The 288,358-nt window shown below is 37.6% G+C and overlaps 1 protein-coding gene, 2 long non-coding RNA genes and 2 pseudogenes across 4 annotated transcripts; 2 read left to right on the plus strand and 3 right to left on the minus strand.

The window, feature by feature from the left end:
- Positions 1-59,260: 59,260 nt before the first annotated feature.
- On the minus strand, positions 59,261-69,042 carry LOC140627196 (uncharacterized). The gene is made up of 3 exons (XR_012026061.1): positions 68,716-69,042; positions 64,685-64,906; positions 59,261-62,897 (listed from the first exon to the last, which is right to left on the minus strand). It is a non-coding gene; the product is annotated as an uncharacterized lncRNA (long non-coding RNA).
- Positions 69,043-69,174: 132 nt separating this feature from the next.
- Positions 69,175-208,249, plus strand: LOC140627912 (uncharacterized). 2 transcript variants are annotated; one of them, XR_012026415.1, is made up of 5 exons: positions 69,175-69,341; positions 70,606-70,688; positions 117,437-117,552; positions 157,470-157,587; positions 208,075-208,249. It is a non-coding gene; the product is annotated as an uncharacterized lncRNA (long non-coding RNA). The 2 variants fall into 2 exon arrangements; XR_012026416.1 differs by lacking the exon at positions 157,470-157,587.
- Positions 149,267-149,659, minus strand: LOC140628243 (small ribosomal subunit protein uS8-like). The gene has a single exon (XM_072817408.1). It carries the CDS (start codon positions 149,657-149,659, stop codon positions 149,267-149,269), a length of 393 nt encoding a protein of 130 aa, XP_072673509.1.
- Positions 208,250-235,459: 27,210 nt separating the features above from the next.
- Positions 235,460-250,417, plus strand: LOC140627791 (large ribosomal subunit protein eL33 pseudogene; annotated as a pseudogene).
- Positions 250,418-273,070: 22,653 nt separating this feature from the next.
- On the minus strand, positions 273,071-273,299 carry LOC140628623 (ubiquitin-like protein 5 pseudogene; annotated as a pseudogene).
- Positions 273,300-288,358: the final 15,059 nt, after the last annotated feature.

The following is a 288,358-nucleotide window of genomic DNA, read 5'->3' on the forward strand; positions in this document are numbered from 1 at the left end:
ACTACGCCTGCAGCAAGTACACATTCTGCATTAACATAATGCTGTTTGAAAAATCATTTCAAATATTATAACAGTTTTCGAGATTGTATGATTTTTAAAGGAGTTTGCAAGCCCCGGTATATAACATTTGCTAGCATAACGTTTTATCAGTTGCCGTTAAAAAAATAAACATGTTAATTAGGTGTAAGCAAACTTGCATAACTTTGCCTTGAAAGCACCAAGGGCGGGGGGAAGAAAACACCAAGGAAGCTATTATTGAAATGCAGTCATTTGGGACGCCTGAGTAGCTCAGTGGTTGGGCATCTGCCTTCCGCTCAGGGCATGATCCTGAAGTTCCAGGATCGGTCCCACATCGAGCTCCTTACATGGAGCCTGCTTCTCCCTCTGCTTGTCTCTGTCTCTCTCTGTCTCTCATGAATTAATAAATAAAATATTAAAAAAAAAAGAAATACAGTCATTTGCTTTGGCTCCTCCTGACTGCCTATAGCAAAGGTGAAGATAGAAATGACATAAAGATGGAATCGGTAAACAAAAAAGGAAGCACAATGTCAAGATTTGGGGAACACTCTCAGCCTATCCGTTTTGCAAGAAAGGAAAACACTAAGCATGTGGCCAAGTGACCGCTGCACAGGGACATTACTATGAATGTGAACCACTTACTTCTCAGGCACCCCAAGAGGAAAACTGCCATTCTGAACCCAGGGGGAAGGAGATGAGAGGGAATGAAGACTGTGGAGCTTCTTGGGTTGTACAGATGGGGCCACAGAACTGTACAGCTGAGAACATGCACTGGTCCTAAAAACAAAACAAAAGGCCGTGAAGGTGGTTCAGATGATTCAGAGATTATCAGGGCTGCTTCCTCAATTTCAAAAGGGTGGGGCCGCCATTTTGTTTTCTGGAAGCCAGCCAGGCTCCCCAAGCCATGGGGCAGGGCTGCTCAGAGCTGTGGGGTAAGGGCCACAGGGCAGAGCCCCGGAAGTGCAATCCGTGCCCAGTAGAGTAGTTCAGAGGCAGTACTCCCATCCCAGTGGGTTCAGAAGGTGAGACCATCACTCCAGGGATCTGGAACAGCAGGCCACTAGCCCAGTGGATCCAGAAGGCTGAAATGCTGCTCTAGTGAGCCTGAGGGACAGAGCATGGAGCCAGAGGATTATTCTAGAACCTTACAGTCTCATGGAGGTTGCCTTGCTAGGTTTTGGACTTGCTTGGGACCCACCACTCCTTCCAGCTTTCCTATTTCTCCTTCTTGGAACTGGACTTTTGTCCGTCTTCACCGCCCTGGTCTCAGTTGCCACCTAACTGCTCCCTCTTTCTCGGGCTGTTTCTTCATTGGCTGTGACCCTGTCTCGTGGCTCCCCCAGTCTTCTGGCCATGGGCCGTCTATCCTATGCCTGTCCCACTATTGTATTTTGAAAGAATATAAATTGTTTGGCGTCACATATTCACAGCTGGAGAGGGATTTTGTCTCAAGGTTGAATCCTAACTTGGATCTCGCCCTATCTGACGTAGGTGACATTTAGACGAGACTTTGAACTTTAGGCTTTAGAATTGGTACTGGAATGAGTTAAGACTTTTGGGGTCAGGGAATGTAATAAACATATTTTGCATGCCAGGACTCGAATTTGGGGAGCTACAGTCAGAATGTAACAGACTACATGTGTTTCCCCCAAATTCTTATGTTGAAACGTTATATTCTGATGTCATGATATTAGGAGGTGAGGCCTTTGGGAGGTAATTAGTATGAGGGTAGAGCCCTCATGAACGAGACCAGTGCCCTTAAGAGTGATGAGAGGCATATCTGGCTGGCTCAGTCATAGGGCAGGTAACTCTTGACCTCAGGGTCATGAGTTTGAGCCCCATGTTGGGCGTAGAGATTAACTGAAATAATATCTGCAAATCCCAAAGCACAAATCACAATGCCTGACACATAACAAATGATCAACCCATGGCAACTAAATTTAGCATCTACATTTCTTTTTTAGCCCCATATAGAACCACATTGTATAGATAGGTAGGGATTATATTTAACCAGTTCCAATTCTTTACTTCAAATTTTTTCAGTCTTGAAGAAAATACTGCACTGACCATCCCTGCACATAATTTTTTTTCCTGCACATAATTTTTGGACATGTGTGCAATTATCTCCTTAAACAAAATCTCAAAGTAAAATAATTCAAAGAATACGCATTTTTCCAGTGACATATAATTCACACACCATAGAATTTGTCCTTTTACAAGGTACAATTGTGTGGGTTTTAGTAAGTTCACAAGGTGGTGCCATCATCATCACTATTTAATTCCACATTTTCAACACCGCAAAAACAAATCCCATGCCCATTAGCACTCATTTTTTTATGATAGCCAAATATTCCATATTTTTATCTTTTTATTTGGGGATCAAAAAATGGAAACAGGGCAAACATTCATTAACAGATTGTCAATACCCCTACAGTGGAATTCTTCTCAGCTGTTAAAAAGAATTAAGTCACAAGGATGAAAGGTATAGCGTGGGGAAAATAGTGATATTGTAATAGTATTATATGGCTACAAATGGTAGCTACACTTGTAGTGAGCATAGCACAACCTATAGAGAAGTCGAATCACTACGTGCACACACAAACTAATGTAACAGTGTCAACTACAACAAAAAAAGTCATAAACTATTGATACACACAATGTGGATGAATTTTAAAATAATTATTTAGAGTGGGAAAAGCCAGACAAAAATAGTGGACACACACTAAAAAAAAAAATAGTGGACAATGTAGGATTTCATTTAAATAAAATTATATTAGATGCAAACTATTATATGGTGATCGAAAGTGGAATAGTGGCTGCTTTTAGCCGGATGAGTGTTTTGGTTCTTGCTTACAGCATAGGGTGAGGAGCACTGAACACCACTGAGGCAGGTGGCCTGGAGGCCATGTGCCTCCAGTGGGTGGGAATGCCATCCCACACACATCACACCCTCCGCATTTGGGTTCTGGTAATCTAAACTCTGATGCCTCTCCAACCCTCCATCCCACCCCATTCCCTATCTGCACCCCCCACACACACACTCATGCAAACCCCAAACTCTTTTCCTCTTTGCCAGTGGAATAAGATGTTAGAGGTAAATTTGTCCAGTTTCCAGTTGCTGACCCAGTAACTTATCTTCCAATGTCTCTCTAACTGGGCACCTGTTGGTCTGGCCCACATAACATCTTTTTATATTTTGTTGTTTTTATTTTTTTAATACTTTTATTCTTTTATTCATGAGAGATACAGAGAGGCAGAGACATAGGCAGAGGGAGAAGCAGGCTCCCCATGGGGAGCCCGATGCGGAACTCGATCCCGGGACCCGGGATCACGCCCTGAGCCAAAGACAGACACTTCACTGCTGAGCCACCCAGGTGCCCCTATCTTGTGGATTTTAATCATTGCAAACTGTGTACCCTGTTGGCATACCAGTCGGCCTCTACATGGTTGGCCATTTCCCCACAGGCCCCTCTGGAAACAACAGTTACCGGGCTCCAGGCCTCTGCACACACAGTGCATGGCTTGGATCAGCAGAATTCCGGGTCCCTTCATTCTGCTTCCGCTGAAGTTGTGGTCTCTTAATTTAATTCGCTCTCTTCATCAGCTGCTGGTAACAAATAGTGCTGGTCTTGTTCCTCTTGTGTGCTTTCTTGAACAGTTGATAGAGTTTTCAAGGGATCTTCTGGCTGCACATGCTTGCAGGGACGTTTCTACGTGCTTGGCTGTCTTTTGCACCTGGAAGGGCAACTGGGTAAACACATTAAGCATTAGTTTGGGGGAAGAGGATGGAGACTGGCTGGGAAGGGGGCTTCCTAGGAGGGGGTCCAGGTTCAGGGCGGGGGTTTGTGGCATGCAAGGACAGGGTAGAGGTCTTGGGTGGGACACTGATGAAGAAGAGGAGGAGGAGCATGGGTAGGGTTACCTGACCTTGGCACTATCTCTGCACTTGCGTTGACAGAGGGTCACCCTCTTTCTTTCTTGAGCACCGGTCAACGGCTGTTCCACATTTGTGTTTGGTTGTTCCCCACTTGTGGTTGGCTGCTCCCTACTTGTGGTGGGCTGCTCCATGCTTGAGGATGGTTGATCCCCACTTCTGGTTGTTTGTTCTATGCTAACGGCTGGTTGTTCTCTGCTTGTGGTTGATCGTTCCAAATCTTTGCTGGACGCCTACGGTATGCTGGTCATCGCAGCCATGCCCAACTCTCCTGGTGGTTAGCCGCAGAGCTCCTGAGCTCTCTCTATATACCCACCCTCACCTTCTGTTTGATCATCAAGGCACTGTCCCAGCCAGTGGTCCCCAGGGTGGCTTAGACAACACAAAGCATCACTCTTGACATCTTGAGAAAGTGGAAGAGGAAGATGCACAAGGGAATTTCTGTGGGTGGTGGATATAATCACTATCTTGATTGTGCTGATGTATATATAGGTTCAAAACTAGCCAAATGTATACCTTAAATATATACGAATTATTGTAATCCAATTACTGCTCAAGAGAGCTGCTTAAAAATTCTGTTCTCTAGAGGAAAATAACTTTGGAAAGGAAAAAAAAAAACAATTTAGAAGGGGGAGAGTTAATTGATCACTGACATTACTGAGAAATGCTGGGGTAAGAGTGATAATAATAATAATAAAAAAAAAAACAACCCTGGCTTTACTTGGTTTATTGTCTTAAAAATACTTGCTGTCGGGAGGCCTGGGTGGCTCAGTGGTTGAGCGTCGGCCTTTGGCCCAGGGTGTGATCCCTGGATCTGGGATCAAGTCCCACATCGGGCTCCCTACATGGAGCTGCTTCTCCCTCAGCCTGTGTCTCTGTCTGTGTCTCTCATGAATAAATAAATAAAATCTTATTTTAAAAAAAACTTTAAAAAATAAAATTATTTACTTTCCTTTATTTCCCACACAGGGAATGAAGTGCTTCCACTGTCTAGCCCTAGAGAGGCCACAGCACCATCCCAAGTGACTTAGCAAGGAAGTGTCCTTGTCAGGGATGGGTTTTTGGCCACCAAACACTATTACTCAGACTGGTATAGGTGATTTTCCCCAGGGTGAGTTTTTCTGACCTTTCTGAAGTTCTTTAGTTGCTTACAACATGAACTGCTGAGAGATGAAAGACTGGAAGCAATTACTTTGTGTCCCTTTTTTGGGGTGCTCTGCTACTCCATACACGTCATGCCTCTCATCTGACCCCCCACTCCCCAACACAAGCATTTATCTCAAGTCCTTTCTTCCTCCTTGTCTGTAGGATTAAGTCTTAGGGAGGGAAATTTATCTTCAGGGCTCATTGCTCACCCAGTCCTTATTCCCAATGTCTGGCTAACTGTGGACCTGCCCCTGGCCCTCAACCATGAAAAACCCCACCTCCATTGCTTCTCTCACACCTGCCTCTTCCCCTCCTCCCTCCCCACCATCAGAGAACTTGCAGAGACTCACATTCATTCCCTGGATGGAGCTTTGCACAAACTGTTGATTTCAACTATCCAGTTTATGTAAGATTTGGCCTCTACCTACCTCACTAGGTGGGCTACTGGAGACATGGCAAATGTTTCTGAGGCCTCCAGCTTTGCTCTACGGTTAATGTCTGTCCCAGTCATTACGTGGAATGGTAGATTTCTCCAGGGTCTCTTGGTCCTGCTCGAGCTGATTCCAATTGTCTTCTTCAGCTTATAGTAAAAGATTAATATTGTTGGTGTTTTGCTCTTTGGTTTCCTCAAGTCCCCTTGAAGGGGGTCTTTTTATCTTCATGGTTTTCTTCTGCACTTGGATGAGCAACAGGGTGAGCCCAGAATGGCATTGCTTTGGGCAAAAGGATGATGAATGAGTGGGAATGGAGGCTTTCTAAGAAGGGGTGTGGGTTGAGAAGGGGATTTGTGCCAGGTAAGGACCAGGTAGGAATATTTTCAGGGAGAATCTAGGGAAAAAATAAGGAGCATGAGTCAGACCAGTTGATACGGTCTTATCTTGGGTTGGCAGGGCGTCTTCTTTTCCTTCGTTCCTTGAAGCTTGGCATTACCTGTTCTGTAGAAGTGAGTCTCTTCTGCTGTGAGGTCTCCTTAGTCATAGCAAAGCCTCACATTGGTCTACCACGGGGAGTCTGCTCTTATACATGCCACTCTCCTGGAGAATAAGGATCCACTTCGCTTTGCTAGGTCAGCAAGTACTACTCCCACCAATAGAAGCCAAGTGTAAGCCTTAGCCTTCAGAAGTACCACTCCAGACACTTCCATGGTGGTCGCATACTGGGGAGGCCAAGATACTGTGGTGAGAGAAAGGGAGTATTTCCTCATCACCTTCTAAAGATGCATCCTCAACTGACCTACCACCCCCATCTCCCCATGGTCAATTATTGTGGTGCACGTTGTGGGGAAGTGATTCCCCCAGGCCATTTCCTATGGCCACCCCTCGTCAGTGGTTCATTCTCTTGTCTACCAGTCCTCACCATCACCCAGTATTTTGCATAGCTCACCTAAAACACCTCCAAGCTAATGTGGCCTTAGTTCAGTTCTGATTGAGATCTCAATTATTCTATTTCCCTCCTACAAATCCCTCTTATGAACCCTGCAGACCATTTACTTCTTAGATTCTATGAGACAACACTTCTGTCCCATCTCCTTTCCCTTAATACCCATGTAGATGTCTCTTCAATTTGCTGTTTGCAAGTCTGAATTCACTGACTTCAGGCCGTCAAGGCTTCAGTGAATAAATTTGTTTCCCGCCTTCACTTCTCCTTGGGGCTCCCCAATAATCAGACCCAGTGGACTCCTGAGAGTCCAGAATGTTATAATCCATAGGAAAGAGCTTCCCTGGACAGGGAGGAGGGTCAAGAAGAGTGGAGAGTGGATCTGGAAGGGCAGAGGGAACATGTCCAACAGAGAGCCAAGATGCACAGCAACGCCAGGAGGTGGGTACCAATTATCGTTCAGAAGGCAGGTTAGGGAATTGAGATCCTGAGAATAATTTGTACGACCTTGTGAATCAGGATTTCTAACTCCCGTTCTTCAGGCCCCAAATCACACATTCTTCCTGGGACACTCAGTAAATTGTATATCCTCCCTCAATTCCAACTCCCCATCGATAAAATGAGGAAGTTGGAATAACTGATACTAATTCTTAAAAATATGCTATCATTCCGTAATTCTCACTTTTAATGATATTATAATTCCTTTAAGCTTTTAATCCCATTATGATTCCAGCCGACCAGCTTACGACCCCCACGTCTAAAACTCTGTGTGGGGCTACCCTGGCTTGAACTACCCTCCTGCTCTTTCTGAGGCAGGCATCACTGGGAGGGCACCAGACCTAGCTGGCACCTGAGAACAAAGCCCATGGTTCAATCTGGAGGATTAGTTCAACAACAAGGTGGTCTAGACAGAAGGAAACCATAAAACAAAGAGCATTAACTCACTCGATTACCCTTGAAGAAGCACATGTTCTATGTTGAGGGCTGCACTAAGTACAGGGTCATATAGACTGCTAAGACATGGTCCTTGTCATGCACTTTTTAAAAATCTCTCTGCCCCATGCCTTCCCAATGGAGACTTCCGTATCTGGCACAGTGAAAAGTAATTTCCATCCTATTAGAAAGTAAACCTCAACCCTTAAAATCAAAGCATTCTGAACTTTCAGACATTTTCTACAAGGCTCAACAGTTTAAAGGTTTTTTTCCTCTTAGATGCCCCAGGCTAAGGAGTGTGATCCTTTATTACTCTGCCAAATGTGAAAAATGCTTTAATGCTACATGATAAGTGGAAATATTAGTTTGCAATAAGAAATACCTTCAATTGTACGTATCAAGGAAAGAGAAAAAAAGCATTTTTATTTTTATCTCCTTTTCTTCTACAAAGGCTATTTGGGGAGCCTCTTCCGGGAAACAATGCTAGGTGTTGAGGTATTTTGAGTGAGAAAAGAAAAGTGCGCTAATAAAGGTTTGTTGTATGTCAATTATATTCCAATAAAGATCACTCCAAGCACAAAAGTTTTTTGCCTATATATAGTTAGCATGTTTTATGTCTATTTTAATCTTGTCATGTTACCAGCGACAACGTAGAACCTCACATAGCACAATTATAAATAATTAGAATTGTAATTTTGCCTCTACATTTTTCCTTTTTATTATTTTTTAATGTTTCATACATTTTTCTCTGCCCCCACACCTATCCCGATGGGAAGAGTTCCCTGTTTTATCCACGTTTTATTTTATTTTATTTTTTTTTATCCACGTTGTAGATTCAAATATTCTTCCCAGGTCTTCTGAATTCTACGTGGAAAAGCACTGTCTGAAGGTCAGTTCAAACAGAGAAACTGAGACACGTTGTCCGTACTTTGTATCCAGGGAGCTGCTGCGGTGCTCTGTCCCTTGAACTGACGTGTATCCAACCAGATAGCTTTTTCTCCTTTTTTTAGCAGCAATAAAGATTGACCTTTAAAAAGTCATTTAATCAATTTCTATAGCCTTAATCAACTTGTAAGTTTCAGGGAATTATAATACGAAGCAAAAATGCCATAAAGCCAACAACGGCCAGGCCGGCACGGAGGCGGCTTCCCCTCGCCCCACGCACACGCGCCGCCGCTCGTGCACTGTCCCCCTCCAGCGTGGGGAAGGGCTCCTCACGGGGGGCGGCCGGGGCCTGCTTCCCTCGTTCCCGCTCACGGCCTTGGCGGGCGTGTGCCCCGGGCAGGCATCAGCCCCGCGCCAGGCGCGCTTCGGCCGAAGACTGTGCAGTTCTCGACCTCGGCCACGTTCGCATTTCAAGAGGCGTCGAAAATGCTGCTTTAGGGGATCCCTGGGTGGCGCAGCGGTTTGGCGCCTGCCTTTGGCCCAGGGCGCGATCCTGGGGACCCGGGATCGAATCCCACGTCGGGCTCCCAGTGCATGGAGCCTGCTTCTCCCTCTGCCTGTGTCTCTGCCTCTCTCTCTCTCTCTGTGACTATCATAAATAAATTAGAAAAAAAAAAAAAAAAAGAAAATGCTGCTTTAGCACCGCCTTTCCGGTGGTCACGCGATACGCAACGTTTCCTGCTCTTTGCCGACGCGGGAATGCAGTGTTTTCTGTGGTGCAGCGCTCTGTGCCCGGAGGCCGCTTGCACGAGGGGAAGCGCACGTTTCCCGCACCCGCACCCGCACCCGAAGCCCGGGGGGTGGGGGGGGGCGCCTTTCACGCGGACATTCAGCAGGACCGTGCACGGGCCGCAGCGCGCAGCTGGACGCACGGACAGACCTGCGGGGCCCACGCAGCCGCTTCGCCCCTGCCCGGGGGCACGATCCTCCTTCACGTGGGCCGCACACACTCCCTCGAAGCCCTTCCAGTCCGCTCAGAAGCAAGAGGCGCCGTGCGCGACGGCGGCCGGGGGGGCCTGGGGCGGACCGTGGGGCCCGCATGCTCCGCCGGGGCATCCGGGCCGAGGAGGCCAGGCCGGGCCGAGAGAGTTCCAGAATCCCGACACGGGCTCCGAACCGGCGGGGCTCTCGCCTGGCTAAGCCTCGCTCTGGGCCGAGTGACACGCGTGCACCGACGACGACGGACGAGAACGGGGTTTTCACTAATGAGGGCCTGCGGGCGTCCGTGTCCCTCCGCGGGCGTCCGTGTCCCCGCGAGCCGGCGCTGGTCTTCCTCCAGCCTCCGCACGGGCGTCGGGCCTCCGAGGGCTGGATGGGAGGCACCCGCGAGGCCCCCGGGAGGCTCAGCCGGTTGCACCGGGCCGGGTTGGGCTCAGCGCGTGATCCCAGGGCCGGCAGGTCGCGCCCCGCGTCGGGCTCCGCACTCAGGTGGGGTCTGCGGGGGAGCCTCGCTCCCGCTCCCGCTCCCGCTCCCGCTCCTCTCCCTCTCCCTACGGGGACAGACCCCGAACCCGGCACAGACGACGGACACGGGCTACGGGGACGCCCGGGGGGCGCAGCCGATGGGCGCCTGCCTTCGTTGGCCCGGGCGTGACCCTGGGGACCCGGGATCGAGGCCCGCATCCGGCTTCCTCCGTGGGGCCCGCCCCTCCCCCTGCCCGTATCTCGGCCTCTCTCTGTCTCTCATGAAAACGTAAAATCTTACAATAAGGTTGGAAGCCCCCAAAGCCCACCCGCCTGCGGGGCGCCCGCTCCCAGCCCAGGGGCCGCCCCCCAAGCCCCGGGCCCCGCGGCCCCATCAGGCGCCCATCCCGCCACGCCGCCGCCTCCCGGGGGGCTCGTGTGGACCCCGGGCGCCCCCCGGTCCTCGGCAGCCCCCCCCCCCCCCCGGCCTGGGCTCCCGGCACAGGGGCGCCCGCCCCCGTCGCCCCCGCCCCGACAGCCCCTGCCCCTGGCGCACCCGCTCACCCCGCGGACCACAGCCCCCCGCCTCCCCGCCCCCCCGCCGGCGACCCGGCCCGACCCCGCAGCCCGCGCTCCGCACCCCGGGGCGCCCTGGGGCTCCCCCCCCCCCCCCCGACGTCGCGGCTGCCGCGCTGGAGGCGCACACGGGGCCAGGCCGCCGGGCCTCGGGGCGGGGGCGCTGCTGCCCGGGAGCCCCAGTCGGGCCGTCGCGCGAGCCCGCCACGCCGTGGACGCCCCACGAGGGGCCGGGGCCACGCGCAGACGCTGCCGGGGCGTCCCTCGCGCCCCCGCCTCGGCCGCCGGCCTGCCTGCCTGCCCGCCCCCGCCACACGCGCGCGACACGCCGCCGGCTGCGCCTGCCGAGGACACACAGTTAGTGTATTCTATTTTTAGGTTATAATTTTATTTTTTATGTATTTTTATATATATTTTTTGTTAGAGTTCAATTTGCCAAGATATAGCATAACACCCAGTGCTCATCCCGCCAAGTGCCCCCCTCAGTGCCCGTCACCCAGTCACCCCCACCCCCCGCCCTCCTCCCCTTCCACCACCCCTAGTTCGTTTCCCAGAGTTAGGGGTCTCTCATGTTCTATCTCCCTTTCTGATATTTCCTACCCATTTCTTCTCCCTTCCCCTCTATTCCCTTTCACTATTTTTTATATTCCCCAAATGAATGAGACCATATAATGTTTGTCCTTCTCCGATTGACTTACTTCACTCAGCATAATACCCTTCAGTTCCATCCACGTTGAAGCAAATGGTGGGTATTTGTCGTTTCTAATGGCTGAGGAATATTCCATCGTATACATAGACCACAGCTTCTTTATCCATTCATCTTTCGATGGACACCGAGGCTCCTTCCACAGTGTGGCTACTGTGGACATTGCTGCTAAAAACATCGGGGTGCAGGTGTCCCGGCGTTTCACTGCATCTGTATCTTTGGGGTAAATCCCCAGCAGAGCAATTGCTGGGTCGTAGGGCAGGTCTATTTTGAACTCTCTGAGGAGCCTCAACACTGTTTTCCAGAGTCGCTGCACCAGTTCATGAAAATTAGTATATTCTTAATGAAAGCTTCTCAACTGAACTGATTAATTCCATCAAACATTTGTGCCCTGATCACAGGATGAAGCAAAGGTACAGCAATGAGAGAAATGTGATCAGCTCTCACTTCCAGGCCCGCGTTCACCAACTTTATCACTGTCATCACTGTCATCATCTTCTTACTGCACTGTCCTTCCTATGCAACCTTGATTCCAAGGTGTGAAAGCACCTAAGTACCTTTGCAATTGCAACTGGCATAACTATATTGACATGAGATCAAATAAAATTTATAGCAGTATGAATTACTAGAGATACAGACTTCAACTTCATGATGATAAAAGGCTTAGACAGGCGTCTGTCATTTTGTTTGTGCTAAGAATATGGCCACGATATATAAAAGGTTAATTATAATTAGTAGAGTTATAATGAGAAATTTCAGAACCTGCAAACATAGCATGCTGTTCTTGGTAATGGGTTATTGAAGCAGATAAAAATATTGTAAAGATACTGAAAATTGGAATTAAACCATTAACAATTTAAACATCACAATTGCTGCATAATTATTGAAGAATACAATTTCTAATAACCACACACTGAACATTTGTAAACACAGACTGTATCTTTGGCTACAAAACTAGCCTCAGTAAAAATCAAATGATTTCAATTATGGAATATTCCCTGTTATCACAAAGTAATGTCAGAAATCAATTTCAAAGAAGTCAAATAAAAATTCTCATATCTTTGCAAAATAAAAAATACACTTTAAAAATCTTTGGGTAACAAAAATAAATAAATAAAAATCTTTGGGTAAACAAGTCTTAATAGAAATTAGAACTCTTTTGAAGTATAAATTAATACAAATATTATATCTAGATATGTGGCTTGAAGATACAGTCATGCTTAGCCGGAAACTTATTCCTTAAATGCATATATTAGAAAAGAATAAAGGATGAAAATTAATGCACTAATCATCTATTTCAATAAGTTTAGAAAAGAAATAGAAAAATAAACCCCAAAGATATAAATGGAAGACAATATTAAAGATGAAAGCCAAATTAATAAATAGCAAACAGGAGTGTCTGTCTGGCTCAGACACTGGTGGAGTGTCTGATCCATTGGTGGAGTATGTGATCTCGGTGTTGTAGGTTCGAACCCCACTCTGGGTGCAGAGATTACTTAAAAATAAAATCTTTCTAAAAAACAGCTAACAAATACACAATAACAAGGGCCAAAAAAAAAAAAAAGCTGATCCTTTGAGATAAACAATTAAATCGATAGATTTTAAAAGTTGCCATTTCCATTGTTTTTAAGATTTTATTTTTAAGTAATCTCTACCCCCATTGTGGGGTATCTGGACAAGCCTCCATCCCCAAATCTGTGAAGACTGGCAAATACAGTTAATCATAACAAAGAGCCACTAACCTGTAACAGAAGCCACTGGAGCCATAAACTGGTGAGGCTACCTGAATGGTATTTTCTAAGTGGTTAATTAGGAGTATTCAATGCAGACATGTTGCTTATCTCTGTAAACAACTCATGCCCTGAACTACCAGGGCTCTCTTTACTACTGGAAATAGAATTATTACTGTCTTTATATCAAGCAAGATTAGAGAATCAATCCGGAAATAATGGAACCAATTCAGAAAGATCATCCTTATAATTCTGTTCCTCTAAGAACCACCTTAGTAAATCTAGAACCAACAGAGCAGGATAGATAGAAGAAATTCATTATATGAATCTGTTCATATGATTATGGAGGCCCCGCAGCCCCTTCATCTGCCATCTGCAAGCTGGACAACCAGGAAAGCTAGTAGTATAATTCAATCCAAGTCCAAATGCCTGAGAACCAGAGTAGCCAATGGTGTAAGTTCGTGTCCAAAATCCTGAGAACTGAAAGCACCAATGTTCAGAGCAGGAAGAGATGGTTATCTCGGATTAAACAAAGAGAACAAATTTGCCATTTCTCTGCCTTTTTGTTCTATTCAAGCCCTCAACAGATTGGATGATGTCCATCTGCAGTAAGGAGGGAGATCTTCTTAGCTCAATCTACCAATTTAAATGCTTAAGCTTTTCCAGAAACACCCTCACAGACACACCGAGAAATGTTTTACCAGCTATCTGGGTATAGCTCAGCCCAGTCAAGTTGACATGCAAAATTAACCATCACAGGAGTCCTCGCTTATTTTTGCCTAAGGTCTTCAACTGGTTGAATAGGGCACACCCACGTTATGGAAGATAATATGCTTTACTCAAAACCTGCTGTTTCACTTTTATTTTTTAAAGACTTTTTATTTATTTATTCATGAGAGACACACAGAGAGAGGCAGAGATGTAGGCAGAGGGAGAAGCAGGCTCCCTGCAGGAAGCCCAATGTGAGACTCAATCCCAGGACCCCAGGATCACAACCTGAGCCAAAGGCAGACACTCAACCACTGAGCCACCCAGGTGCCCCAAGTCTACTGTTTTAAATGCTGATCTTACTTACCTTTAAAACACCTTCACTGGGACATTTAGACTGGTGTTTGGCCAAATACCTGGGTACTATGGCCTAGCCAAGTTAACACCTAAGATTAATCATCACAAGGGCCATTACATAGTGGTTAAAGAGTTAAATTCTCTAAAAAAGATGTAATGATCCTAAAGGTGTATATTGCTAACAAGATTGTCAAAGCACATGGACAAAACTGGTAAAAATATAAGAATAGACAAATCATGTACTGGAGTTGGATACTCCTGCCAAATGAAAGCAAGGAGAGATAAGGAGAGACTTCATTCAGAAGAAAGACTATTGCAATAGGGAGATGTACTCCTATTTCAGAAAGCTGCAAGCATCTCAAAAATCAAACAAAAATGTAAGTGGAACTGGAGGGTATTATGCTGAGTGAAATAAGTCAATCGGAGAAGGACAAACATTATATGGTCTCATTCATTTGGGGAATATAAATAATAGTGAAAGGGAATAGAAGGGAAGGGAGAAGAAATGGGTAGGAAATATCAGAAAGGGAGACAGAACATGAGAGACTCCTAACTCTGGGAAACGAACTAGGGGTGGTGGAAGGGGAGGAGGGCGGGGGGTGGGAGTGACCAGGTGGCGGGCACTGAGGGGGGCACTTGATGGGATGAGCACTGGGTGTTATTCTATATGTTGGCAAATTGAACACCAATAAAAAATAAATTTATAAAAAAAAAGTAAGTGGCATCTAAAGGGAAGTTGGGCAAACGAGAAGGGATGTCTAGCAAGGCTGACAAGAAAAGCGTCTCCCTGTGGTCAGCCAATCCTCAAAATAAACTGCTTCTAAGAGGAGACGTGCTGCATCTTCGTGCCTACTCAAGCTTGGAGCCAAAGTTCAGAGGCCTGAGGGAGGAGAGAAGCCCGACTAAATTTTGGTCAGGACAAAGCAGTGAGTAAGAAATAAGCAACTCTGAATCCTTGGCTACTTCCAAACCCCTATGTTAGCAACTGATAGATCAACCAGAAGGAAAATCTGCAGGGGGTAAACCACCTGAACAGCACCATCAGCCACCTTGATCTAACTGAGATTTGTAAAATAATCCATTCAGCAATGACAGAACCCACCTTCTTCTCAAGTTACCTGGACAATTCACCAAGACAAACCACATTCTGGGTCAAAAACCCTCCCTATCCCCTTTCTAACAGATCATATGGCGTGACCTCACCAAGATGTGAAAGGAGGAAGCCCACAAACACTCATTCAGCAGTAATTCACGGTTGAATTCCCTTTGCGAGAAACCTAGATATTAACCGAAAGTCTCCTGCACCCAGAACAAAGCAGAATGAGAGGGGGCACTTGGGTGGCTCAGTGGTTGAGCCTGCCTTTGGCCCAGGTCGTGACCCCAGGGTACTGGGATGGAGTCCTGCATCAGGATCCCTGCAGGGAGCCTGCTTCTCCCTCTGCCTATGTCTCTCTCTCTCTCTCTCTCTCTCTCTCATTAAAAAAAAGTGTTAAAAGGCAGAATGAGGCTCACTGAACCCAGTGAGAAGATTTGGAACACTCATTGGAGTCCCTGGCTCAGTCCCAGCCCCGTACGGCACAAAGAGCTCCCCCAGTTCCCAGCTTCACCCAGAGGAGGAAGGAAGGAATCAGTTCACACATCCAGCAGTCCAGCAGCCCATCCTTTTCAAAGGGGCTCCCTGGAGAGGACTGGTTTGTCTTGCCAGTCCTGCGGTTCTAACACATCCTGCCATTCTTTTTTTTTTTTTAATTTTATTTATTTATTTTAGGTAGAGAACATGAGTGTGGTAGGGAAAAACGGCAGAGCAGGAGGGAAAGAGACAAGCAGACTCTATGCTGAACACAGGAGCCAGAGGTGGGACTTGATCCCAGGACCTCGAGATCATGACCTGAGCCCTGAAACCAACTGGGCCACCCAGGCGCCCCACATCCTACAGTTCTAAAACAACCAACATAGTCTAGCTACCAGGTGGAGAACTGAGGCAATGGGTTAGGCTGGTAGAAACCATAGATCCTTCCCTCCACTCAGCAGAGTGAAGGGATTAAAAAAAAAAATCCCAGCTTTCAGCTTCCCTCTGGGGATAGAGAGTTGATTCAGGCATCCAGCTTCCTACCTCCTCCAGGGATGCCCTAAAAACTAGCATCTCTCTTACCAGTCCTGGAGTTCAAACAGGTCCTGCATTTTCTACCCATCCAGGGGAAAGAGGCGGTGGCTTGGGCTGGTCAATGCCATTGAGCCTTTGCCTGCTCAGCAGAGTGAGCAGCTGGAAAATCCCAACCTTTGGCTGCCCCTTGGGGAAGGAAAGAGTTATTAGAGGGCCCCTGGAACCTGTGACAGGTTGACTGATGGGAATCTTGTGCCTAACGTGGCCAGTCTGAAGACTGAGAGATGTGCCTACTTTGTCTAATGCACAGAACCAACACAGACAGTCAAGGAAATTGAACAATCAAAGATATCCTAAACAAAGGACAAGGTGAATCTCCAGAAATCAATTCTAATAAAAGAAATGCTATAACACACGTTTTCATACCAAAAAGCAATCAAATTAGAAATCAATAATAGGAAGATAGTTCTAAAGTTTCCAAATATTTCCAAATAAAAAAAACACCCATTTTGAAATAATACAATGAAGGAAGAAAAAGTCTCAATAGATTTTTTTTTAATATTTTGAACCTAATGAATATAAATATACAACTGATCAAGTTTGGTGAGATGCAAAGAAAGTAAAGTGTAGAAGGAAACATAAAATACATGTATCAGAGATGAACAAAGATCTATTATCTATAATTTAAATTTCCATCTTAAGAAACTAAAGGAAAAAAAGAACATTTAATTCTAAAACTAGCATGAAAATAGAAATAGCAAGTATTAGAGCAGAAATCAATGAAATTGAAAATAGAGAAAATAAAGATAAAAAGAAATCTAAAGCAGTTTCTTTAAAAAGATAAAAATAGGGGTGCTGGGCTGGGTCAGTCGATAGAGCATGCACCTAATGACCTGAGTCCTGAGTTCAAGCCCCACCTCAGGCATAAAGCTTAGTTTTTGTTTTTGTTTTTGTTTTAAAAAAAAAAAACACAGGAAAGAAAGTACCCATCACCAAAGCACATTCACACATACTCACACTTACACACATGATGATGAGGAATGTCAAAGGGACAGGAGTCTACTGAAAAAGCTTCCAATGGTCAAAGCTGGGAAGATCTGAGCAATAAAATAAAGTAGTACTGGATTATAACCCAAATTATAAAATAAATATCCGTGAGTCCTCCTATAAAAAAAAGACTGAATAAATGCTTAAATGTAGAAGAGACATATCTCTACAGAAGAATTCCAAATAACTTATGTAGATTTACCCCCTCAAGGAATGGGAGCCTAGTCTTCCTATTCCCAAGTGTGGTCTGCACATGGTGACTTCCTTCCAAAGAGTACAATGACAGAAAGATGTAGAGCAACTTTGCATGGAGAAACTTGACGAACCCTACCTTGGCCATGGAATCAAGGTCATCAAAAGTCATAAATCATTGATAGTACATTCACCAACCCAGTCTAGTTAAAAGGGAAACTCAGACAAATCCCAATTTAAGGATATTCTATAAAATATTTGACCAAAAAAAAAAAAATCCTGACCTGTACTCCTAAAGATGTCAATACCAAAACTGCAAAGAAAAGTCTGAAAAATTATCACTGCCTAGAAGATTCTCAGGAGACATGGCAACTAAGTGTAATACGGGATTCTGGATGAGATCCTGGAACAGAAAAAGGACATTATGAGAAAAGTAAGAAAAACTAAGTAACATATGGACTTTAGTTAATAACAGCATATCAATGGGGCACTGGGCTGGCTCAGTCTGTAGAGCATGTGACTCTTAATTTCAGGGTCATGAGTTAAGACCCCCACATTGGGCATGGAGCCTACTCTAAAAAAAGATTAAAAAATAATAATACATCAATATTGGTGTCTTACTTTTACCAAATGTATGACACTTAGATAATATGTAAATAATAAGGGAAACCACGTGCAGGGTCCGCAAGAACTCTGTACAATCTTTGCAATTTTTCTGTAACTACAACTACTCTAAAATTCAGGTTTATTCTAAAAAGTTCAATAAATCTCCATGACAGAACAGCGAGAATATTGTCACAAATCCTTCAGATTTAAACAAAATAAGAAAATATTATGAACAACTTTACGCCAATACATTAAATATTTAGATACACTTATACATTCCTAGAAAAATATGATTTATCAAAAATGACTCAGAAGCAATTTAAAACTGAATAGTTCTATAATTATTAAATAACTTACATTGGTAATAATAACAATCTTCCTACAATGAAAGCAGCAGGTGCAAAGAACTTCACTGGTAGTCCTACCAAATATTCAAGAAAACAATAATTCCAGCATTATGCAAACTATTATTCCCAATAATGGAATAAGAAGGTACAATTTGCCTCTCATTCCTTGAGTCTAACACCTTGTTAAGACTCTTTTTTGTTATTATTAACAGACTCTTAACAAGAATCAGATAAGAAAGGAAAATTGCATGTGCATCTCATTCCAAAGTATACAGGTAAAAATCCTAACAAAGTATCAGTGACACAAAAAAAGATGATGCGTCATTAGACTGTGGAGGTATTTCACATATGCTGGTTCTGTTTCATTTAAATATTTTAGTTAATGTAAGGTACCTCATAACCACATTAAAAAAGGAAAATAAAAAAATAAATAAAAATAAAAAACGAAAATCATGACTATTAAAATAGGTGGAATAAAACCACTTGATAAAATTAACACATTCATGATAAAAACATTTAGCTAAATACCTATAAGAGAACTTCTTTGTGAAGAGAACTTCACAAAAAATACTTTACAGTGACACACGGAACAATTTTCATCGAAATCTGGAAGAAAACGAAGATGTCCAGTACCACCACTTCAATTTACCACTTGTACTGAGGTCTTAGCCAGGATGCCAAAGTTTTATTCATTAGAAAGAAGGGAAAAGATGAAATTATGCATATATTATATGATTATGCCCACAAAATACAAAATAACATAGGAATAAATTATTAGAATAAGTTTAGCAAGTTCTCCATAATAAAAGTATAAAAGAGAATGGACTTTATATGTACCATCAGCAAATAAAAGATGATATTTAAAAAGACAACATCTACAGGACCGTAAGTATATCAATTATCAGGGTGCCTGGCTGGCTTAGTTGATGGAGCTCGCAACTCTTGTTCGCAGGGTCATGAATTCAAGCCCCAAGATGGGCATAGAGGTTACAAGAAAAAAAATACATATGTGTGTATCTATATGTATTTATATATATACAAAAAATACAAAAAATACATATATATGTATTTATATATATAAAACAAAAACTATATATATAAATATATATACCAAAAATCAATTATCTAAAATTAAACATAAACACGTGAAGACCTCTGTGCAGAATACATCATTGAGAGAAATTAAAGACCTAAATCCACATTCAATATATGATATTCATGGTTTAGAAAACTTAATATTCCTAAAATGTCAATTACCCCTAAATTGATCTATGAATTAGTGAAAACCTAATCAATAGATCTACAGATATTTGTGGCAATTGACAAAAAGATTCTGAAATGTATACAGAAACACAAAGTAGCAAGAACGATCGAGGCAATTTCGAAAAAGAGGACTAAAGTGCAAGGACTTGAAGTACCAGATACCAAAAGTAATTATAAAAATATAGTAATTAAGACAGTGCGATATTGGTGTAGGGATAGTAAAATGGACAGAACAGAAAAGAGAAAGTAGGAATAGAGTATGAGGGTCAGGTCACCAATTTCCAATGTGTGTGGAGGGGGGAGTTCCCACACCAGCAAGCAATTCTGGGGACTCCAGCTGGGAGTCCTACAGACCAACCCAGTTCTGACACTATCCCCGAGAGAGAGCATCAGACCCTCCCGGGTTAAGGGCTCAGGCCTCCAAGACGGCCCCACCCTCACCCTCACCCCCACCCTCACTCTCACTCTCACCCCCACCCCCACCCTCACCCCCACCCTCACCCCCACCCCCACCCCCACTTCAGGCGCCATCCGCAAGCCCAGGTGCTGGGGCCTAAGAGGCCATAAATCAGAGGTTCCCACAAGCCCCTCCTCAGGTTCAATGACTTCTCTGGGGCAGTCACAGCACTTAGAGCAACATCCCCCTTACCAGGTCGGTGGTTGATCAAGGACGTGACCCACGAACGGCCCGGCAGAGTTAGGTAGGGCAGGCCTGGAGCCGGGGCCCCCAGCCTCCCTGCCCTCTGCAGGCCACCGCTCTCCCCAAGTCTCCACGTGCTCACCAACCCGGAAGCTCTCCCAAACCCCTCCTTGGGGGTTTCTAGGGAGGCTTCCAAACAGGCCTGATTGATTGGACCATTGGCCACTGGCTCATTCAACCTCCAGCTCCTCTCCCCTCCCCTGAGGTCAGGGGGTGGGCAGAAAGTTCTTTCCCTCTAATCTCAGTTGGTTCCCCTGGCAACCAGGCCCCGTCTTTAGGTTACCCCTGGGCTGTCCAAAAGTGACCTCATTAACATAACAAGACACCTTTATGATACTCACCACCTAGGAAATTCCCAGGGTTTTAGGAGCTGCTAGCCAGAGATGGGAGGGAGATCAAATATATTTCTTATAAATCACAAGATCACATAGAGCCTTGCAAAAATTGATATTTGATTTATGACAAAAGTAGCATTGCAGAGTGGGAGAAAGGTCAATTTTTTTTTTTTCTGGTGGTGCTGAAATAATCGAGATCCACGGAAGAAAAATGTGAAAAAATAAATTTAACCTTAACTTCACACACACATCTAGTCATGCCTTGGAGATGCTGTGGACTCGGTTCCAGACTACCACAATAAAGCAAATATCACCATCAAGTGGGTCAAGCAAATTTTTTGGTTTCCCAGTGCATGTAAAAGTTATGTTTGGGGGCGCCGGGCTGGCTCAGTCTGAAGAGCATTCTACCCTTGATCTCAGGTTCCTGAGTTCAAGCCCCACATTGGATGTAGAGATTATGTAAATATAAATAAATTAACTTTAAACAAAGTTATGTTTACGCTAGACTGTAGTCTATTCAGCGTGCAATAGCATTGTGTCAAAAAAAAGTACATACCTTAATTTAGAAATGCTTTATTACTAAAAAATGCTGGGGCACTTGGTGCGTTGGGCTCAATGCTCAGGGGGGAGTCTGCTCCATGAGTCTCCCTCTCCCTTTGCCCCTCCCCCATCTCTCTCTTTCTGTGTCTCTCTAAAATAGATGAATAAATCTTTTAAATAAAGACATAAAATCGTTTTTAAAAAATAAAAATAATTAAATATGGTAATCATCATCTGAGCTTTCAGAGTCATAATCATTGATCACAGATCACCATAGCAAATATAATAATAATGAAAAAGTTTGAAATACTGTGAGAATTACCAAAATGTGGCACACAGACACAACGTGAGCAAATGCTGTTGGAAAAATAGCCCCCACAGACTTGCTCGATGCGGGGTTGCCACACACCTTCAGTTCATGAAAAAAATGCAATTACCTTTGAAGTGCAACAAAGCGAAGCACAATAAAACAAGGTATCCTTGTACACCAACACACACACCTCCTCCTCATCGTTCACAGATTCTGTATTTGCGAATTCATCTGCTCACTAAAATGTATTTATAATCCCAAAATCAATACTTGCAGTACTTTGTGGACATTCATAATCATGAGAAGAGCAGTGGATTTGAGTCACTCAGTATATACATTGTCAGGTGAGGTTGAACGAGGACATGCTGGCTCTGCCTTATTGTCTCAGCTCTCCTACCATAAACCAGTGTTCTTCTCAAGGTCTATTGAGGGCCTCATTTTTGAATTTTTTGCTTGTTGATGGTGACACTCTGATCTACTTTTCGGTCTTCAGAAAGTCCATAAGCAGACTTGAGAAATAATTGCTGCCTCTGGCCCAGCCAAGAGTCCTTTTGCCCACTTCAAAAGTTCATGAGCCATTTGTTTTAGAAAGGAAAATGGAGCTTTTCTCAAAAAGGAATCTCTTATGTCCAGAAGTTTTTTATAGTTCCATAGGTATATTCAGAAAAAGGGAGAGGAAATCCATTAATCTTTCCATGAGGCAGCTCTAGAAAGTGCTAAAGTAACAGCTACAGTGTGAAGACGCTATGGTAGAGATGGAAAAGTGGCTACATTTGTGGATTTATGAGATGATAACAAGTTAATGAAAGCATAGAGGACAGTTGTGAGACTGAACACCAAAGAAATTTACACACCCATTGCCCAGGGTCAGTAAAATATTAAACTCTTCTTGACTAATGCTGGCTGGCTGGCTAGCATGTTTCAGAAGGCAACATGGTCTAAAAAACACTCAACTTGTAGGTGAGACAGATGGGGAGGTTACTGAAGAATTTTAAAAATATCTGTTAAAGAGTTATACAGGAAAAGGGTAATGGGGAGAGCAGATTTCCAACGCTGATGGGTCTTGCTGCTTTATAAGGACATTGGCGAATGAACCTATACAACGCAAATGGTGTTTCAGTTGACGAACATGTGACCAGCCACGCACAAGAACTTAACCCTGCATTTTTCCTAAGAGCATAGTTCAACATAGGCTAATTCACTGTTCATGAAGGTACTTATAGGACAAAAATACCATGAATAATGAGAATCAAAATAATGAAAACAAATCAGTAAAAGACAACACCTCTACAGAAAAAATGGAAAGATTTGCACGCAGTTCCTTCAAAACAGGAATTTCACATATCCGACCATCATAGGAAATGGAGCTCAACCTTATTAGTAATCAGGAAAATATAAATCAAAACCATAACATGAGATCGTTATCCACGTTCCAGATTGGCAAATTTTTACAATCTGATAATACCCAGCAGTGAAGAGGCTATGATTCTAATACTCTGTTGGTGGGATTGCACAATTAATATAGCCACTTCGGAAAACAGTTGAGAATTGTGCGGTAAAACTGAAGACATAGATAATCTATAGCCCAGCAATTTCATTCTTAAGTAAATACCATAGAAAAGTGTATGTATATATGCACCAGAAGACATCGGAAAGAATTTCCAATGGCCTAGAAACCATAATCCTTAGGCACATTATTGGTGAAGCTAAGAATATATGGAGTAGTTTTTCTCCCGGTGAGTATAAGAACTGTTAAATATGGGGGACTGTACCCATGTTTTCTGAAACAATTACCATCCTTAAGGCTTATATATATATATGTACATATATATAATATTTAATTGTATATATTTAAAATATATTTTATATTTATATTTTTATATATACATGTAAAATATTTAATTTTATATATGTTTATATATAAAATATTGGAGCCCAGAGAAGGTTCTATGAGAATGATACTGTGATCTAGTCTAGGAGTAACTCAGATCTTTTCCCAGATTTGCTCTACTTTTTTTTAAGATTTACTTTATTTAAGTAATCTCTACACCCAATGTGGGGCTGGAATCTACAACCCTGAAATCAAAAGTCACGTGCTCCTCTGACTGAGCCAGTCATATGCCCCTGCTCTATATTTTATTATTCTTTTTAATTTTAGTTTTTATTTTTTTAAATATTTTATTTACTTATTCATGAGAGACACAGAGAGAGGCAGAGACATAAGCAGAGGGAGGAAAAGCAGGCTCCATGAAGGAGCCCGATGCTGGACTCGATGCCAGAACTCCAGGATCACGTCCTGAGCCACCCAGGCATCCCTTATTATTCTTTTATAAGTAGGCTCCACCCACAACGCTGAGATCAAGGCCTAAGCTGAAAACAAGAGTCCGATGCTCCACTGACTGAGCCACCCAGGCATCCCGCCCATGCTCTCTTTTTTAAAAAGATTTTATTTTATTTATTCATGAGACACACACAGAGAGAGAGAGAGAGGCAGAGGGAGAAGCAGGCTCCACACAAGGAGCCTGACGTGGCACTTGACCCCGGGACTCCAGGATCACGCCCTTAGCTGAAGGGAGGCACCAAACCGCTGAGCCACCCAGGAATCCCCTTTATTTTTTTTAAGAGAAAGAGCCAGAGGGGGCAGGGGGTTGGGAGGTGCAGAGGGAGAGGGAGAGAGAGAATCCCAAGCAGGCTCCACGCAGAGCATGGAGCTGAATGCAGGGCCTGATCCTATGACCCTGAGATCATAACCTGAGCTGAAGTCAAGAGTCAGAGGCTCAACCAACTGAGCCACCCAGGGGTCCCACTCCTGCTACGTTTTTAAAAGCATAAAAATTTTCATTTTCTTAGCTTAAGATTCCATTTAAAATATTTTAAGTGTATCAGCATATTAAAATCCCCACAAAACTAAAGCAAGATTCCCCTACTGTCGTTATGTTAATGAGCATGCCATTTAGGTATCATTTCTGTCACCTATACAGTGGTGATGAATTCACTCCATTAACTAGGCATTCATTAGCAGGTAGAAGAATCCCTGACCAAACAGAAGTTATCCTCTCTCACGACAATAAAATCCAAAAATGAGCAGTTGCAGACATTGTGTCAGTTGCTCAACAATGAATAAAGAGATTCAGGCTCTTTCTAACTTTCCACATTACCAGCATCCTTGCGGTTGTAAGATGGCTTCTGTACTTCCAGGCATCGCACTTGCGTATTACAGATGGAAGAGGATAAGGAGGGGCACCCTGGTGGCAGCAGGTTAAGTGCTCAACTTGTGATTCCAGCTCCCAGCTCAGGCCACGACCTTATGGATCATGAGATCCGGCCCTGCACTGGGCTCCCCACTCAGGGCCAAGTCTGCTTGAGGTTCTCTCCCTTTGCCCCTCCCCTCACTCACACCCACTTGTGCCTTCTCGCTCCCTAAAATAAATAATCCTTAGAAAAAAGAAGAGGATAAGGAAAGAAGTTGTATTTTTCTTTTCTTCTTTTTTAAACCAAAGGATCTTATTAAAATTATTTTTAAGGATTTTATTTATTGATTCATTAGAGACACACAGAGAGGCAGGCTCCATGCAGAGAGCCCAATGCGGGACTCGATCCCGGGTCTCCAGGATCACCCCCTGGCTCGACAGCTGAGCCACCCAGGCGTCCCTGTATTTTTCATCAGCAATCAATTTTTTTTTTCTCAGAACACTACTTACCTTTCCCCTTTCATCTTTCTGGCTCGAAGTATGTTACAAGGTCAGCCTCACTTGGAGGGGAGACTAGAAAAACCAAGAATTTATCATTCCAAGCTCTGGAGCAGAAGGATGCAACAGCGAAAGGGTTAAGTCATGACCATTGTATAAGCCAATCTAAAGCCGCAGGGTACACTCACCTTACCTAACCCACAGGGTTGTTGTGAGTGTCAACCTTAAAAATTAAACGGCCTGTTATTTTACCAGCAACATGAGTTTATTCAGGAGTAGCAGAGGAAATGCAACTCGAGACATGCAAATTATGACAAAATATAGGGAAGTCCAAAAGACAAAGGGAAGGTCGGTTTTTATTAGAATTTAGGTGGAAATTGGGGAAATTTATTTTGAACAAAAGTTCATTGGAGAACAAGAGTTTAAAGTTGTGGCAACTTCTCATTGGCTGCAAGCCATGGTTAGTGCATCATTGCCAGGGCAGGGAGTAATCTTCCTTCTTCTTAAAAGCAGAAGATAAAATTCCCATGTGAAAAATGTCCTTCCTTGTCAAGATAATTCTTATCTCCTTTCCTCCTGTGGGTTATGCAGGTTGCAGGGAGTGGTACCTGCCTGAGAGCTCCCCTTTCAGGGCTTCCAGACTCCATTTTTAAATGAGGTTTCCTTTATTTTCATATAAGGATCAACCATGAGGCTAGATTTGAAAATCTTTAAAACTTACAAAATGCTAAACAAATATCAGAGATTATTATGCTCTTCTCTTGGAACTAACTGAACTCAAATTATGATTCAATCACTGAGAAACGGGTCTTCTATGCAAATATTATACTAGATGATGTAAATCTATCTATTTTTATCTATTTTGAACATCAGCTAGCAACTGCTAGCTTGGGACTTTGCTCAGGATAGAATATCTCAACTTAATGAACCAATGTGAAAAATCCCTTTCTTTTCTAGGAGATGAATCTGGAAAGCTTGTCATATTATTTATCTCTGACTAAAGTTTCTACTGTGGATAGATGGAAGGCAAAAAGAAAATATTCCCTATAGAAATAGGCAAGGGAAAACTGGTATTGATTTTTGCAAAATAAATTCAGAGTAACTCTCACAGGCTTTGGGTGTATCTAGGTCACCAGGAAAAAAAAAGATGGTAACATTTTGCTGACAGATAGGAGAAATATAGTTATTTCTTACACATGGTTATTAAATGGATTTAGATCTTTTTATTTTATACCAAGATTATTTCAACCAAGTAGAAAATGCATACATATATGAACAGAATGCAGAAAAATAAATTTGACAACACTATGCATTTAGATCAGTTTTCTACAAGAAACTCATAGATAAATTAACTTTAAAATTCCAAATAAAATTGCTTATCAAAAATTCAAATCAGTTAAAAGTGGAAGCTACTTCAAAAATGATTATGTGGCCCCAACAGGGCTTAGTGATTTATTCAGTGGTTATTTCTCTCTTTGAACTCTAAGATCATTCACTGTACCAGAGGGGCATTCTAGGAGCTATCTATCAAAGTTGCTAGCCTTAGTTTTTTACCAAAGACATAATTTAGCAATCTCAACATATGAATCCAATAGACTAGAAAGGAAAATATCTTAATTAGCTAAGATTAAACAATAAAGGTAGCAATAACATCTTTGACTACTTGATCAGTCAATAAAGCTATATTAAGCACTTATTATGTGCCAGGCTCTATGCTAGGACTGGGGATACAATGGTGAACAAAAAGATATGATATTGGGGCCCCTGGGTGGCTCAGTGGTTGAGCATCTGCCTTTGATTCAGGGCATGATCCCAGGGTCCTGGGATGGAGTCCCACATCAGGCTCCCTGCATGGAGACTGCTTCTCCCTCCGCCTATGCCTCTGCCCCTCTCTCTGTGTCTCTCATGAATAAATAAATAAAATCCTTTAAAAAAAGATATTTGCCAAGTCTTTTTATGGTACATACAGTCAAAAGTAAAAGACAACTTTTATGTATTTATTTTAAAGATTTATTTATTTTTAAAGAGAGAGAGATTGTGAGGAGGGGGAGAGGCAGAGGCAGAGAGAGAATCCTCAAGCAGACTCTCCACTGAGCACAGAGCCTGATGTGGCAATTGATCCCAGGACCCTGAGATCATGACTTTAGCCAAAATCAATAGTTGGCTACTCAACAGGCTGAGCCACACAGGCACTCTGTAAAAGACAACTTTTAAAGATTTTATTTATTGATTGATTGATTTGAGAGAGAGACAGAGAGAGCATGAGCAGAGAGGAGGGCAGAGGGAGAGCAAGAAGCAGACTCTGTGATCTATCCCAGGACCCTGAGATCTTGACCTAAGCCAAAGGCAGATGCTTAACCGACTAAACTACCCAGGCACCCCTAAAAGACCAGTTTTAAATGTATACTTAAATAAGATCATTCTTAAGTGCTTAACATATACCTGGAATGTAGTAATCATTCAACAAATGTCAGCTACTACTACTGTTAATGATACAAAAATAAATAAATGCATTGATACAAAAATAAATAAATGCATAGATAAACTAAAAAAAATAAATACAAAGTTCTATGCAAGCATAAAGCTGGAGGACTAAATCTATTTCAGAGAGGTCAGAAAATGCTTGCTAAAAGACCTGATATTTTAACTGAGTTCTGAAGGGTAAGTTGGTATCAACTCAGCAAAAAGGAGACATATGCCTTATTAGTTTCTAAAATCAACAGCATATACAGATTGCTCTATTCACTGTTTGTTAAAAATACCTTACAATTATAAGCTGATACCTTTCCTCAAGTCAGTATCCTCTATTGAAGAGTCTTCTCCCTCCAGTTTTCCACCAGTTATCATATCATTTCTTTTTCCAGCTTGAATCTGTCAAATTACTTTGCAAAATTCTGCCCTCTTACAACAGTCACATTTGGTCTTAATCATTCATTATTTAGAGGCTAAGATATCTAGAGAGTATCAATACATGTGGTACAATATTTAAAAAGTCTTACATATGTACAATTGGACTCCACTGGAGTCCACTGGAAAGTCAGAAAAGGACAGAAAAAAAATATTTGAAGAAACAATGGTCGAGAATGTTCCAAAATTAGTTATAGCAAACAAGAGATGCAAGACACTCAGAGAACAAACACACACAAAACCCCCAAAATCAGCATATAATATTTAAAGTGCTGAAAAACAAAGCAACTCCCTATTTCAGCTCCAGCATGTAAAGAGCTTGGAAATCATCACTCCTCTACATTCAAGGGAAAAAAAAGCTGAGGAAACTAAAAGTCAATGACTTTTCTTGGAACCATTAGAGAATAGAAATTGAGCGTTAAACTGTACCCCAAAATCTGGACAGAAAGGTGAATACTGAGAACAAAAAAGATGATTTTACAAGGATTAGAAGCCAGTAGAGACATAACCTGGTAAGAACACTTAAACAGTAACTTTGAGAAATTATTGGAGGCAGTGTGCAAATGAATGTGAGAGCAAGAAGCTCTTGCATGGCTGCAGTCTTAGGGGGGCCTCCACCCTTTTGTGAATTTTACCTCTAGGAATCCCATCAGGTTCTCATGTTAAAGAGTGAAAAAAATTCCTTCATGTCTCTGGCAAGGGGGGGAAGTAACCAAGATCCTACTCTATGTTGTCTTTAAGGTATCTACTCTAAAGACACAGGTTAAAAGCAAAAATACGGAGTTCTTCCTGTAAGTGGCCTGAGGTGATCTCTGAAAATGATTTGCTATTCGCTTGGCCCAGAAAACCCTACAAAATCATACAAATCAAGAGGTTCAAATCTTTGTGTTTACTTTGAGGGCACATGTGAAACTGTTCAGGCCATCTAGGGTATACATATTTGAAAGGCCACCAAGTATCTGAAGGATGTCACTTTGCAGAAGCCGTGAAGGATGTCACTACAATGGTGGAGTTGGTAGATGTGCTCAGGCCAAACAGTGGGGCTGGACATAGGGTTGGCGGCCCCAAAAGAGAGCTGAATTTTACTGCACATGCTTAAAAATGCAGAGAGTAATGCTGAACTTAAAGGTTTAGATGTAAATTCTCTGATCATTGAGCATATCCAGGTGGACAAAGCGCCCAAGATGCTGCACAGAATTTACAGGGTTCATAGTTGAATTAACCCATACATGAGCTCCCCCTGCCACATTGAGATGATCTTTACTGAAAAAGAGCAGGTTGTTCCTAAACCAGAAGAGGAAGTTGTTGCACAGAAGGAAAAGATACTGTGGAAGAAAATGAAGAAACAAAAACTTATGACCCAGGAATAAATTCTGTATAAAATAAATGCAAATAAAAAAGCAAGTATATGGAGAAAGATATAGCATGTTAGCACTAAGCAAAATGAAGCTAGAGTAGCTATATTAATTTTAGATTTGGCAATGCTGACTTCAAAACACGAAAAATTATCAGGGACAAAGAGAGTCAATACATAATCATAAAAAGGTCAATTTCCCAGAGAGACATAAAAATACTTCATGTGTGTGTATCTTAACAACAGAGCATCGAAATATAGGAATCAAACTGAAATGAAAAATAGACAAATTAGCTATTATACTTCAGCACTCATCTTTCAGTGAGAATATAGTTGACTTGAACAGCACTATCAATCAAACTGACCTAATTGACATTTATACAATGCTCTACCCAGCAACTGCAAAATACACATTCTTTCCAAGCTCACACAGAACATTCACCAAGACAGAGCACATCCTGGACCATAAAACATACTTTAACAAATTTAATAGAAATTATACAAATTACATTCTCAGATAATAGAATTAAACTAGAAATCAGTAACAGAACGGCACTTGGAAAAGTTCCAAATATTTTGAAGTTGAATAACACAACTACTAATTAAAATATAGGCCAAAGAAAAAGCCTCAAGAGAAATTTTAAAATATTTTGCACCAAATGAATATGAAAGTGCAACCTTTCACAATTTGTGAGATACACTGAAAGCAGTGCTCAGAAGGATGTTTACAGCATTGAATGCACATATTAAAAAAGATGAAAGATCTATATTCTTTTAAAAAATATTTTATCTATTTATTTGAAAGAGAGAGAGGGCTTGTATGTACCATTGGGGGTGGGGGGAAGGGCAGATGGAGCTAGATCCTAGGACCCTGATATCATGACCTGAGCCAAAGTCAGATGCTTAATAGACTCAGCCACCCAGGTGCCCCAGAAAGATCTAAAATCCATAACTAGGCTTGCACTGTAGGAAGCTAGAGAAAGAAGAGCAAGTAAGACCTAAAACAAGCATAAGAAAGGAAATAATGAAAAATATAATAAAAATCAATAAATCAAAGACAGCCAGATAATAGAGAAAAATCAAAGCAATCAAGAGCTGGCTCTTTGAAAAACTCAATAAAATTGATAAATATCTTCGATGTTAACCAAGAAGAAAGAGACAGGATGCAAAATACCAAAACCAGAAATTAAAGAGGGTCATCACTATTGATCCCAATTAACATACGTAGAACTTTCAATTATGATGGTGGAGAAATCTGCCTTGAGTTTTAACTTTTCAATGCTTTGAACACATAAAAAGATGGGAGAGAACAAAGAAAGATGAAGGTAACACTTACCTTTTATATTGGTACTAACCAACTGGAGAAATGGGTAAAAGAATCCATTGGAAATAGAAACAAGCAACAAAGAATATTTATAAGGAAAAGTTCAGGTAAAGTATTAAGTAAAATGCAAAAATTTACACTGAAATTAGTTAACTCGTTTAACAAACATGTGTTTAGTACTTACTATGTCTAACACCATCAGAATCGCTTGAGTTATTGCAGAGAATAAAACATTCAAACATCTCTATCCCCACGGACTTCATATTATATTGAAGAAGAGAGGTAATAAACTACAAACATAAAGAGTAAGAAAATTGCATAATATATGAGAATTTCATGACTGTTGTGAAACACGAAAATACTGAGGGAGCTAAAAGAATAGAGATATGACTACAGGTTGTCATAGTATATAAGGTGGTTCTGGTTGGCCTCATTGTGAGGTTGAGATTTCAGCAAAAACTAAGTCTTAGGGATAATGTAATACAGATATCTGGGGGATGATCTTTCGCAGCAGAGGAAATATGGCATAGGCCCTTACTATAAGAGCCTTCTGGAACAATCAAGATCAATGCAACTCCAAAACAACAAATACCCACCATTTGCTTTGACGTGGATGGAGCTGGAGGGTGTTATGCTGAGTGAAATAAGTCAATCGGAGAAGGACAAACATTATATGGTCTTATTCATTTGTGAAATATAAAAAATAGTGAAAAGGAATAAAGAGGAAAGGAGAGAAAATGAGTGGGAAATATCAGAAAGGGAGACAGAACATGAGAGACACCTAACTGTGGGAAAAGAACAAGGGGTAGTGGAAAGGGAGGTTGGGGGGTTGGGGTGACTGGGTGATGGGCACTGAGGGGAACACTTGGTATGAGCACTGGGCATTATGCTATATGTTGGCAAATTGAACTCCAATTTAAAAAAAGAAAAAAAAGAGTAAATTAAAATAGAGAGTAGGTCAAACTGGTAACAGAGGATCAGATCAAATATGTCTTGTTGGACCTTGTGGGCTTTGACTTTACTTTGAAGGAAAAGTCATCAAAGAATCTTAGAGAAGAACATTAATGCAATATAGTTTTAAAGGGATTATCCTGGCTTTTGTGTTGATTAGAGACTATATAGGGCCAAGGGTAAGATATAGGGGGAGTCCCATTAGGAGGCACTTTCCAAGCTTTTGGCCTGAGCAACTAAAAGGATATAGTTGCTGGAGTGCCTGGCTGGCTCAGTTAATAGAGCATGCAACTCTTGATCTCAAGGCTGTGAGTTCGAGCCCCACGTTGGGGGTAGAGATTGCTTTAAAAAAATCTTAAAAAAATAAAATAAGAAGATGGAGTTGTTAACAGTTGAGATGGAGTAAACTTTAGGCGGAGCAGACTCATAAGGGATATATCAAGAGTTCAAGAGTTCAATTTAACACGCTGAATTTAAGAAGCCTATTAGACATCCAAGTAGAGATATAAAGTAAGAAGTTGTTATACTAATTTAGAGATGGAGAAAGTGGTCCAGCCAGGATATATACATTGGGGAGTTTTCAGCCTATAGAAGGTATTTTAAAGCCTTTCATCTGGATAAGATAATCAAAGAAGAGAGAGAAGACCAAGGCCTTAGTATATTCAAAATTTAGAAGTCAGAGAGAAGAGGGCAAACTGACAGGAGAGACTTCGAGGGAAAAACCAATACAGTAGGAGGAAAACCAAGGGAGTAGAATGGTTTGCCCAAGGATTGAATCCATGAGCACATCTAACACTCTTTGGGAAGACCCAGGGTTGCAAAAATGTTCATTTTTTCCCAAGTACATCACAGATTTAAGGCAAGAAACTGGGGAGAGTTTACAAATTCCAATGTATTTTTCCCCAAACTTTTTATTTTGAAAAATTTCAAAACATACTGCTCCGAATACCTGTATTACTTCACTTAGACTCACCAATTGTTAATGACATGCCTCATTTAGTTTCTTTTTCTGATGTGTTTGAAAATAAATTACATATGTCTTGATACTTCACCCTTAAATACTTCAGCCTGTACTTCCTAATGATAAAGACATTTCCCTATTACTGTTCCCTATTAAAGTTACCATAAATTCAATATCATCTAATATGCAATTTATATTAATATATTCTCAATTATCTCTAGAATTTTCATTCACAGCAATTTAATTTTTCAACCCAGGATTGAATCAACGGGTCATATTTTGCATTTGATTCTTATATCTCTTTAGTATCTTAATCTAGACTAGGATCCCTGACTTTATTTTTCCTATGATTCTGATAATTTTGAAGAACCCATGTCTATTGTCCTTTGAAAGTTCCATATTCTGGATTTGTCTGTTTCCACATTGTTAGATTCAGTTTAAACAGTGCTCGCTTCAGCAGCACATATACTAAGATTCAGTTTAAACATTCTGACAAAAAAAAAAAAAAAACACATTCTGACAGGGATCCCTGGGTGGCTTAGCGGTTTAGCGCCTGCCTTTGGCCCAGAGCGGGATCCTGGAGAACCGGGATCGAGTCCCACATCGGGCTTCTAGCATGGAGCCTGCTTCTCCCTCTGCCTGTGTCTCTGCCTCTCTCTCTCTCTGTGTGTATCATAAATAAATAAATAAAAAAAATCTTTAAAAAAAATAAACATTCTGACAAAGATGAGTGATTTTCTGTATTTCCTATATCACATCAGAGGGTCAAATGTCCCATATTAGTGATAATAATTTTGAATCTTGGATTAAAATAGCGACTGCCAATACTCTTCATTTTAGTGGTACTTTTGTTTCTTTGTAATTAATAAGTAATCTTTGGGGTGATATTCAAGACCACATGAGTATTTTGTTGCTCAGTAACCTTTCACCCATTTGGAATCTTTCAAATATACTTGACTGAATTATTACATTGGAAATTGCACAATGGAGATTTTAAAATTCTACTGTAATTTCTTATACATTTATTAGTTGGCATAGGTACAAAGATTTCCTTCTTGTCCCATTTCTCTCACATTTTTTAAGGTATCATGATGGACTCATGTTTTCTTTTAATCCATATGTTATAATCTATTACCATAATTATTCTTTTTGAAGTCAGTAGAATATAATGAGCATATGAAAATGCATTGTTAGAGTCACACAAAAAATGAAGTGTCACCACTTTAAACTGAGATAAATTCCAAAAAAAAAAAAACGAATAATGAAGGCATTTTCAAGAACAATCACTAAAAGATCAAACTTTTATTTAGCATAAGATAAAACACTTAACCAGGTATATCAAAAGAAAAAACATGTGGTTTGGAGTCTTCGGAGAGAATTAGACATTTGAGGGAAAAATTAATACAGAAATGCAACTTACACCACAAACACATAAAAAATTCATGTAGGGAAATAAACGTAAGATTTTTAAGATTAAAATAATTTTTAGAATATGGGGGCCTGGCTGGCTCAGTCAGTTTAATATTCGACTCTCGATCTCGGGGTTATAGATTTAAGCCCAACATTAGGTGTAGAGATTACTTTGAAAAGGTAATTTGTAGAATAATATATACACATAATGATCCTGTTATAAGCAGAGAATCAACAATAAAATTTCTATGTATTTACATGAAAATCAATTATATTCTTGTGTGTATGTTTGCATAACTGTGCAGTAATTTATTTGTGCGAGCATGGAGAAGGTTGTTCAAGGATATGTACCTGGCCATTAACTTTGGGTACATTGGGGTGAGTATAGTGAGTTGTAATAATGGGAAAGTTTTGACCAGAAGCAGAATAGGGAAGCATCATTACTTATCTGCATTTATTTATTTACTTGCTTGGGCTTTTTTAAAGATTTATTATTTTTTTTAGAGAGAGAGCCAGAGCAGAGCGGGGGGAGGGACTGAGGGAGAGGGAGAAAAGCAGCCTCTCTGCTTGAACAGGGAACCTGACTTGAGGCTCAATCCCAGGACCCTGAGATCATGATCTGCGCTTAAATCAAAGAGTTGCTCAGTTAACTGAGCCACCTAGGTGCCCCTGCATTTATTTTTGCAGTTTCTCTAGCAACAATGGTCATGTCTTCCTGTTGAAAGAACGATATCAGATGAAAAAAATACATTTTAAAGTGAGTAAAATATTAGAGTATCACTTTTTGTGATCCTACAAAGAGAAATCTCTTCCACTTCAAGTGTCCTTTTATACAACCAAAAAAAAAAAAAAACCCACTAATAATGACAAGAACAGCAGCCTCCATTTATTCATCACTTCCAAGGGCTCAAGTACTATTTTGTGTAGTTACATGGATTGTCAAATTTTATTTGCCCCCACAATATTATGTAATAGAAACTACTATTACTATATCATAAAGTTGTTGAAAAGATCTATCCTCACATACATGACTTAATTATGTAAATTGATACTCGGCATATAAATTAAGGGAGAATAGTGTCATGAAAATGTTTTACTGTATGACAATACATGATAATATGCAGTATGCTTATGGGGGGGGCCTACATATTTGCCACTTAATAAGATAAGAAATCATCCTACTAACTTTTTGCCTTTAACTCTTGCTTCCTTTTATTCTTCCACAATGAAGGATCATTAGTAAGTTTAGGTTTTATGAATAGGCGTTATGATGTACACTAAGCAGGTTACGTGAGAAACTATTCATAGTTGAGATATATAACCCCTTATATAAGAAAGGGATTGGCTAGGTGAAGAAGAGGGCATCAGTGCTAGAAGTATGTCTGCTGTATAATTTGTTTTGTGTGACAAAGAATAGGATTCACTGAATATGATTTATTGAAATATGAATTATTTCCAATAATACAAAGCTTCAGACACTAGGAGATATTATAACCATCTACCTAGAAAAAGCTAGAGAATCATCTGAAAAAATTGATAAATTACAAGGTAATTCAAAAAAGTATATAGAAAGAGAAGAGGTATAAAATATTTGATAGTAATAATTTTCTGTAAAAGATAATAAAAATGCCACTTAACAGAAAGAAAAGGCAAAATACTCAGAAATAGGTGAATCATGAATTGTTAAAACCTATGTAAATTTCGATGGAAATCATCATTTTCCTGGAAAGGATGAATCTTGGTGAAAGTGGGTTGATTTCTAAATAACTAATTGATCTTTTGATACTGAAATCAAAATTCTAATTTGCCTGTATTGCTTATTTGAGAAAAGTTATTTGATGAAAGATTACCTATATGAATATGGTTAGGGTTAATCAAGATAAACCATTAAAAAGACAAAAATAAAAATCTCTGATATATTAGGTAGGAAATCACGTGGCAAAATTGTAAGAAGTACAAAGGGGGTGGATCTGGTCCAAAATTCAGAAAAAAAGAAAAAGAGAGAGAGAGAGAGAGAGAGAGCTCACTGGGAGAAGACCAACATGTAAAATATTACTGAATGATATTAAGAGGAAGGTTAGCACTGATTAAGGAAGAAGTATATAGCATGAAATGTATGTGTTCCTGAGGGTTGAGGATTATTTTTTTTATTATAAAAGTTTGCATTTTCCATTAAGTAATGTGAGAAAAGATTGCCCTTGCTTTTTATAATACAGAGTTGAAAAACACACACATATAAGTATATGCAATGTATTTGTGCATGAGTGCCTGTTTGTGTGTGTTAACCTTAGAGTAGACTCTGAATATAGAACTTTAGAACAATCGCTTGTGCATTCTGTAAAAATACAAAAATTGCTCTTGAAATTAAACAGTGAAAAAGGGAAAATTATCATTAAGTTTTACTAAATCAAATCATAGCAAGCAAGGTGCTTAGCAACTAGATATAGGTATTATATACATCACTCAAAAAAAAATCCAAGCAAATCACTAAAAATTGAGGTCTACGAGTAAAACACTTCAGTAAGAAAGGCAGAGAGCAGAAAACATTAATGGCACCCCAAAGGCACCAGTATGCATTTCTGAGAAGAAGAGGGGGAGCTAAGGAGAGACAGAAAATGATGATGTTTTTAGTAAAAATTCAGCCCCAAATGTCAGGCTTACCTCTGGGTTTCTGTTGGTTTACAAACTGGGCCATACACACGAAGGGTAAGAAAAGATGAAGAAAGAGCAAGGCCACTCCAGATTGGTAGGTGGCAGGTTTAATCAGTAAGGGAACTTATCTGTAAGGTTTGTCTTGGAAGCAGCAAGACAGATCTCTGCGATCTCTGGAGCACTGGCCAGAATCCTAAAAGTTTATATAAAAGCCTTAACTGCGCTCAGTCATGTCCACCATCCAAGTGATCTCAACAACGCATTGCTCTCTCAATGCTAGATCCACTATGGGAACTGTAGGCAGAGTGTGCATTTCAGGACAAAGGAGTGGGGGAGCCTCCCATTGGCCTGGGCCAGCTCCTAGGTCAATCAGAGGTCATATCTTCATGCTGACCTACTCCAAGTTTAATTTTGGTTTTGTTTGGCAACATTAGTTGTTTTCATTAAAAAAGTTGGCCTAAATTACCTAGTCTGTGATAACCCCAATGGAAAGTCTTTATTTAGTGTTTCAGATGGATTATGTTCACTTCATTTTCACAACAAATGTATAATCTAGATATTTTTCTCTATAATTCCCTATTAAATATTTTATTATGACTAAGTACAGCACAAAATGAACAAAGTATTTTGATGCTTTCATTGTAGATCCAATCAGCAAATAAAAAAGTTCTTTTGACTGTACAGATAAGTATAATGTGTATATATAAATAAACATAAGTGGGGATCCCTGGGTGGCGCAGCGGTTTGGCGCCTGCCTTTGGCCCAGGGCGCGATCCTGGAGACCTGGGATCGAATCCCACATCAGGCTCCCGGTGCATGGAGGCTGCTTCTCCCTCTGCCTGTGTCTCTGCCTCTCTCTCTCTCTGTGACTATCATAAATAAAATAAAAAAATAATAAAATAATAAACATAAGTGGGTTTTTTTAAAGCTTGGGGTAGGGGGATCCCTGGGTGGCTCAGTAGTTTAGTACCTGCCTTTGGCCCAGGGTGTGATCCTGGAGACCCAGGATCGAGTCCCGCACTGGGCTCCCCGTGGGGAGCCTGCCTCTCCCTCTGCCTGTGTCTGCCTCTCTTTCTGTGTGTCTCTCATAAATAAATAAATAAATAAATAAATAAATAAATAAATAAAATCTTTTAAAAAATTTTAAAAATAAAGCATGGAGTAGAGTGTAGAAGAGTATATATCAGGATACTTTCCATAAGTACATTGGGGTGCTAATTGCAATCAGAAACGTAATAGGGACATTAATAATTTCTCTGAACCTAATTTTGTCTAATGTCTCTAGCAACAATAACCAGATATTTTTAAGTCAGTAAGTGTAGGGGAAAAAGCATGTTCAATAAATATCTTAGGACCATTACCTTTTTTCCAAATTGAAAAATAAAAATTGTATATATTTAAGGTATACAATGTAATGTTTTGCATTGTGAAATGATTAGCATCATCAAGCTAATTAACATATCCATTACCTCATAGTTACCGTTTTTCATCTGTGAGAACAATAAAGTTTTATGCTCAGCAAAATTCAAACTTATAGTATTATTAATCTATAGTCACTGTGCTGTACATTAGAGCTCCAGAATTTAATCATCTTATGACTGAAACTTTCTGCTTTTCGATGAATCCCTCCCCATTTCCTCAACTCCTTAGTTCCTGGCAATCACCATTCTATTCTTGCTTTTATGAGTTCGACTTATTCTAGAGATTGATTCATGTTGTCACAAATGGCAGGATTTTAAAAAGCAACAAAAAAAACAAATGGCAGGATTTTCTTGCTTCTTCTGAATAATATATATCATATATATACACATACATATGATACATATATACATATATACACATATATACATATATGATATATAATCATAAATATCATATATATCACAATCAAGATTTCAAATACTGGAGCTAGCAGACATGGATTATAAAACAATTTTTATTACTATGTCCAATTATTACAAGAAAAACAATTCAAGAAAATTAAAATGTAAAAAGTGTGAAATGGAAATTTCAGAACTAAAAACACAAACTTAATAGATGGTTTTAACAACAGATCAGAAACAGAAGAAAAGGAAATTAATAAGCTGGAGGAAAATATCCAGACAGAAGCATGCAGACACTTCATTAAAGAGAATTAATGTATGGCAAATAAACAGATAAAAAAGATGTTCAACATCATTAGCCATGAGGAAAACGCAAACTGAGACTACACTGAGATATGACTATGCATTATTAGAACAGCTAACTTAAACAATGATGAAGGGCACCTGGCTGGCTCATTCAGAAGAGCTTGTGACTCTTGATCTCAAGGTCATAAGTTTAAGCCCCACGTTGGGTGCAGAGATTACATAAAGATAAATAAATAAGTAAATGAATGAAACTTAAAAAAAAACAGTGATGATATCAAATGCTGATGAGGATGCAGAGAACCTGAATCTCTCATATATTGCTAGAGTGGATGTAAAATGGTACAACTGCTCTGGAAATTAGTTTGGTAGATAATTTGGAAACTAAATATATACCTACCACATGACTCTTCAATTGTACTCCTCAGTGTTTATCCCAGAGTAATAAAAATTTGTCTGCAAAAGGGTGATACACGGATGTTCATAACAGCTGTATTTGTAATAATTAAAAGGTGGAAATGACACAGATGTCCATAGTGAGTGAATGGTTAAACAAACTGGTACATCCATACTATGGAGTGCTACTCAGCATTAAAAATGAATGAACTGGGTGCTTTGGTGGCTCAGTTGGTTAAGTGTCTGACTTAGGCTCAGGTCATGATCTCAGGGTCCTGGGATCAAGCCCCAGGTCAGGCTCCGCGCTCAGTGGGGAGTCCGCTTCTCACTCTCTCCTTCTGCCCATCGTCCTATTTGTACTTGTTCTCTCTCTCTCTCTCTCTCTTGCTCTCTCACAAATAAATAAAATCATTTAAAAAATTTTAGGGGGGGTCCCTGGATGGCTCAGCAGTTTAGTGCCTGCCTTCAGCCCAGGGTGTGATCCTGGAATCCCGGGATTGGGTCCCATGTCGGGCTCCCTGCATGGGGCCTGCTTCTCCCTCTGCCTGTGTCTCTGTCTCTCTGTGTCTCTCATGAATAAATAAAATCTTTAAAAAATTTTTTAATTGAACTACTGATACATGCATGTTTGATAGAGCTTAAGTTTATTACACAGTGAAAAAATAGAGCCTCAAAGACTATATATTTATGACTCCATTTGTATAACATTATCTACATGAGAAAAGAGTTGAGATAGAAAACAGATTCCCAAGTTTGGGGGATGGACTGAGTAAAAAGAGTGTGTCTATAAAGGGGTGTAGGATGGAGTTCCTTTGTGGAGAAGGAATGGTTATGTATCTTTTATTGTGGCAGTGAATAAACAAATCCATACATATGATACTACTTCATGGAACTTACAGAGAGAGAGAGAGAGAGAGAGGAGAGAGAGAGGCAGAGACACAGGCAGAGGGAGAAGCAGGCTCCATGCCGGGAGCCCGAAGTGGTACTCGATCCTGAGTCTCCAGGACCACGCTCTGGGCTGAAGGCGGCGCTAAACCGCCAAGCCACCGGGCCTACCCAAAAACAATTTTTTTTTTCCAAAAACAATTTTTATTTAGTTTTTACATCCTTGACTGGTAGAATGTTTCAAAACTTCATGTAGATTATCTCATGGAACCTTTAAAAAATTTGTCATTGAAATTATTATTCATCTTTTTTTTTTAAGTGGGCTCTAAGCTGGACATGGAGCCCAATGTGAGGCTCTAACTCACAACCCTGAGATCAAGACCTGAGCAGGAATCAAGAGTCAGACTTAACTGACTGAGTCACTGAAGCATCCAGGCATTGAAATTATTGTTAATTCTACCCCACAAATGTGTTGTGAACATTGAATGAGATAATATGAGAAAGTATTTTTGTAAACTACCAAGCAATATTAAAATTTTTTTTTTAATTTTTATTTATTTGTGATAGTCACAGAGAGAGAGAATGAGGCAGAGACACAGGCAGAGGGAGAAGCAGGCTCCATGCACTGGGAGCCTGACGTGGGATTCGATCCCGGGTCTCCAGGATCACGCCCTGGGCCAAAGGCAGGCGCCAAACCGCTGCGCCACCCAGGGATCCCGCAATATTAAAATTGAAGCAATTATATTATTCCAACATTTGATTCCCTAACAAAAAAGTTTTCCTAATACAAATTTATTTTCTATTCAGAACTGAATTATCTACCTGGAGGATATATTTTGATAATTAATTTAAGTAATTCAATTAATTAGCTATCATTAAAACCCATCATTATATTATTATTTTAGTATAAATGACTGTGACTTGTTTTCAAGGTGATTTCCAGAGCAAACTTGGATGTGTTGGCTATCAAATCACTCCAAATGAAATAGAGGTTGATATCCAGTATCTAAAAAGCACACATCAGGAATGATGCAAACTGCTAAACTGGTGAATGTAATTGTATTAAAATGAGTGTCTCCATTTCTGAACAGACGGAACACCTCGGAAAAGGCAATAAATAAAAAATAGAGTCACAAAAATGCCAAAAATTCCTAGGATTAAACTTAGATATTGCTAAAATATTTAAGAGGAAGAGTATCTCGCTGAAGAGTAGAAAAGAAGTAAATTTCATAAAAATGTCCAATTGTACGTATCAAAAAAGGAGACAACTCTGTGTTGGAAAGATCTTGCATTTTCTTTAATTAATTCTTTAATTAAAAGAAGAGAAGTAGAAAAGAAGTAAATTTCATAAAAATGTCCAATTGTACATATCAAAAAAGGAGACAACTCTGTGTTGGAAAGATCTTGCATTTTCTTTAATTAATTCTTTAATTTCTTTAATTTAGTCATCTGAGAATAAAACACTGTTATGAATTTATCAACTTAACACTCGTAAAATGGAGCACATGGTGCCAGATCTCAAGAAAAACTGAAATAGAGAAGTTTATTATTCACAGGTCCTAGAGGAAGTACCCAGCACACGTCAAGGGACCACACAGGGAGGTCAAGGTAGAGTGTAGCCAGAGGGAGAGACAGGACTTAGGGCATATGTCTTTATTAGGGTCCATGGGCAGGATTTCTGTGCTAAGACTGGATTGGTCAATTCAAACTTAAAAAATGGAATTTTAATAATCCCATGGTTGTCTTATCTAAGGTGCACACAAGGGGAAAGCTCTAGGAGACAGGGGAGACTGTTGATCACAAGACTGTTAGGGAGTCACATTAGGAGCTGACATTTACTTATGACTCTGCCTCTGCTATGTAGGGCATGAGCGTCTGTGAGCGGCTAGCAAGTATGTGCTATTTATGTCTTAGACGTATGTGAGTTTAAGATCACTGCAAGCCAGTTGGCCAAACAAAATGGATGCCAACCAAGGCCATGATGCCAAGCTCAATTAAACAAAAACCAAAAGTGACAATTTCATAAGTATGGGAAGCAGATGTTTATGTTAACATCTAAAAGTAAATGAATAGAATATTTAATGAAATCCTTAAAGAAAGAGGGTATATAGGAGACATATCAAACACCAGATACTCAATGGTATTTATAATGCTATAGTAATGAAACCTTGGGGCACCTAGCTGGGTCTGTTGGTAGATCATGCGACTCTTGATCTTTGGGAATGTGAGTTCATTGCTCATGCTGGGTGTGGAGATTATTTAAAAAAATAAATAAGTAAAGTACAATGCTACAGTAATGAAACCTTGTGCTATTGGCCTAATTATTGAGAAAATTCAATAGACTGGAGAGTTCAATTGCTATCACATAAGGTAGGTAGTTAACAGAAATAAACATCCACAGATATATTGTCAATTTATAACATACTCAAACTCAGTCAGCCTATGTTAAAATTTGAATTAAAAAAAAAGACATCAATTACTCTCACTTAGATGGAGTTCATGGTGAGTTATTTAATGAAAAAGATGTATTATGTGAGATTAATTCCACTTAATAAAATGCTATTTTGTTCCAAAGTTTCCCATGAGTCACAGAATCAGGATGTAGACATAGTCAAACTCCATAAACTCCCTTGGAAAATCACTCCGAATTGATTGCCTGAAAGCTCAGTGCTGAACAGCCCAGCTAAAGGACAAGTGTTGAAGGCAGTGAAGAAAACACACAGCAGAATGTATACAGTATGATCCCTTGTTTCCAGGAGCTGCCAAGGCCAAACTCCATGAATTGACTTTAAAGAGAAAGAGAAACATAAATGTCACCACCACAATATTCGATCCTATACAAAGACATGCCTAAATACATGCAATTTTGGAGTATTACATGTTGTTCTAACTGTAGCAAATTTTGAATAAAATGAATTAAACAATATTGATTAAAGAAGAAATATGAAATGAAGGGTAAATGGCAAAGGTATTACTTTTCTCTTTAGTATATCACGTTGCCTGGTGTCACTAGTAATGGTGTACAAGAATTTACAATATTATTAAGAAAAGTATTATAGGGCAGCCCGGGTGGCTCAGCGGTTTAGCGCCGCCTTTGGCCCAGGGCATGATTCTGGAGACCCAGGATCGAGTCCCAGGTCAGGCTCCCTGCATGGAGCCTGCTTCTCCCTCTGCCTCTCTCTCTCTCTCTCTCTCTCTCTCTCTCTCTGTCTCTCATGAATAAATAAATAAAATCTTTTTTAAAAAAGGAAAAGTATTATAGGAAATGACGAAAAAATTGGTACCACAGACCATTTACTTGATATAATATTACAAACATGGAAAAATAATGATGAAAATGATAATCACTTACACTGAATGCTTATGTATCTGGCAAAGAGCTTAGTATTCTTATGTAGATTATCAGGCTTGATCCTCACAACAATCTTATGCTATAAAAATATGAATTGTATAACAATGAATTGTCAAGAAAATTCAATGACACGACGTATGTAAGCAGCCTTTTGGGAACTGAGAAGTAACAACAGAAACATAGATGGTTTTATTATCACAAAATTCAATTTCATAATAAATGCACATTTGGAGACACCTAGGATGGCTAATTCAGTTAAGCATCTGCCTTCGACTCAGGTCGTGGTCTTGGGGTCCTGGGATCGAGCCCGCATTTGGTTCCCTGCATAGCAGCAAGTCTGCTTCTCCCTCTCCCTCCGTGATCTCTCTCACTCTCAAATAAATAAATAAAAATCTTTAAAAAATACACATTTAATAATCATATTAGATTTCTTGTTTAGAATTCATTTTCCCACTTTCCTAGCTGGACGAAGTTGCTAGTTATTGTCCCTACAATAAAAGCACTGCTTAACTTGTTTATATGATTATTCATGAAATATTCTGATTATGATGATGTAACGTTTTTAAATATGTTTTAATGGTTTTAATATCCCAATGACCCCCAAAACATTATTATTAATCACTAAAAGTCCCAAGAACTTCTGCTGGAAAAAAGTCAGGAATATAATTTGTTAAGAGAAGTAGTATTTAAGGAAGTAAATACAATTAATGGCTTCCCTAAGTACTGGTAAAAACCTTTTGAAAACAATAATCCATAAAAGAAACTATCCACAACAGGACGAAAAAAGTGAAAAATGCCAATGAGTAAGTTTAAATGTACAGATGTCCTGATTGTATACAAATACTATCCTCTCTCTGTGTGTTTACACATGCAATAGATTTGGGATGGAAAGAGAATAAACTGCAAAGTAGTTAATCAAATTATAATTTGAAAGTGATTTTGTTTTCTAGGGATAGGACATAATGTTGTTATAGTCCATATGCAAGAAAAAACAAGTGGAAATACATATAAGAAACCTAATAAAGAATGCCAATGGACAATATTTGATACATTAAACTATACTATAAAGTTATAATAATTAAAACAAACAATAAAGACAATCAATAGTTAAAGTGGATATAGGAAAATTAGGGGCGCCCAGCTGGCTCAGTCAGTGGAGCATGTGACTCTTGATCTGGGGGTTGTGAGTTCAAGCCCCACATTGGTATAGAGGTTACAAAAAAATAATAAATAAATAAATAAATAAATAAAATGGATATGAGAAAATTCAACAATTGCAAATCACTTTTCACCATTAAATGGAAGCATTATACACATTTTTGAAGGTTACATTTGAAAATACCCAAAACCTGAAAATCTACTAACCAACAAATACATTCATAATAATTTTCTTCATTCAAGAAAACAAGGAGCAGATGAGTTTATAAAATATGACTCCTCTTTTGGGAAATAAGCAAAAAGTAAATGCAAAAGAGTGTCCCTATGTTTATGTATTATGGGTGAGTATATATAATTTTATGGGAGAAAAATTATGAGGAGAAATTCTTACATGCTGTCATGTAAGCTAGGCTTCCAATGAGTAAGTTTCATAATTAGGTGAAAATATCACTATATATTCACCAGTGCAACTCAACCCTTTCATCATGTGTCAGTTGTGTAATGTGAAAACAATAAATAATGTAATGACTTAGAGAAGTTAACTCCAACACTTTGGCTCTTTATTTTTAAAAATATACATTATTTCTAAATTCCAGAGTTATTTTTAAAAGTTATATGAAATGTCAATTACCTATGTCACATGTGATATTTTTAAAAATTTTCTATTAAAAAAAGCTATTAGCAACCAAGTTAATTGTTAATTGGTTACTTGATCCACTAAGTGGGACATTGAAATAGAACAATTATGGATATTAAGATTTAAAAATGGTGGAAATGTGTAAGAGTAATCCTGTACATTTTTTAAAGACTTTATTTGAGAGAGAGAGAGAGAGCATGAGTGTGAGTAGGGACTGGGGGAAAGGGACAGGCAGACTCTCCACTGAGCACAGAACCTGATGTGGGGCTCGATTCCAGGACCCCAAGATCATGACCTGAGCCAAAGTCAGGTGCTTAACTGACTGAGTCACCCAGGTGCCTCAGTAATCCTGTACTTTTAACATCAAAACAGCAATAACATGACAGCAATACATTTGAACATTTGTTAATATATAGTTTTGTTGCTAAAATGCAGTTAAAATTGCAAAATGGATTTCTGGAAAGAGATTATTAATTAATTTTTTATTATATAAATTTGCCTGATTTCACTAATGAGAGTAAGAAAGCATCACTTTAGTTACTCAAAATAAATAAAGATAACACATTTAAAAAGAAGAATAAATGGGACGCCTGGGCAGTTCAGTGGTTGAGGGTCTGCCTTTGGCTTAGGGCATGGTCCCAGAGTCCCGGGATCAAGACCCACATTGGGTTCCTCTCAAGGAGCTGGCTTATCCCTCTGCCTATGTCTCTGCCTCTCTCTGTCTCTCGTGAATAAATAAATAAAATCTTAAAAAAAAACTCCAAGAAGAATAAATGTAGACTACCTAATCTCCAACAATCCCATGTCCTTCTAATGTTGAAAGAATATAATAACACCAATTCCTATCATTAATAACTACATATACATTTTTCATTAAATGTTACTTAGTGTTTACTTACCTGTTAGAGTTCCTGGTGCTTTCAAATAAATTATTTATTAACCTCTCACAGTCAATCAGAGACATGGACACGAATTTTATGCTACAAGTTTGTCATGAGGATGAGTAAGGAAACATACAAAAATAGTTTTGTGAACTTTAAAACAACACACATACGTAAGCAACTGTATTGTCTTATTCAATTCACTAACAAAGTACTTTTAAGAAATGCTGAGTTTATACCTAAAACTTACTAGCATGTACATAACTTGATTAAGTCTATTCGATAGCTAATATTAAGTTCCAATATTAAACTCATTTATTGCAATTGTTTGGCGTTCAGGAGACTGCCAGGCAACACTAGATGAGTTAGCATCAAAGTCATTACAAACATATTTTGTGAGAGCCTGGATGCCAAAATACAGAAGTGTATCAACAGTCTAAGAGGCACATTTCAAGCATAATCCCTAAATAAATACTACCTGAATTGGTTGAAAAACCAGAAGGCACATATTTTTTGTGATGATGTGTATGAAAGATTTTTTAAAATTGTAATCCATGAAAGGGAGCTATTATTAAAACCTTGGGGAATCTAGCAATCCGTGCTGAAAGGATTGAGAACTTTCAATTTGTTCAGGAAGGAAACACGACGACAGAAATTATATAATAACCAATAGCTTTCCCAATTACCAAAATTCATATGTCAGAAATGAAAGTGTGAAAAAACCCACAAAAAACAAAACGAAGAGATAGAATCTAAAATTGTTGGAGTTGAATTTATCACGTATTTTCAAGGGCATTTATGGTGAAACAAAAAAAAAAAGAAATCTGGGAAACAGTAATTTTAAACACATACGGAGAGAAAAGGCTTACTATTGTAAAGTTGTTAATATTTCATTAATTAACTTATAGTCATTTTAGAGTTAAAAGTTCTAATATAAGCTAATGTAATTTTGGTGAGTTTGATAAAATGAGATAATGGTAATGTCGCAAAATAAATTGGTGACATATGACATAAAAACAATGGAAAAGTAGAATAGGAAAAGCAATTGAATAGCAGAATCCTTATTACTATAATGCTGTAATAATTTAGACAAACTGCTGCTGGCTCAATCATTGGTAAATGCAACTTATTTGAGAAGTAGCCGTAGCACAAAGTTGATATTTGGGAGAAAACACACATAAATTCTCAATTTAAAGCATATACCTCAATTCAGCCCACATGAGTTAAAACTAATATTTAAACATTTCAAACATTAATCCATAAAGCAATTTGACTTAGGCGCGTGTGATGTACTTCATTTTTGTAGTGTGATGAAAAATGAAAAAAAAAATTTATACAATAATCCCCATTACAAAAAAAAAAAAAAAAGGACTGGAGAAATATATAGGACTGATGGGAGATCATCAGCGTCTCATTTGTGTCTTTATACTGTTGACTAAAATTAGCAAACATTCCTCTTTCAATAAGACACAATTTAAAAAGAAAATACATGCTGTTAAAAATGAGAAGAAACTTTGCTTAATTGTTCCGTAACTAACAAGCAATATACTTAGGGTTTTTATGTGGATTACCTTGTTTAATCTTCCCACACAAAAAACATAGCGTAGTTGTTAAGTATACATCACAGATTTGTAAGGGTGACTTAAAGAAATTAATATATGAGAAAATTATGACTGAAAGGGTTTATAATGCTCAGGTTCATCCTTAAAAATAAAATTACTATCAAATAAAAATAAAAACATTTTATATGGGGCACCCAGGTGGCACAGTCCAACTCTTGGTTTCAGCTCAGGCATGGTCTCAGGATCGTCAGATTGAACCCCGCATTGAGTTCCCCACTGAGCACAGAGTCTGCTTGAGAGTCTTCTTCTCCCTCTGCACCCTCCCCCTCAGAATAAATAAATAAATATTAAAAAAAAAACATTTTTGGGATGCCTTGATGGCTCAGTGGTTGAGCACCTGCCTTCTGCTCAGGGTGTGAACCTGGGGTCCTGGGATCGAGTCCCATGTCGGGCTCCCTGCATGGAGCCTGCTTCTCCCTCTGCCTATGTCTCTGCCTCTCTTTCTCTGTGTCTCTCATGAATAAATAAATAAAATCTTTAAAAAAACCATTTTCACTGCTGGCTTTTGATTTATGAATTGTTTCTATGAATCACTTTATGAACCTCCAATTTTGCAAAGTCATGTATATACTATCATCCTCAGTTTACAAAAAAAGACAATAAAAATCTATCACAATTGTCAATATTTCTTATTTAAAAATGTGTGGGAAAAAAAAAGGTGTGAGATACCAAAGGTTGGTGTAGGTAAGAGGGCAATTACTAGTTTTTAATTACATATCCTTAGCTAGTTCCATTCGAGATGGTGAAAAGGGGCTATTTTGTTACTTAAAATAATCAATAGAGATATAAAGAGATAAAAAGGGGGCATCTGTCTGGCTCAATTGGGGGAGCATGCTACTCTTGATATTGGGGTTGTGGGTTGAGCCCCACATTGTGTGTAGAGATTACTTAAAAACAAAATCTTTAAAAAATTTAAAGAGATAAAAAGGAAAGAATCTATAGGCAAACCCTTTAATGCAGAAATTTTAAGTCATTTCACTTCTAGAAACCATAATTTTCCTATAAACCAAAGATATTAACTATACTTAATATTAAAATTGGACAAAAGTAACAGCAGTAGTTACAATGATTAAGATTGAAAGACTACTTACATGGTAGGCTGACTGGTATTTGTGGATAATCTCGCTTGAACCTTATAAAAGTTATATAATACAGATGGTATTAATTCTGAGGATTAATTTTAATTAATGAGGTACCTAAGTGGCTCGATTGGTTAAGACTCCCACTCTTGATTTCTGTCATCATTCTGTCATTCTGCTCAAGTCATCATTTCATTAGGCTCTGTGCTGGGCTTCGAGCCTGCTTAAAATTCTCTCTGTCCCCTCCCCACTCCACCCCCCACCCCGTTCTCTCTCTAAAATTAAAAAAAAGAAAAGAAAAGAAAATTTTAATTAAGTACTTCTATGTACCAGGCACTATTTTGGTTGCTTGGATGACAGACCAAATTCCTGTCCTTATAGAGCCTACACTGTAGAGAAACACACTAGAAAATTAATGATTAAAGAAGTAAGTACACCACATGTATTTTAGGTGGTGATACATGCTATGGCGAAAAATACAACAGGTAAGAAGAGGGTGTGCAAGAAGAATTGTGTTAGTGTAGTTTTATAATGGAACTAGGAATATGTGGAGAGTCTGTAAACAGTTAAAACAAAGATTGGAATTGGGTCTCACAGTTGGTAGTCTTAAAGGAATGGATTTATAACGGGGGTTATAAAGCATGAGAAAGAATGGTCTGGAAGTGGCAATGAGGAGTGAGATCCAGGAGTGAGGAAGAGCGAACAGTCACCCCTTGAGAAGGATTCGAAAGAAACCGTATCCTCAGAGGAGAGTCAGGTTTTAATTAGAGCAAGAAGATAAACCCCAGGGAATAACATAAGGATGTTCACTGTGATTGTTCTGGGACATCTTATTATTTTAAAATGCAGTGATTTTCATAGGTTTGTTGAATTTCTAAAGTTTGGTCATGTTTTTAAAATCAGTTATCCTAAAAAAATAAAAAAATAAAAAATAAAATCAGTTATCCTCAGTCGATGTAGAGAAATGGGTCATATGAGCTTTTGAGTTTCCTTTTGTCGCATTGTGTGTAGATGGCAAATACCGTTGTGCACATTCGAAACTATTAAAATTTGAAATAAGGAGAAATTAGTGGGCAGAAATCCTTTCATCATCATGATAGAAATATAATTATATGTGAATTAAGCAGGAGCCAATATGTGCTTTTAATATAATAATAATAATAATAATTATGACCATAGAATATAATAGGAAAACCTGACCCTGTGGTATACATTTTTAGTTTTGGTAGAAATCATATTTTCTATCATCCATTTATATATGGAACAAAGCAGAATTTTTAACTTTGGCCTTTTCGTTTTGCTTTTGCTAACGAGCTTTTAAAGATATTCACAGAATTTGGGAAGCATAATGGATATACAAGAAACTGCACATATTAAAAGCGCACTATGATAATTTCTGACATATATACACACATGAAACGTGTCCATCATCCCCAAAAGTTTCTTGAAGCAGTTTTGTAACATCTCTCTCCTGTTAATTCCTGCTGCCTTTCTCCAACCTCAAACCAAGACAAATACTGATATGCTTTCTGTGACAATAGGTCAGTTTGAATTTTCTGCAAATTTACATAGATGGAATCATAGAATATGCACTCTTTATTGTGTTCTTTCACTCAACATAATTATTTCGCAATTAATTAATCCATGTTGCTGCAGGTATCCAAGGTTTATTCATCTCTATGGCCGAATAGTATTCCATTATATGAACATACCAAAATTTGCTATCCATACACTTGCTGGTATACACTCGGGTTGTTTATACTTACTTTGCCATTATGAGCATTTGTATGTAATTATTTGCATCACATGTTTTCATATTTCTTGAATAAATACCTAGGATTGGAATGGATAGATCATATGGTAGGTACATGTTTAACTTTTTATGAATCTGCCAGAAATTATCAAAGTGATTGTGTCATTTACATTCCGACCATCAGTATAGTAGACTTGCAGTGCCCACAGCCTCACAAACACTTGGAGTCATCACTATTTTCAATTTTAGAGTACCTTCTAATAGGTACACAGTAGGATCTTATTGTGATATTGCATTTCCCTAATGACTAATGAATAACCATCTTTCATGTGCTTATTTTCCATTCCTTTATCTTCTTTAATAAAGTGTCTATTCAAATCTTTTGTCCGTGTTTATTGGGCTGTTTAATTCCTTATTATTGAGTTTTGAGGATTCTCTGTGTATTCTCTATGGAAGTTCTTTCTCACATATGTGGTTAGCAAACATTTTCTCACAATCTGAGGTTTTCATTCTCTTTATGGTGTCTTTCAATGATCAGAATTTGCATGAGGTCCAATTTGTCTTTTCTTTTTCATCAACAGGTTGGTGGGGGGTGGTTTGAATCTTAGAAATGGTTTCGAAGTAGCAAATATTTCGCATTATTGTTTTAGGTTTTTAACTTAGGTCTATAATCCATTTCCAGTTAGTTTTTATACAGTGAGATGTGTAGATCAAATTATTTTTTTGCATGTGAATATGCAATTGCTGCATACGCAAATTTTGAAAAGACTATCCGTTCTCAGAAATCTCACAGAGGAAGACATAGACATGGCCAACAAGCACAGGAGAAAATGCTCCGCATCACTGGCCATCAGGGAAATACAAATCAAAACCACAATGAGATACCACCTCACACCAGTGAGAATGGGGAAAATTAACAATGCAGGAAACCACAAATGTTGGAGAGGATGCGGAGAAAGGGAAACCCTCTTACAGTGGGAATGTGAACTGGTGCAGCCACTCTGGAAAACTGTGTGCAGGTTCCTCAAAGAGTTAAAAATAGACCTGCCCTACGACCCAGTAACTGCACTGCTGGGGATTTACCCCAAAGATACAGATGCAGTGAAACGCCGGGACACCTGCACCCCGATGTTTATGGCAGCAATGTCCACAATAGGCGAACTGTGGAAGGAGCCTCAGTGTCCATCGAAAGATGATGGATAAAGAAGCTGTGGTCTCTGTATACAATGGAATATTCCTCAGCTGTTAGAAACGACAAATACCCACCATTTGCTTTGACGTGGATGGAACTGGAGGGTATTATGCTGAGTGAAATAAGTCAATCGGAGAAGGACAAACATTATATGATCTCATTCATTTGGGGAATATAAAAAATAGTGAAAGGGAATAAAGGGGAAAGGAGAAAAAAATGAGTGGGAAATATCAGAAAGGGAGACAGAACATGAGAGACTCCTAACTCTGGGAAATGAACAAGGGGTGGTAGAAAGGGAGGTGGGCGGGGGGCGGGGGTGACTGGGTGACGGGCACTGAGGGGGGCACTTGATGGGATGAGCACTGGGTGTTATTCTATATGTTGGCAAATTGAACACCAATAAAAAATAAATTAAAAAAAGTAAATAAACATAACTAAAGCAATGTGAAAAAAGACTATCCGTTCTCTTCTAATTGTCCTTTGAATCTTTGTTGATGATCAATTTTCTATATATGCATATATGTGTGGTTCCATTTCTGGACTTTCTGTCACATTTCATTTATATATTTCTATCATTATAACATTACCACACTCTCTTGGTCATTGTTATTTTGTAAAACTTATTGAAATCAAGTAGTATGACCCCTCCAACTTTGTTGTTTTTAAAAGTTCTTTTGCTATTCCAGGTCCTTTGCATTTCCATATAAATATTAGAGTCAGTCATAAATTTGTATTAAAACAAACCTTTGGGTTTCAAAATGATCACCACAAGAAGTCTAGTTAACATCCATTACCATATAGTTACAAATTTTTTTAATGAATTAATTTTTTATTGGTGTTCAATTTACCAACATACAGAATAACACCCAGTGCTCATCCCGTCAAGTGCCCCCCTCAGTGCCCGTCACACATTCACCCCCACCCCCCGCCCTCCTCCCCTTCCACCACCCCTAGTTCGTTTCCCTGAGTTAGGAGTCTTTTTCTTCTCCCTTCCCTTATATTCCCTTTCACTGTTATTTATATTCCCCAAATGAATGAGAACATACACTGTTTGTCCTTCTCCGATTGACTTACTTCACTCAGCATAATACCCTCCAGTTCCATCCACATTAAAGCAAATGGTGGGTATTTGTCGTTTCTAATGGCTGAGGAATATTCCATTGTATACATAGACCACAGCTTCTTTATCCATTCATCTTTCGATGGACACCGAGGCTCCTTCCACAGTTTGGCTATTGTGGACATTGTGCTAGAAACATCGGGGTGCAGGTGTCCCGGCGTTTCACTGCATCTGAATCTTTGGGGTAAATCCCCAACAGTGCAATTGCTGGGTCGTAGGGCAGGTCTATTAATATTCGATAAAGGAGGAAAGACTATCCATTGGAAGAAAGACAGTCTCTTCAATAAATGGTGCTGGGAAAATTGGACATCCACATGCAGAAGAATGAAACTAGACCACTCTCTTTCACCATACACAAAGATAAACTCAAAATGGATGAAAGATCTAAATGTGAGACAAGATTCCCTCAAAATCCTAGAGGAGAACACAGGCAACACCCTTTTTGAACTCGGCCACAGTAACTTCTTGCAAGATACATCCACGAAAGCAAAAGAAACAAAAGCAAAAATGAATTATTGGGACTTCATCAAGATAAGAAGCTTTTCCACAGCAAAGGATACAGTCAACAAAACTAAAAGACAACGTACAGAATGGGAGAAGATATTTGCAAATGACGTATCAGACAAAGGGCTAGTTTCCAAGATCTATAAAGAACTTATTAAACTCAACACCAAAGAAACAATCCAATCATGAAGTGGGAAAAGACATGAAGAGAAATCTCACAGAGGAAGACATAGACATGGCCAACATGCATATGAGAAAATGCTCCGCATCACTTACCATCAGGGAAATACAAATCAAAACCACAATGAGATACCACCTCACACCAGTGAGAATGGGGCAAATTAACAAGGCAGGAAACCACAAATGTTGGAGAGGATGCGGAGAAAAGGGAACCCTCTTACACTGTTGGTGTGAGTGTGAACTGGTGCAGCCACTCTGGAAAACTGTGTGGAGGTTCCTCAAAGAGTTAAAACAAATTTTTTTTCTTGTGATGAGGACTTTTAAGATTTATTCTCTTGCAGATCTTAAAAGCCCTCATCAGTGATGATTAGTGATGTTGATCATCTTTTCATGTGTCTGTTGGCTTCCCAAAATGAAAAAATTAATTCAAAAAGATAGATGCACCCAATGTTTACTGCAGCATTATTTACATTAGCCAAGAAATGGAAGCAGCCCAAGTGTCTATCCATAGATGAGTGGATAAAGAAGATATAATATATATATATGTTATGTATCATATTTATGCATATGTATACACTATAGAATATTACTCAGCCATTAAAAAGAATGAAATCCTGCCATTTTCAGTAACATGAAGCATAAAGTATAATGCTATGTGAAATAAGTCAGAGAAAGACAAATAACATGAGTTCACTTATATGTAGAATTTAAGAAACCAAACAAAAGAAAAAGAGACAAACCCAAAAATATTATTTTTTTCTAAACAGATCATTAAATACAGAAAACAAATTGGTAGTTCCCAGAGGGGAGGTGGGTAGAGGAATGGGTGAAATAGGTGAAGGGGATTAAGAGTACTCTTACTGTGATGAGCACTGAGTAATGTATAGAATTGTTTAATCCGGGGTGCCTGGGTGGTTCATGCAGTTGAGCAACTGACTCTTGATTTTGGCTCAGGTCATGATCTCAGGGTCCTGGGATTGGGCAGGTGTAGGCTCCACACTCAGCAGGGAGTTTGCTTTGGGAGTCTCCCTCTCCCTCTGCCCCTCCCCTTGCATGCTCACTCTCTCTCTCTCTAACAAATAAATTAATCTTAAAAAAATAATTGCTGAATCATTATATTGTACACTTGAAATTAATATAACACTTTATATTAATTATACTTAATTAAAAGAAAAGTTCTTGGGGCTTCTGGGTGGCTCAGTGGGCTAAGCGTCTGAATCTTGACCTCCACTCAGGTCTTGATCTCAGGATTGTGAATTCAAGTCCCAAGTTGGGCCGTGGAGCCTGCTTTAAAAAAACAAACAAACAGGGACGCCTGGGTGGCTCAGCGGTTGAGCAGCTGTCCTCGGCGTAGAGCATGATCTCGGGATCCGGGATCGAGTCCCACATCGGGCTCCCTGCAAGGAGCCTGGTTCTCCTTCTGCCTATATCTCTGCCTCTCTCTCTCTCTCTCTCTCTCTCTCTCTCTCTCTATCTCTGTGTCTCTCATGAATAAATAGATATATCTTTAAAAAAATAAAAAAACATATAAAACAATTTCTTTAACTATGTATGGTGACATGTGAAGTAGACTTATTGTGGTGATTAGTTTGCTATGTATAGAAATATCAACCTATGTTGTATACTTGAAGGTAAAATAATGCTATGTGTCAATTATATCAATTTAAAAATTATTAATTTAGAAAGATTTACTCTCTAAGCAACTTTCAAATATACAATGCAGTATTATTAACTAGATTCACCATGCTGTACATTTACATCCTTATGACTTACTTATTTTATAACTGGAAGTTTGTATCTTTTGACCACCGTTACTTACTTGCCTATCCCTCGGCCCCTGTCTCTGGCAACCATCAATCTGTTTTTAGTATCCATCAGCTTTTATTTTTAGATTCTATATGTAAGTGAGATCTTACAATATTTGTTTTTCTCTGCTTGACTTATTTCACTTCCCATAATGCCCTCAGGGTCCATCCAAGTTGTTGCAAATGGCAAGATTGTATTCTTTTTTTATGGCTTAAAATTCCATTGTAGGGATCCCTGGGTGGCGCAGCGGTTTGGCGCCTGCCTTTGACCCAGGGCGTGATTCTAGAGACCCGGGATCGAATCCCACGTCGGGCTTCCGGTGCATGGAGCCTGCTTCTCCCTCTGCCTATGCCTCTGCCTCTCTCTCTCTCTCTCTTTGTGACTATCATAAAAAAAAATCCATTGTATATTTACCACTTTTTCTTTATCCATTCATTGATGGACACAAGGTTGATTTCATATGTTGGCTATTGTAAATTATGCTACAATAAACACGGAGGTGCATATATCTTTTTTAATTAGTGTTTTTTGTTTTCTTCAGATAAATACCCAGAAGTAGAATCTTTAAATCATATGGTAGTTCTATTTTTAACAATAAATGTACCGTTATATCAACATAATTAGGATGCCTGGACAAATATATGGAAATGTTATTTGTTCTAAACCAATTTATCAATCACTTTAACTTTCTGGTTCCTTGCAGTAAAAAAAAAATAATGGACAAATTTCTATCATGACTAGTACAAGAAGTTCAATAATTTTGAACTTAATATATAAGTTTTTTCCTAACAGTCTTTTAACTTTTTATTTGAAGCAATTATGGATTCACAGGAAGTAGAAAATATAGTACAGAAAGGTGTCATGTACTCATCTCCCAATTTCCCTCAGTGGCTACATCTTACATAGTTATAGGACAATATAAAAATTAAGAATTCAACATTGGCCACTTTTTCCTCCCTTCCTTCCCCAGGGGGAAGAAAAGGATCCAACATTGGCATAATGTTTGTATATTGTGTTATGGCATTTTATCATGTGTTAATTTGCATACCTACTATCACAATCAATACAAGAACAGTTTCATAACCCAAAAAATCTCCCTCAGATTATTGCTTTATAGTTATAACTATCTCATATTCCCCATCATACTTAACCCATAGAAATCACTAATATGTTTCCAATCCCTATAGTTTTATCTTTTCAGGAATGGTATATGATAATGTGCAGCATAGGGAGTATAACAAATAATATTATAATAACTTTGTATGTTGACAGGTGGTAAGTTGACTTATTGTGGGGATCATTTTGTAATATATAAAAATATTGAAGGGCTCCTGGGTGGCTCAGTGGGTTGAGCAGCCAACTCTTGATTTCGGCTCAGGTCATGGTCTCAGGGTCCTGGGATCCAGCCCCAAGCTCAGGGAGGAATCTGCTTAAGGATTCCTTAAGGATTAAGAGAGAGATCTCCTTCTCTCTCTGCCTCTTTTCCTACACTCACTCTCTCTCTCTCACTTTCTCTCTCCCAAATAAATAAATAAATCTTAAAAAAATATTGAATCACTGTGATGTATACCTGAAACAGATAGGATATTGTACATCAATTATACTTAAATTTTTAAAAATGGCATACAAATGGAATTACGCAATATTACCTTTTGAGATTGACTTTGTTTCACTCCCCGTAGTGTTCCTGAGAGCCAACCAAGTTGGTGTGCAATTGCTGAGTATAATTCACAGCTTATTTAGCTTTTTACCTATTGAAGGATGTATTGCTTGTTTCCCAGTTTGGGCTATTACAATTAGAACTGCTATAGGAAATCATGTACAGAATTTTGTGTAAGCATGTTTTCATCTCTCTGGGATAAGTACCCAGGAGTGCAAGTACAAAGTGAAGTATGTTTAATTTTTAAGAAATCACCAAACTTGTCCAGAGCAGCTGCACCATTTTATGCTTCCACCAGCAATGTATAAAAGATGATTTCTCTCCATCCTTGTCAGCATTTGATGTTGTCACTATTTTAGATTTTATTTTTTAAAGATTTTGTTTGTTTAATCATGAGTCACAGAGAAAATAAGAAAAGACATGAGACATGTCACTGAAGAGGAGATACAGGCAGCAAAGAAGAGAACAATACTCCAACCAGAGAGAGAGGCAGAGACATAGGCAGAGGGAGAAGCAGGCTCCCTGCGGGGAGCCCAGTGAAGGACTCAATCCCAGGATCCCAGGATCATGACCTGAGTCAAAGGCAGACGCTCAACCACTGAGCCACTCAGGTGCCCCACTATTTTATATTTTAGCTTTTCTAATAGGTATATGGTAATATCTAATTGTGGCCTTAATTTATATTTCCCTAATGTCTATCCATGTTGGCTGTATTTCCATGAGCTTCTTTGCTGCCTGTATCTCCTCTTCAGTGACATGTCTCATGTCTTTTCTTATTTTCTCAATGGATTTTCTTTTTACTGTTGAGTTTTGAGAATTCTTTATATATTCTAGAGATGAATCCTATTTCACATACATGGTTTTCAAATCTCTAAGTCTGTAGGCTGTTATTTTATCCTCTTAAAAAAGTCGTACAACAAAAGTTTGTAATTTAGACAAAGTCTAATTTGTCTTTTTTTTTTTTTTTAATTTTTTTTTTTTTTAAATCCACGGGAAAGAGCCAAAGCAGTTCTTTTTTTTGTCTTTTTTTTTCTTTTATGGATTGTACTTTTGGTGTCATGTTTAAGAATTCTTCATCAAGCCCTAGGTCCTGAAGTTTTTCTCCTATGTTATTTTTTAAAGTAGTCTCTACACCCAATGTGTGGCTTGACTCATGACCCTGAGCTCAAAAGATGCAAACTCTACTGACTGAGCCAACCAGGCACCCCTGCCTATGTTATTTATTTTTTTTTTGTATTACACCTTTAGAAACAAAAGGATCTATTTTGAATATATTTTGTGTTTTTTAACACAGTTTTTATTTGGGAATGATTTTAGATTTACAGAAAAGTTTCAAATGTGGTACATTTTCACCTAGTTTCTACTACCGTGAACATCTTACATCACCATAGTACATATTTCCAAACTAAGAAATTAACATTAGTGCATTACTATTAATAAAGCTCCAGTTTTATTTGGATTTCAACATTTATTCCACTAGTCTTTTTTTTATTTTCCAAGATTCAATCTATCCTTGTCATCTTTTTTAATTAACTATTTTATGTCTTGTTTACATAGCTATATAAGCTTTCTTTTGGCTGACTTTTGCCTAATATGTCTTTTTCCATGCTTTTACTTTCAACTATTATGTGTTCTTGTGTTTAAGATCTGTTTCTTGTAAACTGCATATATCTCAATTCTAGGATATACAGGTATTTCAACCTGTTGCACTATCATATCATTCATATTCCCCTCTTTTCCCCATTCCATCATATTGATGTTTCATACTCTTTTATTTTAGTGTAATTGTGATTATTTTTACTCTCTCTCTCATTCTCTCCCCTGCTCTGTCTCATCTATTTTACCACAACAAACTTTACCCTGAGAATGTATCATCTTTCCTTATGCAGTTGCTGGAGTATTGTTTTATTTAGAGAGAGAGAACACGCACAGGGGAGCATCAGAGAGCGAGGGAGAGAGAATCTTAAGCAGATTCCATGACCAGCGCAGACCCGACACGGCTCAATCTCAGGAACCTGAGATCATGACCTGAGCCAAAATCAAGAGTTGGAGCTTAACCAACTGAGATGCCCAGGTGCTTGTGGGAAGTTTTCTTCTCTTATTTAAGTGTTCATCTATTAACTTTTTTGGCGATAAATATCTTGTAACAAAACTTTTAGGGCTTGCCTGAGAATAATTTCATTTTGTACTTGTATTTCAATGACAGTTTGGATAAATGTATGCTTAATTTTATATTTTTTTTCTTCAACTTCTTGCCTCATGTGCTGCTATTCAAAGATACGATATTAGGATGACTTGGTTTTGCTTTATGCCTCTCTGTAAATTTCTAGAATTTCCTCCTTTTCTTGGACATTTAAAAAAATATAGCCCAATGTGTGTGTGGGGGGGTGTTAATTTATTTCTCCTTTTTAAATATACTTTGAATCTCTTATATTTTCTTTACAGTTATTTTTCATTAAGTTTGAGAAATTTACCTTCATTGGCTTTTTTAAAAAAGATTTTATTTATTTATTCATGAGAGACACAGAGATAAAGGCAGAGACATAGACAGAGGAAGAAGCAGGCCTCCCATAAGGAGCCTAAAGCAGGACTCAATCCCACGACCCCAGGATCACATCCTGAGCCAAAGGCAGACACTCAAACACTGAGCCACCCAGGCATCCCTCTATTGGCTTTACAAATACTACCTTCTCTGTGTTGTCATTTCTCTATCTTCCTGGGGCTCTTCTTGTCCAGAGTAACATATCAATGCATATATCTTTGCTTCTGCTTTCTTCTTCCATTTCTTCTTTCTCCTTCTAAAAGATTTTCCTCCAGCCATAATTTCTTAGCCATGTGATTGCTTTATGGTTCTCAGAACAAAACCACATCTCCAGTATTTGCATACAATTCCCATTATTGCACATAGGGATTTACTCGTTTCAATTCAGGCTCCTGTCTTTAAATTCAAGAATTGTTCATTGTCAATTACCTCTGGGATCTGTTTTTGCAGTGTATTCTCTATTTACTACAGGTCATACTAGTGTCCTATCTGCACTGCATTTGGCAGCCCTAACATCTTCTCATTATTTGGGGTTTTGGCTGCTCCTGGCTTCATATGAGGTGTGCATTTCCATTGCTTTATTCTCCTTGTGAATTCCAAGAGAAGAAGGAAGATAAGTGACTTTAAACTAATGTGCTCATACTCGAAATCCTCTATTACAGAATTTCATTTCAAGTCCCAAAATGATGAAAGCAAATTTATAATCCTCTTAACTCTGAGCAAGACACAAGGGGAAAGTACGGATTGCCTACTTCTTCTCTAATTCCCTAAGACAAATTGTTTTTCTGCATATAAGTCCCTATGAGAAATGACTCTTTCTATTTGCACTAGTTATGGTCTTTTATTTGTTCTCTTATCTCAGTGTAGTTCTTGAGACATTTGACTAATTTAAAAATATTTCCTGAGGAATCAAACTATATTTTTTCTGCTTCATACAATGCCCCCAAAACTTGTGCTGGTCTACATTCTACCTAAGTTGACTAGATATTTATGTTATTTCTATTTTTTCCATTCTAAATACCTAGTAGTTAATAGCTCTAAATGTTAACTAGTATGTTCTGAGCAAAGAGACACAAGTAGGAAACAGTTTCTCCCATCTAACTGCAAGGGAGATTTGGGAATATCAGGTTCATTGTAATATTTGTGTAGCTGACATTTCACAATAAATGTATGTTTTCCTAAATCTGTATTATTCCATGGTAGTTTTGCCATAGACAGCAAAAAATAATAACAGATACCCAGTTACATTTGAAATTTTGATAAACAACAGAAACTATTTTGGCATAACTATCCTGTGAAATATGTGACTGTGCTATTCAATGGTAATTTTTCTTGCCATTTCCACATATATTTTTTTCAAAAGTAAGCATGCTTTGCTTAACTAAATAGATGCAATGTCTTTACTAATTCAGTGCAGGCTTTTAATATATATGAAAACATTGGGAATATGGAACTTAATTACAACTTTACTAATCCAGTTGAAACCTTGTTTGCAGTCTTAAAATGACCTCAAGTTAAGCAAATAAACATATTTATAGGCATATATAATTTTAAACACCAATATCTGCCTTAAACAACTTACCTAAATTTTTCATATATAGTGGCACACTTAACTTTTCTTCTAATTTTATACCAGTGAAATCAGATGCTGAAAGAATTCAAGAGGACTGAGCATTGTCCAGTGTTATATGAGTATGTTCACATGGAGATATTTCCTAATAATCCCATTAATAGATATAATATATTCTTTTGGTAATATGAGGAAGATCTCTAAGAACATTAGAAAAAACCTGTTAACATTAGTATTCTATTTACTACTGTTACGTCAATGAATCTGTAAACTCAAAAACATTTGAGACTATTAGTTCCTATGAAATCCTCTATAAATATATAAATTTTCTTGGAGAACACTATTGATAATTTCCATTTTCTAAATGAAACTGAATCTAGTAATTCTGAGTTCATATTTTTCCTTAAACTCATTATTCTCATAAATTACTTCATATTATTGTGACTATAATTCTAACTGAAACTCCTAAAAATTCTTATTTCTTCCTCAATAGATTGATTTAAAAAAATCTTATCTTTTGTATTTATTTTGCACAACTTAATCACCACAAACAAGTAAGCTAGTTAAAGCCAATGGGAGTTATGAATTATATTATTTTAGTTGAAATGAGTTAATTTTTATATAAATTTGGGCTCAGGTCTTTTTTTTTCTGCCTATGGATATCCAATTTGTCTAGCATGATTCACTGAAAGACTATGCTTTTTCCACTGAATTGACTTTTTGCCTATGTCAAAAATCAGTTGTCCATACTTGTGTGGGGGTCCTTCTAGGTTTTCTATTTTGTTCTATTTATTGTTGTGTCTGTCCCTCCACCAATACCACATTCTCTTGATTAATATGACTATACAATATGCCTTGAAATTAGATAGAATGTTTCCTCCCATTTTTTTCATTTCCAGAATTTTTTTTTTAGCTATCCTAGTTCCTTTGTCTTTTCATGCATATTTTAGAATAATCCTCTCTGTATCTACAAAATATCTTGCTGGTATTTTAATAAGAATTACCTAAAACAGGCAGGCTCAGTCAGTTAAGTGCCTGACTCTTGATCTGGGTGCTCAGGTCTTGATTTCAAGGTTGTAAGTTCAAGCCCCACTTTGGATTCCATGCTGAGTGTGGAGCCTACTCAAAAAAAAAAAAAAAAAAAAAAAAAAAGGAATTACCTAACACTCGTATAGCAAGCTGGGAGGAATTAGCACTTTTATCATGGTGACTTCCAATTCAAGGATATAAAATGTCTCTCCATTTATTCAGATCCTCTTTGAGTTTTTTTAATCAGCATTTTGTAGTTTTCTGCATACAAGTCCCTTACATGTTTTGTTAGATTTTTACCTAAGTATTTAATATTAAGTGATTATGATGGTATTGTATTTCAAATGCTAATTTCTACATGTTCACTGCTAGAATATCAAAATACAATAGATTATTGTATGTTGATCTTGTATCCTGTGACCTAATTAAATTCTTTTATTACTTTCAGAAGATTATTTTGGGATATTCTCTTTGGATAATCTATGTAGAAAACCATACTTTCTGCAAATAAAGGCAATTATATTGCTTCCTTTCTGATTTGTATGATATTTGTTTTTTTCTTATTTTATTGTGCTGGATAGAATTTCCAGTACTATGTTGATAAGCAGGTGAGAAATATTCAGCTAGATCTGTTTAGCAAGTCTTTAAATTAAATGCAAAGAATGAGTGTAGACTACTTGAGAGTATAGAAACCCTAGGATACAGCTCTTGAACATGTACAACGTGATCTCCACAAAAGGCATGAAAAAGACTGAGGTAAGGGCTGGAGGAGGTGAGCAGCCTTGGCTGCAGAAAGTCATGAAGCTTTGCCCCAAATCTTCTCCACTATGGAACAAATGTCTTAAGCTTCTGGAGGAAGTGCAGGAAATCTTGTTGTACCTAGGACACAGAATAAGACTCATTAAAGCTGAGGGAAAGAAAAAGTAAAATCTTCTCTACTTCTGGGTGACAGAACAATGATCTGGGCTCAGATCATTAGGAGTTTCCTATGGATGGGGGAAAGGCAACATTGTTGAGAAAGTCTCACCCATTAGAACCTAATATTGGGCCTATTTAAGACAGTTTGTACCAGGAAAATAGAGAAAACTCCCCCATCATCAGGCTAGAATGCAGTAAGTAACAAGCTACAGAAGTCTACTGATAGAGGATGGGCAAGATCATGTATAGCAAGGATTGACATTCACAAAAAAACACACAGCAACAATGTTGTATAGATAATGGTGAAAGAGTAAATGCCTTCCATCTAAGATTAGGAACAAATCAAGACTATCTACTCTTACCACTTTTATTTAACTTTATGTTAGTAGTTCTAACCAGTGCAGTTAGGTAGTTAAAATCAAAGACACCCAGATTGGAAAGAAGGAAATAAAACTTTTTATTTTCAGAGAACATGATCCTATATGTAGAAAATCCTAAAGAATCCACACACACATAAATACTACAACTAATAAGCAAGTTCAGCAAGGTCTCAGCACCAAGAACAACATGCAAACATTAATAGTATGGTATAAATACTAGCAATGAACAATCCAGGAAGGAAATGGAGAAATCAATGCCATTCACAGTATCATCAAAAAGATTAAAATATTGAGAAATATGTTTAACAAAAACATCCAATCCATGTCTTGTACACTGAAAACTAAAATTGCTGAAAGAAATTGACAGAGATCTAAATAAGTGGAGGAACATCTCATTAATCAGAAGAATCAATAATGTTAAGATGGCAATACTCCTCAGTTGACCTGAAAATGCAACATAATCCTCATCAAAATGTCAGCTGTCTTTTTTCACAGATATTTACAAGGTCATTCTAAAATTCATATAGTGGGGCACCTGGGTAGCTCAGTAGCTTAAGTGTCTACTTTCAGCTCAGGTCATGATCCTGGGGTCCTGGGATCGAGCTCTGTATCGGGCTCCCTGCTCAGCGGGGAGTCTGCTTCCCCTCTGCCTCTGCCCCTCCCTCTGCTCACTCTCTCGATCTCTGTCTTAAATAAGTAAATAAAATCTATTTTAAAAATCTAAAAAATAAAATAAAATTCATACGACATTGGGGTACAAGGCTGGTTCAGTCAGAAGAGCATGTGATTCTTGATCTCAGGGTCATGAGTGGCAGCCTCATGCTGGGTGTAGAGATTACAAAAAAAAAAAAAACACTTTAAAAAGAAAATAAAATTAACATGGCAAAATAAATGACCTGTAAGAGTCAGAACAATATTTAAAAAGAAGAACACGGGGCACCTGGGTGGTTTGTTAAGCAACCTACTCTTTGTTTTGGCACAGGTCATGATCTCAGGGTCATGAGATCCAGCCATACACAGGGCTCTGTGCTCAGGATGGAGTCTGCTTGAGACTCTCTCTCTCTCCTCTGCCCCTTCCCCCAGCACATGCTCTCTTTCTTGCTCTCAAATAAGTAAATCTAAGAAAGAAAGAAAGAAAGAAAGAAAGAAAGAAAGAAAGAAAGAAAGAAAGAAAGAAAGATGCAACAAGGTCCAAAGACTTAACACTAGCCAATTTTAAAACTTAACTACAAACCTGCAGTAATCAAGACAGATTAGTACTGGCAGAAGGATTGACATATATGGATCAATGGAATAGGATTGATACATTTGATTACATTATATTATGTCCAGAAATGACAAATCTATAAAGGAAAAAAAGTAACTTACTAGTTGCCTTGGGCTGGGAGTAGGGAGTAGGAATAGAAGTTGATTGCAGGAACGCCTGAGTGGCTCAGCGGTTGAGTGTCTCCCTTTGGCTCAGGGCATGATCTTAGGGTCCAGGATCTAGTCCCACATGGGGTTGCCTGCATGGAGCCTGCTGCTTCCTCTGCCTGTGTCTCTGTCTCTCTCGCTTTCTCTCTGTGTCTTTCATGAATAAATGAATAAAATCTAAAAAAAAAGAAGTTGATTGCAAACAGACATGAGGCATTTTGGGGGGGGGGTGATAGAAATGTTCTAAAATTGGATTGTGCTGATACTTGTCCAACTAGATAAATTTCTTTAAAATCTTTAAATTATACACTATTAAAATAGATGAATTTTATAGTATGAAAATTGTATCTAAATAAAATTGCTTTTGGGGCACCTGGCTGGCTCAGCAGGTGACTCCTGATCTCAGGGTCATGAGTTTGATCTCCACACTGGATGTAGAGTTTACTTACTAAAAAATTATATCATACATAAATAAAAAAATAAAAATGCTTCTACCAAATTATCTTATCAAAGATCATCATTCTGCGTCGTATTTTCTTTGATTTACTAGATGATTAATACCATCTACACTATATGTATCATAATCAGCAAATTACATGTACAATAGTACAGATCAACTAAGGCAGTGTTCATTGGGGTTCCTAACCACTCCTTACCCCATGTTGGGGCAAGACTTGGGATCCTCACTTCTATGCTAAAATTCTGGTCTTCATGTGGTCATTTCAGAGTCACATGGCAACCAGTTCATAGAGTTTGCCTGCGGCAGTCTCTTGAACTTCAGTTCCATCTGAGACTTTGAGGCATAAAATGACAATTAATGGAATAGTAGTGACTAATCATAGCTAATATGAAGGATTATTTCAAATAATCACATCCTGATATATAGATGATTGGCTTCTAAAGAAAATACCCAGAACACAGAATTAGGGATGACTGGGTGGCTCTGTCAGTTAAGCATCTTACTCTTGATTTTGGCTCAGATCATGATCTCAAGGTCATGCTCAGCAGGGAGTCTGCTTGAAGATTCTCTCCCTTTCCCTCTTCCACCCCCTCTGCCCTTCTGTCCCTCTCTGCATGTGCACATTCTGAAATAAATAAAATCTTAAAAAAATAATTGTGTAATTTGGCTTTGAAACAAACATGATAATTTAATAGCTTGTTTTTATTTCTTCTCAGTTTCCAAAACAACCTGAATCCTCAGAATTTTTTTAATGATTTTGTTTATTTATTCATGAGAGATGCAAAGAGAGAGGCAGAGACATAGGCAAAGGGAGAAGCAGGCTCCCTGTGGGGAGCATGATGAGGGACTCAGTCCCAGAACCCTGGGATCACAACCTGAGCCAAAGTCAGATGCTCAACCAGTGAGCCACCCAGGCATCCCTAAAATTTTCTAAATAAATAACTGTCACAGAAATAGGTTATATCTAGGAAGTGAAAATATTTACTTATCCTTAATAAATTTCATTTGCTTTGAAATATGAAAAAGTGATTATATTCATAACATTTCCAGAAATAATTCTTGTATTATATAATTCTAGAAAATCCCCTTTAAATGATTCTCCAACATCTATTAAGGGATGAAAGGGTAAAATATTTGAAAAGGAAAAGAACTAATGGGAAGAGTAAATTAACAGTTAATAAAAGTAAAATAAACTAAATAAAGTTAATTTAATTAGTAATTGATAAAAGTATAAAAAGACTTGAAAGGAAGCATGAATTTTACATTTTCAACTCTATTCTGTGTGTAGCTGTTTTATATCCCTACCTTTTTATACTAGTCTTAAAACAGTTATTCCTATTTTATATGTCTATATTAGTTTATGAACTTAGGTGGAGGTCTTTATACTTAAGTTTACATAATTAATTTTGGTCTACCATTAATAGAGAAAATGTCTTTTACTTATTTTTTGAGAAAGAGGGAGAAAGAGAGAAAGAGAGAGAGTGAGAGCAAACACCTGGAGCAGAGGGGGAGGGAGAGAGAGAGAATCTCCATGCTGAGCATGGAGTCTGGCTTGGGGCTCAAACTCACAACCCTGATACCATGACCTAGGCTGAAATCAAGAGTCCAACCCTTAATCAACTGTCTTTTAAAGTTATCTGTTTGGCTGTAGTTACTTATGCAAATAAGATGAAGATGTTATTTTTTTACTTGAGATAAAATTGACATACAACGTTGTAATAGTTTTAAATGTACAATATGATTTTACATATGTATATTTTGCAAAATAAGTATCGAAATAAGCTTATTTAACATCCGTTAGCATGTTTACAATTTTTTTCTTGTGCTAAGAACTTATAGGGAAACCCCAGGGGTTAGAGGATGGAGGAAATAGAGAAATGCTGGTAAAAGGGTATAAATTTCCATCTATTAGATAAGTAAGGACTGAAGATCTAGTATAAAACATAGTGACTGTAGCTGATAACACCACATTGTATAATGGAAATTCACTAAGAGAGAAGAACTTAGATGTTCTCACCAAAGGAAAAAAAAATCATGAATAAATCGGAGAAGGACAAACATTATACGGTCTCATTCATTTGGGGAATATGCAAAAATAGTGAAAGGGAATAAAGGGGAAAGGAGAAAAAATGAGTGGGAAATATCAGAAAGGGAGACAGAACATGAGAGACTCCTAACTCTGGGAAACGAACTAGGGGTGGTGGAAGGGGAGGAGGGCGGGGGGTGGGGGTGAATGGGTGACGGGCACTGAGGGGGGCACTTGACGGGATGAGCACTGGGTGTTATTCTGTATGTTGGCAAATTGAACACCAATAAAAAATATATATAAATATTTATAAAATATATATAAATACATAAAAATATTTTAAACATATAAATATATATAAATATATTAAAATATATAAATATTATATATAAAAATATAAATATAACATATATAAAAACATAAATAGAACGCCGGGACACCTGCACCCCGATGTTTCTAGCAGCAATGGCCACGATAGCCAAACTGTGGAAGGAGCCTCGGTGTCCAACGAAAGATGAATGGATAAAAAAAAAAAAAAAAAAAAAAAAAAAAAAAAAAAAAAAAAAAAGATGAATGGATAAAGAAGATGTGGTTTATGTATACAATGGAATATTACTCAGCTATTAGAAATGACAAATACCCACCATTTGCTTCAACGTGGATGGAACTGGAGGGTATTATGCTGAGTGAAGTAAGTCAGTCGGAGAAGGACAAACATTATATGTTCTCATTCATTTGGGGAATATAAATAATAGTGAAAGGGAAAATAAGGGAAGGGAGAAGAAATGTGTGGGAAATATCAGAAAGGGAGACAGAACATAAAGACTGCTAACTCTGGGAAACGAACTAGGGGTGGTAGAAGGGGAGGAGGGCGGGGGGTGGGAGTGAATGGGTGACGGGCACTGGGTGTTATTCTGTATGTTAGTAAATTGAACACCAATAAAAAAAAAAAAAAAAAAGAAATATGTATACTTATTTATATAAAAATATATTTTATTTTATTATATATTTATATTATATATTATTATCATATATAATATATAATATATATTATGTACTTATATATAAATATATATTTATTATATATATTGCCTATATATAAATATATATTTATATTTATATGAATTTAATATTTATATAATTATATAAATTATAAGTTTATATATAAATCCATATATAAATATATATGATATATATTTATATGAATCATATATAAATATATATTTATATTTCTATAAATATTTATATATTTCTATATATAAATTTATATATTTATTTATATTTATATATTTTATATTTTAAATATATTTATATTTTATATATAATTTTTATATACTATATTATATATTTATATATATTTATATATTTAATATTTATAATAAATTCATATATTTATATAATTATATAAATTATCAATTTATATAATTTATATTCATATATTTATATATTTATATATATTTATATATATTATATATATAAAGACTATCCCAACAGACTTACTTTTCTTGCATTTGCTTTCAAGCGTGTTTCATATATTTTCCACAAGAGTCTGCTAATGTTTTGCTAGATCCATAGAGAATGTCCGTTTCTGTTGTTATCCAGGGTCCTGAAAATGGCCTTGTGCCATTCATATTCCAAGAAGTATTTCTCACTGGGATACAGAAAATCAACTGAATGTTGTATATTGACCTTGAACCTCTATCCGGGTTCTGCCCATGAATTTCCATCTGGGCACAGAGCAGTGGGCTCCAGCTCTGTTCGAACTTCCCACGTCGTGGCAGCGACTGATCAGAATATTGAATTTCGGCCATTCAGCGGGAGCACCGCCAAGGGGCACACGGACCCTGAAGCAAGCGGGCTCGAGCCTCCTGCGCTGCGTCCTGACGGCCAGCAGGGGGCGCGCGAACCCACCGCGGCTGGCTCGTGTGATGCGCATGCGTCGTCGGCCGGCGGAGGTCGGCGCCTTTTTCGGGGACCGGACAGAAGTTTCCTCCGGCCCAGTGAGGCGCTCCAGCGCTTCGGGACAACTTGCGCCGCGTCGTCAGGGGGGGCGCAGTTTCCTGCCCAGGCCCTGGCCGGCTGACGAGCGGCCTTGGCTGCACTTCTCCAGGACATGTTTCTGAAGAGTGAGTAGAGATCCTTTCATTTTCTAGAATGTTCCCACCTGCTTTATTCTTTACGTTCTCCTACGAAATTTTAACGAGAATTAACTAGCAAAAGCGGCCTATTCGCTGAGTGTTCTTGAGGGTCGAATTCAGAGCCTCCTGCGTCAGTTTTACGGACTCAAGACCGACCGTTTCTGCGGAGAAATCGCGGTACAGCCTCAGACAGAGGGAAACACATACATAGGAGTGAAATTAAAGAAAAAAATCAGGGCCAGACGGTCGTTCGTGGAGTTATATCGCAGCCTGAGGCAAAGAAAAAAGAGTCGCACCCCGCTTTGCATTGCCACTTTTTTTTAAAAAATCCGGGACTCGAAGAAGGACACTTCTGTGCCTTATCCTTACTCTGTTCCCAAGCTTTGCCTTGGTAGACATTACTCCGAAAGGGGCAGGTTTTATTTATTTTATTTATTTATTTTTATTTTTATTTTTTTATTTTTAAAAAGATTTTAATTATTTACTCATGAGAGAGACGCAGAGAGAGTGGCAGGCTCCATGCAGGGAGCCCGACGTGGGACTCGATCCGGGGCTCCAGGGACATGCCCTGGGCTTAATGCAGGCGCTAAACCGCAGGGATCCCCCTTTTAAAAGATTATTTATTTATTTAATATTTTATTTATTCATGAGAGACACACAGACAGAGAGGCAGAGACACAGGCAGACGGAGAAGCAGGCTCCATGCACCGGGAGCCTGATGTGGGACTCGATCCCGGGTCTCCAGGATCATGCCCTGGGCCTAAGGCAGGCGCTAAACGGCTGAGCCACCCAGGGATCCGTTTTTTAAAATTTTATTTATTTATTCATGAGAGACACAGAGAGAGAGAGAGAGAGAGGCAGAGACACAGGCAGAGGGAGAAGCAGGCTCGCCGCAGGGAGCCCGACATGGGACTCGACCCAGGACCCCAGGATCACGCCCCAGGCCGAAGGTGGCGCTAAAGCCCTGAACGCCCCCACCTGGGCTGCCACCTGCAGATTTTATTATAACGTAGGCAAGGCCACCTTCCTGAGTAGAACAATGAATATGACATCCCTGTTTTCGCTTCTTTAAAAAAAAAAAAAAGAGATGTAATTTACATCCCACAACATACATTGGTTTCATGTTATTCGATTCAAAGAGTTTTAGGGAATCTGCAGGTGTGCACCCATTACTATAATTAAATTTACAGCAGTACCTTCAACTCTAAAAGACATTTATTGCTCATTTGTGTTTGGCTTCCTGTTCCCCTAGCTCCAGGCAACCACTGTTCTATGTTCTTCGCTTTGGATTTGAATTTCTGGACATACCATGTAAATGGAGTCATAAAATATCAGGTATTTTATGCCCGTTACATTTTTCCGATTATCATATTGTTTTCAAGACACATAGATGTTGTAGCATGTTCCAGTACCTCATTCCCTTTTTATGGATGAATACTATTCTGTGGTATAGATAGACCACATTTTGGGTATCTCTTCATCAGTTGATGGACATTTGGGTTGTTTCCAGTTTTCAGCTATTGTGAATAATGCTACCAGGAGCATTCATGGGCACCTTCTGGTCTGGATCTATATTTACCTTGAGTATATAACTAGGTGTGCAAGTGCTAGATTATAGGTGAACTCTGTGTTTTGAGGAATAGCTAAGGTGTTTTCCAAAGTGGCTTAATTACTTTCCAATCTTCATAGCACTGTATGATTTTTCTAGTTTCTCCCCATCATCACCAATACTTGTCACAGTCTTTTTTTTTTTTACTGTGACCTAGTGACTATAAAGTGGTATCTCACTGTATTTTAAATTTATATTTCTCTAATGACTAATCATAGTAATCATATTAGGTGCTTATTGACCATTAGCATATATTCTTTGGTTAAGTATCTATTCAAATCCATTTCCCCTACCATTCATTCATTCATTCATTCATGATAGACACACCAAGAGAGGCAGAGAGATAGACAGAGGGAGAAGGGAAAAACAGGCTCCTTGTAGGGACCCTGATGCAGGACCTGATTCCTGGACCAGGATCACACCCTGAGCCAAAGGCAGATGCCCAACCACTGAGCCACCCAGGTGTCCACTATTTCCCCTACTTTTTAAAAATATTTTACTTTTAGGGCACCTGGGTAGCTCAGGTGTTAGAGCATCTGACTCTTGATCTTAGGGTCATGAGTTCAAGACCCATGCTGAGTTTGGAGCCTTCTATAAAAAAATAATTTTATTTTTAAATAATGTCTAACCCAACGTGGACATGAACTTACAACCCCAAGGTCAGGAGTTGTATACTCTACCGACTGAGCCAGCCAGGCAGCCCTCTCCTACTTTTTAATTAGCTTGCCTTCCATTTCATCAAAGAAGACACATAGATGGCAACAGACACATGAAAAGATGCTTAATATCACTGATCATCAGAAAAATACAAATCAAAACTACAATGAGATATCATCTCACACAGGTCAGAATGGCTAAAATTAACCACACAGGAAACAACAACAGAATAGCTAAAAGTAACAACACAGGAGGGGATGTGGAGAAACAGGAATCCTCTTACACTGTTGGTGGGAATGCAAACTGCTGCAGCCACGGTGGAAAACAGTATGGATGTTCCTCAAAAAGTTAGACATAGAAACTACTCTGTGATCCAGGAATTGCACTACTATGTGTTTTTCCAAAAGATACAAAAATACTGATTTGAAAGAATACAAGCATCCTGATGTTTATTGCAGCAATATCAATAATAGCCAAACTATGGAAAGAGCCCAAATGTCCACTGACTGATGAATGGATAAAGAAGATGTGATATCTACATACACAATGGAATACTACTCAACCATCTCATTCATAAAAAAAAGAACAAAATCTTGCCATTTGCAATGACATGGATGGATCTAGAGACTATAAGGCTAAGCAAAATAATTCAGAGAAAAACAAATACTATATGATTTTACTCATATGTGGAATTTAAGAAACAAAACAGATGAACATGGGGGAGGGGGAAGAGAGAGGTCAACCAGAAAAGGGACTCTTCATTATTGAGAACAAATTCAGGGTTACTAGAGGGGAGGTGGGCAGAGGGATGGGTTGAATGGGTGACAGGGATTAAGGAGGGCGCTTGTGATGAGCACTGGGTGTTGTATTAAGTGATGAATTATTGACTTCTGCATCTGAAACTAATATTACACTAACTACAGTCACTGTGTTAACTAACTGTAATTTAAACAAAAACTTGAAGGGATGCCTGGGTGGCTCAGTGGTTGAGCATCTGCCATTGGCTCAGGGCGTGATCCCGGAGTCCTGGGATCGAGTCCCACATCAGGCTTCCTGCATGGAGCCTGCTTTTCCCTCTGCCTGTGTCTCTGCCTCTCTCTCTCTGTCTCTCATGAATAAATAAATAAATTAATAAATAAATAAATTCTTAAAACTTGAAGAAAAAAGAAAACAACAAAAATAATTAACTTGTTTTATTATTAGGTTGTAGGGATTATTTATATAATATGCATTTGACTCCTATCAGATACAAGAACTACAAATATTTTCTACCATAATAAGTTAATTCAGGAATTCTTGATGCAAGCTGAAATTTTCCTTTCCTCCTTTCCAAATTCCTCTAAAGATTAATGCTTCAAGAAAACCACATGGCTAGGTTGTGTCAGAGATAAGGTGGGAAGGGCAAAAAATGAAATATACAAAAATTAGAATGTTTCTTGTCACAATTAATAACTAGTGAAGACAATGAATGTGAGAAATGAGAAAACATACATATCAAAACTCCAAATATGCAAAACTGTTAGACATAAATTTATCTTACTCTTTCTAGACATATATAAAGAAGGCTGCATATATTTCCAGGAGAACCAAAGCTGGATTTCTTGCCTACTTTTGTACTTACATCAGGGGTTAAGCTCCATCTCTTCTGAGAACCCCGTCCTATAAATTGTGATTAACTACCATTGGCCTACTGGTTTTAGAGTCTTAACATACATAGAAAGCCTGAGAAACACCTTGAGAATGCCTGACATCCAATGGCTGCCAGGGCCCTCTTGAGTTCAGGGAAAGCAGCTGAGGGGCACCTATAGCTCCACCCCCACCACTGGTCCAAAAGCCACTACAAACTTTATTCTTGTTGAGCATCACTCTACGCAGACAAGTTCTCTGGTTAGGGCACTGCACACTGCAGGGCTGTAATGGAGGAATGCCCACTCCCCCCTACACTCTCAGTATAGCTTTCATTTCTCTCTCCACCACATCATCATGAGCATACCCAACATTTTCCCATAACCCTAGAGAATGCTGACCCACTGCCCTCCAACTTGCAAACCTCCCTCAGTTGGGATCTCATCACCTGCTCTACATTTACCTGGATGATTATTAGGACTCAGAAGAGTATTGTTCCTGTGTTTTCTTCTATTAGGAAGTATCTTTACCTTCTCTAACCTCTGGTGTTCACATTGTCAGGAATGGAACTTTGAAAATGGTTTGCTTTTCCAAAAAGACAAGAACAGTCTCCCACCATACTTCTCTGTGCCCCAAAAGCCCCTACAATTCACGTTACAGAAAAGCAATGACCACAGCCCTGGCTGGAACCCTGGTAATGAAAGTGGAGATGGGTCAAGGGTGTGAGTATAGAAAGGGTAGAAATCTTATTTCCTCCTCTATCCCCTAACCCAGGCCAGCTGAACCAGTAAAGCAGCCAAGGATGGAAGGACAGTGCCCAGCTTTGCCATTCTCCAAGGACCCTTCCCTTGGGCATCTGGGATTGGCCAAACTCCGTAAGAGGAACTGAACTTATTCAGTGATTTCCTCAAATATTTTGTATGTGCTAGTGCAGGATTAGTCATGAGAGGACGTGAGGTGCTGCAGTGAGGCGATCAGACACAGACACTGGTCAGGGATGAACTTGATGGCTGTGAGATGTAAAGACAGTTATTAAATTTTTTTCCTTATTTTTTTTGTCATCAGTAAATATATATATATATATATATATATATATATATATATATATCATAGGTTCTAGTAAGAACTCAATAAATGCATGTGTGTGAAAAACTTCGAAAAATCCTTGGCACATTGTAAGCATTTTGTGTTGACTTGTTTCTGCCATTTATGTTGTTAGTATTAATCCATCCTACATCATCCTATTTCCTTGGGCAAGTCCCTTGTCCATCTGTGATATGAAGATTGTGATGCACTGAATACATATGGCCTCTTCCAACACTGACTTTTTAAAAATTAAGATATAACTACCATAACATCTACCCTTTAAAGTTTACAACTCAGTATATTTTAGTTTATTCAGGGGGTTGTGCAATCATTACCACGTCTTATGCCAGGATGTTTTCATCACTTCGAAAGGAACTCTATATCCACTAGCAGTCACTGAGGATCCCCCTTCTCCAGCACCTGGCAACCACTATTCTACTTTATATCCTTTGTGAATTTGCTTATAATGGACATTGCATATAAATGAAATCATTTGATATATGGCCCTTTGTATCCATTTTCTTATACCTGGCATATTTTCAAGGCTTACTAATATATCATTACTTCATTCTTTATTTTATCACTCAACACTATTCCATTGTATGGATATGGAAACTGTGTTTGTCCATTCATCTGTACATGGTCATGTGTGTTACTTACATTTTTTAGCTCTTATGAATAACAGTTAAATGAATATTTGTGTGCACATTTTTGTGTAGACATGTGTGTTGACTTCTTTTGGGTGGAATTGACCTAGGTAAAATTGCTGGGTCATACAGTAACTCTATATTTGAACATTTTGAGGGACTGCCAGACTTTGTTCCAAAGTAGCTGCCATATTTACATTCTCACCAGCAATGATTTCTCAACCTCACAAAGAATTGCTATTGTTGGGGTGCCTGAGTGGCTCGGTTGAGCATCTGACTCTTGGTTTTGGCTCAGGTCATGATCTCATGGTCACAAGATTGAGCCCCATGTTGGGCTCTGCACTCAGAGTGGACTCTGCTTTAGTTTCTCTCTCCCTCTCCCTCTGGCTCACGCTCTCTCTCAAATAAATAAATAAATAAAATCTTAAAAAAATCATTGCTATTGTCTTTTTTTCTTAATCTTACAGGATGTGAAGTCGTATCTCATTGTGATTTTGATTTGCATCCCCCTAATAACTAATGACATTGAGCATCTTTTAATGTTCTTATTGGCCCATTTATCTTTTTTGAAAAAGTCTCTAGATCCTTTTCCCATTTTTAAAAAAGATGTATTTCAGAGTGAGAGAGTGCACAAGCAGAGGGGGGCAGGCAGAGGAAGAGGGAGAGGGGAAGCAGACTCCTTGCTGAGCAGGGAGCCCAGAATTGGGCTCATTGGGCTCAATCCCAGGACCCTGAGATCATGACCTGAGCTGAAACCAAGAGTCAGCCACTTAACTGACTGAGCCACACAGGCAACCAGATCCTTTTATCATTTTTAAAAATTGGATTGTCTTCTTATTAAGTTGTAAGAGTTAGTGATATAACCTGGATAATAAGTTCTTATCAAATATAAAATTTGCAAGTATTTTTTCCCATTCTGTGGGTTGCCTTTTCACTTTTTTTTTAAAGATTTTATTTGTTGATGAGACTGAGAGAGAGAGAGAGAGAGAGAGGCAGAGACATTTGCAGAGGGAGAGGCAGGCTCCCTACAGGGAACCTGATGGAGGACTTGATCCCAGATTCCAGGATAACAACCTGACCCAAAGGCAGACACTTAACCACTTAGCCACCCAGGCACCCACCTTTTCACTTTTTAATAGTGTCCTTTGAAGCACAACGTTTTTATGTTTTTTATTGAAGTATAATTGACATACAATATTATATTAGTTTCATTTATACAACACAGTAATTTGACATTTGTATACATTGCAAACTGATCATAGTATGTCTAGTTACCTACTGTCATCATACAAAGTTAATACTAATATTATTGACTGTATTCACTGTGCTATACATATATCTCCATTACTTATTTATTTTATAACTGGAAGTTTGTATCTCTTGATCCTCCCAAATGTTTTATTTTAATTTATTTTATTTAAAGATTTTTATTTATTTGACAGATAGGGAGAGAGCGTGAGTGCACTAGAGGGAGGGGTAGAGGGAGAGGGAAAGAGAACAAAAAGCAGACTCTGCACTGAGCACAGGGCCCAGTGTGGGGCTTGATCACATGATCATGGGGTCATAGCCCGAGCTGAAACCTGAAGTCGGATGCTTAACCAACTGTGCCACTCAGGTGCCCCTAAATATTTTGTTTTTGGTGAAGTCTATAAATGTGGCTAATTACTACTAGAATTACTACTCCAACATGATGATATTGGAGTGGTGATTAAGCTTAGCTAATGGATTGGATTGTTCAGAGTGCTTGTATGCTGAGATCCAAGGATATAAGTTCTCAAGGATAAACAAACTAAATTATCAATAAATTTGTTTCATTAGGTGTATGACTGCATATAAAAATGACGTGATTACTTCCGTTTCTAGATTGTGTTTAGTTTATAGCAGTATTTTTATGTGCATTGGCTCATTTAACCCTCTTGACAGATCATTGAGGCAGAAGTAATAATATTTTCTGTCATGAGTTTTATTATGCAGATTAAATGAGTAGAATCACAAAATAGCTCTTAGCATAGTGCCTAAATGTTAGTGAGAACTGGGTAAATGTTAATAATTGTCATTGTTATAATTGTTTTTTTTAATATATTTTTTAAGTCTTTATTTATTCATAGAGATGTAGAGAGAGGCAGAGACACAGGCAGAGGGAGAAGCAGGCTCCATGCAGGGAGCTTGACGTGGGACTCGATCCCAGGACTCCAGGATCATGCCCTGGGCTGCAGGCGGCGCTAAACCGCTGCGTCACTGGGGCTGCCCTTGTTATAATTGTTGTTACTAGTTGTAAGGCCAGGAATATTCCTTTTTACAGATTGGGAAGCTTGAGACTTTAATTTGTTTAATGTGGTAGGAGCTAAATTAATAAAAAAAATCTGTGTGTAATTAGAATTTAAAGATACTACTTTCTGATTCTAATATTTTAGACACAACTATAGAAAGAAAAAATTAGTATTCGACCCACATATCCAGCCTCAACCATTACCAAATACCCTGTACTAATCTGTCCACATTTTTTTCTTTGCTGACACAATCATCTACTAACTCATAAATGTGTACAAATAAAGCTTTTTCTTCCACCTCGTTTTGTTTGTGCAAGTATGACCTCATTCTGTTTTTCTGCATCTTCTTTCCTTTTCTGACTTCTTTGCTTAACAAAAGATAGTGTATGTTCCTTTCTGGATTGTGATTTTATGCTTCATATTTTATACTCTACCTCTTTAACCCATGTGGAATTTATTTGGGTAAATACTGGGAAGTTGGTCTTTCAGGTTTCTTTTTTTTTTTTCCTGCCAGTATGAAATTGGGTCTCATAACATTTGAGCTTTCAGTTTGTTATATTGATCCTTCAGTCACTTCTTGAACCAGATAGTTGTTTTAATTATAATAGTTAGACACTGCTGTCTGGTATTTGCTCAACAAATATTTATCAGTGACAGTTACATGCTATTTTTAAACAAAAGATTCAAGAATACTTGTCCTCATGGAACTTGCATTCTAGGTGGGAGGAAAGGGCACAGACTTAAGTTATATACCATTAGAGGGTGGTGAAAATAAAGGTCAGGGGACCCTCTTGCACTGTTGGTGTGAATGCAAACTGGTGCAGTCACTATGGAAAACAGTATGGAGATTCCGCAAAACATTAAAAATAGAATCACCATATGGTCCAATAATTCCACTACTGGGTATTTACTCAAAGAATACAAAAACACTAATTTGAAAAGATAAATGCACCCCTATGTTTATTGCAGCATTATTTACAATAGCCAAAATATGGAAGCACCCCAAGCGCCCATTGATAGATGAATGGATAAAGAAGATGTATATATACAATGAAGTGTTACTCAGCCATAAAAAATAATGAAATCTTGCCATTTGTGATGATGTGAATGGATCTAGAGACAATAATGCTAAGCAAAATAAGGCAGAGAAAGACAAATACCATATGATTTCACTCATATGGAGTTTAAGAAACAAAACAAATGAACAAAAAAAGATGTGAGAAATTCCAGACTCTTAACTATAGAGAACAAACTTATGGTTACCAGACCGGGGGAAAATGGGTGAAATAGATGAAGAGGATTAAGAGTACACTTCTCTTGATAAGCACTGAGCAATGTATAGAAATAAGTTGCTATATTGTACACCTGAAACTATTATCGCTTTGTATGTTGACTATAGTGGATTTAAGTAAAAATAAAATAAAGTTCAACGGTTAAAATATACATCCAGGTTAAAAAAGGTTCTAGAGTTCCAGTATGGGGACAGGTTGTATAATTAAATAAAGTGATCAAGGAAATCTTTGAAGGGTAGCAGAATATGCCACTGTAAAATATGCCATTTTGGTATTTTGATTACTTTGAACAGTAGTCTTTTGAAAAATAACGAAGTTGACTTTCTCTGAACTCCCCTTATCTACCTAAAGGCAGAGCCTTCAAAAAGAACTCAGGTGTCATAAATCCCTTCCAAGAGTTTCATCAAGGGAAGATTGACTTTTGTCATAGGAAAGGAGACTAGAAGTCAACGGTACACTCAGACAAATGTCACAAACCATCATACCTCCTACCTATTCTTCTAAGGACCCATTTGTCTTTCCTAAAAATCAGATGTAATCATTATACTGCATTTCTGGTGGAGTAGTCACACAGGTCAAGAATGAAGCTACTTAAAAATACTTTGCTAAACTGCAAATCAGCCAACACGCTAAGGTTTTTTTTTTTTTTTTAACCAAAATATGGTTCTAATTCTGTAGCCCATATTTATGAATAACATATTGCTTTGCTATCCAAAATCCAGTCATCTTTTGGTATATGAGTCCAGAGAACAACCTGTCTCTAATACATGTGATTTAAGGCCCACTGAGGGCAGTATTGGCATTGACTATGACCATATGTCTGCCAGAGCATTTGGGGTTTTGTTTGTGGAGGGAGCACCCAAATCAGGGATGCTGCTTGATTCTCCTGTATGGAGACATGTAGCATTTAGTACAAATGAGAATGTGGTGGCTGTTTAAAAACAAAAACAAAAACAAAAACCTTTACTATTATTAGAGGTACAATTTTCACTTGATTTTCATGATGCAATGCAAACTCATAGAATATATTATCTAGTTAGAAATCCCAAGATAATAAGGTAAAAACTATGAAAACTATTAAGACAGTCAAATCAGGTAAGTAAAAACTAATTATATATAATATATATTAATGTAACAATATATAATGTAATAATATAATTATTGCAGGGGAAGAACATTTTTTCTCTACCCTTCTGGATTCTTTTGCCTGGTCTATTAATTAAATTGACGTAAGACAGATTAACAGGAGAAAAAAAAATGTTTTGGAGCCCTACAAAGGCTTGAGGGGGCTCAGAGGCATTGAGGCTTGGATGCTATCCTGAGCTAAGCAGACAGGGGTAGCGGATCTAGGGCTTCAAAGGGAAGGAAGACAGTTCACAGGAAGACGTGAAGAGCAAATGTTTGGTAAACAAATGTTTGTCCTGCCATGCAGACAGTGGGACACAGGGAGGAATCTGATCGCTAGGCTCTGTGGCGCTCCTTCCAGCTTACCACACCTAGCTCAGACTCTCTGTACTTCTCTCTGGTGATAGCTCTTTTCCTGGACCAGGCCCTCTATCAAAATTCTTAGAGGCATTTAAGGGAGAGGTAAAAGCTTTTCCTGAATCTTTTAAGTCTTGATTATCTTCAGCTGAAATAATCCATGTACCAAAGTGGCACATTTTGGAGAATCTCCTTCTGAACCTCTCTATTATGTGTGTGTGCATGTGTGTGTATGTGTGTGTAAAGTCACAATAAAAGGAAAAATATCTAATGCCTTTATATGAATAAATCTATCAAGAATTGTTCTGGGATCCCTGGGTGGCGCAGCGGTTTGGCGCCTGCCTTTGGCCCAGGGCGCGATCCTGGAGACCCGGGATCGAATCCCACGTCAGGCTCCCGGTGCATGGAGCCTGCTTCTCCCTCTGCCTATGTCTCTGCTTCTCTCTCTCTCTCTGTGCGACTATCATAAATAAAATAAAAATTTAAAAAAAAAAGTTTAAAAAGAATTGTTCTAAAGCTATAAAGAGAAACCACAGTATCTCCTAAGTCATATGAAAGGAGCCTGGAATGAACAGATCTTCATTTTACTGTAAGGGAACATTTGATATTTGTAATGAGGTTTCTTCCCCTAAATTCAATGTATGCTTTATGATAATTGTACAAAAAAAATCACACAATCTTCCCTGAATTTGACAAAGTGGTGTTAAAGTCATCCAGAAATACACTTGGGTACATACATATTCTGATAAAATCTGAAAACGGCAAGACTAATGAAAGATATTTACCACACCAGGCACTCACTGGCATTTTAAAGTTGGAAAAATTGGCCCAGTGTTATGTGGGCTCACACATTGACTATCAGGTCAGTGGAACCATATTAATGAAACAAATGCTGGGGAAACAGCAGAAGACAGTGATAAAGTGTGAAAAGTGTTACTTTGCAACCAAAAGATTCAGTCTGATTTTTTAAAAAGATGTTTTTATTTTTTTAAAGATTTTATTTACCTATTCATGAGAGACACACACAGAGAGAGGCAGAGACACAGGCAGAGGAAGAAGCAGGCTCTGTGCAGGGAGCCTGACATGGGACTTGATCCTGGGACTCCAGGATCACGTCCTGGGTTGAAGGCAGGTGCTAAACCGCTGAGCCACCCAGGGATCCCCAAGATGTTTTTATTTTTATTTTTATTTTTTTTATTTTTTTTGTTTTTATTTTTAAATAATCTCTACACACATGGGGCTTGAACTCACAACCCTGAGATCAAGAGTCGCATGCTCTACAGACTGAGCTAGCCAGGCACCACTCAGTCTGACTTTTTAAGTTTTTATTTTAATCACCTGGTGCTCATCACGATAAGTGCACTCCTTAATTCCCATCACCTATTTCACCCATCCCACCACTCACCTCTCCTCTGCTGACCATCAGTTTATTGTCTATAGTTAAGTCTGTGTCTTAGTTTCCCTTTCTCTGTCTCTCTCCCCCACCATGCTTGTTTTGCTTATATTCCACATATGAGTGAAGTCATGGTATTTATCTTTCTCTTATTGACTTATTTCACACAGCTTTATACTCTCTAGCTCCATCCGCGTCATTGCAAATGGCAAGATCTCATTCTTTTTTTAAAAAAGATTTTATATATTCATGAGAGACAGAGAGAGAGAGAGAGAGAGAGAGAGAGAGAATGAGGCTAAGCCATAGGCAGAGGAGAGAGAGAGAGAGAGAGAGAGAGAGAGAGGGGCTGAGCCATAGGCAGAGGGAGAAGCAGGCTCCATGCAGGGAGCCCGATGTGGGACTTGATCCCGGGACCCCAGGATCATGCCCTGAGCCAAAGGCACACGCTCAACCACTGAGCCACCCAGGCGTCCCTCATTCTTTTTTTAATAAAGATTTTATTTATTTATTCATGAGAGACACAGAGACAGAGGCATAGACATAGGTTGAGGGAGAAGCAGGCTCCCCACTGGAACTTGATGTGGGACTTGATCCCAAGACTCCAGGATCATGACCTGAGCCAAATGCAGATGCTCAACCACTGAGCCACCCAGGTATCCCTATTCTTTTTTATGGCTCAATAATCATCTGTTATGTAAATATATGTTTTGTTATGTAAATATATGTATATATATAATATATATATGTTTAAGGTGGTGGCTTGGGCCATTTGGGAAGATACTCAATTTTCCTGGGTCTTTCTCATGTATATAGGAAGTATACATGTTATTAAACTTCTGTTTCTCTCCTGTTAATCATATATATATAATATTATATAATATATATAATCTTGTAATGTCTTCTTTATATATTCATCTACCAATGGACACTTTTGCTACTTCCATAATTTGGCTGTTGTAAATGCTACAATAAACATAGGGGTGCATTTATTTTTTTGAATTAGTTTTTTTTTTTTTTTTTTTTTGGGTAAATAACCAGTAGTGGAATTATTGGGCCATATGGTAGTTCTATTTTTGAGGGACTTCGTACTGTTTTCCACAGTGGCTGCACCAGTTTATATTCCCACCAAAAGTGTAAGAGGGTTCCCCTTTCTCCACATCCTCATCAATACCCGTTGTTTCTTGTGTTGTTGATTTTAGCCGTCTGACAGATGTGAGGTGATATTATTTTGATTTGCATTTCTGTGATGATAAGTGATGATGAGCATCTTTTTATGTGTCTGTCAGCCATCTGGATGGCTTTCTTAGAAAAATACTCATGTCTTCTGCCTCTTTTTTAATTGGATTACTTATTTCTTTGGGTGTTGAGTTGTATAAGTTCTTTATATATTTTGGATGCTAACCCTTTATGAGATATGTCATTTACAAATATCTTCTCCCATTTCATAGGTTGCCTTTTAATTTTGTTGATGGTTTCCTTTTCTGTGCAGAAGCTTTTTATTTTAATGTAGTCCGAATAGTTTATTTTTGCTTTTGTTTCCCTTAACTTAGGAGACATATCTAGAAGGAAGTGATTGTGGCTGATGTTAAAGAAGTTACTGCTTATGTTCCCTTCTAGGATTTTTATGGCTTCAGGTCTTTAATCTTTTGGACTTTAATCCATTTTGAATTTATTTTTGTTTATGATATAATGAAGTGGTCCAGTTTCTTTCTCATGTTGTTGTCTAGTTTTTCCAACACTGTTTGTTGAAGAGACTGTGTTTTTCCCATTGCAGATGCTCTCCTGCTTTGTTGAAGATTAATTGACCAATGAATTGTGGAATTGTAGTCTGGTTCTAGTACTTACTAGCACCATGAACTTGGTGAAATCACTTAATATTCTTGGGTTTCTGGTTCCTTATTTTTTCGAATGATTATGATAATGATAGACACCAATGTGAGGGTTAAAGGATATAGCATATTTGTAAGCATGTGGAAAGTATAATTCCATGTATTTGGTATTCCTCAATCTTTTGCTTTTCCTTTTTTAGCATGTTTAAATGATTTTCATATTTTCTTTCTTTTTTTTAAGATTTTATTTATTTGAGAAATCGAGAGAGAGGCAGAGACACAGGCAGAGGGAGAAGCAGGCTCCATGCAGGAAGCCTGACGTGGGACTTGATCCCGGGTCTCCAGGATCATACCCTGGACCGAAGGCAGTGCCAAACCGCTGAGCCACCCGGGTTGCACGATTTTCATATTTTCTATATTGCATTATCTTTTCATCATTTTAATTAGTTCAAATGGCTACATTGTGCCAACTGATTATTCTTTCATAATATAGAGTATCAGATCAGTCTTAGTCTGTTTGGGCTCCTATAACAAAATATCCCAGACTGTGTGCCTTATAAACAAGACAGATTTATTTCTTATAGTTCTGGAAACTGGAAGTTCGAGATCAGGGTGCTAGCATGGTCAGGTGAAGGCTCTCTTCTGGGTTGCAGACTTCTTGCTGTGTCCTCACATGGCAGAAGGGGCTAGAGATTTTTCTGGGGTTTCATAAGGCACTAATTACATTCATGAAGGCTTTACTTTCATGTGTCCACATAGAGGAAGAAAAAGGATTTTCCTTCTACCATTCTTATTGGCTGAGAACCCCCCTCCCCATAATACAAGATTAACAGGAGAGAAACAGAAGTTTATTTTTTTAAAAGATTTTATTTATTTATTCATGAGAGACACAGAGAATTTGAGAGAGACAGACAGACAGACAGGCAGGCAGAGGGAGAAGCAGGCTCCATGCAGGGAGCCAGACCTGGGACTGGATCCTGGGACTCCAGGATCACACCCTGGGCCGAAGGCAGGGGCTAAACCACTGAGTCACCCAGGGATCTCCAAAACAGAAGTTTAATAACATGTATACTCCCTGTATACATGAGAAAGACCCGGGAAAATTGAGTATCTTCCCAAAATGGCCCAAGCCACCTCCTTAAATAGCATCTCCAGCAAAAGGCACAAGACAGATCTGGGAGGTGGAGGGAGCCGGTTAATGTGAGGTAACCAGGAAAAGCACAGTAAATAAGGGTAAGGTTGTTCTTTAGATTTAAGTCTTTGCCTCTTCCATTACTAAGAGTTTCTGGAGATTAGAGTCATCCATCTCTTCCTAGTATAGAAAGAGAGATACCCTTAATAAATGGAGATTTTCTTTATAAATATCAATGTTCCTTACAAAAGGATACTTCAGCGTGGTTTTCAGAGCCTCTCTTCTGTCTGCTTTTTCTTAAAAATAACTAGCTCAAGATAATCCATATGCCAAAAAGACATATTTTGAAGTGGTATATTCTTCTCCTTCATCCTAATCACTTCCAAAGTCCCCACCTACTAATATAAACACATCTGGGGGTTAGGATTCCACCATTTGAATTTTGAGAGGACACAGACATTCAGAACCTAGCAAGGTCTCAATGCAAAATTCTAATTTTTGTGGCTGCAACTGTGCAACGACCCATTAAAAATAGGAGTTTATAAAATAAAATAAATATCCATTTCAAATCAATATCTGGATCGGATAGTGGCATTGTGTGTCTGCAGTCCACTCAGTCCCAAATATGCAAAACTAGTGGAAAAAATAACTCAGGATATTAAAGTCCATTAGTCATTACCATAAGTATTATGGTTCTTGCTTAATTAACCCTGACTGGAAATTTTCCATATCACATGAGATTAAAAGCCCTTTGAGTTCATGAGCAATGTACATTTTAATAGAGACCAAAGGGAAGAAAAGATGTCATTACCTCACATATACAAAGCTTTATGAATAAAGAGAGAACTATAATAATGTAGCTTTATCACTAAATACATAAACCAAGGCAACTTAAGTGATTATTTACAATGTATTCTTCTCAGATTCTATTTTTAATATTCTGACTATAAAGGTTCCTGCTCATAAAAAACAATCTATTATATTATGTGAGTTACTGAAAGCCAGTAATGGTAGAGGAATGGATTCTAGATGATGGCTTTTTTAGTTTCATTATCTGCAGGGGTAAGCTGATATGATTCTCATCTTTTATAGTGGACCTTATAAGGAGCCTAAAGGAGTTTTGGGGAATATACACGTTAGTTTGAGTCCCCATGCAACCAGTGGTAGCCTTATCACTTTTTTAATTTGAATATAGTTGACACACAATATTACAATAGTAGCCTTATCACTTTGATTAAATTAATTTTCTAAGTCTCACTTCTTCCATCTATTAAAATGAGAATACTGATACTTCTCTTACATGGTCTTTAGTAAAATAATATGCATGTAAGGGGCTTAGCATTGTACCTGCTAATAGAAAACACCCCAAATACCAGCTTTTGATATTATTAGGTCACCTATCAAACAAGATGGATTAGAATAGTTTTTCCAATATGCTTAATTAATAAAGGAGTGTTTTTAGATAATTACAAAAACTCACTAGGAAAATTCCTTTTCTATTTTTAATATAATTGACACATAAAATTACATCATTTTCAGGTATACAGCATAGTGATTGTACAACTCTGTACATTATGCTCTATTCACCACAAGTGTAGTTACCATCTGTCACCCTGTGGCAGTGTTATACTAGCATTAACTTCATTTCCTTTGTTGTATAGGAAAGTTCCTTTTATATTTAAAAATATTTTATTTACTAATTTTAAAGAGAGAGCACAAGCAGGGGGAGAGGGAGAGGGACAAGCAGACTGCCTGCAGAACACAGAGCACAATGTGGGTTTGAAGCAAGTCTGTCTCAGGACCCTCAGATCATGACTTGAGTTGAAGTCAGACAGTTAATCAACTGAGCCACTCAGGTGCCCCAGGAAAGTACCTTTTAAAGTGAGTTTTGAAATGAGGAGGAAGCCAAAAAAATGCTTAATCATTTATGTTTTTATCCATTCAACAAATATTTCTTGAATATCTGTCTGACATCATTCTGAATATCAGAGATTTGAATGTGAATAAAACAGACAAAATTTTCTGCTCTCATAGATATTTCTAATGGGATTGAGACAGACCATGAAAAAAAAAACAGTGTGTATGTGTATCTAGATAGATATCCTATGTAGATCTGTGTGGTTGTGTATATCTATTTAGATACCTAGATGTCTTATACCTCATATGGTGATCATAAGCACTATGGAGAAAAAATAAATCAAGGAAAGGGGTTAAGGAGTGCTGGGGAATGTGATTTTGGAAATTTATTAGTGTGATCAAGTGTATCTTCACTGGTAAGGTGATTTTTGAAAGAAGATATCAAGTACATCTGCACTGATAGGTGATTTTTGAATGAAGATCTAAAGGAAACGAGCAGTAGAGCCCAGAAGATATGGGAAAGAACATCCTAGGAAAAGAAAAGCAATTATAAAGGCCCTGGGGTGGAAACTTTTATGTCATTTCAGAGATAAGGCAAGGTAGCTGGAGCAGAATGAGCAAAGTGGAAAAATCAAAGGGGTAAAGTCAGGTAATGTAAAGCCATGCCATATGGGGGGCCTTTAGGAGATTGTAAAGACTTTGGCTTTATCTCTGAATGAAATGAGAAAATTTTGCAATGTTTTAGAAGAAGTGACAATGTAACTTAAGCTGTGAAATACTCCATCGCCTCATCTCGAAGATTTGAAACTAAAGGTAGTTTTGACTCAGCACATGGGTATAATATTCCACAATGCCAGAACTGCCTAGTGGAAAAGTGCTTTGAAAGTCATCTTGCCTCTAGAAAACCCCTATGGAGCCTGTAGGTAATAAAACTGCCTAGTGGAAAAGTGCTTTGAAAGTCATCTTGACTCTAGAAAACCCCTATGTAGCCTGTAGGTAATAAAACAACTCCTTTTCTCAGCTATGCTAGTCTCATACTTTGGTTAGTTAAAACGGCCTAAAATTTTCATTCATCTTACAAAAATCAGTAACCATTAATGGTATTCCTATCATAGCCAACAGTCCCATGTTCTTGATCATAAATGGATACTGGTAAGACATAGTTGTATCCTATATCTAAATATGAATTTATAATCAGCTGGTTATGGGAGCAGGGATAAATCTCATTCATTCAGCCTATAAGTTTTAATTAAATGTCTACCACATGTCAGACATTGCTGTAGGAGCTAGAAAATTAGCAGTGAACAAACAAAATCTCTAGTTTAGTAGACTTTGCATTGTAGTAGTAAGATACAGAAAATAAGGAAATCTATATCAACAGTTGATAAATGATCTAGAAATATAATGCATGATAAGGGACATAGGGAGTATTAGGAGGAGAGTGGTTGCTATTTTGTATGCAGTGATCTTTTTCTTACAAGGTGATATTTGACCAGAGACCTGAAGGAAGTGAAGGAACAAGCCATGCAAATATTTGGAAACAGAACAGTGTTCTAGGCAGGGAAAAACCCAAGTGCACCAAAATACCATGCATGACATGTTAGGATTAGGAAGGATTGGGAATACCAACCAGGAAGCCCTTTCATCCAGAGTGCAATCAGTGCAGGGATGAGTATTAGAAGATGACTTTAGAGAAGTAACCAGAGGGTTGATTGTGGAGGGGCTTGTGTGGTAGAGTGTGGAATTTGAATTTTATTCAGAAAAAAATAAGCCATCTCAATTTTGGATGGAGATCTCTTACAGTCTGACTTTTGTTTTAATCATATCTCTGGCTAATGTTTTATGATCAGATTGTCACCTGAGTCAGAGTACAAAAACAGGGAGACCAGTTTGAAGGCTATTGCAATAATCTAGTCAAGAGATAATATTTAGACCATAGTGTTATTTTTGGGATGTGGTGAAAGTCCACTTATTTCTAGAAATCTTTTGAAGTACTAATGGACTAGATTGATGGCGTGAATGAAATTGAGGAGTCATAGTTAACTCCAAAGCTTTTGCCTGAGCAGTTGGTAGAATGGAGATACCATTAAGGGTGATGGTGATGATGGGTATTCAAGGACATGTTATGGAATGGCAATTCAAGATGCTTATTAGATGTCCAAGTGGCAGTGTTAAGTATGTAGTTGGATATTTCATTCTGGAGCTCAAGGGAGTTGTTGGATCTGGCCTGGAACCACGTAGTTGGGATTCATGAGACTATAGATGGATTTAATATAGTGAGAAAAGATGGAATCACTTAGAAAGTAAATGTGTCTATAGTTCATAGATGAATGCAGCGTTGGGGAAGAGCTTCTTAACTTAGTGCTTAACCCCATACCCCAATCCCACACTATCACATCATTATGGAAATATTATCATCTGTGCCCCATTGCTCTTGCAAGGAGAGAAAGCTGCACCTAGCCTAGCACCAGCGAAGTGCCAGCTAGAAGCAGTGGGATACCACCAGAGTGCTTTTGCAACCTGGCTAAAATGCAGAACCAATAACATGTGCAGGCAAACTGGTCCTCTCCTGAACTTTCTCTCTTCATCCTGCCTCTATCCTATTTCACAGGTTAGGCATTTGAACAGTAAATTATATTGTCACCCTATATATGAAACACATAAAATAAAAGTGTAACATACAATAAAAATAAAGGGATAGCAAATTATATATGAGACACATATAAGCTAAAGGAAAGATATAGCAATTCTATGTCAGGTAAAATAGAGTTTGAAGTAAAAACATCATAAAACAAAAATGAGTTATTATGTAAAGATAACAGGAAAAATGGATCAAGAAGATGTAAAGATCATGAGAATAGAACTATAAAGCTGTAAATGATAGAACCACAGATAAAAGACATTTCAAAATTTTAATTGGTAATAGTAACGAACTCCTATTGGGAATTGATGGACAAGGATACAAAAACCCCTAGTTAATTGGAAGATTAAAAAAAATCACTAAGAGAGGTGATATAAAATAGTAGGTAAAAGCATGGATTCTGAAGACAGACAGCCTGGGTTCAAATACCATCTCTACTCTCTGGTAGCTGTGTGACTTTGGGAAAATTATTTAACATTTCTTTGCCTCAGTTTTTTTTTTTCTTTCTAAAATAGAAATGATAATACAGTCCTCACATGATTTTGGTGAAGAGTGAATGAGTTCTATTTAAAATGTTTAGGGGTGCCTGGGTGGCTCAGTTGGTTAGGCATCTGCCTTCGGCTGGGGTCATGATCCCTGCTTGGCAGGGAGCCTGCTTCTCTCTCTCTCTCTCTCTGCTGGTCCCCCTGCTTGTGCTCTCTCTCTCTCTCCCTCTCTCAAGTAAATAAATAAATAAATCTTTTAAAAATAAAGTGTTTAGATAGTATCAGATACACATTATTATTATCAATAAATATGCATTGTTTTATGCCCAAAAGAGGTTAAACATTATTTTTATGTTGAGATATAATTGTCATGTAACATTGCATTAAATTTAGGTGTACAAGAATATAGGTTAATTTTAACACAAATGAAACATTTACAAAGTTTGAGCATGGCACAAAAGAAATGTAAATAAATTCTAAAGTATCAGCATCATAGAGGATATGATCTTAAGTGGGAGTGGTAATAAATACACTACATGTAAAAGTGTGTGGATAACAGCAAAAGCAAAACTTGGGGAGATACATACGTGCGTGTGTGTGTGTGTGTGTGTGTGTGTATGTATAATGAACTTCTGTAGATAAGGAATTGGTATCTTATTTCAAGGGTTGGGCTTGATGTTACCATATAGCACATTGCCACAATGCCACAGTTGCAGAGCAAGAGAGGTTAGTTTCCCTTTGTTGGAATTCTCACATCTGCTTTCACAGACACAAGTTGCATTGCTTATCTCTATGGTCTGTTCTAATTCTGTATAAGGAGAGCTGTTCCCAGCAATCCAAACGTGAATTGGCAAGGTGGGACTTTAGTTACGTATCATGTCTCTTTTGTTATAAGGTCAAGGAATAATATTGATTTAAATTTTCCACTATAAAGATGAACTTTCCTGATACTGTTATCACACTCTTTCTTGCCACCATATCTTACAAAATCTTCAACCATGGCCCTTGTCTCATGTTTCTGTTGGTGTATTAAGGTTTTTTTTTTTTTTTTTTGGTGTATTAAGTTTTAATTTGTGTCGCATCTATGTAAAGGTAGCTGAAAGAGGATAAATAATGTATGTGCTAGCAAGATTGGCTTTTACTGGAAATGTATTTCAAACTAATGTCAAAGATAAAAAAGAAAACTGGACACTAGTTAAAGTTAATGACAGATTTTAACCAGAAACCTACTTTTGTGGTAGGTAAGAAAGTCCAGCGTGAACAGAACTCTCAGTTTGTTATAGAGATGATAGGGTGTTTTAAAGGGAGAAGGAAAGAAGAGTGAGGGTAGATGGTGGAGGTTTGAGCTAAGGGAGTGGGAAATTACAAGAAGCCAGAAACTGGGGTTGGTCTTTGTTAAACATATCTGGGTTTGTTAACTGGTGCTTATCAAGGTTAGGCTCCTCCCCTCCCACCGAGGCTGGGAAACAGGGGCTCTATCTTCAGGTGTTGGCTGGCACAAACAGTACATTCTTTTGGTAGTCTTGACTTTTTCTCAAGCAGGCACTTTTAAGAGGGCTGTATCATCCTAGGGATGTGGCCTTAGGCTATTAGATTCTGTGTTAATATTTGTTCAAGTCTTTTACTGTGTGTGTGGGACACGAACAAAATAATTTGTGTTGAGAGTTCTGTATATTATTATCAAAGTGATCATAAGATAAAATAGTTCAGGAAATTCTGTTCTTTTTTTAATTTATTTTAAATTTTTTATTTTTTATTTTTATTTTTTAGGAAATTCTGTTCTAAGGGAGGAAACACAGAGGCCTAATAGATAACCCACCTCCAGTATTCCCCCCTCAAATCCTTTCTCCATACTGTCATTTTAGTAATCTTTCTAAACCTATGACCATGTCACCTCTTTTCTTAATATATGTTATGTGTATACTCAGACCATGAGAATGAGAAACTACCTTTTCTACCTTCAAATGACCAATACCTAACACATAGTAGGTGTTCTCTGCATGTTTATTGCATATTGATCTGAGATAAAAGTTCCTTTGTTTATGCAAAAAGATTGCCATCCAAAACATAAAATGGCTGTGGAGAAAGGAGGGGACACATGAGGTCATAAATCCTTAGAAGTCACATTTACTTGGGAGGAGTTTTCTGTCTCCAAATTCATTTCCTTATAAGCATTTTTACTAAGTTTTCCTTCTTTTTTTAAAGATTTTATTTTTTTATTTGAGAGACAGAGACTGAGCATGAGTAGTGGGGGAGGAGCAGAGGGAGACAGAGAGGGAGGAGCTGACTCCCTGCTGAGCAGAGAGCCAGACGTGGGAGGCTCTAGCTCAGGACTCCGGGATCATGACCTAAGCCGAAGGAAGACACTTAATGGACTGAGCCACCCAGGCACCCCTAAGTTTTCCTTCTTATTCTGAAACTCTCATCTTCACAAAATCTTATTGCTCATCCAAAAGAGGTCATTTATTTTTTTAATTTTTTTTCGAAAGAGGTCATTTAAAGACTAAAGTTGCTAAAGGAAAATGGTGTCCTAATAATTAACCTGGTTTGAGTTTCAACGATCTTGTGCTCTCCTCTGCCTATGTCTTGTTTAGACCACTTAAGTGAAAATGAATAGACAGGTATATGATGATGATTGATAGACAGATAGATAGATAGATAGATAGGCCAACCAGTAGACACACAAGCAGATTGTCCTAAAAATTTGTGTTATGAATAATCCTAAAGAGCGATTCATCCAGAAATTACTTATATATGAGTCATTAAATGATTTTTCCAGTTAAATGATTTCCTTTATCTAATCTTGTTTTTCTTCAGCTCATATTTACATTTTTGCATTCTCTAGCACAAGAGAGAAGCAGCATGGATAGCCACTCAGTAGCAGAGGAAACTAGTTGACTCTCCAGTCCATAAAATTCACTCAATGAAAACAAATACTCACAGACCCTAATGAATAGAAGTGGAATTGCATTGCTGGAATTCTAAAAAATCAAAGTATCATAGCTTCTTTAAAATGGGAGTAATGGCAAAACAGCACACCTAAGATACCAAACCCAGAGTGGAGCAGTATTTCCATAGGATGTAACAAAATGCATCCTATGACAGTCATGGTTTGATGAAGGGTCCAATTCTTTTTATTCAGTTTGGTGTTTTAAACATATAATTTAAAAAAAATTCTGTCTACCTTTCTGTCTAAATTTATTTACAGTTTAAAGGCAGGCCTTATTTATCTATGTATTCATATAAGTATTTATTTATTTATTGAATGATTGAAAGTGAGCAGGAGTAGGGGGAGAGGGGCAGAAGGAGGGAGAGAATCTTACGCAGGCTTCATGTTCAGCTCTATCTCATGACCCTGAGATTATGACCTGAGCCAAAATCAAGAATTGGACGCTTAACTGACTGAGCTACCCAGGGACCCCTAGTCTTATTTTAAGAGCTTGCTGTCTTTTAAGCTAAGGACTTAATAATAATAGGAGCAAATATTGGAAAGGTAAGAGATACTAGCACTGGACATGTGTATTAATGTTCACATCACTAGGAAAATATCAACTTCTCTCTGGCATGGATTTGGTGCAAAGAATACATTTCTGGAGACTCAACAACTTGTGTAAATCCATACTAGATTAAAGAAAGGGAAAATAACATTTCCTCAATGTCCTATTAACTACCTACCAGGAAATAGTTTCTAAAAATAAGCCCATTCTTTTTGCAAACAACTTCCCAGAAGCATAATACTCCCCAAAGGATGTTGTTATAACAGGTAAGCTCCCAGATGCCTGATAGTAAAAGGGGGCCTGCTGGTACCGTATGCCAGTGTGGAAGGGAGCAGAGCTGCAGTGTATCCCAGGAATAATCATGGTCACACAGCTGACATTCACTGAGCATTGACCATGGGCAAGAAGTCTTTTGTTAAATGCTTTATATGAACTGATGATAGGTGTTGACGAAATATTTGTTGAATTGTATAAGTATCCTATTTCAGCATTTTTACCACCTGAAGGAGCATATATCTGATAGTTATAACAATATATTGATAAAAATATTGCTATCAGCATTCTCCAGATTAGCCCACTGATTTTCAGAGATGAAGGCACTTGCCCAAGGCCAAGTAGCTTGTAAAAAAATGATCTGTCTTAAACTTTACAGCTCCATTAGGTTGAGATTATTATCTCCTTTTTATATAGGAGGGAACTAGGCTCAGAGAGATTAAGAAACTTGCTTAGTCACTCAGATAACAAGTGGGAGATCTGAGATATAAACCAGATGTTTCTGAGGCTAAAGATTATGCTTAAACTGCAGGATGATTTAGTAAACTAAGCTATTGCCTACATGCCCATAATCTTTCCCCCAAGTTCTCTTTCAATAGTCTCCATAGCAGTGGGCATCTCTTCTACCTTCACTGAAATTCCCAGAATTTCTAGCTGATTATAAAATGAATGAAGGTGCATTATCCATAGAATGCTCCAGGTTAATGCTTGAGTATCTAACGGTTAATTTTATGTGTCAACTTGACTGGGCTCAAGTATGCCCAGATAGGTGGTAGGTAAAACAGCATTTCTAGGTATGTCTATAAAGGTGTTTCCGGAAGAGATTAGCATTTGAATCAGTAGACTAAATAAAGATAATCACCCTCAGCAATGCAGATGGACATTATCCTGTCCATTCAGGGCCCAAGTAGAACAAAAAGGCAGAGGAAGTATGAATTGTTCTTTCATCCTGAGCTGGGATGTCCATCTTCTGCTGCCATCAGATATCAGAACTTCTGGTTTGCAGGCCTTTGGACTTAGACTGAATTCTGAATTATACAACTGGCTTCCTGGTTTTCCAGTTTGCAAGTGGCAGATTGGCCTCTTGACCCTCATAAATATAGGAGCCAATTCATATAATAAATTACATTATATAATATATAATTATATATATGATACATAAATTATATAGATTGGAGATTATGTGAGTTTTTATACATATATACATTATGTGTGTGTTTATATATGTATATATGTATATATGTATGTATCATTGTATGTATCATCCCTTCAGGTCCAATGTGAAAACTAGCCAGTCTGATGGTATAGCTTGGCTGATGCGTTTTCCTAGGTAATAGGGACCATATGTATACACGTGTACATGTTTATATACATATATATGTGTATACATATATAAACATTCACATAATCTCCAATCTATATGTTCTGTTTCTCTGGGGAACCCTGAGTAATGTAACTATTACCTGGGAAAACACATCAACCAAGCTATACCATCAGACTGGCTAGTTTTCACATTGGACCTGAAGGGATGATGCATACAATGTTTGCATTTGTGGGTACAATATGGGTCAAAAGGGGTTAATGTAGAAAGGACAATTGAGAATGCTACTGTAAAAAGAACTGATGACAATCTAAATTGGTACAGTTTGGAAGGGAAAGAATTCACAGGAGAAACATAAAAACTATGTGAAAAGCATTATAATGTAAGTATGTATAATTCTGAGTTATCAGATTTCTCCATATGCTAAATTGAGGTGTGGATAATGACTGAAACAAAAAAAATTAAGGGTTTTTCCTTTTTTAAAAAAGTTATTTGCTTGTGCTACCTTTGAGGCTAAATAAATAAAATCAAGTGTGACCTTATCATAAAGTTATTTACATCATTTATCTTAAAGATGGTCTCCATTGGGAGGAAAAAAGATTGAATCCATAATATTTTAATCTATTGCTGTTGGTGTGCATAAGTCACACATTTCTATATCTAGTGTTTGCATATTGATTGTAGCTTGACCTTAACAATTTATCATTTAGTCTCGTACCATCACCCTCCATGATAGATGTTACAACTAAGGGTCTAGCAGCAATTTCATTATAGACCCCACATTTCAGGGTTTCATAAATAAGCAGTCAAAATCTACTGCAGGCTATGAGATGTTTTAGTTTGCATATCCATATTATCATTTTAGTTCCATATTGTGGCTTCCATCCATCATTTGTAGAATCATTTTTCATTTTCAGAGGCATTTCCTATAGGAATCCATTTTAATGACCATGAAGTGTGGAGGAAACCTACAACAAGAAGGGAAAGGTATTAAATCCCATTCCTTCTCACCAATATAAATGAATAAATTGAATTAATGAATATTACAAATTCTGTTCTGATATATGTATATATTCTGATATATATAAAGTTTACATGTGCTTATAGAATTAAGAAATAAGTGTATAAGCTGTTTATTAATGGTCACAAAGTAAATGTATGCTTAATGAATAAATGACAAGTAGATTAAATATTGTGGGAGATACAAATTTTAAGAATATGCCCCTGTCCTCAATCAGCTTATCATCTAAGAGGAAAGATAAGATATAGAAAAAATAGTTCTGGAATGGGATTTATTACTTTTCCCTTCTCTTTGAATGTTCAGTAACAAATGAGTAGTACTACAAGAGTTTTGAGAAAAAGAATGTATTTGTTAGTGCTTATACAAATGACTAGCTACCCTAATGGTTAGCCCAGAGAGGGGTAGGTTGGTCTAAGGCAATCTTTAAGTGTTTATTTGTTTCTTTTGTTTAAGAAAAGAAACATGTACAACCTGGGGCTTGAACTCATGACCCTGAGATCAAGAGTCACATGCTCTACTAACTGAGCCAGCCAGGTGCCCTGGTCTTAGGCAATCATTCGAGTCTTCAGGGAAAGTATAGCCTTTCTTGCATCTTAATTTTGCTCTTCTAGCCTCCAGAATTGTGAGACCATAGATTTTTGTTGCTATAAACCATCTAGTTGTGATAATTTGATAGCACAATCCTGGAAAACTGGTATCATAGGTTTATTTATTTTCGGCAAATATACATTGTTCAGCGGATAAAGAATGTCTTGGAATACCTAACTTAATGGATCTTGTTGAATTATCTGAGGACCAGGCCTGAGCTCTGTTTCAATTGAGAAGACTGTGCTATTAGTATTGCCAGTCATCCCCAATCCCTTCCCACCTAATAGGGTTGGCTGCTAAACCATATATACTCGGTAAACAACACTGCATGCCTGCACTGAGTCCAGCATTAGGTAGTGCTGGGGAGGAAAAATGTCCTCTACCCTTTAAGATACTTCTAGCTGGTCTAAGAATTAATTTTGATGTGAGAGGTTAATGGGGGGAAAAAGCAAAGGTTAATTATGTATGCACAAAGGCCCATTAATAAACCTGGGACCTGGAGAAATGACCAAGGCAGACAGCTTTTATACATTTTAGACAAAGAAACATAAATCTGTGAGGAACTGACACAGCAGAGAAAACTTCTTTGGAAGTTTCAATTAGTAAGGAATTCTCAACACGATTTGGGAATGTAAATCGGTAAAAGTAACAAAGTTGGCTTACACAGCCTTCTTGGCCCTGAGTTCCCTATCTCTGGTGATAAGGGTATCTTTTTATCTCCTGGCCCAAGGAAGGTACTTTTTACATGGGAGATTTTATTCCTGCTTTCAGTGGAACAAAAGAGGGTCAGAATGTCCTTTTGGCACCCGCTATTTTTTTCAGTAACTTTAATTCAAAATAACAAATATGCTATTGTGGCATATTTTTAGGTGGCCTGCCCTGGGCCCTTATGGTAGAACTGGGGGCAACTATAGTGTCATAGAAAAAAAAAACAGCACTGTATTATATGTCAGAAACAGAACATGATGCCTGTTAGAAATATGAATTGAGGTATGTCATGTATTATTTTGGCCATGTTTTCATCATCTATAAAACAAGAGTAATTTTCGATTTATAAGATGTCTATGGATAAAATGTGAAAGCACAGAGCACAATTCCTGGCCCTGTGCTCAGTTAGTAAATCTTCCCCTTACTCTCAGTAGGCCTCTCCTTTCCTCCTCTTCTGTCTTCCTTTACGCCCCCCCAGTCTTTCACAATGGGAATGCTACACAGAATTTTTTTAAAGTAAACTTTGTGCCCAACGTGGGGCTTGAACTCACAACTTCATGTTATACCAGCTGAGCTAGCCAGGTGCCCCCTGAACACAGAATTTTTAAAAGATGCAGTATTAATTCACTCAGTGACAATTATGGGGATCTAAGTTTTGTTAAAAAGCAGTAAAATAAGTATAGCATCCAAAGGGCCATCATTTGTGAAATATTTTTAATTTCAAGTATATGCCAGTGAGATTTAATAAAAGAGACAGCTGCTCCCCACCCCCAGCCACCATATTTTAGGAAATGTGCTCCCAGAATGGATTCTAATAATATTAATTTACACTATCTAACATGTTTACTAGATATCTGAAAAATACTATGTATGACTTGAGGCAAAAATGGATTGGTTTCAAAATCAGAAAATGAGCCATGAATCTCTATTGAGTAGATAACTGAAAGAAGTAATTAAAGAACATTATAAGGCAATGTAAGCACTGTAGTCCACTGATCTTTTAAATATAACACAGAAGATTTCTTAGAAATATTTGGTGTACTTTTCATTATAGAAGTTTAAATCCCATTTTTAGAAATGTGCCTACCTTAGGTTATTCCCTTCTCTCATTGTGATTTCCCACAACCATTCCCCACTTGGCATATATAAAAGGTAAATGATTGACACAGAGGACTTTGAGGAACCTATGAACTTATCCCAACAGGAGTAAAAATAAAATAGACTCACTCTACTTTCTTTGCTTCTGTATCTACATCTATATGTCACAATTAACTTCTGGAAACTTTAGACATTGTGCAGACTCACTTTCTTGAATTCTTAGTGATTATAACAGACCCTATATCATTTTGTGGGGAAGGAGAGTAAAAGGTAAAAAGCAGTTTGGAGTGCCCTTTTTTCTTTTTTGTGTTTGTTTTGCCTGATGTATAGCACAAACTGATCTTATTGAATTTGTCATTTCTGAGGGATAACTTTGAGGAAGTTCCACTGATTGACTCCTAAAGATATGCATTAGGGAATCTGCTAACTCTTATGCTGAAAAACACACAGAAACAGAGAAAACATCCTTTTAAAGGTACAATGATCTTGGAAAAAAGTAAGGGACATCCCAAGAGGCTAAAGGCAATAAGAGATGATGGCTGGTATCCTTAAACAAAAAGATTGGGCTTTAATGGTCTCATATAGGCCCGCATGAGTCTTTGACCTGGAATTTTGGCCTCTGCAGAAGTTAAATAGAGGAACAGCAAAAATCCACTGGTAAAAGTACCGGGAGATGACAAAGAAATGTGTCAGTCTCCTGAGTTTTGTGGGAGGAGGGAGCTTTCCCTGAATATATGTAATGAGGGGCTTACCCTCAGTGGCTTTTCAGGTTAAACTGACACTATATGCAAAGCATAGAAACTCTCAGGATGAGATATTAATGTAAAAACTGTTACCAGCTAGTATGTGCAAAAGCAATCACAAGATCTCTTTGGAGAGACCTGCTATGAACTCCTGAACATCACAACTGTCAAGCATAAAGTCGAGGATGAATTTGCAATCCAAATTTCCAAAACCACAGAGATATAATCCAACATGAGATTCAAATGACATGAAAAGCAGCAGGATTATACTTCCAAGAGCTTCATACGATAAAATACTTAAAAGTCCATAAACTGGGAATGCTTAAAAATAAAGGTATTTAAAATATGGAAGAATGAGAGCACCTGGCTGGCTCTGTCAGTTCAACTATTGATCTTGGTGTTGTGAGTTTGAGCCCCACATAGGGTACACAGATTACATTAAATAAATATAAACTTAAAAAAAGAATGAGATATTATAAAAAATGGATCAATAGAATTTTTAGAAATGAAAAATATAATTATTACAATTAAATCTCGGTTGGTCTCCTGGGAAAATATCAAGGAGAAACTTTTCAGATGTGTGTCAGCCTTTGTTTTATCAACATTTCTCCAGAGACACAAGGGATAAGTTCCAATCTCGCACAGACTCCTCTGTTATGGGAGAAAGCTCATTTAATGAAACTAGCAAAACTTTAAAACCAAAAGGAGAGTATAAAAAGGAAAATGATAGGACAGTCTCATGAACATAGCTGTAATCATCATTAATAAAATGGTAGGGAGGCACCTGGGTGGCTCAGCTGTTGAGCATCTGCCTTTGGCTCAGGTCTTGATACCGGGGTTCTGGGATCGAGTCTCGCATCCGACTCCCTGCATGGAGCCTGCTTTTCCCTCTGCCTGTGTCTCTGCCTCTCTCTCTCCCTCTCTTTCATGAATAAATAAATAAAATCTTTAAAAAAAATCAGTTCCTGGTAGATTAAAGTTTTAAATGTGACTAGAAAAACAGATTATTAGAATGGGATAGGAAACTCGTAGTACATAGAAAGCACAGACTACAAAGAAAACGTTATAGATTCAACCATATTAAGATTAAGAACCCTATTCTTAGAAAGCCTCATAAATACAACTAAAAGACAAGACACAAGCTAGGAGAAAAGCACTGTAACACATGTACCTGACAACAAATTAGTAGCCACAGTTATGTGGAGAACACATTTAGGGCAGCCCCGGTGGCACAGTGGTTTAGCGCCGCCTTCAGGCCAGGGCGTGATCATGGAGACCCGGGATCGAGTCCCACGTCGGGCTCCTGGCATGGAGCCTGCTTCTCCCTCTGCCTGTGTCTCTGCTCTTGCCTCTCTCTCTCTGTCTGTCTCTCTTTCTCTCTTTCTGTCGGTCTCTCATGAATAAATAAAATCTTAAAAAAATGCACCCCAAAATGCACAAACAACCAAATAATGCCAAATAATTCACAGGAGCTTTACATAAGAGGCCCAAATGGCAAATAAGTATCTGAAAAGATACTTATTACTAATTAGGAAAATGCCCATTACAATAATTGAACATCATTTTGTACCCTTGAACCTAACAATATAAAAATCTAATAATACCAAATTTTAGGATGTGGAGCAACCCAAACTTGTCATTACTACACAAAGGACAGTTAATTAGGTTCAAGAAGTCTGAAAGACAACTTGGCATTATCTCAAAAAATTGAAGGTGCTTATCCCCCATGACCTAGCAAGTCTTTCAGATTCTCTTCCTAGTTTCTTGTGCCAATCACCAAGGAGATGTATGTAAGAATTTTCTTTTTTTTAAAGATTCTATTTATTTATTCATGAGAGACACAGAGAGAGGCAGAGACACAGGCAGAGGGAGAAGCAGGCTCCATGCAGGGAGCCGGATGCAGGACTTGATCCTAGGACTCCAGGATCACAACCTGAGCTGAAGGCAGAGGCTTAACTGCTGAGCCATCCAGGCATCCCTGTATGTAAAGATTTTCTTAATTTCATTGCTTTTGATTGCAGAAACCTGGAACAACCCAAGTATCTGCCAGTAGTAGAATAAATATATTCTTATATAGTCACAAAATTAAATGTTAAATGATAATGAAAAATTAGTAGATTGCAGCCATGAAACTATACAGTTTCTACTACAAGAAACTGTAGGAAAATAACACTGAGTTAAGGGGGGAAAACACATTCAACGTGTTTCCATTCATAAAACATTCAAAAACAGGCAAAAGTAAACAATATAATGTTTAGGGATACAAATATAAATAATAAAACTATATGAAGAAAAGTAAGTGGCTGAGAAATGCAAGATTCCTATTATTTGGATGGCTGAGAGGTGGGAACGAGATGAGCTAGGAAATCACAAGAAGCATACATTAATATTTATTAGATTATTATATCTCATATTCTACACATATTCCTTTGTATCTACTCATGATTTAGGAAAAATAAGCAACAAACAAACAAACAAACGAGTCTCAACCAAACAGACCAAGAACTAACAACAACGCCACCAAACCAAAACAACCGCACTCAAAGGTGTGCATCAACATCAGCACTAGGGGATGCCAGAATGGGATGATTTTTCTTAGATTCCTCAGAGAGTAAGGGGAATTGGTGGCCTGCATATCTGAGAAAATCCAGGGGGTTGGTTGTGCAGACGGGCTGACAGGGGGAAGGGAAAATAAGGATGGAGCTCTGCAAGCTAATGCTAAGAGAGCTTAAGACTTACGAAAGCAATATTTTAATTATGAGATCACTTTTCAGCATAAAATCTGTCCCTCACACAAATGTCAAAGGAGTGTATTTCTGCATTAGCGAAGGGCAAATTGGGGTGGTGATGGGGAACCCGGACAAAGGTGGAATATTAAGTGACTATTTCATTGTTATACTTTGCAATGCTTTTGTGATGCTGTAAATCACATTATGTGTTCATGACCAACTTTCTCAGCGCATATTTATTTTTAGCTGAGGAGTAAAACAACTTTGACTAAATGGTTATTGTTACTGACTGCTAGCATTCACGCTAAGCTTGCTGCCCCAAATCCGATAAGAAGAGACTGGTTAACAGCCTCTTCACCATTTTATAGGTGAGTTAATGAAATCTTGATCTGGAATATTCCTAAGGTCCTTTATCATTCTGAGCCTCTATAGCTCTCTACTTAACAGTACTTAGTAGGAAATGGTCACTTTGACCCCACTCTGCTTGGGAGAGGTGCTGCTTCTGAGATTGGTTCAGAAAGGATACATTTGATTTCTGTAGGTCACCTGGAGATTCTGGGCTCTGATGTGACAAAAAGACATGTATGTCATCCTAGACCATAGCTGACATGACACTGGCACTGCAGCCAGAGTTGGGCCTCTGAGATCTGGCCCAGAGAGAGGTCCTAATTGTTACCCCTTCTAGAGGATGTCTTCAAACTGTCAAACCTTAAGAATTTTCTGATCACCACAGTGATCTGGTTGTTAGGTGATATGCCTTCTAGTCTTGTTTCTGACTTATAACATGTGCCTTTGGGCATGTTATTTTAGAACCTCAGTTTCTCCATCAGTTGCGTGGAAGATTTCGATCAGGTGATCTCTGAAGGCTCCGTGGAGGTCAGACATGCTAGGTTTGTGTGATTCCAGCTGATTTCATCTACCCTCATGGCACCTTTCTGACATACGTTCATGAAGCGCCCATCCCGAAGCCTACTAAATAAATGGATAAAAAAAAACCTCACAGGTATATCAAAGCTGTGGCTTTCAAAAGTCTAAGATGTATAGCTGATCCTAACCCTCTACTGTCATCTATTGTTTCTCCTTTCTTAGCAATAGGATAAACATTTTAGAATGAAATATTAAAAAAAAGTTGGATTAACACGTTGTGACATTACAGCTTACGAGTACTGATAATAATAATAATGCTGTGACTGTTAAAATTAAGCTTCAGAGAAAGAATTCTAGGATGAGATTAAAAAAGGAAAAACAAAAAACAAACTTTTGTTCTTCTGCTCCCTTGTGGAAAGTTTGGTGTACTACAGGAATCCAGGTCATGCATCCCTTGTGAAACAGGTTCTGAAGAGGTTTGATTTTTTTCTGTAAGAGCCCAAAGCTCATCCTCATGCCTCCCAGGGCCTGCAAAGTCCTTTCTGTATGTTTGCAGAATATTTTATAATTTTTTATTTTATTACTCTGTTTGAAGCAAATGTTTTTCTTCACAACTTTGAGAATTCTTTAGAGATTTAAAAAATCTTTTTCTAAGAGAAATCCAGTCTGATAGATTGGCTACTACATATCCAAAATGTTTATACTCCTCCACCCTACATAGACTTATTTAGACTGTGTATAGCTTAAAAATCACTAGTCGAAAAATTTGTTGACTGTCATGTTTTTGAGGAAGTCAGTACATTTTGATTCTAATATACATGTTCATTAGAGAAAAATATAGAAAAGGACAAAGAAGAAAAGCCAGTAGTATTTTCAGTAACCACTACTGATTCTTTGCATTATTGTATTCCAGGTTATTTTCCTAAATACATTTATCATTGTTTTACATTGTAAACAGTTAGTAAACAGTTGCTGAATATATTTTTTTAAATACAATGTCCTTTGTAAACATCGTTTTAACTACTTAAAATATTCACTCAAGTTTATGTGTAATCACATCTCATTATATTTTTATGATACATGATACATCTTCAGAAGATATTTTCCAGAAGGTTTGTACTATTTTATATCCCTACCACTAGGATATAAAGTTGTCCATCTCACTGGACCCTCACCAAAATTGAATATTATTGTTTATGTTTTTATTAAATTGAAGGATTAAAATGTATCTCACTTTAATTCCCATACTTGTATTCATCCGTATGTCTTTATATATACATACACACATGTGGATGTAACATGTATATACATAATATGTATATATAGAGAAAGGTGAGGTGATTGGCAATTTTTTTCATTTCTTTTTGTATTGAAGCATAGTTGACATACAGTATTAGTTTTAGGTGTACAACATAGTGATTTGACTTTTTTTAAGATTTTATTTATTCATGAGAGACACACAGAGAGAGAAAGAGAGAGAGAGAGAGAGAGAGAGAGGCAGAGACACAGGCAGAGGGAGAAGCAGGCCCTGTGAAGAGAACCCGATGTGGGACTCGATCCTGGGACTCCAGGATCATGCCCTGGGCCGAAGGCAGATGCCCAACTGCTGAGCCACCAGGCATCCCTTGCTTCTGTTTTCTTGTTTTAAGCTTGCTAATTTTAATGTTTCTTACTATTTCTTTTCTATTCTGAGTCCTTTTATTTTCCTAATTGTTTTCTCTTTCTTTTTTCTGCAAGGTCGTCTTCTTTCACTAATAAATAACCAATAATCCAGTAAAGATCATCATAAAATTAAACAAGAATAATTTGTTTTAAAGAAGATAGTTTATTGAATATACTGCAAGGGAACAATAGGTAGGACAGCAAAGGAGAGCCTGTCTGCCAGGAAGCAGTGGTGGGGCTCTGTAGTTAAGGGGAGGAGTGAGGAGTTATGGGAACATGTAGAATTTTCCTTTTTTTGGTACCTATGCCTGGTTGTAAGTAGCCAACTAGGGCCTATGGAGCCTGCTTGCATTCAGCCTGGTGGTCACTGGGGGCCCTTTTACCTTACTCAGGTTTCCTTGCTCAAGCCTGTTGCCTAAAAGAAGCCTCTACCTTCTCCACTGATAGACTGACAATGACAAATCCTTGGCATTCGGGTGGAAATTTCATCTTCAATAGCTGCTTCATGCTAGGCAGGGTGGGGGTGCTCTGTCCCTACCTAAACTTATTGGTCCACCAGGGGTTCTGTGCAGTTATAGACCAGAGCATGTATTAGATTAACATGTTGATAGGTGATTTGAGTGAAATTCTTAGTGGCCTGGCCCATGAGATTTAGGGAGAGGGGATCCTCTGATGGTATGCACTAGAATTCTTGTTGAATCATTTGTATATGGAATTGTTGGACTCTGGAAGAGACAGATTTAACAAAGAGATTAAAGAGAGGGGGACCAATAATTAGGAGTATGAGTATTGAAGCCGGGGGTCCTAAGAAAGGAAGGAGCCAGGATAACCACAACCAGGTTTGTTACCAGAAAAACTGTCCTTGTTTGTTTCCCAGAGTTAGGAGTCTCTCATGTTCTGTCTCCCTTTCTGATATTTCCCACTCATTTTTTCTCCTTTCCCCTTTATTCCCTTTCACTATTTTTTATATTCCCCAAATGAATGAGACCATATAATGTTTGTCCTTCTCCGATTGACTTACAAGGGGTGATAGGGGTGGTAGAAAGGGAGGTGGGTGGGGGGTGGGGATGACTGGGTGACGGGCACTGAGGGAGGCACTTGATGGGAGGAATGAGCACTGGGTGTTATGCTGTATGTTGGCAAATTGAACTCCAATAAAAATAAAATAAAATAAAATAAAATAAAATAAAATAAATAAAATAAATAAAATAAATAAAATAAATAAAATAAATAAAATAAAATAAAATAGAAAAACTGTCCTTGTGTTGCGCTGTCCCAGAGGGAGGAAGTCACTCATATGTGTCGGAATGTTTTTTGCCTGTAGATCAAGATGATGACTGGATCAACGGGAACAAAGGAAAAGGGGCTAGAGGTGAAAGAAGCAAGGCAGCAGAGAGTCAGCCAGAGTCAGGGAAGGGTCCCAACTTAGTCTCTTAAGAGTGCAGATTCGCCCTGGACTAGCTTCCACGGCCAATTGTGCCACACACTGGGAACGGAGACCTCACCGAGGATGGAGTAGGAAAGGAAGTGGGGAGTCTAACCTGTTCACCCTCAGACTACACCAGGCCAGAGATCTTCAGTTGTCTGAGAAATACTAGGGTTAGACTGCTGAAGGGCTGGAAAGAGAAAGGAGAGGGAGAGAAGGATCCCTCCAAAGGGCAAGAGGAGAAACCCTTCACCCTTTCAGGCAAGGATGGTCTGGCTGGTTCCCATGGGGCTTTGGATCCTCACCAAGGAGTAACCTCTGTGAGTTCTCCAAGGGGTACTAGAGTTGGTCCACAGAGGGAAAGTCCTGAGAAAATTCTGGAGAATCTGGGGAAGGTCCTGTCCTGGCAGAGTTTGCCCCTGCGAGCCACCAAATGTGGGGTGACCTGATTGGGTGGAGGCCCACGGCACTGGTGGTGAAAGAATTCACCCAAGACAGAACAAAAAAGGTAGTTTATTTTACTGAATACCCTGCAAGGGAGCAGTGGGCAGGACTGCAATGGAGAGACTGCCCAAACAACAATAATTTTTAAGATAAGCTGAGAGCAACAAAACTTAGAAGATTTAAGTCTATGGAAACCTAAAGCAATAGATCTTTTTCAGAAATTGTCTTAACTTTTTTTTTTATGAAATCCAAATCAATGCAATAGTACTTAATTTATTGGAGGTAATAGATTTTAAATATGTGAAAAATTATTTTACATATATAAAATGGCAAAAATTATCACCTCAAATATTTTCCAAATGTAAAATCAGAATAATTTACAATTTCTAAAGAGTTCATAAGTAGGAAAATTAATTATTAAAAAATTCATAAGAATCTACACCCTACTGGTAAATTGGGGATAAGGAAGTCAAGAAATATGTTATCTAAAAAAAAAAAAAAAAAAAAAAAAAGAAATATGTTATCTCTTTTGTATGACATTTTTAAATAATTATAACATACTATGAAAGTTAAAAATTTTGTAATGAGAATACACATGGTTATACATAGCCTATTTGAAAGAAGCTTTATTATTTTCAGTGACTAGGTTATAGAAAAATCCAACAACAATTTTTCATGACAAAAACAAAGGTCTCAAAGCATTTTGCAGTAGACATTAATTAGGCTGGGTTCTAATCCTCTGATTTTCTCTAGGAAACAGCATGATAAAATTTGCTGTGTTTTAACCATTACATGCCCAGTGAGAAGTACAAGCAAAGCAAGATTAACACTTCCAGTTTTTAGGATAGAGAAGTGAGGAATTGGGGCACCTGGGTGGCTCATTCAGTTGATCATCCAACTCTTGGTTTTTGGCTCAGGTCATGATCTTAGGGTTGTGAGCTCTAGCCCTGTGTGAGGCTCTGTGCTCGATGGGGGGTGGGGGGAGTCTGCTTGGGATTCTCTCCCTCTTCCTCTGACACTTTCCCCACTCAGGCACAAGAGTTCTCTCTCTCTTTGTCTTTAAAATAAAAAATAAATTAATCTTTTTAAGAAAAGAAGTGAGGAATTATAAAAACAATGTGCTTAGGGACATCACAGTACTAATAAGTGATTATGTAAGGGAATCTTAGGACAAGTGACTCCTTAACCCTTATGCATACAGAATTTACTAGTTTAGCCAAAGGCAAATGTGTACATTCTCTTCTCCATAACATTGAGGTATTATTTTTATTGCTTAGACATTAAAGCAACAAACATTTGAATGTAATTTTTTGAGCGAAGTTTAAAAAGATGTCTTTATATATATTGAATTTCCTTAGGTCTGTGGAGAAAATGAAATATTTTAAGTAGTCCAGTTAAATTTTTTTTACTAAAAATAGAAAGGATTTAATTACAAAGAAAAGGAGAAAGTTTTCCAAAGTTATGATGAGTTCAGGCAGTTACAGCATCATAATCCTTTGAAGGAAGTTTTTAAGAATGCAACTTGACAAGTCCATGGACTCCTTTATTTTTTACTGTTCTATTTTGCAAAAAGGAATAGATGCTAAGAAATAATACAGTGGGTTCTCCATATGTTCACTCTGACATCATTAGATGCAATACACTTATGCAAATTCAGTAAACACCAATGTAAACCACAGACTTCTGTGAATTGTCGTGTAAACTTTAGGGTTTGATATCCTAAAGCATATACTTTATTATTCTGGGATCCCAACCATGTATTTATGACATGTTTGATACTGAGGCTGCTGGTGTTTCTGTCCTCATGTTGCCTACAAAGTAACTGTGAAAAATTCCAGCCAATGGAAGGAAGTCCTTCCCTTTTGTGGGGAAGACCCCTTTGCCCCCTGCCTTTTGAAAGGTCCTGGGAATCCCACCTGGCACCATGTCCTATATACCATCAGAGGAGGTAAATGCTTGGTTTGCGAGATTCCTGGCTTCTGTGTTTAATTTTGCCTGAGAATATTTTCATATTTTCCCTGGTTGCTATGTAATTATTAGAATCATATATATATTTATCTAATTAAAGGTTTCACAAACTTTTTCTATAAGAGGGCACATAGCAGATATTTTAGGATTAGTGGGCTATACAGTCTGTCTATTGCAGCCATAGACAATAAGCAAATGAATAGGTGTAGCTGTGTTCCAATAAATCTTTATTTACAGAAACACGCAGGTTAGAAAACAATGAATGAGGATGGAATGTAAAGCATCTGTGATGTCTCCTTTTCCTATTCTTAATCTTTAGTGGGTTGAGATCAAGCAAAAAAATAAAATAAAATAGATTTGAAAAGAAATTAGAAGTGAAGCCTGTGATTTATAAATTAGAGGCCACACTCACTGCTCTTTGCAGGACTCTGTTTACTAGTGTGATGCTCTATGATCCGAATGCAGAACAGCAAGTCCTTGTCTCCTATAGCTCATCCTCATAATAATTTTATCTGCAGCTGTCACCCTTCTTCCGGTCTGTGTATTTCTATTCCCGTTAAAGTACATGGTATACAAGGGAATCTTTCTTCACTAAGGAGTCTGTCATCTTTGTCTCTGCCAGATGACTTTTCACTTACTTATTTGGCTTTTGTGCCAAGTGCTAATGGAATTTGGGCACATGACCATTGCCACATTAAACTTAGAGACATAAACTAATGCTTTTTGCATGTTTATTGCTTCTTTTTGCCTACAGTTTCCTTTCTGCTGCAGTCCATAAATAATAAGACATATTTCAGGAGGGTCCTTTCCCCACTACTTAATCCTTTCCCCGTTAAATGGCTAATAAATTTGACTACCATTTACCTTGTTCTTTACTTTTATAAAACAGTGTTCTCATTTTCAAAAATGTTTTTAATAATTTAAAAGTTGTTTCAAAAGCATAATACTTTGCAAGTGGCATCCGAAAAATTTGGGTTGGTTTTATAGCTTTTACCACTGATAGCTCTAGTGCCTCAATTAACCTCCATTAATAGGTATATTTTGAACATTTATTATATTAAACAGTGTAGTAAACTAATATCTGTTGTTCAACTGAAACAAGTAGATAGAAATTTGAGACAAATACCAGAGGTACTTTTTCAGCTACCAAGAAAATCAATTCAACATAAGATACTGTCCACGATTATCTGCATACCACAGTCTGTTTTCTGCTTTGCTTTGCTAATGGAGATTTAGATTTAATGTTCTTATTACCAAATATACTGGTGTATTCTGAGAAAAACATCATCCAAACTAGTTATTTGGGTAGTGAAGATAGAAATATAAACTTTTGGGGTGCCCGGGTGGCTCAGCGGTTTAGCGCTGCCTTTAGCCCAGGGCCTGATCCTGGAGACCCGGGATTGATTCCCACGTCGAGCTCCCTGTGTGGAGCCTGCTTCTCCCCCTGCCTGTGTCTCTGCCTCTCTGTTTCTGTGTCTCTCATGAATACGTAAATAAAATCTTAAAAAAAAAGAAATATGAACTTTTGGGGCGCCTGGGTGGCTCAGTGGTTGAGTGTCTGCCTTTGGCTCAGGGTGTGATCCTGGAGTCTCTGGATCGAGTCCCACATCAGGCTTCCTGCATGGAGCTTGCTTCTCCCTCCGCCTGTGTCTCTGCCTCTCTCTGTGTGTACGTGTCTCTCATGAAAAAAATAAATAAAATCTTTAAAAAAAAGAAATATGAACTTTTTTAGTATAGCATGACACATTCAAAGCCTTATGTTTCCTTAACCTGGGATTGTGGCTGTGTGGAGAATTATTTATTTGGTTGAAATCACAGGGAATACATAATTTTATATTCTTGATTGTTTTTACTTTAAAGATTTTATTTATTTGTCTATTTAGAGAGAGAGAGAAAGAGTATGTGCACATGCTCATGGTGGGAGCTTGTGGGAGTGGGGGAAGGGGCTGACAGGGAGGGAGAAGAGAGGGAGAGAGAATCTCAAGCAGATTCCCTGCTGCGGGAATTGCCTGAGATCACAAGAGTAGGCCACTTAACCAACTGAGCCACCCAGGCACCCCTGATTGTTTTTATTTTAACAATATAAAATTACTTCCCCCATTGGATTATAAAATAATTTTGAATCATCTTTTTAATCATTAAATCATTTTTTAAAGATTTTATTTATTTATTCATGAGAGACAGAGAGATAGGCAGAGACACAGGCAGAGGGAGAAGCAGGCTCTGTGCAAGGAGCCTGATGCAGGACTCAATCCTAGATCCTGGGATCATGCCCTGAGCTGAAGGCAGATGCCCAACTGTCCCAATCATTAAATCCTTTATAGCAGTTTTATGTTCACAGCAAAATTGAGAGGAAAGGTAGAGAGATGTCACATAATACCCTGCCCCTACACATGCATAGCCTCCCCCATTATTAACATCATTCATCTGAGTGGTACATTTGCTACAGCTGATGACCCCACATTGACACATAATTATCACCCAATAATGAAATATTGTGTGTCTGTTTTCCACTGTGTACAATAATGAAATATTGTGTGTCTGTTTTCCACTGTGTAAATTATGATATAATAAAATGTCTACCCATATCAAGATTTTCCTAAATTTAGGATTATTTTCTTGAACCAGAGTTATATGCATACTGGCTGAAAAGTATATTATTCAATATTTCATTTTAAAAATTGACTATCTTTGTAAGTATAAAGTAGAACCATATATTATTACTTTGATGACAAAAATATGACTTTATCTTTTAAATTTTTATTTCTTTGATTTCTACTAATGTTGAACCTTTTTTCCTCCAAACTTATTAACAATGTTTTTCATCATTTGTGAATTCTCTGTGTTACATAAATTGCTCAATTGTATATAAAGGGTTTTAACATCTTTATTAAACATTTATATTGAGCTTTTAGAATATGTTTCCATATTTATTATATTTCTAATTTATTGTAGTCCTTTTAGCTTTTCTAGTTATACTTTGAAATTTGGAGACTCTGAGGTTTATTTCAGTCATTTGTATCAACATTGCTTTGTGACTTCTTTCTATTATGAAACTGAGGAAGTCCCCTTGCCCATACTTGAAAAAAAATTTAATCTCTGTGTTCTTCTAGAATGTTGCCAGTTGATTTTACTTTTATTTTTCTAATCCAGCTGGAATTTATTTTGATCCATGAAATAAGATTAATATATAAATTCATTTCCCCAAACTAAAAAATAATAGCAGCATCATTTGTCCTTTCCCCAGTGCTTTATGATGTTGTTCATCATGTATTACATTTTATATATGGTAAGATCTTTTTCTGAATTATGTAGTAGAAAGATCTCCAAACTTTTTTATCACATGCCTTCCAATACAAAGTATTTAGCATGTTCCAGTGGTATATGTAGATTCATTTTATTACATACTTATACTACTTTTGATTCATATGTTAATATCTTGACATCGAGTCAAAATATACTTTTTAAAATATTTTATCCCACCCCTGATAAGTTTTTTTGCACACTATACACTGCTTATCACATGATTTCTATTTTTACTTAGTAACATGCTTTAATTTCCCTTATATCTCCTTTTCCCCTTCAGGATTATTCTTTTTTCCAAACATTTATTTAATATTTCTTTCTATATGAATATATGTATCATTTTGTAAAGTTTCCCAAAAAATCCCATTTAGACTATAATTGTAGTTTCATTCAACTTACATCTTTTTCTTTTGCCATCTTTAGGTAGTCTTCTAATTCTCATTGTGTAATTTTTGTCATCTTTGTCTCTTGGTAGAATTTTGAAAATGACTAGGAAAATGGTTTATGTTACTTCTAGGGACTATATGCATTTGCTATTATGGTAATTGATATTTTATTTTTTTTCCAAGTTATTTTAATATGTTATTGAATTTATAGGGTAACTGTATAATTTTACCATCCAAACCATTTCGCTTATTTTTTAAAGATTTATTTATTTATTTATTTGAGAGAGAGCATGAGTGGAGGGAGGGGCAGAGGGAGAGAATCATAAGCAGACTCCCCGCTGAGTGCAGATCCTGACATGGGGCTGGATCCCAGGACCCTGAGATCACGACCTGAGCCAAAATCACAAGTCAGATGCTTAACCTACTGAGCCACCCAGGTGTCCCAAACCATTTCATTTCTGTGAGTGAGAGAGGGCACTATTGATTATCATACTGAGCATCAGGCATAAATGGACTCTCCTAGGGAAATGAGGCCATCTATTAACTAGGAAACTGGAAAGCCTTCTACATTGGAGAATTCAAGTGCAGACAATTTTCAAAATAACCTTCTGTTAAGGGAGGAATAAGAGAATGGTAGATGTAGGGCAACATAGAATCAAATAATGCTATTTATTTTATTTAAAAAATATTTTACTTATTTGTTTTAGAGAGTGCACAAGCATACAGCAGTGGGTGGAGGCAGAGGGGGAGAGGGAGAGAGAAGCAGACTCCTTGCTGAGCTCAGAGCCCCATGTGGGGCTCCATATCACAATGCTGAGATCGTGATCTGAGCTAAAATCAGGAGTTGGACACTTACCTTACTGTGCCACCTAGACGCCCCATTGCTGTTTATTTTTAATTGAACCTGCTTAAATGTTGATAAGAAGACATCAGTAAAAATAGAGATGTTCAAGTGAAATTAGAAGGTTGAGCAATTAATGACAAAAAGTCTGTGAAGAGGTCATGGGGGTAGGATTTAGACCACAGGAGGAATAATCTTTGTGCTTAGAAGAAAAAGAGGAAAGGTAGCTTTGTATGCAAATAATTTGCAAGTGGAGGCTAGGTCAGTGATGTTTTTCCCATCATCTGTCAAAGCATATAGCATTGTATAATACTGAAAACACTCAAGAAATTTATCAAAACATCATATATATGGCACCTTTATTAGAAATGAGATTTAACATATTTGTTTTTGTTTCAGTCACAATGTCAGTGAAAATCATTGCTCATTAGAATAACCCTGCAATTGTATATGCGTATTTTTGCAATATCCATCTGTTCATACTGTTATAGTGTCATTTTAACTTTTTTCACCTTTAACTTTTTGGCCCCCACAAGTGTTCCAAAAATACACTGCTAAGAGAAGGTTTACACATAAATAAGCACTCTGGTTTTTATTTCATTTCTATCTCTTTTAAGCCCTCCCCACTCCATTAATTCCATTACTTAGAACAGGTATGCATGGTTGTTGCTACATTAAGTTGTATTATTTGTGCATTCTGTGTAGCACTTCTGTTTGGCAGAGTACATTGTGTTTAGCCTAGGACTTAGGCAAATCCGAGCACATTTGGAGGCCCTATCAGGCAAAACCACCTCTGGGGATCCATTTTTCATAAGGGATTGTGGAGTCTTCTTGGAAGGAATTCATCCTAAGGCAAGATGGATTTCAGATACACAAATCATTTCAGGACCTTGGGTCAGCGGACAATCTGAGTGATAAAAAAAATACACTGTACACAGCATTCATCCTTTCCAACTGGGGCTGGAAAATCCTGTCATATAGAGCCTCTACCACCTCTAACAGCTCACTTCTTTCTCCCAGCTGTGCTCATCCTTCATTCTAAACCTTGAGCAGAGCTCTATGCTTCAGGTCTCTTTCTCTTCCCACCCCTGCCCCTTCCTTTCTGTCAGCCCAGCAGTTCCTGCCCTAGGCCAGCTTCCTCTAGGGCTTTGGTCACAAAGAAGTGACAGCAGATTCTAAAAGCTTTCTGCTAGTCATCATCCTCATTGCTTTAAAACTTAGATTTACAAAAGGGACTACCACACTACCTAGTTTCTAAACCAGAATTTCCCCTAATGCCAAGCATTTGCTTACCATCTTCATGGTTTTACCCATACCTGTCTTATCTCCTATAATATCATTTATTTAATATTTTCCTTTGAATCAACTCATGACTAGCATCTCCTCTTACCTTTGTTTTGTTCTAGGCAGTAATACCACGAAATCACAGTTTGGGTGTGCTAGCTACAGTTTTAGAATATGTGTACATATTATATATAATATATACAAAGACATATACCTATGAAAAAGTAGCATAACAAACCAACCTGGAGATATTTGGGATGGACATGTTTTTTCCTTTCAAATAAGCTGGATGGCATGGCATGTGACTATTTCATTTACTGATTAGAGCAGGGTTTCTCTTTCATTACTTGTTCTACCATCTATCTTAATTCATAAATGACTAGAGTTGATAGAACATTTTATGTTTTGAGGTAAGCCTTTTGTTTTGGTGAAGACTTTGAGGTAAGCCATTTTAAAGCATTAACAAATTGGCATTCATCTTTAAAAAGATTTCTTTATTTTTAGAGAGAAAGAGGATGCAAGTGTGAAGAGGGGAGAGGTAGAGGGAGAGGGTTTCTAGCCGACTCCTGGCTGAGGGCAGAGCCAGATGTAGGGCCGATCTCAGCACCCTGAGATCATGACCTGAGCACAAACCAAGAGTCAGATGCTCAACTAACTGAGCCACCCAGGTGCCCCCTAAATAGGCATTCATATAAAGAAGAGATCAGTTAGCACCATCTTATTTTATCTGAAAGTCAAAATGATAAGCTATGAAACAGTATCCCAACAGGTATTTTGAAGGATTGTTTCCCAAGGAGAATTCAGATATCAGATTCTTTAAGGTCTTAAAAATAAGCAAAATCTGTATTTGGAATTGAAGAGAGAAAGTGTCATTGCAGAATAGATTTTCTTAGGCAACTCTAATAACAAGGATCAAGATATCCAAGACTGAAAGAAAGTTATTTGGCCATAAAAAAACAACAAAATCCCTGCTGTTTATCATAGTACCAACTTTTCAAGAGTGTCCCCAAACATATGAAGGCCATTTCTAGCCATTTTCTCTGAAATATTTAATCATATTAATAGAAATTTAGTAGTAACATGTTTTAGGTATTGGAGTTTACATGGTGACCTTCGAGTTTCAGGACAGATATAGAGATACATCGAGTTACTCTCCTTGCTAGGGAGGCAGCACTATAGAGTATAACAAATCCTTGAATCTCAAACTTAGTAACCATGTTATCTTAAATCACTTCAGCATCATATACCTTAGTTTTCTTGGCTATAAAATGGGAACAATAATGATTCTTCTCTGGGGTTTTTGTAACATAAATGATAGGATATATATGCAACATTTTATAAAGTGCTTTATACATCTATAGGTTTTCAGTGTTGTATTATTAATATTGAGCCTTTCTCTGGATATGGTTATAACACTTGCAGATTTGGGAAAGAAGTTATTTGTTCCCATGCTTCTGATGAAGGCATTTGGAAATCATATTTTTTTTTAGGAGAAATGATGGTCACATTGATATGTTCCATTTTTTAACTTGGTTCTGTTTTTTTAATAGCTTAAATTTTATTTGCACTATTTTTTGGCAGTGGTTTCATTCTTTGGGTACCTGAGGTTGACTTAGACACTTGGAAAGTGTCTTAAAGCTCTGTATCTACTTTGGTGAAAGAAGACACCATAAACTGGTTATTTAAGCAAGAGAGAAGACTTGTTTTCCCATAATGTACTTTCATCTGCCATGTCATCAACTCTGAACATTAGAGACTTTTCCTAGGATTAGCTTTGTTAACTTTCCACAGCTATGCACCCAGACCTCCTGACCTATATTCACCAACTTTCACTACTATATAACTTTTGAAGATTACCACTTTTGTTATGGAGTAAAGCCTACATCATTTCATTCATTCAGTAAACATTTCTTGCTCCCCTATGCTGGGAAGGGGCTGTGATAGATTCCAAGGTGAATATATTGACATAATTGACTTCAGAAAGGTCAGGATAGGGGATCCCTGGGTGGCGCAGCGGTTTGGCGCCTGCCTTTGGCCCAGGGCGTGATCCTGGAGACCCGGGATCGAGTCCCACGTCGGGCTCCCGGTGCATGGAGCCTGCTTCTCCCTCTGCCTGTGTCTCTGCCTCTCTCTCTCTCTCTCTCTCTGTGACTATCATAAATAAATAAAAATTAAAAAAATTAAAAAAAAAGAAAGGTCAGGATATAGTCATGGAGTTGAAGTCATAAACAATCATAGTGCATTGTGTTTAAGGAGAGGAGAGTGAAACCCACAACTGCTATGGGGAAGTGAAGGCCTAAGACTCACCCTAGGCCTGTTAGGGAAGGCTTCCTAGGTAAGATAAGATCTGAAGTTCATTATTCACTCATTTAGCAAGTGTGCATTGATAACCTACTATAAATGTGCCTAGCTTTGTTCTAGGTACTTGCAGTATATGGTGAGCAAAATTGGGGCTAATTCTTCCCTTAGTACTTATATTGTATTAAAAGAGACAGTTGCTCCAGTAAATACAAAATTACAACCATGGTAATTGATGTAGAAGAGAAGTACCTAGTAGTAGGAGAGCTCATAATAGGCATATTTGTTTTAGTTTCTGGTTAGGTTAGGAGCAGGCTTCCCTCAGACTGTAACTGAGAGCTGAAAGATGAATAGGAATTAATGCATTTGGGTTGGGCCATAGACTAGTTCTAGGCAGAATGAACAGCATGTTTAAGAGGGAATGTAGCCCTTGGAGGCTTTGAGAAGCACCCAGTGAATAGCAGCCCTTTTAACTGTTTAGGTTTTGAGTAAATTCAGAGGAAAAAAAAAGAGGAGTAGGACATAAAGATGATACATGAAGATCATAAAGATGATTCATCTATCATCTTTATTAGTGACAAAGTTGCTATTGGAAAATGTTGCTTGGGTATGAAAGCCGAATTCACTTTCTATTATTGAATACCAGAATTAGTCATATTTACCTGCCTAGTTACAAAATATTGCAGACTACTTATATTCTCCACAGAGGGAAGAAGCCTTTTGTGAGATTTACCACATGAAGAAACAGAACATGATTTGAATATTGTGTACAGTGAGTAGAAAGACTATGTAGAAGGGAGAGGTTGAAGATCAAAATGGGGATGAATGATGAATGAAGGTTCTGGAAGAGGTAGGCAGGCAGAGACTAGACTTCAGTAGACATGTGATGAGTCCAGGGCCCAGAGTTTAAGGAGGCACTCCTCAGGATTGTGCAAGTACAAGGTTGGCCTCATGAAAGTAAGCACTCCTTAAATATTGTGTCCTGGGTACCTATCCTGCTTTACCCTACTCCTGGTCCTGCTGAAGGGCATGGAATTGAAAGCACAGGGGAGGAACTGGCCATGAGGAAGAGCAAGGAGACTGGAGGAATGTTGGGGGAATGGAGATGTATGCAAAAAATGGAATAGTGTACAGGAAGGCAAGGGAGAACCTATTGGATGGTGTCATGCTTCTTGATGAACTAGAAACAAAGTTAACAGCTTAAAATGCGCATGGAGTTTGAGAGTCGTGAATCTTGAGAGTGTGCTGACAAAGGAGGAGGGGTCCTCACAAGCAGTACTGAGGACCTTGTGAAGACGGACCTTCCCACTTGTGTGCAGCTGCCTGGGTTCATGAGTGGCAGAGGCATGACATAGCACCAGCCCAGAGGAGGGGTTTGCTAAGCTCAGTATGACAGTGGGTAGGAATAAGCAGTGCAAGTGAGGGCAGAGTCCAGGCGATAAACCGTGGGAACCAGGCACTGTATAGGGATGCACGGTACACATGTAGGGTGATAATGGTAAAATTAAGGGAGACAGTAATGGTCTCGGTGAGGTTAAAGAAGACAGATGGTCAGAGTCAGGTTGGTATGTGAGAACTGGGAAGAATACCAGTGATTTATTCCCATTCTTTTGGCAGATGAATCTGTTCTAGAGTGTTTCTGAGCGAGGCCCTAGAAGCAGATGGCTGTGGACGTGTAGCAGTGTCGGTGAAATTTAAAAGATGAAGGAACTAAGAGGCTCCGTGGCAGTATGGTAAGTCCACACAAAGAGTGAATTGCCCCAGGATGGTGGGTGCAATTGGATTACAAATATTCCCAAATGCCCACTGCTTATTAATAAGTGCCTCAGGAGCAGGCCTATAGAAAATGGTAGTCAGGGGGGTTAGAGCATGGTTTAGTGAGGCGGCATGAGTTTGAAAGGAGCAAAACTTTACTTTTTTTTAAAGATTTTATTTATGTGGTCATGAGAGACACACACAGAGAGAGGCAGAGACACAGGCAGAGGGAGAAGCAGGCTCCCTGCAGGGAGCCTGATGTGGGACTGGATCCTGGGACTCCAGGATCACACCCTGGGCCAAAGGCAGGTGCTAAACAGCTGAGCCACCCAGGGATCCCCAAACTTTACTTTTTTTAACATGAGTTTTAAAATATGTGGCGATGTGAAGTGTTGGATAATAAACAGGCTCTGTTTCAGAAAGCTTCAGAGAACTAGTGTCTTCTGAAGGAAGTCAGGTTTCATTTGGCTTTGGTGACAAATTTGTCTTGAAGGGGATATAGGAGCATATCATTGAATGAGGTTCATGAAGGGCCCAGTGAAAAGATTGTTGTTGTTGTTTTTTTTTTTCTTTTTTGACGGGGAGTGAGGAGTGTTCTTGTATTATCAAGAGTACACAGTAGTATGGAGAAAAGAGTAATAGGGACACGTGTGGGCTCTGATATCATATTGACTTGGCTTAAATTCTAATTCCATAAGTTAAAAGCCCTGTAATTGTGAACAAGTTATTAACTTGAGTTCCTTGCTTATAAAATGGAGTTATATGCAGGTCATGGATTATTTTGAAGAGTAGTGAATTGATGCATATTTGTGCTTAGCACATAGTAAGTGTTAAATAAACGTTATTATGATGATGATCAATTATGGTGAGGAGATGAGCAAAGATAATAGAGACATGAGGCCTAGTGGCATTAACTGACTTTAAATTGTAGAAACCTGGGGGTGTTCTCATCTGTGGTATAGTATGGAATTTTGAGACCAACATGTTGGAACATGGAAATAGGGCATCAGTGAGCATGCCAGAGCTGTCCGTCTGGTTCATTGGCTTTTCTCCTGGTATTGGGAAGGTAATGGGCAAAATTAGGGTGGTTCTTCTACCCACTCCCTTCAATTTTGCTACAGAGAGAAAAGTCCTGTCGAGATGAAGAGTGGGAGACTATGAAGGAAGATGAATTAATTACCACTTTTTTTTGGCAGAATCTGAGAATTATTAACAAAAAGGTCTGTCTTGTCATAGGAACCATACCCTTATCAAAAGGAGACTCTTTCCCCAAACTTTGAACATCTTACTGGTTCCGTCTTCATTTTTTTGTTTATTTTTTTATTTGAGTTTGATTTGCTAACATATAGCATATCACCCAGTGCTCATCCGGTCAAGTGCCCCCCCTCAGTGCCCGTCACCCAGTCACCCCATCCCCCGCCCACCTCCCCTTCCACTACCCCTTGTTCATTTCCCAGAGTTAGGAGTCTCTCATGTCTTGTCACCCTCTCTGATTTTTCCCACTCATTTTCTCTCCTTTCCCGTACAACCCCTTTCACTATTTCTTACATTCCCCATATGAATGAAACCATATGATGTTTGTCCTTCTCCTACTGACTTACTTCACTCAGCATAATATCCTCCAGTTCTATCCACATTGAAGCAAATGGTGGGTATTCATCATTTCTAACGGCTGAGGAATATTCCATTGTATACATAGGCCACATCTTCTTTTTCCATTCATCTTTCGATGGACATCGTGGCTCCTTCCACAGTTTGGCTATTGTGGACATTGCTGCTATAAACATTGGGGTGCAGGTGTCCTGCAGTTTAACTGCATCTGTATCTTTGAGGTAAATCCCCAGCAGTGCAATTGCTGGGTTGTAGGGTAGCTCTATTTTTTTAACTCTTTGAGGAACCTCCACACAGTTTTCCAGAGTGGCTGCACCAGTTCACATTCCCACCAACAGTGCAAGAGGGTTCCCCTTTCTCCACGTCCTCTCCAACATTTGTTGTTTCCTGTCTTGTTAGTTTTCACCATTGTCACTGGTGTGAGGTGGCAATGTGACAGGATACAAAATCAATGCCCAGAAGTCAGTGACATTTCTATACACTAACAATGAGACTGAAGAAAGAGAAATTAAGGAGTCAGTTCCATTTACAATTGTACCCAAAAGCATAAGATAACCTAGGAATAAACCTAACCAAAGAGGTAAAGGATCTATATCCTAAAAACTACAGAACACTTCTGAAAGAAATTGAGGAAGACACAAAGAGATGGAAAAACATTCCATGCTCATGGATTGGAAGAATTAATATTGTGAAAATGTCAATGTTATCCAGGGCAATTTACACATTCAGTACAATCTCTATCAAAAATACCATGGACTTCCTTCAGAAAGTTGGAACAAATCATCTTAAGATTTGTGTGGAATCAGAAAAGACCCCGAATAGCCAGGGGAATATTAAAAAAAGAAAACCAGAGCTGGGGGCATCACAATGCCAGATTTCAGGTTGTACTACAAAGCTGTGGTCATGAAGACAGTGTGGTACTGGCACAAAAACAGACACATAGATCAATGGAACAGAATAGAGAATCCAGAAATGGGCCCTCAACTGTATGGTCAACTAATATTTGACCATGCAGGAAAGACTATCCACTGGAAAAAGGACAGTCTCTTCAATAAATGGTGCTGGGAAAATTGGAAAGCCACGTGCAGAAGAATGAACCTGGACCATTCTCTTACACCATACACAAAGATAAACTCAAAATGGATGAAAGATCTAAATGTGAGGCAAGAATCCATCCAAATCCTAGAGAAGAACACAGGCAACACCCTTTTCGACCTTGGCCATAGCAACTTCTTGCAAGATACACCTATGAAGGCAAGAGAAACAAAAGCAAAAATGAACTATTGGGACTTCATCAAGATAAAAAGCTCCTGCACAGCAAAAGAAACAGTCCACAAAACTAAAAGACAACCTACAGAATGGGAGAAGATATTTGCAAATGACCTATCAGATAAAGGGCTAGTATCCAAGATCTATAAAGAACTTATTAAACTCCACAGCAAAGAAACAAACAATCCAATCATGAAATGTGCAAAAGACATGAACAGAAATTTCTCCAAAGTAGACTTAGACATGGCCAACAAGCACATGAGAAAATGCTCCACATCACTTGCCATCAGGGAAATACAAATCAAAACCACAATTAATTACCACTTAAAATGTATTCTGTTATTCTGTGCTTATGTAGAGTTGTTTTCCTCTCAAGAAGTCACTGTGGGTCTAAGCCGCACAAGGGAAGAACTTCTGAGAGCTATCATGTGTTGCTTCCATTTCAGTGAAGTAGTGCAAGCATCTAGGTCCATCAGTCTTGGGAAGTGGAGTCTTCAATTCCAAGAATATTTGTTGAATAATCTCTGTGTATTTGGTAGCCCTGCTAGATCCTAGGGTTATCAGGAAGTATATCTTACTTTTGTATCCTTCCCCCAAAACCCTGGGTTCTTGCAGAAATCTTATGATTGAGCTACAGTGTCCAATGGAGAATAGGAAGCATCAAATCTACTAATTTTAAAAGATCCTCTCAGCTTAGAATTAGATCAAATAGGATAGAAAAATATCTCTCCAATGTAAGGTTTGAACTGTGTGACTTAAACTCCTAAATTCTCAGCCTTATTTACCATCTCCCTCCTCTGTCTTATACATAGTTTAAAAATTATGAAATCTGTCAAAGATACAGAAAGGTGTGGAGGATAATATAGCTAATACTCTATATTCCTCTACATGTTTACTTTGTACCAGGTGCTGTTCTGTGCACTTTACGTGTATCAACTCATTTAATCCATATACAATGCTATGAGATAGGCTATTATTATTATTCTTATTTTGCAGATAAAAACAGTATCTAAGAATGTATGTAATTTATTCAGAATCACCCAACTAGTAGGCAGTCTTTCTCTTAATCACTTATACTATACTGCTTTTCATTTGTCATTGTTAACACTTGCATATTTGCTTCAGATATTTTTATAAGAAAAATTACAGAATAGGGGTAGCCCTGGTGGCACAGCGGTTTAGCGCCGCCTGCAGCCCAGGGTGTGATCCTGGAGACCCGGGATCGAGTCCCACATAGGGCTCCCTGCATGGAGCCTGCTTCTCCCTCTGCCTGTCTCTGCCTCTCTCTCTCTCTCTCTCTCTGTCTCTCATGAATAAATAAATAAAATATTTTTTTAAAAAAGAAAAATTACAGAATAGAGTTAAATCTCCTCATCAGATACTCCTAATTTCTCCTCTTCTGTCTTCCCAAAGGTAACAGCTATCCTGAATTCAACGTTTATCAATTACATGTATATTTCTATAATTTTTCTCTCTGTATATTTATACATAGATAATACATAGAAGTTTTTTGCTAACTTTTTATAATTTGTTTTTTTTTCACTTAACAGTTTTTGAGATGTAGTCTTGTTGATATATACAGCTGGAATTTGTTCATTTTTATGATGTTAGTATTCCAGTGAGCATATATTGTACCTATTCTCTTATTTATGACCCTGTGGTAGATAGCATTCTTTTCCCAGTTCTTTATCCCTCCCTATATCCACACATTTTCATTGTGCTTTTTAAATTTTGTCCGTTAGAAGCAGAATGTATTTTCCTGCCCAATTAATGTTACTCTTGGCCATATGACTTGCATTAACCCAAGGAATGCTAGCAGGCATGACACAAGAAGGGGCTTGAAATGTGTTTCTACATTTGAGCCTGCCCTCTTGCACCTCTGCTAACATCATGGCAGAAAAAAAGCCCCAGCTAGCCCACTTGTCCAAGAAAAAAAACAGCACATAGAACAAATCTGTACCGAATTCGTGGCTTGGAACCAAAACCAGGTCAGCCCAGCTGAGATCATTAGATCCTCCTTATGCAGCCTGAATACAAGTGAGCAAGAATAAATGAGAATTGTTTTGAGCCCCTGAATTTGGGGGTAGATACAGCTGAGACAGATTTTATGTTTGTTTCCAATATTTTACTACTAAAAACAATTCTGCTGTAAGTAATGTGCAGTTTCCTTGAATGTGTATGGGTTTCTCTTAGGTACACATCTAAAAGTTGAATTGCTGCATTATAGAGTATGCACATTTTCAGCTTTCTGAGGCACAGTGCTAGTTTTCCCTGCAAAGTGTAATTATAACTAATGAACGGTGTTTTTTTAAAAGATTATATTTATTTATCCATGAGAGACACAGAGAGAGAGGCAGAGACACAGGCAGAGGGAGAAGGCAGGCTCCATGCAGGGAGCCTGATGTGGGACTTGCTCCCCGGACTGGGATCACGCCTTGAGCCAAAGGCAGACACTCAACCGCAGAGCCACCCGGGCATCCCATGAACCATGTTTTGTTTGTTTCTTCACCTCCTAACAATTCCTATTTTCATAATTTCATCTGTTTGCCATTCTGACAGGTATTGAATAATATCTCATTTTATTTTACATTTCTATGATTACTAATGAGGTTTAACATATTTTTCATATTTATTGTGTATGTGGGTTTCATTATGTATGTGTTTTCTGTTCCTATCCTTTGCCCATTTTCTATTCATTTTATAAGACTTTTAATGTTTCATTTTTTCATATCTATCTGCTCTTGCTCCATTTCAGTAATTTCTTTTTTAAAGCAGATAATTGCTTTATTTATCTCTTTGAACACCCTAAAGTACTTATTTTAAAATCTTTCTCTAATTCAAGGATCAGTAGACCTTTTCTGTAAAAGGCCAGACATTAAATATTGTAGGATTTGTGGGCCAGACTCTGTGACAACTGCTGAACTCTGCCTAAGTAGTATGAAGGCAGCTTGAGATCATACATATACAAATGGACATCACTATGTTCCAATAAAACTTGATTTACAAAAACAGGCATTGAGCTTCATTTAGCATGAGGACCATGGAACTGACTGTGGTCTACAACTAATTTCATCTGGAGTCAATTCCAGTTCATGATTGATTTTGTTGATTGTTCTTAGTAATATAGATCTGTGTGCATTTTAGATTTTGGGTTTTCTTTAAGGGGAGCTTTTTTTTTTTTTTTTAAACAATTGCCTCCACCCAGTCACAGTCCTCCATTTCAGTCCAAAGTCATGTAATTTCTGTGAAATCTCACTCTGACAAAAAAGGTGATACTTCTTTCCTATAGAGTATTTATTTGTATTAATTGTGCCTTTGAATATGTCGTACTGTGTTTCTGGCAGGGGAGGAAGGTCGGGGAAGGAGGTAAACACATTTTCTCTACTATGTTTTTCATTCTTGGGAACAGGGTCTATGTATTGTTTCTGATGCCTAGTAACTAGAAAAGTATTTGCTGAATTTCTTGGAACATTTTCATTAGAGTTTTAGAGGAATATAGATTTAAAGAAAACAATCAAATTGAATTAAAGGATTTGATTTGAAAAAGTTTCTTATCTTCCAATATAATACACTGCTAACTGTGAAGTAGAGAAGCTGCAAAGACATTTATAGACTCTTACTTTCTTACTACCCGATTAATAGGAATTGACCTGGAATGAGTTCTTACTATAGTGAGTATTCCGACAACTGATTTAAAGAAGGTTAATACAGACAAGAATCCTCCTTTGGTATAACAATGATTGTAGTTAATTATACATCCATTTTATTTGAACGTAATTTGATTCCATTTACTTGAGAACTCTTGTACACAGGAAAAAAAACATTAAGGTGAATGAAAAGTTAGAAGTCTCAGAAGAGTTTCAAATGAAGTGATTAACACTGAGGACATAATTGAGAGGCTGTTGAAGGTATTATTTCAAAGAAATGTCTTTCTTTTTTTTTTCTTTTTCTTTTTTTTAAATCTGAGTTCAATTTGCCAACATAAAGCATATCACCCAGTGCTCATCCGGTCAAGTGCCCGCTCAGTGCCCACCACCCAGTCACCCCAACCCCTCGCCCACCTCCCTAGAAATGTCTTTCAAATCAATGTGTTATTATATAGTAGTTAATTTTGTTTTCTGACATAAAAAAATCATTGAAGGCTTGCTTATATGCAGTTTATTGTCAGTTTGCTTTTTATTCTTTCTTAATGCCAACATTATATAGCATACCTTGCCTATTTTTAAGTGATTTTCACAGCATAATTTCTCTTTAAAGATATATCACTCTTTATTTCCCTTTATCTCTTACTATATATTTTAAGTTATATCTGCACCATTATTTTACATCAATGTGATTACAAGTAGGAGGGTGCAAAGTTTTAGGAGACCATTTTACCAAAGAGTTTTAAATTGTTACCATTCTGGAGTTTAGGATTTCTCCTTATTTTGTCATTTCTGTTGAGGCTGGCCTGTATTTATCGTAGCCAACACATAAGTTATGCATGTGGTCTGTATGTATCTCTGACCAAAGGGTAAAAAACAGAATATTCAGTGTGCATTTTAACCCCCAAATAATCTCCATAAGATTATTTCAGAGAAAAAGGCCAAATTACTACTGTTGTCAGTTTGACTCCAGGGGGCAGTATAAAATAAGAAATAATAAGGCCTTACCTACTCATAGTTTGTACTTAATGTAATTATCAAAGCCAGAGGGAAATGATGGATTTTATGAAGCCAACCAGAATTTCACTGTGTAAGTTATATCCTTCTGAGATGGCTCTTTAAATGTGGGAGCCAGAGTGTCCATTTGAATTCTCATGGGAAGGCTAATAACTGCTTTCTTGCCGTGTTTTAGTGTTCTCATCTGCAGTCCTTCTATGATTTTAACACAGACAATATAGTTCCTGTAAAAGACTTGTTAAAAATTCCCTGTATTTCAGATGGACCTTTCCTTATGTGTACACATGCACACGTGAATAGACAGGTCCCCACATATGCATATCACATAGCCAGAGATAGGAAGCTGTTAGCATACCATTATGGCGATACACTTAAGCAGGTGACATACTAAAATGGTGGTGACAAAAGCAATTCATTATTTAACGGCAGGCTCTGTTCTAGGACCTTTATATATTAACTCTCATTTAACCTTATAACAAAATCTCATTTTTACAGATAAGGAAATTGAATCTTCGTAATTTACCCAAATACTGCCAGCTAGCAAATGGCTAATGAGGATTCAAAAACATATGTTCTTTTTATTATGGTAACCTATATGCCTATACCCTAGCATGTATTTTTTTGCAAGAAGAAATAAGTACCATTTGGAAACAGATTTTATGATCCCATTCTGTGTGTCTGTTTTAGTGCCACAGCAGTTATTTTAAAAGACTCTCAATTTTTGTTTGGGAAGAACAATTTTACCACTTCAATATTTAGTCTGCACTTGCTAAAAATCACATCCTCAGACTAGTGAATTTTAAAGGGCCACCTTGCCCAACTCCTAAAGCAATTATAGCTCCATAGCAGAGGATCTTGTGTTCAGTAGTACATTGGTTCTGGTTGCACAGGCTAGACTTGGTTGAGTCATCATATTAGAAAAATATGTAAAGAGCATTTTTGGCTCAAGACCAAGGAATTGATGTTTGGCTATTACTATACTGTGATTAGTTCATTCTACATCCTGCCCTGTCTACTTCATCAAGCAGTGCTAAGGACATCTACGAGGTTAAGTGCTTAAAGTTCTTTTTATTAAAAAAAATAGCAAACAAACTGAGGTCTACCTTCATTTTAATCTTCACATTACCAAAGATCAAATATAATGATAATATGAGCAGAATGGATTAAATTAGGAGTGAACATTCATAAATGGTGATTGTAAATTCCTGAAGAACATGTGGGTTAAGCTGTAAGGTAACCAGTGTTGATAAATATTCTAAAATACTTGTTAGTGCCTAGAATGATATAGATCATTACATGTGATACAGACCATAAAGTTCACTTACTCCAACTCTCTCCTTTTCCAGATGTGGAAATTGTCCCAGGAACAAACTTTTAATTTCTGATATGTGTGCAATGTGTAGCAAACCCATAAAAGAGCAAACATCATTATGCTATCATTCCATAAGAGTCACTTCTTACATGACTGTGACAGTCCAGTCCCCAAATCTGGATTGTTGCTAGTTACATATAACTAGTCCAGATTTTTTGAAGGGGCTCTTTCATTTACAGTTTATAATGATAATAAAATAAAATGATTGACAATAAAGCAGTGTTCAGCTATTAGTTTATCATTCCCATTCAACAAGAAGTACTGAAACCCTGAAGAAGATATGGCTCCCTTCTTTCCTCTTGAAATTTTTCTCAGACTCTTCCTCCATGTACTGCTTAGTGTTCTTTTAGATCCCTGCTTTGGGGTCTCACTGGCTATCCTGGAATGATCTCTTTCTTGTAGCAGGATCTTAATTACTAATTGCAGAGGAGACTAGATCTCTTTGCATCTGGAATTGTTTAAAGTTCAGATTTTTAAATAACAACTCTTTCTCAATTGATTCTAAAGAAGGCTGTTTTCCTCTAAATTGGATCTGCAAGATGACTTCTCATTACCCAGGAAATGGCTTATTTCTCTATTTGTATGGGTCTGCAGATTTCTGCTTCTCTGAACCTCTCCTTCTACTGCTAGTGATTTCCCTGCTGAGACAGTTGATGCGCGGGTGGGGGGATGGTTATATTCCTTTCATTTTTGTGGGTAGCCTAACATCTAGATTGGTATCTGATTTACAAAAGTATCCTCCAGTGGAAAGAGGCATATATGCTATAGTATTTTATACAAATACAATTCCATGTCCTCTAGCTATAGCAGGCCTGAAATTTACTCGTAACCATTTCATTTCTAGTTTGCCTAATAAACATTAGGATTTTGGCCATTCATAACTATGAAGTTTATTTTTAGTATCAGCTGAATAAATTAAAGCATTTAGAAGGGAACTCCTTTGTCTTCTCACCACTTAGTCACCCAGACAACTTGTTTGTATACACATCGTCTCCACCTTTTAAGGACAATAGAAACAGCATCATTCCTATTAAAGGTCGTCTTTTCCACTACACTCTGTATCCCACCCCTTTTTGCATATTCAAGAATGGTAGACCCTCAGTGGACTCCTCTCTGTCCTGCCGTATCAGTTTCTCATTCTCTGCTGGATTGTTCTCAGCAGCAAATAAATATGCTCTCAAATCTCCCATTTTAAAATAAAACTCTTCATCTCTTGCTTCTAAATTCTGTCTTTCCATCACATCAAACTTTGCATGTTTATATTCACCTCCATATTCACCATGATCTCTTAGCTTCCACATGTTTAGGTTTGTGTCCCTTCCACTCCACTAAAAGTGCTCTGGTCCAGATCATCAGCAACTTCTAAGGTGCCATGTGCAGTGACTAATGCTCAGTTATTCCACAGACGTGGCCAAGCCCACTGTAAGACTCATCTCCTCTTGCCTTCTGTGACATCACATTCTCCTCACTGACCACTGTTTATTGGCCTCCTTTATGTGCTCTTCTTCCTCTTTCCAAGTTTTACAGTGTGCAGGGTCTTAGGCTTTATCCTTGACCCTTTTCTCCCCTTCACTGCACTCACTTTTCAGTCTTATGACTGCATTCTATGTATATTGCTATGATTTGCTGGTTCATATATTTAACTTAAATACTTCCTAAATTCCAGATTTATATTTTCAGCTGCCTACATGCCGTCTTCACTTGGAGAGCCTTCTTAAATTTACCATGGCCAAAAGAGAAGTTTGGATCTCTGCCCTTCCACTTTCACCCCACAACTCCTCCTCTCCTCCTCTTACCCATCTCAGTGATGAGCGCCACCACTCATGCACTTGTTCAAACCAAAGTATTAGGTGTCATCCTTCATTCCTCTCTTTCCCTTATTCCTTATACCCAAGCCATAGCAAGTCTTATAGGTTCTCGGTTTCTCTCTCTCTCTCTCTCTCTGTGTGTGTATACAATCATTCAAACTTGTCTCTTTCACTTCATTTCTACTGTTGTTACTTTAGTCCAAACCACCATCATTTATATCCTGAGCTTAACTAGTCCTCTTGTTTCTTTTCATAGCCAAAGTGATCTTAGAATATAAAGCAGATCAGGACATAACTCTTAGGATAAAAATCCAATCTCCTTATCATGGCCTGTAAAACCCCATATAATCTAGGTTTTGTCTGTCTCTCTTAAATATTCCCTATTACTTTCTTTGCTACACTGGCCTTCCTTCTTTTTGTTCACCATACCAAACTACTTTCTATCTCACATTTTTGTACTTCCTGTATTCTGTTTTGCAAAATATTTTTCTTAAGATATTAGTAGGGTTGCTCCTTCCCTCTTATCAAATTAGCCTCAGCACTTTGTGAGGTTGCATCTCCCTTACCTGTTACTCTGTATCATATTATGCTATTACTTCAACAACAATCCTCCTAGCATATATCGCTGAAGTTATCTCAGCTATTTGTATATTTTTGAAAATTCTCTTAGAACCAACTAAGCTCCATGAGAAGACCACATTACTAGATCCCTTGATCTCGAACAGTGTCTAGCTTAAAGTAGGTACACAGTAACTGTTAGATGATTTCATTTTACATGATTTTCAAGCTATTTGAATTTTTCATTTTTTAATGAAAAGGTATTACTGGATTCCAGATATTTAACAATTTGATGTAAATTTGATGCTACATATTGAAATATATTCCAAAATTTGATGTACATGTGTTCATTTTATCTTCTCAAAAGTACTATTTTTAGTGCTTTGCAGATGGTTTATATTTTTTGAACTAATTTCAAACTGATATAGAAATTGTTTATTTGATTGTTTTATATTTTGTTTGAAGAACACAGGTTGCTCTATGACTATGCACACACATGTGTGCACACACATGCTATTAAGAACTAGCTATATTTGTTAATTCAGATTTTTAAAAGTTCTGCCCTTTCATTATTGAAATCTTCAAATATATAGGAAAGTTGAAAATATTTTACAGTCAATATCTATATACCCACCACCTAGATTGTAACATTTTACTAGGCTTGATTTTTGTCATAAACCTATCATGTACCCATCCTTCTTTCCAGAGAGATAGTATTTTAAAAGACTATTTTAATTTATTTAAGATAGTAAATGTTTCCTAGGGTCTTTAATTTCAATGAGAAATGAAGCAGAGGTACCTGAGTGACTCATGTGATTGAGTGTCTGATTCTTGGGTTTGGCTCAGGCCATGACCTCAGGGTTGTGGGATTGAGCCCCACATTGGACCTCACACTCAATGCAGAATCTGCTTCAGATTCTCTCTCCCTCTGCTTCTCCCCCTGCTCACGCTCTCTTTCTTTCCAAAATAAATAAATAAAATCTTTAAAAAAATGAAGCAGGTTGCTATTTACTTTGTCTTCCAAATGATTAGAATGAACACTCTGGTATGTTAAACCACTGTATAGTTGACTCAAAATTTACAGAAGCCAACAATCTAAATTGTGCTTTGAAGCTGGTACTCATATATGGTGACAGATAATGTCATGATGAGTGAGGAAGGAACTGGGTTAAAATGAATTCTAACATGTAACAGAGGATGTTTAGTTTCAACTAGAAGCAACGGGAAAACTAAACATTTAAATTAATAAAAGCTGTTAGGAAAATAACCACAGTTAACTTCATTTGTTTCTTGGTGGACTCTAATGCCCATTGTCTCTTTCCTTTATTTAGTCTATTTCACTGCTCATTTACACTTGTGTTAGTGGTTAGCAAGGAGGCAGGGGAATAAATGAGAGTATCCAAATTGATTCAAGCCATGTGATGAGGCTATGAAAAATTTCAATGCTAATGAAGAAATTCATAGGATCATAGGATACTGATTAATAGACTCATATATGGAATGATGGAACCAAAAGGTTCCTTACAGATCACTTAGTACAATATCATTTTACTGATGGGAAAACTGAAACCTTGTGAAGATAAAGCAGCTTTTTTAAGGTCACATTTTCCTGAGTCATGCATAAGTGAAACATGAAGCCAATATGTCTAGAAGCCGCCTTCATTCTCTGAAGAAGGCCATAAAGATTTCATTATCCTGGCCTATGTGATCACTTGGGTTCTTCTAGTTCTTTTTTTAAAGATTTTATTTATTTATTCATGAGAGACACACAGAGAGAGGCAGAGAGATATAGGCAGAGGAAGAAGCAGGCTCCCTGTGGAGAACCTGATGTGGGACTTGATTCCAGGACCCCAGGATTATGACCTGAGCAAAGGCAGATGCTCAACCACTGAGCCACCCAGGTACCCCTGGTTCTTTTAGTTTTGACATTTTGTTCATTGTCTGATTGGACTTCAATTGCAACCTGTCTGTTCTATATTTTTTAAATTGCATTTATAGTATTTTAGATGACATGAGTACTTAGGGTTCAATTAGTAATAGACTTTACTAATTTAATAGACGTTGAGTGTCTATTTAGTTTGACTAAATATTAGTTTGAATATTCTTTTGGTTTGAAGCTTTTTTCGATGTTCCTGTGTTATCAAGGCTTGACCAAAGAAAAAAGCTTCAAGTACCATCAGAGGCAGATCCAGGTTTTATGGGACTGAAGTTAATGCAATTCGGGCATCAAAATACAAAATGAAGGGTGAGAAAGAATATTTTATAGGGCCAATATAAGCGAGAGGCCCTGAAGCTTAAGCTTCATTAACTTTACTGTAACCCACCTGTGAATGCCAGAACTAATATATTAGCTGGGTGAATCAATGTTTTTCATTGCACAGGGAAGGGAAGAGATTAAAGGAAGCTAATATTGTCTAAGTACCTACTGTGTGCCTGGCATTATGCTAGGCACTTTACACATAGTGTCTTATTTAACCCTCACACAACTATGAGACTGATAATATATATGGGCTGTGTTATATAAGTTGGGCATGTCTAGTAAACGGCAAAAATAGGGTTTGAACCTAGATAGTCATGAATCCAAAACCTGTATACCATACCCTTATATGAGAACAGCTATTATCACAAAGTTCTGTTAATCACTTTAAAAAATAGAAATATGATCAAATATAGATATTGACAAGGGCTTACAAATTCATAAATGATAAGTACTCAAATAATGATAATTCAAGACAAAACATTTTATTTGCCATGACAAAGGTTTTAAGATAGAACCATTACTATCTTTTTTGCCAATGGTGTGAAGATTCTAAGAAATATAAACACGAAACAGCTTTTTTTTTTCCAAGTGCTGCTTTTATCCATGCTCTCTCAGTCCCCTAATTCTGTCCCTTAGCATCTTTAATAGATTCTATTAATTAGCGGCCATTTATATTTCAAATTTTGTTCAATTTAGTGTTTATTTATTTATTTTTAAAGATTTTATTTATTCATAGAGATGCAGAGAGAGAGAGAAAGAGGCAGAGACACAGGCAGAAGGAGAAGCAGGCTCCATGCAGAGAGCCCGACGTGGGACTCGATCCAGGGTCTCCAGATCACGCCCTGAGCTGCAGGCGGCGCTAAACTGCCGCGCCACCAGGGCTGCCCCAATTTAGTGTTTAAAGTCCAAAAGCTGTTCCCACCTTCTGCGGCAAGTGCAGACAGAAGTCATGACCCTGGCTAGGTGGTAGGGAGTGGTGTGGGAGCTCAGTGTCAACTGGTTCTGAGATGCATTTAACTCATTCCTTTTCCCAAACCAATTCTTTTGGTGTTGGGGAAAGGGATGGGGGGATAGTGGACACAGAGCTCTTCTTACATAATTTATTGTTCACTTTCTGTGGCTGGGGATCCTAGTTTGTCCAGTTTGGTAGCTTCTGCTGCTGTGTGGTCTTCTCATATGTGAAGTGTGTGGCTTTCTTGAGGTACTGTTCAACTTCATCCTGGCCCCTTCTATCATTGAAGGTTTCCTCAGCTTTGGGTTTTAGTCACTAACATTCTGTTAAAGGATTATTTGGACTAGTAGAAAGAATTCATATCCACTTTTTGATAAGGGAAACCTAACTAGCGTGTCCGATAATTGGAATAGATCTAGGATTTCTAGGATTTGGAGAAACAATGATAGATCTAGTGTGATTAAATAACTGAAAAATGAATGAAGTATCATTAGTTTATTTATGCATCTGTACATATGGATGCCATAGTGTAATGGGTCAGAGTTTGGGTTCTAGGGTTCGAAAGACTTAGATGCATGTGTCAACCTGGGAATATTAGCGCTGAGTTTACATTTAGAATAAATTTTGGCAGATTTTTTTAAGGCCCATTTCCTCATAAGCATTTCAGTTAGCAACAGAGGCCATAGAATGTGCTATAGACTCCATGTGTTCTCCCAGAATTCATATGCTGAACCCTAATCCCCAATATGATGATATTTGAAGGTGGAGCCTTTGAGAAAGGATTAGGTTCATGAGGATTGGACCCTCATGAATGAGATTAGTGCCTTTATAAAAGAGGCCCTAGATAGCTCCCTTGCCCCTTCTGGTATTTGAGGACACAGCAAGAACTCTCATCAGATACTGAATCTGTTGGCACTGTGATCTTGACTTTTCAGCCTTCAGATCTGTGAGAAATAAATTTGTACTGTTTATAAACTTCCCAATCTATGGTTTTCTGTGATAGCAGCCGAAATAGACTAATACAGAATGTAATCACTAATATGTTAACATATAACATCAGTGGTTCTCAACCATGGCAGCACATTAAAGTCATTTAGGAAGTTAAAAAAATTCTCATGGGGCTCCTGGGTAGCTGAGTAGGTTAAGCATCCAGTTCTTGATTTTGGCTCAGGTCATTATTTCAGGCTCCATGCTCAGTGTGCTGAAGATTCTCTCTCTCCCTCTCCCTGTGCCCTTCTCCTCTCATGTGTACACATGCTCTCTCTTTTAAAAAACATGCTCATGCCAGGGGCTCACTCCAAAACAATGAAGTCAGAATATCTAGAGATTTGACCTATGCTTTGTTTCCAGTGTGCAGCCAAATTTATAAGCCCATTAGATTAGATGAACCCATTTGTAATATTGTGTTCTTTGCGACAGAGAGAGTCTCTATGATAAGGTTACCATGTTGCACAGCTCTGAGGACCATAATTCACAGCTTGGTCTATGTGATGGCACCTACTGGAGTTGTGCAATGCACAGCCTGTGTGACAATAAGTGATAATCCTGATGATAACTCTCTAGAAAATCACAAAGAAGTAAAACATCAGAATACTTAAACACCCATTCAAGACCAGTGGTTTTCTTTATTATGGGTATCTTCTATAAAAATTTGCCTATGAAAGGAGTGCCTGGGTGGTCCAGTAGGTTGAACATCCAACTCTTGGTTTTTGGCTCAGGTCATGATCCCAGAGTTCTGGGATCGAGCCCTGCATCGAGCTTGCACTCGATAGACAAGATAGACAGTAGATAGTCTACTTGAGGATTCTCTCTCTCCCTCTCAGTCTGCCCCTCCCTCCACTCTCTCTCTCTCATGCTCTCTCTCAAATAAATAAGTAAATCTTAAAAAAAAAAAAGAATTTGCTTCTGGGTGCCATAGCATGGTAGTTAAAATGTTTGGTTCTGGAGAATTAAATAATACAAGGCAATGTATTTGAGCTAGGGAATGAGCTCAATCTGTTGGTTGACAGTTCACCAAGTTTAAGATTGGATTGATGAAAAATATACCTTAGCATTTTCTGCTAATATTCCTCTACTCCAGGGTCAGTAAACATTTTGTTTTCCTTTTTTGGGTAGTGTAAAGTAGTGGTTTTATTTTATATTCTCTTTTAATTAAGTTCAACTAATTAACATATGGCATAATTAGTTTCAGAGGTAGAGTTCAGTGATTCTTCAGTTGCATATAAAGTAAACATTTACATTTTCTGTAAAGGCTTGGTAGTCCGCAAAAGTTGTTAGTCATCTATTCTTTATTTTTGATAACCTTTAAAATACTGAAATCCACTCATAGATACAGACTACAAAAATAGGATGTGTGGGCTGTAGTTTGCTGAACTCTGCAAGAATAAGGAGAAACTCTTAGAAACATTAATGCAGAAAGAATAAATTACCTAGAAAGGAAAAAATAATCAGATTGGAATTGGATTTCTCATTTGCAATACCCAAACTAGAAAGCTCTTAAAATGCATCTACAGACTACTGATCAGAAAGTACCACAGCAAGTAACATCCTTAGATTAAAGCAAAAGGACCTTTTGCCACAAACCTTGATCTTTAAAGGGAACATGATGACCTTCCTCTGGGTATGACTCACCTCATAGGCCAATGAGTACAGTGAGTAAAGGGGTCATGCCCACCTGGAGCCAGTATTCTAGGAGTCAGCAACTGGCCTTCTCTGCCACCACTTCCTGGTACAGAACTGGAATCAAGGGATTTCTTGGGAACTTATCCTTTCAGGCCATTATAAAGGTATGCTTATCAGGGTAGGAGAGTAAAACATGTATAATGGTGTATTAGCTTGGTTTATAGCTTTTAAATATTTAATTATATGGTACATGGACTTTTGTTTCTGTTCTTGCTCTGAGCCCCATAAGTGTTAGAAGAAGGCTTGACCATAACCCAAGAATCATACTCAGTGATATGTCAAAGATATTACTAACACAAAGATATGTGGAAATATGTGAGAATTTAGAGATTATATCATCCATGAACCTCATATGAGTAAAACACTTGAAAAAATTAGTAATAACCAAACACTAAAGGAACCAAGATAGAAACCTCAAGATAGAAAAGAAGAAGAGTAAAAACCATGGTGAGCAAGGTTTTAGAAAAACAAAGGGAATAAGTTAGAAAAGTTGGATTATGTGCCTTATAGGGCAGAATAAGGGCTCTAGAAATAGGATATAATGCAAGGAAAATTTGAATAACTGTTGAACTATTTTTTTCCAAATTTTTCTTTAAATTCAAGTTGGTTAATGTATAGTGTAGTATTGGTTTCTGATGGAGAATTTAGTGATTCATCACTTACGTGTAACACTCATTGCTCATCACAAGTGCACTCCTTAATGCCTGCCACCCATTTAACTGCTAAACTATTTTAACCTGGAAATGAGGAAAGACAAATGTCTTTTTGCAGTTGTAGTGGTGTTACTGCTGTAGCAATAGCTAGAAAAAAAGAAGTTACAAATATTCTAAAGACCTCAGGTGTTGAAAAGGAAGAATTGGGGAGGATGTAGAGCATCTTGGCAGAGGATATAGTGCTGTTTGGTATGGGAAATATGGCAGTGGTTTCAACAACCATGAGTACATTCACATGATAAAATATGCAGTTATTTAAAAAGAACCAATTAGATTTATACCAGTTGACTTGGAGGGGATATCTATGAGTACGTGTTTGGAAAAAGGCCAATGCAGTAAGGTATATAAGAAATTATCTCACTATTATAAAACAAGTAATCAAGGGGCTAAACCTCCCCTATATATGTTTGTTACATGTGTGGAGTTATATGAGCCCTCAGAATATGGAGTGATACATACATATAAAATTGTTAACACAGGCCAACTGGGGTGTTTTGGATATTGGAAGGGAGGAAGAGAGGGAAACGTTAGAGTCAAGTAAAAAAAGAAATGACAGGGATGCTCCCTTTCTCTTAAAATGGTATTCCATTCACAAGAAAGTATGGGAAATGCTAGATTGTACTCAGTTAAATAGGCCTCTTTATTGCAGGTCTTTGCAGAAACCCCCCCCCATATGTTAAATATACACTGTAGATTTTTAAGAGATGGATACATTATGTGATACATTCTTGTGACACACCCTAAAAAAGTATATTGCAGAACATTTTGGGAAATGACTGCTTTAGCCATTTTTAATGTGAATATATTGATATTGCCCTCTGGTAGATATATTATTATAACTTTCTGGTTCTATGTGTTTATTAAATACATAATTAAAGTACCATGGCATATTACTTACCATTATTTAGCACCCCCAGATTGTTTGGAAGTGATTATTTAGGCATTTCACTTTCTTCTCATGTGTATTCTATTGATTTGGTGAATGCTGGATATTGCCGTTTTTGATAACATTTCTGTCAAATATTCCTTATACATTCTTGGTTCTAGTAGGTTTTTGAGGTGTAGGTTTATCTTTTCCTTCCTTCATACCACCACCTCCTTCAATTTTCAAGGGTCACCATGACTCTACATTAAACGGACTATACTTTTTCAGACACTGAATGATTCTTTTCCTTTTCTCAACTCGAGCTTGTACAAACTGACAGTTTAATCCAGATACTGTGTAATCCTTTGAATTCAAAGCTTGGACACTGTTGGAAGAAAGAAATACATGTTTTCTATCATCTCAGTCAAAAGACGGAATTGAAAAGGGAAATGTTGAACTATAAGTATTTCCAGTCTTTTGCTGAATACTGTCAGGTTAGGAAAGGTGCACAAGTATTTTGATAACTGACTTAGATGTTTTCAAGGACTCAGAAGATAGGATTGAGAGATTGTACACTTAATAGGCATTGATTGACATAGTTTTACAAGCTAGCTAGTAGTGACAATTCTTGTGAGCAATGATTTCATTTTTACAGTATTTCAGACTCTGCAAAGCTGCAAGTAATGTGGAATCATAGAATCTCAAGAAATGAGAAACAGGACGAGCTAGAGTATGATGCAGTAACAAATTGCCCCAGATCTCATAGACTTAAAGCAGCAAATGCCTCACTCACACTACAAACCCTCTATGAGTTGGCTCAGGATTCTGCTCCTACATTGTCCTCCCTCTAGATCCCAGGCTGTTGAAACAGCCACCATGTGGAATGTTGCCAAATGCTGTAGCAAAGGGGAAAAGTGACAGTAATAAAGCTCTTGAAACTTCCATTTTGCCCAGCAGTGAAGTGTGTCACTTTTGCTCCACAGCACAGGCCAAAGCATATAACATGGCCATGCCTAACTTATTTTTTTTTAAGATTTATTTATTTATTTGAGAGAGAGAAAAAGAGAGAGAGAGAACACAGGGAGGGGCAGAGAGAGAGAGAGAATCTTAAGCAGATTCTATGCTAAGCTCCGGCCTGACGTGGGGATCAGTCTCACTACCCTCAGATCAGCACCTGAGCCGAAACCAAGAGTCATAGGCTTAACCAGTTGCACTACTCAGGCGTCCCGGCTACATCTAACTTCTAATGGTTGGAGAAGTGCAATTATCCTATGCACAGATTGCTGTAATCTTTTGAAGAACTAAAACTCACCACATGGACCTTCGAAAGTCCATCTAATAAACCCAAACAAGATCTTATTCTTGCAATGGCTAGTTTATACACTCATACACATTCTCTGAAATCATATACTTAAAAAGTTGCATTATATCTGTATCATTACTCTCAGTATTAAAATTCTTTACCTATGACTAGGGCCTTAAATTTGAGTATCCAGCCTGACATATTATTGTAGTATTTGTTTGGATTTAACATTCTTCAGGTTCTTACTAGGATTTGTGTGTGTGTGTGTGTGTGTGATTTTCTGAATTAAATATGTATTAGAGAATATTTTAATACAAATGGTACTTAATGTAAAAGGGAATGAAGAAGACCTAGTTTTCAGATATCCTATCAATATTTATTTTTATTTTTATATGTATATTTTTATTGGAGTTCTGTTTGCCAACACATAGTCTAACACCCAGTGCTCATCCCATCAAGTGCCGCCCTCAGTGCCCGTCATCTAGTCACCCCATCCCCCACCCACTTCCCCTTCCACTACCCCTTCTTCATTTTCCAAAATTAGGAGTCTCTCACGTTTTGTCAAATGGTACTTAATGTAGAAGGGAATGAAGAAGACCTGGTTTTCAGATATCCTACGAATATTTTTTAATGATATTCCAGGAGCTCTGGTAATGACCAAATATTTGAGAGTGGGAAGGTTGAGTGAAATAAAGGGTAAGGAGAGATTAATTAGAACACATTTCTAGTCTTTATAAATCAGAATTTGTGTGTTTGAAAGATGATTTGATTCAAGATGAATTTAATTCTATTTTATTTTTATTGCATTAGCTTTAAGCTTTATTGCAGCATTAAATATTAATTTTATATTTGTAAATCACATTAGTAATATTAAAAAATAAACATTTAAAATAGTACCATGTTCAGAAATGGAAATGAGTGAACACTTTTTTAAAAAAATTAAAGAATAATTGACATTCAGTATCATATTAGTTTCAGATGTACAACATAGTGATTTGATATTTTGATACATTATGAAATGCTCACCACAATAAGCCTAGTTACCATCTGTTGCTATACAAAGTTATTACAATATTATTGACTATGCTGTACATTATATCCCCATGAATTGTTTATTACTGGAAAATTGTACCTCTTAATCCCCTTCACCTATTTCATCCATCTGCCAAACCTCCTTCCTGCTGGCAGTCATCAGTTTGTTATATAAGTGTACTTCTGTTTTGTTTTGTTTGTTCATTTTGTTTTTTAGAATCCACACATAAGTGCAATCATATGGTATTTTTCTTTGTCTTTCTGACTTATTTCACTTAGCATAATATCCTGTAGGTCTATCTGTGTTGTCACATATGGCAAGATCTCATTCTTTTTAATGGCTGAGTAGTATTCCAGTGTGTGTGTGTATGTGTGTGTACACACACCACATCTTCTTTATCCATTCATCTTTTTTTTTAAGATTTTATTTATTTATTTATAGAGACACAGAGAGAGAATGAGAGGCAGAGACACAGGCAGAGGGAGAAGTAGGCTCCATGCAGAGAGCCCTACATGGGACTCGATCCAGGGTCTCCAGGATCACCCCCAGGCTGCAGGCGGCGCCAAACCGCTGCGCCACCAGGGCTGCCCTATCCATTCATCTTTTGATGGACACTTAGGTTATTTCCATATCTTGGCTACTATAAATAATGCTGCAGTGAACATCTTTCATAAACCAGTTTTGTGTTATTAAGATAAGAAAGGTAGACTAGAAAATATATTGAGGGACATCTGGGTGGCTCAGTGGTTGAGCGTCTGCCTTTGGCTTAGGTTGTGATCCTGGGGTCCTGGAATCAAGTCCTACATCAGGCTCCCTGCAGGAAGCCTGTTTCTCCTTCTGCCTATGTCTCTGTCTCTCTCTCTGTCTCTCTCATGAATAAATAAAAATCTTAGAAAATATGTTGAGTACAGCCTTTTAAATTCTCATAATTTAAAGCCCAATTTTTCTCAAGATTTATTTTTGGAGATCTCAAACATTACTACTAGGAGGACTTAGGGAATAATTTTCCTTTGGGAGAGTCATATGGGCTAGATAAGGTTGAATAGAGCCAGAAATCAGTTTTCCAGTATTTTCAAGTTGTTTTTTTTCTTTAGAAAATATATGGTGATTTCTTTACTATAGTCACTATTAACAGTTAAAATGATTGCTTCCAGGCTCCTCAGTCACCTTGGATTGGAAAATGAAAATGACTTTATTTATATTTTTAAGATTTTATTTATTTGAGAGAGAAAGTAGAGAGAGAGACAGACAAGCAGACAATGTGCTGAGCACAGAGCTGGACATGGGGCTGGATCTCACAATCCTGAGATCATGACCTGAACGGAAATCAAGAGTCAGATGCTTCACTGACTGAGCCACCCAGGCACCCTGGGAGACAGAGAAGCTCAAGCAGGCTCCACCCCCAGCCCAGCACAGAACCCAATGAAGGCTTGAACTCACAACTCTGAGATCACGACCTGAGCTGAAATCAAGAGTTGGACAGTTAACCCACTGAGCTACCTGGGTGCCCCCAAAATGACTTTAATTAAACAAAAATATACATCTGCAGTATGGGAACATTTTTGAAACTAAAGAAAATCTGAGGGTATTTTTTTTAATAACAGTAATAGGAAAAAGCTACTACAGACCACTTGTAAATTTTTTTTTTACTTTGTAAATTTTTAAAAAAATATTTTATTTATTTATTCCTGAGATAGAAGAGAGAGAGGCAGAGACACAGGTAGAGGGAGAAGCAGGCTCCATGCAGGGAGCCCGACGTGGGACTTGATCCCGGGTCTCTAGGCTCAGGCCCTGGGCTGAAGGCGGCACTAAACTGCTGAGCCACCAGGGCTGCCCCACTTTGTAAATTTTTAATCCCCATTACAAAGAAGTTACCAAAGCTGCTAAAGGTAGAATAATGATGCTTAATGTGGGGTACATAGTTTTTAAGACCACATATGAACCTCTTCATTTCACCTCCCTGCTTCTAGATAGTAGATTGTATTGGGTTCATACTATTTGCTGCTTCTATACTCTAAAGCTCCTTGGCCTGCTGTGGTCCTAAGCTGATCTTGGTCCTGTATTTCCCTGAATGTCTTACTCAGCTTCTCTCATGCTCATTTTGAGAGATTTCTGATTTTTCCTTTTGCAGATATAAATCACCAAATTCTGTGCACACCTATTTTGCAACAGGATGGCTAACACTTAAATCATCTCAAAATAAGCTTATTTTATATAAAAATCATTCCAACAGAATGAGTATTTGTCTCCATTTTGAAAGTGAGAAAATAGTCTCAGATTTAATGACTTGTCCAAAGAGAGTTAATATTTTGTACCAAAGTCTTTTTACTCTCAAAACCCATGGCTTTCTACTGCAGTGAGATGGCTCCCTAAAGACAGTAAAACAATTTATATAGAGAAAATTAGTATTCCCAGAGCTATAACCACTTTATGAGAAATTTCCCATTAGTCCTCATAACACCTAACCTAGCAAGAATTCTAACCATTTAACAGCTAGAAAAAGTAAGACTCAGATGTGATACTATTATTGTCATGTTAGCAAGAGAAGTCATTGTAATAAGCAAAAGAAGCAGATAAACCACCTTTTAAAAGTATGCTCTTGGGGTGCCTGGGTGGCTCAGTTGATTGAGTGTCCAATTCTCGGTTTTGGCTCAGGTCATGCATAAGCTCAGGGTCCTGGGATCGAGCCCCGTGTTGGGCTCTGTGCTGAGTGTGAAGTATGCTTGGGATTCTCTCTCTCTCTCTCCCTCTGACCTTCTTTTCTCTCTCTGTCTTTCTCAAATAAATCTTAAAAAGATAAAAAGTATGCTCTTTCAACTCTTCAGTAATTGATTATTAATACTATGTTTTGGAACAAGTATTCACTAAAATTCATTAATTTTTGTGGTCTAAACCCCTAAACTGATAATCCTCTAAAAAGATTTTTATTTGTCTCTTTGGTATTACTAAGCACACTTCCTTTCTAATAGCCCAGAATTGCACTGAAGAGTGTAATTAATGGAATGAAGAAAATGCACTCAATAATTCGAAATTTATTGATACTATTTCATTTAAAATGGTGGCATTGAATATAACCTTGATTATCTTTTTTTAAAAATGTTAGTTGAGCAGTAAAAAACACAAGACGTACTTGTTATTCCACTTTTAAACATTTTGGTGAAATATAGCAGTTCAGATAATTGAAAACACAGCACTTCATTACAGTGAGATGAGTTTTGTGGTTTAACTCCTTTCCCTCTTATGCTATAGAGTTAATAGAACTGAATTGTTAAATGAGTATGCTTAAAGTGTTCACACTGACCCACCGTCCCACCTAAATAACACAGAAGGTTAGACCCCTGCTCATAGCTCTCATGCACTTCCTCTCATCTCAGTGAGTCACATCGGACTCATTGGCTGAAAACTGTGATCAGTTTACCCAATGCAGAGAGCCATTGGCACCTCTGATTCTAACTTCTGTAAGCAAGTATTGTTTCAGAGGCAGACCTACCAGAAAGTCACTGAGTATGGCTTACAATGTAAGGCAACTGTGGAAATGTCAGTTGATTATTTTGCATCCCTTATTTTCATTTATTTTTCTTCTTCCAGGATGTTAATGCTGTGTACTTTCTTGTAGCACTCAAGTATATTCTCTATGTGTGCCTACTTTGTCTTTATCAGGCAACATTGGCTTCATTGGGAATAAGTATGGGGATGGGATAGTTCTCCCAGGTGTCATGAAGCCATAACCTCAATGAGACTGAAATGTAAGGAAATAGTGGAAGATGTGGGTTATAAGCAAAGAATTCATAAGGCTACAATTAGTAGAAACTACTCACAGCAGTTTAAACAAATAGCGGTTAGCTTTTCTCATAAAACAAGAATCCTGGAGACAGGCAGTTCTTGGCATTAGTTTAGTATTGCATCCATGCAAGTATAATTTGGTAGAAATAAGAAGTTGATAGCTTCTTTAATGAACCTACATCCCATTCCGAATTAAGCCTAAAATCATGAACATCTCATATTATGTTCAGTCTTTCCCACATAACCGGTCTCATCTTTTTTCAGTCATATACCATCTATTCCCATGTATGCACACCAACACTTGAGCCATATCAAACTACTAAATTTGCCACAATCTCCCCTGTTCTTTTATTCAAGTTCACTCTACTTGCAACACACTCTTCTCTCCTGATCCTTGATGAGACTTCTCTCAACTTCTTTTCAAGGAAAAGGCTTACTTGGCCTCATCACAGTCATTGTAACCTACGTTTGCCTCAATGCCAGCCTTTGTTATGGTGTATTATAATTGATCCCTTACATGTCTCTCTCTTCCATTAAACTGAACAAATTGAGAACACAGATTTTGCCTCCTTGTCTTTGTATTTCAAGTGTCTACCATTATGTGAACATATAGTAGGATCACAATAAATGTTGGATGAATGAATGATCACTTTATGAGCCTGATTTTGATATCTCCCTGCCAAGAAGGGAATGCACCTTGCTCATAATGCTTAGTGTCTTTTATATAGTGTAGCTTCATATATACTGTTCCTTACTCCTTCTCTATAAGCTGAAGTCAGGGTTTGGAAGTCACTTCTAAAGCTGTATCAACATCTGTGGCATCTAGGGGATATACTACTAGTCCATAAAGAAAAAATGTTTTTTCTTGGTTCCTAGAAGGTATGGGTTGTTTATTTTAAAAAGAAAAAAAGATTTTATTTATTTGAGACAGAGTGCATGAGCAGGGGGAGGGGCAGAGGGAGAGGGAGAGGGAAAGGATGAGAAGCAGACTCCCTGCTGAGTGCGAAGCCTGATGCAGGCCTCTATCCCAGGACCTGGAGATCATGATCCAAGCTGAAGTCAGATGGTTAACTGACTGAGCCACCCACATGCCCTGGTATGGGTTGTTTCTACCCTGATAGATAAAAGGAGAAAAATTCTACTTGCTAATAGCAAAATAAAGCACGATCTTGGGTATTTAAAGTGTAATGATTTTAGAAAGCTCTCGCTAAAAAGTTGACACATAATTTTTTAAAAATAGATGTGTGTCATGGATTGGATCCAGGAATAGAAGAAGAACTTTAAATGAAAAAGAAAAAAAAAAACTATCGAAATGTGAATTAAGTCTAGAGTCAGTGTTGGTGTCTTAGTTTTGACAAATTTTACATCATATTGTAAGATGATAACAATAGGGGAAACTGGTAAGGAATATGTGGGAACTCTGTATTATCTTTGCATTTTTCTGTGAATCTAAAAGTATTCCAATAAAAGAAACATTTAAAAAATAGGGAGGGGTTGCACAGCAATATAAATATATTTAATGCAACTGAACTGTACACTTAAAATGGTTAATATGGTAAATTTTACGTTATGTATATTTTGACACAATAAAAAATAGGGAAAGGACTAGGTATGCTAGGGGATGGGATAAAAAGGGAGAGGAGGTATCACTTTTTAAACATTCTTTTCATTTGTAGAGCATTCCAGGCACTGTACTAGAAATAAAAAGGTATTTCAGTCTCCACTGTTCCTGATGAGTCTACCAAGGTTGAGTGAGTTTAGGTAACATCATATCTGGGACCTGCTTTAATCTATACTTAAGAGAGAGACCCTGAGGTATATATTTTTTAATGAGTGATTCAGATGAGTCCAATGATCAGCCAAGTTTGAAAACCACCTCTCTAAGGCTTTTATATCCACTGCCTTTTTAAGAGACTATTTCTCTTATCTTGAAGATGAAAGCTGGCAGTGTAGGATCTTGTTTAATGTGGACCATGAGAACTAGAAAGACTCTTACAGCCCAAGGCCAAAGCCTTGAATGCTACAGTGAAGCTAGCAGAGCAGAGTAGAAGGAGAAATATCATAGAACTGGGTCAAATAGACTCCATGTTAAGGTCCAACTCAAGAAGGTAATTTCCCCTTGAAGATTCTTGGTTCTGTATTACAGACTGAACTCGGCTCCACAATATCAATTGGAATATTTGGCCACTTCTTGTCTTCTCTCTCCATAGATATTATTGACTGCAGAGACCTCTGGTTACCAGGGAATTTTCAGATAGAGTAAAAAGGCAATTAGAGGCTGGCAGGATGAATAGATTAAGGCAGTGTGCTCAAAAGTTCAGAAAATAGGCAAGCAAACACTTAAAGAAACAAACAACTGTGCTTCCTATTTCACTGAGGAAGTGGAAGCAATTAGAAGAGACCCGGTCAGACTTCCAGTACTGCATCTCCCCACCTACCTGTATCAGTCTCTCCTGCTGTGACTGGCCATGAACTGTGCTCCCGCCTAATGACCAATCCACCCACTTCTGGGATCAGACCCTGAACTCCCTTGCTTTCTAACATGACGATGTTACTCCCGGAATCCTACGCACTCCCTCCCACAACATGCCTTTTCATACCAGATATTTCACTTCAGAAGACAACTATGCTGTTACTCCCCCCCCCAAAAAAAAGTCTAACTAAACAAAACAAAATCCCCCAAACTGGATATTAACTGTCTTGACCTCTTGATCACTCTTCTCCCTTAGCCATTTGCTACCACATTTCTCTGCCCTGCTTCACAGCAGTGCTCTTTTTTTTTTTTTACTGTTTTATTTATTTATTTTATTTATTTTTTATTGGAGTTCAATTTGCCAACATATGGCATAACACCCAGTGCTCATCCCATCAAGTGCCCCCCTCAGTGCCCGTCACCCAGTCACCCCCTCCCCCCACCCACCCCCCTTTCTACCACCCCTTGTTCGTTTCCCAGAGTTAGGTGTCTCTCATGTTCTGTCTCCCTTTCTGGTATTTCCCACTCATTTTTTCTCTCCTTTCCCCAGCAGTGCTCTTGAGGATAGTTGCCTATATAGCTTGTCTTAAATTCCTCTTCTTAAAATCCAGGCCTTTGCTTCTGCCTCTCCAGGAACAATGCTCTAGATGAAGGTCACCAAGGACCTCTGCATTGCTAAGTCCAATAGCCATTCCTCATTTCTCAGCTCACTGGACTTAGCAGCATTTGACATAGCTGATTCCTCCTTCGTCTCAGAAATATTTGCTTCACTCGGCTTCCAGGGCCATGTTTTCCTAATCCCTTACTGGTTGCTCCTTCTCATTCTCCTGATTCCTCCTCAAACTTCTGTCTTCTAAATTTTGGAAAGTGCCAGGCTGTTTTGGATCCTCTATTGTTATTTGTACTCATTTTGCTGCAGATCTCTTTCAATACCTTAATTTTAGATTTTATCTATTTGCTAGTGTCTCCCAAATTTATATTGCCAGCCTGGAGCTCTTACCTGAACTCCGTATTAATATATCCAGCTGCCTCCTTGACATCTTCACTTAGATATCTAATATGTCCAACTGAACTGCTGATCTCCCCCAAGCAAGCTCCTCCTGCAGTTTTCTCCATCTCAGTTAATCTCTAGTTTCTCAGGCCAAAAACCCTATAGTGACTTTTGAATATGCTCTTTTTTTCTCACACCCCACATACTATCTTTTATAAGTCTTCCTGACAAGTCTTACCCTCTCCAATCTAACATTCACATTGTTGCAGAGTAAAGTTTTAGAAAATGTTAATTTTAGCACATTATTTTGTGGTTTAAAATACTAGAAAATATAAATTTCAGCACAGTATTTTGTTGTTTAAAATTATGTCAGAAATCTTTAGCATTCCATTCAGTGATCTACATGACCTGCCCCCTTCCTACCTCTGATTTCACTTTTCCCCTACCCCAAAAATCTTGTGCTCCAGCCCTCCTGCCATGCTTGCAATTACCTTAAACCACCAGGTGTTTCAGGACATTATACATTTTTCATACTTTCCCTTCTTCCTGAAATATCCTCCTGCCTGCCCCCAGCACGATTATTTTCCAAGTCCCTGAATGTGTAATTGGAATACTTACCTGCTCATTGGCAGAACCTTCATATTTGTTCCTCACTCTGTGATGTAGGAACATCAGACCAAGGGCCTTATTTTACACTAAAGGAGGTACAGTAGTGAATACATAATCATGAGATCTACTAGTCCTGTCACATAACACTTGACTGACATGCTGCCAGCCTGAAAGTAAGGAAATAGAGCTGAGGTATCGGCTCAGAGGTGATCTTCTGCTGGGATAGGGCATCATCTTCAAGGATATAGAATGCACTCTAAATTAAGCACCAGTGTCTTGGTCTGTTCCACAGACTGGGTAGCTTATAAACAACAGAATTTTATTTCTCATAGCTCTGGATGTTAGAAAGTCCAAGGTCAAGGCACCAGCATGATCACATTCTGGTGAGAGCTCTGTCCTGGTTCATAGCCATTGCCTTCTAGATGTGTCACAATGGAATGGGTTTCAGATATCTCTGCAGTCTCTTTTACAAGAGCACTAATCCCATTCATGGAGGCTTCATGCTTATGAACTAAGCATCTCCCAAAGGCCTCACCTAATACCATCATCTTTGGGCATTAGAATTTCAACATATCAATTTTGGGGGAGCATAAACATTTGGATCACAGCAGCCAGTACCTTCTGCTATGTTCTCAGCAGTTAGAATGCATGAGTCCAGGAAACAAGGGGTGTAAGTAGGAGTGGCCTACTCATTATCATCACTCCTAGTGACCCACTTCAGAGTTTATCTTTCCTGTTCCCAGAGCTCTGGATCTCGGAGTTGAGGAGTTTTGGTTCCCAGAGGGAAATGCTTCCACCAGGGCACATAGCAAGGCTCTCATCAAACATTAATGGTGAGCAAGCACAGAAAGGAGCCCCTAAATGGCAGGAATTACTGACCCTGATCATCAGGACACAATGGGGCTGAGAGGACATGTTTGGCACCTAGGTGATTCACTTCCATTTCTCTTGCTACTTACCTGCCAGTTTTGACAATAGATGAACAGTTGAAGTACCCATTGCCCAAGAAGAGCCTTATAACTGGGGTCTCAAGCTGATCAAGGATGATGGTCTGAGTCACCCCACGAGGTAATCCACCAACCTGGAGAGCTGATAGTTGAGGGCAAGGTTTATCTAGAATGGAGAGTGTAAGAGGGAAATGAATTAGAATTAGATGGAGACCAGCTTCAGCACAGGGCAGTGGCTCATTCTGGTAACTTTTCTCTTAGATGCTTCCCTTAGGAAAAGCCCACGAAATTCCTAAAGGTTCTGCCTTCAGAAGTAACATGAGGCACATGGATCGGAGTGAAACAAAGGGTGGGTAGTAATGGATACCGTGTTGTATTGCCCAATTCCCTTTCTCCCCGAAGCCTACAAAACTGAAATGCTCATCACCTCAGCTCTTGAGAGTATAAGTGGCTGGCAGTTCTCAGCTGAATTCCTCTCCAGGGGTTCAGGATTTATTTTTCTCTGAGTGGCTGAGGGGAGAGGGAGCCTGTATCCAATGAGTAGCTGATTCAGGGATGCATAGACTCAGACTTACCACAATTTGAAAAAAAACTTTTGAGGGCCATTCCATCCCCAGTGCTCCCCATGAGATGAGCTGAGGCTTTTGCTGTGACTGTATTATCATATACCAACTCCTTCCTCTTCCTAATCCTGCTTCATTTACTCCTCTCTAGGTGCAACTTCTGAGAGCATTCCCAACAAATTTGTTGCATGCTTATTTCCATCTCTAAATCTGCTTCCCAGGGACCCCAACACATGTTAGGTGCCTCTTCCATTCTTTCTTTCTATTTAGAACCCCACTGTACATAACATTTGCACAATTCTGTGTAGGTCTTCTCTCATTTAGACTCTATGCCCTTTACAGAGGAGGGAGCATCTGCTTCTTTGATGTGTCATCAGCACCTGGCGGAATGTTTATCAAATGAAAAATGTGCTCCCATGACACCACCAAATGGTTCTGCCCTGGGATGTTGAATTTCAGTCCAGAGAAGAAAAGCATTTAAGTGAATAGGATGTTTAATTGGAGTTAGTATGAATGGTAGCATCATTTGTGTACAGGATTTTTTCTGTTTACTCCAACTGAAGGATTTTTAAGCAAAATTGTTCTAGCTAATTCTAAATCAGTGTAAGTAAAGTAGAAGGCTTGGGTGCCATAAGATTATGAATAGTATTTTCCCAAATTTCTATGTTATCTCAGCAAATTTTCAATTTTCTTCTGAAGACTTTTACTTTGGCTAGTCAGCCACATAGATAAATTTGGGAAATTTGTGATGGGGAAATAGTAATTACAACTGTTGATTTCTTTTTTTTAAAAGATTTTATTTATTTATTCATGAGAGACACACAGAGAGAGGCAGACATAGGCAGAGGGAGAAGCGGGCTCCCAGCAGGGAGCCCAATGCAGGACTCAATCCCAGGACCCCAGAATCACAACCTGAGCCAAAGGCAGATGCTCAACCACTGACCCAGGTGCCCCATGACTGTTGATTTCCTAAGATTATTGAGAACATTTTAGGAAATTTAAAACATTTTATCTAATGAAATTTGCGGATGATTTAATTAAATCTTACGAATAAATTATTTAAGCTTCAATTTTTAAAAATTTGGTGAAGCTTAATATGTATCTAAAAAGGAGTAATCCTAAATTCATTGGTAAAAGCCATGACTTCTTTTTAGGGTAGGTAACATTATTCATCCATTCATCATTCATTTCTTTTTTTTTTCCATTGAGGCATTTTATTTGCATGCCTTTATCACATCCCTAGAAAAAGAATCCCAGGATTTTCCCTCCTGTGTCTTTAAATCTTGCTTCTTCATGGTCCACAATGCCAGATGAAGTTGTCAGTACAATGGAACCAAACTGGTGGGACAGGAGCAGATTATTCCACCCTTTTTCTAAATCTTTGAGTTGTACATCAAATCTGGGGCTGATGACTCCACACTCGTTTGACCTGCCTTTGAGGTTCACAACGATTTTCCCAGCTCTATGATCTTCAATGATTTCAAATTCACCAATGTAACCATTCGTCATCATCACAGTTAGAAACCGGATGATAGCTTTGGAGCATGGCCTAATAGGAAGTTGGCATTTGCCACTCTTTTCAGCATTGTTAATGCTCTTGAGAGCATCTGCCAGGACATTTGTGCACACCATGATGGTGGCCTTGAAAGATGGTGGAAAGAGCATTCATTTCATTTTTAAGCAGACTTTTGCACACTGCACTTCCTCTTTTCAAGTGTGTAATATACCAATTTACTCTTCAAATAGTAGTGAAAACCATTTCCTTAGATTTTCTGATATTTTATTTCTCTTTTATAGAGAATATTTGGACAGTTAATAACACTTTGGCATTTATCAATATATTCAGATTCTCAGTGCCACCATTAGTTCGTGATATTGTGCTACCTGAGACACTGTTAATATAGTTCCTTTAATGACACAGAATTTCTTTGTGGGCAGATCTTTCACGTGGGCAGTTCTGTTTTGTTGACATCATATTTGATATTGTAGCAGTAACTCCATAACAAAAAATTCAGAATGATGCCATGAGAACAATGCCATAGATTGGTTGAATGTATCAATCACTGTTATACTGATTGGTTTGGTATTGTGTTAACATGGCATATTTCTAAGAATGTCAAGAAATGAAGAAAATTTAATAAATGTTTAGTTGCCATAGGAAACCAGCAGAGACACATTTTTATTTTTCATTTATTTGTTAAGTTTTTTAAATTCATTCAAGAGAGGCACACACACAGATAGAGGCAGAGACACAAGCAGAGAGAGAAGCAGGCTCCCCACAGGGAGCCCAATGTGGGACTCTATCCCAGGACTCCAGGATCACGCCCTAGGCCGAAGGTAGGAGCTCAGCTGCAGCTACCCAGGCGTCCTGAGACACATTTTGAAAATATGAAAGCCCAGCAATAGCTATTTCTGAAAGATCTGATAGTAGAGTCAGGCCTCCTAGATTCTAGACTGGGTCCTGCTATTAAGAATGTAAACTGAGACAAGTCCCTTTACTTTGCTGAGGCTTGATAATAATAATAAGTGTGACCATGTGGTGAATTCCTCCTGTCATATCATTTTATACCCCCAAACAGCTGTTTGAGGGTAGGCATTATTATACCCATTTTACATATTAGGAATACTGAGGTTCAGACAGTTTAGGTGCTCTAGGTTGCTAAGAGCCAGAATTTAAACCCAGGTCTGACTCTGAGGTCTAAGCTTTATTATACCACAATATTTTGCCTTCTCCTTTTTCATCCAAAAGACAGAAACAGTAATACTTGTTCTGCCTCTTTTTAAAAAGATTTTATTTATTTATTCATGAGAGACACACAGAGAAAGAGTGAGAGGCAGAGACCCAAGAAGAAGGAGAAGCAGGCTCCAAGCAGGAAGCCCAACGTAGGACTCAATTCTGGGTCTCCAAGGATCACACCCTGGGCTGAAGGCAGCCCTAAACCGCTGAGCCACCTGGGCTGCCCTTGTTCTGCCTTTTTTAAACTATATATATGCCACACACACAGGGAGAAATTGTTGAATCACTATTGTACATTTGAAACTAATATAATATTGTGTGTCAACTATACTTACATTTAAGAAAGGGGGAAAAGTGTCCTGCATTTTATTTGGTCATAAATATCTTCACTAAGACTTTAATGGTTCTAGGGTAGGTCTGGCCTTTAGATGCCCTTTGAAGTTGATATTATCATGTCATTTCATGGACAAGAAAAATCAAGTTTGATGAGAATAAGTGACTTGCCCCCAAACACATACTAGATAGCATTGCCAGACTATGGACCCAGGTCTGTGTGATTTCAAAGCCTCATTTCTAATCACTAGTTTAAACTGCAGGACTTTCTGCCATTATTGAGTAGCGGTGGGCCCAAGGTGAAGGAATAAGCTTATCGTGTAATTGTTTGTCGAAGCATTTAGATGTAGAACTGAGGTTTACTTTTGCTCCCTTGACATTCTCATGTCTTTCACATACGCATTTTGCCTTGGGAAACAATATACCTCCCTTCTTTTGTGGAACGAAATCAGGTTTAAAGACTGATATTCGGGGGGCGGGGGCGATGCCTGGGTGGCTCAGTGGTTGAGCGTCTGCCTTTGGCTCAGGGCGTGATCCCGGAATCCCGGGATCAAGTCTTGCATTGAGCTTCCTGGCGGGAGCCTGCTTCTCCCTCTGCCTGTGTCTGTGTCTCTCTGTGTGTCTCATGAATAAATAAATAAAATCTTTGAAAAAAAGACTGATATTCTTCAGGCTGGGCAAAATGAAGCCCTCTGTTCAACAGATATACATTAACTACCTATACCTACCAGGTGCTGCAATATGTATTGGGATCACAAAGATAAGAAGATCATTGGAATATAATGACATTCCTATAATAACAATAATATGTACTAAGTGCAGTAAGATCATAGTCAACTGAGTGATTACTTTGAATGTATCTTATTTAAATTTAAGTCTAATAAAATTTCTTTCCTGTCTTTAAAAACCAATATTGCCATATAATCCTGGTGCTTTCCATTTAACTAAAAAACTTACTTATTTAAAATCCTTATTTTTTTAAAGATTTTATTTTATTTATTTGACACAAGCAGGGGGAGCTGCAGAGGGAGGGGGAGAAGCAGACTCCCTGCTGAGCAGGGAGCCAGACTCTTGGCTCAATCCCAGGATCCCAGAATCATGACCTGTGCTGAAGACAGATGCCTAAGTGACTGAGCCACCCAGGCGCCCCTAACGTCCTTATATTTATATGTGTGTAGAAATAAAAGAATAAGCATCTGTTTCCAGTATTTCAAAATTTTAATGAAGGTTGTACATGTTCCCATCATGAGGCTGAACAAGCTAACCAAAATTTCAAATATCTTTGCTTTTTGTTTGGTTTACATAAAACCAGTATGCAGAGAAAGAACATCTGATTGTCTCTTGGTGACAGCATAGGAATTTCTGGGCAGGTAGTTGGTGCAACAGTTATGGAGAGCAGAGCCCTATGTGAGAATCATGATACTTAAATATGTCCAGTGGGTAACTAATCTTGGACTTGAGCACAGATTGATGGCCACATCAAACGATTGGTATCAGTGAGCAGTACATAAGTTTCTGCAGGCTTGCTTGACTTTATAGCTTATCACAAACATGACAGTGATTTATGTGATTTCATAATATTATTATAAAACCTTCATAATTATGGATTGTTGATTAATTTCTGAATCAACAGTGAACCTGGAAAATAGTAATAATACAGATGGCATGAATTAATTATGGCTTACTAAATGCAGTTTAGTAGGAAAAATAGTTTCAATGTAGGGCCCAGGGAGGAAACAAACCTAAAAGGTAGTTTGAGGATTAGACACCAAGAAATTGGTTCATTTGCAGTCCCCAACTTCCCTTCTGTTTCTCTTGCTTTTCTTACAAACTCTGGATTTCTTTTTTTTTTTTTTTTTTTTTTTTAAATTTTATTTATTTATGATAGTCACAGAGAGAGAGAGAGAGAGAGAGAGAGGCAGAGACACAGGCTCCATGCACCGGGAGCCTGACGTGGGATTCGATCCTGGGTCTCCAGGACCGCGCCCTGGGCCAAAGGCAGGCGCCAAACCGCTGCGCCACCCAGGGATCCCCCCAAACTCTGGATTTCATTTAAGACTCATCTGAAGGTTTATATGTAGTGGTAGAAATTAATTAGTTCCTCTTCTTCTGAATCATTATTGTAGTTTATGATTCTATGGAAAGATGGTAGACTTTGAAGAGTAATTGATGCATTCTCAACAAAAAGCAATGTGAAAGTTCAATGTCAATTTATTTTTTTAAAGATTTTATTTATTCTTTTTATTCTTTTTTGTTTTTAAGATTTATTTATTTTCTTATTTGTGATAGACATATATATATATATATATAGAGAGAGAGAGAGAGGCAGAGACACAGGCAGAGGAAGAAGCAGGCTCCATGCCGGGAGCCCGACGTGGGACTCAATCCCGGGACTCCAGGATCGCGCCCTGGGCCAAAGGCAGGCGCTAAACCACTGAGCCACCCAGGGATCCCCTCAATGTCAATTTAAAATCAGAAATTTCTTGTGGTACTCAAAAGTACTATAGTCCTGCTGATTCTTATTGCTTCCTGGATGTCTGATTCCCACATATATTTTTCAAAGGTCAGTCCTGCCGGAATTTTCCTCATGGATATAGTGTCAAATGTTCTTATGTGTAATGTTTTAACATTAACAATTTGCTATATTATTTGCATATATTATTTGGTTTCTTTGAAGGACTGCCAAGTAGATGGACCTATCATGGTTATTTGTGCAAATAGAGCTTGAGTGATCTTGATTTCTGACTATTTCATTACTTATGAAGTATGTACATGTGTTATGTATGCTACCTGTTTTATGTGGTACCATGGATCAGAGCAATGCAATAGTAGATGAAGTCGGCATTTGGAAATTGCTTACTGAATTTGATTTAATTTGGATGGTTCAGGAAAAGGAATGGTATGTTGGGAAATTAGGAAAAGTAAATTTTTCAGGAAATTTAGGAAATTTAGGAAAAGGTATGTTGGGAAATTAAAGAAAAGTAAATTTTTCAGATGAAATGTGTAATCTGTCCATATTGTTTTGCTATATATCCTTCTTAAAAACTTGTTGAGAGGGCGCCTGGCTGGCTCAGTCAGTAGAGCATGCAACTCTTGATCTTGGGGTTGTAAGTTCAAGCCCCACCCACATTGAGTGTAGAGACTACTTAAAAATAAAGTCTTTAAAACAATTTTAAAAACGTATTGTGTACTAAAAAATAAGAGAGCTTGTTGAATAAAAAAAGCACATCACGACATGGCTTTAAGAGCACTGAAAAACAGCATAATTTTTGTGGTAAAATAAGTGTAAGATTAACCACTTTAAATATTTTTCAAGTATATGCATGCTTCGGTGGCTTTTAGAACATTCACATTCTTTTTTTTTTAAGATTATTTATTTATTCATGAGAAACACACACACACACACACACACACAGGCAGAGGGAGAAGCAGGCTCCATGCAGAAAGCATGATGTGAGACTTGATCCCAGGACTCCAGGATCACGCCCTGGGCCAAATGCAGGCTCTAAATCCCACCCGGGGATCCCTCACATTTCTTTTATAATTGAAGTACAACTAACATACAGTGTTATATTAGTTTTAGGTGTATAGTATAATGATTAAGTAATTTTATATATTACTCAGTACTCATTAAGATAAGTGTTCTCAGGGCGCCTGGTTGGCTCAGTGGTTGAGCATCTGCCTTTGGCTCAGGTCATGATTCCAGGGTCCTGGGATCAGGTCCTGCATCAGGCTCCCTGCATGGAGCCCGCTTCTCCCTCTGCCTATGTTTCTGCCTCTCTCTGTGTCTCTCATGAATAAATAAATCTTTTTTTTTTAAAGTTAAGTGTTCTCATAATTCCCTTCACCTATTTCACCCATCCCCCCATCCACCTCCCTTCTGGCAACCACCAGTTTGCTCTCTATAGTTAAGAGTCTGGTTTTTTGGTCTCTTTTTTATTTGTTCATTTATTTTGTTTTTTTTTTTTAATTCCACATCTGAGTAAAATCATATGGTATCTGTCTTTCTCTGATTGACGTATTTCACTTAGCATTATACCTTTTAGGCTCATCCATGCTGTTGCCCAATGGCAAGATCTCATTCTTTTTTTATTTTTTATTTATTTTATTTTTTTTAAAGATTTTATTTATTTACTCATGAGAGACACACAGAGAGAGGCAGTGACATAGGCAGAGGAAGAAGCAGGCTCCATGCAGGGAGCCCGATGTGGGACTCGATCCCCGGACTCCAGAATCATGGCCTGCGCTGAAGGGAGGCGCTAAACCACTGAACCACCCAGGTTTCCCTCATTCTTTTTTTAATGGCTGAGTAACATTCCTGGAATGTTCACATTTTAAATGTCCATGGGTAGCCACTGTAGTCCAAGTACCTTATACAAAGGCAAGCATAGAAACCAGTCCCTCAGGGACCAGACCTACCAAAACACACAATCACAAATTTTTGTAGGACAGTCTTCTTACTATCCACCTTGGCACTAACCAGCTACACTTTTTTTAAAATTTAAATTCTATTTGCCAACATATAGTACATCATTAGTTTCAGGTGTAGCTCTCAGTAATTCATCAGTTGGATAGAACACCCAGTACTCATCACATTACATGCCCTCCTTAATGCCCATCACCCAGTTACCCCATCCCTCCTACTCACCTCCCCTCCAGCATCCCTCAGTTTGTTTCTCGGAGTTAAGAGTCTCATAGTTTGTCTTCCTCTCTGCTTTTTTCCCATTCAGTTTCCCCACTTTCCCTTATGGTCCCTTGCCCTATTTCTTGGTGATACACACACACACACACACACACACACACACACACGTGTGTGTATATGCATATATATGTATATATGTGTGTATATATATGCATTTATACATATATATACACACATGGTACATGGACACACGGAATATTACTCAGGCATCAGAAGGTTTGAATACCTACCATTTATATTGACATGGATGGAACTGGAGGGTATTTTGCTAAGTGAAATAAGTCAATTGGAGAAAGACAATTATCATATGGTTTCACTCATATGTGGAATATAAGAAATAAGTAGCCACTTTGAATAGCAAGAATGGCAAGAATAATTTGGGAGCCCCAAGTAGAGGGCAGAGGAAAAGGAGATTTTAAGGGATCAGATGGTATTGCAGAGGATAAGTCCTGTGGTAGGGATTCAGACACTGTTTCTGTAGTCATACTATATGTAGTATAGTGCATACTATAGCAGAGGTGTAAAGCACCTCTTACAATAGCCACTAATTGTGGAGAATCCTGAAATTGTGTCTTTCCTTTAGGCAAAGAGTAACTAAGGAAAGTCTTGATGTGTTCTGGGGACAAAGTTTTTTTCTTAAGGCAGATGTCATGTCTTAGATAATGCACCTACAGACAGCATTGTTATATTTAGTCTGGAAAATTTGTCTCTTTTGAATCTTATGTATTGGTTATCTGTCAGTAATCTATAGGATGTTCTGGAGCAAAGAAATAAATCATCTACATATTAAATGAGGATTGAATTACAAGGGAAAGCCAAATATTTTAAATTTACATTTAAAGTCTGGAAAAAATAGGTAGGGTCTCCTGTAAATTCCCGAGGCATAATATCCAAGTGTATTGTTGATTTTCCCAGGTGAAGGCAAGTAGGTGCTAGGAATCAAGGTAGAGGGGTCTACTGAAGAAGACAGAACCCAAGTCAGCAACAGAGAAGTAAGTAGTGTCAGATAATATAGAAGTGAGAGGAGTATTAGGATTTGGTACTAAAGGGAACCTAGGTTTTACTATTTTATTTATGGCCAAGAGTTCTTGAATTAATTTATCTTTTCCTGTTAGGCTTTTGTACAGGGGGTATAGGAGGATAGGTTCTTTTTCAAGGAGCCCTTAAATATTTAGATATTCAAATAAAATCAGAAACAAAAGAGAAGGCATTACATTTGATAACATAGAAATACAAAGGATCATAAGAGACTACTTACCAGAACAATTATAGGGCAACAAATTGGATAACCTGGAATAAATAGATAAATTCCTAGAAACAGTCAACCTACCAAGACTGAATTGTAAAGATGTGGAAAATGTGAACAGGCCAATAAGGACATTGAAGCAGTGATCAAAAAATTCCCCAAAAATATAAGCCCAGAACCAAATGGTTTTACTGACAAATTCTATCAAACATTTAAACAAAAATTAATGCTGATCCTTCTCTCAAATTCTTTGAAAAAATTGAGGTGAGGAAAATACCCAAACTCATTTTATAAATCCAGTATTACTTTGATACCAAAGCCAGATGAAAATACTACAAGAAAAGAAAACAGAGGCCAATATCCTTGAAGATTTTAGATGCAGAAACTTTCTTTTTAAAAATTTTTATTTATTTATTTATTATAGTCATACACAGAGAAAGAGAGAGGCAGAGACATAGGCAGAGGGAGAAGCAGGCTCCATGCACCGGGAGCCCGACGTGGGATTCGATCCCAGGTCTCCAGGATCGCGCCCTGGGCCAAAGGTAGGTGCTAAACCGCTGCGCCACCCAGGGTTCCCCAGATGCAGAAACTTTCAACACAATACTAACAAACCAAATTCAGCAACACATTAAAAGAATCATACACTATGATCAAGTGTATGGGGATTCAAGGTTGGTTCAATATATGGGCGTCAATAAATGTGATGTATCACATTAATAAATAGAAAGATGAAAGCAACATAATTATTTCAATAGATGTGGAAAAAGCATTTGACAAAATTCAACAATCTTTTATGTAAAAGCTCTCCACAAATTGGGTAAAGAAGGAAAATACCTCAACATGCTATATATGACAAACCCACAACTAACATCATATTCAATGGTGAAAGGTTGAAGGCTTTTCCTGTAAGATCAAGATCAAGAAAGTGTGCTCACTCACCACTCCTATTCAGTATAGTATAGGAAGTACTTCCCAGAGCATACAGAAATCAGTTGTTTCAATATAGTAACAATGAAATATCTGAAAATAGATTTAAAAAACAATCCCATTTACATTAACATCAAAACAATAAAATAAGAATTTATTTTTTATTTTTTAAAAGATTTTATTTATTTATTCATGAGAGACACACACAGAGAGAGGCAGAGACACAGGCAGAGGGAGAAGCAAGCTCCATGCAGGGAGCCTGATGTGGGACTCAGTCCTGGGTCTTCAGGATCACACCCTGGGCTGAAGGCAGTGCTAAACCGCTGAGTCACCCGGGCTGCCCTATTTTTTATTTTTTAAAAGAGTTTATTTATTCATGAGAGACAGAGAGAGAGAGAGAAAGAGAGAGAGAGTCAGAAACACAAGCAGAGAGAGAGAGAGAGAGGCAGACTCCATGCAGGGAACCTGATGTGTGGGACTCAATCCTGGGTCTCCAGGACTATGCCCTGGGCCAAAGGCAGGTGCTTAACCACTGAGCAACCCAGGCGTCCCTAAAATAGGAATTTAAATTTAACCAATGAGTTGGAAGATCTGTACACTGAAAACTGTAAGACTTTGATGAAAGTAATTGAAGGAGATATAAATAAATGGAAAGATATCCCATGTTCATGTATTGCAAGGTTTAATTTTAGCCATCTATAGATTCAGTGCAATCCCTATCAAATTTCAAGTGGCATTTTTCATTAAAATAGAAAAGAAAAATTGTAAAATTTTTATGGAACCACAAGCACCCCAAATAGACAAAGCCAGCTTGAAAAAGAACAAACCTGGAGGCATTATATTTGCTGATTTCAAACTATAGTACAAAGCTTTAGTAATCAAAACAGTATGGTACTGGCATAAAAATAGACATATGGCTGAATGGAACAGGATTCAGTGCCCATAAATAAACCCACAAATAGATGGCTAACTAATATTTCACAAGGAGCCAAGAATACTCAATGGAGAAAGGACAGTTTCTTCAATAGATGGTTCTGGGAAGACTGGATAATCGTATGCAAAACAATGAAATGAGACTCCTGACACTACTTATATTAACTTAAAGTGGATAAAAACTTAAATGTAATACCTGAAACCATAAAACTTCTAAAAGAAATATTAGGAGAAAAGCTCTTTTATGTTGGTCATGCAGTGATTTTTTGGATATGACACCCAAAGCACAAAGAATAAAAGCAAAATCAACAACTGAGACTACATTCATAAAGCTTCTGCACAGCAAAAGAAACAGTCAATAAAATGAAAAGACATCCATCTATTTGATAATGGGTAAATATCCAAATTATATAAAAAACTCATACAACTCAATAGCAAAAAACAAGTAATCCAATTAAAAAATGATCAGAGGACCTGAATGACATTTCCCCAAAGAAGACATACAAATAGCCAACATGTACACAAAAAGATGGTCAACATCATTAATCATCAGGAAAATGTAATTCAAAACTACAGTGAGGTATCACCTCATACTGTTAAGATGGCTTTTATTAATTTAAAAAACGAAGAAGACAATACGTTTTGGCAAGGATGTGGAAAAAAGGGAATCCCTATGCACTCTTAGTGGGAATGTCAGTTGGTATAACCACTATGGAAAAGTGTTGAAATTCCTCAAAAATTAAAAATATAACTGCCATATTATCCAGCAATCCCACTTCTGGGTATATATCTTGAAGAAAATGAAATAAGAATCTGCTAGAGTTATCTGTGTCCCCATGTTCATTGCAGTAGTATTCATAATAGCCAAGACATAGAAACCACCTAAGTGTCTGTCAGTGGATAAAGAAAATATGGTGTATACACACACACACACACACACACATATGCACGCACACACACGCCTACATACAGTGGAATATTATTCAGACATGAGAAGGAAGAAAATCTTGCTGTTTGCTATAACATGGATGAACATTGTGGGTATTATGCTAAGTGAAATAAGTCAGAGAAAGACAGATAATGTATGATCTCATTTATATGTGAAATCTGAAAATGTCAAACTACTAAATGGAGAGTAGAATGGTGGTTCCTAGGAACTGGGGGGTGGAGGTGTTAGGGGAAATGGATGGGTGTAGGCAAGAGATACAAACTTCCAGTTATAAGAGGCATAAGTTCTGAGGCTCTGATGTACCACATGGTAACTATAGTTAATATTATATACTTGAAAGTTGCTCAGAGAATAGATCTTTAATGTTATTACAAAAAAGTAATAGCAATTATGAGGTGATGTAGGTGTTTACTAACCCTTTATGGTGTGTGTGTCTATATATATATGTGTGTCTGTGTATCAAATCATCATGTTGTACATCTTAAACTAATGCAGTGTTGCATATTAATTATGTCTAAATAAAACTGGAAAGACACACAATAATAAAAGTGAATTGGAGTGAAAAAGTTTTGGAAATAGATGGTGGTGATGGTTGCACAACACTGTGAGTGCAGTGTGGGTTTCTCTGGCAGCCAGACAACACGAAGGTAGCACCACTGTCCCTGATACTTATGCTCTGCTATCTTGGTGGTGACTGCAGTCCAGGCACTCTTGGAGGAGGGTCTGAAAGAGAGGGCATCACTCTTTCTCACTGACTTTAGTAAGGTTATGTTTCCCAAAGATTTTATGTATTTATTCATGAGGGACAAAGAGAGAGAGGCAAGGACATAGGCAGAGGGAGAAGCAGGCTCCCTGCGGGGAGCCCGATGTGGGTCTTGGGCCTCGATCCCAGGACCCCAGGATCAAGACCTGAGCCAAAGGCAGGTGCTCAACCACTGACAACCCAAATGCCCCTAAGATTATGTTCTTTATCATGGAAGTGAACTAAGTAAGTCTCTGAGGGCTCTTTAGGCTGCTGGGTGAAGTGATTGTTAAGGAAGCTATAATTTTTTTCTCACTGTGACACACAGCATTTATTGGCACCAGAGACCTACTTCAAGTTAACAGTAGTTATTGGGCACAACTCAGCTTCTGGGGCATCTGATAGTCTCTTGTCCCATGGCCAGAGGATCTTGAGCAGTAGCTAGGGAACTAATTCCCTAGTTTGTTTAGAGTCCCTTTGTTGAATTGCTAATTTGAACCATCCATTGGTTGAATTGCTAATTTGACTGGTCCATCAAGGACTAAGGAGAAGGACCTCCTCAGAAGCAAAAAAGCTTCTGCAAACAATCCACTAGCTCTTCCCAAGACCCAGAGCTTTACTCTCTTGCAAACAATTCTTAGCACTCCTTAAGAGTATCCCATGGGACCCTAAGGCATTTTTATTTTTCGGAATAGCATTGTGCTCAATTGACCATCCTGCTTACTAGAACAATTTGTCAGCCTGCCCAGTGTTGAGGTTGTCATTGGTCAATCAGGATAACACGCCAAACTGAAAACAACAGGAAGGAAAAGAAAAAGGTGCCAGCTCCTAAGTGTTTAATTTTTCCCCACAGAGTGGCTCAGAACAAGAATTAGGTGCAAAGAGGAGTGATAATCTCATTGCTTAGGAGCCCTGAACAAAAGGTTCCTTCCTTTTAATAGATGCAGGTTGTTGGGGCACCTGGCTGGCTCAGTTGGTGGAGCATGCAACTCTTGATCTTTGGGCTGTGGGTTCAAGTCCCAAATTGAGTGTAGCAATTACTTAAAAATAAAATCTTTAGGGCGGCCTGGTGGCTCAGCAGTTTAGCGCTGCCTTCAGCCCAGGGTGTGATCCTGGAGACCGGGATCGAGTCCTGCATCAGGCTTCCTGCATTGGAGCCTGTTTCTCCCTCTGCCTGTGTCTCTGCCTCTCTCTCTCTCTCTCTCTCTCTCTCTCTCTCTCTCTCTCTCTCTCTCATGAATAAATAAATAAAATCTTTTAAAAAAATAAAATCTTTAAAAAGATAGAGGTAGGGTGCTGGCGGCAAGGAGAGGGGGGAGGGCAGGAATGGAAGAGAGCTAAGTCAGAGTGGGGCAAAGTGCCTCACTCAAGGCCATCAATAAGGACTTCTCGCTGGAGGCACCTGGGAATGCAGATATGTATATGAGCATGGCTGGGCAAGGAGGGCCTGAGTCCTTGACTGCAATTCCCTCCAGTAAGTTGCCGAGTACTGTTAAATAACATAAACTCAATGGAGTTAATTAGAAAGATCTAATTTGCATTATTAATTGACTCATGAATCAGCCAGCATCCCATCTAGCAAACGGAGTGGGGGTCCAAAGGGCTACAGAAAAGGAGAAGTTTTTAAAGATAGAGGGAGTGGAAAAGAGGAAATTATTAGCAAAGAATCTATTGTTTTGGGCAAGGTCACCCTCCTAAGGGGAACAGAAGAGGGCTATCAGTAAATTTCCTAGTGCCTACCAGGAAATTCCCATGTTGACTGGTTAAAGGTCACATTTCTGGGGGAGTTGAAACTGTAGTTAGTTTAGGTATTAAGCTTGGTTTACTACTTGGGCCTTTAACCTAAGTGATGCCATTTGAGACCTGTGATTTTCTTTTTAACAGCACTGGCTGTGTACCCAGTGTGGTGTAGGAAGTGCAGGTTTCTCCCTTGTGGCCTACCAGGTAAAGCTTTGTGATTGCCTGTGGTCAGACCTGAAATATCACACATGGGATTTCGGTCTGGATATGGACTCCTCAACAGTAATGAACAGAAACAATTTACTCTTATTCAGTATATTCCCTCTGCAACTTTCAGGTGATATTGATAGGGATTGGGCATTATAATTTGATTTGCCATTTAGAATAGGCTACAGATGACTCTCTGAAATTCACAGGTTATCTTGCGCGGCAGATAGCTACATGATTTAATAGGAGTTGTTTTACCATTAATCTTAGGTTCTCCTAGGTGACTGAAATTTAATTATCATCCTTATTGCTTTGATTTGTGGTGTGCTGGGGAATATATCTATCCACTGGTCAAGTTTTGTTGGAAATAACTCCAAGAGATTGTCAGTTCTTCTCCTGTTGTGTACTAGGAGCTTGTTATATTCAAAATTGCTTGATATTAGTGTTATGTCAGTGGGAGCTTTGGCATTTGTTTTGTTATAGGGTGATATTATAATACTGTTTGTTATATTAGGATTGTGTGTAGAGTGACTTTTTAAAAAAATTTAAAAATTTATTCATGACACACACACACACACACACACACACACACACACACACACACAGAGGTAGAGACCTAGGCTGAGGGAGAAGCAGGCTCCCTGTGGGGAGCCCGATGTGGGACTCAATCCCAGAACCCTGGGATCATGACCTGAGCCAAAGGGAGATGCTGAACCACTGAGCCACCCAGGTGCCCGAGTCACTTTTTAAAAAAAGACTCTATTTTTAAGTAATCTCTATACTCACTTAACCTGGGGCTCAAATTACATTTAGAGACCAAGAGTCACATGCTCCACTGACTGAGCCAACCAGGTGCCCCTGGAATCACTTTTAAAAGGGGAAACTAAGAGGCTATTTCTATTTGCTTTTTAGAATTTTTTCTCACTTTTCATATATAGTGAGTAAAAATACAAAATATTACTATGTCCAATAAAATAATATGCTGTGTAAATATTGTACTCTTGGTACTATTACACATGACTTATCACTACACGTCTCTTATTCTATTTCCAGGAGAGATCCAAGTTTTGGCAGTATAGTGCCATCTATTTTTTTTTTTTTTTTTTGGTTTACTAAGCCTTCATTTTTTGAATCCTAGAATTAGAGAGCCGGATGAAACCCAAGAGCATGTTTTAACATACTCAGGCCTGTGATTGAACTCTATATCTAACACACTTGTATGGTTTGGGGCTGGTTACCTGACCTGTAACTCAGTGTCCTTATCTACAAAATCAAAGCATCATACTACCTCTGTTTACTCGCCAGCATTGTAAGTAGGTTTCTACATAATAAAAACAGTTTGAAAAGGAAAACCACTAATAATAATTAGGTGTGATTTCAATGTATATCAGATCATCACATTGTACACTTTATTGTATAATTTTTGTCAAATATACCTCAATAAAGCTGAAAACTAAGTGTAATTTACTTTAAAGGTAAGGAATGTTTAATTAGTTTGCATAAGGTCACACTGTAGTCCTGCAACAGAGTAAGAACTAAAATCCAAGTTTCTTGATTCCCACTGTGGCAGTGTTAGTAACACATTGTTGGTGTTTCTTTTTTAAAGTAAATCCCAGAAAAGAGCTAGATCTCATAGGTGATGTCTTTTTAAAACTGTTGTGGGAACCTTACATATATGGTCCTTATCAGAGGTGGAAGTGTGACTCTCTGGGGGATCACACAGAAGGTGGGAAGAAGTTTCAGAGATAGAAGTCTGAAGAAAGAATAGATTATGCCAATTACAACTAAAAGTCATTAATTTTGAATGTAAGATATTTGAGGATAAGTAAATCATTCAAATAAAAATGTTTAAATGCAAGTTTGTATGACCTAGGCCAATTTGACTATTCAGCAGTTCACAGGTAATTTTTTAAAAAGATTTATTTATTTATTTGAGAGAGGGGTTGGGGTGGAGGGGGAGAGGGATAGAGAATCTCAAGCAGACTTTGCACTGAGTGCTGAGCCTGACGTGGGGCTCAATCTCATGACCCTGAGATCATGACCTGGGCAGAAACCAAGAATCAGATGCTCAACCAACTGAGCCACTCAGGTGCCCCAGTTTGCAGGTTCTTTAAAGATTTAGGTAGCCTCTAGTCATTTGGGAGGATGAGGGTTATACATTTCTCCTTACTGTACCCCCCTCCTTAGCGAGTGATATTTTACAAGGAAATCTTTGACAAAATTCTGACAAGTATACAAACATCTGCAAACAAGCAGGCCCAGAGACAGCCACATAACCTGTGTATGTAGCTCAGAGGAAGCCCATTTCTGCCTTTAGGCACTCTGCTTTCTCCTTGCCTAGTGGATATCACTGAGTGGTGGATGCAGTGGTGCTCACATGGCAAGAGTAGCCATCTTTATAGTCAGGCAGGAAATACAGAATCAATAGCTCAGCTAGAGAAAGCTTAGTTGCCAGGTATCGAGGTGGTCGATTAAAACAACACGCTAGAATGAAAGTAACAATTAGCCTTTATTCACTTACTGTGATAGTGTAAGCAAGAGGCCAGAGAGACAGTGCCATGTGTTCATTTTCTAGGGCTGCTGTAATGAAGTACCACATACTAGCAACAGAAATTTATTGTCTCCCAGGTCCAGAGGCCAGAAGTCCAAGAGCAAGCTGTCAGCACGGTTGGTTCCTTCTGAGGGCCGTGAGGGAAGATTTGTTTATGCCTCTTCTTCTTGTGGTTTCACGGGAATCTTTGGTATTATTTGGCTTGTACACCCATCAATCTAATCTCTGCATTCATCTTTACGTGGCATTCTTTCTCTGTGTCTGTGTCCAAATTTCCACTATTTACAAAGACATCACCACTCTATTGACCTCATTTTAACTCGATTACCTATTTAAAGACCCTATCTCCAAATAAGGTCCTATTCTCAGGTCCCGAGGGATAAGACTTAAATATATGGGGTTTTGGGGAACACAATTCAATCCGTAACATGCCAGCTCCTCCAGTGTTTCAGTTTTCTCCATGAAACAGCACTGAATGAAGATCAGGTGTATTAGCACAGACAGGAGGAATCATCTCACTACTGGGGGAGCACTGAACAAAAAAGCTCCTGCCATTCCATCAACTCAGGACTTAGGAGAGGGGCGCCTGGGTGGCTCAGGCATCTGCCTGAGCTCAGGTCATGATCTCAGGGTCCTGGGATTGAGCCCCACATCATCCGGCTCCCTGCTCAGTGCGGTGGGGGGCCCCACCCCAGCCCCTGCCCCCCCCCCCTCATGTGCACACCTGCATGCGTGCTCTATCAAATAAATCTTTTTTTTTAAAGGCTTAGAAGAGGCAGAAGGAAAAGTCTGGCAGTGGAAAAGTACTGAGTACTGAGACTGAAGAAAAATGTGGTCTCAGCAAAGGTGTCTGAGAGAGGCTTCGATTAGGGGCCATTGATAAGGAGGCCCTCAAAGGCATTTAGGCTGGGAATGCAGATATGCCTAAAAGAATGATCTGCCAGGAGGCCTGAATCCTTGACAGTGACTTCCTCCAGACTGTACAGCAAGTCTGGCATGGGGAAGGCAGCTTTTTCCCATGAGGACTGCTAGGTAAAGGTTTTTTTGTTGTTGTTTTGTTCGTTTTTTTGTTTATTTTAGGTAAACCTTTTTGAATTGCTGTGGTTGGGCATGAGGATCATATATAGGATTTTGGACTGGAGGATTTTGGAGGTCATCGTGACCTCCATCCTCTATCACATGGAGAGTCAAAGGACTATCAATGTCTAGACTTGAGACAATGCTCTGAAGTTATTAGGCAGTTGGGTTCTTAGAACTAGGTATTTACAAAGCAAGGATAAAAATAACATCCAACCTCAGTTCTCACAAACATGCTCTTTGTAACAGGTTCAGTGTGAACTAATACTTATTCCAAATTACAAGTTGCATAGCTTTGCCTCATTCAAACAAAAAAAAAAAAGAATTTCAACAATGTTTTTGTGAGAATGTTTTGACTTGCTGAAAATTCCATGTAATTTGTTCTGTTGATGTCCCATATTTTAAATTTGTTTTGCTGTTTTCTTGTGATTTAGATCATTGTCCTATCATTTATAATTAAACTCAAGTTGAATATCCTTACCAGCATGAGAACACAGGTGATGTTGTGTATTTATGTATTATGTTATATAGGGAAACATGATACCTGACTGGCTGCTATTATTTAAGCTGAGATTAGCTACATGATAAAAGCCTAATTTCTTCATTGCTTCTTAGTTATGGCTAGAAAGCACTTCATGTGGTGTTACCTGGCACTACACAAATGTCCAGTTTGCTAATATCTATTCTCTTAGTATCAGCTGAAAACCCTTGCCTCATAGTTGAAAACTCTTGCCCATAACCTCATTAGGGATTGTATATGGTGATATTCCAGTATTAGCTGGTTGTCTTCTGTAAAGGGAAACTTTGCTCCCTCAGTTCGGGTTGTTTGGTATGTTAGTTTTCTATTGCTGGGTGACAAATTACCACACTGAGTGGTTTAAAACAACATGTGTTTATTAGCTCACATTTTTATAGCCCGAAGTCCAAGTGGCCTCAACTGAGTTCTCCGCTTATAAGGCTGAAGTCACAGTGTTGAATGACGTGGACTCTTATATGGGAGCTCTAGAGAAGAATTGGCTTCCAGGGTCACTCATGTTCACAGAATCTAATTCCTTGCAGTTATAGTCTGAAGTCCCATTTGAAGTCTGAAGTCTCGCTGGTGGCCAGCTGGGAGCCAACTCTCTGTTCTAGACCTCCAATCAATTTTGATACCTTTGGGTCATTTTACTATACCTAGCATGCTAATTCAGTTAAGCTACCTATCATTTCAGTTATCTATTAATGTATAAAGCAAGAGCTATTTATTATTTCTCATGATTCTGTAGGTTGACTGGGCAGTTCTTCTGTTCCACATAGTGTCAACTGGGGTCTCTTGGTCTCTCATTCAACTGTTTTTAGCTGGTGCCTGGGCTGAGCTTAGAAGGTCTGAGAAGATTTCTTTCATATATCTGGAATCATGGTGTTGATAATTAGCTGGAGTTCCTTCATTTTTCTCATGTGGCTTCTCTCTCTGTAAGGCATTTCATCTTCCAGGCTTTTCCCATGCCTCTCCTGATAGCAAGATTAAACAGTGTTTTCCTAAAATTTATGTCCATCTGGAACCTGTGAATATGGCCTTTTTTGGAGATAGGATCTTTGCAGATGTAATCAGTTAAGTTAAGATGAGCTCATACTTGATTAGGGTGGCCCCTAAATCAAAATACTGGTGTCCTTATAAAGAGAAAAAGATACAGAGATACCCAGAGGAACATGCCTTGTGAAGACAGAGACAGAAATTGGACTAGTGCAGCTGTAAGACAAGGAATGCCAATGATTGCAGGGAGCTACAAGAAGCTAGAAAGAGACGAAAAAAGGGTCATGTGGGTGGCTCAGTCAGTTAAGTGTCCAACTCTTGATTTTCACTCAGGTCATGTTCTCAGGATCTTGAGATCTAGTCCTCCATAGGGCTCCATGCTCATCATGGAGCCTACTTGAAATTCTCTGTCTCCCTCTCCCTCTGCTCCTCCCCACCCCACTCCCACTGCTGTCATGCACTCATTCACTCTCTCTCTCTCAAATAAATAGATTCTTTAAAAAAAGAAATAGGCAAGAAAGGATTTTTCCCTAGAGCTTTCAGAGGGAGCATGGCCCTGTTGATACCTTGTTTCTGTGAGAGACTAAATTTCAGTTTTAGGCCAACCAGTTGTGGTAGTTTGTTACAGAAACCCTAGGAAACTAATCAAAGCAAGTTGCATGACCAAGTTCCAGAGTCAATGTGAGAAAAGGCTAGAAAATGGTAGGAGTACCGAGAGGTGTGGTTGATAGGAGACCAACAGTGTAACAGTCTACCAGATTGCTATCTTTTTCCTTGTGATTCATGTACTTCCTGCAAGGCATCTTATGCAATCTGGGCTTAGGTTTGAGCCTGGAATCTTTTTTATCTAGATCTCATCCCAGTGAAAATGAGGTTCCTTGGTTGCATCTCCTCAAATCGAGAGAACTGTGAACTCTGTAAATAACCTTCCTTCCACAGACCCAACACACAGTGTCAAGACCAGATCATGATAATCACAATAGACACTGTCTTCCCAAAAAAGGGATAAGATGGGAGGCAATAAATACTGAGCATTTACTGGCTCATAGCGGTTCTGAAATCTAGCTGATCGGTACCAATTCGTCTTGCTCTGGAGGCAGGGAATTTTTTTTAACAGCTCTCAAATAAAAAACAAATCTGGACTTCAATAAGGGGAGACTATATTTGAAAGGATTATTACAAGAGGGTGAAGAGGAGAAGGTTTTGATCATGAGATCTGCAAATGTCTAAGTGGGCAGGCAGAGAAGGACTTTTCTTCTCTTATAGGAAGGAATAAATAAATCTAGAAAGAACCAGGTATAAGGAAGCAGATGAATGTGAATAGCATGATCAGACCGTAGATTAGAGAATGTTTTACACTTAGGGAAGCCTGTTCTCAGAAGGGGCTGTTAAGGTTGTATGTTGGCTCAGACTGTGGGTGGGCCAGCATTTAGGGTCCTGGGGAAAGGAGAGAATCTTAGCCAAAGTTTGGTTAATATGCATTTTGTTCCCCTTGATCATTGGACAGAAGAGTTTGATGAATTGCTTATGAGGCAAAGAAGGGAACTTGCAGTATCTGTGTGTGGCTTTGTCTTAGGTAAATAAGGGAGGCCTTAGTAATTACAGGGCTTGGGTTGATTTCAAAATTTTACAGTCTATAACACCCAAGAAATAGTCCCACTATGCCAGGAAATCATTGCTTTCTGGGAATAATAGTTCTATTTTGTTTCTTCCTTTTTTTGCCTGTTGTCTTTGGTATTAGCTCTCTTTAATATCTGAAGATGTCTTAATTACTCCTGTTATTTTCTCTCATATATCCCTGTTTCTGCCAGGATATTTCTGTGACATTCCATACCTTAGGTTGTGTTTTGAATACTTCAGTTGTATCATTTATTAAGTGGTCAGTTAGCCATAGCCTAATCCTGATACACCTTTGCTATGTCCACCCGTTAACACTGGGACTGTGTCCGTCCATTCAGAGAGTTGTGTTGACCTTAGAAATAATTTCAATGACTGATGTTCCTTTCAGAGTTAATACCTAGTGTTTACTACACCTTCTGTGAAATCCTTATTATAGAACTTTATGGGACTCTGAGTAAAACTGCCCTAAATCAGATAATAATAATTTGTCAGTTTAGGTTCCCATCAGTTTATAGTTTTATATTGTGCTGGAAACAGAACTAATTTAACATACCAGCTTGAAATATACCATATTTTGACAGGCAGAGTCTGTTTAATAAAGTCAGCATAAGTGGATAGACAGTGTATGAAAGAGGGAGTCTTAAGGAGAAAAAATGAGTGGGAAATATCAGAAAGGGAGACAGAACATGAAAGACTCCTAACTCTGGGAAACGAACTAGGAGTGGTGGAAGGGGAGGTGGGCAGGGGGTGGGGGTGACTGGGTGACAGGCACTGAGGTGGGCACTTGATGGGATGAGCCCTGGGTGTTATTCTATATGTTGGCAAATTGAACACCAATAAAAAATAAATTTATAAAAAAAAGAAAGAGGGAGTCTTGGATTAATTATATAGTACTTCACAGGAGACTTGGATGTGTACTGGGTCTTTTTAAAAAAGATTTTAGTTTATTTATTCATGAGAGACACAGAGAGAGAGGGGCAGAGACATAGGCAGAGGGAGAAACAGGCTCCATGCAGAAAGCCTGTTGTGGGACTCGATCCCGGGACTCCAGGATCATGCCCTGAGCCAAAGGCTCAACCGCTGAGCCACCCAGGCATCGGTCTTGAACACATCATTGCCCTGTTATTTTTGTTATTAAAATCACAATAAATATCCATAAGATATTAGTGTCAAGATCAACTTGGTCATTGTATCAATTGGAGTTGGGTAAAGAAGAAGTATCATGTCTTGAAAGGATACTTGTTTATAGTAAAGTTGTATAGTTGTATAACTGGGTACCTTAACTACAGAAACAATATATGTATGTTTATTAATAAGTAGTTTGACTAACTAGGAAGTGACCTTCTTGTCTCCCCCTCCCAGAAAGAGTGTTTTCCATGAGCTAACCTAGTAACTTTTCTTGCCAGGTGAATAAAGAGTTAGGCTTCAGGTTTGATACTTCTTGCTACATTGGGAACTGGTTTCCATATCCACATTGGGTGCTACAAAATGGTGGCAGCTCACTCTGATCTTAAAATATCCTTACTACAAATGGCATTATATAAATTGAGAGGAATTCTTCTTTGAAAGAGGTCTGCAGCTAAGAATTAAATGTTACTATGTATTAGTCACTACCAGCTTATTGATTGGTGGTGTACTGAAAACAGAAATAATTTGACATACCAGCTTATGAATAAATGGGCAGGCCTCTGGTTTTTATTCCATTCATGGGCATAATCTTTACCATAACTCAAGAGGAACTGATCAGCTTTTCCATTATATGTGCCTGGTTCAAATTATCCTAAGTGTTTTGCAGTGATCATGTCTTAAAATGAGGGATAAAATGGACCTGTACAATTGGAATGAGACCAAAACTGTTTAATTTGGGGACTCAAGTGTCCCATATCATCTTTTTTTTTAATGTATTAAGGATGGAAAGCCTCAGTTTTCTGGCCCTTGTCTACTCAAGGTTTTGTATGGACTGGTACAGATAATTGTATTTTCTACGAAGACTTTTTAGTAAAATACCATCAAATCAAGGTAATGGAGATGGTCCTATTTCCCTTATGTTAATTTGCTAGTATGAGTTATGAAATATCACCACTTGATACATTTAGTGCCCTAGTCCCTGGAATCTTCAAGTGACTCATGTTTATTAGCAATATATGAACACATTATTTATTTTATTCTTCAATAGCTTTATTGAGATATAATTTACACTCCATAAAATTTATCTGTTTTAAGTATACAGTTCATTGGCTTTCAGTAAATTTACAGACCTGTACAACCGTCACCATAAGCCAGTTTTAGAATATTTATATTACTCTAAAAGACTCCTTGTGCCCATTTGTAGTCACTCCGTGCCCCACATACCCTCTTCTTCCCCACAGCCCTAGGCAACCACTAATTATTTTCTGTCCCTATGGATTTGTCTGTTCTGGATGTTTTGTACAAATGGAACAATATAACACATGGACTTTTGTGATTGGCTTCTTTACTTAGCATAATGTTTTCAAGGTTCTTCCATAATGTAACATGTATCAGGAGTTATTACTTTTTGTTGATGAATAATACTTTATTGTATGGACATACTATACTGCATTTTGTTTATTCATTGACCAGGTGATAGACATTGGGATATCTCTACTTTTTGGCTATTATAAATAATCCTATGAACATTCTTTTAGAAGTTCTTATGTTGACATATGTTTTTGTGAATTTTTTGATATGTTTTTATTAAGTATTCTCAAATGTTGGAAAGCCACATGTTTGGCCATCTGTATTATGTACATATCTTGGGAATCACTGGCTTAGAACATTTGAGACTCACTCCCAATTAATAAGACTATTGAATATTACTTTATATAAATCATCATCTGGGCTCCTTTTTTCAAGGACCATAGCTGTAGCCATGAGTATGACAGCTTTTTTGAATTCTGTGAGTCCTTGCAAATCATTGATCCTGAAGGCAATCTTGGGGGAACCCCTGAGACAGGGATCAAATATTATTTCCCAATACCTCACTTAGTTAGCTCATATAAATTAATCAGGATTTTTGAAAAATGGCATAATTTAGAGAATAAGGAAGCGTCCTCTAACAATCTGTTTTTAATGCCTGTGACTGCTGTTTTGAGGACTTGGCAAACAATATTGCTTTGAAAATATACAAAACTAAATATTGATGAACATGAGATCATATAACCATCAGTTTACTTAGGTGAGGCACTCATGCAGTGGACCTCAGCCACCACCACACATTAGAAACACTTGGGAAGCTTTTTAAACCAATGATGTCCAAGCTCCACATCCAAAGATTCTGATTTGATTGTTGCAAGGATATAGAATGGGGGTTAATTTTTTACAGGGGTTTGTAATGTGCAGTGAGAATTGAGAACCACTTTAAAGAGAGATATATCATACCGTATGTAGTCTGCATCCCTATGAATGGGTTAATTGTAACATCATAGGACCACTCTTGGTAACCCAGCATCCTGAAGAAAAGTCACATCCTGTCATATTGGCTGAGTACAAGATATCTTTAATATTACTAAGAACCTTCATTTTGCATTTTCCAGATGATGACTGTCATTTGACTTTGTGGAGATTAAGCTAATTTTTTCTATTCTTTACTTCTGATAGGGATCTATCTCTCTTGACCTTGCTCTGGGAATCATTACTGTAGCAGCATTAAATTGTTTCTGAGTATCTCTCTGGAGCTGTAGTGCTCCCCACTTTCATGTATCTCTCATTTGATTCCCTAACATGGTGCACTAATATTTTTTGCCCATTTTCTGTTAGTGCTGAGATAGTTGCTTTTATAATTATCTTTTTAAAGAGATCATGTCATCTTTCTCCTATTCCAGATGAAGTCAAATAGAATGGAATTTGAAAACGCCATTGTTTATCCATGTTATTTGCATGTTCCCACAGTATTTTTGTCATATTTTCTGATCTGAATAAAAAGTTTCACAGGCTCATATTTTTTGTGCAGTTTCTCCAACACTTTAATTTTGGTTCAACTAATCGTCATAAAGGAACAAATGCAATTCCAAACTCCAAATGCAAGTAAACAGTAGTAAACCCAAACTGTATATTGGTGCTTTTTTATTTTTTTTAAAATTTTTTTTCATTTATTTATGATAATCACACACACACACAGAGAGAGAGAGAGGCAGAGACATAGGCAGAGGGAGAAGCAGGCTCCATGCACCGGGAGCCCGACGTGGGATTCGATCCTGGGTCTCCAGGATCATGCCCTGGGCCAAAGGCAGGCGCCAAACTGCTGCGCCACCCAGGGATCCCTTGGTGCTTTTTTTAGAAGTACTGTTGTCAACCTGCCAGTGTTGCCCAGACACCACACCAGTCCTCAGGGTACTCTTCCTTGAGAGTTATTCTTAAATCTGAGTGAGTTTACCTGCAGGACAGGTGATCCTAATTCTCTTTGATGCGCTCCACTCACTTAAAAGAGCAATGACCACAGATGCAAATATCTTGTGAGCCTACCTTTTAAGCATATCTATGAAAGGATCAGATACTGGAAATTCTATTGTCCCAACTGTGCTCTTTAAAATTTTAAAGGCGATATACCTTTGGCATCTCTACTCTAAGACTGCTCCTTCACCTTTTCAGTAGGCTGACACAGCCGGACACTTAACCAACTGAGTCACCCAGGGGCCTCTGTTCTTGCAATTTCAATTGGATGGTCTGAACTCTCCCTGATTTGTTTGGACCCATGGCATAACTGGAAGCCCTTTCTATGGTAATAAAAAGGTTTTGAGGTTTTGAGGACCTGTCCCCAAAACAAGAATTAAGAATTAAGTTCTTAGCTTCAAATAAACTCAAGGAAGTGACAAGTATTTGATTTTCTAGTGTGGTTATAAGTTGCCTTTGCCCCTTGGGATTTCTTTCACCGAAGTCTTGCTGGCTTTTGGATGATACCACAGATGGGTTCGTTCAACATTGATCCTAACCTCCTTATCCCATAGGGACTAGAAAGTCAAAAAGTATACTTCCTAGACCCTCTTGTTTTTGATGAGATTTAGGTTTTTCAGATTAGATCTTAATTAGGAATTTTGTTAAATGGGAGAGAGGGTGCAGCCAATTATGTTTCCATTTTGCTCATGCAGATCCAGCAGGTGTGGCATGGGTCATAATGACCTTCATTATCCTCCAGTGCACAGTAAAGGCACAACTGAAGACCACGATTGCTTCAGCAGCTTGCTTATTCCTGGATATGGCAAAGGTGGTGTGTGCCTGGATCTTGCAGCTTATACGGTGGCCTCCTATGTCAGCTTCTTGATTCACCACCTTCCTGACTGACCCAGAGATAAGCAGTTTCCTTACAGAATGATCAGGGCCTACTTCACCCTCAGACTAGTTTTGTGGATGCCTTATTAACTCTGTAGTTATAGAGGGCTGCTACTCTTTCAGCCTGAGATATTTAGGGTCAAGCTCAGCTTGGTTTATTTGGCCTTGAGGGACCTTATCTCCAAGACTCACTGCCCTTTAGGACGGTTTAATCATGAATTGCCCCTGGAACCTAAGGTTGTTTTCTTGGTACTTCTCTAACTACCTGATCTGGCTACCTATAAATTTTATCCTTCAGGACCCATTGTTTTCACAAAAAAATATCCCTGTTCTTTTCTAGCTAACTTACTAATTCCTATAGTTGAGTGACTAAAGTAAACCTACTCTCACATGAACATTCACCTACTAATTGTAGAGCATCTACTGTCCTTTCTAAGCTCTCTAATATGTCAGAGAACTGTTGGGACACCTGGGTGGCTCAGTTGGTTAAGCATTTGCCTTTGGCTCAGGTCCTCATCTCAGGTCATGATATCAGGGTCCTGGGATCGATTTCCACATTGGGTTCCCTGCACTGGCAAGTCTGCTTCTCCCTCTCTCTGCCTCTCCTCCCCTGCTCATGCATGCGTGCGTGTGCGCGCTCTCTCTCATAAATAAATAAATAAATAAATAAACAAACAAACAAACAATCAAATCAGTCTTTTAGAGAGAGAGAGAGCAGTCCTCTGGGTGAGAGGTGCTTTGAGTTCCATTTCCTTCATTATAAACAATTGTTAGCATATACTGACTCTCTAGTTCCAGTGGGGCTGGGTGCATCTTGATAAACACATCTGTTCATGGCCAGCTTCATCTTTGGCTTCAATAATAACTTCTTTCATTTTCCACTAAATGTGTTGTTTTACCTGGGATCCCTCTGCTTTACCAGGCTATAACTATTTATTTCATGGGGAGCAGGACACGGCTTCTTCATCCTTGAAGGGGACTCTAGGCTCTTTTAAGTATGTTCCAAGTCTTCCTGACTAGGGAGACTTCCCAAGCTTCTAATTTTATTTTACTAATATATTGTGCTTACTTCTTTAGTTTATAGTAACCAAGCCAGAACTCCTTTTCCTCTCTTTGACAAATTCTTTCTAATGATTAGTAACTTGATCAGGGTGTAAGCCTTTACTTCCTACCCCTCAAAATCTTAAAGTCAAGTCAAAAACCTCCAGCAGAAGGATGATAATTGTCCTCTATGTTTTTTTTTTAATTTTTTTATTTATTTATGATAAGCACACAGTGAGAGAGAGGCAGAGACACAGGCAGAGGGAGAAGCAGGCTCCATGCACCGGGAGCCCGACGTGGGATTCGATCCCGGATCTCCAGGATCGCGCCCTGGGCCAAAGGCAGGCGCTAAACCACTGCGCCACCCAGGGATCCCAATTGTCCTCTATGTTAAGCTGGCTTTCTGCTTTCCATTTTTCTTCCAACTTTTTTGGAATGTGGTAATGTGGACTTATTTAGAAATATCTTTCATGATTCTTTCCCCCTTTATATAACATGAAAACTTAGAAAAGGAATGGCAGGCAGCCCAGGTGGCTCAGCGGTTTAGCACCTGTCTTCAGCCCAGGGCATGATCCTGGAGGCCTGGGATCGAGTCCCATGTCAGGCTCCCTGCATGGAGCCTGCTTCTGTCTCTGCCTCTCTCTCTCTCTCTCTCTCTCTCTCTCACTCACTCTGTCTCATGAATAAATAAATAAGATCTTAAAAAAAGAAATGGCAAGAAACTCATGCTACCTTAGTAACTTCCAAATTTTTTCTCTTTTAGGAAGTGATTTGTTTCCTCCTTTTGCTTTATACCTAGGTAAAAACTACCCAGTGGGTTGCACCAGGTATTACAAACTGACCTAAGTTAATTTAGCTATTCAGCAATTGTTAGTTCTTCTGGCATTTTTCACTAGCTTTTGGAAATTAGAAATAGCTGCTGCTTCATGTTTGCTTCCCCATAATCTTTTTGTCAGATAATATGAAAGCAAATCTTAGATCCAATTTGCCAAAGATACACTTGTCCACAAAAGTAGGCAGAAACAATTATACTACCTGTTTTTGTAGTTTAGAAAGAGTCTAGTTCTCTGCCCTTAGCCGCTCCACTATTACTTGATGGCTGGATCAGCCAGCTTTTGGATAGTTCAGGGAAGAGTCTTACATGAAATAAAGTGACACAGAACCAATGGGACTTTAGACCTTAAGAACTGCATCAAAAGTATTAGGCTGCTGGGCTTGCCAGATTCTTAGACCTTGTTCATGCAAGGACAGTGGGACCTAAGCAATGTCCTAACCACCTACATATCTTGAACATCATTTATTTCACCAATGAAAAAATTATCTCTAACATCCCTTATGCTGATTAGCATGCCCTCAGGGTATGGATATTTATATCCATATTGGTAGTGCTGAATAAACCTCCTCTAGAGTGTGAATTCCTGATTAGGGTACATCATAAGCTAACTAACTACCTTTATTGTGTAGATGACAGTTATACTGGATACATTAAAATTTCTGTTACAGAAAATATAAAGCAAGCCATGTAATTAGATAGTAGTCATATGGAAAGAAAACAAAAACACCTGAGTTTTTTCCTGCATTACAAGGCAAACTTGTCATGAGCACATAACCTTTATATTGCCTAGCCTTTCATCCAGTAACTCTTCTACCACTTGATAGCCCTCCTTCATCCCTGAAGACTATCAGTGTTCTCTCGATCTTCCTCTCTCATCAAAACAGGTATTTAAAAAAGGATTTGATGAACTACAAAATAATGGGTTAATAATAGAGCAGAGAAGGTGGGAGCAAGATCAGAACTTGTGTGCTAAGCACCAAGAGTATTTACATATTTGAAGATGTCTGGGAAGGATATCCTCTTAGTCTTTTTAGGCTGCTAAACAACAGAAATTTATATCTCACCGTTCTGGAAGCTGGAAGTTCAAGAGCAAGGCACCAACATATTTGGTGATGGCCCACTTCCTTGTTCATAAATGGCTGTCTTTTCCCTCTGTCTTCACACAACAGAAGGAACAAGGGAGCTCTCTGGGGTCATTTCTATAAGGGTAGTTCTATAACCAAATAATAACTTATATGATCTGATCACCCCCAAAGGCACCTCCAAATACCAGCACATTGGGGATTAGATTTCAACATGTGAATTTGGGGAGTCTACAGCACGTATGTTTTAGACACATGCACACACGCACACACAACATGAACACATACAGTGTCTCATTTAGTATTCACAACTTCTTGCCAGGCAGGTAGCACAATTTCTGTTTTATAATTTAGGAAACTGAGGCTCAGAGGGGTTAAGTAACTTGCCCAAGGTTTTCTTCCTGCCTTCACAGTGAGATTTTCTGGGGCTTGCATTTGAGCAGTGAACAAAACCTTAGGACATAGGAATTCATTTCTCATTGTGATTTTTTCAGGCTTCAGTGAACTTGTGGGAAAAGTGATTGTCAAATTAAACAGCTGGTTTCTTTAGTGGTAGGAGATACCAATAAGGAGTTTGCAAGAAAAATCATCCATGTGTACTGAATCTCTTTTAATAGTTTTATCTGTTGTTCTCTCTCTCCTTACACAATCCTCCATATACATTATACATACACATGCATATATATACACACATACACAGACACATTTTTCTTACATGTGTAACTATATTAGTCTACAAGACTGTGGCTAGAATATTTTGAGAGATTTTCTTTTAATTTTTGCAGGGAATTTGCTAAATGACCTGTAAAATATAAAGCATATAAGGACTAATATTCCCACTGATATCTTTCAATGTCAGGGTATTGTTTGCTCCTTTCCTGTAGTTGAGCCATCTTTAAGGTCTTTATATAAATCTTTGTGTTGAAACTGTCAGCCTTTTATGACCGAAACTGATTGCAAGTAAGTTTTACATTGACTTTTATACAATAATTATCTTGTGTAGGTTATTTATTCACAGCTCTATATTTCACCTTTTTTCCTCATTTGGTCAATTGGCAAAAATCCTCCTCTCCTGTATTAAAGTGCTCATTGAACACATACTATAAGCTGTTATTTCATGGCGATTATCACTGATGTAATAGTTATTAACAAAATGTCAGCATTTTGTACCTTCATTAGTCTGAGGATTATCATGTATTCTCTTATATAAACAGGGCAACCATGAACTTTGCTTATTATCTGTTACTGTCAGATGTTAAAAGATATTATAGATAAAGAATGGAACCTTTATTTACGATGGTATCACATGTTTATGCATTGAAGTGCTCTATTCCTGACACATATACAGAATAAATAAGAGATAAAAGAGAAAAATTAAAACTATATAGATGTGCTCAGTAATAAGTATTTCTCTGTAAGTGAAGCTGAACCAAGTATCTGGTTTTGAAGTGGACTGGGGTGTACAGATTTCTTTTCTCTTGGGGTAAAAGGCATTAAATTACAAGTGTCTTACTTGATGTGGGGGACCAAGTCAAGACTTGTTGCTTTGTGGAAATAACAGAAACCACACAAATGAGAATAAGCAGAGGGCATTTTTGTTCCAGAGCTTGCTATAGCTGGAAAATCAGCCATCATCACTTGCATTTGGCAGAAATCCAAAGGCAGTCAAGGCAGTGGGAAAGCTTTATAGTAGAAAAAAGGGAAGACTTCAGGTATGTTTTGATTAGAGTTTCTTGGCATAGAGAAGCTGGAAGTGGGCTAACTAGAATTAGGACATACTATATAATTGGTTTGGAAAATATATTTGGCTTTTTCTTTTTAGTCCTGTGCATAGACTTTTGATAATGATTTTTTAAAATCCTAGGAAATTAATTCTGCTACCTGAAGTAATCAGGCTCCCATGAATAATTTTAGGTCTCCTATCGTTAATCAATGTGGATTTTGGAACTAGGAAATAGACTTCTTTATAACTTTAATTGGTCTATCAGTATTTCTTTCCATTAGTAAAAATAAATGTAGCTTAAAAGCAAGTTTTAGAAAAGGAATACAATGGGGAGTCCCCAGTTTTTTCTCCAGAATATTAATTTTCATTCTCATGGCATTTTTACTGAAGTATGTTTAGAACAGTAAAGAAAATGACTTATAATTTTTATAACTAGTAAGTGGTAACGTTTTTGTTTTCTAGAAAATAATCACAAAACACTTACTAAAAATATAACTAGCCCCAAGGGTATTTAAAGTTGGGAAGGTTTATTTTAGTGGATAGTGCCACACACTTTCCTGTAAATAACCTGTGAGACTCTCAGGTCTTCATAGGGATTTATCCTACAGAAGAACTATGTGACACAGAAATGGCAAGAGCTTATTTGGTTGTTTTCTCCCCCACCTTCTGCATGCCTGTGATCAGAAGAGGTCAGAGTACTTATTGAAGAGTTGTAGTCATGAATCCAATAGCAAGAATATTAGACACATTACCACAACAATGCTATGATTTTATTGAAATATTATTTTGAAGTAATAAATTTAGCATTAGTAAAGCTTTAAATCCATCTAGAAATGAATGAAGTCCATCCAGTTCTTGGTATTTATCCTGATAAGCCATGCACTTTCTTTCATTTCAAATGGTTCTCAGCTGTTAGGTTTTGTCTTCACTTGACCTATCCAAATGACAAAGTGTTTCTAACCAATTAGCACTTTTAGTTTTCCTCAGATAATTCTCTTCATTGTTTTCTATCTTTCATACGATGATATCAACTATCCATTTTTTCTCTTTTATTATTAATGAACCATTTATAAATTTAGATCCTTTTAATACTTGTATTCTTTTTTTTTTACTTTTACTGGACTAATTCCTCAGTTTTACCTACTCTTTATTAAAGATTGATTTATTTATTTGAGAGAGTGAGAGAGTACATGCATGTGAGCAGGGGGTGGGGACAGAGAGAGAAGAGGAGAGAGTGAATCCCAAGCACACTCCACACTGAGCACAGAGCTGCATGTGCAGCTCAGTCCCCTGACCCTGAGATCATGACTTGAACTGAAATCAAGACTCGGACACTTAAGCAACCGAGCCACCCAGGTGTCCCAGTTTTTGCCTACTTTTAGAGACTCTGTGGCATGGAACAATGTTGACCAATCAAATCTCAATCTATAAATTTTAGTCCTACTTAAAATTCATCTTGAATCTTTTGAAAAAAAAACTTGTGGTAATTAGAATACAATAATGATATGTCATTTTATACCTGTTACCCTTGCAAAAAATAGAAAGCAGCATAATACTAATTATTGACAGAAATACATAAATATGGGATCCCTCAAGCATTGCTGATGTGAAGGTCATTTATTGTCATTCTGTAAAGCAATCTGGCATAATTTACTAGGGTCCCCCATTCCTCTGCCATCTTTCTCCCCAATCTGGCTAATTTGAATTAAGTCTAATCTAATATAGAAATTCAGCTTCTGGTTATGTATCCCAAAGTATTTCTCACACAGGGTATTCAAGGCAACTCACCACTATACTTTTTATATCAGTGGGGAATTTGAAGCAATTTGGATATTTATCAGTAGAAGAATGAATAGGGCCTTGTATCTCTGTATCTCCCAGGTATTGTCTGCAGATTGGCCCCTGGAAGGGTGTAACCCTGGGCAAAGTAATTCCATGAAACTGAGGGAAATTTTCTGTAGGGGAAGCAATTATTAGCCTTTAGCAGTTTATATTCCTAGCAACTGGGAAATGAGTGCATTGGCTCTGAAGAGGGGATTTGGGTAGAACACTTTAGTATCCATTACGCTGTACTTTGAAAACATGACCCAAATGCAACCACTTCGCACCAGGTCCCCTATTACTGTCCTGTCTTAATCCATCATCATATCTCACCTGGCTTATTGCCATAGCCTTCTTAAGTGGTCTTTCAGCTTACATCCTTGTACCTTTGCTATTTTTTCTCCCCACAATATTTTGAAATACCTTTCTAAAATATGTAAGTACATGCCATCTTTCAACCCAGAGATCATCAATAGCTTCCTACTACATCTTGATCTTTATTGGTCTGGCTTCTATTTATTTCTCTGACCTCATCCCCTATATCTCTTTCTCTTATTTATTCTACTCTAGTTCTTTACTGTTCCTCAAGCATCCTAAGCACACTCACTTATCATGTTTCTGTATGTAGTTTTCTTTTAGCTGAAATGTTCTTCACAGTATCTACTTGGTTCACTTTGTTTTCATCAGACATTCTGCCAGGGACAACTTTAATGACCAACATATATAAAATAGCATTCTATCGGGGGATCCCTGGGTGGCTCAGTGGTTTGGCGCCTGGCTTTGGCCCAGGGCGCGATCCTGGAGTCCCGGGGTCGAGTCCCACATCAGGTTCCCGGCATGGAGCCTGCTTCTCCCTCCTCCTGTGTCTCTGCCTCTCCCTCTCTCTCTCTCTCTGTCTATCATAAATAAATAAATAAATCTTTAAAAAAATAAAATAAAAGCATTTAAAAAATAGCATTCTATCATTCCCCCATCTTTTTTACTTGTTTTTTTCCTACACAGTATTTATCACCATCTGACAATCTATTTTTATTGGTTTATTTTCTCTCCAGTCATTAGAATGTAAAGTCCATGGAGTCAAGAACTTTATCTTGTTCTTGGCTGTGTCTTCATTGCCTAACCAATGGTAGATGCTCAGAAATTCTTTATGAATAGAATGAATCAAACTGCACTATGTTAGTTTGCTCTGGCTGCTATAACAAAGTACTGTAAATTGGGTGGCTTAACCATAGAAATTTATCGTCTCACAGTTCTGAAGACTAACGATCTGAGATAAGGGTATCAGCAGGGTTGGTTTCTTCTGAGGGTTGTGAGTCAAAAGGTCTTCTTCTCTCCTAGCTTCTGATAGTTATCTGGCAATCTTTGGTATTCATTGGTTTGTAGATGGTATTCCCTCTGTGTCTTCACATTATCTTTTCTCTATTTGTATCTCTTTCTCTTTACATTTATGTTCTTTTTGTAAGGACACCAGTCATTTTGGATTAGGGCCAATGTACTTCAATAATACCTCATCTTAATTTATCGTTATATCTGCAATAACCCTATTTCAAAATAGGGTTAGATTCTGAGATTCTGGGGTTTAGGACTTCAACATAGACTTTTCTGGAGCACAATTCAACCTATAACACTTACTAACCAAAAGCTTCTTGAAAAACAGCTTGCGAAGGTATGTACACTTCTGGCTATAAAATACTGGATGTGTTTCCTAGGTTGTAAAGCATAGGTTTGCAGCAGGGTGGAGGCTAGGATCAGGTACAAGAAGGATTGATTCTAGAAGGATGAAACCCTCTACTTTTTTACTCTTCTACTTCCAAGTATAAGTCTTTTTGGTATATGCTGCTAAGTCCAGGAACTTTACTACCTACTTCCCTCCCCATAACTACTAACTTTGCAGATGTGTTTAAATAAAGGCTCTAGAGACAGGAAGATTATCCTGGATTACCCAGGTAGGCCCTTAATACAACCACATGTATCCTTATAAAACATAGGCAGAGGAATATTTGATGACAGACAGAAGAAGAAAAGGAAATGTAACATGGAAATAGAGATTGAGTGATGTGGGCACAAAGCCAAAGAGTACTGGTAGCCAAGAGAAACTGGAAACGATAAGTAAATTCTCCAGTACATACTTCAAAGAGAACATGGCCCTGCCAACACCTTGATTCCATTCTAGTGATACTGACTTCAGACTTTTGGTCCCCAGAATTGTGAGAGATTAAAGTTTTGTTATTTTAAGCCACCACTTTTGTGGTAATTTGTTATAAGAGGCACAGGAAACTAATTTACATTGTTTAATAATACCAAATAAAGATGATATCTACCTCAGAGTATCATAGTGAATATTAAATCAGGTAATATATTTATAAGTTTTTAACAGAGCCAGGAATATACTAGATATCTCATATATGGTAACTGTCTTTATAATGGTAAATATCTTTATAATAACTGCTATTATTAAAACTGGCCCTGATGACTTAGGGACTTTTTTTAAGAAAGGAATTTGGGTTTTAAGGTAAATATCATGATTGGAATTGACTGGTCTGGAAGTGAGGGAAAGGAGAGTGGAGTGAAGAGTTGGACCTGGGATGGACTTGCTTCTGATTTTGACTAGAAAGTGGCATCTGTGGTAGTTCATGGTTTTCCCTACTTCATGATCAGTCCTTTATTCTCAGTCCTGTCCTACTTCAGCTCTGGGCAAGGTAAAGAAGAAAGTGAAAAGTAGAGGAGATAAAGAGTTTTTCTAGGAAATATCCAAGTATATGAAGACATAGAGAATTTTGCCTAAAGGCTGAATACCCCTGGATAGTTAATATATGTAAGGCTGTATAGAATTTAGTCACATGGTAGTCAGAACTTAGGGGAAGCATAGGTTTTTTTTTCTTGACAACCAAATGTGTTCAGCTGTTGAGTAAAACAATTATTTTTGCTGTGCTACCTTTCTGTGGATTCGATTTATCTGTGCTTCATCTTGGGATTCTATAGTAAACTTACTATATGAATAGTCCACAGGATTTATAATTTTATGGCAAAATTTCTGCTTGTCTATTTTTGTCTGTGGATTAATTGCTATAAAATTATAGCATTCTTCTCTAAAGGCTGGAAATTTGACACCTGGTGTACCACCAAGGGAAAAAATCATATTTTCCATAATACCTTGTTTTTGGCAAATAAATACTATACCAAAACTTATAAATGATGTAAAATACTGTATAGCAACCTAGTTGCCAAAATTTGAATTGAATAGATAGCTGAATTAGCAGGCTGTAATTGTGTCTAGTGGAGAGAAGGCTTTTCAGTATCCAGTAAGTTGACTCTCTTGTGAATCTTATCCTTCTTCTACCATATTGGAATGGGAGCTCATAGAGCTGTACATATCTGAAACAAAATGAGGAAACTGAATTCAAAATAAGATGACATAATGAGATCCAGTGACATAGAACATTTATGAGACCATTTCTCAAATTCCTTGTCTTTCCATATTTTAGAATGAGGTCATCAAAATACTGAGCTATAAGTCACAAGACCTAAATTATTCTCTCCAGATATGCAATTAGCTAAATAGGTGATATTAGACAAATTATTTTGCTCTGACAAACCTCAGCTTCCCAATTTTAAAGTGACATGGTAGGCTAAACCATCTCCAGTAGTGCTTTCAAGAGCCAACATTCTATAATTCTGTATTAATTGGATTTTAGGTTACATTTCAGAAAAGTACTTTGACTTCTGAAGTGTAAATTGGTGCATACTGGGGTGAAACCAGAAGATTTAATGGATTCCAATTTCCCATAACTATTTCCATGTTTTCCAAAATTTCATGTCCAGCAACCTAATTCCCTGCTGCCTTGTTGTTTCATTTGTACTATAGCATGTGGTCATTAGTTGTCTTAATTCAGGCTGCTATAACAAATTACCATAGACTGGTGACTTAAACAACAAGCGTCTATTTCTTAACAGTTATGAATGCTGAGAAGTCCCAAGATCAGGGTGCTGGCAGATCCAGTTAAGGACGCACCCTGGTTTACAGGTGGCTGTCTTCTATTTGTATCCTCATATCTTAGAGAGCAATGAGAGAAATCTTGCATTTCTTCCTCTTGTTTAAGGGCATTCATTTTGAAGGCTCTACCCAAAGGCCCCACTTCCAACTACCATGACATTAGGAATTAGGCTTCCATACATGAATTTTGTGAGGGCATAGACATTCAGTCTGTAGCAGTTGTACTTGGCAGTCAATTAGAGTCATAGCACAGTCATCATAGGACACTTTCAGCCCATACCAAGGTATTTATGGTAGAGTCCCTTTCCATACTCTTGGTAATTTCTTACCATAGTAAAATGTATCATAGAACTAAATAAATCTAACTGGTCTCTCCCAGGATAGATCTTTAACTTAATCACATCTGAAAAGACCTTTTTCTGAATAAGATAACACATATAGAACCATGGATAAGGAACTGATATCTTTTGGGATCATTTTCCAGACTACTACAGCAGATACCTGTATTCATTTTTCTTATCTCTTTTTTTTAAATCATTTATTTATTTATTCATGAGAAACACAGAGAGAGAGAGGCAGAGACACAGGCAGAGGGAGAAGCAGGCTCCATGCAGGGAGCCCGACATGGGACTCGATCCTGGGTCTCCAGGATCACACCCTGGGCCGAAGGAGGCACCTGGGCTGCCCTCTTATCTCTTTCTTAAGTGGTTCTTCTACTTGATATTTCTCTAAGATCTTCTCAGACATGAAAGTCATATGCCAGGCAATACGGTTTAGCAGAATTTCCCCTTACCTATTTAAGCTTCTTTTTCTATAAAATTAAGTTTGATCTCCAAGTACATCTCTAGCTTCTATATTCTTGGATTTGGTTGTGATATCAAGTATACAGCTAGATCTAGATATCCGAAGTTCAGTGAAGAGGTCTAGGCTAGAGATATATATTTGTAGTCTTTGGCACATGGAATAGGATAGGTTAGATACATACAGTCATTTCTAAAAGACTCAGAATCCAGGTGGTGAGCTGTAAGGAAGACTACTGGTGACCTAGTGTTCTGCTTGCCATTGTGAAACAGGAGAGAGAGGCTGTATAAACTGGTAGCTCTGTGTTGGTAAACATTGATGCTTCTCCCTCTTTCTCTGCCCCTCTACCTCCCCAGGCTGTGCGCTCTCTCTCTCTCTCTCTCTCTCTCTCTCTCTCTCTCTCCCCCCCCATAAATAAATAAATAAATAAATAAATAAATAAATAAATAAATAAAATCTTTAAAACAAAAAGAGTTAGAGCTAAAATAAATTTGACTTTATTCATATTTAAGGAGGATAAAATTTGGACACTTGAGTTACATTGTAAGGATGTAATTAAAGACCTTTTTATTGAACAGAAGAATGCATTGGGGTTCTAAAGGGCTAACCATAGATGGGATATAATTAATGAAATACACCCCACATCTAATATATACTTGGTGAAAATTCTGATATTTGAGAATGAAGAAAGACTCCTACAGGCATCTAAGCAAAAAATCAGGTTACTTGCAGGTTGGAAAAAAGTCAGGATATGTGCTTCTTGGAGAAAAATTTGTTTGAAGAAATAAACTAGCTAAATGAGAAATGATAAATATAGGGGTTTAGATCCAAATTAATATGTAAATATGGTTATAAAACAATGTAAATATAATGCTTGAAAGAGAAAAATATAATGGGAAAATAATATAATAATATAATAATAATCTGTAACTGGGACAGAATTTCCAGATTAGAGCAACCAAAACTGGGAAGTATAAGATCTTGGTGGGGAGGGGATTGGTGAAAAATGAATGTGCTAATTTCCTCAACTTACCTAGAGAAATCATTAGAAGTACCTTTTTATTAATTTTTATAATTAGAGAAATAGAGGCTTAAATATGCATTTCAAAAGCTAAAATAAGAGCTAGTTGAACTAAAAGGTCGCTGTCTACCTTCTAAATTAATTGAGGGTTATAGAGGACTGTAAAAGAAAACATACCATACAAGCAAATGGTTGAAGACAAAAGAATGAGTGGGAAAGCACTAAAAAACAGGAAATACTTGATAATACAATATACACTAGATACATTCACTAATTAAAATTACAATTTATTAGGCTAGGTCAGGATATAAAATCCAGCTACATGCTATTTACAAAAGCATACTCCCAAATAAAGTGATTAATGAAGATTGAAAGTATAAAGTTGGATATTTAATTCAAAATGAGTTACTGGATTTGCTATATTGATATCAGATACAACAGGCTCATCTGACAAGTAGAAAACATCCTTTCTTCTCAAGCAACCATAGAATCTTGGCAAAATTGATCATTTATTAAGCCACAAAACTGGTAAGTTACAAATACAAATAGTGTAGACTGCATTCTTGTCAGCAAACCAATAAACTATGAAAATGACAAATTTTAAAGGCATTCCTAGGAAAATCGAGACAAGAAAATCAAAAGTCTAATACAGACCATTTGTAAAAAAATAATGTTGATATCCGTACATATACGAATTATAGGATGTGGTCAAAGCTATATCAGAGGCTGTGTTAGGAGAGTTCACCAAAGTCATTTGACCTCAGAATCTCTATCATCATATTTCAAGAGCCTAACAAGAATTTTCTTGTTACTTTGGCACTTTCTGCTCTTGCACCGGCTAGTGCAGAGATGACCCCGTGTCACATCTTGCCTGACTGCTTGTTGCTGTAATTGCTGTTCTTGGTGTAGGTGCCACTGATGCTAGCGCAATTGCTACTATAGGCATTACTGGCACTGCTGAATATGGTGGCTGACAGGAAGCAGAGTTCTTCTCTGGCCCTACTCCGTTCATTAGCTGCCACCTGGGGGATGCTCTCTTGTTTATTGGTTGTTTTTGCTACTGTGAACAGCTGCTGTACAGAGAGACAGATTAACCTATGTCGGGAACGTTTTAGCCCCCCTACCAATCTATCTTCCACACTGCTGCCAGGATGATCTCAATCTAAGCATGTCATTTCCTGGTTTAGCACTCTTCCTTGGTCTCTCATCCCCTGCAGAATAAAATCCAAACCTCTGCACTAAGCATACAGGGTTTAACATGTTACAATATTTTGCATAATTTTCTCTATCCATTCTCTATCCAGTGTCTCCATCCCTGCCTCCCAGTCCCCCAACCTACAAAAAACTCTTTGCTTTAGCTCTGCCAAAATACTTTTTTTAAAAAAAAACCTCTGCTTGGAATGATTGATGCTTTAATTATTATGCAGAGATTAGCATATTAAGTTACAAGAAATCTGGGGGAAATATTTGTCAGGAACATGACTAAGAGTTAATACCCTAATATAGAAAGAGGTGTTACAAATTAGTAGGGAACACAAGAGAAACCACAGTAGAAAAATAGATAAAAAAAGCATGAAAGATAATTAACAGATGTGACAACAAATTATTGATAAGCAGCCAGGATATAAAGAAAAATAATTTCATGAATAGTTAAATACAAATTAAAATAGCATGTTTCACTTCATTTCAAATAACAATTTAAAAAATAATAAAGTGTCTTGTTCTAGCAAAATCAGTGTTTCAGAGTACTTTTCTTTCTACTGTCAGAAAATTATCTTGAAGAAGGACCACCTTTTACTACTGTATGCCAAGGTACTATATTTGCTAGTGGCTGCCATATGTATAGCACTTCCATTATGCCCGGTAATGTTCTTAGGAACTTTACATGTGTTCATTCCTTTAATCTTCAGAACAAACTCTTGGAGGCCAACATCATAATTTTCTGTATTTTATATTTGAAGAACCTGTGCCCGCAGAGAGGTTAAGTGACTTGTAAAAGATCAAACAACTAATAAAAGGTGGAGCCAAAGTTGAACTCTAAAAGCCTGACTGTAATGTCTTCCCTTTTAACCACTGTGCGTACTGCCTTATAGGTTTGTAGTTTTGAGAATGTGTATATGTTTTCACTATATCTCATAGATACAAACAAGTTATATCCATTGCCACCATTTATATAACAATTATATACCAAACATTGGACTAAGCATTTTATAACAATCATATGAGGTAGACATTGTTAATTCCATTATGCATTTGAGGAAAACGAGGCCTAAAGAGTTTATATAGCATGTCCATGGTCATTCATATAGCCAGTGGCAAAGCCAGGATTTGAATAAGGTTGTGTTATACTCCAAGACTTCATGCTTTTCAGTGCTGTGTCACGCTAGTGCAAAAATATTGACATATATATATACACAAATATTTGTAAATCTGATCACATTGCTTCTCTAATCCAACCCTTTACTTCTTACCATACTTGGAATTAAACCCAAACTTACCTCTATGGCCTGTAGAGCCCTTCATGTCCTGGATCCTGCCTTCCTCTCCATCCTCCTCTCTTGCTACTCTTCTCTTAGCTGCACTCCAGCCATACATACCTCTTGCTCCATTCTAAGCACACCAGGTTCACATCACCTTCAGGACAATGCATGTGCTTTTTCCTTTGTCTTGATTGCTTTTGCCCCAGATATTTGCATGGCTAACTCCACTTCCTTCAGGCTCCACTCTTTCTCAGACTCCCATATCTAAAATTGTGGCCTTCAGCACACTCTCTGCTCCTATTTGTCTTTATTCACAGTATGTATCACAACCAGATGTTACATTATTAACTTACTTGTTTGTTGTCTATATTCCTCATCAGACTGTAAGTCTGAGGAAGCCAACTGCTTTGTTCACTATTGTGTCCTTGGAGTCTAGATTAGAAGTTAGCCTTTTTTTCTAATAGAGCCTGATATTAAATAATTTAAGCTTTGCAAGCCGTATAGTCTCTGCCACAGTTACTTTTCCATAGTAGCAAAAGCAGTCATGGACAATATATAAATCAATGAGTATGAAAATGAGAAGGTTGTGTTTCAGTAAAACTTTATTTACAAAAATAGGGGGCTCCTGGGTGGCTCAGTCAGTTAAGCATCGGCCTTTGGCTCAGATCATGATCCCAAGGTCCTGGGTTTGAGCCCTGAATTAAGCTCCCTGCTCAGTGGGAAGTCTCTTTCTCCCTCTCCTGCTGCCCCTCCCCCTGCTTGTGCTCACTCTCATTCTCTTTCTTTCCCCTCTCTCTCTCAAATAAATAATCAAAGTCTTTAGAAAAGGCAAAATAAAACTTTATTTACAAAATAGGTGGCAGGTTGGATTTGACATACAGGTCATAGTTTGCCAACACCTGGTCTAGAACATTAGCTGGTTGGTACTCAATACATACTTCTTGAATGAATTTATATGTCTATAATACATGTGCACACAGACAAATAGATCTCTATACACATTCGCACGTGAGTTTGCGTGTATGTGTGTGAATCTAAAGGATACTGGAAGGAATCAAATAAAAATATCTTAGTAGTTATCCCTAGTGGCAGGATTATGGCTTTTTAAATTTAAAATTTCTATATATTTTCTTCATTCTCTAAATTTGTAATGAATATGCATTAGTCTTTTAAATTTTTTTCTTGAAGTATGATATAAATACAGAAAAATATACAGTGCATAATTGTACATCTCAAAGAAGTTTTAGAAGTGGAACACATTTGCATAACAAGCACCCAGCTAAAGATTCAGCAGATCATCAGTATCCTAGGACCCCCTTTCAGTCACTTATGCACACTATCCTGACTTCTAACAGTATGGATTAGTTTGCCTGTCTTTTTATTTACATAGCTATAATCATATAGCATGTAGTCTTTTGTGTTTGACTTCTTTTGCTCAACATTATGTCTCTCTGAGAGGTATCCAGACTGAGGTGTGTAATTGTGCTTCACTCTTTCCTTATTTCTCTATAGCATTCCATTGTTTGAATTTATACCATGTGTTGCTTATATTTGTGTTTGTCTTTTTCATATTTTACCTTTCTCTCTGTACTATGCAGGAATCCAGAATCTCTCCCTTCATAATTCTTTTTTTTAAAGATTGATTGATTGATTGATTGATTGATTTATTTATTTATGATAGACATAGAGAGAGAGAGAGAGAGAGAGAGAGAGAGAGGCAGAGACACAGGCAGAGGGAGAAGCAGGCTCCATGCAGGGAGCCTGATGTGGGACTCGATCCTGGGACTCCAGGATCGCACCCTGAGCCAAAGGCAGGTGCTAAACCGCTGAGCCACCCAGGGATCCCCTCCCTTCATAATTCTTGAGTTCAAATGTTTTTTGTTTGTTTGTTTTTATTTTAGAGGGACAGAGAGAGAGAGAGAGAGAGAGAGAGAGCGCTTCTGTGAGTGTGCATGTGCAGGGGTGGGGAAGGGGAGGAGGGAGAGAGAGAATCTTAAGCAGGCCGAGGTGGGCTCTATCTCATGACCTGAACCCAAATCAAGAGTCTAATGCTTTAACTGACTGAGCCATCCAAGCACCCCTCAAGTTCAAATGTTTTTATAGGACTAAAGACAAATACCCTAAAGTAAGTATCTTTCATAAAAGCCAAAGTATATTCAAAATAACAATGAAGAGAGGCAGATGGGGAAGTGGAGAGAGTGTATTTGAGATGAAAACCTCCCCTAAATTTGGGAAGAGAGAGGGACTAGCCTGTTAGAGCTGGGGGTTGCACACAACTTAGTTACAGAGCCCTGGGGGAAATAGTTGGAACAATTAGGGAGACTGGACCCAAGGACTATGCTTTTATCTCAGCATGGGAAGGACATAAAAAGGATTTGGACATAAAAAGGACCATTGTGGGCATAAAAATGATGGCAACTGTGGTTTTGCCCATTTTAGAGGCATCACAAAAGAATCCTGTGTTCTGGTTAAGCTCTAAGAAGATAGATGTTCCCAGGAAAGAAGGAAATTAAATTTCTTAGCAGTCTGACAATATGGGAGGTCCAAGTGAAGTGAGATCTAATTTGATCTAAAAAATAATTCTTCTGGTTCCTTTTTCTACAAATTTAAGTACTTCCTAAGTCTTTAGAACAATGAACCCATTTTTATTTTGAAATTATCTGCTTTAAAAACCAAGGTTAGCTGTTTAGTTTTTTGGTAGGTATGAATCTGAGGTTTGGGAATAAGAGTACATAGCATCATGAAGATGTAAAATTCCTTTCTGTCTTCTTTGAGATGTGATGTTCTCCCTTGTTTCCCAAGATAAAATACGAAAGACCAGTGAGATCCCTCCCCATCTCTTTCCAGTCACTCAGTTGGAAATTCTGTAAAGATACTGGTAATGGTGTGTCAGTTGTAGTTTTTCGGGCTGTTAATTTGTACTTGTTCATATTTTTTCCTTGTTACTTTTCTAGATAACTAGGAGAGGCTGCCTCTTGATTTGTTTGCCAGACATCATTTTGAACTAAACCTGACCTAGATTTCTTGGCTTCTTGCTTTAAGTCTCTCATGTTACCGTTTCCTTGGAAATAGACCTTTTCTAGCAAAACAGGTGCTCATACCATCCACGTTAGTTTTTTAGGTTCTCTTAGACAGTTATGGATTGGAAAAAAATAAAGAGGTACTCAGAAGGTATCTTATATCCTCAAATGTTTTAATATCAAACACAAAGAATGGAAATAAATTAGCTAATTATTTAACTCAAGAAACTGAAAATGTAGCAAAAATATAAATCTAGGGAAGGCACAAAAAAGATATTAAATGGAGAATAAAATAACAGTTCTTCAGCAGATTGGTTAAATGAATACAAGAACTGTTTTTTGGAAATGACTGACTAAAATTTCTAGTAACTCTAATTCAAAAAAATAAAGTGAGAACAACTCCAGGAATAGAAATTAATAAGGTGTCAGATCTCCCCAAATTAACTACAGATTTTATGTAATTCCAATTAAAATTCCAACAGTATTTTTAAAACTTGACAAAATGATTTCGAAATCCTCTAAAAAATATTCATGTGAAATTAGCCAATAAAACCATAAAATTGAACAGTAACAAATGATGACTTATATTAGCAGATATTTAAAAATAACTTAGTAATAAAACAATCCTGAAGGTTTGGTGCTAGGGTAAGGAAGGCAGAGAAATGACCTGAAAAGAGTAACATAAAGAACCAAGTATGTATGAGGGTTTCATCTAGAAGAAGGTAGCATTTTTTATTGTTTTGATGGATTATTTCAATGGTCTTGAGGTTATTCTCTAACCATTTGAAATAGCTACATTATGCTAGGATTAGGAGACTCAAATGTCTTCAGGATCTAGGCAGGTAATATGTATGGTGAAATGTGTTAATAAGAAAGGGCAAAATATTAAAAATTATAGAAGGTCTAGACAGAGATGCCTACATGTGAGTAAAATATATATTCATGAAAACTATGCAAATGGAAACCACCTGAGGATGGAAAACACTAGTTTCCAATTAAAGAACATTCTCGGCAAGCGCCTCTCACTATAAAATAGGAATAAGAATTCATCAAAGCAAATACCAAAGATGGTAAATCATCACGATGAGTCAGATAAGGGAAGAGGTAGGTGAACAATATGTCTATATTTATATCTGTATCTAGATACATTACTATCATATTAAGACACAGAATAACCATGGCTGAAAATCAAATTACCACCAGAGAACAAAAGCTTGTCATAGTCCTACTATAAGCAAAGGACTTATTGATTATTGGTCAGTCATCATCAGTAACCCTTTACTACTGGTCAGTATCCAGCATATTACATATATGCTGTATAACACTCATCAAACATGAACCAAAAAAATCCTCCATTGACCCTTCATTATTTCTAATACTTCTTGGTTCCTTCTCCCCTCATTTCTTCATGAGCACAGTCTTGTCAGGCTTTTGACTCTCTACCACTCTACTGAAACTGCTCTTATCAAGCTATCAAGCTCACCAATGACCTCTGCAGTTTGTTTATAGGTCCAGTCTTTCCCCTAAACTCCACATCACGATATCCACCTGACTAGTTGACTTATTTTCTTGGAGTTGTAATAAATATATAAAATCTAACCTGTTCAGAACAATTCTTTGGCCTCCAAACTTGGAATTACCCAGCTGTTACCCATCTTGGTAAACTAAACCACCACATTTATCCTCTTAGCAACCACAAAATTTGGAACTTTCCTTGATAATTTCTCTCATATTCTTTATCCAATATATAATTAAATCTATAAGTTCTAATTTAAAATATATTTCCAACTTCATTTCCTATCATTATTAATCTTCAGTTATTCTAACCCATATTTACTTGCTTCTTGGCTTTTCCTGGAGTACAACAGGAAAACTTCCAGCTTAGGACCTTTGTATTAGCTGTTCACTCTGCCTGAAATGCCCCCTCCTTGTCCCCAATCTATACCTCCTTCAAGTCTCTTTTCAAATATGACCTTCTCTGGCTACTCTGCTATAAATAGGACCCACTCACCATGTTTTATATCCCCTTACTCTGCTTGGTATTTTTTATACCGCTTAACACCACAGGACATACTATAATTACTGTCTTTCTTTATATAATAAAGTAAATGGGTGCTGAGATCTTGGTTTTTTTTAACTATGATTTTGTATCTAGTATATATTGTACCCCTTGGGTTTCTTTTTTTCTGAGTAGAAGTTTATATCAGATTCAAACTTTTAAGTTATATTTATTCCCTTATACCTTTCACTTGTTTTCTTTCCTTATAGAATAGACCAATACTTCAGATGATATGTTAAAAAGTAACACTTTAGACTAAACATATGCATTGTCCCAGATCTTAAGGGGTTACATATAATGTTTCTCTGTTATATATAATGTTTGCTGTAGGCATTTGGCATGTAAATTTTACCAAGGTAGGAAGTTTCTATGATTTCCCATATTACTAAGAGTTTTGTTTTCATCATAGATTGATATTGAAACTATTTGGGTAGGGATGAATGTATGATTTTTTTCCTTCAGTCTTTTAATGCTCTTAATTGCACTTATTTTTGATATTAAAATCATTGTTTTTGGGCAGCCCGGGTGGCTCAGTGGTTTAGCGCTGCCTTCAGCCCAGGATGTGGTCCTGGAGACCTGGGATTGAGTCCCACATCGGGCTCCCTGCATGGAGCCTGCTTCTCCCTCTGCCTGTGTCTCTGCCTCTGTGTGTGTGTGTGTCTCTCATGAATGAATAATTAAAATCTTTTTAAAAAATCATTATTTTATTCCTGGGGGGAAAATCCTACTTAATCATTTTGTATTGTATTCATCTTATACTGTTGAACTTATTTAGCTCCTATTTTATTTAGGATCTTTGCATCTGCATTTGTATCTGAACAGGACTTAAATTTTCCTTTTATTTAATCATCATCTGATTGTAGAATCAAGAAAACAACGTCTAGTAAAATTTGTTTGGCAGCTTTTTCTTTCTGTTCTCTGTGGGGGAAAATTGTATATGGTTAAAACTTATTCTTCTATACTTTGGTATAATTCACTTGTAAAATTATCCTACTCCTACTCTTAGTCTGCCATTAATTTCAAAGGGAGTTCTTTGACTACCACCATTTCTATTAATGACTGTTGATTTATTTAATTTTTTCCCCTCTTACATGGACACTGATATCAGTGATTTATAATTTAAATATTTACTCTAGGTTTTTAAATATTTTATCATTGTTTTTAAATCCTTGCATATGTAGTTTTATGTTATTTATATTTTATCATTTTTATAGGAATCAACTTTGCTAGAAATCTGTCCATAATTAATTTTTTCAGAGAACCATCCTTCTCTTTTGTTAGTCTTCTCTATCAGTTTTTGTTTATTATCATCACTAATTTCTGTCCTTATTTTTATTATTTTATTTTTTTCTTTTTTGGGTTTACTCTGTTGATATTTCTTCCAATTACTAGGGTTGATTGCTTAATTTTTAAAATGTCTGTTTTATTCTATTTTTTAAAGATTTATTTACCTATTTAAGAGAGTGAGTGAGGAGAGAGCATGTGTGAGTAGGGGGAGGGGTAGAGGGAAAGAGAGGAAGAGGGAAAGAATCCCAAGCAGATCTGCTCTAAGCATGAAGGGAGGGCCTCCATCCCATGATCCACGAGATAATGATCTGAGCCAAAACCAAGAGTCAGATGCTCATCTGACTGAGCCACCCAGGTGCCCCTGTTTGTTTTATTCCATTTTAAAGTAATACATGCTTATTATAAGACAATATAGAAAAAATAAGAAATTTAATTTAATTTAAATATATTATTTAATTTAATTTAAAGACCATATAGAAAAAAATTTAAATTTATTATTAATTTGATTTAAATTTATAAGACAATAAGAAAAAAATTTAACCCATGAACTCTGCCCAGAAGCAAACATTATTTATGATTTGATGTATTTCTATCATATATATGACCATATATGGTCCCATCTGCATATAATTATAAATGTAGATATAATGGGGTATACCATATACATTTTTTCCTCAAACAGGGAAGTTTTGTTTCCCAACTTATTTTTGAAAGTTTCAGATACATTGGAAAGCTTAAATAATAACCCAATGATCACCTATATTTGGCTTTCCTTAAGATTCAGCAGTCATTGACATGCATTTTGCAACTTTTGAGAGAGGCAAACAAACCAATTAAAATTGTTTCATCCAAATACTTCAACATATATCTCCTAAGAGCAAGAGCATTCTCCTACACAACCACAGAACATTATCACATCCAAAGAATTTAACATTGATACAATACTATTATCTAGTATATAGTTATTTTTAAATTATTTTTAAAGATTTTTTGTTTATTTATTCATGAGAGAGACAGAGAGAGAGGCAGAGACATACATAGGCAGAGAGAGAAGTAGGCTCTATGCAGGAAGCCTGATGTGGGACTCGATCCTGGGACCCCAGGCTCATGCCCTGAGCCAAAGGCAGACATCAACCACTGAGCCACCCAGGCACCCCTGAATATCTATTTTTTAAAGATTTTATTTATTTGAAAGCAAGAGAGCACATGTGAGGGAGGGACAGAGGGAAAAGGAGAGAGAGGGTCTCAAGCAGACTCAGCCCAGAGCCTGGAGCCCGTTGCAGGACTGGATCTCACAACCCTGAGATCATGACCTGAGCCAAAATCAAGAGTCTGACACTTAACTGACTGAACCACTCAGGTGCCCTGGATATCAGTTTTTTTTTAAAGTGACAGTCTTTTGCCTGTTTTGTTTGTTTTTGTTTTTGTTTTTGTTTTTTTTTTCCCTTTTTTTGTTGAGTTGTGTAGGATTGCCAAATATGGGATAATCAGTTAAATTTGAATTTCAGGTAAATATCAGGTATTTTCAGTATAAGCTTAGCCTAAATGTTGTGTGATACATACTTATACAAAAAAAAATCATTGTTTATCTGAAATTCAAATTTAACTGGGTGACCTGCATTTTTATTTGCTAAGTTGAAGGGAGTAAGCATGAAGATGAGAAAGGAGGAATAAACCATATTTATGAAATAGGTTTAGAAATGAAATATTAAGATAATTTTATTGTCCAAAACAACCACAATTATTGACAAAGTTTTCTATAGTTCCAGACTTTAAAAAGAATCCTTCAACCTTTAACCTAGCAGAATTGACAAACTTGCTGAGAAGGGTGTGTGGTTCAATTTCAGCATGTTCTCCAACACCAACTTTAGGTGTGGCCAGGCAAAAAAGAGAGAAAATGTAAAAGAATCTCCCAGAAAGTAAATCCACTGAGAAGAGTGGACAGGGAAATTCTCCCAGAAAACAGAATCCAGGTCTAACTAAGCAATTGCTTTAGCCCCAAAGTTAGGAGACAGATCTTCCCCATATTTGCCGTCAGTCTTTCAGAAGCTGTTTGACAGCCATTAACTTTTGTGTGTCTCCTATTTCCCCCTTCTTTGAATGAGTATTATTATTGTAGTCATCTGCTCCTGCTCCGCTGTTGTAAATTGGGTATATAAGGGGTGCAAAGCAGATGATTTGTCTTTTTAGTACATAGGTCCCTAGAATAAGAGAAGCCACATCCTAGACCTTGTACCAAGATGCAATGACTTTTTGGATTGCAGATTGTCTCCCTTGGGAAGGGAATGAGTATTTTCTATGTGTAGGAAGAAAAATTGAAGTTTCATTACCAGAAGGACAGACTGTGACAGTTAATACCATGTGTTCACCCTACCACTTCCACCTCCTAGGAAGTAGAGTTCTACATCCACCATAGAAAGGCTGTATTTCCTAGTCTTTCCTTCAGATATGATGGGGACTGAGTTTGGCCAAGGGTGTAGACACAAATGCTGTCTTAGTCAGTGTTTGTAGTCAGGAAAGCCACTATACATATATCTACTGGAGATTGTAAGTGAGAAATTAGTTACAAAAGTCTAGGAGGACTGGAAGAGCAAAGGAAATGAGAGGGTTTCCCACATTTCAGGAAGATGCAGCTACCTTTGGACTGGATCCCACAACTCACTCCCCAGTAGCCTGATGGAGATTGTCACTGTCACACCACTGCTGCTTAGCAGGAACTTAGGACCCGCACTCCTATTAATGCTGTTGAAATTGCTGCTGATGTTGCCATCTGTAACCAATGCAATTGTGTTTTTCATAACTTCAGTATTTGTGCTTTCCTTTTTTTGTGCTTTCCCTTTTTTTTTTCTGCTTGATCTCTCAGGGTCTGACAAGGATGTTTAAAATCTCCCTACTGACAAACTCCCTCTGTCAGTTCTTTATAAAAAGGCAATAACTGTGTTTTGAGATAGTATTGTTAGATCCTTACATGTTATTAATGGTCTTCTTAATTTCCTCTTGTATCAATGTATCATATCTTTATTTCTTATGATGTTTTAGCTCAATTTATATTTATTGCATATTAAGATTTCTATCTTAGCTTTATTTTGGTTCATATGTGGCTAGCACATCTTTTCCCAGTTTAAAAAGTCTTTATATGTCTTAATTTTAAGGATTTTGGGGGTTATTTTTGGAATACATTTTTTTATCCAAACTGAGCATTTCTATCTTTTAATTGCTAGAATTAACCAACTTATATTTACTTTTTTACAGTTTTAACAAGGCTTATATTTGCCATCTTATTCACATTTTCTATCTTAGATACTTTTTTTTACTTCATAAATTCCACCAAATGTAACACTTTTTATTCTGATTTAATGTTTTACTTTTTACTTTTGTTCATATGGCTCATGTAGCATAAAGCCCACACTCATGTTCATTTTCCTCTATTGATTTCATAAACTTATCAACATCTGTATGCTCCTTAATGATATGAATATGCTCTCATACATCTTTAATCCTTCCCCTATTCTTTACCTTATTAATATTGTACTACAATTTAGCCCTAGTGTGCTATAAATATATTTTCTAAATATTCTTTGGTCCTAGCTTTGTTAGGCAGAAAATTTTAAAGTTATCTGATCATCTTTAATTGTCATATATCTTAGAGAGTTCTCCTGAGTTGATTTCTTGCACACCTCCCATCCTCCTCCACTTCTAAGCTCCCAGGGCAGGTAGAAACTGCCCCTTTCCAACACTGCTTTTGTGAACAGAAAAGCTTCCTGACAGAGTGGCAGCAAAGAAGTAGAAAACAACAATTTTAGAGTGCCTTGAATTCTCCTGGGGCATATCCTCGCCTTTCTTTTTAAACTCACCATGTAGGAGCTGAACATATACCAGCTGAAATAGAATTATTATAACAGAAATACCAAACATTTTATTTATTTATATATATTAATATACAGATATGCACATTAAAATATTCTTAGATGATGAATGAATGAATTTGCTATTCTTAGCAAATTCTTCTTAAAAGATCCAAGTAGAAATGTTAGGAGAATATAATATTTTAATCATAAGCACAATGAGTAGAATAAATAGAAGGATGACTATAGCTGAAAAATAATTTGATAATGTGGGAAATCATTCCTGACAAGTTTTCCCAGAAAACAGCATGAAAATATAAAGAAGTAGAAAACACATAAGAAGGGTAAAGAGATACGAAGAATACAGAATTGCTGATAGGTGTACCAAAAGAAGAAAAAAAGAGATGGAGATTGTATTAAGTAGGGAAAGTAACGGTATCCTCTTAAAAAAACCATCCCAATCCTCAGTGGTCTAACACAGTAAAGGTCACAAAACTATAGGTCAGAGTCATTTAGGGACTCAGGCTCCCACCATTCAGTGGTTCTGTTACTTTCTAGACATTCAAAGCTGCCACTGGGTCCTTTCTAGCCAAGCAGTGAGTGAAGAGAGAGTACAAGGAGATTCATGTGAGATATTTTTGAGGCTAGGCCTGGAGATGGTATATCCCTTCTGCCTGTATTCCATTAGCCAGAACTCAGCAAACCATCAGAAGTCCAGAAGTTGTAGTTTAGCAGTGTGCAAAGAGAAAAGAAACATTTATAGTATAAATACTAACATTCTTTGTCACAGAAAAATACGAAGAAATTATAAAGATAAGCTTCTCAGAAATGAAAATTAAAGGCCATTTAATAGAGTTAATAGTGTACAAAACAGCAAATATAAAGGAAACCCCACTGTATGCATTAAAATAAAACTTAGAATCATCAAAAGCAAAAAGTCTAAAAACTTCTAAAAAGAAAGAGCAGATGAAATACAAATATAATAAAAATCGGATTGATGTGAGATTTCTCACTGCAACTGAATTCAGAAGAATGCAATATTTTTAAAATATTGAGAGAAAATAATATTAGATGTAGAAATGTATATCCAGCCTATTTATCATTTCAATATAAGCATGTAATAAGATTTTTCTCAGGCACACAAGCCTCAGAACATTTGTCACACAAAAACCCACTTTAAAATCATTCTTAGAAGGACCATCAAAATGCCTAACAGACACATAAAATGATGCTCAACATCACTAATCATCAAGGAAATGCAAATCAAAACCACAAGGAGGTATCACCTCACACCTGTCAAAATGGCTGACATCAAGAAAAGACAACAGGTGCTAGCAAGGGTGTGATGAAAAGGGAACCCTTATGCATTTTTTTCTTACACATTTTTGATGAGAATGTAAACTGATCCAGCCATTATGGAAAACAATATGGGGGTTCCTCAAAAAGTTAAAACTTGATCTACCATACCAATAAAACAACTCCACTTCTGGGTATATGCCCAAAGAAAGGAAAACAGGGTTTTGACAAGACATCTTCACTCCCATATTTATTACAGCATTCTTTACAATAGGCAAGATGTGGAAGCAACCCAAAAGCCCATAAGAGATGAATGAATAAAAAAGATGCAGTATATACACACAATGGAATATTATTCAGCCTTGAGAAAGGAAAAATATCCTCTCATTTGTGACATTGATGGACCTTGAGTGCATTATGGTATGCAAGAGAAGTCAGAGAAAGTCAAGTACCATATGGTATCACTTACATGTGGAATATAAAAAAATGTAAAACTTTAAAAAACAGTAAAATGGTAGCTACCAGAGGATAGGGGCAGGATAAATAAGAGTGATGTTGTATAAAGGAACAAATTTGTAATGAATAGTGAATAAGCCATAGAGATGTAAGATATAGTATAATAAATACAATACTATTGTACTGTAATTATACAATCCCATCAATATTGCTACATCAATCATATAAAAAATTTATCAAAGTAATATGTTATACACTTTTTAAAGATTTATTTATTTATTTATTTGTTTGTTTATTTATTTATTTATGATAGACATAGAGAGAGAGAGAGGCGGAGACACAGTAGGAGGGAGAAGCAGGCTCCACGCCGGGAGCCCGACTCGGGACTCAATCCCGGGACTCTAGGATCGCGCCCTGGGCCAAAGGCAGGCGCTAAACCACCGAGCCACTCAGGGGGTCCCCTGTTATACACCTTAAACTTGAACAATGTTACATGTAAAATTTCCTCAAAAAAGCCTGTTTAAAAAAAAAAAAGAAAGAAAAAGCCTGTTTTGTCTAGAAAACAAAGTAAATAAAATCACTCTTAGAGACAGAACATGAGAGACTCCTAACTCTGGGAAATGAACAAGGGGTGGTAGAAAGGGAGGTGGGCGGGGGATGGGAGTGACTGGGTGACAAGCACTGAGGGGGGCACTTGATGGGATGAGCACTGGGTGTTATGCTATATGTTGGCAAGTTGAACTCCAAAAAAAAAAAAAATCACTCTTAGAAAACACCTGTTTCAGCCATTCAACAAATATTTATCAAGTACCAAGTACCTGAGAAGTTCTAGTAATACAACAGCAAAGAAAAGCAGTTAAAATCCCTGCCTTTAAGTAGATTACATTCTAAAAGGTAAGGATCATCACAAAAAATTACATATATGCACACACACATATATAATATAGTATGTATGTATATAAGTATGTATTGTATACATTGCATACATATGTGTGTATATATAGATACATGTTATATGTAAGTATACACATGCACATAAGGTATAGTAAGTTGTCGAGTAAAACAAATCAGAGAAGAGAATAGAAATACTAGAGTTGCAGTTGTAATTTAAAATGAGAAATAAGTTCAGGAAAATTCTCTAAGATATATGACAATTAAAGGTGATCAAATAACTTTAAAATTATACAGGTGCAGATTAGATAGATGAAGGAGTTTGGGTATCACCAACATAGTAGATGATATTTGAAGCCATAACATTGATTGGGTCAACAGGGGGACTGAGATAGGGAAGACAGTCAAATTGAAATGGGAGAAAAAACCCAGAGGGTATAGTATTCTCAAAGGCAAGTGAAGAAAGGAAGCAGGAAGGAAGTGGGACATATGTGGCAATTGCTACTGGTCGGTCCACTGCACATAGTAATTGGAGTTCACTGGAAACTACAGGAAGAAGTTTTGGGAAGCCTGGTGAGGGTGAAAGCTACACATTTGAGAATGTTAACTGGCCAATATCCTCTAGTAATCTTGACCTTACTCCTAAAACCTAGATGTCTTATGCCCCCACAGCTCCTAGTTCTTACCATTTTCAATGCAAAGTATTTATATTAAACTGAACACGTTATAGCTGTGTACCTTTCTCCCTTGGTAGTGAGCTCCTTGAAACTAGGCTGTTTATTTTAGCTAGGCGTCTTTAACTACTTGTTAGGCTCACAGTAAACAGGCATCGAAAGAAGTAAAAAGTGAATGAAAGGCACTGATCTTTCATATTTTTCATATTCCTTGGCAAAATATCTCTTTGCAATTCAAGACAATTGTACCCTTTGAAAAGTGTTAGGTTGATCATTCAGCATTCTGAAGCAGCCCTGAGAATTATAAATGAAACAGAGCACTGCCTTAAAAAAATCAAAGAGCCACATATTAAAGATGATTGATTAATCTTATGGCTTGAGGAATGTCCACACAGTAAATGTTACTGAGTGGGCTGCTTCTGTCATATTGGTCTATGCTATTGTGATAAACTGTAAGGAGACATGGCAGATGAAGCTAACTCATAATTCTGAGGAGTTACTCTGCAAAGAAACACCAGAATATATCCGATCAAATAAAATAAGGTTTTAGGTTCATTTTCCAAATTTCCTTTTCATGATAAAAGGTTGAATGGGAAAATAAGAACACGATCTTATTTGCAGAGAAAACTAATGGGAAACTTAGACTCACTTGCAAGTTTCTTAGTGTATCTGTGCTATGTTATGATCACTTCTTATTTTTGTTCAATATGTTAGGCTTGTTTCTGCTATGTCAGAATAAGAATATTAAAATCCTTAGACCGGGGCAGCCTGGGTGGCTCAGCGGTTTAGCACCACCTTCAGCCCAGGGTGTGATCCTGGAGATCCGGGATCGAGTCCCAGGTCAGGCTTCCTGCATGGAGCCTGCTTCTCCCTTTGCCTGTGTCTCTGTCTCTCTTTCTCCGTCTCTCTCTTTGTCTGTCAGGAATATATAAAGAAAATCTTTTAAAAAAAATAAAATCCTTAGACCAATAGCATAATGCCAAAAACATCCATGTATAATTCAGGATTACAAAAGAGAAGAATATTTTTTTTTTGTAATTCTTACATAGTAGTTGATGTGTTATGCATTCCCTTAATGCATATTTAATCCATGGCCTTCAAGAGATTATTCATATGCTTGAATTACTATAATTAATAATAACAACAATAATAATAAGCAACAGAAGTTATCATTCACTGAACACCATCAATATGCCAGACATAACATTACAATGATTAACCAAATTGTATAGATGAAAAAGTTGAGTAGCTCATCAAGGTCACACAGCTCATTAGTAGTGGCTGGGATTTAAACCCAGGCATCTCAGGCCCTAGAACAGATTTCCTCAACTTTGGCAATATTGACATTCTAGGCTAGGAAATACATTGTCATGAAGGTTGTTCTGTGCATCCCAGGATGTTGAGCAGCTTCCCTGGCCTCCATGCACTACATGCCAATAGCATCTCCCAATTGTGACAACTACAAATGTCTCCAGACATTTTCAAATGTTTCCTGGTGAGCAAAATCGCTCCCAGTGGAGATCACTCCTCTAGAGTTATTGCCCTAGTCTCAATGCTCCATGGTCTTCAGAGTAAACTCTTTAAATACAAGAGAATAGAAACAGGATCCACATGTGGACTTGAATCTTAATTCTCCTCAGTGACCTAGTCCATTTTTAACATTGTGGCTCTTAGAGGTGAACTCAGTCTTTGCCTCAACAGTCTTCAATCGGCTGGCATTTATTGGCCATCTTTATTGTTCCTGGCACTGGAATAAGAACTAAGATTCTAATTAATGTGTTGTTCCTGAAGGAAGTATAACCTCAGCCCAATGGTGGAATATCCTTAACAGAGTCTTAAAGTTTCAGAGCAATGTGTCAGTTGATCCCAAGAAAGCATTTCTTTACTTCAGTTTTCCCAGTCTGGAGTATTTGTAGTTGAAAGATCAGGAAAGGGCATTTAAAATGTTTGGGGAAACAAATTCCAATCAGGCCTATAATAGAATACATATTATTTTCCTAGTTTAAAAGTAGGCAAACCTAGAAAGTCTTTTGTGCTGCTGGCAAGCCCAGAGAGTCCAGAATATGTGAAGGAGATCCTGTGTTCTCTGCATCATCCAATTTATATATAGCTGGCCAGGGCAGGAATATCTATGTCATAAACTTTTTGGAGTTGAAACAGGAAGATAGTAATATAATTGATATCACAATCAGAGATTTATTAATAAGTAGGAATAAAAACAGCAACAATAAGAGTCGATAAGGAGTGTTTAGTATGGACAACTCTATCAAGCATTCCTTTAAACCCATGTAGCCATCCTATCTGCTGATACAGTCACATTTTACAGATGAGGAAACTTAAAAAAAAAGAAGAAGAAGAAGTAAGTAATGTCCTAATGGCATACAAGCAGTGATTGGCAGAATGGAAATTTGAATGGAGGCAGTCTGACTCCAGCCCCCCCAACAAGGTTATACTGCTTTTAAAATATTACTTTTAATATGCTGGATGCTTTCATATACATATGGGTACATGAATAACAGACATACTCTATCCAGAGAGGAGGGTGGGAAGAGGAGGTTGGGTATGCTAAAGTATAGGCATTCTAAAATCTGCAATTTGTCAAATTAGGTATACACACCCTTTATACCAGCATTCTCACACATGCTGGTGTGTGTGCGTGTGTGTGTACCCAAACAAATTCCATAAAGAAACATGCATGGATATACCTTGCAGTCTTATTTTGAGGGGTGGGGACTTGGAGGCAATCTCAATATTTTTTGCTGGACCAATGGTTAGGTAAAATGTGGTACCTACACATCTGTAGTACTATGCAAGTATTCAACTAGATATAAATATAATACATGGATGGTTCAGAAAATATAGCACTGAGTAAAGGAAGAAACAAAATGAAACATAGTGAAATACCATCTTCATAAATTCAAAATGCATGTACACATTTGGCAAAATCATACAAAGGATATGTATTAAACAGATTAGAATGGTTCCATATGGAGGAAAGGGAATGGGAAACACAAATGCAAATAAGATGGAAAAATAAATAGAATAGGGGCCTTGCTGTGTACCATATGGTACTACAAATACCTCAACTCTCTGCATTTAATTCCAAAAACCAAATCAAAAGTATTCTCTAATACCGAGTTCCAAAGTAATTTAATATGAAAATATGAAACATTAAAAAATTATCTCCACAATAAAAATATAATGACTTATCTTTTCTTGACCATAACATCATTCTGGTATTTGTTTTACAAATGCAGGGAACTGTATGGGCCTGCAGAAGAGTGATTCACTACCTGGCTAACTGTCTTTTAAGAGTTTATCTTGTTCCACTGCTGGCACTCCAAATCTATCTACTTACCTATATTGCAAAGAGTTTCAGGTGGGAAGTAGCTTCCATCTGATGAATTTATCTAAGAACTCCTGCTTTTCAGCTCTCCTTTCCCTGGCTTTTTGCTCTAATTTTAAAAATCTTAATCGTTAAATTCTATGCTGGTCATTAGTGCTATTCACCAAGTATTTCTGCTTCTTGCCATTCTCGGTACACAGAATCATTTTCTGGCTTCCTTTGGGTTTAATGGGACTGACTTGAACTGGCCAATGTGTCTGACCCTTCTTTGGAAGTGCAAGACCTCTAAAGCTGCTTTTTCCATCTGACACAATAGTCGCAAGTTTTAATGCTTGCTCCTTTTGCCTTAATATCTGAGCAACTAAAATGTACACAGAGCCCAGTTAGTTTATATTGGACACATAATATGCACTTAAATATTTCTTAAATTACTGGGATTTGGTGAGTTTATATTGCTGAAGTATACCCTAATACATCTTGACTATAAAATTTCCAATAGTTAAATCATTGGTGAAAATAATCCCTATGATCCTAGGATTGTTTGTACTGGAATATTGGTTGGTATGGCTAATGAGTTTATATTTGCTGAAAACTCGAAAACCTTAGTATAGGCCACCTGATTGAGTAAACATATTGACTATCTTATATGGTGTAACATAAAAACATGAACTCGAGTCCAGATGAATATTTTCTTTTTTTTTTTAAAATTTTTATTTATTTATGATAGTCACAGAGAGAGAAAGAGAGAGAGGCAGAGACATAGGCAGAGGGAGAAGCAGGCTCCATGCACCGGAAGCCCCATGTGGGATTCGATCCTGGGTCTCCAGGATCGCGCCCTGGGCCAAAGGCAGGCGCCAAACCACTGCGCCACCCAGGGATCCCCAGATGAATATTTTCTATATTGTTTCTTACTGATTGAAAAACTTGTTTTTGCCATATACAAAAGGAAGACAGATTGATAGAAAAAGATTGGATCTTAAAGCATCATTAGTCATTTCTGAGATTTTTAAAACAGGCCTATTGATTTATTTGTGGATAATTTCTTTTTAAAGTTTTCCCCCTTAAAAAATATATTTAGCCAACCATCCTGTCCATTTCCTTGGTAAATTTGTCAGAACATGGCACCTGGTTCAACTAATCCACTCTTGCCTTTTTTCACCATGACTTTTCTATGTAGAAAATTTTCACTGTCATTGTGAGATTCCTTTGTTCTCCGTTGAATGAAAAATAATTTGCAATTAATTTGACAGTTACAAATGAACATGTTCTCTTTTGTTTTGTCTAAGAGGTCTGCATAAACACTGCTTTTGAGCAGTATCTTCAGTGAAGGAAAATGAAGCATAGCCTTCTAAATTAATGTGCCAAGAGGGATTGAAAACTTGCCATTACCTAGTTGGCATTTTAAAGACACCAGGTATATGGGTGTACAAGATGTCTTTGTTTATTCTATGACAAGAGTCAGGTAGAGTCAATTGGATGCTTTTTAAATGCATCCTCTTATGTTGATATTTTGTATGTATGATTCCGTGAGGGGTGGTAAATATGCTATTTACTGCTAGATGTGTGCTTGAGTGCTCTTCAGAGAATCTTGTCACTCTATCGCAAGGCAGAAAACTATGTCCCTTCTCCTTGAAACTGGCTGGGCTCTTGTGACTGCTGTATTTTAATTGGGTATGGCATAAGTAATACTCTGTGACTTCTGAGACTATCATAAAAGATGATACAACTTCCACCTGGTGCTGGCTCACTTCATATTCTCTCTCCTTCACTCTCATTCTCTCCTCTCTTTCTCTTCTCACCCTTGGAATCCAGCTGCCAGACTGTGAGGAATTCTAGGCCACGTGAAGAAACACCTGTGGGTGTTCCAGCTAACAGACTCCTCTGTGGTCCCAGCGAGCATCCCATACTAACTGCTAGATGTGTGAGTGAAGAAGCCAGCAAGGCTATTCCAATCCCACTTGTCATCTGATGGCAGGTGTGTGAGAGATCACAGGTGAGAACCCTCCAGCTGAGCACAGTAAATCCCCAGCATTGTGAGAAATAATAAATGACAGTTGTCATTTGTTATATCACTAAGTTTGAAGGGGTTTGTTTTGAAGCAATAGATAACTAGAGCAAACCAATTGGTAAAGTGACTTGTTACGGTCACATGGAAGTTGGATTGTCAAACCCCAAGGTTTGCTTGTTACCTTTTTAAAGATTTTTTATTTATTTGAGAGAGAGAGAGAGAGAGACGGAGAAGCAGGCTCCATGCAGGGAGTCTGATGTAGGACTCCATCCTGGGTCTCCAGGATCATGCCCTGGGCCGAAGGTGGCACTAAACTACTAAGCCACTGGGGCTGCCCTGCTTGTTATCTTATAAATGTACTCCTTCAAAGTTTTGCACCTGTAATCTATTCTTTGGAGAAAAGAAACCATGTATGTATCTATGGGTAGATGCTCATAGGAAAATACTGATGGATCTTCATTAACTTTATTCACTGATAATAAATAGCAAGAGTTCTAGAAAAACACTGTTAAGCTCTGCTGTAGTCTATCCTATAATATTTCATCCTCTTTTTTGTTGGTGGTAGATAGGAAGGAGTTGAGGATAGGGCTTGCATTTAGAGAGTATGTTTTCTTTTTTGTGAATTACAAAGAATCTCATAAAACAGCAAGTTTAGAGCAAAAAAAGAGCCCAGATTATGTGTCAGACCTATATATGGATCGAACACTTGCTAGCTATGTAGCTTTGAACAAAGACCAAATGAACCAATACTCATTTTTTGCAGATAAGTGATCGAAAAGCCAAAGAGGTGAACTGACTTGCCCAAGGTCATGTCCTAATTATAAATTAAAATCAGGTGTTCTCTCAACTATATTATGCTGTGCTATTTATATGTATTTTTTTTACTAAGGAGAGGAAAAGGAAACTTAAAAAGCATTTATCAGTTGCTTACAATGGAGTAAACAAAAGTGCCATGCACATATAAGGATCCTTTGGAGTTGATGCTGGTGTTACTAAACCACAGAACAATGGAGTTAGCTGAGGTTCCTGAAGCTAGCTCAGAGTCACAGCTAACATGTACAAGAGGCAACATTTAGATTTATACTTGAGTCACTATAAACCTATTTACTCTGCCATCAAATCTCCATGCCATATTCTTGATTACATTTATTTTCCTTAATGTTTATTTTAAAAATTGGCATCGCTTTCATTTTTTCCAAGTTTCTCCTTCTCTCTACAACTTAAATTAACATTGGCATTCTTTTCTTTGTATAGTTCTGTTCCCTAATTAAAAATACATCTTAGGTGTCATGTCTTTCTAAAAATCATGAAAAGTTATTTCATTTGAAGTTTCTGAAAAGACAAAATCCTATCTGAAAGATAATTTTCATCCTATCGCTGCTCTGTATTCTTTGCCTTTCTATTTGACTTTGCAGACAGAATCTAGCTCTGAGCAAAGAAAGGGCAAAGTTCCCCTCTGAGGACCACTCCCCAGAGCCTTCATGCCTTAGTACCAGAGAGTCATTATTGTAGTCTTCAAACACTAATTAACCCAGTAGTGATTTGGGCGGACTTGGCTAGGAATTAAACTATGAATCCTCCTTAGAAGCTTGACTGTTGACTACACATCATGGACATCCAGGAATATGATTTGCATCCCATCCATTCCCTTACTTTATGGTAGAAGATATCAAAGACCATCACAAGCAGGACTTATGCACTTAGCAAATTATAATCATGAAAGTACTTCATGAAACTTGGTGAAAGACATAATGGAGGAATAATGGCTTCCAACTCCACTTAAAGGTACTTATAACAGCTCCTGGGTGGTTTAAGCATAAGATGAAATATAACAAGAAAAATTTCACACTGCAACATCTATTTATTAGAACACATGTTTTGAAGACAGATCTGGGTTTGTCAGGTAGGTAGTTGGGTCTTTTTGATTTTTTCAGTTGGATCTTTTTGATAGCTTCCTTATCACATGAGATAATATCTACTTTACATGGGTTTTTATTAGAATTAAGAGATAATGCTCTTAAAAGATTTGACATGGACTTACTAATGTGTAATAGGCACTTAGTAGTTTCTAGAAAATAATATTACAAAGATGGGCTAGATTTGAAAATCCCATGTACTGAAATGTTTTTGGTGGTGAAGTGGATCAAAATAAATGCTTGAACTGGCAGTGTATAATACAGGAGGGAGTTGAGCCTGTAGAGACCTGGGAAAAGATTTCCAATTGAGGGTTTCCCAATACATTTTTAAAGGAAACGCTATACTGACTAAACAAAGCCTGTGCATTTTGTTTGCATCTCACCAGTTCAATACCCATAACATACAGAAATATTAGACAAAATTTCTACTTCTCCCTATTTCTAAGTAGTATTTTTAACAGGACATGTATTGATTTTCTATCTAACTAAATATAGAGTAAATTAGGGTCCAGCAACATAGTCAGATTCTTGTAGAAACATATACATAGATGGGATTAAATATATCAAAATAAAAGTTTTGTTATGTAGATAAGCTTTTTAAAAAGTCTCTAGAAATTAAGAGAGAATTTGAAAGTTTGACATTGTATAAGAGCTCATATTGCAATGGCCCATAAAGTTTCAATGTTCCAGGTATGCTTTAGTAGGAAGATCAGTTTCTAACACAAATAGGGACAAGACATGTGACCCAGAATCTACAGGAGGAAGAGAAACTACAGTTCTTACATAAAGCAAAATTCCTTCAAGAGCTGTCTCATCTGACATGAGAGACTACAAAGAGACTACAACATCTTTCAATAATGCCCTGAGGATATTGTGAAGAAGTTTGCCATATGAATCTGACCAAGGCCTTTGGTATGGTTTAGCCTCCAATCTATTTTTTTAATTGACATATAATTAACATACAGTATTATATTAGTTTCAGGTGTATAATATAATGATTCAGCAATTCTATACATTATTCAGTGCTCATCATATTAAGTGTACTCTTAATTCTCATTACCTATTTCACCCATCCCCCTACCTATCTCCCCTCTGCTAACTACCAGTTTGCTCTCTGTGTTTAAGAGTCTTTTCTTTTTTTTAAGATTTTATTTTTGAGAGAGAGCACACAAGAGAGAGCACAAGTCAGGGGAAGTGGCAGAGGGAGAAGCAGACTCCCTGCAGAGAAGAGAGCCCAACTTGGGCCACAAGCCCAGGATCACGACCTGAACTGAAGTCAGATGCTTAACTGACTGAACCACCCAGGTGCCCCCTAAGGTCTTTTTTGGTTTGTATCTTTTTTTCTTTTATTTTCTGTTCATTGTTTAGTTTCTTAAATTCCACATGAGTGAAATTATGTTATTTGTCTTTCTCTGACTAACTCATTTAACTTAGCATTATATCCTCTAGATCTATCCACGTTGTTGCAAATGGCAAGATCTAATTATTTTTCATTACAGAGTGATATTCCACCACCCATACCCACTCCACACATCTTTTTTATCCATTCATCTATAAATAGCATTTGGGGTTGCTTTCATACCTTGGCTATTGTAAATAATGCTACAATAAACATAGAGGTGCATGTATTTTTTTAAATTCATGTTTTTGTTTTCTTTAGGTAAATACCCAGTAGTGGAATTACTGGATATTATGATATTTCTATTTTTAATTTTTGGGGGAACCTTCATACTGTTTTCCATAGTGGCTACAGCAATGTGCATTCCCACCAACAGTGCATGAGTGTTCCTTTTTCCCTGTATCCTTACCAGCACTTATTATTTCTTGTCTTCTTGATTCTAGCCATTCTGATCGGTATAGAGCGAGATCTCATTGTAGTTTTGATTCGTATTTCCCTGATGATGAGTGACGTTGAGAGTCTTTTCATGTGTCTGTTGGCCAGCTATATATCTTTGGAAAAATGTCTACTCAGGTCTTCCTCTACACGTTTTTTGATCAGATGTTTCTTTTTTTTTTTTGGCATTGTATAAATTTTCTTTTTGAGAGAGAGAGAGAGCTCAAGAGCTCATGTGCTGGGGGGAGAGGAACAGAGGGAGAGGGAGTAAGAGAACCTTAAGCAGGCTCCATGCTCAGCATGGAGCTCATCATGGGGCTCGATCTCACAACCCTGAGATCATGACCTGAGCCAAAATTAAGAGTCAGTGGCTTAACTGACTGACCCACCCAGGCACCCCAGAGTTGTATAAATTCTTTCTATATTTTGGATATTATCTTATCAGATATGTCATTTGCAAATATCTTCTCTCATTTAGTAGGTGCCTTTTTATTTTGTTGATGATTTCCTTTGCTCTGAAGGAACTTTTTATTTTGTTGTAGTCCCAATAGTTTATTTTTGCTTTTGTTTTCCTTGCTTCAGGAGACATATCTAGAAAAATGTTTTTATGGATGATGTTGAAGAAATTGCTGCTTATATTTTTTTCTAGGGGTTTAATGGTTTCAGGTCTCACATTTAGGTCTTTAATCCATTTTGAGTTTATTATTATGTATGGTGTAAGAAACTGGTCCAGTTTCATTCTTGTGCATGTAGCTGTACAGTTTCCCGACACCTTTTGTTGAAGAGACTGTATTTTCCCCATCATATATTCTTGACCCCTTTGTCTTAGATTAACTGACTATATAAAACAAAAGCTATAGTTTTAATTTGCTACACTAACAAAGGATTAAGAGAGAAAAAAACACATTATAAACTCAATATATATAGAAAATGTAGGTAATCAAGCATAATGCCCATTCATGATTTTTAAAAAAGCTCTTAGTATACTGCAGATTTTCTTAGCCTAATAAAAGAATGATACCAAAATATTTGATTCAATACTATAATAAAAGGCTCAACCTTTGTGATAAGAGAAGCAAACGTTTTTAAAATATAAGAGAACAGAAAAAAAGAAAATTGTCTTTATTTGCACATGATGGTTATCTACACAGAAACTTCAATGACCCCTACCAACTAATAGAACTAAGAAAGTGACTATGTTTTGGAGTAAACGATTGCTGTGAAGTAATCTATAACCCTTCTGTATAACAAAGTAGCAATAGCCAACTTGAAATTATAATAAACAGAAAGATCTTATCAGCAATAAACTCTAAGCACCTAGAAAAAAAATTTAAAGTTGTAGAAAATTTTGTGGATAAAATGCAAAGATTATTGAAAGTGATGTATTAGGGTTCTCCAGAGAGATAAAAATGATAGTACATATAGAAAGAGATCTAGTATACGCACTTAGCTCACATGATTATGGAGGCTAATTCCTACTATCTGCAGTTTACAAGCTGGATGTCTAGGAAAACTGGTGGTATAGTTCTAGTCCAAAGCTTAGGGCCTGGGAAACAGGGTATGCAATAGTGTAATTCCTTGTATGAGTCCAAAAGCTTGAGAACCAGGAGAAATGATGTCTAAGGGAAGCAGAAGATGGAGGTTCCAGCTCAAGCAGAGAGCAAATTTACCTTTCATTCATCTTTTTGTCCTATTCAGGATCTCAAGGTTCCTGTCCATATCAGTGAGGACATTCTTCTTTACTCAGTGTACTAATTCAAATGCTAATCTTTTTCCAGAAACATCTTCACAGACACACTTTGGAATATGTTTTACCAACTATTGGGGCATCGCTTAGCCCAGTGAAGTTGACAGAAAAATTTATCACAGGCCATAAAGAAGACGTTATTGTATCAGACATTGTGTTCAGGTGCTTATAACAGGAAACACTAAAAGTGGACTAATTAAAACATGTTTTACTTCTCTCATGTAAAATGAACCATGGAGGAGGTTAAAGTTAGTGCAGTGACTATATAATGCTCTCAGGGACCTAGGTTTTCTTGAACTTTCACTCTACCATCCTTAGCGTGTGACTTTTATCATCTTCATCAAAGGGAGGGCTTGTCCAGCATAGTAGGAAGCATTACAAGCTTGAAGAAGGGGAAGGGTGAAGGGCAAAAAAAGTTGATGCTGGTCGATTCCAACTCTTTGTAAACAGCTGTCCTGGAAGTTCTGCCCAGCAACTTGCACTTATATTTTATTGGCCAGAAATATGTCACATGGTCTCTCTACCTGTAAGGAGGCTGTGAAATGTACCTTTCCTCATGAGGATATTGCTACTCTGAAGAAAATTGGAGTTTTGTTACTTAGAAGAAGGCAGTTCGGTTATTATACAGGGAACCAGCAGTCTATTGCCATGCTCAGTAATTGGCAAGCTATTCCTAGTTTATACATGTGAAGATTCACTATCAAAATGATATTGATTCTACCCTAATTAGTATATGGATTCAGTGCAATATCACTTTCATGGATATTGAAAAATTCACATGAGAAGGAACACAGCATAGTGATTAGGATTACAAACTCTGGAGCCAGACTGATTGACTTCAGATCCAGGCTCTGACACTTACAAGCTGTGTGACCTTGGGAAATTAATTAACCACTCTGTACTTTAGTCTCTTCATCCGTAAATTGCAGATGATAATAGTAGTACCTATTGTAGTACCTCATTGTGTTTATTGTAAAGAATAAATGAGTTGTTGTTTTTAAAGGACATTGAATAGAACCTATCATATATTAAGTTCATTGTGTTTGTTAAAGATATATTAACATATTAACAGGAACCAATAAGATCCAAGATAATTTTTAAGATGAATATATGGAGTCTTACTACATACCACAGATTATTACAGAATGGTAGTAAGACCATGTATTATTGATGCAGGAATAGACAGACCAGTGCGATAGAAATAACCCAGCACCTGATGGAAACCCACCAGAGAACTAGGCATATGACAGAGGTTGCAGTAAAGCTCAGAGGGGAAAAATCAAGATTGTCAGGAAATGATGCTGGGACAATTGGTTTCCCATTTGGAAAAAAAATCCTATCTGCTTCACAGTATATTCAAAGATAAATCACAACACGCTCAAAGATAAATTTCAGATGTATTAAAGATAGAAAAAAATTTTTAAAGAAGTGAACTTTAAAGTCAATACATAAAAATCTAAGAGAATATCTGTTACCTCCAGGTATGAAAGAATTTCTTAAGCAGAATAAACACAGACTGCCAAGGAAAAGATGGTAATTTGACCACATAAAATTTGAAACCTTCTACCAATTAAATAAAAACACTGTGAGAAAATAAAAAGTTAAACCACAAACTTGAAAAAGAAATGTGCAAAGCACAGTACCAATAAAAATTAGTAACCACAATTCATAAAGAACTCCTACAAATAAATAAGAAAAAGTCAACTCAAAATAAGATGGGAGAAGAAAAGATAGAACTAGGTACTAGAAAAAAAAAGTATTTGTCAGTATTTTTTATTTTATTCATTTTTATTGGAGTTCAATTTGCCAACATATAGCATATCACCCAGTGCTCATCTTGTCAAGTGTCCCCTCAGTGCCCATCACCCAGTCACCCCACCACCCCACCTACCTCCCCTTCCACTACCTCTTGTTCATTTTCCAGAGTTAGAAGTCTCTCATGTTCTGTCACCCTCACTGATATTTCCCATTCATTTTCTCTCCTTTCCCCTTTATTCCCTTTAACTATTTTTATATTCCCCAAATTAATGAGACCATATAATGTTCGTCCTTCTCCAAGTGACTTACTTCACTCAGCATAATACCCTCCAGTTCCATCCAAGTCGAAGCAAATGGTGGGTATTTGTTGTTTCTAACGGCTGAGGAATATTCCATTGTATACATAGACCACAGCTTCTTTATCCATTCATCTTTCGATGGACACCAAGGCTCCTTCCACAGTTTGGCTATTGTGGACATTGCTGCTAGAAACATCGGGGTGCAGGTGCGCCGGCATTTCATTGCATCTGTATCTTTGGGGTAAATCCCCAGCAGTGCAATTGCTGGGTCGTAGGGCAGGTCTATTTGTAACTCTTTGAGGAACCTCCACACAGTTTTCCAGAGTGGCTGCACCAGTTCACATTCCCACCAAGAGTGCAAGAGGGTTCCCCTTTCTCCACATCCTCTCCAACATTTGCTGTTTCCTATCTTGTTAATTTTCCCCATTCTTACTAGTATGAGGTGGTATCTCATTGTGGTTTTGATTTATATTTCCCTGATGGCCAGTGATGTGGAGCATTTTCTCATGTGCTTGTTGGCCATGTCTGTGTCTTCCTCTGTGAGATTTCTGTTCATGTCTTTTGCCCATTTCATGATTGGATTGTTTCTTTGCTGTTGAGTTTAATAAGTTCTTTATAGATCTTGGATTACTAGCCCTTTATCTGATACATCATTTGCAAATATCTTCTCTCATTCTGTAGGTTGTCTTTTAGTTGTGTTGACTGTTTCTTTTGCTGTGCAGAAGCTTCTTATCTTGATGAAGTCCCAATAGTTCCTTTTTGCTTTTGTTTCCCTTGCCTTCATAGGTGTATCTTGCAAGAAGTTGCTGTGGCCCAGGTCAAAAAGGGTGTTGCCTGTGTTCTCCTCTAGGATTTTGATGGACTCTTGTCTCACATTTAGATCTTTTATCCATTTTGAGTTTCTCTTTGTGTATAGTGTAAGAGAATGGTCTAGTTTCATTCTTCTGCACATGGGTGTCCAATTTTCCCAGCACCATTTATTGAAGAGACTGTCCTTTTACCAATGGATAGTCTGTCCTGCTTTGTTGAATATTAGTTGACCATAGAGTTAAGGGCCAATTTCTGGATTCTCTTTTCTGTTCCATTGATCTATGTGTCTGTTTTGTGCCAGTACCACACTGTCTTGATGACCACAGCTTTGTAGTACAACCTGAAATCTGGCATTGTGATGCCCCCAGCTATGGTTTTCTTTTTTAATATTCCCCTGGCTATTTGGGGTCTTTTCTGATTCCACACAAATCTTAAGATGATTTGTTCCAACTCTGAAGAAAGTAAAGTCCATGGTATTTTGATAGGGATTGCATTAAATGTGTAAATTGCCCTGGGTAGCATTGACATTCTCACAATATTCTTCCAATCCATGAGCATGGAATATTTTTCCATCTCTTTGTGTCTTCCTCAATTTCTTTTTTTTTTTTTAGATCTTATTTATTTATTCATGAGAGACACACGGAGAGAAAGAGAGAGGCAGAGACACAGGCAGAGGAAGAAGCAGACCCCATGCAGGGAGCCTGACATGGGACTCGATCCCGGGTCTCAGGAGCAGGCCCCGGGCCGAAGGTGGCACTAAACAGCTGAGCCACCCGAGCTGCCCATTTTCCTCGATTTCTATTTGTCAGTATTTATGAGCAATGCTAAGCAAATTAAATCAATGCAGTACCACTTCATATTCATTAGATTGGTAAAATTAGAAGATCTGATACTTCCAGCAGTTTGAGAAATTGTGTAGAAGTGAGCCATCTCATTCACTCCTGGTAGGAAGATAAATTGGTTTGTAACTACTTTGAAGGGCAACATGCCAGTTTCATGTAAAGATGAAGATGTGCATATCATATGCCTCAGCAATTCTACTTCTAGGTATAGAGAATATCTCCTACATGTAAAAATTTATTGAGGAATGATTATGTGTCAAGTGCTTAATGAATTGTCTTACTGAACCTTCAGTGCTAGTGTATGAGATAGACACTGTTATTGTTCTCATTTTATAGACAATGAACCAGGGCAGAAAGAGATTTAATAACTTACCTGGGTATATGTAGGTAATAAGCAAAAGACTTGAGATTGAAACACAGTCCGGCTCCAGAGACTGCTTTCTTAGCTAGCACCATATATCATTCATATATAAAAGTTTGATTCAATTTTGTTGGTAATAACAAAATAATAATTATTATTCATAAAATTACCTAAGAGTTCTTTATTGTAAAATGGCTGAAGAAGTTGTTACTCTTCATATGATAGAATTCCACATGCCAGTTAAAATAAATGATTAAGTGGATCTATATGTATTACAGGTCTTAAAACATAAAATTGTGTGATAAAAAATGCAGAAGGACTCATACATTCTTTGTGTAATTTCCAAAACAATACTTGTAGATATGAACATAAGCATATTTAATAAAATATGAATTTATGGACGGAAGTGGTATATACTCACTCTGAAATAGTGGTCACTTCGGGATGAGTTTAGGAAGTGAAATTATAGGATTAGGGAGGAATATAAAGGGGACTTCCACTAAATTTGTAACATTTTATTTCTGTAAAAATTAAAGGCAAATTCTTAAAAGCCAACAACAAAAAATAACCCTAATTTTAAAAAGGGACAAAGGACTTGAATAGACATTTCTCCATAGAAGATCTATACGTAGACAACAAGCACATGAAAAGATGTTCAACATCATGGGTCATTAGGGAAATGCAAATCAAAGCCACGTTCAAATCAATTCCTCTTTTTACCAACTAGAATGACTATCCTAGGATGTTGGTAAGGATGTAGGGAAATAAGAACCTTTGTACATTGCTGATGAGAAGGTAAATAGTGTGACCACTGTGAAAAACAGTTTGGTGGTTCCTCAAAAACTGAACATATAATTATATGAAGGAAGGAAGTCCACTTCTAATGGAAAACAGAGACTCAAACAGATACTTGTAGGACAATATTTTTTTTTTACTTGTAGGACAATATTTATCGCTACATTACAACAGCCAAAAAGTGGAAATAACACAAATGTCCATCAACAAATGAATGGGTGATGGGCATTAAGAAGGGCATGTGATGTGATGAGTCCTAGGTGTTATACACTACTGATGAATTATTGAACTCTACATTGAAAACTAATGATGCACTATATGTTGGCTAACTGAATTTAAATTAAAAAATGAGTGGATAAATGAAATGTGGTATATACATACAGTGGAATATTAAGTCATAAAAAATAAATTCTGATGCATGCAAAAACCGGGATGAACCTTGAATACATTATGCTAATGAAAGAAGCCAGAACAAAAGATCAAATATTGTATGACTTCCCTTACGTGAGGTACCTAGACTAGGTCATAGGGACAGTAAGTAGATAAGATGATACCAAAGGGCAGGGGAATGGGAAGTTATTACTTAGTGGGTACAGAGTTTCTGTTTGGGATAAAAAACATTTTAGAAATAGAGGGTAATAATGGTTGCACAACAATGTAATTAATGCCACTGAACTGTACACTTAAAATAGGTTTAAATTGCATATTTTATGTTATATATATTTTACCACAGTATTTTAAATTCTGAGACAACTATGGCTAAATATTAATATTTTAATATTTAAATGATAGACACATGGTTCTGTATTATTTGTATTTTTTTAATTCTTGAAATAATTCCATGGTGGATTTATTCAGAAGAAAAGCGTATACTATTAAAGAAAGAGAAAAATATCTTGGGAGGGTTTAAGATTTCTGGATATAGGAAGTTCATTAATTCACTTGCCAATGATATCACAGTGTATTGCATTAAATATTAAAATTAATGAATTAGGGGATCCCTGGGCGGCTCAGCAGTTTGGCGCCTGCCTTTGGCCCAGGGCGCGATCCTGGAGTCCTGGGATCGAGTCCTGCATTGGGCTCCTGGCATGGAGCCTGCTTCTCCCTCTGCCTGTGTCTCTGCCTCTCTCTCTCTGTCTATCATAAATAAATAAATAAATCTTAAAAAAATTAATTAATTAAAGCAACCCAAATCCACTCAAATGATTTGGAAGCTGAAACAATGCATGCTTTTATGTGTGCAAACATTTTAAATTCATTTGAATGTCAAGCAGACAAAGGGTCATACACCTTGACAATCTCAGCAGTTTGGGGAGAAAGCTGCATTTAAATTTTAAAAGGCCAGCAAAACAGATGTACTACATTTGCACTGTTCCCATTAGAATTTCAGGCTACGAATCAGCAGGAAAGAGTGCGATCCAGGCTACTTCCAAGTCTATGTCTAATTGTGTGAAAATTTCTCCTATTTTATGTCCTATCCATATATTATACAGTAAGGAGACCTTTTTTAGACATGAATTTTGTAAGAGGAGCTTAACTAGTCCATTTTCAAGTGTTTGATGTTCTTAAAACAATTAAAGTTTATATTTCTATGGTAAGAAAAGGATGGACTTAACAATAGGTTTTAAATGTGCTATGTTAGTAAGAAATTCAGATCAGGTGATAGAACTGAATTCAGATTGTGTCTCTATCAGTTTTTAACTACCTGTTGTTGAGCTAGTTGCTTAATCTATCCTAGATCTCCATCTAATATAAAAAGGAATGGGTTGACATCAGATCATCTCTGAGGATCAACCATTCTCTACTAACAAGGTCCCTTCATTTTTTATAAAATAAGGTAAAAATGATTCCAGAATCTTGGCATAAAAGCCATTTTAAATCAGTGTTTTTTATGGACAATTGCTGTATGCCAAATATTTTTTTTCATTTTCTTTTGGCTACATTTAGATAGGATGAACACAATTAAGAGGAGGGTCAAACTAACAGCAGGTTCATGATTTTTAAGTATTCTTTATGGTACAAAATATCATGTGCAGGGTTTCAGTTTCCAAAACCACCAGCCTATTTGCTTTCTTGTTCCAAGCTGTTTTGTGTACACTGAGAAAGCTGGGATAAACTTTCGTTTGACTTTGGGGTTTTGTTCTTCTAAAAGGAAGTCTATATTTGCCCTTCAAAAGTAATAAACAAGTAATAAAATTGTCTTCAAAAGAAGCAAGACAATTAAGTACCCATTATTCTAGAGCAACATTGTCCAGTAAAAAGATAATGTGAACTACATATGCAATTTAAAATTTTCTAATAGTCATTAAAATTTAAAAAGACATGAATGAAAGTAATTTTATTTTCTTTAACACAATATATCTAAAACATTACCATTATAACATATAATTAATATTACAAAAAATAGTGAGATAGTTTGCATTCTTTTTTCTTAGTCTTTGAAGTCTGGCATAAATTTTGTTTTAAAGATTTAGTTTATTTGAGAGGTGGAGAGAGAGTACAAGCAGGGTGAGTGGCAGAAGCAGAGAGAGAGGGAGAAGCAGGTTCCCCACCAAGTGGGGAGCCTGATGCCAGGCTTGATTCCAGGACCCTGGGTTCATGTCTAGTGTAAATTTTATACTTGGAGCACATTTTGGTTTGGATTAGCCTCATTTCAATAGTCTGTGGCTATCATATTGGATACTGCAGGCTATAAAAAAAAGGTAGGCTTTAAAAAATTATTTTGTAAAAAGTATTTCCAGCCTTGACATGCAAACAGGTCACTAGTGGAGAAGTGCACTCATTCATATAAATAACCCAGACCAGCTGGTGGAGGAAGATGTTTAGTCCAGTTGCTGCTCTCCAAAATCCAGATGTTAGGGAGATCTCTTAAGGGGGACAACAAGTGGCTAAGTTAGGCCTACTTGCAGGTAATTGCAATGTGGAGTAGTTTTACAAAATTAATTTTTGTCAGAGGTGATTTTATTGCAAACTTCAAGTGAACTCCATTCCAGTGAATTTGATTAGTTATCATTTAAGCACAGTATCACAATATCTGTAAGAGGCTGTTGGCAGAGGATAGAGCATGATTTGTCATTTTCTTCTTATTGCTGAGGTGTCTCCTAGATAAAGGGTGCATGACTGGAATAACTATGTTGTAGGCATACATTGTATATTTGTATGTGGTCTTTCATAAACTGAGGGGTGGCTTTTAGAGCAGTCTAGATTAAAAAAAAAAAGAATCCAAGAAACTCTGACAGATGTCAGTCCTTTTTCTTTTATTACATAGTAGAAGCCCTCAGGCTGTCACTCAAGAACTTTTACTTTTTTAATTTACATACCCACATATAAAAATAATGAGGATGATCTTACCTTCTGCTTCTATCTAATTTTTATTTTCAAAATTCCTTTCACTTGTATTATTTTCATTTCTATCAACTTTCTGCAAGTTAAAGATGGTAATCCATCTTTTCTCCTTTGAGACCTTGGTCACTGTGATTAGTACACATCCCTGTACCTTCCTCTTATCGTGTAATGTGAATGCTACCACTTTTCTCATAGAGTTTTGGGGTCTTAAATTTTTTAAAAGTTTTTTTGTGTTTTTTTAGTTTAAATTCAATTTGCAACATATAGTACATCATTAGTTTCAGATGTGCCACAGAGAGTGCTCAATAATTTATCAGTTGTGTTCAACACCCAGTGCTCACCACATCAGTTTTGGGTTTAAATAAGATAGCATATTTAGAATGTATTGCATACTGTGTGTGATCACTAGATGTTAGTTACCCTCATTAATAGATATTTAAGTGAAGAATTTAGCAAACTATATTGTCAGTTTTAGACATGAGAGTCATAATAGCTAAAGTAAACATTTTGCCATATGAAAACATTGACTCATAAACTAGAGGGATCTGAGATTCAGTTTATTTTTTTAATAATAAATTTATTTTTTATTGGTCTTCAATTTGCCAACATACAGAATAACACCCAGTGCTCATCCCATCAAGTGCCCCCCTTAGTGCCCGTCACCCACTCACCCCCATCCCCCGCCCTCCTCCCCTTCCACCACCCCTAGTTCGTTTCCCAGAGTTAGGAGTCTCTCATGTTCTGTCTCCCTTTCTGATATTTCCTACCCATTCAATTTAATAACATGCTTTGAGGACCTATAACATGACAGGCACTGTGCCAGGCACAGATGATCTACTCTACAAGAGACGGAAGGCAAGGAAGGGAAGTGGTTTGCTTATGGTCATATGGTTAATATATAATGACAGTGACTCAAAGATAAAGGTTTTCTAATAAGTTCAGGCACTTTTCATGACACTACTTCCATCTCTTCTTCCCCGAAACTTAACAATTTGTTATTTAGCTCATGAGTCCACAGAAACAGCATATTGGAGGTACCTGGACAGTACGTGAGTCGGGCGTACTGACAGCAATAGTGACAGTTGACATTCAGGGCTTAAGGGAGGAAGCAGAAACACTACATGATTATAGTTCATGACAGTATCTCATGTTCACAATGATGACCTCCTAAAAATAAAGTAGAACATATTAAAAAAAACCCTCTAAGTCAGAAAGATTTTCATTAAAGTGGTTAAAGTGACATGACAGTGGAAAAGATTATTAGAAAACATGTAGCAAAGTTGTTTTCAACTGCTCTTTTTACAAAAGTGCCTGAGAGGCCACTGACTACAGCTTCAGCTTCCATAAAAAGTTTCTTTTGACAAAAGAGTTCCGTATATGTGTATATAACGTGCAATGTATGTATGCCTATATGTCATATATATTATATATGGTATATATGCTACATATCTATCCACCTGTCTACCTACCTGTCTATCCATCCATCCATCCATCCATCCATCCATCCATCCATCCATCTCAACAGCAATATGATTCAACTACCTTCTGTTTTCCTGTAAGCCTTTCACCCAGCCCCTCTTTCCCTGGGGTTACTAGACAGGATCATTAGACTAGTTCTTAAGATCCCTAGACTAGGTGTATGACTCAAGATGGACCAAGGAGATTCCCCTATCCCAGGAATTTAAATTCTGCACAGAGATAAACAGAAACTGAAAATGTTTGGAAGCAGTACCCTGGAGAGGAAATTCATGAGTTCTTTTTGCACTAATCTCCAGGACTGCTCTGATTCTCATCCTTCCCAAGGTTTGATTAGCTAGCTCTTCCTTTAATTTGGTGAATTATCTCAGTATCTTTTCAATAAATCATCATTGCTTAAGTTAGTCCGACTTGGTTTCTTTTGTTTGCAACAAAACTGCTTAAGTGATAGTCTCAGAAAGTGAAAGTGATTTGCTCAATGTCACACAGTGAATGATAGAAACTTGACAAGGTGACAGTCTCCTAATCACCAATCTGGTCTCTAGCTGGATGCATACTCCATTCCTTGCTCCCAAGGTGGAACTCCCCATTCCATAATGATTCTGAATGAATGAGGCATCACTGTATCAGGCCAACACAAAACCGAGAGTTAAAATGAAGCAAGGACTTACCAGCTCCTGAGCATAGAACATACCAACGTAATGTAAGTATATTCTTTGCATAGTACTTTCTCCTCCAGACTTGCTTGAAGACCAAAATGTCCAGAAAAAGAAAAGATTGCTCTCCTCGTTTTGATGCATTGAACTTGACAGTATCTTTCTACACAAGAAAGTGATTAACCATGCTTCAGCTCTGTAGCATTCAGGATTGTGTGGGCTTTGCTGTGGTAACAAACAAATTTTGGAATCTCAGTGGCTTAATACATAGAAATATTCTCATTTGCACATGAAACAGACCACCACTGCTCTGCTCACTCTGCAGGCTGGTTTCCTTCCAAGGGTGCCTCAGAAAGCCAGGTTGTTTCTTTTTTGTTGTTGTTTTTTTTAAGATTTATTTATTTGTGAGAGAGAGGGAGAGAGAGAGAGAGAGAGAGAGAGAGAAGGAGACAACATGAGCTTGACAGGCAGAAGGAGAAGAGTAGAGGGAGACAGTATCTTAAGCAGACTCCACACAGATCATGGAGCCCAATGCGGGGCTCAGTCTCACGACTCTGAGTTCATGACCTGAGCTGAAACAAAGAGTTGTGCACTCACTTAACCAACTGTGCCACCCAGGTGCCCCAAGCCAGGTTGTTTCCATCTGATGGCTCTGTCATCACAACAGGAAGCCTCTTTGATCACACTGAAGGTTAAAATTCAGCAAGGGCTTTTCACTTCCACAACTCAAAGGAGACAGTGCACTTTACTTGTGCTCAGAGTGGTTTACCCAGTGTATTTGATGCCTGCACTGGATAATTTTGTAATGCACTCCTTCTCTATGTAACAAAATTATTTCAGTAATGATCATGGCATGAAGTGAATAATAAAAATGGCCACGCAAAGTCAGTGAAAATTTTCTTTGTGATTTTCATATCAAGCCAATAAAAGTAAAAAACAAAAAGTAAAATAAATGTTAGTGCAAAAAAGAAAAAAAGTAATGGATTAATACTTCATATTTATATAAAGGTGGTTTTTGAAAAGAGGGAGAAATTACCACATATTACCAACCACATATTGGCATGACCCACTAATAAATAATAACTAAAAAGTAAGATTACATTGCTGACTTTAAGAGTGCTACACATTTGTCAATGATTCATCAAAATCAGTCTCATATTCATGTTCACTTGTCATTGATCAAAGAATACATTTATTAAGTTCAATTTTAGACCTTTTAACAATATGCAATGACAGATTTATACATAATTAGAAAACATATTTTTTAAGATTTTATTTATTTATTCATGAGAGACACAGAAAGAGAGAAGCAGACACAGGCAGAGGGAGAAGCAGGCTCCATGCAGGGAGCCTGATGCCAGACTCGATCCTGGGACTCCAAGATCATGCCCTGGGCTGAAGGCAGGCGCTAAACCGTTGAGCCACCCAGGGATCCCCATAATTAGAAAACATCTTAAACATAAGGAAAAGTTTGGTAGAGACTTAAAGAATCCAGTTTCACAATAAATTCTAGGAATTATAATACTATCCATGTATTTGTCTCTTTGGGATTGATTCCAGTGGCCTTTATGTATTTCTGCAGTCAAAAAACTTTTAAAATCACAAATCAAAATGCTAAATATTGACATAGAACGAGATTGGAGGTAACTTAAATTCTAAGTCTTTGTCTTCATAGTCACTGTGTTGTCATGGTTTATTTTGTATTCACTGTTTAAACACAAGGATATGTAGTGCCACAGGGGCTGGAGACAGGAAGTGTGTTCTAAGGGGCTCAAATAACTCCAGATTCTACTGGGTGACAGCCACTGAGGGGGACACTTGACGGGATAAACACTGGGTGTTATACTATATGTTGGCAAATCGAACTCCGATAAAAAATATACAAAAAAACCCCCAAATGACTCCAGATTCTGACAAACTCTTAAACTTGTATAGCTGAATCTGTGTCAGGGCTGACTGTATACCTACCATTTCTCCAAATTAACTTCTATGTGGAATATAATGTTTCTTAAAGAATAATAACAAAGTGCTGATTTGAGACTAAGATACATGCTATTAAGACACAGTAATCACTGTTCATTTCCAACTTTAAGAATACTGAAATATTTTTTTTCAGAGAGTAATGATGTATTACTGACCTTGTTTAGGATTGCCAGAATGATGTGAAAATAGGTTGGTTTTAAATTCTCTACAGACCATGCATCTTTATTATATGCACCCTGGTAGATTGCTTTCACCTCCATAGTTTTGATGCACCACTGGCTCGCAGTCCATTGACCAGAACATAGTGATTTTCAGTGCTATGTCTGGGTCAACCAGCACTATGACTCAGATGGCGCAGGATCTTTCCAACCAAGGGGTATGTGTGTACTCAGAAACAGCTCAGGCAGCTGTGGTTTAGACTCTTTCAGGTCTGGCAGATGGTGAGGATAGATACATGTACTTTAATGGACAAGTTTTTCAAATAAGACTAGGATTTTTTTCAGAGAGGATTCAGGAAGAACATAACAAAATATAGCTTTGAATCAGAGGGATTAATTTTCTGATTGCTTTCAGGGCCTCTTTCCATTCTCAGAATTCAGTGCTACCTTTTGGGGATTGGTCATCCTCCAGATAAGCTGCATCCTGTCATCTAGAACAGATAAAAATGGGAAAATTTGCAGTAATGCAGTGTTTTCAAAATGTTCTTGCTAAGAATCACTTGGGACAACTTGTAACTACATAAATTACCAGACCTTTCCTCCAAGACATTCTACTTGAATAGTTCTGGGTTGGGGCCCAGGACTCTGAATAGGTACACTAGGTGATTCTTATTTTCAGGCAATTTTGGATAAGAGTTTTAAGAGTAGTTATAAGAGAACACTCAATATAGTCTAAGGAACCTGGGTTTGACTTTCTGTTTGATGTTCAAATTTCCCTGAGTTTAGAGAGAGAACAATTTTCAGCTGTCTAGTTCTGACAAGGCAGGCCCAAGACTTTTTTTAAAGGTTTTATTTATTTATTTGAGAGAGAGCTGAAGAGAGAGCATGAGGTAGGGGGAAGAGACAGAGGGAGAAGCAGGCTCACCACTAGCAGGGAGCCCGAGGCGGGGGTCTATCCCAGGACCCTGGGATCGTGACCTAAGCTGAAGGCAGATGCTTAACTGACTGAGCCACCCAGGTGCCCGCCCCCCCCCCCGCCTTTTAAAAGATTTTATTTATTTGAGAGAGCAAGAGAGAGAGCATGAGCAGGGAGGAGAGGGATGTGGCAGGCCCAAAACTCTTTAATCAGAAGTGGACATGGTAGGCAAAGTGTAGTAAGTAACAGAACAAACTTTCTCAGGTTGTTTGTGGGGATAGGAGGATAGAGACTTACAAGGCAATGGTTTTTTTTTTTTTAAAGACTTTTTTTTTTATTTATGATAGTCACACAGAGAGAGAGAGAGAGAGAGGCAGAGACACAGGCAGAGGGAGAAGCAGGCTCCATGCACCGGGAGCCTGATGTGGGATTCGATCCCGGGTTTCCAGGATCGCGCCCTGGGCCAAAGGCAGGCGCCAAACTGCTGTGCCACCCAGGGATCCCACAAGGCAATGGTTTTCAACATGACTGAGAACCAGTTGTATTGTAGTTGAAAGGAATTTCCAGGTGCTTTTAATGTGCATTTTAGTACTTCTAAATCAGTGCTTCTCATTTGTTGGTTGCACATGGAATTATCTGAGTAGTTTATTTTTTTATTCATGAGACAGACACACACACACACACACACACACACACACACACACACACACACACACAGAGGCAGAGACACAGGCAGAGGGAGAAGCAGGCTCCATGCAGGGAGCCTGACGTGGGACTCGATTCTGGGTCTCCAGGATCACGTCCTTGGCTGAGGGTGGCGCTAAACCGCTGAGCCACCCGGGCTGCCCTTATCTGGGTAGTTTAAAAACTGATGCCTGGGTGCATCTGGCAGCTCAGTTGTTGAGCCTCTGCCTTCAGCTCAGGTTGTGATCCCGGGTCCTGGAATGGAGTCCCTCATTGGGCTCCGTGCAGGGAGCCTGCTTCTCCCTCTGCCTATGTCTATGCCTCTCTCTCTGTATGTCACTCATGAATAAATAAAATATTTTTTAAAAAGCAAAAACTGATGCCTGGGTCCCACCCGGAGGGTTTCTAATGTCATTGTTCTTGGGTGTGGCCCAGGCACTGGATAATTTTTAAGTTCCCAGGGTGACCTTAATATTCATCCACAATATAAACCTACTCCCTCAGATTGAAATTCTGTGTTCTACGGTCTACACCTGGCCAGGTCATAATGGGCATTTGTTCTATAAATCGACAGGTATGCCGTTGATAAATTGAAGCAGCAGGAAGTATAATCAGGTTTCACTTGAAACCAGAGTAGACTAGCAGAAAGTTGTGGTGACTTAGGTTTTGCATACAATTTGTCAGTCTTCAAGACTCTGAAAATTCTTGGAGTAAAGGACTTTGAAAAATGCCTGATACATAGAAGACAATCAATGTGAAATAAATGAAAGACAGTAGAATCTGATGCCTGGAGGAACTGAAATACTTGATAGTGAACAGAAGAGGGCGCTCTGACACAAATCATATTGCATCGCGGTCCCAAAGGAGGTATGAGATGGAGGGGAGTTGGCATGAGAACAAGGCAAAAGCCCACGTTGTAAAATTAGATTTTAATACTTAAGATGATTTGGATGCAGGTGATAGAATACCCAACTAAAAGTCGCTTAATAAGAGGATGTTAATCAATTTCATAACGAGAATTTTGGAGTAGGCAGTTTCAGGTTAATCCAGCTGAATGACATCAGGGCTGAAGATTGGCTCTTCTAGTCTGTGATTCTCTTTGCTTTCCCTTCATGCTCCCAAGATGCCTGCCACAGCTCTCAGCATTCTGTCTTCACACAGTTGCATACAAAAGGAGGAAGAAAGGAGAAATTGAATCTGAACTGGTCTATTCTCAGAAAAACTCAGTAAAAAAAATATTTTCTAGAAGCTGCCCCCCTCAGCCCCAGCAGACTTTCCTTATGTTTCACTGGCTGGAACTAAGTTATATGCCAACCTCTGCATTAATCACTGTCAGAGAGGTAGAGGTATGGAGCAACGTTATTGTCTTAGATCATGTTTCATTGCCTGGGACCTGTACATCGCCATTGCATATCTTTGGTAAAGGAAGAGGGGATGAATATCAGAGGGATTTGCCCAACCTGACTAACTTCAGGTTAAGCTTAAAAAGATAAGGATGTAACTATATTTTTGCTGCGTGGGAACAGTTTGGTCTCAGAATTTGGATTACTTTGTCCAAGAGATGACTGAGGTGGCATTGGCAAGGAGCCAAGCCAGTTATTACAGCGTGTCGGGTACTGAGTTTTGTATAAGTTGGCAAAACTGCTAACTAAACGTCACAAGTGCATGTGTATTATGAACAAAGAGTGATAAAAGACATGTCCTCGTATACAGAGAATTCACAGGAAATGGTTCAGCCAGGTGGCAGGTTTATTTTAATGGATACCAGTTAAAGTCTGGTTGGGCGGGAAAGATGCCAAGATGCATTCTCTCTCTCTCTCTCTCTCTCTCTGTCTCTCTCCATCTCTCTCTGTCTCTCTCTCCCTCACACACACACACACACACATAGTTTTGGAGGGGAGTTAGTCTTGTTCTTGTTTGGAGATACTTATTGACGTGTAGGAATATGTTGGGGCCAAATAATTATGTGATCCATTGTTCTTCTCTGTATGAATTTCATATGGCTCTGAGAACCTCATTTGTGTGAGTAGTGTCAAGGGAAGCCTGTGTCCAGTCTGAAGAAACATGGTACCCAGCCTGAAGTGGATTGTTGTATATATTTGAAGAAAGAAATGGAAATCATGCATTGTGGTATTATACTTCTGAGCTTATTCTCCGTAGCAACATTAACACATTGCATATTTCATTATAAGTATCTTCTGGTGAGTTTTTGGGTAAATCTGATAGATGACTACTGTCTGACATTGCTTTTTTGCTGAATTTGTTGAGAGCTATAAAATGGCATCCTCTCAAATGAAATCTGAATTCTGGTGACTTCAAAATCTTAAAGATGGCTGTAGTTTTGTTGAAGCTTATCATTTCACAGAGTAGATTTAAATACATAGGAACTTTGATTCATTTTAGAGAATAAGAAATCACCTTTTCTGTATTTCACCCATGAAACACTAGTTCTACATATTATTTCATTAAAAAAAATGGTTTCATGGTTCCATAGTTTTAATGATTCCATTGTTTATGTAGAAAATTGTGTGTTCAGTACCCTCTTCTTCATATTATCAATATATGTTAAAATCTTTGAAAGGTTTTACAACAGAGAAAGTTGCTTTCTTTATTTCAGTGTTTCCCAAAATATTTAAGAACCGAGTATATTTTTCTTGTCATATACCATGAAACAGGCTTTCTTAGCACATTTTAGAGATGCTACACTCCTTGATGTTTACAAAAATAGGAAAACATATTAAGAAATCATCAATCCAAAAGTCAGTCCTAGAGAGAGGTTAAGGTACCAAAACAAGCAAAGAACCAGAGGCAGGGCACAACCGGAAGTGTTTGAAATGATAGACATTAGTTCAATGAAGGGTTTGACATCTTTGCTATGAAAAGAGAAGTGAGGCAATAAAGGTAAGCAAGGGTCAAGAAGGTCTTATATGTTAGGTTAAAGAGTTTGGATTTCATAATGAAGCATTAGTCGTTGAAGTTTTTGAAACACAAGGATGCTTCTGTATTTCAAGAGGCTAACTCTCATCAGTATGATGTCTGGACTGGTGGAATAAGACCCTTTAAGAACATAATAGCAGTAGACCAGGCAGGTGGGAAGAGGATGGAAGAACAGCAAATGGAATTCTTTTTTTTTTAAAAATATTTTATTTATTTATTCATGAGAGACACAGAGAGAGAGGCAGAGACACAGGCAGAGGGAGAAGCAGGCTTCTCACAGGGATCCCAATGTGGGACTTGATCCTGGAACCCCGAAATCACGCCATGAGCCGAAGGCAGATGCTCAACCACTCTTGAAGGGCATTATAGGGATATGGATCTGCTGTGTCTTGGAATCCATCAAGAACCCTCCCTCCCACATTAAAAGCATAGAATAGTGGTTTCCAGGGACTGAAGGTGTAGGGGAAATGGGGAAAGGTTGGTCAAAGGGTACAAACTTCCATTTACAAGATGAATAAGTTCTGGAGATCTAATGTGCAACATGGTGATTATAGTTAACAATACTGTATTATATATTTGAAAGTTGCTAAGAGAATTTGTGTTTAATGGGTATGGAGACTCAGTTTTATAAAATGAAAAAAGTTTTAGAGATCTGTTGCACAACAATATGAATATACTTAACACCACTGAACTGTACACTTAAAATGTACACTTAATAATAAATACATTTAATATTGTTATATTTTTACCATAATAAACCTGAAAAATTTTCCTAGTGAATTAATTATATTAATAAATTTCAAATATTATATGATCCTTGTTTGCATTTCAGGGATTTAAAAAACATTTTTATTCAAATCAAAACCACAGCGATCAATCACCTCACACCTGTTAGTGTGGTTATTTCTTTTTAAGATTTTGTTTATTTATTTGACAGAGAGAGAGAGAGAAAGCGTGAAAGAGCCCAAGCAGGAGGAGCAGCAGGCAGAGGGAGAAGCAGGCTACCTGCTGAGTAAGGAGCCTGACATGGGGCTTGAAACGAGGAACCTGGGATCATGACCCAAGCCGAAGACGGACACTCAACTGACTGAGCCATTCAGGTGCCCCAGTGTGGTTATTATTTAAAAAAAAAAAGTGTTGGTGAGAAATTGGAACAATTTTATGTTACTAGTGGGAATGTAAAATGGTACAACCACTATGGATAAGAGTATAGACCAGTATAGAAAGTAAACCTATACCTACCATATCATCCAGTAATCTCACTTCTGGGTATGTATCCAAAATAATTGAAATCAGGATTTCAAAGAGCTATCTGTACTCCTATGTTCATTGCAGCATTATTCACAATACCTAAGATATGGAAGCAACTTAAATGTTCATTGATGAATGAATTTGCACACAATGGAATATTATTCAGCATTAAAAAAGGAAATCCTGCCATTTGCAATAATATGGATGAACCTGGAGAACATTTTGTTAAGTGAAATAAGCCAGATACTGAAGGACAAATACTACATGATTCTACTTACATGAGGTGTCTAAAGTTGTCACACTCTTAGAAACTAAAGAGAATGGTGGTTTCCAGGGGCTGGGACGAGGGGGAAATGAAGAGTTGCTGTTCAATAGGCATAAAGTTTCAGTTAGACAAAATGAATAAGTTCTAGAAATCTACTGTAGGACATTTTGCCTGTAGGTAACAATACTGTATTGTGCACTTAAAAATGGAAGAGGTTAGATCTCATATTAAGTGTTCTTACCACAATTAATAAAATTCATTATTGAATATATTATATATACTGCTAGATTTGTTTTGTCATTGTTTTACTTGGTATTTTTGTAGATGGTGCATATATCAGCCTATTGTGTATGATACACACACATATATTATATATATATATGTATCAGTTTATATCTTTGGTATCATCTTTCTCATCTCTGGGTATCAGAGTAATGCTTGCATTAGAAGCTGCTTTGAGGAGCTTTCCTTCGTATGTGTTAGAATGTTTTATGTAGCATGGAATTACATTTTCTTTAAAAGTGGCTTCTCAACTCTGGCACAGTTGACATTTTGGATTGGATACCTCTTTGTTGTGGTGATCTGTCCTGTGTTCTGTAGTATGTTTAGCAGCATCCCTGGTCTCTACACATAAAATATCAGTAGGTCCCCTGCCCCTCAACTGTGACAAGCCACAATGTCTCCAGACCTTGCCAAATGTCCTGGGGGGTGGGTGGCAACTCCTCCACATACACACTCACCAGCTGAGAAACCTTGGTATAAAGGAACTCTACCACTGTTTGCGCCTGGAGCCTTTTTAAGGAGCTTTGAGAGTATTTCTCATCTTTTTCATGATTATTAGTCTTCCAAAGTTTTTTACTTTTTGTGCCAATTCTGATATCTTTGATATTCTCACAAAACCATTTATTTAATGAATATAATCTTTCCTCTTCCCATTTTTTGTTTTTGAATATTTTTTGTTTTACCTTTGCCAGAGGTTTGTCTATATATCATTCTTTTTTAAATAATAAATTTATTTTTTATTGGTGTTCAATTTGCATACAGAATAACACCCAGTGCTCATCCCGTGAAGTGCCCCCCTCAGTGCCCATCACCCATTCACCCCCACCCCCCTGTCCTCCTCCCCTTCTACCATCCCTAGTTCTTTTCCCAGAGTTAGGAGTCTTTATGTTCTGTCTCCCTTTCTGATATTTCCTACCCATTTCTTCTCCCTTCCCTTCTATTCCCTTTCACTATTATTTATATTCCCCAAATGAATGAGAACATAGAATGTTTGTCCTTCTCCGATTGACTCATTTCACTCAGCATAATACCCTCCAGTTCCATCCACGTTGAAGCAAATGGTGGGTATTTGTCATTTCTAATGGATAAAGAAGATGTAGTTCATGTATACAATGGAATATTACTCATTCTTTTTTTTTTAATTTCACAAAGTCACTTCCTGTTTCTTACCAAGTATTAATACTATGCCATGTGGATCAAACAAGTTCCTTACCAAAATGAATCTCTGAGCTAATTGCAGGACACAGATTTGCAAACCTCTAGTTACGGTATGAGAACAGCATAGGTTGGATCCTATGAAAAGACAAGAAGGATAACTAAATAATAACTCTAGGGTCAGGAAAGGCTTACCAGAAGCTGGAGCTGAGTCCTGAAAGATTTGAAGCAAAATCATCTTAGATACAACTATGTGGAGCTGGTTAAAAATGTTCTAGAAATTCTATGATCTGTCTCCCTTTCTGATATTTCCCACACATTTCTTCCCCCTTCCCTTATATTCCCTTTCACTATTATTTATATTCCCCAAATGAATGAGAACATATAATGTTTGTCCTTCTCCGACTGGCTTACTTCACTCAGCATAATACCCTCCAGTTCCATCCACGTTGAAGCCAATGGTGGGTATTTGTCATTTCTAATAGCTGAGTAATATTCCATTGTATACATAAACCACATCTTCTTTATCCATTCATCTTTCGTTGGACACCGAGGTTCCTTCCACAGTTTGGCTATCATGGCCATTGCTGCTATAAACATCGGGGTGCAGGTGTCCCGGCATTTCACTGCATCTGTATCTTTGGGGTAAATCCCCAGCAGTGCAATTGCTGGGTCGTAGGGCAGGTATATTTTTAACTGTTTGAGGAACCTCCACACAGTTTTCCAGAGTGGCTGCACCAGTTCACATTCCCACCAACAGTGTATGAGGGTTCCCTTTTCTCCACATCCTCTCCAACATGTGTCGTTTCCTGCCTTGTTAATTTTCCCCATTCTCACTGGTGTGAGGTGGTATCTCATTGTGGTTTTGATTTGTATTTCCCTGATGGCAAGTGAGACATGAACAGAAATCTCACAGAGGAAGACATAGAAATTCTATGAAAGGATAGCTCTGAGTATGGGAAGATGTTGAGGATAGGTTAGGTTTTGGACAGATGTGTGAGTGGTGGAGGTAATTTCAGGTGAGGAAAATTGCAGACATAAAGCTTTAAATGAAAACTTAAAAAAATTAAAGTGTCTTTTTATATTTGAAAGAAAAAAAGAATGCTTTTGAAAATCTCTAGAATGAGTGACAGGAATATGTGTGTGCTGTATGAAAATCAGGACGCTGAAGTAGTTAGAGGGCAAAAACATCAAAGTCCACTTTCAATCATACTTATTCATTATATGTCTGCACATATCATACACTTCCCAACTCCCCTTGTCCCTTTATAACTTGTCCTTTTTTTGAAGTCCTACATCATTTACATAACTGGAGGGATTTTTCTGGTGCCTGAGGAAACTTGGTCTTAATATGAAAAAAAGTGTTCCACACCCCTTAGCATTAATGTTACGGTCATTGTACATGCGCTTCCCAAATGACTTTTATGAGAAATGGCAGTGTTCCCTTTGGACCCATCTGATTCCTAGCATGATTCATAGTCCTATCAGGCAGTGTGCACCAATGAGAGAGTGAGTCAAGGTCAGAGCCACTGACAAGAAAAAGATTGGAGTGATAATGTCGTAAAATGAACCTGAGCTGAGGGTTTGGCTTTTTACCTCTCTAGAAATTTGAATTACCTGGGTTGTGATCTGGAAACGTGTACATTGCTTTTCAAATCATCATTTGTACTGCTGTTTCCAAAATTGTATTGTGACTTGTTTAGTTCTTCCCTTGTGTTCATGTCACGAAAGAGAATAGCTGAATGGTATCATGCCTTACCAAGTGACAAGTGTACCAACCTTGGTAGGGAATCCCATGTGGCCTTAAAGAGGTAGGCCATCGACAGTGAATCTAATCAAACTTTTGCCAGGGGAATCTCTGAGGAGGTTGTCAAAGACCTGTGCCAAGAGCTAAAAGTACTTGTTACACCATTTTGCTACTTATAGAGTGTGATCTACATGCAGTTAGTTAGTGTGGTGTGGAATGGTACTCTCACTGGCTAGCAGTTCTTTGTATTTATGTATGTATACTTACGTTTGCTTTTGAATATCCTTTTCCTCCTGTATGCCTTTTCTCCCACAGTCCTGGCGGTGGGCCCTTACTCATTCTTCAGGCTATCACCCCAGTCATTAATGCTGGGAGGCTGTGATTCTTTTCTCCTAGGTAGAGCTTGTCATCCCTTTTTTGTGGCCCAACTATAACATGTACATTCCTATGTCATTGAACTTAGCGTGCTTTCTTGTAACATGTTTCTTTACATCCTCATCTCTCCTTGTAACTAATATACTCTTTGAAGGAAGGAGCTTTGGTGGTAGTCTTTGAAGCTGAGTGCCTAGCATGGTTAGTATGAAATGTTTTGGGAAATGAATTGAGTGTTGCTCTCTCTGTCACATAACTGTGACATGTTCAGTCTTCAATGGTAATAGAAAAGTTTCCTTTGACTTGGGGTAAAGACCCCATCTGTGACCCCAAATACTTCCTAATAGAACCTAATGTATTTTATTATAATTTTCTTTTCTATCTCTGTTTCTTATGATCCTTTTGGTACAGGGATTGTGCCATATTCATCTCTGTACCCCCCAAAGCCTAGTGTCTACATGGTTTAGAGTGTATACTCAATAAATGTTGGATGGATGGATAAATGGATGGATAGGGGGATGGGTAGATGATTATTGGAAATAATGTGATGGAACAGTGACTTGGAATTACAATATCTGGATGTAATTCCCAGTTCTATCTATTATTAACTGCTTGATTTTGAGCAAGTCACTTCACTGTTTGAAGTCTTAGTTTCTCAATTATAAAGTAGAAACAATAATCCTTATTCTGCTTTCCTCAGTGGATTAGTGCAAAGAAAAAGATCAAAATAAAATAATAGCTGTGAGATTTAAAAGATACTTTTAATGGTCTTTGCAAAGTTATGGGTGATTAAAAAAGAAAAGCAAGTCAAAGAATGACCTAACTTTATCATTTCTATGTAAAGCTAGAATAGTCTTTTTTACAAGATTTAAAAATTCTTTTGATAGTGGGACACAACGCACTGATGCTGGGATAGATGAAAGGCAGACTTCTGTTATTATAGCTCTGAATGAGAAAAGGCTGCAAGGCAGGGCCACACAGCAGGTTGTGTTTGGGGATAGGGTAACAGCAAGCTTGGAGCTATAGAGGGCAGCTTATGTATCACAAGTGGGATAGGGCTAGCTAGGTTTTGTGGGCTCCCTGTGGATTGGCTAATTTGAATAAATTCTTGTATTCCTGGGGGCTTTTCCTAGTTGTCTGGTACCTGGCCCTTGGGGCAGTTAGGGCAGATACAGAGTGTGTGAGCCTGAGAAGCAAAGTAGTTGGGATATGGACTTAATTAGCTGTTCAAGAAGACGAACTGGCATCTAGCCAGGGCCTCAAAACTGGGTTAAGACAGCCTTTAAAAAATATATTAAAATCTAAGGATCTCTAAAGCACATATTTTATTTATAACATCTACATGAGAAATGTTTTTCCTTTTTTTTTTGAGAAATGTTTTTTTTTTTTTCCCATAGAGACTCCTAGTTTCCATCTAAATCAGTGGATAATATAGATACTGAGGACAGTGGTGGGGGTGCTGTCATCTAAACATGTCTAAATCTCACCTCTGTTTCACTCAAGCTTCCTGATAAAACTGAAGCATTATAGACATACTTCAGACTTTGGATTTTAATCCTCTGCTTTCAAAATTTGTTTATTAGTTTTCTGATCATATAATACCAAAATACAATGTTGTTGCTAAGATTGAGGATTATATATAAGGTACTTATCACAGGGATTTTAACTGTTTGGTCATCTTTAATGAATAAATGGATCTAGGCAACATTTAACAGTAGGTGCTAAAAAATTACAAAAGAGAAACAACCTGAGAGAATATACCCTCACATAGCAGTACACAAAGCTCCTATAAAATCCTCTTGTGAAAGAAATACCAATGAACAGGAAATACAGAAGACAGAAGAACATATTAATGAAAATCAAATAGATGAAATCAGCAAAACCCAGACAGTCGAAAGTTGTTCAGGGAAATTATGCTAGTTTCCTGTGGCTGCTGTAACAAAAGTCTGGATAATTGTAGTATTAAAAAAGCAGAAATTGGGCGTCTGGCTGGTTCAGTGGTTGAGCGTCTGCCTTCAGCTCAGGTCGTTAACCCCGGGGTCCTGGGATCGAGTCCCACATCGGGCTCCCTGCATGGAACCTGCTTCTCCCTCTGCCTGTCTCTGCCTCTGTGTGTGTGTGTGTCTCTCATGAATAAATACAATCTTTTTTAAAAAGCAGAAATTTATTCTCTTGCAATTCTGAAGGCCAGAAGTTTGAAATAAGAATCACTAGGCTGAAATCAGAGTGTCAGCAGGGCCACCGTCTCCCCAAAGCTTCTAGAAAAGATTCTGTTCCTTGTCTCCTCCATCTTCTGGTGGCTGCCAGCATTCCTTGTTTTGTGGCCCACTTCAGGAGCACTACATCTCTGTGCCCCTGATCATATTGGATTCTTTTTATGTATGAGAGGTGTAAACCTCTCTCTGCCTCTCACTTGTAAAGATCTTTGTGATTGCACATAGGGGTTGCCCAGATAATCTAGGATAATCTCCCTTTTGCAGAATCCTTAATTTAACAATATCTACACCCCCTCCTTTTGCCATATAAGCTTACATTCTAGGTTTCCACAGATTAGGATGTGCATATCTTTGAGAGGAGGTATTTTTCAGCCTACCACAGAAAACAATCCAGTTTTCTATTAAAAAAAGGGAAAGAGGGACGCCTAGATGGCTCAACGTTGAGCATCTGCCTTCGGCCCAGGGCATGACCCCAGAGTCCCGGGATTGAGTCCCACATTGGGCTCCCTGCATGGAGCCTGCTTCTCCCTCTGCCTGTGTCTCTGCCTCTCTCTGTGTGTGTCTGTCATGAATAAATAAATAAGATCTTTTTTTAAAAAAAAAAGAGGGAAAGGGGAAGCCTGGGTGGCTCAGCGGTTGAGCGCCTGCCTTTGGCCCAGAGTGTGATCCTGGAGACTGGGGATCAAGTCCCATGTTGCGCTCCCCGCAGGGAGCCTGCTTCTCCCTCTGCCTGTGTCTCTGACTCTCTGTCTCTCTCTCTCTCTCTCTCTCTCTCTCTCTCATGAATAAATAAAATCTTTTTAAAAAGAGGGAAAGGATAGAAAGGTGAACTATAGATTATAAAAGATTTCAGATATATACAAACCAATTTCAATATATGGAACTTGATCCTGATTCAAACAAATACATTAAAAAAATAGAAGATAACTAAGGAGTTTGAAGTGTTATTTCATGATGATAAAGAATTATTACTTTTTTTCTAGGATATAGTGGCACAATGGTAGTTTTTAATGACAGAATCCTTATCTTTGGAAATACAGAATGGAATAGTCAATTACGAATTGAACAATATATTTCCATAAGAGCAAGATTTAATAAAAATGTATTATAAATGTTGGGAAGTTGTAACAGCTAAATAATAGCTGCTATTGCTTTTTAAATATTTTATTTATTTATTCATGAGAGACACAGAGGCAGAGACATAGACAGAGGGAGAAGCAGGCTGCTCACAGGGAGCCTGATGAGGCCCAGGATCAGGCCCTGGGCCGAAGGCAGATGTTCAACCGCTGAGCCACTCAGGTGTTCCAGTAGCTGCTATTATGAGAATTACAATCCATTTTTGAAATTAATGAGACCAATATTTCAGTGGAAAGAGAATTATGTTTTAATAACTCATTGGGCTTTTATATATGTTTGATATTTTATTTATATTTTCTCTGATTTACATATTTATTCATCATAAGTAGTCAAATAGCAATTGATCATACACCCACTTGCATATATGTGTTAAAATATATGTACATATTAGTTATGATTCTCCACAGAAACAGAACCAATAGGATATGTGTATATGTATGTTTGTACTTGTGTGTTTTGCGTGTGTATAATATTTTATTATAAGGTATTGGATCACATGATTATGGAGGTTGAAAAGCCTCAGGATATGCAGTTGGCAGGCTGGAGACCTAGGAGAACTGGTGTTATAGTTAGAGTCTATACCAAAGGAATGAGAATCAGGAGAACCAATGGCATAGTTCTTGTCCAAAGCTCAGCAGGCCTGAGACTCAGGAAGAATCAATTTTTCAGTTCACTTTCAAAGGCAGGAAAAAAAGCCAATGTCCCAGCTCAAACCACTCAGGCAGCAAAATTCCTTCTTACTTAGCCTTTTTGTTCTATTTAGGTCTTCAATTGACTGGATGAGGGCCAATCACATTAGGGAGGACAACATGCTTTACTCAGTCTCCCAATTCAAATGTTAACCTCATCTAAAAAGATCCTCACAGAAATACTCAGAAAGTTTGACGAAATATCTTGGTACCATGTGGTCCACAAATTGACACATAAAATTAACCATCACACATGTATATGTTATAGACTTCGTATATGTGTGTATATATGCATATATTATACACACACATAATTTTTCTTACTTGATGTCTATTTTAGGTCAGATTCTCCTGAAAACCAGACTCAGAAGTAAATATTTTATGTTGGATGTTTATTGAATGCTCCCAGGTTCAACATCTATGGAAGACTGAATAAAGCAGAATTGGGCACAGCAAGAAGGTGAAGCACAGTACAGTCGCAACAGAGCCAACCCCATAGGGAACTATAGAACTTGGATGACTCTTCAGAACAGTCTTTAATTGAGACAAAGGAATTGGACCTTTTTATTCCCATACTGACTACTCATTGTGTATACTTTGCCCTTAAGAAGGGGCCATAACTGTGAACAAAGTGGTTCTCCTTAGCCAAGGGCTAGTCCCAGATAGGGTCTCACATTGAGCCTGCAGCAGCTAGCCATCTTGGAACCTATGAAAATGAGTGCATTGAAGGGGGGCTATAAGCAGCACATCACTCCATCCACTACAATCCACCCCTTTTCCCATCCAGATCCACTTACTGCATGTTCACATGATATGAGAATAGCCTCTCCTAGATTCTGATTGGTCTATTTTCCTGGGAAAACTTACAAAAGGAAGGTTAGTGGTCTAATAAATAGCCCCTGCTGCTGTAATTTATCTCAGAAATACAACTGATATTCATTTTTTCCATCTTCCACTACCCATTCTAGATTTTCTTAGACTAAGCATGTATTCTGGACTAGATGTCTTTCTTGGAGGTGTGATGCAGACACTTATCTTTAAGCCTCTTGGCTGTTCTGCTTGTCTATTTATCATAATTGGGTAAAGTAGCAGCAAAAGACACATCATTGGATTACTGGGTGCTGAGCATATTCTTCTCTGCCCCCATTATTTAACAGCAGCCCAATCTCATACTGATTATCAGGTTCAATTACCCCTATTGTGATGCTGAGTTCTTTTTGTACCTGTTGCTCTCTTAGTATGAAAGACTCAAAGAAACTGCAGCATCATAAATTGTAAGTTTAGTAGTAGTGTTACTATTACCTTGGTGAAAGCATTCCTTATATAGAAGCCAAGACCCCCTAGAACTAGAATAAAGAAATTTCAGGGATGGGAAGCACAAATTTCTTAGTGGGTCACAGGAAGTAATTATTAGCAGAGCCATTCCTAATATCACCCATTGGTTCCTAGACTCATCAATTCTACCTTTTGGTAATACAGCACCATTTAATGGTCAGCGATTTAGAGTGTCAACTCCAAGCTCTAGTTTCAGCTTTACCCTTGGAAAGTCATTCCAGGGCCATAACATACATCCTAACAAATTTAAAAGAGTAGAAATTTTACAATGTCTGCTCTCTGAGCACAATGGAATTAAACTGGCACAATGGAACTGATAGCAAGAGGACAACTGAAAAATCCCCAAATATGTGGAGATAAATCAAACACATCTAAAAACATCTAGGTCAAAGAAATCTAAAGAAAAAATTAAAAATATCTTGAATTAAAATGAAGATGCATTTTTGAAAGATTTATTCACTTATGTGAGAGAGTGGGGGGAGGGGCAGATGGAGAGGGAGAGAGAGAATCTCAAGCAGACTCCCCACTCACTGCAGTGCCCAATGTGGGGCTCAGTCCCACATCCCTGGGATCATGACCTGAGGCAAAACCAAGAGTTGGACGCTCAACCAACTGTGCCACCCAGGTGCCCCTAAAATGAAAACACAATTTTTTTTTTTTGAAAACACAATTTATCAAAATTTGTGGGATGCAGTGAGAGCAGTTCCTAGAGGGAGATTTCTAGCATTGAATTCATATTTTAAAAAGAAGAAAGGTCTAAAATCAATAATCTAAATTTTCACCTTAGGAAACTAGAAAAAGAGCAAATTAAATCCAAAGTAAGCAGAAGAAAAGAAAAGTTCTGCAGATCCAAGAGTAAATGACAATTATATAAAGTACACATAAAACTAGATGTTTTATTTTATTTAATTTATTTATTTTAAAGATTTTTTATTTATTTATTCATAGAGACACAGAATGAGAGACAGAGGCAGAGATACAGGCAGAAGGAGAAGCAGGCACCGTGCAGAGAGCCTGATGTGGGACTCGATCCAGGGTCTCCAGGATCACACCCTGGACTGCAGGCAGCGCTAAACCGCTGCACCACCAAGGCTGCCCAAAACTAGATGTTTTATAATTAAAGTCTCATGTTCTTTTTTTTTAAGATTTTATTTATTTATTCATGAGACACACACACACACACACACACACACACAGAGGCAGAGACACAGGCAGAGGAAGAAGCAGGCTCCATGCAGGAAACCCGATGTGGGACTTGATCCCGGCTCCCCAGGATCAGGCCCTCGGCTGAAGGCAGTGCTAAACCACTGAGCCACCTGGGCTGCCCAAGTCTCATGTTCTTATTAGACATTTCTTGAAACTATCGTAAGTGCAATACAAGATTAAGTATAGATAGACAAGGTAGTGAAAATATTACTATAAAGAAAAATTTAAAACCCCTTTATTATTCTAAAAAGCACAAGAAGATTGAAGAACAGAAAAGTTTTGTTTATGTAACTGATTTCTTGTCTCCAGACTCAATAGGAGCCTGGTCTGAAGCATTCCTCTACCAAAATGTCAAGTTGAAGTTAATGACGACTATTTACTGAGTTCCTATATATATCTGGCACTATGTCTTGTGCTTTATATGTATTCTGTATTAAACAACAACTTTATTGAGTTGCTATGGCTATTTTCCTCATTGTACGATTATAGGATCTAGAAACTTTTATCTCAGCAGGCCATAGAAACAAGAATATTTCAGCAAAACATCTGCTAGGCTTATGAAAAAGGCACTGCAGATTTTACTGTTGTGTTTAATCGTTTGTGAATCTCAGTTTTACTTCTGTCTCTTTCTGGAGAATGAGAGACTGTGGAGTGCTCAGTTTAAAAAATTATAGCAATGACCAATAACATTTGAAACAGACAATTAATAGAGAAAAATCAATGAAACCAAATGCTGGATCTTCGTAAAGATCAATAAAGTCAATAAGCCAATAGCCAGTCCACTTATAAAAAAAAGAAAGAGATTACAGATTACTAATATCAGAAATGAAAGAGAAGAAAGACATCATTATAGAAACCATGGAAATTAAAAGGATAATAATGAATACTGTGAACAACTCAGTGCTCACAAATTTGTCAACCAGGTGAAATGGACCAATTCCTTGAATGACGGAATCTTCAGACTCTCACAGTGGAAGAAATAGGCAATCTGAATAGGCCTATGTATGTTAAAGAAATTGAATCAATAATTAATATCCTTCCAAAAGTAAAATCACTGCACCCAGATAATCTTACTGGTGAGTCTTACCAGATAGTTAAGGAAGAAATTATACCACTTATCTATAGTCTCTTTCAGAGGATGGAAGCAGAGGGGATACTTCTTAACTAATTCTATGAGGGCAGTGTTACTCTTACACCAAAGCCAGACAAAGACATTACCAGAAAAGAAAACTAGGGGCTAATACCTCCCATGAGCATAGATGCAAAAGTCCTCAACAAAACATTAGCAAATCAAAATTTTTAAATTACATAAAAAGAATTATACATGACAAAATGAGGTTTATCCCAGGTATGCAAGGCTGGTTCAGTATTTAAAAATTAATTAATGTAATCTATCACATCAACAGGCTAAGAAAGAAAAATCACATGGTTTTTATTAATTAGATGCAGAGAAAGCATTTGACAAAATCCAACACTCATTCATGATAAAAACTCTCAGAAAATTAGAAATAGAGGGGAACTTTCTAAACTTGATAAAGAATATCTACAAAAACCCTACAGCTAACATCATAATTAATACTGGGAAACTGGAAGTTTTCCCACTAAGATAGGTACAAAGCAAGGGTGTACCCACTTACCACTCCTTTTCAACATCATACTGAAGTCCTTGCTAATTCAATAAGGCAAGAAAAGGAAATATGTGTGTGTGTATATGTAAAACTCTTTGTTTTCAGATGATATAACTATGTAGAAAATCCGAAAGAATTGACAAAAAGCTTATGAAATTAATAAGCAATTACAGCAAGGCTGCAGGATACAAGGTTAATATACTTTCCTCTTTGCCAACAATGTACAAGTGGAGCTTCAAATTAAAACAATGCTAGCACCGAAAACATTAGCATCCAAATGAATGAAATACTTAAATGTAAATCTAACCAAATATGTACAAGATTTAAAGGAGGAAAACTGCAAAACTGCAAAACTCTGATGAATTAAATAGATATACCATATTCATGGGTAGGAATACAGAATATTATCAAGATGTCATTTCTTCCCAATTTGATCTGTAGATTTAATGCAATCCCACTCAAAATCCCAGCAAGTTATTTTATGGATACCAACAAACTGATTATAAACTTTATATGGAGAGACAGCCTCTATCACCTCAGGATGGTCTCTAGTTGATAGTAAGAAGATCTTGCTTTTACAAGAGATGAATTCTTCCAACAACCATGCAAGCTTGGAATAAAATCCTCCAAAGAAATACGCAAGCTTGGAGAAAATCTTGAGCCCCAGGAAGGAATGCTGCCTGGTTGGCACCTTGATTGTACCCTGTGAGAGGTCCTGAAGCAGAGGACCCATTTGAACCATGTCTTGATTCCTAACCCATGGAAACTGTGGTTGAATAAATGTGTATTGTTTTGAGCACTAAGCTTATGGCTATTTGTTACAGAGAATTATGAAATGAATATAGTCACCCTGTAGGTTTCTCAAAACTGCTAGTTCCATTGCTGCAGATTGTTTTGGTAGATAGATTATCCTTTGGACCTTTCTGCAAAATATAATGAGTTACTGAGTTTTCTGGCCTTATATAGTAAATCTACTCTAGCATGCCTGCTTCTCGAGCTTTTTGATTCCTTCCCCTACCATCTACCATGGCAATCCTGGCATGTATTTTTCAGTTAGAGTGGTCACTTTTTCCATGTTTCTAGAAGCCATCCTAGTAGCATGTCATCACTTTCCCCTGCTTTTGCTAGATTATTAAACCCTTCATAATGGGGAATTTCTCCCATATTGATAAACTCACCACTTCCAACTATATTCTGTTCTCCTTGATTCAGTGTCTTCAGGGTCTAGCCCCATATATACCCCCTGCTAGATCCTCTAGTTCATTCAGTGTATAGTTACTTTTCCTTCTTTTGGCCAGATCAATACTTTCCCCAACCAGGTTATGATGTGACTTTACCTTAGTTAAAGACACATGTTGGCCAGAAAGGGAGGTGGGAATTGAGAGAGGATCCTGAATTGCCTTGCAAGGCAGAGGCCTGTGCATTGTCTTTAAGCAAAGGGTGAATACTATTTTATTTTTATTGGATTATAATTGACATACAATATTATATTAGTTTTAGATATGTAAGGTAGTGATTCAATATTTTTGTATATTATGAAATTATAACCATGATAGGTAGGTATAGTTATCATCTGTCACCATGCAAAGTTATAATAGTATTATTGACTATATGACTTATTTTATAACTAGAAGTTTGTATCTCTTAACACCCTTCATGTATTTCACCTGTTCCTGAACCCTTCCCCCACCCCCGCTCTGGCAACTACCGGTTTGTTCTCTATATCTGTGAATCTGTTTCTGTTTGTTTGTTCATTTTGTTTTTTAGATTGCACATGTAAGTGAAATCACATGGTGTTTGTCTTTCTCTGTATGACTTATTTCACTTTACATAATACCCTCTAGCTCCATCCATGTTGCAAATGGCAAGATTTCGTTCTTTATGGCTGAATAAGGGTGAATGCTACTTTAACAGAGAGCAGTGGACCCCTGGTGGGTTCAAGGTAATCTGAGGATTGAAGAATTTCAAGTATATTGATGCAGATGTCCTTATCTCCAGAATCAGAGTCCCTTTTCTTCCTTGTGATTGCCCTTTGATATAGTATCAAGAATTCCAGCTTCTCTAGATCCTCCCCTTTTATAATTAAGTCTGCCCTCTAGCTGCAGTTTTTTTTATATGCTGCCTTGGAAGTCCTCTGGCTGCTGACTGCCGCCAGGGAGGGGCCATAATTTTGGGCAAGGTGGCTTTTTTAGGTCAAGGTCAAGTCCCAGAGAGGGATGTGGCTGTGAGCCATTAGAAGACCTCACTCCTGCAAATGGGGGAAAGAGTGGCTTGATCCTGATGGGGATATCTGGCTAGAGACTGCACCATGTACTACGATTTCTAAAGCCTGTGATTATGGATTGTATTGCAGTTAAGAAGGTTTTCTTTTCAAGCTTAAATAGTTTTTCAATAGAACACTTAAAACAGAATGAACCATTTAACTATATTTTTTCAGACAATAAATATTTATGGAATGTTTACTACTCCAGGCACTATGATGGGCACCATGGATACAACCATAAACACTACACAATTGAAAGTATAAAACCATCCCCTTCAGTCCTGCCAGATGGAGACTGTGAATTAGAAACATCCTTGACTTAGAATTTAGTCATTATAAACATTATTTTTAAGGCTTCAGTTGTATCTTTCTGTAGTTGAGGGAAAGGCCAGAAAGAAGTGTATGGCTCAGCAATCACGTTATTTTCCACTCAAAATCAGCTAAAAAAATCTGAAAGGGAAGAAGGTATTAAGGAGATAAAGAGAAGGAACTAACACTTCTCTGCATAGTATAATAAACTAACAGTGTAGCAGGGGCTGTCCTGCAGTTGATAGGTTGGACTGTGCTGTCCTTGAGAATTACTGTTTTTTTTTTTCATTTTTTAGTTGGTTTTACTAAGGTATAGCTTACATACAATAAGTTTCACCAAATTTAAGTGTACAATTTGATGAGCTTCAATAAATGAATATAATTATGTGACTCGTACCAAAATCAAGATACAGGACATTTTCATAACCTCCCAAGTTTTCTTGTGCTCTTTTCAATTTATCTCTTCCCTATGGATCAGATTTTTGTCACTGTGATTTTGCCTCTTCCGTAATATCATATAAATAAAATTTTACAGTATTTGAGGTTTTTTTCCACTTAGCATAACCCTTTCAAGATTGATCAACAAAGACTTGTATGTAATTATTTATGTCAGCATTATTCAAAATAGCCCCAAACTGGAAACAATCCAAATGCCCATCAATTAGTTAAAAGATAAAAGAACTGTTACACTCATACAGTGGAATACATCTCAGCAATGAAATACACAAACAACTGATAAATACAATAAGGGTCTGCTATTTTATATATATACTAAATTATTGGGGTTTTTTACTGATAAATTTAACTTAACAAAGATAGGGGAAGAAAATTATTCATTGTCTTGGTACAGCTAAGTGTTCAAATGGGCTTGGATGCTGAGCAGCCAAAAAGTGACAAATAACTACTACTCTTGTTTCCCAAGAGTGATGCCTTTAGCTAATCTGTCTGTATCCTCAAGATTTTTCTTTGTTATGACCAACATTTACTCTTTTGTGAGTTGACTTGTCAGGATTAGGGAAGAGCCAGACTGATAAATGTAAAATCTACTGTGAGACTCTAAGATGTCACACTGGTCACTGGTATGAGCAAACACTTTAGGAAATTGATTCATTTGTAACAAGCATCTTAAATATAACCATACATATTGACTGGGTTTACTTATGGAATTCTATCTTATGAAAATAGAAATGCAAAAAAAGAAAAAGAAATGCAATCAGGGCTATTACAGTGATGTTCAATGTACTTTTATTTTATATTAAGATTCACACTTGGTATTCTGCAGGTCTGTGGGTTTTGACAAACTCATAATGTCATGTAGACGCCATTGTAGTATCATGCAAAATAGTTTCACTGTTGTAAAAATCCCTGTGCTCCACCTATTTATCCCTTTGCTTCTCACCCCTCAATCCCTGGTGATCACTGATCTTTTTACTGTCTATATAGTTTTGCCATTACAGAATGCCATATAGTGGGAATAATATAGTACCTTTTAAAGATTTGCTTTTTTTCACTTAGCAATATGAATTTAATGCTCCTCCATTTCTTTTTGTGGCTTAATAGCTCATTTCACTCTATTGCTGAATAATATTCTATTATATAGATGTACCTCAGTTTGTTTAGCCGTTCAGCTATTGAAGAACAACTTGGTTCCTGGAAATTTGGGAGCATTTGTTGATAAGGCTGCTATAAATACTTGTGTACAGTTTTTGTCTGCATTTAAGATTTCAAATCAATTGGGTACAAATGATTGTACCCTTTTGGGTACAAAAAGAGTACAAATGTTATATGGTAAGAATATGCTTAGTTTTGTAAGAAACTGCCAAGCAGTCTTCCATTTGCATTCCCACCAGCAGTGAAAGAGAGTTCCTACTGTTCTATATCCTTGTCAGCATTTGTGTTGTCAGTGTTTTGGATTTTAGCCATTATAATAGGTGTGTAATAGTATCTCATTGTTTTAACTTGCAAATCCCTAACATATGGTGTTGAGCATCTTTACGCAGCTTATTTGCCATATGTGTATCTCTTTGTTGAGGTGTCTGTTTAGATATTTCACCCACATCTTAATTGGGTTGTTTGTTTCCATACTGGTGAGTTTTAAGAGTTCTTCAAATATTTTGGATACATGTCTTTTATCAGTTATGTGTTTTGAAAATATTGTATCCCAATTTGTGGATTTTTTTTTTCCATTCTGCTAACATTGTCTTTCCCAGAGCAGGAGGATTTAGTTCTAATGAAGTCCAACTTATTGATTTTTTTTCTTTTATGGATTCTGCTTTTAGAATTACATCTAGGGACGCCTGCATGGCTGAGTGGTTTAGCGTCTGCCTTTGGCTCAGGGCGAGATCCCGGGGTCCTGGAATCAAGTCTCACATCAGGCTCCCTGTAGGAAGCCTGCTTCTCCCTCTGCCTATGTCTCTGCTTCTCTCTTTCTCTCTCTGTGCCTCTCATGAATAAATAAATAAAATATTTTTAAAAAAGGAGTTACATCTAAAAATTTATTGCCAAACTCAAGTTCACCTGGATTTTCTCCAATATTGTCTTCTAGAATTTTATAGTTTTGTGTTTTATATTTAGGCCTATGATCCATTTTGTGTTAATTCTTGTGAAAAGTGTAAGAGGTATAAGGTCTGTGTCTAGAATCATTATTTTTTACATGTGGATATCTAATTTTTCTGGCACCATGTGTTGAAAAGACTTTATTTTTCCTCCATTGTGTTGCCTTTGCTTCTTTGTCAAAGATCAATTGACTATATTTGTTTGGATCTATTTCTGGACTCTTTAGTATATTCCACTGATCTATGTCTCTATTATTTCACCAATATCACACTGTCTTGATTATTGTAGTTTTAAAATAAGTCCTGACCTGAGTAGACATTTTTCCAAAGAAGACATACAGATGGCCAACAGACACATGAAAAGATACTCAACATCACTGAACACCAGGGAAATGCAAATCAAAACAGCAATGAGATATCACTTTACAACAGTCAGAATGGTGAAAATTGAAAACACAAGAAATAACAAGTGTTGCCAAGGATGCAGAGAAATAGGAACCCTTGAGCCCTATTGGTAGGAATGCAATTTGGTGTAGCCACTGTGGAAAACAGTATGGAGGTTCTCAAAAAATTAAAAATGGAATTACCATATGATCCAGTAGTTCCACTACTGGGTATTTACCCAGATAAAACAAAAACACTGATTAAAAAACATATATGCACCCCTTTGCTTATTGCAGCATTATTTATAATATCTAAGATATGGAAACAACCCAAAAGAATGAAATCTTTCCATTTGTAATGACATGGATGGAACTAGGTGGTATTATGCTATGTGAAATAAGTCAGTCATAGAAAGATAAATACCATATGATTTGACTCATATGTGGAATTAAAGAAACAAAACTTCTCTTTCTGCCAACCTGTGGGAGCCTGCTGGGAATAGGCTCCTGAAACAACATGTCTCAAAGGCCATTTTTGCTGGCTCTAAGCGAGGTCTCCAGAACCAGAGGGAGCACACAGCTCTTCTTAAAATTGTAGATGTTTATGCTCGAGATAAAATTGAATTCTATCTAGGCAAGAGATGTGCTTATGCATACAAAGTAAAGAACAACACAGTGACTCCTGGTGGCAAACCAAATAAAACCAGAGTGATCTGGGGAAAAGAAACTCCTGCTCCTGGAAACAGTGACATGGTTCATGCCAAATTCTGAAGGAGCTTTCCTGTTACAGCCATTGGCCACAGAATCTGTGTGATGCTGTATCCGTCAAGGATTTAAACTTAATATAAAAAATAGTGAAAGGGAATAAAGGGGAAAGGAGAAAAAAATGAGTGGGAAATATCAGAAAGGGAGACAGAACATGACAGTCTCCTAACTCTGGGAAACGAACTATGGGTGGTGGAAGGGGAGGTGGGTGGGGGGAGGGGGCACTTGATGGGATGAGCACTGGGTGTTATTCTATATGTTGGCAAATTGAACACCAATAAAAATTAAATTTATAAAAAAATTACTAACTTATGAAAATTTTTTAAAAAAGGTAAATAAATACAGGTGTAGATTTGTTCTCTTGTTAAAGAAAAGAAACTAACCAACAAAACAAAACAACAACAACAAAAAAAACCCCAGGCATTTAAGTAGAGAACAAACTGGTGGCTGCCAGAGGAGAGGTCGGCAGAGGGATGGTGAAATATATAAAGTACACACATCAAGATGAGCACCAAGAAATGTATAGAATTGTTGAATCATTATATTGTACACCTGAAACTAATATAACACAGTGTGTTAATTATACTTCAATAAAAGAAATAAACCAAATGAGCCTCGAAGTTGGATTGTTAGTTCTCCAACTTTGATCTTCTTCAATATTATATGGGCTATTCTGGTCCTTTGCTTTTCTATAGAAACTTTAGAATCAGTAAGTATCCACAAGTAGATTGGTGAGATTATTACTGGCATTGCATTAAATCTGTAGATCATTTAGGAAGAACCAACATGTTAATAATATTGAATATTCCTATCTGTGAACATGGAATATCTTCCCATTTATATAAATCTCTAATTTCTTTCATCAGAGTTTTGTACTTTTGCTCATATAGATCTTGTACATATGTTGTTAGACTTATACCTAAGTATTTCCTTTTTTCATACTAATGTAAATGGTGTTATGTTTTAAATTCCAAATTACAATTGTTCGCTGCTGGTATGTAGGAAAGCAATTGATTTATATATATTAACCTGTATCCTGCAACCTTGTTTTAATTGCTTTTGAGTCCCCATTTTTTGTTATTGCTAATTTTTTGAGATTTTTTATGAAGACAATAATGCAGTCTGAACAGTTTATTTCTTCCTTCTCAATTTACATATATTTTATTTCCATTCTTTATCTTATTGCATTAGTTAAGATTTCCAGCATAATTTTGAATAGGAACAGAGAGAAAATGCTTACATTGTTCCTAAAATTAGAGGGAAAGCATCTAGTTTTTATAATTAGGTATAATGTTACCTGTAGGTTTTTTGTATGCGCTTTTTATGAGATTGAGGAATTTCTCCTTTAAGTTGGCTGAGAATTTTTATCACAAATGGGTGTTGGATTTTGTAAATGTTTTTATGCATGTATGGATATATGACTTTATTTAGCCAGTTGATATGAAAAATTGCATTAATTGATTTGGGAGTATTGAACCAGCCTTACATACCTGGGATAAATCCCACTTGGTCATAGCGTATACCTCTTTTTATACATTGTTGGATTCTATTTACTAATATTCTGTTGAGGATTTTTGCATTTATGTTTATGAGAGACATTGGCCTATTGTTTTTCTTTTTTGTAATGTCTTTGTCTTTTTTGGTATTAAGGTAATGCTGGCTTTACAGGATAAGTTGGGAAGTGTGCCCTCTGCTTCTGTATTTTTCAGAACATTTTGGAGAGAATTGATCGCTACTTTCTCAAATATTTGTTAGAATATACTAGTGAAACTGTCTAAGCCTGCTACTTTCTTTGTAGGATGGCTATTAATTATTGATTCAATTTCTTTAATATACATAGTCTTTTCAGGTTATATGTTTCTCCTTTTGTGAGGCTCTATAGTTTGTATCTTTCAAAGAATTGGTCTATTTCACCTGGTTGTCAAATATGTGGGCATAGATTTGTCCCTACTATTTCCTTATTTTTCTTTTAGTATTTAAGGGATCAGCAGTGTTAGCCCTTTTCATTCTGATATTAATAATTTGTCTCCTCCCTTTTAAAGGCCTCTCAGGGAAGTGCATCTCCCCCTCCCCCCCAAAAGAAAGGAGCAACTCAAACAGATATTTGTGCACCCATGATCATAGCAGAATTATTCACAATAATCAAAAGGTAGAAAGAACCCAAGTGTCCCTCTGTGGATGAAAGGATGAGCAAAATGTGGTATATACATACAATGGGATATCATTCAGCCTTAAAAAAGGAAATTCTGACACATACTACAACATGAATGAACCTTGAGGACATTATGCTAAGTGAAAGAAGCCAGTCACAAAAGAAATATTGTATGATTCTACTTTTATGAGGTACCTAGAATTGTCAAATTCATAGATACAGAAAATATATTAGAGGTTACTAGGGATATGGGAGGAGAGGAGAAGAAGGAATGATTGTTTAATGGGTACAGTGCTTATATTGGTGATGGTTGCCTTGGGCCAATGGAGGGAGAAATGAGGAGTCATTGTTTTGTGGGTACAGAGTTTCAGTTTTATAAGGTGAAAAGACTCCTGGAGATAGATGGTTGCACAACAATGTGAATGTATTTAACTGTACACTTAAAAATGGTTAAGATGGTAAATTTTATTATGTGTATTTTACTACAATAAAAAAGTTTAAAAAATAATTTTTATCTCTTTTTTCTTGGTTAGACTGGATAGAGATTTATCAATTTTACTGATCTCTTAAAAACCCAGCTTTTGATTTTGTTGAATTTCTCTATTGTTTTCCTGTTTAAAACTTCATTGATTGTTGTCCTAATATTTATTATTTAATTTATTCTGGCTAATTTAGATTGAATTTATCCCTATTTTTCTAGTTTACTGAGGTAGAACCTTATATTGATTTTACACATTTCTTCCTTATTTTCTGGTATATGCACTTAATGCATTACACTTCGCTTTAAGCACAGCTTTTACTGCCGTAACAAATTTGTTAAGTTGTAGTTTCAATTTAATTTCATTCAGAATATTTTAATTTTTCTCCTGAGACTTCTTTGATCCCTGTGCCATTTAGAAGTTTGTTTTTAAATCTCCAAATATTTGGGGAAGTCTTACTCTTATTGATTTCTAGTTTAATTCCATTGTTATTTGAGAGCATGCTTTATATGATGTCTATTTTTTTAAAATTTGTTAAGGTGAGTTTTATGGCCCAGAATTTCATCTGTCTTGGTAAACGTTCTGTGTAAGTTTGAGATGAATGTGTATTCTTCTGTTGTTGGATGAAGGAAGTAGTCCATAAATGTCAATTAGATCCAGATGATTGATGGTGTGGTTCAGTTCAACTATATCTTTACTTATTTTCTGCCTACTAGATCTATGAATTACTGATAGAGGGGTATTGAACTCTGAAACTTTAAAAGTGCATCCATGTATTTCTTTTTGCAGTTCTGTCAGTTTTTGCTGCATATATATTGGTATCTTGACACTTGATAGTTGGTATATATACATTAAGGATTCTTATGTCTTCTTAGGTAATTAACCCTATTATTAGTAATGCCTTTATTTATTTTTCATGATTTACTTTGCTCTGAAGTTTGCTTTGTCTGAAATTAATATAACTATTCCAACCTCTTTTGGTTAGCGCCCATACAATGGCATATTTTTCTCTATTCTTTTACTTTGATCTATCTGTATTTTTATATTAAAGTGAGTTTCTTGAAGGCAACATATAGCTGGGTTGTGTTTTTCGATTCACTTTGACATCTGTCTTTTAATCAGTGCATCAATACCATTGGTATTTATAGTGAGTATTTATATAGTTTGATTTATGTCTACAATATTTTAATATTTGTTATTATTTTCAATGCATGACCCAATGCTTTGTTTCTTTTTGTATTACTCTTTTTTTTGCAATCTTTAGGAAAACTTTTTTAATAGGAAACTTTAACAGGTTATTACTATTTTTATTATCAGCTTTTACATTTTTTCTCTAAGTCTTTGAAATGCAGTTATCATTTCAAGTTTGCAAGCAATAAGAAAAAATAATTTAAACAATTTTTAGTGTATTAATTTATTTTTCTTCCTGTCCTTGCTTTAATTGACCATTTTATGATTCCATTGTCTTTCTTAGCATAGTAACAGTTATACTTTTTATATTTTTAGTGCTACCCTTGATTGCAGTATACATTTACAACCAATCTGAGTCCACTTTCCCTTCACATATAGTGTATGTACCTTATTGTAGAGTATTCCCAGTTCCTCCCTCTGTCTCCCATAACTTTGATGCCATTCATTTCATTTATTCATGATCTATGATCATCCCAAAAGTTGTGTCTATTTTTATTTTGAATAAATTATTTTTTGTTAGATTAAGAATAAGAAAAATAAAGTATTTTTCCTTCATTTATTTCTTCTCTAATACCCTTCATTTCTTTTCTTTTTTAAAGATTTTATTTATTTATTTATGAGAGAGAGAGAGAGAGAAAGAGAGGCAGAGACACAGGCAGAGGGAGAAGCAGGGTCCCTGCAGGGAGCCCAACATGGGATTCGATCCCAGGACCCTGGGATCATGCCCTGAGCCTAAGGCAGACGCTCAACCACTGAGCAACTCAGGCATCCCAAGGCAGGTCTACTGTTAACAAATTCTCACTGTTTAATTTTTTTGGAGACAGTCTTTATTTTCCTTTACTCTTGAAGGATATTTTCACTGAATACAGAATTCTAGGTTAGTGAGTTTTTTCTTTTCCTTTCAGTGCTTAATATATTTCACTGTACTCTCTTCTTGTTTCCATGGTGTTTGAAAAAAAGTGTGATAGAATTGTTATCCTTATTCCCCTATAGGTAATGTGGGTTTTCTCCCTTCCGATTTTATTTAAGATTTTCTTTGTCTTTAGTTTTCTTTAGTTTGGGTATAATATGTCTAGTTGTAGATTCTTTTGGAGTATCATCCTTGATGTTCTCTGAGTTTCCTGGATTTTTATTTTGGTGTCAATCATTAATTTTGGAAAAATCTCAGCTATTATTACTTTATTCATTTATTCTGTTCCTTTCCTATCTCATCCTTCTGATATTCCCATTATGTATATGTTATCCTTTCATAAGGATATTTGTAGGGATATTCCATCCCATATTTTAAAACTCCTTTTCCCCTTTTCTTTTCAATTTGGGAAGTTTCAATTGACATATCTTTAAGCTCTCTGATTCTTTGGCCATGTCTAGTCTACTGATTGAGCCTATCAAAGACATTTTTAAAATATCTGTTACATAGTTTTTGAATTCTAGATTTTCTCTTGAGATTTTTAGAGTTTCAATCTATCAACTTATATTACACATCTGTTCTTACATATTGTCCATTTTAAAAGTTAGAGCCTGTAGCATATTAGTTATAATTATTTTAAATTCCTGGTTTGATAATTCCAAACTCTCTGTCATATCCAAGTTTGATTCTGATGCTTGCTTTTACTTATCACAATGTGTTTTTTGCCTTTTAGCATGTCTTATGTTTTTTTGTTGTTGAATGCCATGCATGATGTATAAGGTAAAGGGAACTATGATAAATAGGCCTTAGTATTAGGTTTTATTTTATCTGAGTAGGAACTAGACTGTGTGTACTAGTTGTTGTAGCTGATACGTTGGAGTCTAAAATTTCCTCTAGTATCCTTACTTTTGTCTTACCTGTTGTCTTTGGTTTTTCCTAGAGACACCTTAAATTCAGTCTGAGATTTGTAGTTTTTTAAATCTGTATTATTGTTATTGTATAGTAACATCTGTATTATTATTGTATAATAACCTGTTATACAATTAATTTTATTTTGAAGATTTTATTTATTTATTCATGATAGTCACACAGAGAGAGACAGAGAGGCAGAGACACAGGCAGAGGGAGAAGCAGGCTCCATGCAGGGAGCCCGACAATGTGGGATTCGATCCCGGGTCTCCAGGATCACGCCCCGGGCCAAAGGCAGGCGCCAAACCGCTGTGCCACCCAGGGATCCCCAATTAATTTTATTTTGAATAACATTTTCTGTTAAATTTTTATATGTTAGTGGTAGGCATTTTGAAAAACTCAAAAATAACTACACACAATTGTTATACTCAAAGATAATAATTATTAACAATTTGGTATTTTAGACTTTACAATTGATAAAATAATTGATCTAAATGTGCAATTCTATAATAATTGGGTATATTATAGTGCTCAACTTATTATAGGTGCAACATTATCAGTCACTGAAAAATGTATATGAAGGCTTTCATAACAAAAAATGTATATAGGTAAATAAAAAGGACTATAAAATTGTATGTAAAATACAATGATAAGTATGTTAAAAATGATTATGTTCAAAAGTGTGTAGAAATAGCCAAGAAATGAGTATATATATTTAAACACTACACATAATAATGAGTGTATTTGGAAGTGACTTTGAGAACAATTTAGTTTTCTAAATTTTTCTCTTCCAAATATTGCATGTGTGGGCACACACACACACAGAGCAGGTTCTGTATTTTAGTGTAGTAGTTTCTGAAAGTGCTAGGTAGCCTGATACTAACCACACTAACAGAAGCAGCCCACATTTTATTAATCAGATTTATTTATTTATAGTGTAATAATTCATCATCTACTATTTCATAAAGCAGAAGGGGAATCATATTATTGGATGGACCTGAGTATCAATCTGCTGTCTTTGAAAAAGATAAAATTACTTTTAACTTATAGTGAGCAAATAGAGTTTTAATTATTACCTGATAATTTGTCTAAATGATTGTAAGTATAAATGCCTTGAGAACTGAGGAGAGAAAAAATAATCAGTAGTCCTTTGGTTGATACTGCCAGAACCATATCTTGTAGACTTTTTGCATTGGTGTTAATGGTAAAATGTTCCAGTGGGAAAGTTAGAGTGTAGCCAACATGACGCAATGCATTGTTAGTCAACCATTAATGTGTGCAAGCATCATCTAAAGAACTGGTCAAAAAGTAACATTTTTCTCATCAGGGAAATGTGAATCAAAACCACAATGAAATATCACTGTATACCTGTCAGACTGGCTAGTATCAAAAAGATATAAGAAGTGTTGGCAAGAGTTTAGAGAAAACAGACCTCTCCTGCATTGTTGGTGGGAATGCAGACTGGTGCAGCCCCTGGAACATAGTATGGAGGTTCCTCAAAAAATTACAAATAGAAGTACAATATGATCTGGCAGTTGCACTACTAGGTAATTGCCTAAAGAATATTAAAAAAAACACTAATTCAAAGGGGTATATGCACCCTTATGTTCATTACAGCATTTTTTACAATCGCCAAGATATGGAAGCATCCCAAGTGTCCATTGATCAATGAATGGATAAAGAAGATCTGGTGTAAACACACACACACACACACACACACACACACAGGAATATTACTCAACCATAAAAAAAATGTGATGACATTTGTTGCAACAACATGGATGCACCTAGAGAGTATTATGCTAAGTGAAATAAACCAGACAGGGAAAGACAAATACCATATGGTTACCCTTTATATGGAATCTAAAAAAACACAAAGAAAAGCAGAAATAGACCCATAAATACCGAAACTAAACTGATGGTTGCCAAAGGAGAAGGGAGTTGGAGGTATGGGCAAAATGCATGAAGAGGAGTGGGAGGTTTGGGCTTCCAGTTGTGGAATGAATAAGTTACAAAGATGAAAGGTATAGCATAGGGAATAGATTTAATAGTATTGGAATAGTGTTGTGGTGACAGAGGGTAGCTACACTTGTGGTGAGCATAGCATAACATAGAATTGTCAAATTACTATGTTGTATACCTGAAGCTAATGTAACATGTCAATTATAGTTTAATAAAAAATTAATATCTTGGGAAATAAAAAGTAAAAATAAAGTAGCAATAAGTCTTTTAAATTAAAAAAAAGGGTCAGAGATTCTGAATCAGTAAGCATTTCTTTTTTTTTAGGATTTTATTTATTCGAGAGAGAGAGAGAGAGAGAGAGAGAGAGGCAGAGACATAGGCAGAGGGAGAAGCAGGCTCCATGCAGGGAGCCTGATGTGGGACTCGATCCCAGGTCTCCAGGATCATGCCCTGGGCTGAAGGTGGCGCTAAACAACTGAGCCACCCGGGCTGCCCTAGTAAGCATTTCATAAAGACTGCAAATTTGCATTTTAACAAGCACCTAGGTGATTCTTTTTTTTTTTTTTTTTTTTTTTTACCTAGGTGATTCTAATGAAGATGGTATAGACTATATTTTGAGAAATACTCAATAGGATGAGTGTGGGTTTTTGGTGTTAGGGAGGCATTTGTATAAATCCTTGATTTATTCTCCGACTAACTATGGGGCCACAAACAACTTATTAATAATGTAGGTTTAATATAATAGTTACCTCATCATGGTTGTTATGAAGATTAAGCAAGGTGATGTTATGTAGAGCATTTTATACATGATATATGCTCAATAAATGGTATTGCTTCAGGGCAACAATAATAGCTATTATAACCAACAAATACTGAAAGCTTATTGTGTGCTGAAAATTTTTCTAAGCACTTTTATCTCTATTAGCTCATTTTATTTTTACAACTTTATGAGGGAAGTACTGATATTATCCTTACACATGAGGAAACTGAGGCATGGATATTTTGTCTAAGGTCACAAGCTAGTAAGTGTTTTAAAAGAAAAAGTAGATTTTAAAGTAGTGTGGCTCCATTTCTGTATTTTTTTAAAGCTAGTATGCTGCAAATACATATATTTATATCCATTATTAAATGTCTAATATACACAACACAACTAATTGCATACGCAAATTTAAACAGTTGTCTTCAATATGTCTGGATTATTCTTTCTCATCAATTAGTTTTCAATGCAGTTTCCAATTGCAATATGGTGTTCAAGGATGAGTGTCCAATTCAATATTTTGAATCTGCTTTTAATTGCTTAGGGGCCCACCCAATGTCATCCAAACTCCTTAGATTTATTTTGCAAAATATTTGGCATCGTTCATTTCTGCCTAAGTCCTCTCATTGTAACGGTTCCTAAGATACACGTTTCTCTCTTCCCTGGATATTGCTCTATGCTAAAGAATGTTCTAGCACCACAAAATATTTTTGTGCATTGTTTCCAAACTGCAAAAATATTGGTGTGTACCTTTGTCATACCTGTTCTTAAAAATATTGTGTGGGGGGCCTGGGTGGCTTAGTTGGTTAAGCATCTGCCTTCTGCTCAGGTCATGACCCCAGGGCCCTGGGATCCAGCCTGCATCAGCTGTGCTCAGTGGGGAGTTGTTTCTCCCTCTCCCTCTGCCCCTCTCTTCTGCTCATGCTCTCTCTCGTGCTCTCCCTCTCTCTCAAATAAATAAATAAAATCTTTAAGAAAATAAACATCAAAATATTTTTTTTGTTTTTTCTGTTTGTGCAGTTTTATTTTTTATAATAAATTTATTTTTTATTGGTGTTCAATTTACCAACATACATAATAACACCCAGTGCTCATCCCGTGAAGTGCCCCCCTCAGTGCCCGTCACCCATTCACCCCCACCCCCCGCCCTCCTCCCCTTCCACCACCCCTAGTTAGTTTCCCAGAGTTAGGAGTCTTCATGTTCTGTCTCCCTTTCTGATATTTCCTACCCATTTCTTCTCCCTTCCCTTCTATTCCCTTTCACTATTATTTATATTCCCCAAATGAATGAGACCATATAATGTTTGTCCTTCTCCGATTGACTTACTTCACTCAGCAAAATACCCTCCAGTTCCATCCACGTCGAAGCAAATGGTGGGTATTTGTCGTTTCTAATGGCTGAATAATATTCCATTGTATACATAAACCACATCTTCTTTATCCATTCATCTTTCGATGGACACCAAGGCTCCTTCCACAGTTTGGCTATTGTGGACATTGCTGCTAGAAACATCGGGGTGCAGGTGTGCCGGCATTTCATTGCATCTGTATCTTTGGGGTAAATCGCCAGCAGTGCAATTGCTGGGTCGTAGGGCAGGTCTATTTTTAACTCTTTGAGGAACCTCCACACAGTCTTCCAGAGTGGCTGCACCAGTTCACATTCCCACCAACAGTGCAAGAGGGTTCCCTTTTCTCCGCATCCTCTCCAACATTTGTGGTTTCCTGACTTGTTAATTTTCCCCATTCTCACTGGTGTGAGGTGGTATCTCATGGTGGTTTGGATTTGTATTTCCCTGATGGCCAGTGATGCAGAGCATTTTCTCATGTGCTTGTTGGCCATGTCTAGGTCTTCCTCTGTGAGATTTCTGTTCATGTCTTTTGCCCATTTCATGATTGGATTGTTTGTTTCTTTGCTGTTGAGTTTAATAAGTTCTTTATAGATCTTGGAAACTAGTCCTTTATCTGATATGTCATTTGCAAATATCTTCTCCCATTCTGTAGGTTGTCTTAGTTTTGTTGACTGTATCCTTTGCTGTGCAAAAGCTTCTTATCTTGATGAAGTCCCAATAGTTCATTTTTGCTTTTGTTTCTTTTGCCTTTGTGGATGTATCTTGCAAGAAGTAACTGTGGCCAAGTTCAAAAAGGGTGTTGCCTGTGTTCTCCTCTAGGATTTTGATGGAATCTTGTCTCACATTTAGATCTTTCATCCATTTTGAGTTTATCTTTGTGTATGGTGAAAGAGAGTGGTCCAGTTTCATTCTTCTGCATGTGGATGTCCAATTTTCCCAGCACCATTTATTGAAGAGACTGTCTTTCTTCCAATGGATAGTCTTTCCTCCTTCATGGAATATTAGTTGACCATAAAGTTCAGGGTCCACTTCTGGATTCTCTCTATTCTATTCCACTGATCTATGTGTCTGTTTTTGTGCCAGTACCACGCTGTCTTGATGACCACAGCTTTGTAGTACAACCTGAAATCTGGCACTGTGATGCCCCCAGATATGGTTTTCTTTTTTAAAATTCCCCTGGCTATTTGGGGTCTTTTCTGATTCCACACAAATCTTAAAATAATTTGTTCTAACTCTCTGAAGAAAGTCCATGTTATTTTGATAGGGATTGCATTAAACGTGTAAATTGCCCTGGGTAACATTGACATTTTCACAATATTAATTCTGCCAATCCATGAGCATGGAATATTTTTCCATCTCTTTGTGTCTTCCTCAATTTCTTTCAGAAGTGTTCTATAGTTTTTAGGGTATAGATCCTTTACCTCTTTGGTTAGGTTATTTCCTAGGTATCTTATGCTTTTGGGTGCAATTGTAAATGGGATTGACTCCTTAATTTCTCTTTCTTCAGTCTCATTGTTAGTGTATAGAAATGCCACTGACTTCTGGGCATTGATTTTGTATCCTGCCACACTGCCAAATTGCTGTATGAGTTCTAGCAATCTTGGGGTGGAGGCTTTTGGGTTTTCTATGTAGAGTATCATGTCATCGGCGAAGAGGGAGAGTTTGACTTCTTCTTTGCCAATTTTAATGCCTTTTATTTCTTTTTGTTGCCTGATTGCTGAGGCTAGGACTTCCAGTACTATGTTGAATAGCAGTGGTGAGAGTGGACATCTCTGTCTTGTTCCTGATCTTAGGGGAAAGGCTCCCAGTGCTTCCCCATTGAGAATGATGTTTGCTGTGGGCTTTTCGTAGATGGCTTTTAAGATGTTGAGGAATGTTCCCTCTATCCCTACACTCTGAAGAGTTTTGATCAGAAATGGATGCTGTATTTTGTCAAATGCTTTCTCTGCATCTAATGAGAGGATCATATGGTTCTTGGTTTTTCTCTTGCTGATATGATGAATCACATTGATTGTTTTACGAGTGTTGAACCAGCCTTGTGTCCCGGGGATAAATCCTACTTGGTCATGGTGAATAATTTTCATAAAAATATTTGAAATTTTATTTCATATACAATTATTGTCAGGGTGCATCAACTCACTTGGCAGATATATAGAAATGGTTGATGAAATTTATAATTAATGATCATACATTATTTTTTAAAGATTTTATTTATTATTCATGAGAGACACGGGGGAAGAGAGAGAGAGAGAGAGAGAGAGAGAGAGAGGAACAGACATAGGCAGAGGGAGAAGCAGGCTCCATGCAGGGAACTTGACGTGGAACTCCATCCCGTGACTCCAGGATCACACCCTGGGCTGAAGGCGGCGCTAAACCGCTGAGCCACCCGGGCTGCCCCATATATTAATTTTTTACACAAAATTTAAATTTATAAAGATCATAGAGTGTTCAAATTTATTTAACTGTAATTTGAATTTCCTTGATGTGTATGTGTATTTGTGTGCATGTATATACATATATTAACCCCCAAAGTGAAATATGCTTAATATCAGTTGCTCCAAAGGAAACAATATAGGCTGATGAGTTTCCCAAACCAGGGCTTATTTAGAGGCTGTGGAATTATCTACACCTGCACATTTCTTTCTCATTTACCTTATATTCTACTCAAGGCTTTAGTAATGGCTGTAAGGAGATCCTAAAATTCAGATGAATGGGGTGGGGAGGGCAGATATATATACAGATAACCAACCAGCATAATACTATGGTTGAAAGCAACTGGTATAACACTGTTCTAATTATGTGTTGGTAGATGTTTAACAACTGGCTTGATAGGGGGAAAATCCTGATTGATAGCTTTTTCTGATTTCTGTGGTGTTAACACTCCTACATTGTCCAATTTAGAGCTAACAAACTGATGTCACTGAATATATAGGCAGGAAAGGATGCATAGTAGCATGCTGTCAATTAGTATTTCTACCAGACAGAGCAAAAGATGTAAATAATGTCAAAAGCATAGATAATAGTAAAATATCTAAGATATTATGAGTTTAAATATTTATTATTTTGCCTTTAATATAGTGCATTTAATTGTAATTTTATTATAATATTTAATAATGACTGCAGGAACCAGCCTGCAAAATCTCTGAAAATGTAATATAAGTTAAGCACTTGTGAGTTGAATAGGTTGGTTCTAGCACAACACTGCATTGACTCCTCTAGAAGTAGTTAAATTTTGCTGTATTTCACACAGATACCCATTCAAAGAACTACTGGGCACTAAAGTAAAGATAATTTCTTCTCCATTTGAGTGTGCATCCTCACTGCTACTCATAATAGTGAAAGTACTATTAGCAGTAATTAAGTTATTGAGGGTTTAGTATATGCTATGTGCAACTCTAACAAGTATTATGGATTTTAATATTTCATTTAAAACAGTGAGGCCTCTGAGGCTCACAGTAGTCTGTGATCCTGCCCTTATTCACACAACTTATGTGAAAGAGCTGGGCTGTATGTCCAACATTTGCCCAGTAGCAAAACCTACCCTCTTCAACAGGATCCTCTAGTGCATATATGTAAACATGTTGAATCATATGTAATTGCTAGCAGGTTTGACTTCTAAAAGGCAATTGTCATTGTGTTTAATTTAATGTAGATATGGATACAGATACAGACAGAGGCATAGACATAGTATTGAAATAAAGTGCTTTCTTTCACCTGCCTGCTCAGGTTGACATGCTTGTTTAGCACTGTTAGGAGTTAGCAGAATGGAATGGGTAGATATCTAGGGATCAGAAGCATTGTGTGCTGTAGCAAGAGCACTGTGCATCGTGTCAGAAGATTGTGGCCCCATCCCTTACTAGCTGTGTTTAACAGGGACAGAAAACTTGCTTTACTTAACTCCTACAGTTTTTTTTTGGGGGGGGGAGGTTAATGTAAAAGTACTTTAGGCATTACTGATCTAAGAAATTATTTTTATGAGAATGGTAATATTTTTTGCATAGGTAACAAAGTTCATCCTGCATACCTATGGATGAAAAAATAGCAATAGCACTCACTACAAAAGGTGTGCCCCATTATTTTTCAATAATTGCATTTTATATTGTTTGCACTCCCTAGCCTTTTAATAATACTGACAGCAAAAATAGAAATGGGTTTAACTTTTGTACACCGACTATGCATCAGACTGTCTGGACCCTTTACTTATGTTAACCCATGCAATCCTCACAACAGTCTTGTGAAGTATACATCATTATTTTCAGTTTAATGTGAGTCTCATAAGTAGTTAATAAATGGTGGATCCAGGACTAGGAGTACAGTCTGCTTTTCTTGCTGGAGCTTTTGTCTTCCAGCTAAACTCCTTCCACCTAAAGGGCAGAATTATGTCTCATAACTTCCTGTATTCATCTGCATGGTGAATGGCATTGTAGTCGAGATCTCAACAACCATTTGAAATGAATAGTTGAAACAATATTTTTTTAAACTTTGTAAAATTTAAATTCCATGTAGAGTTCTACATAGAACTTAAATATGTTGGATTGAAACAGTGTTAAACAGCTAGTTGAGTCTGGAATTATTTTCTTTTTCTTTTTTTATTTTATAGATTTATTTTTTATTGGTGTTCAATTTGCCAACATATAGAATAACACTCAGTGCTCATCTCGTCAAGTGCTTACCTCAGTGCCCTTCACCCAGTCACCCCCACCTCCCGCCCACCTCCCCTTCCACCACCCCTAGTTCGTTTCCCAGAGTTAGGAGTCTTTCATGTTCTGTCTCCCTTTCTGATATTTCCCACTTATTTTTTTCTCCTTTCCCCTTTATTCCCTTTCACTACTTTTTATATTCCCCAAACGAATGAGACCATATAATGTTTGTCCTTCTCTGATTGACTTATTTCACTCAGCATAATAACCCTCCAGTTCCATCCACGTCGAAGCAAATTGTGGGTATTTGTCGTTTCTGATGGCTGAGGAATAGTCTGGAATTATTTTCAACTTTACTACCTGAATCAGAAAAGGAGGGGCATATTTCCTATATTTCTGGGCTTGAAAGCAGATTCCCGTGTGGTAGAGAACTCTGAAAGGCCCTTTGGAAATCTTAAATTTCATTAATAATACTTTAGATGAATTCCTTTACTACAAGCACCCTAAGCATTCATAAAAGGGGAGTGTAATTAATACCACTGGCTATATTAATTGATATCTTTTTCAGCAGAATTTGTAAAGATACTCCATTTGGGATCTGGACGTGTGCTCAGGATTTGTTACTGGGTTATGTAGAATGTATAACTGATCAGAAAATGGACTGAAGTGATTCTAATTCATAATTCTCTGATGCTGTTAACATCCTCAGGAGGAAATATTAATGATGAAATGACAATGTGATAGAGAAATCAATGGCCTCTGTGTTGAAGACCAGATTTATAACATGAATGATACTTCCTGGTTGGGTGACTTTATTGAGTTACCTCACCTCCGTAAACCTCAGGTGTTGTCATCTATAAAGTAGAGATTATAATACCTTCATCATAGTGTTGTTGTGAGGACGAATTGGGTTAACATGTATACAAAAGTGCCTAGCACACAAATAGTTGCCATATATATATACTGACTGCTTCTAGTATAAGATATTTTGTCATATTTGGTTTTTAATCATGCTCATATCTTGTCAGAGTCAAAGAAGGTGCAGCACAATGTGGATTTTAAACTTCTTCGGGTTGTCTCTTTAGTGTGCTTTGTTCAATAACAAATTGTCACCTTGTACTTTCTTTGTTAAGATAAGTCAGTTCTGTGCCAATACAAACAGTCAAATTTCTAAACTCTTCAATCACCTTTGCTGTTAGTCCTGTAGGGCTACAGTACTTGCCAAATCTGAAATGCAAAGTTAATTCATAATACTAATGTCCTGTCACCCATAACTTTCTGAGCCTTTCAATGTATGTCAGTTATATTCCTAATTCCTGGGTTGAAAGCTCTTTAAATATTAATGGGGTATAGTATAAAATAGACTTCATTATAGTGCAAGTTAATTATCTACCCCTAAATTGTATTCCAGATGCATTCATTCAACAAGTATTTTTTGAGTACCTGTTATATGCTAGGCCCTGTTCTAGACTGAGAATTCAGCAGAAAACAAGAAAGATCAAGTTTCTGCTTCTACTAAGCTGACATTCTAGTGGAAATAGTCAGATAGCAAACAAAAAATAAGTAAATTTATACCATATGTTAGATGATAGGTACTGTGGAGAACAGTAAACAAGTGCTGTATAAAGAAATGCTGGCATGAAGAGTAGAGAGTTAAGATTTTCTAGAGAATGGTCATTTAAGACCTCATTAAGAATGTGTGATTTTAGCAAAGAGTAGAAGGAGACAATGTGAAGGGAGTTAATGTTAACTGATCAATTACTTCATCAGGTTCTGTGCTAAATTAATTAGATCGATTCTCTTATTTAGTCTTCACAACCACCAATAAAGTAAATCTTTTTGTAAACATTTTACAGTTGAAGGAACAGAAGGTCAAAGAAATTATGTAACTTTTAAAGGCCACACTATTAATCGCTGTTTCTCAAATTTCAAGAGAGATACTTTAGGTTTTTAATTTGGTCTCCTGAAGCTTCTTTTTCTAGGCTTGAAGTAAAAGGAATAGTGCCCCTTCAACATTTTTCTCCTTCTGAGTACAGCAGCAATCTCTTATAGCCAGCAAAAATCATTCACAAGTCCTTCCTTTATCTCTCTTCACTTGCACTTTTAATATCTCTCTTTGGGCTTTCAAACTTTCTAGTAGGTAGTGTGTTGATCTACTCAGATCCCCTCGTCAGTGCCAGTGCTGGAAATATCTTTAGCCGATGGCTCACAACTGGGACCCTCAAAGGGCATTGCTTTCTCATCCAAGATTACCAGGTGGTCTGTGGACAATGGCTGGCTGATGTGAGGGTTCAAAGAGCCAACCCCATTTCTTTAATTTGGTACAACTTTGAAAAGCTGGCATTCCAAGCTCTAGAGATTTCTGGAATATTCTCTAAGGCCTTATTTACAAAGAAGTGGAGATAAGCTTCCCTGTCTGTTCAGCCCTGCCTCCTTACTGTCCGACAAGGACATCTCCCTAGAATACTCCCAATGAACCCTGTGCATATAACCACCCATCTCACAGTCTATTTCCAGGAAATCTGACCTAAAATTAATCTCTAACTGGTTCTAAAGATTTTACATTGTGAAAGTCTGCTTTTTATTCTGGCACCTGGCTTTGAAATTCCATGTCTATTGTACTGTGGCAACTCAGTTCAAACTTCCAATTTAAAATACTGTTATAGGTGAAGTGTGATCTGAACAAATTTAACATGGATCAAAGTAGTTCAGTACAGTTTGAGTGAAGTGTATCAATGGGCTCTGATGAAAAATAAATCTGAAGAAGTAGGCACTGACTTTTTTAATTTGACCAGATCATGACATTCCTTATGGATTATTTTCTTTAGGAAACAAGGAGCCTTTGAATAGGTTTTAAGCAGGAGAATAACAATATCAGATACACACTTTAAACAGACGTCTCTGGTACAATGTAAAGAAAGGATTGGAGGCATGTCGATAAGACTAGAGGCAAAGGGACCAATTAGAAGACTAATTTAGATAACACTTGGTAAAGATATTGAAGGGGAGCAGAATTTGTCACCACAAAATATGCTTCTTGGTATAAATATTATCTTGAGCTGGCTATTTAAAAAAAAAAAAAAAACAGAAGAAATGGGAAAAGCTCTGAATACCTAGTAGAAATTACCTTTCTGTAAGACACTTGTGCATTTATGAGGAAAACCTCCATGTGTAAGAGTGTCTCCCTCCTTGTACAAGGAAAGGGAGGGTGACTCTATAATCTCTAGAAACTGTTATCCGCAGAGGAGGTAGGGACCTAAATCTGCATAACAACCTCACCCTTATTGTGCCTTTTTCAGTCACCTCTCATAACCTCTTCCACAGCCCTAGTATCTTTCACTTGTCTTCAGCTGGAGATGGTATTTTAGGTGTTGGCTTGGGCTGTTTCAAGGAATTACTCAGTTTTCCTGGGTCTCTCCCATTGATACAGAAGACACACCTATTACTAAATTTGTGTTTGTTTTTCTCTTGTCAATCTGCCTTTTATTACAGGAAGTTTCAGCTAAGAACCTAGAAGGGTAGAGAGAAAATTATTTTTCTTCCTCTGCGACATGAAATGGTGCTCCTTCAGTCTCTCTCCCCTTCCTTCCTTCTTTCCTTCTTTCTTTCCTTCTTTCTTTCCTTCTTTCCTTCTTTCTTTCCTTCCTTCCTTCTTTTTATAAATTGTAAATGTATATCACTATATTAATATTTATGTGAATCCTAAAACAAATGAAACACAGAAAACAAAAGACATAAGATAAAAAAATAAATAGAAATAGAATTTCTATTATTTTCTTCCAACAACTCAATGAATGATATTTATTTAACTTATCTTGGAATGCTCCTTTAGTTAAAAATATTGGATGAGGAATAAGTGGAATGATTTTCTTCTCCTATTACTGCAAAGAGATTTTTATTATCATTTCCTGCCATTATCATCCCATTTAACCTATAACATAATAGCTTTCATCAATTCTTAAAATGGGTGTTATTCTCCACAGTTACATTATATGTTGTCACTGCATTGAAAGGGCACGCAATGAGGGATGCCTGGGTGGCTCAGTGGTTGAGTGTCTGCATTTGGCTCAGGTCATGATCCCAGGTTCCTGGGATCAAGTCCCGCATCAGGCTCCCTGCATGGAGCCTGCTTCTCCCTCTGCCTATGTCTCTGCCTCTCTCTCTCTCTGTGTCTCTCAGGAATAAATAAACAAAATCTTAAAAAAAGAAAGAGCATGCAATGAAGTATATTTTAGATTGATAAGGTACATAAATATACTACTGTTGGTGAGATGCTTGAGTTGTTTTCAAGTGATCACAGGTACCTACGATTTGCAATGAATGAAAACCAAGAACTTTTTCTCTTATCATCTTGGCATTCCCTCTGTTTTAAATTCTTTAGTTTTAATGTGTAAACTTTCTCAAGATCATAAACTGAAAAATGGCCTTTGAGCAGTATTTGGAAATTTATAATGAATCCAGCAGTAGCTAATTATCTTCTTAGTCTCACAGTGAAAATGAACAGCAGTAATGATATTTCCCCATTTTGAACTAGCAGCAAATCTTGGGAATCCACACCCCCAAGTGCCCTAAATCTTAACCTAGTGCTAGTTGAAAATCTGTGTTAATTATTCTAAATTTCAGGTGAAAAATGGTATTTCCTCCTCTACATGTAGCTATAGATAATTTGTTAATTAACATTTCATTATTTTCAAGTAACTCAAGGGTAGTAATAGGAAATAATACTATGTGGAATATCAGTCCATTTGAATCACACATTTTGAACACATTTTTTGCACTTTATTAGAAAAATAACGAAAAATTGTTGGAAGTATTCTGTAGAAACAGTGTGGTATTTAGGCTGAAGATGCAGAATCATTTGCTTCTTTTGTTTCTTTTTGCAAAAGAGATACGATAGCAATAAATTCATCCCAGCTCATAACAAAATTATCCATTGTAATATTTTTTTAGGCAGAAAGAAATGTGCCCTTCCTGAAAATGCTACCCTATATATGAACTATCTGATATAGTGAATAATGTTTGTGAAAAATATATCCAAACTGCTAAACTCTGTGATTCTTAGGATAGAAAAGTGGCAGACGGGATGTAGAAGGGTCTGTCTTACATCCTTTCCTACAGGAGGGCATCAAGGAAATGAAGGAATTCAGGAATGAAAGCCTCTATTGTGTTTTGCTTTTGTTTTTGAAGCAGGTAGAGTAGGGTGCTTACCTAAATAAGTCACATCAGCTCCTAACTCCCATCAGAGAGATTTTCCTAAGGGATGACCTTTTGTCACCTACTACTTTAGAAATGCTGTTTTACCCCCAGTAGGCAATTAAAGACAGATTCATCTATGACTTCATGATCCTCCCTATTACTCAATTTTATCATTCTGTTCTTTTCAAGCACTACGTGAATCTTGCTTAATGTCCATGGTACCTTCTACTACTCTCCCCTCAGTCATCTTACCATATTCTATCCCAGCTGAGACACCCTCTTTCTTCCTTTCTGTATTTCCCATTCTCTCTCTCTCTCTCTCTCTCCATCTCTACAAAATCTCTTGATTCTTTTATTGCTGATTAACTCAATTTGTCCTTAGTCTAGAATTAGCTTCCCAATGTAAATCTTATTTTGTTAATAGATGTTAACATTTGATCATTTTTTTAAAGATTTTATTTACTCATTTGAGAAAGAGCACTCACAAAAGTGGAGGGGTTGGGGAGAGGGAGAAGCAGGACCCCAGGATCATGACTTGAGCCAAACTCAGATGCCTAACCTTCTGAGCTGCCCAGATGCCCCGATTAATATTTTTAAATGAAATAAAAATATTGTAGGTAGAGCTGATCTCCTCTTTGCATCTCTCCACAGTCCAATTTCCCTTTTCCCTAACCTGCTGCAATTGTCAGCAGGAATTTGTTAAATCCTTCTAGTACTCAATTTTATACACATAACAGGAGGTGCTTCTATTTAAGATGTAAATTTTTAGCACTGGCCAGCTCTTGTTGAGTTGCTCTTCTTTACATTTCTACATTCCTTCTCACAGACATTCATGAGGTTTATTTTTAAAAATCTGAGAGATGATTGTTTTGTTTTTCTTCAGTTTGCTAGTAAGGTTGAGCATTTTGTCTTTTGTTTATTCTTGGACATTCCAATTCCCTCTTCTGCAAGATAGCCATTTTCTGTTGTGTCCCATGTATTTGATTTTCTTTAAATGAATGTCACAAATAGTTTCTCCAAGTCTACAACTTGTGTTTTAACTCTCTCTGTGCTATTTTTTGTATAGAACTTTAAAATTTTGAAATAATCAGTTCCATCAGTTTTCTTTCTTTATTTCTGCATGCTGTGTCATGCTTAAGAGATTCTTTCCTATCATAAGATCACAAAGATATCATTTATATTTTCTTCTTGTTATAGTCATATAGTTTATTTCAGGAATTTACATAGTTAAGCATTTTTATTTATTTTAGGTACGGTCTCATATTTTTAACATATGGAAAGCCAATTTCCCCACTTAGTTGGAATGCCAACCATATTGTGTACCAGTGTGTGTACAGATCTTTTCCTGGGTCATCTATTCTGATCCATTTATCAGCATAAACACTATTAAGATAACTTTGTCCTAAATCCTGATATATGGAAGAATAAGTCTTTCTCCTGGTATTGTTTTTTAACAAGGATAATTTTAAAGTTTCTTGGATTTTTTAGTCCTCAATATGAATCTTAGAATCTATCTAGTGCAAAAAATTTCTTTATAAGATTTTGATTGAAACAGCATTGAATTTATAGATTAATTTGCAGGAGAATTTTCACTTTATGATACTAGGCTCTCCCATTCTTGAATAGGGTTTATTCTCCATTTGTTCAGGATTTTTATGTTCTTTGAAAATGTTATATACTTTTCTCTTTGAAAGTATGTCTTTTTAAAGATTGTATTTATTTGAGAGTGAGAGAGAGCTTGGACATGGGGAGGGGCAGAGGGAGAAGCTGACTCCCTGCTGAGCAAGCAGGGCTCCATCCCAGGACCCTGGGATCATGACCTGAGCAGAAGGCAGACACTTAACCGACTGAACCACCCAGGTGCCCCTAAGGGTATATTTTAACATGTTTTTATCTTAACTCCAAGGAAGTTACACTAGTACAACACTGGATGTTTCTTTTCCATTGCATTTTTGAGTTGGTTATTGCTGGGGTATAGAAACACTATATTGTGTTTGTTGACTTGTGTTTAGTAACCTTGCTGGACTTTCTTGTCAGTTTATTCTTGAAAACCAACTTCTATTCTTTGGAGCCAAAATATAATGTGAAGGACGAGTTTGGAATAAAGAGAAAGAATAGCCTTATTGCTTTGCTGGATGAAGGAGGCTGTAGCAGCCCTCGTGGAGGAAGGGGCTTGGAGGTTTTATAGTTAAATACAAGCTCTAGCCTGTTTCTCCAGGAATGGTGTATGTGCTGCCAGCCTCGTTCATCATGTTTTCAGGATGGTACTGGGTTCCTAAAGTCAAAGGCTAAGAAGGGAGGAAGAGAGGTTTGCAGAAGAGAGGAAAAAGGTTACTTTAAAATAGAGATTCACAGGGCACCTTGGTGGTGCAGTCAGTTTAAGCATCTAGCTCCTGGTTTCAGCTCAGGCGGTGATCTCAGGGTCCTGAGGTCAAACCCTATGTCTGGTTCCAGGCCCAGCAGAGTCTGCTTCAGACTCTCTCTCCCTTTCTCTTTTCCCCCCTCCTTATCTATCTCTAAAATAAATAAATAAATCTTTAATAAAAAAATAAGTCACTGAAGCATTAGTGCAGCTATTTTTTGTTCAACTTCGTGCTTTTAAGCAGTTTCAGTTTCATTTGGCTGTGACTCCTGGTTTCTCACAGGAAATCCTATCATCAACAAACAAGAACAGTTTTGTCTCTCTCTTTGTTCTTTTGATTTTAATGTATCTCCTTTTTCTTAGAATGTTTCATTTAGAACTTACAGCACAATGTAGGAGTGATAGCAGGAATGCTTGTTTTGTTCCTGAATATAATAGACATGATTCTAATGTTTTACTATTAAATATGTTTTGTCTTAGGTTTTTTAATAGATATCATTTATCAGATTAAGAAAGTATTAATTGATTCCTAGTTTGTTAATAATTTCAGTCATGAATGATTAAATCTTATTGAATTGGTTTTTTTGCCATCTGTTGATATTGTTTTCTAACAGTGTGATAAATTATATAGATTTTCTTCTTTTTCCTTCTTTTCCAACTTCTAAGGTTTGATTAACGTGAGTTTTTAAAAACAGGTATCTATACCAGTGTGAGGGTGAGGGTGGGAGAAGAAGGGACTGGAGAGGAGGAGAGGAGAGGAAAGGAGCAGGGCAGAGGGGAGGGCAAGGCAGGGTAGGACAGGGAGAAAGAATTCTGCTCTATTGGTAATAAAGCGCCAGGTTCATCCCATCATGGATCTCATAGTTCACCAGACACACATGGTTCTTAAAACCACTTGTGCCACTTCTTCAGGATGATCTTGTTCCAATTGGTGCCAGTTTGGGCTGTGATCTTGGGGAGCTTCTTAAGGTTCCTGATGGTGTTATCACTGTTGCACTTAATGTGGTCCTTCTTCCCTAGATGGTTGTTGCAAACAACCTCGATCATCTTGTCTGGAGCTCAAAATGCCTGGAACCCACCAATGCCACAACCTCCTCACTTGAGGGTGGAGCCCGGGTCAGCACATAGATTTTCTGATATTGATGCATCCTTATATTCCTAAGATAAAACATCCTTGATCATTATGTTTATGTACATGTGTGCATGCATGTGCACACATAGCTGGATTAAATATGATAATATATTTAGGATTTTTATTTTATGCTATATACTTATGTTGATGATGAAAAAAAAGTCCTCTTTCCTTCAAGGTTCTTCTAGCTAGTCTAAGAATAAAGTTGACATGAGGCAGATTAATAGGAAGAAATTAAACAAAAGCTTAATTACATGTATACCACCTATATACATTGGAGAGACCCAGGAAAACTAACTCCTCCAAATGGTTGAAGCCATTGCTTTAAATACCCTCTCCAGGCAAAGATAAATGGTGATGGCAGGGGTGGGGAATCACTTATAGACGGTTACCAGGAAGAGCACAGTAAACAAAAGTAAGGTGGTTATGCAGATTTAAGTCCATGCCTTCTCCACTAGTAACAGTGTCTATAGGTTTATAGTCATTCTCCATTTCCTAGCACTGAGGGGGACACTCTTAGAAATGAAAAATTTCCTCATACGTGTAAATGTCTTTTATAAAAGGGTAACTAGGGGTGCCTGGGTGGCTCAGTTGGTTAAGCATCCAACTTTTGATCTCAGCTCAGGTCATGATCTCAGTGTTGTGGGAATGAACCCTGCGTCGGGCTCCATGCTCAGCACAGAGTCTGCTTGAGACTCTCTATCCCTCTGCCCCTCCTACTGCTCTCTCTTTGTCTGTCTCTCAAATCAATCAATCAATCAATCAATCAATCAATCTTTTTTTTTTTTAAAAGGTGGCTAGCGTCTACTTGGTTTTCAAAGTTTCTATTGTGTCCACGGTTTCTTAAAAATAACCACCTTAGAATAATCGATATCCCAAAGAGGCATATTTTGGGGTGGCAAAATTTGCTCCTCTACATTTATTTTTATACTTCTCTTATTTGGTACAAAGGTTATACTCGTTTCATCAAATTTGTTGAATAGCTTTCTCTCTTTTTTGTTCCTGGAAATAATTTGTATTATATAAAGGCTATCAGTTGTTTAAATATTTGGTGAAATTTGTAAAGTTTCTTGGCATTCATATCTTTTTTATTGGGATGGAGTTAGAAATTGACTACCAGTTCAATTTTATTAGTGAGTGTAGATTTGTTTGTTTAAATATATTTTAATCATTAATAACTCTCAAAAATTTTGTTAAAATACTATTGTTTCTATTCTCTTATTATTTTAAAAATTTGTAATTATGTGAATTTTTCCCCTAATTCAGTTGCATTTTCCTATTATTTTTCTTGATCTGTTTTGTTACTTTTTAAATTTTTGTTGGTCTTTTCAGAGAACTTGTCTTTGGATTTATTGACCTTCTCTATTTTCCTTTGTGTATGTCTTCTGGCATCTAGTTTTGCTGATATAATTCAGCCTAATAATTGTCATTTTGTTTTAGTTATACTTTTTTTTGTTTTTTGTTTTAAGATTTATTTATTTTGGAGTATGTGAGCAGAGGGAAGGGCAGAGGAAGAGAGAAAGAGAAAGGGAGAGAAGCAGACACCCCACTGAGCATGGAACCTGACACAGGGCTCCATTTCATCACTCTGAGATCATGACCTGAGTCAAAATCAAGAGTCAGAAGCTTAACCAACTGAGCCACCCAGGCACTCCTAATCTGTCTCTTTTCTTTGGTGACTTTTCAGATTTGTGTTTGTCCTTTATGTTTTTAAATTTTTCTACAGTGTACCTTACCTATATGTGCCCTCGATTCTGGGAACAAAATGTCGAATATCATCTCTTACTCATTTTGTCTAACATTAAGGTACAGAGCAGGATAGTTGACTTATAAATCAATCATTCATCCAGTTACCCAACATCTATCATCTGGTAACTAACTGTTCATGCTCTTACTCCCCCACTACTTGGTCTCTGTTGTCTGACCCAAGGGAAGATATAGGAGCTGGCTGAGGCTACACTGTTGTGGAACTAGTGTGTCCTTTCTAAATGTCCCCAAATTCCCCAAGTTAGCCTTGTCTTCTACATCACTACCTGTGTGTTCTCTTAATCAGCAGAGTCTATTATGAAATGTCTGGCTTTCTACACGTGAGGCAAAAAAGAGATATTTTCATTTTTCTAAACTTTTAATGACCCACCAGTGCCATTATTAATAATTTTTCTGCCAGTGCCCTAGGCTATCATCTTGATGGCAAAAATCAAGGGTTTGTCTACTTGGTGGCAAAATCCAGGATGTGTCCATATGATGAGGAACCAAGTTCCCTTTGACTTGGTGACTTGTACTTAGTGAGAATACATAGGCATGCTATACCACCTGGCTTCCCAAAAGTCTGCAAAGTGGCTATGAGGACTTCTGCCAAAATCTGTGCTAAATGGTGTCTGAGTTTAAATTTCCTGGGGCAGTCTCCTCTGTTACAGGATCTCTAGCATCTGTGTAAATGCAGATGATTTTTTCACCAGCACTCTGATGTGTATTTAAGAAGCCTGCCTAGTATGCACCCTGGTTCTCAGCAAGAAGAAAACCATCTTTTAAAGCATGCAAAGATTCAGCCAAAGTCACTTGTGTGCTTTCAGAACCCAAGTGCCTTTAGGTATTCCATCAGGTTTTGTAGTTTCTTGGCCTCAGATGCCTACAATTGTTACAGCGTTTTCTGTGTCTACCCCGAGCAAGATCCAAAAATCCTTTTCTCCCTGGATAGAATTTACATTGTTGCAAATATCATCAAGTTTGGGCAGGTTATCACTACCATAGCAAGCAAAATATTCTGTCTAAATTAAATAGTATGTGTCTTGAGCAGCACATCCAGGCAAGGGGCAATTAGGGATCTTTTATAACTCAGGACTTGCCAACATCGGCTGTGATATACTACTCCCTCTCAGGAAAGAATTTCCTATTATGTTTTGTTTCTGGTTTTAAAGTTTAAGATCTAATGTAGGGCCTTAAACATGAAAATTCATACCCTTTCCCTTTCTACCTATTCTCCTGGGAACTGCACAGAAGCTAAGATTGAGTATGAAGGCATACATTCTCTTCTCCTTAGGATCCCTTCTAAAGATCAACCTGCTGGGGGAGTGGTTCATCCTTAAATGTCAGGCTTCATGCTCTCTCAGACCACTATCATAGACAGAAGTAGCAGCGACTTCTGAGGGGCCACATTCATTTCTTTCTCTTTTTTGCCACATTCATTTCTGCATACCAGCTCACCAACAATCATAGCCATGGTCTCAAATTTACCTTCCTCAATTCTATGGGCCATAATGAGGTAGGCGGTGATGAACATGGACACACATTCTTTGAAGTCCAAGGAGAGACTCTCTCCATGAAGCAAGTTTAAATTTCAATAGAAAAGCTCAGTTGTGGAACGTATACCACATTCTTTGTTTCTTTCAATTAATGTTTGCTTAATTTACAGCCTCCATCCTGCCAGCCAGGAAGGGAAGCCCATTTCAGTCATTCCTGGGGCCCACACCAATCAGGGTAGCTCAGAGGTCCTGAGGTCTTATATTAAAGCACCAATCCCTCTGATCATTAATCATTATCTGGGTATCTGAAATCTCTACACTCATAATTGCTGCTACTAATGATCAGTCTACAGATCATTAGTAGCATGATGTAAGAGTGGAACTAAGAGTATGTAGATGGGCAGGAAGGAGTCTTTGGGTGTACAAACACTTTTTAGAGATTAATTATGTTATGGTTCCTTTCTTGATCCTAATCTAGGTAAAGAATGTAGTTCTAAACTAGATAAAGAATAACAGAAATCTGGGTTGATGACTTGCTGTGTGTGCAACTGCTTCCTAGTGGACTAGAAGCCGAGGGTGGGTGATGGTCCAGTGAGGCCAAAGAAAAGACCCAGAGACAGTCATTGAGACATAAGTTTATTGGGGAAATTTACATACAAGGAGTCCAGGAGCAGCAGACTGGAGAGAGCCTCCCCAGCTGAGTTCTCTGTGCAGCAAGCTTCTATAGCATAGCAACTTAACCTAGCAACTGTCAGTGGCCCTTCCCCTCCTTCCATGGCTAGTGTTTCCAAGGATATCAAGGCCTGTCACCTAGACATTCTATGTTATAAGGGAGACAGTCCAGGTTGGCCACCCCAGGGTCCCTGACCTTGAACACTGAGCTACATGTTTTTCTGCACATTCTGCTTAATGGGAGTATAGATGAAGGAAGGGATTTCTAGATTCTCAAGATAGTAATTAACAGAGGCATTCGGAGTATGATAGCTGTCCAGCGTGTAGCATACACTGTGGCATGCCCATGTGCAGCCTCAACAATATAAAGGCCCAAATACTCAGTTGTAAAAAGTTTGGAATGAGCACCCATAAACTGTAGAGATGTATTTGAAGCTCACATGTTCCAGATAGAAATCTGACATCTGGAAAGGGCCTATCAGGACATTCAAAAAATGGAAGGATTTAAAGTACAGTTAAAATAGACAAGTTTAAATATCGAAAGTACTAATGCCATACTTATATTTCTCAAACTATTACAGAATAATGCTTCTAAAAATATCTACATTTTAATTCAGGGAAATGCTTCCACAGAATAATTGAAATCATTCTTACAGCTCCTAAAATGGATATAAGCAGCCAAACAAGAATTGGGCAGAGATGGCGTATTAGAAATACAGTGTGATTTAGGGAACACAGACCATAAATATTTGATTTTTATTCTGCAGTTTAAGCCTTTTCCTGGTTAAGTTGTTTGTTTTTGCAATAATCATATTGCTTAAATCAGGAGGGGTTGGTAAATGTTTTCTGTCAATGGCCAGATAGTAAATATTTTACCCTTCGTAGGACACAAATAAGTGTGTCACATATTCTTCTTTGTGTGTTGTTAACATCCTATAAAAATGCAAAAAAAAATTTCTTAGATCATGAGCTGTATAAAAAGAGGCTAGGAGTTGATTGGCCAACTGGCTGTAATTTGTTGACCCCTGGTTCAAAATAATGCTCACTGGCTCTCCAAGTGTGATTCCCAAAGGAGTCTCTTTAGTGTCCTTTGGGAATTTGAGAGAAATGCAAGTTCATGCCCCAGACTGACATGACCAAAATTCAAGCATTCTTTAGTTTAACCAACTGTCCAGGTAATCCTGATGTTCCCTCGATTTTCAAACTGCTGATTTAGATTCAAGCAACAGCCCTTTGGCCAGGTATTCTGTTAGATTTTAGAGATAGGAAGATGAATAAAATCAATGTTTATCTGCTAATAACAATTTATCAAGGAATAATTTCCTGCCTAAGGAATGTAGCAGATTCAAGATTCACACTGAAGACATTTGGCACAAATCTTGATTCACTCCATGTTACCACTCAATGTTACCATACTGCCTGTCTGAGAACAGATATTTCCCTGAAGGTAACTTTTCCTCAGTGGTGATCATTTTCCTAATTTCTTGTTGTATTAGGGTTATGGGCTAGAGAGATAGCAACAAAAACCTGAAAGGACAGGTTTCTTCTCCCATGTCTTCCCCATGTCTTCCCACTTGCCTTTCTCACATTTGGGGTGCTGTGACACCAGTCTACCTTAAGATCCCTCCAGGTTCAGGGACCAATTCTGACTTTTGTGCCTGGAACTTAAAGAGCTGAAGTAAGTATCTGAGTGGTTTTGCTTCAGCTGTAGTTCCTTCTCCCACCAACAAGCTATAGTTCTAACAACCATGTTTCCTCTCATGCTGAATTTCTGGTACCTGAGTATTTTTGCTTCCCATGTTACTTCCTGAATTATTTACTTCTTCATGGCCACCCTTATCACTGTAGCTTTTCTTTTTCTTTTTTCTTTTTCTCAGTTCCCTTATCCCTGGCCAGTCATATCAAGAAGTCTGAACATGAGAATTTTAGCTGAAATGTTTGCTGAAGCTAAGAAACAACCCTCAGCACCTGTGATACCTGGAGAATGAAAACTGTACAGTCATGAAAAGTTGCAGCATTACTAGAGCGGCCTGGGTTCACTGGAATTTTATTACCCCAGGTATATAAAAGGTTTAATTGTTTTTATTTTAGTTAAATTTAGTTAATTAACATATAGTATATTATTGGTTTCAGAGGTAGAGGTCAGTGATTCATCAGTTGCATATTAAAATCTAGTGCCCATTACATCACATGCCGTCCTTAATGCCCATCACCCAGTTACCCCATCCCCTCACCCACCTCCCCTCAGCTTGTTTCCTATGATAAGAGTCTCATGGTTTGTCTCCCTAATTTCAACTTGTTTTATTTTTCCCTCCCTTTCTCTATGCTCCTCTGTTTTGTTTCTTAAATTCCACGTATGAGTGAAATCATATGATCATAGTCTTTCTCTGATTTATTTCACTTAGCATAATACCCTCTAGTTCCATTCATGCTGTTGTAAATGGCAAGATTTTATTCTTATTGACGGATGAGTAACATTCCATTGTATATATATACTGCATTTTCTTTATCCATTCATCTGTCGATAGACATCTGGACTCTTTCCATAGTTTGGTATTTTGGACATTGCTTCTCTAAACATTGGAGTGCAGGTGCCCCTTCAGATCACTATGTTTGGATCCTTTGGATAAATACCCAGTAGTGCAATTGCTGGGTCATAGAGTAGTTCTATTTTTAACTTCTTGAGGCACCTCCATACTGTTTTTCACACTAGCTGCATTCCCACCAGCAGTGTAAGAGAATTCCCCTTTCTCCATATCCTTGCCAATATCCTTGTTTCCTGACTTGTTATCTTTGGTATGTAAAAGATTTAAATCTGCTATAATAGGTCTAGCTCTAGCTCCCTTATCTCCCAACATTGCTTTCTTTCCTTATTTTGTCCTTTCAGGTTTTTGTTGCTATCTCTCTAGCCCATAACCCTAATACAACCAATGCAGGACTTTCAAGCAACAGTTCTTGATAGTTAGCAATATAAGATTGTACAAACATTCTTGAGTACGAGGCATGAATACTGGAACAATCTCCAACTGTTCCAAACTTAAGTCTTAGAGATGAAAACTGTTACCTGAGCCATTTAGAGATGAAAACTGTTACCTGAGCCAAAACACAAGAACATCTCTCTCTCTCTCTCTCTCTCTCTCACCCTATAAAAATATAATCCTGTTTTGACAGGTGTGTTAGATGAGTTACCTGATTTTCAGGTACTTCCTGATGTAAATCAGCTCGTTATGCCTTTTACTTCTATTTGAGTCACTTGAACTTTTTTCCCCTCAGCAGGCATTTACCAGTGCTACGTAGGGAAAAAAATCAGTAATTTCCAAAATTAATGTAAATACTCTGTTATTAATCTAATGTTAAATAATAAAATTAGTAATGCATTAAACAATTAACATTTTGTTATGTATTTGAGAGATAGTTCCTAAATGATATTGGCGTGAAATAATCACATTTATGTTCCCTTTTACTAGCACCGCTGATTCACAGAACTATATGCACTCAGTATGAAGTGTGAGAGAGGGCAAAATGACATCCACTTCAAAATGCTTATTTCCTTGAGTCAGCATGACATAATAGATGTCACTTACTGTGTTTTAGAACCCTCTCATTTCCTACATGCCTCTTAAGGTGTAATCAGCTCGCCATGCTGAGTGTGAGTCAAGGATTTAAAAATAGGCATGTTGTATAATATTGCCCCTAAATGCAAGGCAACTCCTCCATCAGGTATTCAGCCAAAGAAATAGGGAACTGTTTCAGTAAGGGAGAAAGAGATGTCTGTGATTTGGGCCTTATTAGCTTGCTTTAGAACTTAACTTCTGCCATAAGATGAAGTCTACTGTCTATCTGGTACTGAATGCTAATTCATGTTCTCATTGTGGAATGATGCCTAGCAAATCCACTATTCAGCCTATGATGAACTTTTCCATTTAGAAACCTATATTCATACTGACTAAGTAAAGTCAGGCTTTACTTAGGTCTAGAACTTAGCATATGAATATGTCCAAACATGGTTTCTAGATAGGAAATGCAGGGTCTGTAAAATCTAAAACTATTTGCCTTTTCTTAGTGATGATTACAACCATGGAATGAAGGAAAATCTCTTTTGTAAAAAAGCAGTTTGCACAGAATATCAGTCAACTATTTTTTTTTTACCTAGTTGGTTATCAAGTCAAGAAAACAAAACAATAATATCCAATACTGAATATCCAATACTGGCAAAGCATGAAGAAATCAGTACTCTTATATACTGTTGCTGGAAATACAGATTGACACAACCTTTCTTTGAGAACTGTTTGATAGTATCAGCAATTCACATATAGAAACCCTTTGATGTACCATTTCTATTTCTCTAATTTTTTCCTACAGAAACACTGATTCATGTGCTCAAAAATGTATGGACAGAGATTTCTATTGCAGTAATGTTTATAATAGTAAAAATTTTGGAAACAAAAATGCTCAGATAGAAGAATGACTAAATAAGTTATATCCATTCTGTAACATTCAATGCATAATGAAAAAACAAAATGAAGTGGATCAATGTATACTGATATAGACAGATGCACAGGATCATGGTTAAATGCAAAAACAAGCTTCAGAATCCTGTGGAGTGCTGTACAATTTCCTCCCCAAACTGTTTGCTTTCTATTATCTTCTCAAGTTATTACTTTATTCTTAGGTTTTATACAATTCACATTTGGATCACTTTTATGTTATAATTCTGTCTCTCAGGAGAATTAAAACAGCTGTTACAGAAAAACACTAAACCCTGGCAAATTATCTCAATGAAAAGGAAAAAATCCGTAAGTTTTCTTTTTGGGGAATATAATTTTAAAAGTGAACTTTTTGAAATAAAATAAATAAATAGCAAAAGTAACACAACGAAACCCCTCAAATGAAGTAGGTCAGCAATATAGAGAGTTATAAAGGAAAATACCCTTGACCTTATCCAAAATCCAAATTCTCTCCATAGAGAACCTTAAAACATATGGGTTTGGAGTATTCCAGATTTCTTCTGAGGCATCCACTTACACATACCTACATCTGATAACTACAGTTCTCTCGGACTAAGTATTCTTTTTTCCCATTTTAAACAAAAATGACTGTATGACACACGAATTCTGAGGGATTAGTACATATTCTCCTCAGAGAGGTCCAATGGTTTTCACCTCGCATCACTACTCCATATTCAAATTCTTGGGAAAAGACAGATCAATGGGGCACATGTTCTCCCCTTCTAGGAGATAGCAGACCACCTTTATTGATCATTCCACCAAGACTTTCTGAAATGATAGAGGGGTACTTCTCCAAAAGAAAATTGAAATGTCAAAAGGTGATAAAATAAACATCAGAGGGGCAACAACAACAGAAGGCTACATCTCTGTACTAGACTGGCTCAATGGAATGGGGAGAATATACAAGGAATGAAATATAGACTATAAGAGAAAAGGGGGTGCCTGGGTGGCTCAGTTGGTCAAGCATCAGACTCTTGATCTCAGGGTCGTGAGTTCAAGCCCCTCATAGGGCTCCATGCTGGGTGTGGAGCCTACTTAAAAAAAAGAGAGAGGAGGATATGAAGTATTGTGGTACAAACATGAGGGGGCAACTAACTTTACCTGGAAATTTAGAGAAATCTTAATGTGGCTTAAGGGATGAGTAAGACTTTTCCAGTCAGTGAATGGAATTCCAGTTACTGAAGCATGGAAATAAAGTAAAATGGGGGTTATGCAGAATTTACCCTTTCTTCAAAGTCCAAATCAATCCCCATAAATTGCTTGATGTTATCTTATTTTCTAACTACTTATCATATGACTTCCTTATTTAGAATTTCATCAAATAACATGTTACATTTATCCTAAAGCCTTTCATGTGCATGTGCCATGTTTTGGTATTAAACATAAATAGATGTTTCATTTGTTATAAAAACTAAGATAATTTAAGAGATGGAATATTCCAGTCTATAAATGATCTAATACATGTAAGACTTGAATTGCCACTGGTGTTATGAATTTGACCTCTTCCTTTTATGGATAACATTACTTTGAGGTTAAGAACAGGGACCTCTCTGATTAATTTTGTAGCCCTTCAATTAATATTTCACTGTTTTATGACCTGATTTTGTGGAAATGTTAAATTGTTGATACAGTTGGTTAGTTTGTAGCTTTTTCCAGAATTGCCAGGGGAGAAGGACTTGGTTGATGAAAGTATCAGTGTCTCAACTACAGTATGATGAATTTTATTTCAATCATCTTTCCATCTCTGACCTAAGAAAATAATATTGTGTCACTTCTGATGTCCTTGAGGCTTTTGAACAACTGTACGTTGCTTGTGGAGAGAAATTTGACATCTGAGAGTAGGGCAGGTAAATGGAAAGGAAAGAATATATACAGAAGCCCAATTTAGTTCTGTATCCCTTGACCTAATCGCAGAAAGAGGGGTAATGAGGTTCAAAACAGACACTAATAAATCCTATAGCTAATGGTAACATTTTCCAAGGCATTTTGGCTGATTTTTGACAGAGTTTTTAATATTTTTTTGGATTTTTAAAGACTTTATTTATTTATTTGAGAGAGAGCGTGCACAAGCAGGGGGAGGGGCAGAGGGAGAAGCAGGCTCTCTGCATAGCAGGAAGCCCCATGTGGGGATGGGAGTGGGTTTGATCCCAGGACTCTGGGATCATGACTTGAGCTGAAGGCAGACTCTTAACCTGCTTAACTGCCTGAACCACTCAGGTGCCCCTTGACAGAAGTTTTAAAGGGAAAAATAATAGTATCAATTATATGTTTATAATTTTTAGAGTAATTTAATCTTTCTAATAGAAGGATAGTATATGTCAGGGACTAAATGTTCGTTTTCTTCAAATTCATATGTGATGGCATTTACAGAGAGGTCTCTGAGAGGTAATTAAGTTTAGATAAGGCCATGTGAGTGAAACCCTTGAGTGCCTTTATAATAAGAGGAAAAGAGAGGAGAACTCTCTCCCCTGTGTGAAGATACAGCAGGAAAGCAGCCATCTGTGATCCAGGAAAAGGGCCCTCATCAGAATCCGACCATCCTATGACCAGTGCTGTACACTATGATCAGGGACTTCCAGCCTCCAGAGCTATGAGAAATAGGTATCTGTTATTTAAGCCACCTAGTTTGTGGTATTTTGTTATAGGAACCCGAAATGACTAAGATGTCATATCAGGGTATAAAATGTAAGCTTTTCTCATAAAAAGTTTATTTCAAATATTTGCACATAGGGTTTGAGTAAAAATATCAGGACTTTGATTTCAGCTCCAATATGTAAAGTACATCAAGTTGCCATTCCATCCTAATAATAATAATAATAATAATAATAATGATAATAAAGCTGAACATACTTAAAATCAACAAAATTTCTTGGAACTATCACAGAACTGAGATATCTAGGCAAACTGCTGTCCTGAAATCTGGAGGGACAAGATGAATCCAAAGAGTCATAGCTAATGTTTTCTTATACTGGAGCAAGCCACTGTAGCAATTAAATAGTCAGTTTGACAAGTTTCTGGAGGCTGAGTGTGGACTAGTTTGAGAATGAGAAACTCCTATGGGCCAGTCTTAGGGTACCCCCCTCAACTTTTGTGGTTTTAATTCTCACCATGTTCTCATGATGTATTAGTTTCCTCAGGCTGCCATAACAAAAGACCACAGCCTGGGGTAGCTTACACAACAGAAATTCATTTTCTCATGGTTCTGGAGTCTAGGAGTCCAAGATCAAGGTGGTAGCATGTTTGATTCTCTTAAGGTCTCTCTCTTTGGTTTGTAGATGGCTGTCTTCTTGCTGTATCCTTATATTGCCTTTCCTCTGTGTCCATGTACCCCTGCTATATCTTTGTGTCTCCCAACCACTTCTTATAAGGACACCAGTTAAATTGGATTAGGGCCCACCCTAATGGCTTCATTTGAACTTAATAAACTTTTTAAAGGCCCTATCTCCAAATACAGTCACATTGTGAAGTACTGTGTTAGGGATTCAACATAGGAATTTTGGAGGGGACACACTTCAGCCCATAACACATGGTAAACAGCCAAGAAAGATAACCTTAAGCCCTGGCAGGAAGAGGGAGGAAAGTAACTGTTTTGAGATAGATCTATAACAGAAGTCAATTATGCAGGGGCAAATGTTACCTGTCCCATATCCCACCTTAGGAAAGGGAATTTTCTCCACTCTAGCCCTCTCTAGCCTTCTGGTATCTGAAGGGATTAAGGCGGGGATGGTAGCTAAGAAATATTTGCAGAAATTATAGCCCAGGGACACAGGATCTCTCAATGACTGAGACTTAATCATAAGATTATAGAATGCTTCCCCTCCTCAACATTTTAACACTATGCCAACAGGGTTCCAGCATAATAACTGTGATTTTAATGGTGAAAGAGCTGCAAAATGCAGACACTTTTTTGAGGAGTACTTAAGGAAGTCAAAAGTCAACAGAGGAGACAAAAACAAGAACAATAGAAGAATTTGAAGACCTGGAATCTACATCTATAGGAAACTTTAAGCATAGCCTAACTCCTGGCCAGAATAACATAATGCTTCACACTAAAGGCCTTTTTACCTCAGTTCCTATTCCCAATACATCATGGCCACCTTTCAACGTAAAAATTAAAAGGTACACTGGAAGGAAAAATACCACAGTCTGAAGAGACAAAACAAGCATCAGAATCAGATATAGTTAGGAATTATCATATAAGAAACTTAAATTAATTGTGATCCATATGATAAGGGTTCTAATGGCAAAAGTAGATAACATGCAAAAACAGATGCATAATATATATATACACACAGAGATGGAAATTCTAAGAAAGAATCAAAAGGAAATGCTAGAAATCACAAACACTTTAAGAGAAATGAAGAATGCCTTTGATGCTTTATCAGTAGACTGGACATAGCCAAGGAAAGAATCAGTGAAAAAAAAAAAAGAGAAAGAATCAGTGAGCTTGAAAATGTGTCAAGAGAATCTCCCCCAAACTGTAATTCAGTGATAAGAATAAAAGGAGAGAACAGAGAACCAAAAACCATAGGACATTTTCAAAGGTGTAATGTACATTTAATTGGAATACTGGGAGAAAGGAACATGTGGAAATGCAAAATGGTAGAGCCATTTTGAAAGAAATTTTGGTGGTTTCTTACAAATCTAAATATACTCTTTCATATGATTTGGCAGTCATATTTATTTGATCGAATGAGTTGAAAACTTAAGTCCACACAAAAACCTGTGTACAAATATTTATAGAAGCTTTACTCATAATTGCCAAAACGTGGATATAACCAAGATGTTCTTCAATAGGTGAATGGATTTAAAAAACTGTGGTACATTCATTAAATAGGATATTATTCAGCAATAAATTAAATGAAATATGAAGCCATGAAAAAACATAGAACAACCTTAAATGCATATTACCAAGAGAAAAAAGACAATCTTAAAAAGCTACATGCTGTATCATAGGATCATAGACCTAATGCAAAATTTGAACTTATAAAACTTTTAGAAGAAAGTTAGGAGAAAAATCTAGGTAAAATTGGTATAAAATTGGTATAAAGGGACGCCTGGGTGGCTCAGCAGTTGCACGCCTGCCTTTGGCCCAGGGCATGATCCTGGGGTCCCAGGACCGAGTCCCACATTGGGCTCCCTGCATGGAGCCTGCTTTCCTTTCTGCCTGTGTCTCTGCCTCTCTGTCTCTCTTTCATGAATAAATATAATCTTTTAAATAATTAGTATAAAAATTAGACTTTATTAAAATTGAAAAATTCTCCTCTGCAAAATACACTGTTAAGAGTATGATAGGCCAGTCACAGACAGGGAGAAAATATTTGTAAAACACATATCTGGTAAAGGACTTCTTTCCAAAATATAAAAATAATTTTTAAATCTTAGCATTAAGAAAGTAAATACCCCAGTTAAAATATGGGCCAATTCTGAACATATATCTCACCATTGAAGAAAAACTGATGGTAAATAAGCATATGAAAAGGTGCTCAAATCCTTTTTATTAGGGAATTGGCACTTAAAATAGTAATTAGATAAAAGTTCTATTATGGTTTAAATTATGTCTCCTCAAAGATATATTGAAGTTGTATCCCCCACTACTTGTGATTGTGATCTTATTTGCAAATAGGGTCTTTGCAGACTTAATCAAGTTGAGGTCATTAGGGTTGACCCTAATCCAGTATGACTTGGTGTCCTTGTTAGAAAGGAAATGTTAGGTAATGACAAAGACACCCAGGGAGAATGTGTGGCTGCGGTGGCAGAGACTGGAGTGATGGAGCTGCAAGCCAACGAATACCACAGATCAAAGCTATGAAGAGGCTAGAAAGGATTCTTCTCCTAGACTCAGAGTGCTCACAGCCAGCTGACACCTTGATTTCACACCTCCAGCCTTCAGAACTCTGAGAGAATAAATTTATGCAAACTATCCTGTTAGTGATGATTTGTTACAACCACCGCAGGAAGCTAATATGACTATAAACCTATTAGAATGGCTAAAATCCAGAAGACTGACAATACCAGTTTTTTTTATTTCAAGTTTTTATTTAAATTCCAGTTAACATAGTATCTAATATTACACTGCATGTTAACCAACTAGAATTAAAATAAAAACTTAAAAAATTAAATTCCACTTAACATACAGTATAATATTGCTTTCAAGTATAGAATTTAATGATTCATCACTTACCATACAACATCATCACAACTGCCTTTCTTAATCCCTGTCACCTATTTCATCCATCCCCCTGCCTACCTCCCCTCTGGTAACCATCAGTTTGTTCTCTCCAGTTAAGACTCTGTTTTACGATTTGCCTCTCTCTCTCTTTTGCCCCCCCCATGTTTATCTGTTTTATTTCTTAAATTCCACATATGAGTGAAATCAGGTAGTATTTGTCTTTCTCTGACTGACTTATTTTGCTTAGCAGAATACTAATACTCATGTCATTGCAAATGGCAAAATTTCATTCTTTTATGGCTGTATAATATTCCTTTTTAATACAAAAATTTTATTTTTTAAATTACATTTAATTAATTTATTTTTATATTTTATTTTAT

Source organism: Canis lupus, chromosome X, assembly GCF_048164855.1.
Source record: "Canis lupus baileyi chromosome X, mCanLup2.hap1, whole genome shotgun sequence".
In the NCBI taxonomy this organism is placed as follows: Eukaryota; Metazoa; Chordata; class Mammalia; order Carnivora; family Canidae; genus Canis; species Canis lupus.

Bases quoted from the DNA above. Each gene is read 5' to 3' on its own strand.
- LOC140628243 (XM_072817408.1), bottom strand. From the start codon at position 149,659: ATGGTGTGCACAAATGTCCTGGCAGATGCTCTCAAGAGCATTAACAAT.